This window comes from Cydia fagiglandana, chromosome 14, assembly GCF_963556715.1.
Source record: "Cydia fagiglandana chromosome 14, ilCydFagi1.1, whole genome shotgun sequence".
Classification (NCBI taxonomy): domain Eukaryota; kingdom Metazoa; phylum Arthropoda; class Insecta; order Lepidoptera; family Tortricidae; genus Cydia; species Cydia fagiglandana.
This window is the reverse complement of record NC_085945.1, coordinates 14,000,403-14,233,905: the sequence shown is the minus strand read 5'-3', so window position 1 is coordinate 14,233,905 and position 233,503 is coordinate 14,000,403. Positions and strand designations below refer to the sequence as shown.

Sequence of the window (233,503 nt, the reverse complement as noted above, 5' to 3'; positions counted from 1 at the left end):
AAAGACTGAAGAAAATAAAATAATATTTATATAATGTTCCTAATTGTTCCACATCTTCTTCACATATGTATCACGTTTCACGTTTAATCTTTTGCATTATAAATTTCATTTGGGCTTAATTTGCCTTTTCTCGGGCGAGTGCCTTTGGTATGCCAATTACAGGGTTGCCAACTCCAAATTTTTTTTACCCCTAGAGCTCAACTTAAAACCCCTTAAACTGTACTATTATTTTGGAAAACCCACTAAATAAAAAATAAAAGAAATTATACGTTTAATTAATTCTTTATTTATACATTTTCCACAATTTAGTAAATTATTATGATTTTCAACCGGTTCGACATTTTTGTGATCATACATACATATGAACGTTATATGGTCAAGCAAAACTTGTCAGTAGAAAAAGGCGCGAAATTCAAATTTTCTATGAGACGATTACTACATTTTTCAAATTTGCCGCCTTTTCTACCCAAAAAAAACCCTAAAAAAACCACTAAAAATATTTAGCCCCTAAAAAAACCCTAGCTGGTTTATTTCCCCCCAAATCTAGTGGTAAAACCACTAAGTTGGCATCCCTGGCCAATTATTTACCCGAAAGTCTGTGGTGTACACCAAATTAAAATTTGTCTTTAGTGCTCGGCAGCTTGCCAAGAATGGCAAGGATCTTTATATTTTTCAATTTCTCATTATAACCTTCCGTTGTTCAGTAAGCCCACTAATTCACAGCCAGTTTTGAAAGGCAGTATTAACCAGAGTTTCAATTCCGTTTAAGTGGTTTTATATATGCAGCCGTGCTTTTACAGGTTGAAGTCACGTTACAGGGACATGCCTCATTGTAATGGCGGCTCTTAGCAAATGAGAACTCGATTTTTACGACACAATCGGCAATTTTGCTTCGCCACGAAAGCCGAAAATATTAAAATCGCTCCGTTCGACGGTCCTCTGTTCGCAAGATTCGCCGTTCTTGTTATGAAAATGTCCGCCCGTTGAAATTATTATAAACAGCCTAATTGCCTGTTACGGACAAGTTTAAATTACCTCTAGTAATTAATGCTTTGAAACTCTCTACTTCGCAATATTCTGGAATTATATTTTAGTTCAAGTTTACAATTCTGAAATAAGATAAAAAGAGGATTATTATAAATGCTTATTTTTTTATTTATTTTTGTAGACATCTCTTTATGTCCCCCAACTGCCTCATCACAATTTTTGCAAAAAATATTGCACGTTTGACAAAAACAAGCATATGTTATCAGTTCATAAAACTGTAAAATCTGAGTTACAACGCAAAACGCAAATACAAAAATATGTAAAAAACATCAGACTCGACAAACACAACTGTCGCGTACGTGTCTGTTCACGGTCGGTCGATATATCTACATATAGGTATCTCAGAACAGAATATAAAAATACTACATGTACCTATATAAAGTTACGTATGGAAGTGTTTCTTCAAACTATGTATACCTGTAGGTTCTTTACATCCTATGTTATGCTAATTTTTGCTATTTTTTGTACCTTTATGAGTCGGAATATACCTAATATCGAAGCTCAGTACCTACTACCTACTTAAATTTCATTTGTGATATTCCGACATATAATAACAATAACTTCATATAATTCCAGGATTATCATCATTAAGATGGGTTTTGATTTTTATGATGTTATGCATTCACGCGATCAGTTAATGTAATATCGAATTTATCTTAAAATCTACAAGAGCAACCCCAAAGTAGCGACTTTTTATTGTTGTTTTTACGCTTCTGCTAAACCAGATGTCGATGCTAAATCGCTAAACGTTGAAAAACTCCATAATATTCATGAGATCCCAAATACATTTTTTGTATAAGTGTGAAAGGTATGACACTAATTCGCTTTTTTTTTCAGGGAATGCATGTCATGTACCCGGACCCGACGCACTATCGCAATCAGCCAGCCAGCCAGCCCTCGTACCAGCCGGCCGTGTCGCCGGCCCGCCACCAGCCTAAGAAGCGCCGCGCGCTGAGCCCCGTCTCGCGACACGCGGGTCCCGATAACACTGGCTACAAGGTGAGTCGGCTTCTGGAATTGGACTTATATTGTAAGACTTCGGGACCAGTCTATCGCAATCAGCCAGCCAGCCAGCCCTCGTACCAGCCGGCCGTGTCGCCGGCCCGCCACCAGCCTAAGAAGCGCCGCGCGCTGAGCCCCGTCTCGCGACACGCGGGTCCCGATAACACTGGCTACAAGGTGAGTCGGCGTCTGGAATTGGACTTATATTGTAAGATTTCGGGACCAGTCTATCGCAATCAGCCAGCCAGCCAGCCCTCGTACCAGCCGGCCGTGTCGCCGGCCCGCCACCAGCCTAAGAAGCGCCGGGCGCTGAGTCCCGTCTAACACTGGCTACAAGGTGAGTCGGCGTCTGGAATTGGACTTATATTATAAGACTTCGGGACCAGTCTATCGCAATCAGCCAGCCAGTCAGCCCTCGTACCAGCCGGCCGTGTCGCCGGCCCGCCACCAGCCTAAGAAGCGCCGCGCGCTGAGCCCCGTCTCGCGACACGCGGGTCCCGATAACACTGGCTACAAGGTGAGTTGGCGTCTGGAATTGGACTTATATTGTAAGACTTCGGGACCAGTCTATCGCAATCAGCCAGCCAGCCAGCCCTCGTACCAGCCGGCCGTGTCGCCGGCCCGCCACCAGCCTAAGAAGCGCCGCGCGCTGAGCCCCGTCTCGCGACACGCGGGTCCCGATAACACTGGCTACAAGGTGAGTCGGCGTCTGGAATTGGACTTATATTGTAAGATTTCGGGACCAGTCTATCGCAATCAGCCAGCCAGCCAGCCCTCGTACCAGCCGGCCGTGTCGCCGGCCCGCCACCAGCCTAAGAAGCGCCGGGCGCTGAGTCCCGTCTAACACTGGCTACAAGGTGAGTCGGCGTCTGGAATTGGACTTATATTATAAGACTTCGGGACCAGTCTATCGCAATCAGCCAGCCAGTCAGCCCTCGTACCAGCCGGCCGTGTCGCCGGCCCGCCACCAGCCTAAGAAGCGCCGCGCGCTGAGCCCCGTCTCGCGACACGCGGGTCCCGATAACACTGGCTACAAGGTGAGTTGGCGTCTGGAATTGGACTTATATTGTAAGACTTCGGGACCAGTCTATCGCAATCAGCCAGCCAGCCAGCCCTCGTAACGGCCGGCCGTGTCGCCGGCCCGCCACCAGCCTAAGAAGCGCCGCGCGCTGAGCCCCATCTTGCGACACGCGGGTCCCGATAACACTGGCTACAAGGTGAGTCGCCGTGTGGAATTGGACTAATATCGTAAGACTTCGGGACCAGTCTATCGCAATCAGCCAGCCAGCCAGCCCTCGTACCAGCCGGCCGTGTCGCCGGCCCGCCACCAGCCTAAGAAGCGCCGCGCGCTGAGCCCCGTCTCGCGACACGCGGGTCCCGATAACACTGGCTACAAGGTGAGTCGCCGTGTGGAATTGGACTAATATCGTAAGACTTCGGGACCAGTTGTAAGTGTGAAGACTACCTTAAGGTTCCGTCACACAGGCGCGTTTTCCGGGCGGGGCGTTTTATTATGAAAAATCGGCGCGCCTCGCTCGGAAAACCCGTTTGGAAAACGCACCTGTGTGACGAAGCCTATAGTATAGGAAACGCGCCTAATGCTGTATGACGTGTCTGGTGTGTTTCTTAGAGGGCCTAGCCAAGATACCAATCGTTTGCGCCGTAGCGAACAAAACACTAATGTCTCTCTCCGTCGCACTTATATCGAAGAGTGATAGAGAGACGTTTCGTCCGCTACGGCGCATCTTGGCTAGGCTCAAAGATACTGATTTGATAGACGAAGCGGACGAGGTGTTACAAAATGATTTCGTTCATAGAAATCCATCTCTGGCTTGCCTCAAATACTTTATTGTAGAAGAAAACTAAAATTTCGCTCCGCACAAGATTCTTTATGAGAGAACGCAATAAAGAAATATTTCTCGTGCCTATGATAGCGAAATTTATGGAACGAACACGGAGGTTACAATACATCACATTTGCGATTTCATATCAGCTAAAGCATAATAAGTATAATAATTAATAACATTATTTATCGTCGCTTTTATTGATAGTTTCAGACACAAGCATTAACTTACACCATCTTCGTGTCTTACGAAGTAAAGCTAGTACATTTTTAGAGTCCGAGGTCCGATATTCGACATTTTATCGTCCATGCAGTGAGCCCAGTGGCAATTGGTGATGTAAATTGCAAACCAATCAGTAAATAAATCACCTATTTACCATACAAAACTAATAATTTACGATATCGACTAGTAATTACACTGAATGACTTTAAAATGAACGCCTGTCCTAACGAAGCAAGCATATTTCAAATTAATTAAATTGGACGTCGCGCGAGCGTGTGGTAACTATGGTGTTACTCCAATTGCGACTAGCACAGTCGAGTCGATCCAGCCAACCAGTGCGCTAATTGATTACTTATTGTTGTTCCGAACCATTCATAAGTTACCTGGTTCACTTTGCTATTCGACTCCGTTCCGATTGCTCAGCTATGCAAATACACGAGCTGATGAATATTGAATTTACCACATTACCACTGGCCTGTCGCCTCCTATAACAGGGCGCGGTTCTGAACTTGACGGAGCGTAAAATTTCCATGGAAAGTGTGTAGTCCTTGTACTATTTTCTAAATGGCGAGTTGACTTGAGTTCAATCCGGAACAGCCCAGACGTGATATTTTTAGAGACAATCCACTAGAATATCTTGAAAATGTTTATCTAAGACAGACGTTTTATTTAACTGATAGAAAAAGTCTGCGCCGTCTATTTGTAGATTTACATTTCGTATTTTCTATTTTATTTGTTGAAATAACGAAGTAAATGAAGTAATCACAATTGGCCTTATTGTCTAGACTTTGAACTTTTTTATAGCGCACCAAAATAAACGCAATCAATTTGGAACACTCAAATGTTACGTGTTATAATGAAATGACACGTTTCTGTGGCGTAATCTAGTCGTGTGTCCATTTTTACTAGTGTCCGACCGAAGGTTCGGTTTCGGTTTCGGTTTCGGCCAGTTTCGGCCAAAAAATCATGTTTCGGCTGTAGTTTCGGTTTCGGCCAAAAAACGGCCGAACCTTTCGGCCGGGCCGAAACTTACGAAATGGTACTTCGGAATAAGACCAAAAGTTGGAGAATAAGTACGAGTAGGACAACAATATTAATACCTATGACATATTATACTGATTCATGTATAGGTACAGAAATTAATTGCTTTATTATAAAACACAATTCCACTAATGAGGGCGCCACTGGACGCTCGACGCAGTCTTAAGAGACTGTCAATACCTATAACGCGCACACTGTCTAATTGTTTCGGAGTGAATGAGTGATTTTACCTCAATTTACTATTGGTTTGTGTTCCACATGTCCTCTACTTCAGCTTAGCCTTTGGCCTCGCTGCGCCATGCTCGGCCTGCGGTCTCGCTTTTTAATACATACAATGGACATTGGTTGGAGTCTGTGCTCAACTACTAGTCCTGAAGCCTGAAGCACGGCTTTGACTTCGCATGAAAGTTCACCTCACTGGGGCACTTCGGACTTTTAGGCCCAGGTGAAGATTGGTACCCGGCCTTGCGATATTGTCAACAAAAAATTTCGCGCTTGCGTTTTTGGTTGGTTTTTTGGTTGACCCTGTATCAACATGTTGACTGGTGAATGAATAGAGTTAGACCAAGAAAATTCTGCAATGATTTTGATAGCATACGCAGTGCAACTAGTGCAAATGTTATTTATACGTCATAATTTCATAGAAGTTTTGACGTTTAAAATAACACATTCACAGCGTGTGTTATCAAAATCATTGCAGAATTATCTTGGTTTAACTCTAGTAATTTTCTTAAAAAACTGCTTAAGTAACATCAATTTCAAGGATATTGGGTGTTGACAGCCCCATAATATGTGTATAAAAGGGATTTTATGACATTTTTTCAACGATTTTAACAAGTCTACAAAAGTTTCGGTTTCGGTTTCGGCCGAAACTAGAGCCAAAACCGAACATTCGGTTTCGGTTTCGGCAAAAAAACATGTTTCGGTCAGACACTAATTTTTACCGAGCTGGAGACAATCGATCGTAACCAAAAACCAGTGTAGTTTTTAGGGTTCCGTACCCAAAGGGTAAAACGGGACCCTATTACTAAGACTTCGCTGTCCGTCCGTCCGTCCGTCCGTCCGTCTGTCTGTCACCAGGCTGTATCTCACGAACCGTGATAGCTAGACAGTTGAAATTTTCACAGATGATGTATTTCTGTTGCCTCTATAACAACAAATACTAAAAACAGAATAAAATAAAGATTTAAGTGGGGCTCCCATACAGCAAACGTGATTTTTGACCAAAGTTAAGCAACGTCGGGCGTGGCCAGTACTTGGATGGGTGACCGTTTTCTTTTTGCATTTTTTCCCGTTTTTTTGCTTTATGGTACGGAACCCTTCGTGCACGAGTCCGACTCGCACTTGCCCGGTTTTTTTATTTCAATCCGTGACAACAATGTATAACCAGAGAGAATACAGGTTCTTTCGAGCGTTCGGTTTTGGAACAACAACTGTGTTTGTTTATCGATCGAAACTCGATCTATTCGTCGGTTTGTTTTATCGGAGTTTGGTGCCACCTGCGGAAACAGCGAAAACATCTTACAAATAACATCTCAACACGATCTTCCTGTGTTGACGGGAAACGGGTTTATATTTGAAACCTCTACCTCACAATGCATGAAAACATACTTATAATGCATTGTAACAAATAAATTATTAGGTGCAGAAAACCAACGGCTGCAGTACTAAGCTTCTGAGTGGAGGCACAGAATAAATAATAGTACTAGGTACAGAAGACTCACTCTCTAACAAAACGCGTCTGTCACGATCAGCACAGATATGGCCGCTAGGTGGCGACAGCGCCACGCGCGGCTTATGGCAAACCCCAAAATTGGGGTCGAACGGATGTACTTTTAGCTACCTGTAGCAAAGCGACGAGATCGCGGAGTGAGCCACGCCTGGTGGAGGCCATTACTTTTTCTCTCACTCATGTTTGTTTTTTACTTTTCTATAAAGTGAAAAATGCTGAGATCGGATTCTCATGAAGTCGAGTGTAACAACGCTTGGGAAAGCTGAAGGAAAATAGCCGCTTCTATCCAACCATAGATCAATCATCATCGCCCTGTCTTACATGATTGATCTATGTTCTATGCTGCAGCGTTGCATACAGATAGCCGTTTTAATTTCAAATCTTCCTTCAATCTGCACCTTTAATCATGGTTTAAATTGGTATGTTCTATTTTATTTAATGTGGCTTTTCATAACGTAGTGTAAACTCACTCGGTCCGAATTGGACAAGTGTGTACTAAACAACTTTGCTCATCAGAAGCCATCAGCTGCGGAACAAATAGTCATCTTGAAGGTTTTTTCATAAAACTGGTCGTGCGCTGCTCTCATCTGTCAGTTCCCAACGATCATGGCCAAGATAATCGAAAAGATAGAGTGACTCTATCTTTTTGACAAAGTTACTACAATTGGACCTATCTGACCATAGTGGCGTGAGTATACAATACAGTCTTATACAGGGTGATTCATGAGACGTGAGCAGGACTAATCCTGCACACTCAGTAACTGATAATTGACCGATCACCGTCGTATTTAGGTGAAACAACCACAATTTTTCCTATTTTTTAACTTTTTGGTGAGGGCAAATTTAATTCTCTACAATCATGGTTACCCTACAAGACCCAATTAATAACCATAAAACCTCTTTAACCGTAATGACAGCATTTGATTACGAAGAAATAAACTGTCAAACTTGAGTGAGATACGAGTTTTCAAAAGTAACCATGACAATCAATTTGACACAGAATATTAGTAGTTTAGTATTCTAATTTTAGGGTGACCATGCATGTCGTAAATAAATTTTTTTTTTTTTCAACACGAGTAGAAAATTAACGTTAATCTCACTAATACTGATACGAAACAGTTGCTTATAATTTACAAAAGGCGCAGTCTTAGTCCTGCTCACGTCTCCTGAATCACCCTGTATAAAGTTAAGAACAGTTTTATCGATTAATCCCTTCGTAGACATGAATTTGAAAAACAATCGAATTAGTCAAAGTGGATGGAATTGAATTGCAATTTAAAACACGGCACAGCAAGTTGAAAACGCTGCGTTGCGCTGTTTGTACAATAAAAATTGCAGGTTTAAATTTTAAAGCGGGTCGCAGATTTAATTTTAAAATGGAACGCTTGCGTCGGATACATTATCACCTCTTTGCATGCGACTCATGTTGGAATGTATACTTGTGTAGGGATCACTTTTCACTATAATCTCGGATACAATAGAGAAGAATACGTAAAATATCGTTCCCTATACAAACTGCATTCCTAAAAATATGTTGCTGAAAATATTTTGGCACCTCTTCGATAGGATACGCCACTTGCACAACGGTGAACAGTAGGCACGCCATTCAAAGAGATCACTGTCATCATGCTGTCACAAAGAAAAATGCGTCCCTCATATTCGTACTGTAGTTATACCTATTGGGCCAGTTTTTCCTTGTTCCGAAAAAAAAAAACTTGAAGTGCTGCATATTTTTTTGACTCCGTTTGCTCCGGTGATTAAATTATCATACTGCCCCAGAATCGCCGAAACACGATACCCTTCGGCCATAAGTCAGCGCACGCGACGGTGTCCTGTCGCAATTTAACTCTTCGTTTCAAAATTCGTATGGAAATTAACGATCCTCATTACTCCCGTCCGCATGCATTCGCACATCTGTCGCGGATGGTATCTTTACCGTTAGCCAGCATCTGGGGCAGCGTCGAAAGTATCCGCCACGACGCCTTGCTTGCTTTACGACGCGCCGAAATCTTGTTACGGTCCTATATTGTGTTCGGAGCCTACTTTTACCGGAATATCGGTGCTCCTTTCCAAAATTGCGGTGCTGAGTCGTGGCGCTTCTGCGCGTGAGTTGTTTTTGTGACTTACTTTTATTAGTTTGGTGCATATTAAAATTAAATCTAAACCTTAATAAATCTTAAACTAAACTTATAAGTAAAAAATGCTCCCCAGGTCACCTTCGTGCCTTATGGTGCCCAGAAAACTGGCAGCGTTACCTCTTTGGAAGGCTTATACTCTAGCCGAGGTAGCTGCCAGCCCTCCGGTCACCTGAGTTGAAAAGTTAAAATTTTAGAAGACCGTCTAACAGGCAATTCACAGCTATTCGGGGATATTCGTTCTTTTTTGCACGCTCTGATGCTCAGTAAGCAGTTTTTCTGTTTAATCGTACGTAAAGGCCCCGGTACATATTGGGCCAGCGTGGGCCAGTCTGGGGGACGTAAGTTTTTTTTTTTTCGATGAGCGCGCGCACAGGTCTTGTGAGCAAGGACCCCGCTAAGGATACGGGCGAGCCTTGCTCATATGCATATCTGTCGCCAGTTTTCCCTTAGTCGCCTTATACGACACCCACGGGACGAGATGGGGTGGTGCTATTCTTTTCTGATGCCGGCACCACACGGCACAAGGGGGACGTAAGTTAGTTATGTAGTTATGCTAGTTAGGTAGTTGTGTAGTGTAGGTACACGTTTCCTACAGGTACACGTGCAGGATAGATAAAGTTAAATTATTCCATGATACCTACTCGATGTTTCATATCACGCACAAAACAACGCTCTAATTTTATATTCATGTTTTCCACTTTCCTTCACGTGAACGGCTGGCTGACACGTTACACGAAAAATAACGTGACAAAACGCCACGGCGAACTGTTTATAAACGAAATTTGCGCCACGACATTCTATTTTGTAAAGCTCGGGCCAGCAATAACCTCAGTCAAACCAATATAACTGTAGCCTTGCCTATAACGACTTGGAGAGTGGACTGGTATCGGTTTTGCTGAAAATTGAACTCTCGCAAGTTCGAACGATCGGAATAGCACCAAGCTCCGTCCACGTGCCCACAAGGCAAGCCCCGTGACCCAACAACGTGATGCTACCGAATACATAATACTGTTTAACCTAAGGGTCTTTACTGTTTGATCCTACCACAGCCTGTATTACCTTTTGGAATACAACCTATATTCAAACTGCTGTAGCGTTGTTTTGTTTCATGGGAAGATTTGAGACCGTATTCATGAATTAGATTGACTCTAAAGGATGGTATTATTTCATAATAATTTTGACAGTACATCTGGGGCGTCATTACGACACCAGGTGATAAGCTCATTATGTAACTAAGTCGAAAATTTAAAGGGCCATATATACTGTAAAACGTTGTATAGGTATTTCGCGACGAGTGGCGAATTTTTAAAGACGACCGTAACACTATCCTATCCTTTACTACATATTTCCTATTTTTCCCAATTTTATAGTAAATAACTATTTTGATAACAATTTTAATAACAAAACTTCCGTTTTCCGAGGCGCGAGCGTTTTTCGACTTAAAATACGTGAGTGGCCCGTTCCTAAGATATTTAATAACTATTTTATTGCAAATCAATGAGGTTACATGCAAGTACACGATTATTTATGCCTTGCCTTCGTTGCTAAATGCACTTGACCCCTTTTAATTGCATACAAATGAATATTTATATTTTGTTTTGTGCCAATGCGATAATAGTTTCGCATTCTAACAAACAGGATACAAAACGTAGCATGTTTAATGGTCTTGCGAATTAAACCCTTAAAGGCCGGTGTTTCGCTAAATTAAATGCCTACAAATTACTCGCAAAGCGAAAATTTCGTGAATAACAATGTAATCAACACGTCGTCCGTTGGATTTAGTGTTTTATCTCTCGATGATAAAGTGTGTTTTGGTCTGGCGCGCGCTGTGACGCAATAGTTTGTTTACACGAGTGGAGTGGCTGCATGTATGCGGGCCTCTCGACGTTGCCAAGTCGTGCGTTTATTCCTGATATGACCCCAAATTCGCGAATATTTCTCACTTTTTTCAGGATTTTTGAATAAAATGTCACTGTTTGAATACTTGATGCGATTTTATTAAAGTAATCCCGTCATTATGAATAAATGAGGACTATTTTCTGCAGGGTTCGGGTTAAAAAATGAATATAATAAAGTTAAAGTTGCCTAGTGTCAGTAAAGTTTCTCATTTTGACCACGAATATTCAAAACGAGATGAAAATAATTACACCGGAGCTCGTCAAATTTGGCTTATTAAAATGGCGCCCGCGACAAGGCGCCCGGACCGCTTTTTGTCAGTAATGAGCACGCCGAATTATCAGTATTACCACGAAAAACGTCGTATAAACTGGTATAACCAACGTTTATACGACGTTATGGAACTGTTAAGTTTCCTCATCAGATCTTGTTTGCGATGCGATAAGCGCCCGTCCGGCTAGTTCCCTGAATTACCTTAACTTGCTTTCCACCTGGATGTTCGGTATTCGGGCTCCAGATTACAATTTAACTTCGAAAGGCAAATTAGATCCCTGACCAACTATTCTAATTACTGGAACGTCACTATTTTACAAAACTTTCATCACAAAACAACATCAGGTTGATTCGCAGCAATGTACATATTTTCACACATTTATACATATACCTAAACTAGAAAGGGTTTCAAATTACCAATAACTCATGTACCTTCCCAAGAAGAAACCTTACTGTTGAAAATCCTGATTTCAGTGAGTTTTTCCAGATAGATTTGATTATTTTATAAAATGTTGTAGTATTTGATTATATCAAATAAAATGAAATTTCTTGAGCAAATATATAGTTTATACCTACACCTTTGATGTAACGTTATTTACTTATTTACTCGTTCTTTAGAGAACTGTTGGCCTAACTTAGCAGCTAATTTTTACCGGCGATTTCGCCCGAACATTTCGCAACGTGATCAATTTTCAAAGTCACGTTTGTTTCATTGTTGCGACGTTGCCACTCGTCCGAAATTTCTTACGCCGTGCTGATTTCGCGGACCGTTGCTCAATAGCGAAAAAAACTCGCTGCGAACCGCTTAAAAACGCTGGAAAAACGCTCCCGGATGTCGCGTCTGACGTTTGCAATTTGCTCGCGACATTTCGTAGTCTTCCTGCTCTGATTAAGTTGGAACCAAGGTGTTTCCTGCGGCCGCCATATTGCTGTTATATTAATAATTGTATCCCCATGTTGTTTGCGCGTTTTTTCTTTAACGGCCTGCGTCCAGGCTGCGGTTCCTTTTCATCGTCAAAGGATGTGGCCTTAGAAACATCTGCTAAATGCTTTTGAAAGGCAATGGGTACTTGCGTAATCATTTTCTGTAAACGTAGATTGCCGAACATAGCTTTGTTTTTAGGACTTGTGAAAAACCTTCATGTTTTCGCGGTTGCATCTCCAGTTTAGCGAGATATCACAAAACCACTTACCAAACTGAAACTATCTTGGCAACACGTTTAACAGTCCCATCTCTGTTAGCTTTGCATCGTTTGTGCAATGATTTCGTGATGTCGTGTGATGGGCGAATTGGCACCGGCGGACCATACAGGTCAGTAACCCGGCGTCCCGCGCCCCTCCGTTACGTAAGCGCTTGCCACATTGAATGCGACATTGCCAAAGCCCAAACGCTCGTGCCTGGTATCTCTCCTTATCACTTCACCTACGCCGAGGACTTTTATCATTGTTTAAAGTTACATCATCTCCATTTTGGCATCGAACGATACTGATTATACTCATCAAGTGTTCACCAAAAATTTTGTTACGGGAGGCCTCTAAAGTCGATAAAATATAGCACCTTGTCGACAAATTAGAACGCTGCCCTAACAAGCTTCTCTTCATTAAACGTCATAACGATTTGTACCTACTATATAAAGTTGTAAGAAATCTACTTTAAAAACCATTAAAACCTCAAGTAGGTAAAGTTTTATAATTTGGGTTTCGTGATTGCCTTAAAATTATACATTAAAAAAACTTTCCTATGGTCGTGCGTGTGTGTGTTGCATGTCTGTATTGTTTTTAAAGTAAATTCCAAGATATAATAACAATTTATCGTTCCTATCACCAATAAATTAATCATAACGCGATAATGGCGCTTTAATTATTATGCTATATACTGTGCATTTCATAAGTCTCGCCTGATACTAACCATCTGGCCCGCAATCTATGTCGTGCAACGCTCAAACTGACAGACATGACATTTTGGATGCGTTATGAAACCATTGTGATTTATCTGATATTGTTGGATTTTGAGCCTATTGCGATATTTTCGGCTAACCTCATCTCCACAGCAATTCAAGAAAATTGCTGTTGTAGACATAATATTTTCACAAACTTGACAGCCAGACACGGCGTATTGTGAGTGTAAGGAGTCAAATTGTCATCATGGACTCGGGGACATGGATCTACTTGAAGACAAAACAATCCATTGTGCCGCTGTCTTCATCCGCGGCCACCATCTTAAAGAAACGTTTTGCCCCAGCGCATTTGGTTCTACAGGTTAATGTGCTCTTCCAAAAAAAAGAGTGTCACGAATTAATGGTGCTATCTGTGTCACGTAAGGACCTCTAAGTAGTCAATCTTAAATACTTACGGCCTTTCCTTTAAATACTTATGAGGCTGAACTGACACTGAAGCTGGCGCGAGATTTTTACTGAGTTAACATTTTCATATGCTTTCTGCTCTATCTCTGGTGACGGTAACAAACAGCTGTCAACATTCACAAAATTATCGCTACCGTTTTGTAGTGTCTAGACCGTTAAATTACCTACCTCTTGAGGTGCTTATTTTATACATTTCTATACATAAGTCTAAACTAAATAAATAACCTGTCTTAATTTATTACACATGACTCTTAAACTGCCTGTCTGCCGAGTAGGACGTAGAATAACTCTTAAGTTTTATGGAGGTGTTTGTGTCACACAAATCGCTCAGGACTCTAATTCCAATAGGCTTCCGATTGTCGGAGAGCATTATGGCAATCCAGTATCATATGATGGTACGGAAGTTGCAACAGGGCCTGAGGTTTTTGCTGAAGTCTTGGCTAGGACAGGATTAATAACTGGCGATAAAACTGTTATTATCAATATTATCATATTTATTAGGTTAAGCTTTAATCAATCTCACTAGAGCACAATCGGATTTACAAATGTTCACGAGGCTACCATCAGTACCATCCTGTCAATCGCTTTATAGCCCCATATTAATGTCATGTTAAACCAACCCCACCGAGTTTGTTGCCGGTCCCATATTGGGATACCCTCCTCCAATTGAGGGGGGATTTAAATCTTCTCGGGGCAGAGGTGTACGGTTGGAGCCGGTTTAGGTTTATTTGACGTTCATAAGCGCATTGTAATATGCCTACTTGAATAAACTATTTTTTTAATTTTTTTTTATCAACCTTGGGCTCCTAACCAGCTGCTGTGGATGCCACCAGGATAACCGCTAACCCCCTTATTCATAAACGCGCTACAAGCCTCAATTAGCTAATAATGGTTTCTCTTTATCTGTAATTTTGACATCATTTAACTAAATTAGGCCCGTAAAGTTGTATGAATAAGGGGATAAGATGATAGAAACAGCCAAAAATACTGGTGCGCCTGAGCCAATCGCTCGCTTGCGCTCGGTGAGTGGCAATACAGGGCGAAACGTGAGTGTTCTCTCTTGGCAACGGCACCGTAAACTTTCCTTGTGTTTAGCCAAAACGCGAAAAAGCACCGCTCTGACACGGCCGATTACTCTATGTCACAAACTTTCACCTCTCTAGGCACATCCAAAGTGAACAGAACTGTTCAACTTGTCAAACGCTGCGCCACATTACGTTGCATTTGTTCTGGTTAGAATGGAGACAGCGTGACTAAAGAGTGTTGTGGCGTAATTACATTGATCGGGTCTCCTAATCCGGTTGACTTGTATTATACAATTGATTTTAATCCGTATCAGAGACTAGTAAACTCGATTTAGTAGTATCTACTAGACTGACAAGACTGCCGCTGCCCTTATCGAGGCAAAAGAGATTTAGCGACCACATCACCACATGTATTCTATATTAAACGAGTAAAACTTATTTACCTTCGATTATCACTATTGAATTAACAGCCGGGTTAAGGGTTAACTTATTAAATGCGTACTATACGAGTATAATGAAAGAAGGCGCATTTATTTGCCCATTTGTGAACCGTATGCCCAATGACTTGAATATTTTGCACCTGTCGATGAAGTGTCATATTTTGAACGACATCACAGCTTCGTTGATGTTATTTTTTTTACTTTGATAGTTTTTACAAATGGTTGCTAAGGTGTACGAGAAAAAAGTGCACGTTTCTAGTCCATCAGCATTGAGAGTGGTTTCTCAAGGTGCCGCGACTCCGTTTCCAACGATGTCGGCCGAGTCGCTGCAACCGTGTCGCCGGCCCCGTGCCCTAGCTGCAGGCATTATGTACACCTGGTTAACTCTATAACATATGTACTCGTACGATATCGTAACATATTAACTACTGGTAATTAGCAGTAGAATCCCGTGTAGTACGTTTTAAATAGTAGTTTATGTGACTGCTACATAATGAAAGGCATTAAAATACGAGTGTGGGTTTATGAAACGAATGAAATGAGTTTCATAATAGTATCACACGAGTGTTTTAATGCCTAATTATGTACAGTTACATACACTGCTTTATCTACACACATATTATAAACTTTCTATGATATATTCACTAACTTCATATTACAGCCGACTTTGCTCTCTGGCGGAACTCGCGGATATGAGATGGTGTTTCCGAAATATCTTTATCGCACATTTTACACGAAACTTTTGTTATAGTTCCTTTAAAAACAACAAAACAATTTTTTTTTACTTATAAACTAATTAAAAGATAAACTGTACGTCAAATGGCGGCAAATGAAAACTTTTTTCACGCACGTCACGCATCAGTAGTTTTTTTTTTATTCAGAGACAAACTAGAGTCGGGGTCGATTACCATATCGTCCGATACCAACTTACATGCGAGATTTGTCAATATTGTACGCAATTGTCATTTAATTTCGAATAAAACGTAATCTCAACTGATATTAGAATAGGGGTCAAATCAAATTGCTTTTTTTTCAGAGATGTTCGAAATTTGAAATGCATTACCAAATCGATTTTGATATAGTAATGAAGCTATTACCACATTTTCACAGATAAGAAATTTGCTGTAACAAAACAGTTTATCGTAATGTGGGCCATTATTTACGAATTTTGAAGGCATCATAGACAGTTTATGATATGTGTGTAGATAAACGCTATTTGCGTTAAAAATGCAAGCATCAGCGCTGAGTGAGGCATCCTTAGAAAACAGTTGGACAATTTATCCCGTAGCGCGAGTCACTGTTTTGGAGTCCTAAGACCTTGAAAGGAGGATTTCGAAATTGTATCATCAACTTTGCACAGTCTTCATCATCTTATTCTGTGATACAATCGGAAAAGATCAGATAGCATGTCAATCCTGCCAACGTGAAGTCATCATTTATACTAGGACCTGAAGAAGGCGACCTCAAGATTTATTTGCCATTCCCGCGTAATTTACACAAATACCAAAGGCATGCCAATCTAGGTCTTTCCCGCTAAGACCTTGGTTTTTACTTTATCAAAAAGCTAGCGTACGAAATTAGCCCTCATTATAATCTCGTTAGCTTTGTTCCTGATGCGAAAAATCTCAAGTAAAGTTTTTGTAATCACGCTCTTTTCTCATTATAATAAAGTTTTATTTTGAATGCAAATCCTGTGTATTACAAGCGACAATACTCCCACGAGCTAGAAAATGAAGTGAAACTTTGTCTCAACCGTTTGAAGGACTTATCATTACAATTTCCTGCTGTTGGTGTAAATATAATAGCCGGCTGTTTCTCACATACTTTTGGTTTTAGGAACACACCTCTTGTTCTCCACAGGATTTCCATTATTTTAAAGAAAACATCACTCTTTATTTTCACGAGTTATTTCGGTATTCATAAATCAAATGTTTATTAAGATATTGGTATAATACAGGCATAAAATCCCGGATTCGAGGTTTGTTTATGCAATCAGTTTCGTTTTGGCGCTGGCTCCAAACAATTCCACCATAGATCTTATCAACATACCACGAAAGTGGTGGTGAAGCTAAATCTAGCGCTAATCATAGTTAATTTAGGACCAACGGTGGAAGTGGTTGGCATAAATGTCGGGTTTGACATTCTTATTTGACTTTTATAGCGCTATTCCTACATGAAGTTGAATAGCCATAGGTTTTCAAGGCCTAGTTTTTCCGCTGGGTTCGAAAATGGCAGCTGTTTTTGCAAAAACTAGGTAACAATTCTTATTTCAGGCGGGGCCTATGTAAGCGTAACAAAATATTGGGACAACGCTAAAGAGATTCAAACGTCTTCTAATAATAAGTAATTAAATAACAGTTGTTAACAATTATTGGGAATACATTAATCATTGAAAAACAATTTTAATTAATTCAGTTTCACGCGCTTAAGTTTATTTTCTTTTAGTTATGTTATAAGCAAAGTTAGTAAGTTACGCTTCAGGACTTGTACTAACTTCACAGGGAGGGTTTCTAGTTTCACCACCGTCTCAGCCTTATTTTAATTAACTTTGTTATGACGCAAGGACAAGGGTAGCATACAAAAATCTATCGATGCTAAAAAACGTAAAATAAGTATTTATTAAGTAATTATATCTATTAGTCTATTACATAACTGATCAAATCAACACTTCTTCACTAATTGACGTAAATTGCAAGATAGTTGGGTAACTCACAGTTAATTAATTCACGATCGGAAAATCGGATAAAACAAATGATAAAAACTGCCAGTAATTAAAGGAATCGGGTCGAATCGGATTGAATTGAAATGTTTTCGATACTGGTACATTTCCATCGGCCCAAGGTGGCTAAAGTAGGCGATTCGTGAGGTCAATCACGTACTTTGTTATTTACTACTATACTTCAAGCAACCAGACCAGTGCTAATCGGATCCTCGATTGTAAGTAGCTGTATGGTATCTAGAGACCAGGTTATTTAGGTGATAGCTAGGGCGTGATCGTGATTTGTGAGCAAGGTGTGAGCGCAGACTTGCTAATGTACAGTCGCCATCAGATATATCGGAGCGGCCACGGTGTTCACAACATCTGAACGCGCACTCTAACGCCTTGACAATAGAGGCGTGTTCAGATATTTGTGAACACCTTGGCTGCTCCGATATATCTGATGGCGACTGTACCCGTGAATATTCGCTATCAAAGTTTTCGTACTGTTGGAAATTTAACTGAAGCGCCACAAATTTTAAATGCGTTTAAGATTAATTTAGGATGTAACCTGAAATAGACGCCATATATCTCCTGATATGAAGTAATATAGTGACTACCTAATTCATAAAACTTCACAAGACTCAATTAGTTAATCACTCAAAAGAAAAGCCATGTACAATCACCACATGGGATTGTTATGCCATTTAGGGTTCTTGCTAAATTAGAAAATTCTATAGCGTAAGTTCGGACCCGGGTATGTCCTTAAACTACGTCCAAGACCACCGATGGACGGGCAGCAGCGTCCCTCAAATTCGGTGTACTCGACTGCGATCGCCAACCCGCCTGCCAAGCGTGGCGATTATGGCATTCACCCCCCATAAGGGGGAGGCCTATGTTCATTGTTCAGCAGTGGACGTCTTATGGCTGAGATGATAGCGTAAGTTATTGAACAGCCAATTTAGCTAGGATCTTAAATGGCGTACCAATCGCGGAGCGTAATGCTACATCTCTTAATGGAAATTTTAATGTGACCTTCTTGAACGCTTTAATAAATTACCCTAGTCATAGTTTGATCACAAGTACATCAAGATTATAATATACCTATGTAGCTAATATCTAGCATTCATATATCTACCTGCCAGTGATAGCGTAGCACATATATATTTTTTATTATTAGTTTATAAAGTTCAAATATTCTCGTAAACTAAATAATAGGACCAAGGTTCGCCACATCTAGTTTTTGGTCGGCCTTGTTTTCGGCTGCGTGAATCACGTTGCGGTTTGTCGACACTTATCGCCTTAGATATAGCGCTTAATCCCATTACTAAAGGACCATAAACACGATCATAAAACACCTTATAAATTTATAATACATCTTAGAAGTTACAAACAATCGGTTGTTATCTACGCGACGAATAGGCAAGCATTCGCCTCCTAGGGAGCAACGCACTCGTTCAATGCAGTCGCGATGGCCTCGGCCGCACGCGTCATACGTTCTGTGTCATGTCTACGAGACCTTATTAGAAAACTAATAGGGTTTTGCTGAGAAATGGCTGCTTATGTGAACAGTGATCTTAAGACGAGTCTGTCTTTTCAGGTTTATAATTACGTTAGATCCACCACGGGCAATCACAATTCGTCCTTGTTCAGCGACGCTTTGACAGCGAGCGTAATATTGGGTGCTGAATTTACACTTACACTTTTAATTATTGGTAGTATAGTCAAAAAACACATATGGGGATTGTGCGTACTACACTCATGGTAGTCAGCGCGAAGTTATTGCCGTGAAATAATTGAAAATGCATAACTACATACCATATGTTACGTTTTCCGTATAGGCCTGAATATTTGTATGAGTTAATATGTTCGAGTATTTGTGAGAAACAATTGCTAAATAACGCAATCTTACTTATTTTTAACCGACTTCCAAATCCCAAAGGAGGAGGTTATCAATTCGGTTGTATGTTTTTTTTTATTTTTTTTTATTTTTTTTATTTTTTATGTTTGTTACTCCATATCTCCGTCATTACTGGCCCGATTTTGAAAATTATTTTTTTGATTGTATGTATATGCATACAGATTGGTCCCGTTTTTGTCAAAATCCAGTTCTGATGATGGGATCCATGAGGAATCGACGGAACTCCTCAAATCTTAAAGGCATACATATGGTGATTTTTGTGTTTTTATCAACAAATCAAGCATATACATTCAAAAACGTGACATTTGATGAAGTGGAACTGCTGATGATGATCAGAACGGAACTCTTCAACGACGCATAGTTCATCTTTGGCGATTTGTCCTCTTCGTTATGTTTGTTAAGCAAGTTAAGTTTTTAAGCCACAATTTTGTCAAGCTTGAGTTCTGATGATGGGATCCATGAGAAATCGAGGGAACTCCTCAAATTTTAAAGGCATGCGTATAGAGATTTTTGTATTTTCATCAGAAAATCAAGCATTTTCATTAAAAACTGTCGCATTTGATGAAGTGGAACTGCTGATGATGATCAGAACGGAATTCTTCAACGACGCATAGTTCACGTTTGGCGATTTGTCCTCTTCGTTATGTTTGTTAAGCAAGTTTAGTTTTTAAGCCACATTTCTGTCAAGCTCGAGTTCTGATGATGGGATCCATAAGGAATCGAGGGAACTCCTCAAATCTTAAAGGCATACGTATAGATTTTTTTGTATTTTCATCATAAAATCAAGCATTTACATTAAAAACTGTCGCATTTGATGAAGTGGAACTGCTGATGATGATCAGAACAGAACTCTTCAACGACGCATAGTACATGTTTGGTGACTTCGAATTTCGATTTTGACTTGGACTGGGACCCGGACTCATACCCGGATCCGGTTAGGACCCGGACTCGGACCCGGACTCGGACCCGGACCCGGACCCGGACTTGGACCGGGACTCGGACCCGGACTCTGACTCAGAGACCCGGACCTTGACCCGGAAAACCACTATGATTCCTAAACTAAATAAATCACTATGATTACCTACCATAAAATGTGGGTATGATGATGCCAAATCCCTCCCGCTCAAACTCCCGTACCCCGCACCGCATGCGCCGTTAAGTGGGTTAGGTTAGGTTTGAACTGCGATCCTCACAGAACCGAACAAAAGTGGGTTAGGTTTGGTTAGAACTGCGAGTCTTACAGAAACGAATGCTACTAGAAAAGTGGGTTTGATTAGGTTCGAACTGCGATCCTCACAGAACCGAACTGCTATCCGAGAAGTGGGTTAGGTTAGGCTAGATAACTACGACCCTTACGGAAACGAAATGCTACTAGAAAGTACTGGTTTTACCTCCTTTTCTACATACTGCACCATCTACCATAATCTTTCACCGGGCCCCATAGAAGTCGGTTTTTTTTTCTTAAAATTATTTGAGTATTATTTTCAAAACTTAATTTATAATTCAACGGGGCTTCGATAGCTTGAATTGACAAGTAATCAAACTCTTTGAAATGGTAATTTCTGGCGCCGCATCGTAAATTTGTCTACATCTAAACACCTACGCAACTAACGTCCAATTTACTAAAGCTTTCTCCAAACTAATAAACGTGACAACCATGCGTTTAACTACAGTTACATACGTGAGTACGTATTAACATTACAGGCCTCAATTCAACACAATAGATATGGCCCGCGTACCCGCACCATACATCAGCTTGTCTATTCACGAGGCATTTTGCTGTCAAGTTACCTAGTATAACATGACTTCTACATTAGTGTCAACTACGTGTAATTAAATATTAAACTTATACTGGCTGGTTGGCTTGCAGTGGTTGCCCTATCGTGAACAAGAGCCCAGGACAAACGGTTCTATATAATGCTATCTATATGCCAAGAGACGAGCGACACACTTCGATACAATGCTCTGATGGCTGTCAGTGGAAAATATCGCAGAACAAAAGATAACGAGTAGATATGCCAAGGCGGCAGTAAAAACATTCATGTGAAAACAATTTTCACGTCACGCGAGTTTACAGTTTTATGAATGTTATGGAATTCAGATTTATTATCAAGCCTGGGATATCGATCGTTAAACATTTAATATAGCTATCGACGCTTGATGTGTATACATTTAATATGTTTAATACATGAGAACACGGAAAATAAGTTTCATAAACCGAACAGCATTAAGAACGCGAAATAACAAAGTTTAGGGTTGCGAAATTTTTTGTTCAATAGGCGGATGTCATTCATTGGTAATATGTACATACTTGGGATTGTCAATTGTCATGTTCAAAGTTAAGGAATATAAGGAATTAACTAATATTGCAAAATATACGCAAGTGTAGCCCAATAAATTGTATAGCATCGCTCACAAAATTGCGACGAATAATTTTCCGGAAATCCTTTAAATAAATTCTAACAAACATTTGTTGCGGGCCACTAGAGATGGGTAGGGGTGAGTAAATACTGAGTATTTACTCGGTATTTACTCAAAGCACCCGATAAATACCCGTATTTACTCATTTAGGTGGGTAAAAACGATTCCTTATAAAATATTCAAAAAAAGAGATTTTAGAACAAAATTGTCTTTTATTGAAGAGTGCTAACATGTATTAACAATATCTATAAAATAAAAAGCATAGAGGACGCTTAATTTAGGAAAAAAAGGTAATTATTAGTGAGAGGCAAATTTTGTTGACAATTTTGTTTTAAATAAGAAGGTATTTACTTTAAAAATATGAGTACTTAAATTCTACCGATGTTCTAGATAAGTGCAAGTCGCGCAAAAGTGCGTGTTTACGCGGCACTTACGACCTTTTATTAAGGGTTTTTTAAAGAAAACTCAAAAATGGCTCAATCGATGATGTTCAAAATATTGTTTTTTGTACTCTATTACACGGCTAATCTCCCGATATGTTTTCATATTTTTTCTGAACTTTGGTTCGAAAGTTATAGGAAGATAAACATTATTTTGGCCTTTCGAAACGGTTTTATTTCAAAAATATCCATTTTATCCAAAAATGTTCTTAGAAACATTCCAGTTATTTTTAAAGACCCATTTAATGATGTGCAACACGTTGGTGGTTTCTGAGATTTATTTTTGTGATAATTAGTTACATGTATGGAGTGCTCCTCTTAAAAATACATGTCTTACAATTTTGAGTACTTAATCCAGTAGCGGCTTACAAAATACACCTATATTTCAAATTTATATGCCCCTTTCAGCACTCTAAATAGTTTATACCCACCAATTTGGGTATAAACGAGTAAATACGGGTATATTGAGTAAATACTGAGTATTTACTCGGTATTTACCCGTGAGTTTTTACTCACTACCCATCTCTACGGGCCACACCATCAGGTGACAGACGTTTCTTGTGGCAAATTAACTCTCAAGTCTTACAACTACACTCCTAACTGTACATCGGTGGACCTTATTACAAAAGGCATAAGGTCTACCGAGGTACAGTTAACAGTGTGGGCGATGGTTCTTATTTACCAAATATTACCGTAGTATACATTTATACATCAATCGAATTACCACTACAGGGTTAGCCCTACTATGAATTTACCAGTAACTTCATAATAGGACTAACCCTGTAGTGAAGGTTACTAGTAACTTCATAATATTGAAGTACAAAATCTAATCGTTGTTAAAGTAACGTCTAGTTGGCCAGATAACACAATAGCGGTCGGGCAAGTGTCGATGACACTGTCACCGTGTTGCTTGCTTAGAAACTATGTACCTCTCACCGGTGAGAATGGAGATTGATGGCTGCTGCGGAACAGTCAAGCTACGAATTGAATAACTTTCTAGGTAGGAAGAATGGCACCGGAAAATCTCCGTTAAATTTTTTTGCCACTTACCTATTGCTATTTGAGATAAAAAATAATGTTTATCGAGATTACTTTGATTGCAGATATTGGTTTGATTCTTCTGGAATTCTTTATCAATAACCCCCGCCCCGTCTTAAGGATGCAGTCAAAAAAACTCTAATATTAGGAGGTTAAACCATGTAGAAATTAATTGCAGATTTTCATTGTGACTGCAAAAGGGTCCGATGCAAAACTCAATATGTGAAACGCTGCACACTACGCCACATACGAGTCTATGCTGCCCACGTTCATCTTTCAAAATATGTATACATTTCCGCGCCTTATTCCAAAGAAATAAGGTTGCAAATGTCTTTGACGTCGACCCTACAATGGACTCGTTATAGATAGCATCGAGTCGATGGCACTGCGGGATACTACACACATGTCAGTACACAGCGGGAAACGTTCGATAGAACGTTCGTGGCTGATTCATAGCTTAAGACTGAGAACTTTGATTTAGAGAACATACTAGCGACCTGCACGATACACATAGATAGAGGGACCCTTAAAATGGGTTGTTTCATCACCTTCCCTCAATCCTTTCCACAATTTAACGGGATAAGAAAACTTTCACAAAGTAGAAAGGATTCATCTAGTTGTGCTCTCAATTTTCAGTACACGCTGTTAATTGTAGCACACATTCAATTAAGTAATTGCTCAGCAGGGAGTTGACCTGCAATTTTCCAGATTGTCCTAGATTATGCAAGGCTATTTAGGCGTACATTTGCAAATCCCATTTTCCCTTTAAAAGGAATGTCGCGTGCTGGCCGCATATAGCGCAAACCTATGGGAATTTTCCTCTATGGGAGTTGCCCATTATTATGCATTGGATGAACATTACTAAGGTAATTCGTTCGAACATCGCCTATGTTCGCCTGATATAGACCATTCAAACGGTAGCATCACGTCTATTATCTAAACTTTTACCGTAACGCCGATAGTATGCAACGAACACTTCGAAATTGCAAATAGAAAGTGCTTTGTTATCTTATTTTATATACGGAACAATTTAACAAAGCAACCATTTGCCAATAACAAAGTGTATCTGCTATATTGCTCGCAGATAAAACATATTGGCATTCGAGAGTAAGAAGTATGTACAGTCGACGTCAAAGATATGTTTACATTTTTCGCCTTATTACAAAGGGGTAAGGTGCAAAAGTGTAAACATATCCTTGACGTCGACTGTACGCAGAATAGTTGATGGAAAGCGCGATCCAGCCTCACAAAAAAAAAACAAATTAATTTAAATTTTTTAACTTCCCAGCCCGAAATGGTTCTGTTATATAAGTTATATTATAATAGCAACCTTCGTTAATTACGCTGTAAAGGATTTTCACTTATACAACCTATTTCAATGAACAGATGGGTATATAAGTGACACAGATAAGACCCAAGCAGGCGTGTCTCACTCCGCGATTTGGTCGCTTTGCTACAGGTAGCTAAAAGTACATCCGTTCGACCCCAATTTTGAGGTGTGCCATAAGCCGCGCGTGGCGCTGTCGCCACCTAGCAGCCATATCTGTGCTGCTCGTAACAGACGCGTTTTGTTAGAGAGTGAGTCTTCTGTACCTAGTACTATTATTTATTCTATGATTACGCTTTAAAGGATTTTCACTTATACAACCTATTTCAATGAACAGATGGGTATATAAGTGACACAGATAAGACCCAAGCTACAGCTATTTACGGTTTGAATTCATTTAGAAGGGACACGATACGTCGGACTGTAACTGGATCAGCCCTAACCCCGTTTCGCGTAATTCCCGTAATTTCCTCTCTAATAAAGGACTGCGAATCGTTGAATATTGCATTTACGCTCCTAAAAGTTAAATCTAATAAGCGAAGGTACATTTTCGCTTAACGTTGTATAGAATTCGCGACATCTAAGGCTAAATGGTTATCCCGAAAAGTTTAAATTGAATTAAAATAGCGTCCAACGCTAAGTGAAATGTCTAGAAGTTAGCCTAATTTATTATGAAGTAAGTAGTGTGCTAATTTAATTTATTCAAGTTGTTTACTTACCTTAATTTTTCCATGGTTTCAGGTAAACAAAAGCTGAATGAGGAGCGTAATAGAGACGGGCGTGGAGGTCAGTAAACACCGGTAAACAGAGGGCTTACCGCGAACCACGTTCGACGGGTTGCCTCCCTGTCACACTTACGTACGAATTTACAAGTGCGACAGAGAGGCAACACCGTCGAACGTAGTTCGCGGTAGGCTTTCAGGGATCTCAATTTGCCAAATATTTATAGGTTCGTGGAAATTTTGCGCGAACTTTTGCGTAGTCTCACAATATTCACACTGAAACTTGGGTCGGTATGGGTGCGCTTATACAGGGTGAAATTGGATAGGCGGAATTAACATTGATAATATAATATTATCCTATACCTTTAAACGCCCAATTCTTGTATATTTATTTATATAATATATTTCGGGGATCTTGGAAACCGATCTTACAATTTCGATGAAATTATATGGGGGTGTCGGGGGCGAAAGATCGATCTAGCTAGGTCTTATCTCTAGGAAAACGCGCATTATTGACTTGTTATATGTTTTCCGAGCAAAGCTCGGTCTCCCAGATATTATTGATTTAAGCGAACACAAAATTGTCACCATAATTTGAACTAAAACGGGACTTATTGCATACACGTACTTTTATTATTTGTCGTGACGTTTCGAACGTGACTTACGTTCTTGGTCGCAGGCAGACTGGCGAGGTGGCGAGGAATTGTACCAATATCTACTAAATAGATGTGGACAATCCGCTCTTGGTCGTTGGGTGTAAATTTTTTGTTGTATGTATTATCCGTTGGTGATCCTTAAATAAAAAAATAAAAAAATAAATAAATAATAAAATATAAACAAATTTATCATCGTCTCTAACTATTAAATATCTTAAGAACGGGTCACTCACGTATAAAACACACGTCACGTTTAATACGTCTGTGTCTCACGGAAGTTTTGTTATTAAAATCGTCTCTAACTTTTGATTCATACTGACTGACATACAGCATGTGAACATCATAACGTCGCGCTGTGTATGAAATAAATTCACAATAAATTTGATTCTCAAAGCTATTATAATTAATAATAGAAGCTTCTAAACCCTTTCAATTCTTAATCAGTAATCACATTCCATCCTGTATATTCGTGGGTACACGTGTCGCGTACATACCTTGTGTATGAGTGAATATATTACTGAGGTTTGTTCGTTAATGCGCCATTTTGCGCCTTCTACGCCCATCGTGATTCTGAAAATATCCATTTATATTAACCTTGAACGTGTTTTGAAACAAAATATGTTGACAAAGAAATTATACCTCCTTTGTGCACAGTATGTTTGATAACAAAAAGGTATTACATACATATTCTCAGGATCTTAGCAAGTGGAAATCCGTGGTCTCTGTCTACGGGAAATAGGCGTTATTATATGTATGTATGTATGTATGTACATATTTTCTTCGGTTTCCGCGATTATAATTGCCATCAAACTGTTTTGCAGTTTGGCAGTCCTATTTCAATGTAACACCTATGTACTGTGTCTTATGAAAAATAAATAAATAATAATAATAATTGACGAAAGTACATACTTTGTTTGACAGGTTATGTATGTGAAATTGGTAGTTTGTTGACGTAGTAGCACATGGCGTGAAAATTTCGCGTAGCTGCATTCTAAGTTTTATTGAAAAAACTAATTAGTCCTGTTAATGACTCATTTTCAATTTTAACAATTTACTCATTTGCACATACTAATGCAATTAAGTAATTATCTGGCAATCAAGCAAAAAAATGTCGTATTTGTATCTGTAATTTTAACGTCAATTCCTAAACATAAAAATGTCCAACTAAAAAAACCGGACAAGTGCGAGTCGGACTCGCCCACCGAGGGTTCCGTACATTTTTTGTTGTTGTTTATTTGTTGTTATAGCGGCAACAGAAATACATAATCTGTGAAAATTTCAACTGTCTAGCTATCCTATCACGGTTCGTGAGATACAGCCTGGTGACAGACTGACCCTTTGGGTACGGAACCCTAAAAATCATGAATTTGTGTGAACACGATAGCAATAAAAATTCACACTCAGAGAAACAAATATTTGGCTCCGAAAAGATAAAACGGTTTAGGTACTATTTTTATCTTCATAATTGTATTTTGTTTTCTTGTGTAGTCATCTAAAATGTTACATCTTTAAGGACTGTTCAGTTTACTAAGCGGACACTCTTACACCTCTTTTAATCGGCGAATTTAAAATCAATTGACGTACAGCTCATAACAATATAATTAACAATCCCTTATTTATCAATTGCTACATATTTGTTCCCATAATAGTCAAATATTTTTCCCGAAGGACCGAACAAATTTGGAACATAGCAAGTTAGTTCTGCAATTAGGATGCACAGGCTAGTATTCACTGCGAAAAATCGTAAATATGTACAAATTTTCCAAGTTAAACGTGAATAAAATAATTAAAACATTTGGAGAGCATCATATGCTTGAAGATTTTACAAAATCCCGGCACAGAAGCGGCCCGGCCAATCCAGAAACAAAAGTATTGTCATGCGGCTGTTAAAATCAATAAATTACTTATCGGTTCGCGAAATTCCTAAGACAGCAGGCGTTAGAGTAGGCACAGATTAAAATATAAGAAGTATGTACAATAAATGGACCCATAAAAAGAAAAAAATGGACAAAAGAATTACAGAGCAGCGAAAGCAATCGAAAAAAAGAAGCGTCAAACTGTACAACATTTTACATTAAGATAAATTTCGTAGCATTTTAATGGACCACGGAAAATGCGTAAAATGTTGCTGTAGTACGTTACCAATGGCCCTGATGCTACCATGCCGTTGTAGAAGATCATATATTTGACGAGGAGAGTAACATCAAAATTGACCAATTCATGAAGAAAGTCCTTGTCTGGCAGGCAATTGGTTCCTGTGGCCTTAAAAAGTTTGTTCTATTTTGCGACATGAACTTTGGTTGCGACATTTACAGAAAATAATGCATCTAATAACGAGTACTTTCCGTCTATCAGACGCATAATGTCACCTCTTCATTTCGGCCTGATTTGGCAAGTGCCCACTATGCTGGTCAGAAAGTGACGCTACTGAATTTGAAAAACATTGATTTCATTCAAAAACAAGTCAACTCATCTAATTGCCCGGAGCTCCACTCCATCGAGTGGCACTAGACCAATGTGAAGATGCACTTAAAAAAGGGTAGATGAGAAGCTAAAACATTGAAAGAATTCAAACGAATGTTGTTTACAACTTGTCAAAAAGTGTCAAAAATTTATGTGCAGGCACTTGAACGGCGCAACCGTGTAAAAGTACGAAAATCTTACCGATGTTATTATATTATACTATATTTACATGAAAATGTTTTGCGTTGGTTTCCGTTTTTATTATATTTATCTAAATAAAGCGATTCCAGAATTAGAAAAATGTAATTTATACTTTTTTGTGTGTCCGCTTAATAAAATGAACAGTCCTTATTGAGGAAATTTTAGTTTTAGTAATGTCTGAAATTGTCCAAGCTCCATGCTTAAGTTCGTTGACATTTGAATCAAAGCACCGGCTTTTTATTATTAGATGAATTTCAGGATTAAATCCATTGAAACATTGCTATCATCTTTGTTAATTAGCTTAGAATCTGAGATACACCTACCAATTATCTGCTTTATGAATGGGGACTTTCTGTCTATTCGGTAAGAGCCATCGCCATATTGCGATCCAAGAATAAAAAGGTCTTAACTATCCTAACTATGTCACTGCAATTCGACACCGTTGTCTGATTTCATAGAATCGAAATTCCTTCGAAATTTACTAGGATTAAAGCTGGTTCACTAAAGTCCACGGTATTCTTTATATCCGATATGTTGCCTGCGCCTATATTCCCATCGCTTGAACAACTATAGGATATCCAAACGAACCAGTGAAGTAAGGACCGTTAGATTCGCAACACCTATGTGTAACAAAGGATCACACTTGGACTTGGTACCCCTAAGGCTAGCTAGACAAGCCATGAGAATTACAGCTGGCCTGTACTATTGGCATGACGTCGTTTCGCAGCACTCATTGTGAGTCGTGGGACCGAGGCACATGTGCTAGAAATATGCTTGGCTTCCAATTATCCAAAGAAACCATTTTTTAACATCCGTATGAATGCAATTGCGTGCATGTCTAAATTGAAACGTGACTTGCTTTCGATGAAAATGCTACTAGATATCGGTTAATTACGAATTAGAACACACTTTGCGGTTTTTCTGTGTTCATCGGGAAGGTGTTATTCCCCGACATGACCTGGAATTATATAAATAACGCAACTAAGGGAAATATTTTGATGTGGTTTTTCTTGCAAACTCTTAACTTCGCACTGCAAGCATTTTTTTAAATAGTTACTCGTGACCTGAAACTTCCAATGGTCACCAAGTCACCACTTTTAAGAATACTATAGGATCTGATCAAGTGGTCAGTGTACCGTTCTTTTGTACGTTACATTTATGTAGGTACAAATCCTCGGAAGTGAACTAGTTTCGTTGGCCATTTTCTAGCCTAAATCACCAGTTTGTGGGTCGTTTACCATGATATTGTGAAGCAGATTCGTGTTTCGTTGCGATTAGCCCTGGTATCTTGATAATTTAAAAAAGTTGAACGTTAAACATTCTACTTTACGACTCCTCTTTGACACTTTAGGTATTGTCTGTATATAAACTGCTGAGAAAAGCGTCACCAGTATATTCAGTTTGATAACGAGTCTAGATTGCTCTGTTTTATTTAAGTTTATTTTGTCTTTATATCTCCGTTGTTCTAACAACTCTTACAAGTAACATTGTCGTGTCTGCTCTGAAAATTTTAATGTAGACTCACTTAGAAACTTCTCCACAAAAGCATTTGAGAAAAGCCGTATTCAATAATGCTTTGCGTTTGAAGCAATTTATTTAATTTAATATTGTCTTACGCCCACGTTACCGACGTCTTAATGAAACATTCTTCCGACTAGTTTTGTAAATTTATTTTTGTTTTGGTTGTTTTCTCTAAACCTGCCTTGAAATTTTATTCATTATTGACTTTGAGACGTTCTAATGCTTATCATTGTTGATTCTCTAATGGGGACACAATGATTTTCCCCGCCCGCTTCAATGCCGAATGTCTCAATGGTAATCACCTACGACTAGCTCAATATTTAGCTTCGGAATGTTTCCACCTCAAAGCGACCTCCACAGCCAATTAATTACAACAAATAAAATAACGAAGCCAATTAAGGTTCTAATTCAAATTTTCCGCAGAAACAGCCGTACACATGTTTCGTCTTCGTCGATTTCGCCTTCGTTCGCCAGTGCCCCCTTTGGGGTGGCGCGTGACGTCACGCCCACCCCCACGGGTCCCCCGGCCCCTAAAAATAGACGGCTGAGCCCGGGAGCGCTCAATGGAGGCTCCGAGTGCCCCCTGCCCCGGGCACCAGACGAATGAGGGCCATTATGATTCCGAGCATGCATTCACAGGCCGACGCATAGCATATCAACCCTGTTTGTATTTTTATAAACAAATGACGTTGCGCTTGTGCAACTAACGCGAAAATCCTCTTGTGCTGTTTCGCAATGTTGATATTTTACGCTTTGAACCTCATTTGAATATTCAACGCTGGCGAACTCGTATGACATTGACTCGACACGCCTCGTCCGGAATTCGATCCTTTCGACAATTGAACTTCAGAACGTATTAATAAGCAATAAGCCGCGGGATATTTGACGGGCCGGCGATAAAAGTATGATTGCCAAATACCAGACTGTAAGGGCTTGCAGCTTGCCGGGGTATCAAACGTTTTATGGCGTTATGCGGGCATAAAAATAGACCCGCCAGACTTAGTGACTCTGAATGGCGAGCCCCCTCGAAGAGGGTGGACTCGCCCGCATCGCTTAAACAATGTACACATTTCGATTAACGACGCCAACAATATCGGCGTAATACAGTTATCAAGGCTCTTGGTTCCCGAACACACCTGGATGTGTGAGTACGTCAATAAACACAAGCGTGTATAAGAGTAATAAACAGTATTTTCGTGGAGCGTTACACGTGGCGCGAGGTTACAGAGTTACGTCGCAACGCTGAATTATGAACGTTTTATTTACATATGAGTTACTATATAAGGTTTCCGTAGACTAAAAGTTTGCATTTTATATTTACTATTAGCAACGGTCTTTACGAAAGGCCGACTAGAAACACTCAAGTTTGCTGAAAAGTTTTCTAAAGAGCCGGTAAACGTTCAACAAATTTTACTTTCTTTAATGTCATTATGGGAAGTTCTGCTCAATTTAACAGTAGCCAACTTCATATTTAACTTGAAACGCTTTATTACATTACGTCGAGGAAAACTTAGTAATCGTCACGTATTAAACTGTGTTTACTTGGCAATACCCTGTGTTACATAATTGCTGAAAAACAACAAATCACAAAGGAATTGTCTCAAGCTAACAAAAACGAGAAATCGCACGTGAAACTGTAACCAAACGTCAATAAAGAGTTTAAAGCCTTTGAAATGGAAGGGGACAATGCGGCCTAAAAAGTGTTTAAATATGTAACCGGACCGGGCATTAGTGTCGCGCTGGCCTCATCTATTATAGCTCAATAGTGGGACCGGATTTTTGCACTATAAGTTTTGATAATTCTAAAGTTGAAAAAGTGATACTTATCTGATATGGGACATATTTTTAAGCATATTTGCAATATATGATGAAAAGTTAGAACGAGCGTTAGATATAAATTAGGTATTTATATATTTTTAGTAATGATTTTTTAATATTGAATTAAAGTGCAATGTTTAAGTTCCATTGTTTATAATATGTATGACGCTTTATAATGTAAAATTATTAGAAATTTTTTTAACGAGCTTCTTTGTCAAACTACAAATTAGCTTATTATTTTGTCGATATTGAATTAAAGTTTAATAAATCCACAACAACATATCTCATTTTTTAAGTTAATAGGCACGCTAAAAAGCTAGAAGAATAAGATATATGCTCTAGAATTAATATGCGTTTTTTGTCCTATAAGATCCAATATTGAATTAGAGTCTGTAAAAATAAGTCTATTACTATAAAATAATATACGCAGCCATATTATGGAAAGTAAGAAATTTCTGCGTGTAGCTTGCATTGTAATAGTAAAATCTAGTTAAAAAGGCGCGAAATTCATACATACGCCGCGATGGTCCGTCAGTCGCCGGCGCGGCGCTCGAGAGCCTATCATAGCCTACCTATACTTCGCCCCTCGCCCCACCTCCCGCTCAGTAACACTGTCTGTCTTTTCTTATCATTCATTTGTTTGTTTACCGTGCACATATATAAATTAGATGCGGACATTACGTGAAATTAAAATATCTTATTACGTAAAAATACCTACAGCTGGTCAATCAGATCTTGGCAGTAGAAAGAGGCGGCAAATTTGAAAAATGTAGGCGCGAAGGGATATCGTCCCATAGAAAATTTGTGTTTCGCGCCTTTTTTTTGTGACAAGATTTGCTTGACCAGCTATATTTCATTATCTTGACTAATATTGTAATAAAAATGTACAAGATATTCACAACTATTTTTTACTATACATAGTTTGTCAAAGGAATGTCTCATTTCAAACATAGACAGAGAGAATCATCATACTATCTTTGACTTACACTAGTACTAGCACCCAAAAGATAAGAATGAATATAGTTTTTTGTTTTTATTTACTGACAAATGGTTTGACCAACTATACCTATTTCTGGTTCCTATTGTCATGTCCTGTCCTATTCAAGGTCAATATCGTAATATGTATATTATAAACCAACTGCTCAATATTACACGTTATACATCCTGAATATACAATAAGGTAAGTGAGGCCACTTACCTTATTGTATATTCCGTGTGGGCCGTATATGCCTATATACAGCCCACCTTAAATTAAAATGGTTTTTTTTTAATAAACAGGATATGAAGTATGAAAAACTCACTCAAATAGGTTTCTCATTTATTTAAGTTTCTTCATTATACCAAAATAGTTATAAAAATATTACGATACTCTTGGAAAATATACCTTAAAAGTCCTATTATGGGCCTTATTGAACACTAGCAGTGTATTACTTAATCCCGCAAAAAATAATCATTTCGACAGTAGGTAATAACAGATTTTATTGTTTTTAACTTAAGAGTTATACATATACAAATAACAATATTTGATACTTCATAACATGAGGATTTATTTATAATAAGTGAAAATAATTATTTTGGGCCTTAATAACTAAAGATATAAAAATTGTCTGGTTTACGCGAAAATAGTAGGTAACTAAACATAAATCTTTATTAGTTACAGTAGTATCATCTTTTAACATCTGGGGGCACGGCAGTGCCCCTGCCAAGACGAGCAAAGCACAAGGGCACTATCTACCTTTTCTCGAAGCGCTTCGTCGTGTTTTGGAACCCTCATAACTTGGGGTTGGATTATACCAGATAAACAAAGTTCTCGGACTTATTAAGCATATCAATTGCATAGCTCTTATACTTTAGATTTTATTCATATCTAAAAACTTCGATTTCGTCACTGACTCACTCACTTGATGATCATCAATACCGGGTACTTCTTGAAGTCCTCTAAGAAGCTGAAATTTGGTATGTAAGATAGTTTTAGTACACAAACAACAAATAAATTCAAAAACTTGAAATTTTTTATCCCTAAGGGGATGAAGAGGGGGTTTAATTTTGTATGGGGAATCAATAATCGCTGAACCGATTTAGTTGAAATTTGGTATGTAGATAGGTATTGTTATGGGGAAGGATATAGAATAGATTTCAACCTCAAAGTTTACCCTTACGGGGTGAAGGCAGATTTCAACTCCAAAGTTTACCCTTACGGGGTGAAGGGTTTATATGGGGAATCAGTAAGAAGTACATTGTGTAACAGATGCCCCCAGATACTTATTTCAGGACTTTTAATAGTAAATCACCCCCAACCCTTTAAATTAGGGCATGGAAGATTGTCATAAGCAACTTACAAAAAGAAGTGAAATCCCACCAAAAACATTTTGATGTAAAATGTTGCCCAAACGAAACCATAAGGCTCGCACTGTCAAAAAGTTATCAGATCTCTTGCCAAGCTTCTAACTCTACAAGCCCTCTAACTTTACTAGCTCTACACCAAAAGTATGTGGCTTGGCCGTTTCGTTTCTACAAGAACTACTGTAAGTATAATACAAAAACCGCCCAAATGCGAGTCGGACTCGCGTTCCAAGGGTTCCGTACATTACACAATTTTAACAATATATATTTTTTTTAGAGAAAAGTGAGTAAAATGTCTTTAAAAAACCCGTAGGGATCGGAAAACTAGGTACTTAAGTCCGACTCACGCTTGACTGCACATTTCTAATAGGTTTTTCTGGCATCTATAGGAAAAGAGCTAATATGTGTATTTTTTTCATAATTTTAGACCCAGTAGTTTCGGAGATAAGGGGGGGGGGGGATGGTCATTTTTTGCGTATTTTCTTAAATAACTTCTAAACTATTTATTTTAAAATTATGAAAAAATATATCTGAGGTTCTCACAATGAGCCCCTTAATTTGATATATATCAAGATATAGTGTTTTTTTCTTCTATTTATCATTCATCTCAAAAGTGACCCCTTTATTTGAATTTCTATTATTTACTTTACATGTATGTTCTTGGGTTATAGACTTACATGTGTATACCAAATTTCAACTTATTGGTGCAGTAGTTACGGAGCAAATAGGCTGTGACAGACGGACAGCCAGACACACGAGTGATCCTATAAGGGTTCAGTATTTTTCCTTTTGAGGTACGGAACCCTAAAAATAATGAATTTAATAAATTTTTCACCTTATGCCCATGTGGCGGTAGCGAAACAGCCAAGCCACATATTTTGACTAAGGTGTAGAGTTAGTGAAGTTAGGGCTTGTAGAGTTTGAAGCTTGGCTCGACAAGAGATCTGACAACTTTTTGACAGTGCGAGTCTTATGGTTTCGTCTTAGCAACAATTTACATGAAAATGTGTTTGGTGGGATAATTTTTTACAGTATAAATATTTATTCGTAACAAATAAGTATTATCTTTTAACATAATTTTGACAGTACATCTGGTGCTACATTACGACACCGGTGCTATAATAAGCACATTAAAACACTCCCTTTGGCCGTGTGTTAAAATATGTCACTCGTTGCAAAATATCTATTTTTCGCACTTCTATCGTAAATACCTACCTATGTATTAACAAAAAAAGTCACTTGTAAATAGTTACTGCCTTTAAAAAGTATGAGTGCCTCAATGTTATTAGACTTTTTGATTCTATAAACGTCTTTAGGTCAATAAAGCAAGTGATAAATTATTAGAGTTAGACCAAGAAAAGTCTGCAGCAATTTTGACAGCCCACGCAGTGCAAGTGTTATTTATAAGTCATAATTTTATAGAAGTTTCTTCAAATCGACCTTATTAATAAGAGATTAAAAATATTCAAAATTATCTTAAAATATTGTAATCTAATATTTCATCTCATACGTTCAATAAGGCCCGGGACTGGACCTTTTTACCTGCACTGACAGTGGGCCTTCTTAGCAACAAGTACAAATTCAGAATAATTGGGAATAATAGGGAGCAACTGTTATTTTTGAATGCTGGGCCTTGTTACCCGCCGGGCCTCATATGTCTGCACTTCACCTACCTTATTTGTTTTACAAGGGGAAAAGTTGTTGATTAACCGCTCGTGCTCGTGTAATATTGATACCCAAACAAGCGAAACATTTTTTTTATTAAATAGGAGGCAAACGAGCAGACGGATCACCTGGTGGTTAGCGATTACCGCCGCCCATGGACACCCGCAACACCAGAAGGGTTGCAAGCGCGTTGCCGACGCGCGTTTAAGATGGGGGTCTTTTAAGGTTTGAAGGTCGTATCGGACAGTTCATTCCACAGTTTGGCTGTGCGAGGCAGGAAGTACATTCACAAATTCAAACATTCTAAAATTGAAGCACGAGCGTAGCGAGTGGGTCGTAAAATTGAACCTTGAGCGTAGTGAAGGTTTCGAGGGACGAAGGTTAAATAAAATTTTCATCACATCAGCTTGTAAAGGCCCTCTTGATTGTTCGAAACGGATAAGAAAAGTGGCATTTAATTTGATGCAAATTTTGAGTTGTTTCCGTAGGTAAATTGGATCAGTTGGTTGGTAATATTGACTTTAAAATGATAAATATCGTTAGTTTGAAATTGATTTTATGATAAAGTAAATATTATCGGAGATGATCGCTCTTAAAAATATATGTCGCTAGTCATTTATAACCTAAAAGCGCCAAATTACGCAAAATTATATTGAAATGACACCTGTGTATTGAATTTGAAGAATACTTTAACAAGGGTAGTTATCTGTATGACAATGCACCTAAAATAATTTTCAAATGTATCTATTATTTCTATACTTAACACGATAACGAATTCTACGTAAACGAAACCGCGGGCAATCCCTAGTACATATAGAAATAAATAAGGGAAGGTAAGTTTCCATTAGTGTACTGTGTAAAATAACTATTTACCATTGATAATAATTTTATAAACGCTTTGCGTATTTTTAAGGTCACCGCGCTAACCGCTAGCCCGCGACCGTCGATCGCTGCCTCCTGCCCCGGCGCACAGCGCGGCGCGCGAAAACGCCGCGCGTTTGAAATGTAACTTAATATAAGCTCGGAATGCATACTTACGTATCAGTATTTAGTGTCGCCGTGATTTTATATTTCTAATCTTTTGTGTGAGAAGTAAGATCTTTATTATGACCGTGTAATATTAACTCTACAAACTTTAATTCAATATTGGCTATACTGCTTAACCAGAAATCAATATCTAGACAAGCACATTGTCTACATTTCTAACTTTTTACATGTATACTAAGTTGATAGGTAATATCGTAATTTTGCAATATCAGCTACTCTAATTCTGTATTTACATAATAATTCGTGTTTTTACGTTCACCAGAAAGCAGCTGTTCCAGATTTCTAAAAACCGAATATTGTGAATAAATTAAAGTGTTATTGAATATGTTAAAGTTTTTTGTAACTTTAATTTTATATTTACATAGTTATTTAGCAAAAATTGAAATATTTAAATATGGCCGAACGCTCCACCTAAAATTTTCTAACTTTTTACATGAATGTTATTTAACATGCTTACAATAACATATCAAAAAAGAAAAAACTTTAATGTTATCAAAACCCATTTTTGTTCCACCGCTGGTCTATTAGGCAGGGGCACGCTATCGATTGGGCCCCATAGTCTACTTTACACCGATGCCCCCTACAGCAGTACAAAGGTTACGTAATGTAATAATATCTCGGAGACCGAGCTTTGTTTGAGAAACATATAAAAACTCAAAATTGCGCGTTTTCCCAGAGATAAGACCTAGCTAGCTTTTTCGCCGCCCAAAACTCCCATAGGTATAGCAAATTTCATCGAAATCGTTAGAACTGTTTCCGAGATTCCGAAATATATACATAAATAATTATACAAGAATTGCTCGTTTAAAGGTATACCTAAGATATGTATTGTTTGTGTGCTTCGCTAATATGACTATTTTCTGTTTCACAAATTATACATGGTGTGTCTGACCATAGGGCTTTAAATCCAGGGCTTGATTATACTCGCTAAACTGAGCTACTTTTATTATGGGACCAACCCTAAAATCGGGGATTTTTTTTTGGCTTTTTCATAGAAAACGTCGACATCTGATCAGCCAAAATGTATGAAAAAGTAAAAAAAAAATCGGGATTTCGGGGTTGGTGCCATAATAAAAGTAGCTCAGTTTAGCGAGTAGAATCGAACCCTGGATTTAAAGCTCCATGGTCTGATACACCCTGTATTGATGAAGATTACGGCCTACCGTGTTAAATAGTACATTACTACAGAGGCCGGGACGAAAGGGGTTGCCGGCCGAAGACATATAGACGGCCGAGCGAAGCGAGGCCGGATAGGTCTGAGCGCGGGCAACCCCATTTCCCGCCTAGGTATGTATAGTGCTTTTCTCAAACATGCAATGAAATAAATAAAATAAAAAATCCACGAAACCCAAGTTTTATATATAAAAAAAAACTAAAAGTAAACTACACCCAAAATATAACCAACACGTACCTAGGTATATCATTATCACGCGTATGTTTTACACGAGTCGTGTATTTTTACTATCCGTATATTTTCATGTATCTTTGATTTTTTCGCCTTGTATCCGTCTGGCTGTCGTTTTCGTCACATAAGTTTACATAGTCTTTCATGTTGATATCATGTTTTACATACATCGTTGCTTTATGCATGGAGTAAATAAGTATAATTTCCACAGTGTTGAAGAATTTGTAGTTACCTACATTCATTTAAAATATGCCACTAAACTGTTTTTAATAAACTGTAAGCCATTTTTCTTAGTTTCTCAAATAATAAAATTGCCATAAGCATAAGCAACCATATACATACTTCGTTTTTGACTTGGCGGCACAGGCAGCAAGTTATTTAAAATCAATTCTGCTTACGCTGCCAATTCCAATACCTATGATCACAATTTTATATTAATTTCATTATTTCGTCGGAACTCAATTAAAGTTAAAAAATCAACAACGCACCATAAATCCAATAAAACAGAATGAAAATTTTTCAACTTTACCTCCATAATGCCTCCATAACAATTTAAAAAACATAACTACGCGTGTTTGAGTAGACCTTTTTACCGCTAACGTTTAGATGAAAAATTTTAAATGTATTTATTTGTGTAGTATTATTTTAATTTATTCAATAACAAAACTTATACAAACTATTATTAAAATTAAGTATAGACTAAATAAATTAAAACTAAAACTAATAAAATAAATAAAACTTACCCACCTACCTTAGATCCCCCAGATCTGTCCCCTGCGGAAGTGTGCCCATAAGGCTGGCTACATTCCCACGCTGAATAGCTATGCCTATTCTTTGGCCTAGGAATGAGCCAGCCCTAGGGTCACCCGTCGTTTCCAACAGTCTTTTTTTAAGGTCTTTAAAAAGGTTGTGGGCGTCACGACACCACGGCCCCAGGGTCTCTACCGCGAACGCCGCAAATATGTGGTTGTGTAGTTAAATTTATAATTTAAAATTATAGAATTTGGTTAATAATGTATTATTTATTAAGTTCATGTTGATTTTATACAAATAAAACTGCAAATTATAGCAAACATTGTTTTTTTTTTATAGGCGTAGTGGCTGAGTGTCATTACGAACCATAAAGCAAATACCTACTGCCTCTGATTTTTTTTTAATGGATGAATGCCACGATGCTGTGTCACAAATATCTGTGAAATGAAAATTAAAAAAGAGGACTTTGCCGGCCTAGGCCTGCAAGATTTGTATGAAATTCCATTAACGACCTTTTGTCCTAGCCGCACCTGAAACGTCATACTTCGCAGCCTATTATAAGGAACATAACATGAATATTTCATTGCATGTTTGAGAAAAAATATTTAACGTAGCGAACGTTACGTACGTAACGTAACGTAACGTTATTGTCGCGCTAGCCTCAATCATTTTGCAGGGGTATGCTACCGATTGGCTGCTCATAATAAGGAGTAGGAATATCATGACCATCATAAAACATAATTTTATATTATTTAACTAATAAAATTGCGATGTCTACATCTAAAGAGCAAAGTACTGATACCGGCCAGACAGAGGTGAAACGCACGGCCTCTAGATGAGTTGGGTAACAATTCGTGCTTCCGTTTCCAATGCGCGGTTACCTTCGGCTTTGAGGACAATGCGCATTGAGACTGCTCGTTTCATTGGCCAGTGGCGCATGCGAAATAGCAAATTGGTAGGTGCGTTGATAAAAAATATCGATTTAATAGTTTAGAAAAGCAACAAACGGAATAAATAGACAATTTTAGTGGAATTTGCGCGCTTGCACGTACTTGTGTGTGTTTTATTTGATTCAGGAGATAATACGTGATTAAGATGCGGTCAAGGAATTAGATTTATGTGCCTCTTCATAGGTACTCTATCACATTGAAAATAATATGAGATCTCTAGCGGTATCAATCAAATTGCTTGACTGTACCTATAGTTGGGCCGTTCATTCTCCGTTTTGTATAAGGAACATTCTCGTGCGAGAACATTCACCATAGTAAACGGAGAACGTTCTCTGGAACGGCACAACTATATCTGTACCCTACCAACTTCGGCGCTGTAAGGTTTCATTTGTATGATATTTACACAACTTCTATGATATACTAAGCTAGATTATTGTTTCTCTTTTTAACCTTCATTTTCACCTAAGCATATCGCATATCCCCCTTACGAGTATATCAATATGTTATCGTAACGGTAAGTACTTATTTCTATTTTGCCTTTATCTCCGATCACCGTACATACACAAACAGTGTTATCTCCTTATCTGTGCCGATATGTATGTATGCATACATAACGATACGCACCTTGTTCACAAGGGCCTGTTACAAACGGTTTTCATATGAGATTATCAACATAATGTTTAAGTTGGTTCACGCCCTACATGATTACATAGAAGGCTTTATTAAACTTTTAATTAGATTATTTAGATTGTAGGCATCGAAAAAGGTCTCTATTTAATAATTTTTACCCCCGATGGTACAGAGACGCCTTTAAGGTGAACCAGGCGTGTCTCACTCCGCGATTTCGTCGCTTTACTACAGGTAGCTAAAAGTACATCCGTTCGGCCCCAATTTTGGGGTTTGCCATAAGCCGCGCGTGGCGCTGTCGCCACCTAGCGGCCATATCTGTGCTGATCGTAACAGACGCGTTTTGTTAGAGAGTGAGTCTTCTGTACTTAGCACTATTATTTATTCTGTGGTGAAAGGTTGTGTTTGTGTGTTGTGAACAAAGTAATATTTTTCCATTAATTTCCAAATGGATGACAGATTTGGTTGCAGTTTTCAGTAAATGGTGACGTACTACAACCGCAATGGTTTTTATTCTCGGCGGCTCTTCAATTAACACAGTTACGAGGGACGTCTGAAAACTTATAAGCCTAAGGTATTTCGAGGTTGTATATGTGTTTATGATACTGGCCGCTAGAAAGGCCATTTAAAAATAAATTATTAAGAAAACAATATGTCAGATTTTTATTATTCTGTTTCGAGATATTCAACTAGAAACTACATAATGTGTGAATTACCAGCGAATATTACGAAAATTGAGCATCGTGCTGTAATTAAGTTCCTTACAAAAAGTGAAAAATCACCGCAGTGTATTTTTGAGGAAATGGCTATTATTTACGGTGCTTCTGGGCCTTCTTATGCCACAGTCAAAAAGTGGAGTCGCTTATTTAAACTCGGGCGGGAATCCATCGAAGACGACCCCCGCTCAGGGCGGCCAATATCGGTAGTGACCGAAGAAAACGTAGCCAAAGTCAAAAAGTTGGTATTGGAAGATAGAAGAATTAAGGTTTGGCAAATAGCTGAGGTCCTAGGTATAAGTAAAGAACGAGTCGGAGAAATTTTACACGAACATTTGCACATGAGTAAAGTTAGTGCTCGTTGGGTGCCGAAAATGCTTACTGCCTTCGATAAAGAACGTCGTGTTGAAACTTCCCAGGCGTTTTTAGACTTGTGCGAAGATAATATAGACGAAGTTTGTTCCCGAATAGTAACTGTCGATGAAACATGGATCAGACAGTATGACCCGGAGTGTAAGTCCGAATCAATGCAGTGGATTGAGAAGGGGGAACGGCCGCCGAAGAAATTTAAAGTGCAAAAGTCGGCCTCTAAGTTAATGGCTACGGTGTTTTGGGACTGTGATGGTATTCTTTTAATCGATTATTTAGAAAAGGGTTCCACAATAAATGCACTTTATTATGCAGATCTTGTAAGACAGGTACGACAAGCAATAGTTGAAAAAAGGAGAGGTAAACTAAGGAAAGGAATTTTGTTTTTGCAAGACAACGCACCCGTCCACACCGCTCATGTTGCGAGGCGTGCTTTGAAGGAAGTTGGCTTTGACGAAATCGACCACCCACCGTACAGCCCCGACCTAGCCCCTAGCGACTATTTTCTATTCAATAATTTGAAGAAAGAGTTGAGGGGAAAGCGATTTACTAGTGACGAAGAGATGAAGGCGGCCGTAGAGGAGCATTTTGAAGGGCAAAATAAAGAATATTTTTTTAATGGGCTAAAAGCACTATATAAAAAATGTAAAAAGTGCATTGATTTGGGAGGAGATTATATCGAAAAATAAACAGTGATTTACCTTTGAAAATTGTGTTTTTGTATCTTAGGCTTAGAAGTTTTCAGACGTCCCTCGTATATATAACTACAAGAACGAACACAATCTCCATTATCAAGGTTAAGTTTTAAAACCAAACAGCATAAAAGTCATAACTGGACATTTTCATGAATATAACAACATTTTTTAAATTAAGTATATTACAATGAGATAAAACAGAAGCATACAAGTGAAAAACAAAATACTTGGGAATACAATGGTACTGGGTCTGGAATGGACGTTAACTTATAACTGAATTACACTTCATATTACCTACAATATTTCTAGTAAGTGTGTGGTAGAACACATAAGTTGTTATATGACGGAATTTACGACAGTAATTATATTCTGATAATAAAATTATCGATGAGAAATGAGTTGTAATCGGTTTTTAATCATGCCAAAAATTTCCAATATTGATAGGTATTGAAGAAAGTTTCTTTATTCGTTAACTATCACATTCACAGAACTGACGTCATGACACTCATTATTTATATCACAAATTTTAGGTTCGCTCTGGAAATATTTCGGTCATATTTCAATGCATATTTGCCAGTATCAGTTTATTGAGCACCTTACCTGAAAAGCAAGCCAAATAAGTCCCCGAAAACCAAACGCGAATGCGTTTTATATCCCCCCACTGATGCCTGTATACTGTATACGTATAGAACGCGATTCTGATCAGTATTCACGTATAGCCACAAACGTATATGCGACTGTGTGCGTGTCTCATTGAGCTGGTTGGTGTGGCACCCGGCCGAGGGGGGGCGACCTTGACCGTGACTCCCGGCCTAGGTCCTAACTCCCCGGGACAGGGCTGTCACTCACACAAATTCACAGCCCCATTGTTATTTTAGACGGAAGTTAGATTGCTTCCCTGATAAAACGATGTTTAGGTACCTACATTATTCATAAAACTTTACGGGCCTGATTTAGTTAAATTATGGTTTATTACAAACACAAAAGTCAAAATAACAGAAAGACAAACGATTATTAGCTAATTGAGCTTTGTAGCGCGTTTATGAATAGGGGGGTAAATCTTTCAAATAACCGATACGCTATTATTTAGCGATTTTGTTTACAGATATCTTAATTTTCTACAGCTCCTTGTTATAGAAAAAGGTCGAGGATCGTTGACAAGACCTCAATTTGTCCTCGACAACCTTATTCAATTTGCGTTGTACGTAAACAAATTTTCTTCCCATCAATACGCTTATTATGAGAGGAAATCGAAAATGTATGTACACATCCACGTCTTACCACTTATTTTATTATGCCGCACGTGTGAATAAAGTGATCATTTTTCATCCGTGAGCGCGTTCAATCTATCAACTGCCGAGCGCCTGTCGTGTCTGCTCACGTTAACCGGAATTTTCGTGCGTGCACACAAATAATTCTAATAAAACTGTATCGAAGGTCCCGGGGTACTGTGAATAACAAAACCGGGTTCCTCTAAACTTGGGAATGGATGTTATGTGTGGGAAAGGAACGTGCTCCCACTTCCCTGAGGAGTATGTATGATATTTACATGTAAAGCGTCGTAGGTCGTAGCTGTAGGAGTTGTAGGAGCGGGAGTCACATTATGTAGCGAGTAGTTGTGTTGTTCCATGTTCAAAAGTTGAACCCTCTTGTCAGCTTGCTTAAACGGGGTATGTTGGTCGCTCCGCCACTGGCAGTTATAAACTGTATTCTATATAATTATATGTAGGTACCGTAAATACGAGTAATGTATGATTTAATTACGTTAATAGTCGCTGCATTTGTCCGTGGTTTCCTTCTGTCGTTATGCTTTCAAGTGAATGCTATAGGCGTCATATTCGTAATAAATGTTTTCCGCGAAACAGATGTTGTTAAGTACATTACATACGTCATCGTCGTACCTACATTAACAATTGATATGAATAAATTTGGATAGATGCTACATTATCAAAATACGGACGTGTACACTATCAAAGTAGAACTTGTTAAACATAGTAGAAATATCCGTTAGTGGTGTTCGTACATTTTTCGCAACAAATAGATGAGCATTTTTTTAGAAAACACCAGTAGCATGAAAGTCGTGATTCGTATTTTTCTATGTTTTTAAACTTAAGCAAAGGCATGCAATCTCTTTTTGCATATAATCTCGCCCATTTCACTAGGACGATACAGTTGGGCTTTCTACTTCTCGACCAAGACAACATCAAGTGCCAAGTTACGACGATACAGCGTGCATAGAAATCTTGGAACTGATTTTATCATTTCTATTGTGTATTGTATATTCTTGCGTGTATTTATTTCGATACGCATCAACATTCTGACACCATTCTAGTATAGAGGACGTTTGCGCCATATTGATTCTAATTCTAATACAGATACACTCCTTTTCGTGTTAGACAGAAAGTCGGCCGCTTGAGATAGAAATAAGTCATAAACAGCTCGACACCTAGCCAGATCATAGATATACAGGGTGATTCATGAGACGTGAGCAGGACTAATCCTGCACACTCAGTAACTGATAATTGATCGATCATAGTCATATTTAGGTGAAACAACGACAATTTTTCCTATTTTTAACTTTTTGATGAGGGCAAATTTAACTGTCTACAATCATGGTTACTCTGCAAGACCTAATTCATAAACATAAAACCTCTTTAACCGTAATGACAGCATTTTGATTACGAAGAAAATAAACTGTCAAACTTGAGTGAGATACGAGTTTTCAAAAGTAACCAGACCGTGACGACAGTGATGACATTCAATTTGACACAGAATATCGGTAGTTTAGTATTCTAATTTTAGGGTGACCATGCATGTCGTAAATAAATTTATTAATTCTTTTTTCAACACGAGTAGAAAATTAACGTTAATCTCACTAATACTTATACGAAACAGTTGCTTATAATTTACAAAATGCGCAGTCTTAGTCCTGCTCACGTCTCCTGAATCACCCTGTATTGCTGAATTATTTTGTTACATTCTAAAAAATAAACTTGTAAGCTGTATAGAAGATAGGCAGACGCCAGAAAGGAGTTTCCAGTAGAGGGTGAACGTTGCAGTCAAATTTTTTTTAGTGCAATGCTCTATTTTTCCACATAAAAAATGGTTATTTAGTTAAAAGAACACACAAGATAAAAAATGGTTATTTATTTAAAATGTTGGCGTAAAATGTATACATTCCTGTTTTGCTCCATACAAATCTCATTTCGTCATATTATGCAGATTTATTTATATTTCCCAACGAAACCCGCCACGAGAGATGGTATTTTTTCCATGTGACAGCCGGGGGCAAAATATGAAAATTCCAGCCACTCCGTGTAACATTGCAATAAGAATATTTTCAGAAATCTAAAAGCGAGTGCTTGCAGGCAAATGTAGGTTTGCGTTTCTGAATTTCCAAATGGTAAGTAAATAAACATAAGAAGGAGTACATGTATTTCTACGAATTGTACGTATAATTGTCCACAATAAAGGCGAGGGTGGAATAAAAACTACCGAGTCCATAGACGTACGCCCTAGCAATATACGTCTGTTAGTTAACCCCATGGATTTGCCGCTGATCTGTTCCGTTCCCTCCAAGATAACGTTATTTTCAACTTAAGCAATTGTTTTATGGAATTCTTTGTTTCCTCGCTATTTTATAAACAATAGATTGTGTATTGTGTCATGTACGAATTGAGTATGATTGTAATCATACTAATCATCAATTGGACTTGAACGTATGGTCACAAACAAATACATACATCTGAAAAAATATTTGTGTGACTCTAATATTGAAATGTTGCTTGTATTAATAATCTGTAAAAATTTGTAACTCTTCGAAGGCCGCAAAAATATGTGACACGCTCTTATTAGCTCTACCAACAAGATCGTGTCAGATATTTTTGCGGCGTTCGTTGTGTAACCTATTATTGCAGGTGACTGTACCTAATTGTACCATCGCCCACACTGTTAACTGTACGTCAGTGGACCTTATGCCACTTGTATTAAGGTCCAACGATGTACAGTTAGGACTGTTGCTGTTTGTATCTTTGTTATACAACTAATAACAAACTAATATTCGTGTAGGATTTGATCAATTTTGTTCAGCATTATGTATATCTAATTAAACAACATATTTGAATTGTTAATGTCGTAATAAAATAACGCTAGGCGGATTTTGATTGCAATTATAATTGAAAATGTAATTTATTCCGCATTAATTTTTTTTTGCGTTGTTCTTTGCATTAGTTTGTTCAAAACTGCTTGTTAATTATAAGTTGTTTGTGTACATCCTTTACATTCTTTATAATGATATTTAACTCTTTAGCGCCACTTGCACCATCCCACTAACCCGGGGTTAACCGGTTAAACCCGGCGTTACCAATGGTTACCAGTACAATTTGACACTGGGTTAATGGTTCAACCGGTTAACCCCGGGTTAGTAGAATGGTGCAAGTGGCGCTTAAAAAAGTAGGTACATGAGTTAAGGTTAGGTACAGAAGTGAGCCTCATTATTAGAAATATTTTCTTTGCGTGACTGCCAATGAATAGTCAAAGGCAGCATTAATAAACCTTGTACTTTCGTGCCTTGCATTAGCTAAAATACATTATTATACATTTTGAATTTTAATTGTAATTACAACCGGGCCGCAATTATCCAGCGGTCGTCAACCTAATCCTCATTGAAAAACAAAGCCATTCTAATCTGTTCGTAACAAGTTATGACGTGACGCACGAGCACGCGAGGTGTCCAAGCCGAGCTGAAATAGAGCCGTGTCTTGGTTGGAGGCCGCGGGCCGCTGAAAATACTCGCGCCTCTAATTATAGTGTGCGCTCTACCTATGTGCTTTAAAGAATAGGTTATCTAGTAGGGGTATCTTTTGTGCTATTTATGATGGGTTATTATATTTAACTAAGAATACTTCGTAGGGTATAGTTTTACAGATTTGTAATCTTGACCGATGTTTCAAATCTTATCTAACACAATGTGAGTGATAATTTTTAAGACGTTATGAGTGTTGTAATGCATTTTGATTAATAAATTAAATATTTGCTATAATAAAATAATCCGTTATAAATTATAATTTCATTCCAACTTTGCTAAGTGCATTCCAATATGCGTCCGTCCAAGGTGTGAGAAATTAATTGATTATAAAACTGAGAATTTAACAACATTCGACATACTTAGTTAGGTACTTACGCACCGTCAGATCTCATTATATCGGTTATTCCAGAAAGGCCTTTAATCCGTGCAAATACAGTTTAGAATTCAACTTGCACGAATATGTAATGCGAAGTGAATGTAAAACAATCGATATTAATAATTGTCAGCATACCTGTACAATCATACACGTGCATGCCTTCACGTCAAACCTCTCGTTCTATATTAAAAAGGTGTTATGACAGCCTATTACATTTCGTGTGTAGGAGCTACTGAGGTATTAAAGAACGTGAGTCTGTTCGACAGCTGACAGGAAATCGACTATTATAAATAGCAGGCTTAAAGCATTTAATAACTGGAGTCGCCTGTAAGAGCTTACCCCCTCTGCCGAAAAACTTGCACAATGGTGCAAATTTTTGTATGGACTGACATGGCTATTTGTACGTTACGTACCAATCATGTAGAAATAGTAATACATTTAACGTACCCTCCCACGCAAAAATCAGCAGATTGTTTCGTGTGAAGAGAATGACAGCGATGACATCTCCAGTTGCTAAATGCAGGACCATGTACATGGTACAAGTTTCAAGATGTAACCGACGTTATAATTATTACGACTTGTACGAATATGCAATACCGCATGAACAGAACGTATTGGGATTTCCTAGAGCCCTGATGCCCCTGTTAACGTATTATCCATAAGAAGGTGTTATACGGTTTGGTTTAATCATGTTGAAACGACGGTTTTACCTAAGCATTTGCTAAAGATTAAATTAAGGTACTCAAAGTGTGTTGATATTTATGGAAGTGAGAGTAACAGCCCGTGGGTGTTGAGTGTGATTTCTATCTAAGCCTTTTGGGTGAGTTTGTGTGATCTATAGATTTGAAAAGGTAAACGTATTACGAACAACACGATGATAAATATTTATCTTTATGCTTCTGCTTCACTTGTAGGTTCATGTTTTCCTAAACGTTCACCAAACCTGCAAATTAACAACAACAAAAACATGTTAGAGGCGCTTTTTGTCGCCAAATACTAGGTATGAATGAATATTTGAGGAACAATATCTGGCGGTTGAAAGGTTCCCCAGCAGACTAGACTCGTGCGCGGACCTCGCTCGTTAACAACTTTGAAACACAACAGTAAAACAAAAGTCCAATCCACTTTAACGACTCACTAGCAATTTACTTAGCTTCGATACAACGTACGAACTTTGAAATTGCTTTCTCTGTGTTTTAAACTTTTTAATTCTTTCAATGTGTCTGTTAAATTTTATCTCAGCCTTGCTCAGCCGGACCGTGGAACCGGTTGGCCGAGGTTGGCCTTTACCGTTGTACTTAGACCCCCACGCCCCCCCTCGTGCTACACTTCTGTAGTGCTGGGGGGGAAATGCGTATGCGTTTGCAGGTCTTGTCTAACTGGTGGTGTTTTGACGTTTCGGGCCGGTCTGGCCACGCACTTGCGTGAGCGGCGTTCGGTGTTTGAAGATCGCGGTGTGTTTCATTTAACTGTGTTACTATTACGGTTACTCTTTAATCGATTTACTCCTAATGGACCGTTGCTTGTCTACGTGGTTTATTGTTTCGGGTACCATCACAGTTGAAACCCTCTCAAAATGTCCATACAATCTTATTTTGACGAACTTATTTAAGCACAGATTTCTCTGACGGATTTCTTAACCATAATAGGCGGACTGGTTCGTTAAATATTGTGACCCAGATTGGATGATTGATATAATCAATGTTTTAAATCTGTGGCGATCTTGACGAATGGTCGAATATAGATCGCTTATAAATAGCTTATCATAAACTGATGGGTACTATTCGCGTGCCTTTGAGCCAGAGCAGCTACGAGTGCCGTCGGCGTTACTCGGCCTTCGTTCTTGACGCCAGCCGGCGGCATGATGCCAAACTGACGATTGACACGTCTTTGACCAAACTGAGTTCGCGTTATCACGGTAAAAACGTGCGGGTTCCAAAGTGCTTACAGATTATTAATTTGTAAAGTACTAGCCATTATAATATCACCTTTATGTCCGAAAGATACAAAAGCGTAATAAAAAGCGAGCGGCTGTAGCTAGCTCCTAAACCCCTGCTCGTATCAGTAAGTTTCTCTCGGAAGTTATGCGCCATATCATCAATATTTGATCGGGCAAACTGTATGAAACAACCAAACAAATGATTAAATTTCGCAATTTTAGACTTGGTCCCATGGTCCCACTCCATATAAGTTTTTCAACGTTTTTCAATAAAAATCCATAGTTATTAAACCGTCCGAATGAACATATGAACTCTACATACCTATGTATTATGTACGAAATACCCAAAGTACGCAATGACGTATCAACTACTGAATCACGATTGAAACCGAATGGACCTTTGGCACAGTGAACCGAACAGTCGCCGTCCACATTTAACATACCTACAATCTACATAATGCAATGAAACCGTAAATGCTACATTGTTACTATTGTTAGTACTAGGTAACGGATGTAGGACTTGCAAATCGAAGAGTAAACACGTTTATAGCTAATCGCTAAGAAACGGTGTGATATTGTTGTCGATAATCGATATCATCTGCAATGTCAATTGCTAAGGAAAAATTCCATTATAATCTTGCCATTTTCTATTCAGTTAGCTACCTATATCCTTCTTATATAGGCACCTACTAAGTATAAAATACATACCAATCCTACTTATGTAAATAAATAAGTAATATCAACAAATTAAGAGGTAATTTAATTTAGGCAAGCATTTAGGTGAGGTCGACTTGTTTGGTATAGAATTGGAAGTATTTCCTGTAATCGGACGTAAATAAAGTGGAGTTTACTATTATTTCGAAACCTATACAAATCAATGTCATAAAGCGGGCAAACCAGTGGGAATAGAGTTCTAGGCCCCGCACTGTGCCTAGTCAAAATTCTTACTCTAAAATGTCACGCTTCTTTATGTCGGTGGTCATAAGGTCGCCGACTTGCCGTGCATAAAAATTAATAAAAATACTAGTTTTTAATAAATATTTATACACTTATTGACGTACCTGTCTTTAAAGAAGGCTGGACAAACACGAATACTTCAATGTTTCCACGGCATGTGGTGAACTTGTGGTATGCATGCATGGTGCAATATCATGCAAGCTGGCTTATGCAAAAGTTTTTGTCTAAACATATCGATCGTTTATAAATGGATTTCTCGTTATCTCATTACGGTTTCTGCTATGTACAATGTCGCAGTCGATTGCACCTGCTGCATTTTTAAAAATATCATGATAATAACTATCTTCAAAAATTCTTCTTTAAATATGATCAAAAAGAGGGTTTACCCTTGATTGATTAATCCTGTATTGTTATAATCGTTTACCTAGTGTTTTAGGCAATAACATTTCTTCAAAATAATACCAGGGCAAAGCAATATACATACAAACACTCGCATAACAACTTGCTATAGCTATAACATAACTCCGCAATACATTGTAGCATGTGAATGCCATACCCACAACGAAGATATCACAGCACGATAGTCTGCATTCTAGTGGCCGGTTTTAGTCGCTTATTTGGCTTCCCGGTCTATTTTCGATAGGTCGTCGTGTCACTCGGCGTTCGTAGCGCCGAGTATTCTAATTGGATGCGAGCGAAGGCAAGTAGGTGTTAACTGACCTTGGGATTTTCATCATCTTCCTCACGTTATCCTGGCTTTTCTTTTGCCATGGGACATGGCAGCCTGGGGTCCGCTTGGCAACTAATCCCGAGAATTGGCGTTGGTACTACTTTTTACGAAAGCGACTGCCGTCTGACCTTCCAACCCGGAAGGTAATCAAGGGCTTATTGGGATTAGTCCCATTTCCTCACGATTTTTCCCTTCACCGAAAAGCGACTGGTCAATATCAAATGATATTTCGTACATAAGTTTTCGAAAAGCTCATTGCATCGAGCAGGGGTCTGATTGAACCCGCGACATCTGGATTGAAATTCGCACATGCTTTACCGCTTGGGACCCGTAACATCTGTAATTACTAATTAGAGGGAACTTGGAATCATTGTCTGAGCCTCTTACTCGGTAAGCGATCGCAATGAAACGTTTTATGGTGCACGAGAAACATGATATTAGTGTTTATTATAAATAAGGCGGCTGTCTATTAAAAACTCTTGTCTATTACATTACCGGGGGGAGATTTTGAAGTCCATTTCTGGCGTTCGTTCCTGTCATGCTTTGAAAATTAACTGTAAATAGCTGTTTCCACCTTATTAGTTACACGTTCTAGTATTCATGATTTGATGGGGGCTGTTCTGAAGTCATTAGTAACAGAGCGTTTTATGTTTTACATTAGTATTTCTGTATTAATTTAACCTTTTTGCGTAGGTCCCTTATGTAAGAAAAATGGCTGTGTTTGAAAGAGCGAACCGTCGCGAAGGCTGTAAGTGAAGTTTCGGGTAGGGTTCAACTTTTTATAAGACTTCTTCAATTTTCCTGTCGATAACAGTAAAATAAACAACAGTTACCACAAATTGAGGGCTTTATCCTGTATTTGGAGACAGCCAGAGCGGGACAGTTATGTGGCTTCGCTTGATTGGCAAGTTTTAATATACATACTTGTTTCGTTGACACTAATGGTAACATTCCATTTCTGACCGCAGCTGCACTACTGGTACTAGACGCGTCGGTGTTATTGTCAATTTCCATAGTAAAATGAACAGTAGTGCAGCTGTCGTTGGAAATGGACTGTCACCTTTAAAGTTATAATTAATTTGAAACTTTCTTTAATAAGAAAAAGTTTTGAACGAACGTTTTAAATTTCAAATAGCTTTTATTTTTTGGAAAATCTTTTGCAATTTGTTTCGCAGCATCTACGATATGCCACATCAAATTAATGGCTTAGGAATTATATTGTATATTTATTTCTTGTAATATATATTTCCCATTTCGGACCTTGTCACAGTGACGATAATATAATATCCCTAGCATCTTTCATATTGATTGTCACTGTGACAAGGTACGAAATGAAACTGAAATTAAATTCCTTGCTGATCATTAGATTGATAGTCGGTACCTTTTAAAACAAGTATGGTAATGATAAACCTGCCACTTAATCAATTTTCATTGTTTTGCGTTAACAATGAAACAACATAATCATACTCGACCGTGATTGTATTTATAATTCCGCGTACTTAAGGTAAATACAATTAATAGTTCTTGCTAGATATCAAAAGTGCTTCTGCGCGGGATGATGATTGAAAAAAACTATCCTATACTTTCTATCTCCATACCAAATTTCATCTAAATTGATTCAGCAGTTTAAGGCCTGTGCACACCGGGTTGTGTGTGCGTAACGTGCACATGCACGTGCACGTGCGCGTGCGCTAAAATGTTACGCAAGCGGTGTGCCGTTTCTCATAAGGATCTGTATATTACAACGCCGAACGCGCACGTGCACGTCACGCACACGCAGTCGATGTGCACAGGAATTTAATCGTGAAGAGGTAGCAGACAGGACGGTTACCTACTTGCATTTATAATATTATAGTTCGTTTTTTTTAGCATTAGAAAGAACTCCACAGAAGCAAGCGTGCAGTTTTTATCAGGCTCTTTAATTGTTAATAATTATTGAATTATCTAATGAAGCATGGTCAATACATATAATTTACTTCAAATTATTACCGCTAATAGTGCCGGATTTGGAACCACAAGCTTACTTCTGCGAAGTTCTTTCTAATGCTAAAAAAAACGGACTGTAGTATGGGTATTAAACAGTAACTTCTGAACTCTTCGTCTTACGAGGGTCGCACTGAAATATTCGGGAATGGGACACTTAGAAATAACATAATAGAATGAGGCATATAATTTATAAAAATGTAACTCTTTATAAAACTTTTAAGGTATATTCCATTTGGTTGTCATTTATATTTAAAAATTACTGACAATTTGAAAATTGTATGTCGAACATTATTTGAATTTTTGGCCAAGTGATTTTTCGGATCACATTTTTAAACGGTTTTCAATATGCCCTCAGCGAACAAATAAAAGTTACAATGGGCTTCTGTTATTTTTTTATGAACTAGAGTTCATCGTACGCTCGTTTGCAGTTAAAATTATATATGAAAGTCGCTTTCATTTTATCCCATGGGTGATCTTAAAATAGCATGTCATTCCAAAGCGACGTCAAAATTTAAAATCGCATTTGTGCTGTTAATTAAAAAGACTGCCAAAAAAGTTGCATATCGGCAGATTTCGACATTCCTAAATATTCATATGACAACAGCAAAAAAATCTTTTATATATAGATATATGTAAAAAAAACTTCAATTCCGTTGGCTACTTTACGAATTTCATACAAAACCACTAAGGCCCCAAAATCGCCATACAAAAAGGACTTTGGGATTATGAGCCGTGTGCATTACAGAATGATTACTTTCAAAAGAAAATTTATATGCGTGGTCAGTTTGAGTTTAAGTATGCATTAAAATAAAGATTGACTGTCTAGATGCGACAGTTTTCTCTATTCCCGACATTTTCAGTGCAACCCTCGTACCACGCCTTGTAATTTTACGTATGTATGATGAAATGTATATTTCTCTTGTGACAAATAAGCCTCTTATTTTATTTATTTTTGCCAACGTTAAATTATTATTAATCAAGCCTGCTTACACATTTTCTTCTATCCTTTGATCGAATTAGATTTAACTTTTGTTTGATTCTACGCCACAATGCTAACGATGTTTATCATCAACCTTATATTTTCCATTTTCCCGGAACGTCTCATTATTCAATCGTCTCGGCTGGAGAGCCCGGGTATGATTTAGTATTATTTGTTGTTCCTTCTGGGATTCGTGTAATTTTAGCCTCCAACATTCGCCCGGACAATTTACGACGTAATTTGCAAGATCACTTTCCCAACCGCATTTCTGTATTCAACCGCACATCAAAAGCAACCTTGTTTTACAGAAAACAGGGTTCATATCTGTAGGATGCTAAGGAGAGATAAGAGGTTGCTAAAGTAGGAGCCGTTTGCGACGGCTCAAATTTGGTCAAGTCTGAACAACCTTCGAAGTCCGGGCTCTCAAAGTAATTGCGGTATTAGGGCGGAGAAATTATGATGAAATATTACATTACTGCCTTGGATTTGCAATTTCTAGGACGAAAGTGTTTTGATTAAGTATATACTTTACGATATAGTTCAATCGTCACAGGTGGTCATATTTGGTCTATAAATTGGTAAACAAATGTGGTCTGTTTACACTTAATTTTAATTTAGCTTAGCAAATATAAAAAACCGTTGAAATTTAATTACCTATGTACTGCCGACTCTTGATACTGCGAACTTTCTATAGACGTAACGGATTTGATCGATAGTGTCGACAAAGTAAAAAAAAACTATAAATTCCATACACATTATAATTCTTTGATTAAGGCCTAGTTTACTACGCCCTTGAGCACGGGCATTCTTATTCAAAAACAACTCAACACACCTCGTACTTCTAACTAACCAGTATAACTGTGATCTCCGCTTGGGTATGGTTGTTACGGATGTTTAGGCCAATTTACACTGGACATAGTTATGACTGAATATGACTGGTGTGATATGATAAGGTCAAAGTTATGACTGAATATGACTGGTGTGATATGATAAGGTCAAGGTCTAGCCTGACAGCCCTTGATACCTATGTCCAATACGCCCACGCGTTGTTTTTTTTTTACGGAAAACATACGTCATGGCTACGAAAAAAAAAAGGTACACACATGCGTGCTTTTCAAGTACAGCCTGTTGAGTTTTGCATGTAAAACTTCTATACTCGCCCTGTACAATTTTTAGCGACAAAAACTAGTTTCTGGCTTAGATATTGTGTTACCTACTATAGACGGTCAAGCAAATCTTGTCAGTAGAAAAAGGCGCGAAATTCAAATTTTCTATGAGACGATAACCCTACGCGCCTACATTTTTCAAATTTGCCGCCTTTTTCTACTGACAAGATCTGCTTGACCAAGTATAGATTGTTTATTTGTTGATTGTTTTTTTCGCGACTTCGGGGTTGGCCCCACAGTAAAAGTTGGCAACGGGAATCTAGTCGTTTTTTAGCCACCGTGTATATCTAAATTATGTTTTCACATATGCCAACTTAAAGTAAAGAAAACTCACTCGTGAGTATGCTCAGCTAGATTAAAAAATCTACAGTCAGTTATTGCAACATCATTTTAAATGTAACGTAATATTGCGTAAGCCCACGGAATCACCGCCTTGCCTCCTGCGTCACAGCGTTCCTGAAATAAACTAAGAAAATGAAGAAACTCCCTCTTGCAAACTCCATGTCAACTAAGAAAATACTTACGTAAATATCTAAAAGCCTGCTCCCCAGGCAGAAACAGCAACAGTAGCAACACTCCTAACTGTACATCAGTGGACCTTATTACAAAAGGCACAAGGTCCACCGATGTACATTTAATGGTGTGGGCGATGGAACGCAGGTTATACTATAGGTAAACTATAACCGACCGAGGTCATAATATGTAACCATTCTTGTTATTATGTAATCGGTGTACGGTTATAATGATTTATTATTAGTGCGGCAGAACCCCTGTTGGAATGGGATCTCTTTAGCCGTAACATCGATTGAATCATTAAAAGACGTATGGAATTTATAAATAAAATAAATCAGGCGCATTTGTGCCATACATAAATGTTAATATATATTTTCTTAAGAGGTCTTATTAGATGTAAGTCGGCAATATTCGTGTTTTCATGTGTTGAACATATATACAGATTGCAGATATAGGTTATTGAAATTGAAATTGAAATTATTTATTTCAGGCATAGAACCTATAGGCTAATTCCACATTGATTAAGGTATGTTTAGTGCTAGTTGGTACATTTGCTGTATGAACTTATACCTATACCATAAAAAGCCGCAATCTTGTTAAGCTCATTTCCATTTATGTAGTGAAACATTGACGCCAAAGTCGCCTAAGTACGATTCATTTCTCAATAACAATATAAATATAAAGCAGCCTGTTGCAGTCGATATAGTTTCCTCAGCGAGGTTACTCTGCTAGATGACCGCCGTGGTTATTATTTATGCAGTAACTCATTTGACTACAGTACAGGTCAGTTCCGCAGTAATAACATACTAAGAGTGGATTGTGCTGTAGAAAATCTAGAAATGTTTTGCTCTCTAGATAATTGTGTATAGTCTGCAACGGTGCATGAGCGCGAAGGAGGCGAGCAAGGTTAACAAGACTCGCTGAGTAATTTTGTGCATGCTTTCGTGTCTCCTATATTTTTTGTGTATCATGTTAATAGGAATATTATAAATGTAAACGATATTTCCTGTGTCTCGCTACCGATGATTAAATGAGTCGCTTAGTTCAAATTTGTAATCATTATACCAACACGAAACGGAATGTTTTGCATGGTTTCAACTTGTTTTTGTGTTGATCGTAATTCTAATTACATGTCAATCAGATGACCAAATATGATACGTGAGTTATGAGCTTACCTATTATTAAGTGTAAGGAGCTAAGGAGTCAACACGTTCCTCTTTCTTTTTCCTACCAAACAATGAAGGTTTTCCCAAATTGATTACGTCGAGTCTATCCGGATGTTCAAAATTGTTTTTACTTCTTCTATCTTGTTTTGATAACAAAACACAAAATATACGAGTTTTTATAGGACTGTTTCCCGTCCCCTGCCATCTCGGTCAGACTATGTTAGCCCCTTTTATTACAACTACGATAACGCAAGATATACATAGTGTATTCCTCATTTGGCACTCCCCCGCGTAGGCGGTGTGCCAACTATACCTATCGCGGTACTTACCTTTTTTGTAACTAAATGTACACATCACGAAAGGGGTCATTACCATTCGCGTATGTTTTTTCACTGAGTAATTTGACTTGCTAAAGTTATGGCGTTTTTTTTTGGTGTGCGCTTGTTTCGTGTTTTGTAAACGGTGAAGTTATTTCGGAGTTCGATGCGTGTGGTTAGTTTCGGGTTATTTTCTCATTTATCGTTCTAAAAGTATTCAATGACCAAATGAACTTTTAAAGAAACTTCCGTCGGCATTGGTGTTACAGATATTTACGAGCTTAACCTGCAATTATTGCGATTGTTGCACCATTTAGGGTTCTAGCTAAATTGGTTGTTTGAACCACCACTACTTACGCTATAGAATTTACAATTTAGCAAGAACCCTAAATGGAATAACAATCCCGTGTGGTTACTGAACATAAGTATACAAAGATATAACTAAAATTTGGAGAAATGCATGCAGAGGATCATTAACGTAATGCTACACCTGAAAATTCTAGTTGAATTTTGGACTTAAGTATTTAGATTTACATTTTTGACCGCATTAGTCCGAAAGGGCGTTTTACTCGACTATTTAAAACATAATTTTATGAGGTTATTAAATAATAAATAAATCGGCAACGTTACTATTTCCAAGCTTAAATGCTCGTGAAAGGCATCAGTATTCTGTATATTTCATTCATGATTGCCTAACTTTCCCAGAGAATCCTCTATGGTAAATGTTTACACGGTAATTATAATGTGCCCTTTGAGACCCCACTAATAAGCTCGCGCTGTTGACTTCTTGGCCTTAATGAAATTCTACTGCGCTATAGCGTTAAATTGAATAAACTGTGCATATTCTGCTGCCATAATTATACAGTGTCAACAATGTATAAACTTATTAAATATATTAAGAACCGGTCACTCACGTATTTTAAGTCTAAAAAACGCTCGACATGTTTCAATTCGTACCAAGGAGTCTAATATAATGAATATGTCTGTGTCTCACGGAAGTTTTGTTATTAAAATTTATAAACTTAGAGGACTTGTAATAGATTTTTACATTTATATTAAAGAATATATATTGTCCTATTTTTTTGCCTCAGCCGCACCACAAATTTGACATTACCTAAAAATTTCTTCACATACATTTTGAACCGACACCATTAGAACCAATGGCATCGTTCCACAAACATTTCAAACCCGCTCAAAGAACCTCTGCAACCTCTATACGACTAGGTACACAAGCCAAACCGTCGCGTCATATACCGTAAACCAGCCGAGCGAGCTGACAACATTGTAACATAACACGCTTTACAAAGTCGACGCAAGGAGACGCAATCACCTTAAGTAACCCAAGAGAGGATTTTTACTCCGTCATGGAGTACGTTTAGGAGTAGAGTTGGTCCGGAAAGTTGCACGGCTAAGAAGTAGATGTATGAAGTAAAGAGTTTTTCAGAAAACTTACAGGTTGTCGAAGTTAATTATTCCGTCAGTCAAAAAGATTAGGTTTTAGAATGTTCACCTCTTAAATTAATTGACTAGATACAAATACTAAATTGGTATTGAAAAAAATTCAAAGAAGTGTATATCCATGTGAAGTTGGCACGCAAGGCGCGTTGGGTCAGAAACGCAGAAGTTCTAATGTTTTATGGTAGATACAGAAGTACATGGATAACAATATAAAGGTTGAACACGCCAAAACTGGGGCACACAAAATGTAGTACAAAATTATAATAAAAGTGAAAAAGTATATTATGTTTTACACATTTAATAGCATATTTAACGCTGTTTAAAATAACATTCCATATTTTAGATTTGGTCTACACAGTAAGCCATTTTTCTAACTTTCCTACGTACACGGCTCATAAGACTTTGCACCATGTTAATAGAACACTGTCTTGACGCCCATGTCCACATCTTTTGTAGTTCAGGGACCGATTTTACTCCGCCGCCTTTCTTTTTTAAAATTCCCTTCATAATACTCCAGTACTCTTCAACGGGCCGCAGTTCCGGACTATTTGGGGGGTTGCACACTTTTGGTACCACCACGATCCCATTTGCAGCATACCATTCCATCACTGGTTTTGAGTAGTGGCAACTGGCTAAATCTGGCCAAAACAAAGGTGGTGAGTCATGCTTTCTTATGAAAGGTAGCAAACGTTTCTGCAAACACTCTTTTCTATAAATATCGCCGTTTATTGTCCCGGTAGTAATAAACGGCCGACTTCTTTTCCCACAGCTACATATTGCTTGCCAAAGCAGGTACTTTTTTGGAAATTTCGAACGTTTTTTTAATTTACACTCTTCAGGGGCGTCTACTCTACTTAGGCTGGTATAGAACTCTTGCCCAGGAATTTGTTTAAAGTCACCTTTTATGTATGTTTCGTCGTCCATGACGACGCATGCAAATTTGGTTATGAAATTCTCATAAAGTTTTCGAGACCGTTTCTTCGCGGATGAGTTCTGTTTCGAGTCTCGATCTGGTGCTGCCTGGGCCTTATAACTCCTTAGGCCAGCCCTACGTTTCACTTTTTGAACATAGGACTGAGACATTTTAACTTTTTTAGCAACATCGCGAGACGAAATCTTAGGATTTGAGGCAAACATGTTCACCACCTTCTCGTCCTTTTTTTTATTCTTGACACCCTGCAAGCCTCCACTTCCTGGCTTCCGATCTATTGTTAGGTGCTTACGGAACTTTTTTAATACGCGACAAACCGTAGATTGAGGACATTTCAGTCGTTTCGCGATATCTCTGTAGCTCAGTAATGAATTTTCTACGTATTCGTGCAAAATTCGCTCGCGTTGTTGATGTTGTTTGCTCGACATTTTGACAACGAATAAACATAATTTAAAAAAACTTGATAACAATGATAACATTATAGGCCAGTGTCTTGTGACCAAGTAGGTGCCATAAAAGTTTGTATATCTCTATTATTTGCATAGCAATAGTCGATTGTACATGCCCCAGTTTTGGCGTGTTCAACCTTTACATATCCAAACAGGATGACTAAGTAACAATTAACCCTATTGTATGCCTCTGTTCTGTAATAATCGCATCACTCCCACATTGTCTCACATTAGACTAATAGAAAAAGATGATTACGTATAATAACTATATATATGCGACAAACATAAGACATCATAATAGCTTAATTGCAACAGGGTTTCTTTTCAACAAGTAATCTTATATGGAATACATATATGTATAAATTGTTTATACGACAACGGTTTCACTCACTTGAATTTTTAGTCGCTATTGGCGACATGTTGACCGTTGTCGTATAAACAATTTAAAATATGTCTCACGAAAGTTTAATATGGACATATATGTATAATGGATTACTTTGCTACCATCTAATAGGCTCATTGTATTGTCACGATGACCTTTTCGAAGTATAAAATAAATAGCATATTGTTCTTCTTGACAATACTTGAGACTTAGACGATGAACAAAAGGACAGGTCGCCTATAGCTGACAAAGAAATGCGTCTAATTCATCCAATATGACTCTTCGATGTTTTAAAAATAGAGCTACATGTCAGGCGTGTGGGAGTCTTTTGTTAGATTAGAATAATTTAGTTAGAATGAAATTCTGAATCATTTTACTGACATTATAAGGTTAATAAATTAACATGAAAAGGTTAATAAATTACCACATTTACCTAAGTATGTGTTGGGTTATTTTTACAAAGTTATTTTTAATCCTACATAATAGAGGGGAAGAAGTTCTAGCAAACTACACAACTACTTATAAAAGTTCAGTGTCACAATGATTGTGTGATAGATATGATGGCTCATTAATCATGTACTAGTGAGGAGGTACAGATCTGAGTGTGACAAAGTTTTTATTGATTTGATTTTGTATTGAGAGAACTATATGTAACCATGAAGCTTTAAGTATTCTTACTAGTTGAATTTCCTAATTATCTTGTCATCAAATTAACTTTTAGAAAAGTTTCAATCATAACTAAACTAAAATTGCGGCTCTTGGGGATATTCAAAAAATTAACACTTAGAGGTCTTAGACCAGACCATACTATGGTTGGCTCTTCGCTTTAAAGTCTGCTGATCCCTGCAACTAGGCCAAGTTGGTTTAGGACACAGGTGAGATAGGCCATCGGTCCAGGTGTCAGGCTACTGCCATTAATCCGAACCAGATTAAACAGTTTCCGCGATAATTAATTATTGGCGTAATGTAACACGACCGGGGATATTAATCGAATACTCGGTAATTCGATCATGGCGGTAATTGCATAGTGTATTCAGCCGCATATGTACGGACTCACTACAAATTATATAACACCTTATATAAAACATGAGCTCGTCTGGTCTTACCTTACCGACGGATAGAAATGAAAAAGATCATTTTACGTAGACCTTTATTACCGTACCGTAGATTATGCTTAAAACCTGTACCTATCAATGTTCTGCGCTATTGTAACAAAATTCAATTGAGCTGTATTGTATCAAGAATGTTTGTATTAATTATAGCTCCCTACGGGATTAGATCCATATGTTTAAAGTTATCATTTTCCTATAATACCTACTAACGAAGGGGCCTATTAAATTCTTCTGAAATACCTATACGTAGCTTACATGTAATTTATAGTAACACCAGCCATCGGGTCAATACTAACTGATCAGCTAAGGACTGTATCGTTTATTATAAATACAACTTTACTTAGCCGTTTTTTCTGGTATTATATTTTTATTAAAAAATTACACATATAGTTTAATTAATGCTTTAATAATAAGTAACATTTCGTCCTGGGAGATCACGTAAAGCATATGGTTTGGACAATATTTACCCAATCCTCCCGAGTAACTACAATGATTTTGGACAAATACTACAAGAAAATTTACGGTTTGCGAACAAGACGAGATATTACACAAAAAAAATCGTACTATGTAAACAGCAATTACATATGATTCGTAAAGCGAAACATCTGGGCATAGTCTAATCATTTCTTTTAGTTGGAAAAAAAGTTTTGGATCTGTGCTTGGTGGCCTTTTAGAGAATATGGCATGTTACTTACGACAACCCCGACTTTGGTATACAATATAACCATCATGGAGCGTTTCTATCGACCTGTTCTAGCCATGGTTCAACGCCATGAATGTCCGTTAGGCTTTGGATTTCGGTAGATTCTTTTAGCTGTTTCCCTCATTTCGCTGGCGTCAGAAATTGACGGGAATCCAAAATGTTGCATAAAAAGTCGTTTTCATGTAAAGATAAAAATTCACCACATTTATTCTGTGGATGTTCAATTGAGCAATCATGAAAAGGACACTTAGATGGCATATTTTGGCAGCATATTAACCTTTTGTTTCTTTAAATCGTACCAAGGAATCGGTGAAATAGTCTCAAATTAAGCTCGATAGGCTTGTCCAAATTACAATTGCTAGACGGTATTAAAATCATCATAAAGTCCCTAAAATAAAATAAATGTAAAACCTTCTTATATCAGATATGGCTTAAAAATACCCCCAGAGTATACCTTAAGAACATAGTAATACAAAATAATACACACGTCAACAGTTAGACCAGGTTTTATTTGTATTTATAATAAACGATACAGTCCTTATGTTAATAGCCTCAAGCCTGCTGCTGGCTCAGACTCGGCTCTACGAATGCATTGTAAATACTGTCATTGAAAATACAATACATGTCTATTTCAGTTCATTAACAGACGTTTTGTTTTTATTGCACTACACATTGAATAGAATCATGCTCTTGTATATTTATTTGCGTTTTGTTTTTGATTCAATGTCCAATCATTTGCCCTTTTGACTACGCAGTGTAGTTTTTAACAAAAGTCCTGGTACCGATTGTTTCTACTTTTCGATTCCATAACTATTAGATGTAAAAAAAACTAGTTAGAATAAATAGAAAATTCGCAATCCAACAGTTCTATATTGTTACTGAGAATCTCTATAACAATCTAGCTGTCTAACTTTATCGTTTTTACATCTTTTTTAAATGTATTTTTATTTTCTTCCAGGTATGAAGACAGTTCAGCGCGTAGATTGAAACGATCTCGGATTTTTATGAAAGGTAATTTCGGTGGACGACTATATTCGCTTGCTAACATTCAAGGCATCATGAGCACCTGAACTAACAGCTCGCAGAAGTATAGTACAAACAGCAACACTCCTAACATCGGTGGACCTTATTACAAAAGGCATAAGGTGCACCCATGTACAGTTAACAGTGTGGGCGATGGTATTACAGTCGCCATCAGATATATCGGAGCTGCTAAGGTGCTTCCAACATCTGAACACGTCTCGATTGTCATAGAGTGCGTGTTCAGATATTTTTAAGCAGCTCGGCCGCTACGATATATCGGATGGCGACTGTACATATTGCATTTTAACATCATATGTTGTAAATTGCACCATTACACATGACTACCTATATCACTTATCTCTAGTATCCAATCTTAATACTAATACAATTTCAGTATTGAAATTTAAGTCTTTTTTTCTTTTGGATTATAGTTATACGTTACAGAAACTGTTACATTCAGTAATACCTACATATATCACTTATCTTATCTCTAGTATCCAATCTTAATGCTACAATATCAGTATTGAAATTTAAGTCTTTTTTTCTTTTGGATTATAGTTATACGTTACAGAAACTGTTACATTCAGTAATCAATTTACCCAAGTCAACTTTCCACTTAAATTCTCCCAAAGGGAATGCTAGCTCTCGCCAAAATAAACTTTAGAGCGCGCCGCTGATGGAATTGCCCAAGCAATACCGGCCGGCGGCTTAGCCCGGATCAGTCCAATGACGGCTTTTCCTTTCATTCCCATCTTTTCCTTTCCCAGAAGTAAGTAAGCATCTTCGCGTGGGCTGTCCTTTATAGTTTTTTTATTATTATTATTGCAATTTGTAGAGTTTATTGTTAGAATTAAATTTATTATATTTCCCGTTATCTAGACAGTTTTGTCAGTTGTTTGTTGTTGTGTTGTTTTGACAGTTTTGTTTGTGTCTAGGCAGTTTTGGGTGCAGCTAGCAAGTTTTTAGCACTGTATGGAAAATCGATGTTCCCAAAGAATGAAACTTCTTCAGATCCATTTTGCCTGATACTTAAATTCATTCACGTTTTGTACCTATTTGACGTTCATCATTTCAATCATTATGAATACACGTAGGTACAGTATTAGTAAAGTAACGCGAAAATATTGGCTCAAGTAGATAAGTTTATTATACATAGGTACAGAAAATTTATATGAGTCTTTCTAACCATGAATAGTAATTTTTTTCTTGTATATAATAACGCAATATAATGTTTTCCCGCTTGTTACACGATACTTTTTTGTCGCAAATCGCTTTGTCTACTAGACAATCGCAGGGCCCGGTAAGCCTTGCAAACTTCTCACGAGCATTACTGCTCTAAACGGTTTCCTAACCGACCATTGTGGTTCTTGTACACAAAATGTTTTGAGAAAATCCACGTCAGTCATTGTCTGGTATAAAAAGAATTGCAGACCACGAAAAAAAAATACGGTGGTATAATGAACATACAGCGTAGCAACATGTCTCTAATCTATCTCCTTACCACATGTTATGAAATCATCTCTCTGTCTCTCACCTTATTGAACAAGTGTTTCATAAACAATTGCACTGTTGCCTTTTTTACATCCTTACGCGCCATTGTTGGTGGATGATGAAAAGTATCTTTTTATCAAAGAAAAATATGCATTTTTCATAAAAACTTAAATTATCCTCCTATAAGGCCCAGCCATATATAAATGAAAAATCTAGAATTTGCCACTGAAATTTAAACCTTTATAGAGTTGATTTTGGTTTTGTTAGAAAACTGAACGAATCAAAACAAATGCGACTCTGTTCCAATTGAATATGATTTCAATTTAATCGAACTGAATAAGTACTATATGTAGGACCTTGGGCCTTACCAGGTTATTACACAGAGCGATGTTAATAGTGGGAGTTGTTGAGAAAGAAGAGAGCGAGAGAGTCGGTGAATGGATTATGGATGAACACGAATAAAACCATTCGGTCTAATATGGTTGCGTTCAGAAACAGCCATTATACGGCTTTTCGTACCGCTATTTTTAACGCACTTACTATAAAATATAAATATACATACTGTGTCTGCACTTATCTCCGAATGTATAAAAAGATCTTGATGAAAAGTTAAACAAATGCTCAAAAATGCCAGTTAATATTTACAAGAAATTCATCAACATACTGGCATTGGCGCGGTGGAAACGCTCGCGAACAATTAGGGCATAATTATGGTGAGTTTACTTACACTAATAGGTGATTTGTCGCCTTCAGCCATCAGTAGACGTGCTCTAAGTCCTCGTTAATTAATTGTGTCTTAAAATACTAATTTGCTGCCTTCGTGGCTTTCGAGACGTGATTAACACCAAGCGAGCGAAATTGCCATTTTTGACAGGAAAATAATTAATCAGCGACAATGTATGTATTTATTTATTTTATTTTATTTAGATATTTAATTCAGGCAACAAAGCCCATATTACAAATACCTTACAGACTAACATACATATGTATTATAAACTTAAAAGTAAACACTATTTAGACGACAAAACGGCGTATTGTAGGCTGTGTTGTATAGGTAACACTAATTATATTTTTTCTGCACGTTTGTAATTCTAACATTAATTGGTTTATTAAATACATTCGATTGTATTGAACATATAATTTGCTCTTCATCGCGAGAACACTTATCAACCAGAGTTCCTCAGCTTCAGAAAACGATTTCCGTTTGCTCATTTATTACAACGATACGTTATTGTTTCCTTTCATTAAAGATAAATTATTTCATTCTGCACAATCAACTCTATGTTTTAGAGAATAGGTTTTCGAATCGTCTGCAGGCCCGTACAAAGGTCGGTGAAACAATGAAAGCGCTTGATTATTTAAACGTAGATATTATTTATGTTTGTATGTGTTGTACTTGGTATTCTAGCGCGCTTTTGCATGCGACGTAAATACTGTATGAATACATGCCAGAACCATCTAAACACATAGGATTAATTCACTTTATCATCCTACTTTCTACGTTTAGGTTTAATAAAACATAAAATTCAACTCAGACCCGCTTTTATTGTACCTTACAAAGGCATAGAAAACACGATAAATATTATCAAAGTTTCATACTTGCAATATTTTCTTATTTATGAGTCTGAACTCTATACATCGCGCCACCTTTTCAAGGTAGTCTTAACCCTCGTAATATACAGTGTATCTTTTATACTTTGTTTAGGAAACTTTTCATACATTCTTTGTAGTAGGTATGTAGCAGTAGTAATCACTTTATTGTACACAACACAGGTTTACAAAAATAAATTACATTAATGGAAGTACAAAGGCGAACTTATTTTAATTTCCGGGTAGATTCTGATTAGCCTGGCAATAATTATAAAATTCAATTACATTAGCTCGATTCTTTTTGTGTAATAGTGTTTCAAATATTTTAATATATACCGAGGTACAATAATTATTGTCACCAAACTTCATACAGAGATGTCGTGTGATAAAATAACATATAAATTGACGCGGCGTTCAAGTTTATATGTTATTTTTTTTATTTGAAATCCCCTTGCCTGAATTTGAAGTTTCCTTTGAAGACATAGGTTTTAAACCAACTGTATCACAATATGATATTTGGCTTTACCGTGATTCATAAGTGAGAAGTATTAACTAATGAGCAGTGATCCTCTCCGATTAAGCATTGACCAGAGTATTTACGCCAATTACCTTCACAAGGGCTTGCACAGAAGGAACTTGACAAATTGGGATTCGCTGGCTGATGATCGAGATGAAATATGAGGGCCATTGAAACCGCGGCTCTATCTGTCACAATCATTATCTCGTGTAACCTAAATGTACCTTTAAAAGTGTACACGAGAACTGCCAATTTCATCCTTTCCACAATTAAACTTTGCACATCTTCATTGAAAACACGACATGATAGTTTTCTTCATTCTTTTTAGGGTTCCGTACCCAAAGGGTAAAACGGGACCCTATTACTAAGACTTCGCTGTCCGTCCGTCCGTCCGTCCGTCCGTCCGTCTGTCACCAGGCTGTATCTCACGAACCGTGATAGCTAGACAGTTGAAATTTTCACAGATTATGTATTTCTGTTGCCGCTATAACAACAAATACTAAAAACAGAATAAAATAAAGATTTAAATGGGGCTCCCATACAACAAACGTGATTTTTGACCAAAGTTTTTTTTTTTTAAATTAAAGTTACTAGACTATATGGTTGGATTTGGGGTTGAACAAAAGATATTAAAATTTTACAGAAACGGTTTTTTTTCATCTCTCTAGCTCTAAAAATAAAGATTTTAGACCCGGGTCAAATTTTTATTTTTCATTTTTTGATTTTTTTTGTCCAAATCGGTCCCAAAAACGGTCTATGTATACGGAAATGCATTAATCGTTTAATACTTTGTACTAACGACAGCTCAAAACTGAAGTCCATTTTGCTTTATCTCTTACCGTTTTCGAGATATATCGTTCTGAAGGTACGAATTTACGAAAAAACTTTGCTATTAACTCCATCAGGCGCTGATGACTTTTTGTATGGATATATTGAAATCCGACTCGCACTTGACCGTTTTAAATAGATTATTTTTTTTTTTGTAATTTCGGGTTAGTAAGTTCGGGTCATGATTTATATGGTAATCATCATCATCATCATCATCATCATCATCATCATCATCATCATTTTCGCTTTCAGTCGCCCACTGCTGAGTATAGGCCTCTCTTCGTGTACGCCACTTATATACATGCATTTATGTGTATGGTAATATTTAGTAAGTGACATGGCATAATGTATATTGACATAATCTGTCAAACTGTCAACTGTTGTTTTTTTTGTCAAATTTAGTGTAAAGTATTATATTTTGTCATAGTTTAGTACTAAATGTCAATGTCGGGTAATTTTTTGTAGACTGCATTTCTCATCTTAAGGGCCGGCAACGCACTTGCAGCCCCAGTGATCGCTGTGCTTATGTATTTTTGGGCGAGTTTTTGGGTTTCGTATGGGAATATTTGGTACAAAGGGACATGTTACAGTGTCCCAGTGTATATTGACATGATCTGTCAAACTGTCAAATTTGACAGTTTTTGTCAAATTTAGTGTAAGATCATATTTTGTCATGGTTAAGTACAAAATAAAATTACTTAAATATTATTATTGAATAGAATAGAATAGAATAGAATAGGTAATTATATGGTAATCATCATCATCATCATTTTCGCTTTCAGTCGCCCACTGCTGACCTATAGGCCTCTCTTCGTGTACGCCACTTATATACATGCATTTATGTGTATGGTAATATTTAGTACAAAGTGACATGGCATAATGTATATTGACATAATCTGTCAAACTGTCAAATTTGTTTTTTTTTGTCAAATTTAGTGTAGAGTATTATATTTTGTCATAGTTTAGTACTAAATGTCAATGTTGGGTAATTTTTTGTAGACTGCATTTCTCATCTTAAGGGCCGGCAACGCACTTGCAGCCCCAGTGATCGCTGTGCGTATGTATTTTTGGGCGAGTTTTTGGGTTTCGTATGGGAATATTTGGTACAAAGGGACATGTTACAGTGTCCCAGTGTATATTGACATGATCTGTCAAACTGTCAAATTTGACAGTTTTTGTCAAATTTAGTGTAAGATCATATTTTGTCATGGTTAAGTACAAAATAAAATTAATTAAATATTATTATTGAATAGAATAGAATAGAATAGGTAATTATATGGTAATCATCATCATCATCATTTTCGCTTTCAGTCGCCCACTGCTGACCTATAGGCCTCTCTTCGTGTACGCTACTTATATACATGCATTTATGTGTATGGTAATATTTAGTACAAAGTGACATGGCATAATGTATATTGACATAATCTGTCAAACTGTCAAATTTGTTCGTTTTTGTCAAATTTAGTGTAAAGTATTATATTTTGTCATAGTTTAGTACTAAATGTCAATGTTGGGTAATTTTTTGTAGACTGCATTTCTCATCTTAAGGGCCGGCAACGCACTTGCAGCCCCAGTGATCGCTGTGCTTATATATTTTTGGGCGACTTTTTGGGTTTCGTATGGGAATATTTGGTACAAAGTGACATGTTATAGTGTCCCAGTGTATATTGACATGATCTGTCAAACTGTCAAATTTGACAGTTTTTTTGTCAAATTTAGTGTAAGATCATATTTTGTCATGGTTAAGTACAAAATAAAATTACTTAAGTATTATTGTTGACAGATACTGTCAAATGGGATGTTGTTTGACAGAATCTGTAAGAATCTTGAAAGTTGAAAGTTTTTTAATAAATATGGATCTTGCTTACGCAGCGTCTTATGTAGGCGAACATCGCGCGATCCCGAAGCGAAACGGCGGGACGCGGCGCGAGGCGGCTCAATCAATCCTTTGATGCCCATAGAAGTGTCCTATGTAAGCGATCTCGTTGTGACCGCGGTGCGGCGCGATTTGATGAATGCTGATGGTCCTCGTTATTATGCTCAAGGCATTAGTCTTAAATAGTAGGTACTTAAGATAAGGTGTTGTATAGTAATCAAAGTGAATGAGGTTCAGTCGGCACGCGTTGATGTCTTTTTAAATTTTGTTTGTTTCATAGGAGTTTCTTTAGGAAATTTTGTTTTTAGGGTTCCGTACCCAAAGGGTAAAACGGGATCCTATTACTAAGACTCCGCTGTCCGTCCGTCCGTCCGTCCGTCGGTCACAAGGCTGTATCTCACGAACCGTGATAGCTAGACAGCTGATATTTTCACAGTTGACGTATTTCTGTTGCCGCTATAACAACAAATACTAAAAACATAATAAAATAAAGATTTAAGTGGGGCTCCCATACAACAAACGTCATTTTTGACCGAAGTTAAGCAACGTCGGGTGGGGTCAGTACTTGGATGGGTGACCGTTTTTTTAGATAATGGTACGGAACCCTTCGTGTGCGAGTCCGACTCGCACTTGGCCGGTTTTTTTTTGTGATGTTTTAGATCCTAGCATGTTTGCAGTCCATCAAATTTGAGTTGTCCGACTTTTCACCTTGCGTAGGTGCCTTGGCATGCTATTCACAACTGCCACAATGATGCTTCTAACCGTAACTTGTGTGGCAAACTATTGTGATCTCCGAAAATGTATAGCAATTTCGGAACTGTAGTTCTTGTTATGCTGGTGTCGAGTTTACAGTAGTAATGGTTTGGGAATTAGGCAGGTGTTGTTAGGTAGGTGTTATTATGGTAACTGAAGTATACTCGGTTCACTCACGCATGTTTAGATAGGTGCGATAAGCGCTTGCGTCAAGGCTACGTTTCGTGCAAATGTGATAAAAAATAGGTTCACTCACCGTACCGAGTACACCTTCGGATAAGTTTCTAAATACAGCACTTAAAAACTCTCTGAAGTTATTGCACATTAGAAAATTACGAGCAATCAATTCCTTATGTGTCCTCATCTACCTTAGTCATATAGCTAATTGTTATTTTGGTTGCTTTTTTGTTATTCGTATATAATATTGAGCATAACGTTGGTAATCAATGTAATCATAAATAAGTGAAATATGGTAAGGTAATATTGAATATATTTATTTAACTGCACAATGTCCGTTTCACCCGATCTCAGTTCTAAACAAGGTCTTATCAGAAAAACTAGCAACTAATTTTGAACATTATGAAACCAGTTTCCCAACAGTTTGCCCAACTAGTTGAGGTCACCAATTAATCAGAACTACTAATGACATGCACAGAATTGTCTATTCTAATGACACGTAGGCGTAAGTCACATGGAAAATGCCGGTTGACGTCCTCTATTGAAACTAAATGCACGGCTGTGATAAGTTGTGACGAAATTGATGTTCAATAGATAAATAGGTGTCAAAGCCGTGAATAAATACCTATCATCATCATCATTATTCATAAGAGCCTGGCTCTTGTCGGTGGAGTAATCGCCATTCCGTTCTTCTCTCTGCCACTGCCTTGAGCTCCTGATACGTCACTGTCGATTTTCTCTTTGGCATGGTCCCAATATGCAACTCTCAGTCTTCCTCTGCCTCTCTGTTTTTCTATTCTGCTTTCAATAATAATACTATATAAATACCTGTATAAATAAGATACTTGATAATTAAAGTCTTTAATGATACTATTTTTTCGATTAAATAAAATAATTTGTTTTTATGATTTCGTGCATAGCCAGAATATAGCTCTTAGGGGTAACATATTGAATATTTGTACGCCATATTATGGTAAAATAAGGAATGAGACTGAAAACTTTGTATACCACCTATTGTACCCTTATTTATGCAAATAAATATTTTTGATTTTGATTTGATTTGATTGCCCATTCAACCAGTTCAAACAGTTCCAAAGACACCTTTCAAACTATCCTATGTCCCGGGTTTCAAAACTATCATCATAATAACAAAATTCAACTAAGTAAATCGGTTTAGCAGTTTAAGCGTGAAGAGGTCACAGTAGAGTTGCTTTCGCATTTATAATATTAATATGTATTAGTAAGGTTAGTAGGGATGTTGTTCGAAAACTCAAAATTGGTTTTCCTAAGTCACATACGGTTGTTACACGTGGTGGGGCAGATTAGCAATCTAGATAATAAATGGTGTGGCTCTAATTAATTATATTTTTCGAAGGCAACCGTTTTAATCAGCAATTTGTTCTCTATAATCTGTGGCTTATCTCGGACCGCATATCATATTATTTGTTTACGTTATGCGTAATCAATTTGTAAGCATATTCGACCTCTGACTGAAACTTAAATAGCAATTGTGAAAGTTATGTAAATGTTTGTTTTCATTATCATGCCTTGACGTAAATGCTTTTCAGAATGAGACCAATCTAGATCGCTCACGATTATATTGTTTATGTACAACGCAGACGTTCCACTTTGCGTTGACTGTAATTTATTTATTTTATGATATGGGATTTGTGCCTGTAATAAATAATTTCAATATCAATTCAATTTCAATTATTTATTATATTGAAAAGAGTGAAATTTACAATATCGTGTCGTTTTTATGATAATCACGTGTACAATAACGCAATAACACAATATATCAACCTCAAACCGTAGTTTTATCGGAACATACTACAGCAAAATTGTTGAAAATTTTCGAACGATCAAAGTTATCCAATAGGTGTTATTCAATTATGCGATTAACTGGTACTTAGTAACATTCACACCTTAGAAGACGAGGCTTGTTTTTAAAACCGCTATTAATTATTATCATTGGTCTGTTTTTAGACCGGATTCAAATAAAAGTAGTTTATACACAAATTACACTTTATCGTTGTTCTTACAGTTTATAACATTGGTAACACCATCTAGTACGTTGCTAAGTCAGCCTGTCAAGTTAGTTTTACATATCTACCAGGGCCATCGTTACCTCTATCCATGAGGTTTGCCACAGAAATACTCCGCTTGAAAAGGAATTAAGCTCCATACCTTAACATATTGACAGTTTTCTGTACTATAATGTAAACATATTAGTTTCCCATAATAACGTCAAATGATACCTCGGCTTTGATCGAAAACAATGGCGGCCAAGTGGAAGAACAAACAAAGTGTATCGAGCCGTATTACTTATCGTGGCCCCGCACGCGGCGCGGGCAACTATGAACCCTTATCACGACCCCTATTCGATGTTTGTGGAGCCATGTGACAGCGATACCGCTTGTAGCTCCGTTATATGAAAGAAACAACTACGTGTCGAACACGGGGATAGATATAAAGTTGTGTGTCTTGCTAGCTTACCACCACATCGAGATCTGTGTCAAACTTTAAACGTAATGGAATAGCATTTCGAGGAGAGATTTCGTCAGATGACAATCGCACATCGACAAACGCGAAACGATGCTCCGAAAAGTCACATGACTATTTCCATACACAAGTTTCTATTGGCGTTTCCTATCAACGATTGTCATTTCCCCCTGCGCTCTTATTTAGTTCGTCTCATTCTGTTGGTAAGAAGTTATAGTCCTAAAATAACTTCTAGTCCTGGATAACTACACAATTACCTTTCCCGGTGAAATTGACTCACCTCATCTGATTGATTGACTAGTTACTTCAATTTTGACACAAATAATCGAGTTATTTTTATGGCTCCTCTACCTGATGGGCCAACGCCGGCCACTCCAAGGGACGCATTTATGCGTTAGAGGGAGCAAGTGGTATTGCTATCTCGTTCTACCGCATGGCTGCGTCCCTTGGAGTGGCCGGCGTTGGCCCATCGTGTAGAGGAGCCATTAGATGTTCCACCCCCACCAGTGTACGGTTTGCCGTCAAACAGTTTCTTCGGAACTTCCAAATACTGATCGATCGATTGTTATTTAGGGGTGATTGATGGGAATTGCGTATATGTTTCTGGTAAACTAGTTTATTGCTGATATTAATCGTTTGTTAATTCCTTAATCTCGTATAGCTTTATTGACCAATTAGTACGTTTAGGTATTTATAAACGGTCAATCAAAATTGTTTGACTGTTTTTGAGTTACATGTTTGCTAATAATATTTGTTGACTTCTGCAAGATTGCTTGATATTCAATATCCAATTTATAGCATTTCAATAATAAATTTTAACACGATATAATCATAATAATCATCATAATCATAATAATTTATTGATAATAAAAATTACATGTCAATACTAGATTACAGTGTGTAACTATATAAAATGAGATTTCATCCCAATAATAAAATTTTAAACCATAGGTTTAACTTACATTATTAATTAATTAAATAGCTCAAATTAATATATTAAACGCCCACATCTAAAAATATTATTTCGTTTCTAAATAAATACACAGTAACTGCCGTTAAAGTAATTAATGGCTAACAATTGTAGAGGGTGGATCAGCTGTCGAACATCTGCCTAAAGTATCCCTTTACGAGCGCTACCAATAACACTTGAGCACATTCGAGGGGTCGTTCAGCCTTCAGTTAATATTGAATGTGTTCTTGAAGACACGGGATCCGATACACTACTAAAGACAACAAGAGTTAGAATTAATAGAACAGTGAACGTTCAGTTTTCTCTGTGACCTACTACGATGACTTATCTGGCAATATCAGGCAACATATAACTGATATAACCATACAATTAAACGGTGCAGATGCTTGATCTGATCTATATCCCTAATGAATATCTGTTTCACCTCCAAGTTCGGAAACCTGGCCATTTATTTATTTATACTTTATTGCACAAAAGAAATAACTTAGTGTACAAAAGGCGAACTTAATGCCATGAGGAATTCTCTACCAGTCAACCTTGGGCAAAGCAGAGAAGATTGAAGGCGGTGCATTAGCGGTGCGGTGTATTTATGGCATTATTTAAATGTCATCAGGTTACATGTGATCTTAATATGTATTCTGATTATCCTATTATGCTACCACACTGGTGTTTCATTTCATATCGATTCAGGGTTCGTTTTTGTTTCATTTGTGCTTTGTGTATCGCTTTAGGCGGACCCCCAATTAAGTGGAGGTCAAAGCAAAATAGATGCACCCTTTTGCAATTTATTTTTAAATTGTTATTAGGTAGGCGGTACTAATGTTAAAAGGCGTAACAGAATTTCTGTTATTTTCTTTTACGATAGTACTTATATAACTGTTTTAATATACTGTTCCACCAGTTTCCCTTACATTGCTCTGTATGTTATTTACGAGTGTACTCAGAAGTTTTACGCTCCGTAAGTTTTAAGTGGTAGTTCAAGAGACAGGTGTATTGAAATATGGGCCTTTTGCTACTAACTGAAACCTTCCCTTTACGATAACGTATTAGCATACATCATTAAATAGGTTAATGTATTTTAAAACATTACAAGTTAAAGATATTTAAAAATATTTAAAAGGAAAGGTGTCTCATTCTGTTTCCGTGGGTTAAGGATACTAGAGCCAAATTTTATGTTGTGACTTAGATAGACCTGGCGGAATAATTGTATGGCCACATTATGAAATAAAATCATTCATAATATGGTCACATAATTTTTACCTGTACTAAATACGAGAAGGTTTCTTTCACCAACTTCTATGTCATTCGGGAATTTAGAATTGGAAACAAAAAAATTTATACACATGTTATGTACACATGTATTTTCTGTGGATCAACAACCTTTGATATTGATTAGCTCAAACATCTTCGCTTATACTCGTAATTGCTTAGTTGTTCGTGCGAGTACATATTGCTCCGACATTTGTTTCTGTAACGGTCCCCTGTTGGCGTAAACCAGAAAACAATAAACGAATAAACGGTATATCTGTCTGTCTGTACTTAAGCTAGCGGGTTTCGTCAAATCCTCTACGTAGACAAACAATGGGTGTTTCATAGCACGCATGTGCGAATTAAGACCAGCGCGAAATAATTATATGGCTGGTGGAGAGGCGAAGTCTTAATTAAGGCGTTTTCCACATTGGGTACGAATTCGCACGTCGCTACGGTGTGTGAATTCGCATCAGTGCTATAAAGGTAACCGCGTAATTGAGATGTAATTAAATGTTTTAAATTTATAGCAAAGATCGACATTTTGCCACTGCTAAGTATCACAAATTTTTGCAGATTTGAATTTAAGCAAGATGACATTAAAAAAACGGATTTGTTTCACGTAAAGATGAAATAGTATTAAAGAGAACACTCTGTAGTCTCTGCAACAAGTCATTGTCCTAAAAAGAAATTCAGTATTCAATTTAACCTGTATGCAATATTCTTACCTACATAGCAGCCATGCAATCAATTTGCTGTAATTAAGCAATTATGATTCATTTGCATGCATAGTTATTAGACGCATTTTATGTCAGCAGTGGAACAGTACTATCATCGACTTAGTTGACTGACCGTTCCTAAACTTTACTGCAACGAAATAAGGTCTATATTTACGTATTTTATTATTAGAACTTTTCAAAAGTTGTCAGGCGTAACGAGACGTTTCAACCCGTCAATTTTTTCTTCGAACAATAGATTTATTATTCATCGGAATTTTTGGACCGGCGGCCTCTGTCGTGAAATTTAAATATACTTTTCTCAAACATGCAATGAAATATTGATGTTATGTTCCTTATAATAGGCTGCGAAGTATGACGTTTCAGGTGCGGCTAGGACAAAAGGTCGTTAATGGAATTTCATACACATCTTGCAGGCCTAGGCCGGCAAAGTCCTCTTTTTTAATTTTCATTTCACAGATATTTGTGACACAGCATCGTGGCATTCATCCATTAAAAAAAACTAGAGGCAGTATTTGCTTTATGGTTCGTAATGACACTGCCACTACGCCTATAAAAAAAAAAACAAAAAACAATGTTTGCTATAATTTGCAGTTTTATTTGTATAAAATCAACATGAACTTAATAAATAATACATTCTATAATTTTATAATTTTAAATTATAAATTTAACTACACAAATAAAAACATTTAAAATATTTCATCTAAACGTTAGCGGTAAAAAGGTCTACTCAAACACGCGTAGTTATATTTTTTTAATTGTTATGGAGGTAAAGTTGAAAAATATTCATTCTGTTTTATTGAATTTATGGTGCGTTGTTGATTTTTTGACTTTAATATGAGTTCCGACGAAATAATGAAATTAATATTAATTGTAATCGTAGGTGTTGGAATTGGCAGCGGAAGCAGAATTGATTTTAAATAACTTGCTGCCTCTGCCGTCAAGTCAAAGACGAAGTATGTATATGGTAGCTTATGGCAATTTTATTATTTGAGAAACTAAGAAAAATGGCTTCTAGTTTATTAGAAACAGTTTTGTGGCATATTTTAAATGAATGTAACTACAAATTCGTCAACACTGTGGAAATTATACTTATTTACTCCATGCATAAAGCAACGATGTATGTGAAACATGATATCAACATGAAAGACTATGTAAACTTATGTGACGAAAACGACAGTCAGACGGATACAAGGCGAAAAAATCAAAGATACATGAAAATATACGGGTAGTAAAAATACACGACTCGTGTAAAACATACGCGTGATAATGATATAGGTACGTGTTGGTTATATTTTGGGTGTAAATAGTTTACTTTCAGTTTTTTCCATAAATAAAACTTGGGTTTCGTGGATTTTTTATTTTATTTATTTCATTGCATGTTTGAGAAAAGCACTATACTACTGGAGTCAGTTATGTAACGCTGCCATACATGACCCAAAAAATTTTTATTAAGCTATGAGCTTCATCACATCTGATATTTGAGTAATTCTAAGCATTTCTAGCCTGAAGTGGGGGGGAGGGTGGGGTACAAAGACGGCCGCCATCCGTCATCTTTAAAAAAAATCTACTCTGATCCTGGTGGGTACTAGGGCAAGTTTGGTATCATTTTCGTATAAACCAAAGACGTAGAATTCATTGCTGATATTTGTTTTTTCAATTTCATAGTAATTTTACAAGAAAAACGTAAAAAGGTGAAAAATTTGGTTGGAGATTTTTGCTACGCGGAGCCGAAACTACAAAAGATAGAAAGTTGAAATTTGCACACTAGATTACATTTATAAAGTGTACAAGAGATAAGAAGCGATTTTGAGAAATTCAACCCCTAAGGGGGTTAAAAAGGGGATGAAAGTTTGTATGGGGTTCAAGTTTTATTTTAAGCTAGGAATTTGAAACTTCGTAAAACGATATATTATTAAAATACAAGAAAACTAATTTCAGCGTTTTTGAAAATTCATCCCCTAAGGTGGTGAAAAAGGAGTTGAAAGTTTGTATGGATATCAAAAAAATTTTCGAACGCGGGACTTGAATCTTTGTATTTGGGGATATTATTAAAAGACAGGAAAAGTAATTTCAGCGTTTTGTAAAATTCATCCCCTAACAGGGTTAAAAAGGGGTTGAAAGTTTGAATCCATTACAAATCCGAGTAGACACACATTTCTTATTGCCTCCCAGGCTTGAAATGCTTAGAATTACTCAAGGAACATATGTGATGAAGCTCATAGCTTAATAAAAAATTTTTGGGTCAACTTTATAACTGCTTCCGCTATACATACCTCGGCGGGAAATGGGGTTGCCCGCGCTCAGATCTATCCGTCTATATGTCTTCGGCCGGCAACCCCTTTCGTCCCGGCCTCTGTAGTAATGTACTAGTATGCTAATTATGTATTTGTTAATTAATATACATGATGAAAGAAATAATTTTCAACATTAAATAATTTTAAAAAGAATTTTAATCGTTCACAGGCTATTAATTTTGTTATAATATTTTACTCAAGACTATGATTTAATGGTGTTTTCTATCCACTGTTAGCATAACATTTCTTTTAGATATATCTACTGTGTTATTCGGACATCACGTACAGTCAGCTGCAGAGAAAAGGTATGACTACTTTGATTTGATAATGAATTTGAATAGAAATTTGTATGCAAAGGTGCTGTCTGTACCTATCCATGATACATCCCTATCTGACACCGCGCGTTAGTAAAAGACGAAACCTGTGTAGTATAAATTTTTTGAACTGAGCTAGTTTACTCAAAGAGTCTCCAGAATACAATACCATTGAGTGGTAAACCACAAATTAGGATAACTATACCTAACTAACCTAACTATCTGTAGTAAAAGCAGATTATAACCGCCTTGAAATGTTAGTGTAAATTAACGACTCTATTTCTTTAAACTACAATAGACTACAAAATACACTAACTAAATAATGGCTAACATAACTTTTTTTGCATTTTACAACCGTCGACACTCAAAAAGAATGCACAACGAAAACCGGCTACGGGATACCATAAATCATCTTATGCCGATTAGCGGAAACGTAAAGACGTCTGCAATGCTCATATGATATAAAATACTTTTAGTGCCAGTTTTGGTTTCATCGTTCACGCGTGCCACGTTTGAGCGAATCGCAATCGCCGCGTAGAGTGCTTGCACGTTCTCCTATTCACAGACGGTTCAGACCCACGCGCAGGTTAATAGCCTAAGCAAATTAGAAAAATCTGCGGAAATAATTCGTGTAGTTTTGAAAATTGGTACAGGTATACCTTGTGGTGTCCAGATAAACATACTAAAAGTCCTCGAGGGTAGGGGGTGTGCTGGGGGTGTAGAGGGGGGTTGAAGGTACTTTTTTTCATATTTTTGCTCATATCTCGAATATCTGTACGAATAGAATTATAATTACTTAAGACAAAAGTTTTAACATAAAATTTACTACAAATTTGGTTATCTTTATTTTTACTCTGCGATCAATACTTTAGGGGCTACAGGCTGTTAAAGTTAAATAAGTAATAAAAAATAGACGGTTTAAGAAAACGTTTTTTTGTAATTGTTCATCACAAATAAAAAAATTAGCTTAGAGTAAGCAAGCTAAGCAACCTGCTGATAAAATATAAAAAAATAGGCCATATGCATGTCGGGCCATGCTCAGTGTAGGGTTCCGTAGTTACCCGTCTGTCAAAATAGACTATTTGCCAAAACTCAGAAACAGCTGTACCGATTAGGTTCGCTACATTTTTCCTTGAAAGTATTTACTAAGTTATGTTTTCACGATTTTTCTCATATTTTTTGGACCCATGGTTCAAAAGTTAGGGGAACTAAGGGGTAAATCACAACTTTTTTTCTTTCAGATCGATTATTTCCGAAAATATTAAGTTGATCAAAAAATGGTTCTTGAAGACCCTTATTCGTTTTAAAAGACCTATCCAACGACACCCCACACTATAGGGTGGAAGCGAAAAAAAATTTCATCCCCACTTTAATGTAGGGCAAACACCATAAAAAATTTTTTTTCTAGTTTTTCATGTTTAAATTTGACACGAATATATAAATCAGTTACTCTGACAAAGTTGTAAAATATAAATTAGAAAAAATATTTTTTTAGGGTGGCTGCCGTACATTAAAAAGGGGATGAAATTTTTTTTCGCTTCCATCCTGTAGTGTGGGGTGTCGTTGGATAGGTCTTTTAAAACGAATACGGGTCTTCGAGAACCATTTTTCGATCTGCTTAATATTTTCGGAAATAATCGATCTGAAAGAAAAAAAGTTGTGTTTTCCACTTTAGTTCCCCTAACATTTGAACCATCGGTCCAAAAAATATGAAAAAAATCGTGAAAGTAAAGCTTAGTAAAGACTTTCAGAGAAAAATATAGCGAATCTAATCGATTAAGTAGTTTTTGAGTTTTTGCAAATAGTCTATTTTGACGGACGGGTAACTACGGAACCCTACACTGAGCATGACCCGACATGCTCTTGGCCGGTTTTTTTATATTTTATCAGCAGGTCATTTAGCTTGCTTATTCTCAATAAAAATTTTTGTTTATGATGAACAATTATGAAAATACGACGTTTTTTTAAACCGTCTATTTTTTATCTCTTATTTAACTTTAACAGCCTGTAGCTCCTAAAGTATTGATCGCAGAGTAAAAATTAACATAACCAAATTTGTAGTAAATTTTATGTTAAAACTTTTGTCCGAAGTAATTATAATGAAATTCGTACACATTTTCGAGATATGAGCAAAAATATGAAAAAAGGTACCTTCAACCCCCCTCTACACCCCCAGCACACCCCCTACCCTCGAGGCCTTTTAGTATGTTTATCTAGACACCACAAGGTATGCCTGTAGCAGGGGATCTAAGGTCCCCCACCTTGCATTTTGGAGACAAAGCAAACCGCTTGGAACAGGTGTTCCTGGGGGTGATCTGAGCTGATTAAGCCCGGTTGCCAAGAGGTTCCCCCCAGCAGGTGGGCAGGGGAGGGGGGGGGAAAAGTGCCTCCGGCGCGCCTCACTCTAAGCTTTATATCTGCATACATCTCGCTACTATATCAAGTTTGGTGTCTTTTTCGTGTAATTAGAGGACGAAGAATTCATTTCTGTGACTAAATTATCACTCACTCATACAAAAAATTCGTAAAATTCAACATCAAAAAAAAAACATCTCATTTTTTTTTCTAAAATCCTCTACGAAATTTAAACTATGAGGTTTTGCCCTAGAAAAAACATACCTGTGAATAGCCCAGTTACCCTACTATACAAAATAGTAAACTTGTCAATCATTTTTTTTCATAACTTTGTGAAAAAAAAATGTTATGTGTCGCGGGGCGTACCTGCATTGTAAGAGCGGTATGCAGCGTTTAGGATTTTTAAGTATGTTTAGATGATTTCTGATAAGCTGTTATTCTTCTGGTTGTAGGTTACATCAATAAATTACTTCTGGACGTGATATATATACAAATATAAATTAAATATATAAATAGAGATGTTGGGAAAACTTTCGCCAATAGAGTTAAGTATTATAAATGTGATAAAATTAACATAGGAGATGTTTGGCAAAATATGCTGGTTAAAATAAGATATATATTGTTCGCAATTGCCACTACATGCCCATTGGTCCGTGCATTTTAATTTTTTTTTAACGCAGTTGCACCTCCCTTTCCTCCCCATTTTGTTTTGCAGCGGGAACGAATAAGCTCTAAACAAGCAGCAACCGCCGCAGGTAGGTTTGTACATATGGGCTCCCAATAACCATTTTGTTTGGACCAGCTCCAGTCAGCAGGGCATGGTAGGTGTTGCTGAGAGGCTATAATCTGTCCCCCAACATAGTCTCCTTAGTAAACTGCACGGAGAATATGTTTATGTGAAAGCGTATCTTCCATTGGAGGCAAATTCTCTAACCGGAGATTTTTTTTTTGTAAAAAGTACTTTTCGACACTCATTTATTTACACACCTGATCTGAACACAGTAACAAAATGCATAGTATTAAAATAATGTCTAGGGACCAATTCACACCTCGTAATTCAAATCTGTTCAGATTTAACATTGTAAGACTCTTACTTGTCATACAAGACAATAACAAATTTTACCAAAATTGGCTGCTCAATATTGCCTCCTTGTTTACCGTATTTAAATCCCTCCGGAACATTACAAGAACCACTAAAACCAGGCTTGTCAGAACCCTCATATTTCTCATTTTTCTCTATGCTGCTGAGACATGGACACTAAGGGCATCCGAAAAACAGAAAATGAATGCACTAGAGATGTGGTGCTGGAGACGAATGCTGGGCATATCATGGACTGAGTTCTGGACCAATGCATCAATTCTTGAGGAACTTGGCATTAAAGAGCGGTTGCTTTCTACGGGCAAAACTCAGTACTCAACTTCTTTAGATACGTGTCTCGGCGAGACGGAACATCCACAGAACGTCTAGTTGTGCAAGGAAGAGTGAGAGGTGACAGGGCTAGAGGAAGATCTCTAATGAGCTGGACCGTGCAGATGGCCACAGTAAACGAATGCTCACGGAAAGCAGCTCTACGGGAGGAATGGCAACGTGTCGTTAAATGAGTCGCTCAAAAGTTTACATAATGGCCACGACCACTCTATCAAGAGTGTAACAAAGAAAAAATCCCTCCGTTACAGCAGCATATGCGCTCCAAGCTTGAAATAAGCTTTTTTTCCCCTTTCCACGCAAAAAAGAAACAGTGTTGCAACCTGAAAAGGCGTGGAAGAATGGCAAGACTACTATCCTTTCTGGTCCTGTAAAATATACATCGCAGTACGAGGCAGCTCATCTGGGCAATAGGTAAAACTTTCTTTAGATATATTATTATGATTTTATTTGAAACGCATAGTAATATTATTTATTTTACAGGACCAGAAAGGTCAGAAGTCTTGCCAGTCTTCCACGCCTTTTCAGGTTGCGACACTGTTTCTTTTTGTGTGGAAAGGGAAAAAAGCGTATTTCAAGCTTGAAGCCCATATCCTGTCATTCCTGCCGTAACGGAGGGGTTTAAATACGGCAAACGAGGCAATATTGAGCAGGCATTGCCAATATTGTTATTGTCTTGTATGACAAGTAAGAGTCTTACAATAGTAAGTATGGACAGATTTGAATTACGAGGTGTGAATTGGCCCCTAGATGTTATTTAAAAAAATGCATAGTATTTTGTTACTGATTTTAGATCAGGTACAACTACGAGTGTAAAAGAGTGCCGAAAAGTACTTTTTACGAAAAGAAATCTCCGATAGAGAATCTCCAATGGAAGATGCGCTACCTACGTAGACATATTCTCCGTGCAGTTTACGAAGGAGGCTATCAAAATAAATCAAATATCATTTATTATCAGGCAACTTAGGCCTATAGATACATACCTTATAAACTAACATACATTCAATAGTAAAATCTTATAACTTAAAAATTATTTCGGCGAAACGGCGGTTTTCAGTTTTGTCGCAATGATTTGGTCTATGTTTGGAGACAGATTATAGCCCCTCAGCAACAGCTATCATGCCCTGCTGACTGGGGCTGGTCCAAATAAAATGGTTATTAGGAGCCCATATGTACAAACCTACCTGCAGCGGTTGCTGCTTATTAAGAGCTTATTCGTTGCCGCTACAAAATAAAATGCCCACTGCGTTAAAAAATCTAAAATGCACGGACCAATGGGCTTGTAGTGGTAATTGCGAACAATATATATCTTATTTTAACCAGCATTTTTTGTCAAGAAACATCTCCTATGTTAATTTTATCACATTTATAATTACTTAACTCTATTAGCGAAAGTTTTCCCAACATCTCTATTTATATATTTAATTTATATTTGTATATATATCACGTCCAGAAGTAATTTATTGATGTAATCTACAACCAGAAGAATAACAGCTTATCAGAAATCATCTAAACATACTTAAAGATCCTAAACGCTGCATACCGCTCTTACAATGCAGGTACGCCGCGCGACACAAAACATTTTTTTTTAAAGAAAGTTATGAAAATATGTTTGACATGTTTACTATTCTGTATAGTAGGATAACTGGGCTATTCACAGGTATTTTTTTCTAGGGCACATCCTCATAGTTTAAATTTTGTAGACGATTTTCGAAAAAAAAATGAGATGAAATTTTTTGAATGTTGAATTTCTCGATTTTTTTGTATGGGTGAGTGAAAATTTAGTCACAGAAATGAATTCTTCGTCCTCGAATTACACGAAAAAGACACCAAACTTGATATAGTAACGAGATGTATGCAGATATAAAGCTTAGAGTGAGGCGCGCTGGAGGCACTTTTCCCCCCCTCCCCTGCCCACCTGCTGGGGGGAATCTCTTGGCAACCGGGCTTAATCAGCTCAGATCACCCCCAGGAACACCTGTTCCAAGCGGTTTGCTTTGTCTCCAAAATGCAAGGTCCCCTTAGAAAACGGGACCTTAGATCCCCAGCTACTGTACCAATTTTCGAAACTACACGAATTATTTCCGCAGCTTGCCCAAATTCGGCTTAATTTGACGTGGCTATAAGCTGTACAAGTATACACTACAAACATACAATAGTTATTTTCACCACACCAGCTCGGAAAGGCTTACTTTGCACTTCAAAAACTGATAGCAAAGTTGCATTTAATTCACATGTGAGGAAAAGTAATCAAATGCAAATTTTGAGTTGTTTTCTTATGTTTGTTGGTAGAATTGACTTTTAAATGATGATTTTGGATGATAAATATTTAATAACATTCATTTGGATTTGATTTTGTTTGATATTTACATTACATTTAATATTTGCTTCGGGTTGGTGTGGTGAAAACTTTTGTGTTTCACTCGGGGGTAACTTTTGTTTAACTCGCTACGCTCGTGGTTCAATTTTACAAGGGCGCAGAGTTCTTGTTTAACCGCTCGTGCTAAAATTGATAACCGAGCAAGAGAAAGATTTCAAAATTGAACCACGAGCGTAGCGAGTGGTTCGAAAAATTGAATCTTGAGCGTTGCGGGGGTTTCAAAGCACGAGGGTTAAACAAAATTCGCAACGAAACTTCGGAATGTAGAAGATTGATGTAGCATTGCAGGATTGAGTCGAATAGAAATTATGTTCAAGTACTCTGACCCTGACAAGGGAGTCAAGGGATCATGGGAAATGTTCTGTCATCTCTCTTTCTCTCTTTATTATTCTCACTTCAAATGATATCAAGAATTTTTTGATTGCGTAGACAGTAGTGGTGCAGCCATTGATCTAGGGTTCACAACTATTTTAATAAGAATTTGCAAAGTTAATACATATAAAATATATTAAGAACGGGTCACTCACGTATTTTAAGTCGAAAAACGCTCGACATGTTTCACTCCGTACCCCGTGACCCGTTCTTAATATATTTAATATGTCTCTGTCTCACGGAAGTTTTGTTACCGTAAACCGGGGTTACTTTGATTTGCGGGTCGACTTTGATAGCAACTTCTCTCCGCTACTAAAGTCCTTGTTTTAACGAGTTGAACAAAAACTTCGCAGTATTTTTTTCTTTATTGGCAACACTGACAGTTGTTTCACCGCGCAGTAAACGGATGCGAGTGTAATATTATTACTTCGTCTAGAAAAAAAATATAATTACGGGTACGCTTTTCTTCCTGATTTTATTGGTTGAAAAACCTTGACTGTATTTGTGTCAATAATTGATACATGTAATTTTATAGTGTCTTACGTTAATCAGTGTTGATTCGCGAGTTTATAAAAAAATACCTGAATTCGACAACCTCCACATGCGCACGTAGCCGGGGAATCCATGGGTCGGGGTGTCTTTGATCACTTATACGTGGTGAAATTGATCAAAAGATTAAAGTAACACCATGAATAATTTTGGCAGCTTACGATTTTTTTATGTATTTTTTTCAATAGTAATGTAATAAATAGGCATCGTTTGAGTCAGTGGAAGAGTTAGAGGTTGTAGAATTATACATTTGTATCTAGGAGTTTATCTCTGGAACTGCTTATCTGATTATAAATATTCTTTTACCCGTTTCTTCCATACCGTTGTCGTATGGAATTCAGTTTCTGGGTGGAATTTGGCTATATTTTAATTATTTTATCCTGATATACTGATTTAGGTGTTTTAATTTGTATTAATTTTTCTAATTTGTATCATTTCGTATGATATCAAAGTAACCCCACAACTTAAAAATATAAATAACTTTAATAGTACTTAACTGATTTTTTTTATGTGATTTTTAGCGGGTCTACTTAAGATTGTCAACAAAAAAATAAGTGGTTTCAAAGTAACCTCATTCTCAATATAACTTTGATCTCGTTGTTTCTATTTTTTTCTGAAAAAATTATAAGTGCTATTTTTTTTATTTAGCAGGCGGAAAGAAGAGAAAAAACCGATTATTATATTTTAATTTCATATTTTTACGTATATCGCCAAAAATGGTGCCAAACTCTAAAATTGATCAAAGTAACCCCGGTTTACGGTTTTAAAATTAATACATATAGTGCTACTACCCATACTGCGACCTAAATAAACACTAACGTTATCTTCTATAGGGGCAGAGGTATAGTGGTTATTTTCTTTATGCCTTGATAGTCCTCGCCAGCTCCAAGTCCAAACGTTTATATTTTTCTCTCAAAGGTCGCGATACGTTATCGACCGGCGTCGTGTTTAACGTTCTTATTGTCTCTATAACAGACATTTATCATTCATTTTTAGTCGGAACTATGGAGACCTTGGCTTTCGTTATTTGGTACCTTCGGATCTTGGCATTTGATAACCTGATGCAATACCGGACTCATAGTTTATTCTGCGAAGTCATTAGATTTTTTTTTCTAGTTTAAGTACACTCCACTAAGCATTTATATACTATATATAATAAACACCTATCATTACAAATATATTATACTTCTCTTTGACTAGTAACTCTCATGTCGATGTGGGGTCAAGCTAATTCAGTCCGGTTCGATCCCACTAAAAAGAGTGTGCGACTGCGCGTTTAACGGTAAAAAAATGCAATGTGACAAACTGTCTGTAGTTGATCTTCACACAAATCAATCATAGCATTGTACACAATTTAGAAATGTATTTCCTAGACCACACATATTGTTGCTTATGATTGTAATGCGTTCTAATTCAAAGTCCAACACCGCCCGTGTATAATCTTCCAATCATGTGGCACTGGTCACGCGCACACACTTAATGTATCGCTCCAATATAACCGACCAGACTGACTGTGCGACAAATATTATAGTACAGTCATAGATAATTAAGGAGAGCGCAAGACTCCGCATACTTTAAGGGGCCCACAGACCAGTTCGTCGGACGATATCAGCCTGTCAGTTGTTCGAAACTGTCACCTTTTGTCCGGGGAACTGGTAATCTGTGGGCCCCTTTACAATACGGAGTAAGATATAGTCTATTGGGTAAAATGTAACAGGCAACTGAGACTCTTATACGTCATATGATTCATTCTATGTAACGAAGAAATCCTGTAAGTATTATAAGTTATCCTTAACTCGATTTTAACATACGAATACCTACCTGTAGATTCAAGTAATATTTTTAGCAATATGAACCCCAGAAATGTAATGGATTATGGTTATCTGTAACGATTTCCGTTCGGATTCGGAACGTTTATATTATATTTTGTAAGCGCCGGTGAATTTAATCGCGTTGTAATTCAATTTTGGATTCGTATTAGTAAATTTAGACGAAATAGATTTTGAGATGGGCTATTCCCAATTTACATCCGCATAATTTTAAATTCCTTTCACGACCAAATATGGCATTACTTTATTTCAAGATATATATATATATATACCTACTAAAGTTGGTTACACTATTGTAATTATCATATTTAGAACTCGTCTCGTATAGTTAGATTCAAATGTGAAGCATTCATAAACTTCAAATTTAAATTAGGTAAGCAACTAAAATTACGTACTATATGTAGGTACTAGCTGTTGCCCGCGACTTCGTCCGCGTGGAATCTTATCTTCAACATTTTACATCTTTAGTACTTACATATAATTTTCATATCCAAGCAATGTTGAAATTTAGTACTTTTCTTTTTTAGCAAGTTGTATGAAGTTTTAAGTCAATTGGATTTTGATGTTGGTTGCTGAAATTACTTTTCTTTTATTCTCATAATTAGGTACCCTAATACCTATGCCCTTATACAAAGATTCAAGTTCCGCACTCACAAAATATCTGATCTCCATACAAACTTTCAACCCCTTTCTCACCACCTTGGGGGATGATTTTCAAAAATGCTTGAATTAGTTTTCATGTTTTTTAATCTAATACCTTATTTTGGCAAAAAGTTCAAGTTCCTGGCTTAAAATAAAATTTGCACCCGAAGACGAACTTTCATCCCCTTTTTAACCCCCTTAGGGGTTGAATTTCCAAAAACGTTGCAATCACTTTTTTTGTACTGGGCTATTATGCCTTTCTAAGAAGTTTCAAAGCATTTATAATGGTTTAAAAATTTCAACCCCTTTTTAACCCTGATAGGGGATGAATTTTACAAAACGCTGAAATTACTTTTCTTGTCTTTTAATAATATCTCCAAATACAAAGATTCAAGTCCCGCTTTCGAATTTTTTTTTGATTTCCATACAAACTTTCAACCCCTTTTTCACCACCTTCGGGGATGAATTTTCAAAAACGCTGAAATTAGTTTTCTTATATTTTAATAATATATCTTTTTACGAAGTTTTAAATTCCTAGCTTAAAAGAAAACTTTTACCCCATACAAACTTTCATCCCCTTTTTAACCCCCTTAGGGGTTGAATTTCTCAAAATCGCTTCTTATCTCTTGTACACTTTATAAATGCAATCTGGTGTGCAAATTTCAACTTTCTGGCTTTTGTAGTTTCGGCTCTGCGTTGATGAATCAGTCAGTCAGGACACTTGCATTTATATATATAGATAATCAAAAACAAAAGGACGCCTTATTGTGTTAAACGTCCATTTTAGATTTAATCTTAATTCATAATATTTTTCTCAAACATGCAATGAAATATTGATGTTATGTTCCTTATAATAGGCTGCGAAGTATGACGTTTCAGGTTCGGCTAGGACAAGAGGTATTTAATGGAATTTCATACAAATCTTGCAGGCCTAGGCCGGCAAAGTCCTCTTTTTTAATTTCCATTTCACAGATATTTGTGACACAGCATCGTGGCATTCAGCCATTAAAAAAAACTAGAGGCATTATTTGCTTTATGGTTCGTAATGACACTCTGCCACTACGCCTAAAAAAAAAACCAAAAAACAATGTTTGCTACAATTAGCAGTTTTATTTGTATAAAATCAACATGAACTTAATAAATAATACATTATTAACCAAATTCTGTAATTTTAAATTATAAATTTAACTACACAAATAAATACATTTAAAATATTTCATCTAAACGTTAGCGGTAAAAAGGTCTACTCAAACACGCGTAGTTATTTTTTTAAATTGTTATGGAGGCAAAGTTGAAAAATTTTCATTCTGTATTTCTGTTTTATTGGATTTATGGTGCGTTGTTGATTTTTTTACTTTAATATGAGTCCCGACAAAATAATGAAATTAATTTTAATTGTAATCGTAGGAGTTGGAATTGGCAGCGTAACCAGAATTGATTTTAAATGACTTACTGCCTCTGCCGCCAAGTCAAAGTCGAAGTATCTATATGGTTGCTTATGGCAATTTTATTATTTTAGAATCTAAGAAAAATGGCTTACAGTTTATTAGAAACAGTTTTGTGGCATATTTTAAAGAAATGAAAGTAACTACAAAATCGTGAACACTGTGGAAATTATACTTATTTTCTCCATGCATAAAGCAACGATGTATGTGAAACATGATATCAACATGAAAGACTATGTAAACTTATGTGACGAAAACGACAGTCAGACGGATACAAGGCGAAAAAATCAAAGATACATGAAAATATACGGGTAGTAAAAATACACGACTCGTGTAAAACATACGCGTGATAAAGATATAGGTACGTGTTAGTTATATTTTGGGTGTAGTTTACTTTTAGTTTTTTCTATAAATAAAACTTGGGTTTCGTGGATTTTTTATTTTATTTATTTCATTGCATGTTTGAGAAAAGCACTATACATACCTCGGCGGGAAATGGGGTTGCCCGCGCTCAGACCTATCCGGCCTCGCTTCGCTCGGCCGTCTATATGTCTTCGGCCGGCAACCCCTTTTGTCCCGGCCTCTGTAGTAATGTACTATTCTTTCTTCAATTCAAACCGATATGTTCTTATCGTCTTGGATTGAAATCTTCTTCTTCTTTCGATGTTTATTATTTATTATGCTAAGAACATAAATAAACCGCACCGAATCAAATCCCCAAGAATAATTCTCGTCAAGTTTTCATTGCGCCGAAACGCGTAAAAGTCATTTTAAAATTTTAGTTTAAAGCAATTTCGTTGGCTCATTTTTGCCGGCGCCCCGAGGTTTGTTTTGATATTTAAATGCTCGGAAGCTGGTGCCTCCCATTTAAAAACAAGCTTTATTTTGGACAAACATACCTTTGAAAGCCTTTGAACCTCTTGTAAAGGGAAAATTAATGACATTCTCCAGTTATACGCGTGGTGGAATAAAAAGGCGAGCTACTTTGAAAAGGGAATGAAACATTAAAGAGATTGTTAATTCTGATTTACTGATGACGTTGTGTGAAATGTCATTTCAGCGAAAAGATTTTTGTGCGTATAGGTACCTAGGTGAAGTAATTTGATAAATTACTCCACTAATGGTGTTTCACACGTGTATTCTGTAGGTATTTCATATCGTCACTAACTTGAAAAAAAAAACTCGTATCTTGTTCTGTCAGTCAAAATACTGCATTTTCTTAATGCATCTAATATAGAAGCCATTTCATCACTCGCTCAGTTGCTCTAATGACTAGAGGCGTGTGCGATAGAGCGAGCTATATGCGTCTTCTCTCGTGCATAATAAGGAGGGGTATAGGAGCGTTAAACTTGGAATGAGGTCTAACAACCCCCTAGAATCACGGTTCAGGTCACCTAGCGTAGCCATTATCCTGGAGGAGGAGCGGGTTTACACTTGAATGAAACAGATAATTTACCCTGCACGGATAGGATGGTTGCACTTTATCGCATTTCGAGTCATGCGTTACTCTTTACTCATAGGTAGGTACTTGCAATGATAGTGATTTGATAACAGACGATAAAAGCGTGACTTGGAGTTATTGCCGTGACATTTAAATTAACTTCAAAGGCAAGGTAGGGTAAGGCGAGGCTAATTTGTAATATTTTCGATTTCCTATTTGATTTTCTATCGAGCGAAGTTTATGTAAGTAAACAAATGTTATTGTCACGATTTAGATTTTGAACGATTCACATAAAGTTTAGTTTGTGACTCAGTAAACTAGCAATTAGTGGGCTGCCAAGAAATATGTAGCTGCTACACACTACACGTATGTGCATATGTACCTATTTTACATTCTACTAATACAACTACAACCTGACTTATATTTACCATAATCGACTTTACTCGACCTTACTAACAAATATGTATGTCAACTGACAGTAGTGCAGACGTAAGTAGTTGTGCACACGTATACATAAAAACACGTTTGTGTGCTTCCATTACTCAATCAAACACATTTATCTATACACAAGTCCCTGTTAGTGGTTAATCATCGCAGATAGTGTACGCAAAACCTGTTGTACCATTAATTTCGGATATAGTAGAAGAGCCGGCCGCAAATTTTCTAACCGACTTGATACCACGATGAAATACACAATGGGAAACCATAAAAGTGATGCTAAGTCCGAATTCGATAGTCTGCCACGGCGGAACTTGCCGAAAGTACGAAAAAGAAGGCCACTTCCGGTGCGAAAAAAGGGGGCTGATTTAACCCATCTGATACCGAAATAATAGTTATGGCAGCAGTTAGAAATTTACATGTAGACACATAAAAGCGAAGTCTGCCAGTATTTTTTTTGCCGGAAGTGCTTGGCAGACGCTCTCAAAGGTGGCCAGCGGGACCCCTAATTTAACCCATCTGATACCACCATGAAACCAATTCCAGTCGGTAGGTATGAACCCTCATGTCAGGAATATATAAGTCTGCCAAGGCTTTTCCTGCCGAAACACCTTGGCAGACGAGATTATGTAAGCAAGGTCGGCATCGGTTACCCTACACTAACCCATCTGATACCACCATGAAACCAATTCCAGTCGGTAGGTACGAACCCCCATTTTAGGAATATATAAGTCTGCCAAGGTTTTTCCTGCCGAAACACCTTGGCAGACGAGATTATAAACAAGATGACCATCGGTTACCGTACACTAACCCATCTGATACCGCCATGAAACCAATTCCAGTCGGTAGGTATGAACCCTCATTTCAGGAATATATAAGTCTGCCAAGGCTTTTCCTGCCGTAACACCATGGCAGACGAGATTATGTAAGCAAGGTCGGCATCGGTTACCCTACACTAACCCATCTGATACCACCATGAAACCAATTCCAGTTGGTAGATATGAACCCCCATTTTAGAAATATATAAGTCTGCCAAGGTTTTTCCTGCCGAAACACCTTGGCAGACGAGATTATAAGCAAGATGACCATCGGTTACCGTACAGTAACCCATCTGATACCACCATGAAACCAATTCTAGTCGGTAGGTATGAACCCTCATTTCAGGAATTTATAAGTCTGCCAAGGCCTTTCCTGCCGAAACACCTTGACAGACGAGATTATGTAAGCAGCATCCACATACGAGGGATCCGTATTTTGGGATTATACAGATTACGGACATTATTAATAGCTGTAGGCTTATTTATTACTTTATGCTTATACATATTTGTATATTATTATGTTATTAATAAAATATATTTATAATTTATTAAACCTAAACTTAATACATTGGGAATTCATTACCTGCTTACGGCAGTAGTAGGGATAAGTGGGTCAGTTCTGGCTCACTGAGCCAGGCCAACAGTCCCTCCCCCTTTTTTCCCTTGTTGAGGCCCTGCAACCTTGCCTTGAACCCAAACTAATGTCATTGTAGCTCGAATCTAACCTAATCTATTTTTATTGCTTTTAGAATATTTCAATTATCTACTTTTGCAAAGTTAAAGGTTGAAATCTCTATTTCGCAAAATGGAAATTTAATGTGACTTTAATGTATGTGCAGTCTACTTAGTAATTGGGTTTAAAGATATAAAAACACACATTTATTTCCTATCCTAAGTATCCTATCCTAAGTTTATTCAAAAAATATTTAATTACTGAATTTTTATGTACAAATTGGACACAATACAAAATACATCTTAAATAATTACGAAAGTAACTATCCGTCAAAACCCGTTCCTTATCGCTTCCGGTGCAAAAGTGCCCATAACACTCACGGCATTACCCCGCTGAATGGCTATGGACAGCCTCTGCACCAGAAATGATTCGGAGCGGGGATCCTCTCCCTTTTGCCTGAGTCGACGGCCTATGTCACGCACAAATTGTTTCGCGTCAGCACCCCAGCAGCCCGCCGTTTCCACCGCAAAAGGGACGAAAATATAACCCGAGCCCAAGGGAACATACTTTTGGCGCTTCACCGCCGCCTGAGACTCGGCCGCCGCTCCGGCCGCGCGTGCCGTGCGACTGATATGAGAGGCGGCGAAGGTGCTGACGCACGTAGCGTCCCAGACCAGGCACCGCCCTCTCTCCCACGGCACTAAGGTTAGGCCATCAGGCCGCTTGCCGTCCGTGCGACTTAGACCCGGAGGCTCAAGCACGGATGGAACACCCGCTGATCTGAGCGCCCTCTGGACAATATCGTTCAAGGCATGGTGACGCGGATGCCTCCCGACGCATCGACGGCAACTCAATGCATGATGGCCGTCAGCCCCCACCGTGGAACCGCAGATGCATAAATGTGGTTGACATACATCGCAGCCCAGGCGGAGAGCGACGGACACCCGCAACGAGTCACCGTCGAGTAACGTACCCAGTTGAGGGGAGGGTAACGCCTGCAGCCAAGCCCCTGATTCTGGCCGCGCCACTGCCAGAAGCCTTGCGCGGTCCACACCCGAAGCGTTCCCAACCAGACCGTCCAAGGTGGCCTTACACCCTACCTCATCCCACGCGCGCTGGAGTCTTGGGTTCTCCGGGACGGACGCACCTGGGTTGATAGCCAACCACTGTCTCACAGCGTCGGCCACATACGGTATGCTCACCCCGTCGCCATTTGGTGATAACATTTTAGCAACTAGGTCAGCAACCCCATGGGCCGACGCCAAGAAGGCCGGCAGGCTAATGTCCCCCACACGCCGCACCCCAATGCCTCCGTGACGGATTGGCAAACCTGCTTGTGTCCACTGAATATCATCCAGGGACACATTGACCACCGACTCAATCGTCGACTTAATCGCCAAATCAAAGGTCTCAATGTCACCCGGGAATAACCAAACAGGGGCCGTGCGCAACAGGTACGTGATCTTGGGAACGGCGAAACACTTTTGCAATAGAACTAAGGCCACGTGCGGGGTCAAACCCTTGAGACGTTCGCCCGCAAGGAGAAGGAGATTCCTACGAATTTGTAGTGCCTCAGGAACTGCGGAAGGAAAAATCGGTGCACCAAGTAGGCAAAAAGAATCAGTATGCAATTCCTTGAGGCCGGGAAGTAAACCCGAGAAAAAAGAGAAGAGAGAAGATGACTGCGGTCCACAGGGGAAAAACTCACATTTGGAGGTGTTCACTTCCAGCCCCATATCCTTCAGGCGCGGCAGCAAGACGAGCAAGTCTTGCTCCACCTCTTCCGGTTTGCCCCCAATGGTACCATCATCGAGGTACCAGATGTTAAGAGGGGACTTTAGATCGGTAATGACCTTCTGGATTGCAAGGCTAAAAGTGAGTGGACCCAGTGGATCCCCCTGCTGAGCCCCCACTTGTGACAAAATCCGGTCAGTTCCGTAAAAAAGGTTGGAAGGTGAATGATAGACCTGGTGAAGAAAAGAATAGAGCGTAGGAATTTTCTCCTTAGCCTCACCCAGCAAAACGTCCCTCTCCACTGTGTTAAAAGCGTTTTTTAGGTCGAGTTTTATAATGACGCTGCCGGCATTCTCCGGTTTTAATGCAAAGGCACGTACCGCATGTATCGCCGCTTCGCACCCCAATTGCGTCCCAAAACCCACCTGATGCGGCTGAAGATAAGAGGCCATCTCCCCTCTCACTGCACGGCACCCAAGCTTGGCCACGAGTCGACGGAAAGTGCTCCCCACGGCTATCGGTCTCAGTCCCCCTTCTTTCTTATTTAATGCACATAGAGTAGCCCCATACAAATAAGGACTTACCTGAGGGTTCAGCTTCCCACTAAGCAAAAAATTGCACAGGTTAGTCAGTGCTTCCATCAAGCGCACTCCACTGTCACCAGCCGTGCCTGATGTCAGCTCCTTTAAGTGGGCCGGACGGATTCCATCCAACCCCGCTGCTGACCCACTGTGGAAAGAACTAACTGCCAGAGATACATCCTCCACTTTGACTGACACGGCAGGGGCGTCAAGGTCTGGCTCTGTAGGGAAACTGAGAGGACGGGACGGACTCGGATGCTTAGACTGCAACGCAGCGAAAGTGTCCGGTCCTGCCGGAGCGATTGTGTCCTCGCTCATTAGAAGCCGGACAGCTCCTCTCAAATCTCCTTCGTGGACCTTGGCCTCAATCGTCCTATTGAGAGAGACTGACCGGGATGCCACCGCACAATCCTCCGGCGACAGGTACGAACAGGCTTCTATGTTTGCCTTGACCTTCGCAGTCAAAGACCCCGTACCCCCAGCCTCAGGAGTCCTCAGGGCCCTGTAAGAAAAAGATAAGAGATCACACCACTCGTCTACCCCATTAACAGCAATGCAACTCTCGATAGTGCCGCACAATTTTCTAGCTGCAACACTTCTCGCACCCCTCGGAATGTGCCGAAGAACCCGAACTGACTTCTTTAATGAGGCGAGTTGATCCAGGTTGCAACTGTGTCTCTGAACTGGTTGCGCGGCATCAGAGTGCACAGCGACACCGCTGGCGGGCTGCGACGCAGAAGGAAGGGAAACATCTTTGTGCATCCATGTTATGTGCGATTTAAGGCCCCGCGATGTAAATACTCGCGTCGAGTTCGGACAATAAGGGCACGTCGACTCCGACAGGGAACTCATTGTGGAAAATAATTGCTAGTTATTAATCTATGATAAATATAAATATGACACAACAACAACTAAAATTCCTTTAGTAAAAGCAGGCACACTAGCCAAATTCTAATGTCGTTAAGTATTACAATTTTATTAACAGGTCAAGAACACTTTTGTAAATAAAATAATAACGACAATAATCATAAACATTGAATTAATAAATTAAATTGCGAATTCATTAAAATATACAATACAAATTCTCAATTAGATCAATTACAATAAAAAAAATTCTAAAATTGTAAAAAATGTAAAAAAAAGTCAAATAAAAAAAAAAGAAAGAAACATTCATATACGTATAAATAAAGTATTTGTTACAATTTATGTTAATGACAATCAATAATTAACAATAAATCTAAAATGTAGTCTGTAAAACACTGTAATACATATGCTTAACTGCAAACACTAAAATTAAATAAATAGGTACCCAATTGGTCAATCACAGTAACTTAAAATCAAACAAAAATAAAGTTTATGAGGTTAAAATAACACATGAAAATACAATTCCACAAAATAAAATAAAAAAATTAAAACCAGAATAAATCACAATTTAAAACATAAAATAATGTTCATTGACTAGATTACTTAATGACGACTAATGCCCTCTACCAAGGAATCGGGGTCACAATAATGCAAAACCACGAGGTGAAGTTTCGCCGTCGCTCCCAACCCAACCAAACCGTAGGTGCTCGACAGCTCCCTTACACAGCTACAGATGGCGCGTCGTTACGTGCTCCTGCGCAGGCAGGACGCGGGAAAAGATCCAGTGTGAGGTGACAGCTCGTTAGTTCGACCATAAGCTCCTAGATGGCGGTATATATGCAGGAATGGTACGTAGGGTAAACAAGTTTTTATATTAGGCGAATCAATCTTTGTAATGATTATTATATCGTACACACACATTAATCTGGCACTGCGCATTAACCTCCCGCAGGACTTGTCACTATTTCCGCGCCGCCATATCACAGATCTTGCACATTCACTGTTGATAACTTGTTGCAAATGTAAACAATGCTACGTCAAATCCAAAGATTCCATTTTACGGCACTCGATTGCCGACTATTGATAGAAAAACACTTGTGCACAGTCCGGCAATAAATCTGCAAGTGTTAAAATGTCTCTGGAGAAATTCTTTTCACTTTTTCACTATTAAAAAAGGCCAAATACGCGGACCCCGTAGTACCTGTTAGGGTAGTTCTACCCTCCTCAATACCCTCCTATTATTCAAATAATATTCTGAACATATATAGTAATTAGACTGGTCATATTTTTCATAAAATCTATTTCGACTGGCAAAGCATATAACTTTTTGGCAACCGGGTTTTTTAACCTAATTAGATCCCGCTGAATCAGAATTTGCCGGTTGCTCGATCGAAATCTTGACCGGAAGTGAGATATTTGACATTAAAGGTCCCTTTTTTTCGTTTTTCGTAAATAACTCTTAAACGGTGGCACATAGCAAAAAATGTTCTATAACATAAGTATTCTGCATAAAATTGCCTACAAGAAAGATTCAGTACAATTTTTCGCTAGGATCAATATTCAAAGAGATTTTAACGCGGGAAATTTAATTATAATCACTTCTAAGGTCCCGTTTTTTAGGTTTTCGTAAATAACTCATAAACGGTGGCCAATATCAAAAAATGTTGTTAGACGTTAATAATCTACACAAAATTTTGAACAAAAAAAGATTCAGTATACTTTTCGCAGGGATCAATATTTAAAAAGATAATAAAGAGGGAAAGTTAATTATAATAAATTCTAAGGTTCCTTGTTTTTATTTTTTCGTTAATAATTTGAAAAGTATGACTCATTGCAAAATAAAAACTTATACATAAATAATAAACGTAAAATTTCCTACAAGAAACATGCAGAACACTTTTCGCTAGGATCAATATTTAAAAAGACAAAGCAGCGGGTAAGTTAATTATAATCAATTTTAAAGTCCCTTTTTAGTTTTTTGTAAATAACTCGTAAACGGTGTCCCATAGCGAAATAGGTTTTTAAGAATAAATTATCTACATAAAATTTCCTCCAAAAAACATCTAGAACACTTTTCTCTAGGATCAATATTTCAAGCGATATTAAAGGAAGAAAGTTAATTACAATCAGTTCACAGGTCACTTTTTTTAGTTTTTCGTAAATAACTCGTAAACGGTGGCCCGTTGCAAAACAATATTCTACATAAAATTGTCCACAAAAAAGGTTCTGTACACTTTTTCGCTACGATCAATATTTAAAGAGATATTAAAGGGGGTAAGTTAATTATAATCAATTTCCAGGTCCCTATTTTTAGGATTTCGCAAATGACTCGTAAAATAAGCCTCATAGCAAAATAAGTTCTTAATGTTCTTGTAAATAAATAATCGATATAAAATTTTCTACGAAAGACATATGGAACGCTTTTCTCTTTTTAGGGTTCCGTACCTCAAAATGAATAAAAACCGGCCAAGCGCGAGTCGGACTCGCCTTGCAAGGGTTCCGTACATTACCCAATTTTTAACAGTGTATTTTATATGTTAAACGCGAGTGAATTGCCTTTAAAAAACCTGTAGGGATCGGTTCAAAAACTAAGTAATGTCCGACTCGCGCTTGACTACATAATTCTAATAGGTTTTTCTGTCATCTATAGATTCTATTCTGTATATCTTTTCAAAATTTTAGACCCAGTAGTATCGGAGATAAAGCCCCCTTCCCCAAAATAAAACATTAAAATACAAAAATTACCCCCCCCCCCCCCTTTATCTCCGAAACTACTGGGTCTAAATTTTGAAAATAAAATAAAATAGTTCTTTACCTATATAGACGTAAACCTAAAAATAGGGACCTGGAAATTGATTATAATTAACTTACCCCCTTTAATACCTCTTTAAATATTGATCGTAGCGAAAAAGTGTACAGAACCTTTTTTGTGGACAATTTTATGTTTAATATTTATGTAGAATATTGTTTTGCAACGGGCCACCGTTTACGAGTTATTTACGAAAAACTAAAAAAAAGTGACCTGTGAACTGATTGTAATTAACTTTCTTCCTTTAATATCGCTTGAAATATTGATCCTAGAGAAAAGTGTTCTAGATGTTTTTTGGAGGAAATTTTATGTAGATAATTTATTCTTAAAAACCTATTTCGCTATGGGACACCGTTTACGAGTTATTTACAAAAAACTAAAAAGGGACTTTAAAATTGATTATAATTAACTTACCCGCTGCTTTGTCTTTTTGAATATTGATCCTAGCGAAAAGTGTACTGCATGTTTCTTGTAGGAAATTTTACGTTTATTATTTATGTATAAGATTTTTTTTTCTATGAGTCATTCTTTTTAAATTATTTACGAAAAAATAAAAACAAGGAACCTTAGAATTTAGTATAATTAACTTTCCCTCTTTATTATCTTTTTAAATATTGATCCCTGCAAAAAGTGTACTGAATCTTTTTTGTTCAAAATTTTGTGTAGATTATTATCGTCTAACAACATTTTTTGATATTGGCCACCGTTTATGAGTTATTTACGAAAACCAAAAAACTGGACCTTAGAAGTGATTATAATTAAATTTCCCGCGTTAAAATCTCTTTTAATATTGACCCTAGCGAAAAATTGTACTGAATCTTTCTTGTAGGCAATTTTATGCATATTACTTATGTAATAGAACATTTTTTGCTATACACCACCGTTTAAGAGTTATTTACGAAAAACGAAAAAAACGGACCTTTAATGTCAAATATCTCACTTCCGGTCAAGATTTCGATCGAGCAACCGGATCGGATTCAGCGGGGTCTAATTAGGTTAAAAAATCCGTTTTCCAAAAAGTAATATGATTTGCCAGTCGCATCAAGAAGGAGAGCGATTTTGAATTTTTTTGTCTAGTCTAAATATCATTACTTATTCTGTGTACAGTGGAGAAAACGAATGAAATTATGCAATTTGATTTTGCTATTTTTAAATAAAGAGTAACTAAACAGTATTTTCCACAGTTGTTGGTAATGATACCATCTCTTACAATTTCTCTTCATGAACATTTTATGATACCTAACCTTCCAGTTTTCGCCCGAATTGATCAAAAAATTCACCAACTCCATTTACACCAACCAAATAGAAAACGGGTCCGTGTCCGAATTCGTGATCTCGAGTCCGGGTCCGCGTCCGGGTCCAGGTTCAGGTAGAAGTCGAATTCAAAATCTTGCTTGTTTTGCCAGTGGGGTAACTTCCTTAACAATCAATTAGAAAAAGACAAGTCGTCGAGGAGTTCCGTTCTGATCATCATCAGCAATACCACTTCATCAAATGCCACTGTTCTTAATGTAAATCCTTGTTTGCCTGATGAAAATACAAGAGTCACTATACAATGCCATTAAGATTTGTAGAGTTCCCTCGATTCCTTATGGATCCCATCATCAGAACTTGAGCTTCACGAACATATGACTTAAAAATCTAACGTGCTTAACAAACATAACGAAGACACATCCCCAAACATGAGCTATGCGTCGTTGAAGAGTTCCATTCTGATCATCATCAGCAGTTTCACTTCATCAAATGTCACAATTCTGAATGTAAATGCTTGGTTTGTTTAAAATACACCAGTATCACTATATGTTAGGGTGGTTCAAAAAACATTTTTTTTTCCTAAGGGGCACCCCCTTATTTTGTTAGACTTATTATGTTGATAAATTGAGATTATAGTTGAGATAAATTAAGAAACTTGGTGTAAAAGTTTCTTAATTTATCTCAACTTTACTTCGTTTTTTTTAGCATTAGAAATTAGGTAAACAATCTTGATGTGTCGTCTGCTTTCATAAGTAATAGTTTTTGAATTTTGAAAAGCGTTTTTCAATTAAAAGACATGCTAAGATCGCTTACCTTCTTGCAAGTTCTTTCTAATGCTAAAAAAACGGACTATACAATGGGTAGGACATCAATTTTAAATGAGTTTGTATGAGTACCTCATTTTCTAAAATGAGGTGTTACAATGTCTTACTTCAAATGAGGTGAGGTACTAGCATATTTTCAGCGTCGACTATTCTATTAATCCAACGGGCCAATGGTGACAAAAATATTTAATAAATATACATATTAATGTATTCATCACTTCCTTTGTAAATTAATAAATAATAATAATTAAGGAGTGCAATTCTGGAGGTAGAAGGTAAGAATAGAACTTATAGGAGAAAGATCCCACATAGTAACTTAATTTGCTGCTTTTATGAAACTTTTTCTAATTTAGCTCTTTAGATTGTTAGATTGTTTTGTCCTCCTCCTTGCTACTTGATATAGTTTTAAGTATAATAATCACTAGCGAGAGCGACCCGCTCCGGCTTCGCACGGGTTAACAAATTATACATACACCTAAACCTTCCTGAAGAATCACTCTATTGATAGGTGAAAACCGCATGAAAATCCGTCCAATCGTTTTTGAGTTTATCGCGAACATACAAACAAACACACATACAGACAGACGCGGCGGGGGACTTTGTTTCATAATATGTAGTGATATATTTCATAACCATAAAACTACCACATTTTTAACAAACTAAGGAGAACAAATTCAATATTTTCACAAGTCATTATTATATAGAAGTGACTAACTTACCACTTCAGATAATTTAACAGTAATATCATCAATATGATATTAAACAAAGCACCATTCGCTCCGGCCGCCGCCGGCTACATTTACATTTCATTTTTTCATGCAAAAGGCACCAAGGAAGATCCGCGGGTAAATTTAATGGCGAAAACGATGTGCATATTTTGTTATTTTGGTATAATTATAAGAATTATCACTAGGTATTAGGTATTAGAGAACTAAAATTAGCTACAGCGACGTACGAACGAACAAAATAAATAAAAATATGTCACAATCATAATTTGTCAGTCCGAAGTCGTTTACAAATAATGTTAATAAAAAGTATTGCAAATTCAAATCGTTATAATTTACATCTACATGTTTATTTTACCTATGCAAATTATACTTACTTTTTATTTAATAAACTTGAAACTTATTGAAATGATCATATATTGTGTACGCTACAGTATTATATTTCAATAATATTTTAGTCACTAAAGGATTACTGTTTATAAGCAAGCTTCGTAAATGCCTGTCTGGTATACAGAGTGCGTACCGCGATCCATGTTCGTCATGTTGCCTCCCTGTCACACTTACGTACAAATTTACAAGTGCAACAGAGAAGCAACACGACGAACTTCCTTTTGGTGACTGATTTCTCGCGCCATTTTGACAAGTAAGTTAGGATCAAAAAGGCTTAAGATGTATGAAAGCTTGCAGCGCTTACGCTTGTTGTCTTTCGTGTTTAATTTTTAACGTATTTTCGGTGGTGACGCGAGGCGATATTGAAGTACGGCGCGTGTCTGTCTTACTCCCTCTTTGGGTATTTCTAATTCATTGTTTCATTACTTTTTCTATTTTTGTGTTTAAATCTTAATGCGGTTCACAGAATACATCTACTTACCAAGTTTCAACAGTTCTTATAGTTTCGGAAAAAAGTGGCTGTGACATACGGACGGACAGACAGACAGACATGACAAATCTATAAGGGTTCCGTTTTTTGCCATTTGGCTACGGAACCCTAAAAAGGAGATATTAATTCGGTTTTTTAATGTTTGATATCTCCGTCATTTTGGGATCGATATTGAAAAATATTTTTTTAGTTGAGTTGTAACTTGTAAGTATATACATACAGATTGGTTCCGTCTTTGTCAAAACCCAGTTCTGATGGTGAGATTTATGAGGAATCGAGGGCACTCTTCAAATCTTGTAAGGGTGGTTCACGTTTGTATGGGAAAAATTCAAACTCTAGCTAGAAGAAGCGGCACCCCCTCATTTTGTTACACTTATTATGTTGACAAAATACGCCAAGCATCTTGCAATCTTAACTACAAGGGGGTGCTCAAACACTTTGAAATTTTTCAAATTGTATGAAATCAAAAAAATAAATAAGTTACTATTTTTTTGATTTTTATGTAAGTAGTAGTTTTCACATTATTTGAAAGTGTGATTTAAAAGATATTATTTTGAAAGAAAATGTTTTTCTACTTCAAAACTTATACATCACATGTGCAAATAGTGTGAAACCAGATATTTTAAATAAAATTCTGAATCATAATTAGTCTTTTTGTTGGGTTTCAAACAACATACAAAATTTCAACGTGCTTAACCACGTTGAAATTAGTGTTGAGTCGCTCACTCGCGAGGCACCTCATTTGTACCACTCATTTTGTTAATTTGTCGCAGTACTTCATACCGCAAAAATGTCTTACTTCACTCCTCTATTCATTTTACTCATTTACTCGCGCGCATCACAAACACCTCTTGCCACACAAATCATTCACACACTTCAAATTTCAAAAAAACTCTTATCCTTTCAAATTCACTCGCGAACCTCAAAAACTCAACGCTCCTCACAACTTGCAAAAGAGTCCCTGGATGGCACGAGGCGCTAGGTGCTCGCCTGCTCGCCGACATACAAAATTCAAAATGTCTCAAATGAAGAAACGAGTAATGGCCCACACTGTCAACTGCCGAACTACAAACCTTATTGCAACGACAAAAGGTCCACCGAGAAATGCGTTGAGTTTGTACCATTCACTGCCTCGCTGTGACGTCAACACCTCAAAAATCCTTTCAAAATGAAACAATGAATTAGAAATACCCAAAGAGGGAGTAAGACAGACACGCGCCGTACTTCAATATCGCCTCGCGTCACCACCGAAAATACGTTAAAAATTAAACACGAAAGACAACAAGCGTAAGCGCTGCAAGCTTTCATACATCTTAAGCCTTTTTGATCCTAACTTACTTGTCAAAATGGCGCGAGAAATCAGTCACCAAAAGGAAGTTCGTCGTGTTGCTTCTCTGTTGCACTTGTAAATTTGTACGTAAGTGTGACAGGGAGGCAACATGACGAACATGGATCGCGGTACGCACTCTGTATACCAGACAGGCATTTACGAAGCTTGCTTATAAACAGTAATCCTTTAGTGACTAAAATATTATTGAAATATAATACTGTAGCGTACACAATATATGATCATTTCAATAAGTTTCAAGTTTATTAAATAAAAAGTAAGTATAATTTGCATAGGTAAAATAAACATGTAGATGTAAATTATAACGATTTGAATTTGCAATACTTTTTATTAACATTATTTGTAAACGACTTCGGACTGACAAATTATGATTGTGACATATTTTTATTTATTTTGTTCGTTCGTACGTCGCTGTAGCTAATTTTAGTTCTCTAATACCTAATACCTAGTGATAATTCTTATAATTATACCAAAATAACAAAATATGCACATCGTTTTCGCCATTAAATTTACCCGCGGATCTTCCTTGGTGCCTTTTGCATGAAAAAATGAAATGTAAATGTAGCCGGCGGCGGCCGGAGCGAATGGTGCTTTGTTTAATATCATATTGATGATATTACTGTTAAATTATCTGAAGTGGTAAGTTAGTCACTTCTATATAATAATGACTTGTGAAAATATTGAATTTGTTCTCCTTAGTTTGTTAAAAATGTGGTAGTTTTATGGTTATGAAATATATCACTACATATTATGAAACAAAGTCCCCCGCCGCGTCTGTCTGTATGTGTGTTTGTTTGTATGTTCGCGATAAACTCAAAAACGATTGGACGGATTTTCATGCGGTTTTCACCTATCAATAGAGTGATTCTTCAGGAAGGTTTAGGTGTATGTATAATTTGTTAACCCGTGCGAAGCCGGAGCGGGTCGCTCTCGCTAGTGATTATTATACTTAAAACTATATCAAGTAGCAAGGAGGAGGACAAAACAATCTAACAATCTAAAGAGCTAAATTAGAAAAAGTTTCATAAAAGCAGCAAATTAAGTTACTATGTGGGATCTTTCTCCTATAAGTTCTATTCTTACCTTCTACCTCCAGAATTGCACTCCTTAATTATTATTATTTATTAATTTACAAAGGAAGTGATGAATACATTAATATGTATATTTATTAAATATTTTTGTCACCATTGGCCCGTTGGATTAATAGAATAGTCGACGCTGAAAATATGCTAGTACCTCACCTCATTTGAAGTAAGACATTGTAACACCTCATTTTAGAAAATGAGGTACTCATACAAACTCATTTAAAATTGATGTCCTACCCATTGTATAGTCCGTTTTTTTAGCATTAGAAAGAACTTGCAAGAAGGTAAGCGATCTTAGCATGTCTTTTAATTGAAAAACGCTTTTCAAAATTCAAAAACTATTACTTATGAAAGCAGACGACACATCAAGATTGTTTACCTAATTTCTAATGCTAAAAAAAACGAAGTAAAGTTGAGATAAATTAAGAAACTTTTACACCAAGTTTCTTAATTTATCTCAACTATAATCTCAATTTATCAACATAATAAGTCTAACAAAATAAGGGGGTGCCCCTTAGGAAAAAAAAATGTTTTTTGAACCACCCTAACATATAGTGATACTGGTGTATTTTAAACAAACCAAGCATTTACATTCAGAATTGTGACATTTGATGAAGTGAAACTGCTGATGATGATCAGAATGGAACTCTTCAACGACGCATAGCTCATGTTTGGGGATGTGTCTTCGTTATGTTTGTTAAGCACGTTAGATTTTTAAGTCATATGTTCGTGAAGCTCAAGTTCTGATGATGGGATCCATAAGGAATCGAGGGAACTCTACAAATCTTAATGGCATTGTATAGTGACTCTTGTATTTTCATCAGGCAAACAAGGATTTACATTAAGAACAGTGGCATTTGATGAAGTGGTATTGCTGATGGTGATCAGAACGGAACTCCTCGACGACTTGTCTTTTTCTAATTGATTGTTAAGCAAGTTACCCCACTGGCAAAACAAGCAAGATTTTGAATTCGACTTCTACCTGAACCTGGACCCGGACGCGGACCCGGACTCGAGATCACGAATTCGGACACGGACCCGTTTTCTATTTGGTTGGTGTAAATGGAGTTGGTGAATTTTTTGATCAATTCGGGCGAAAACTGGAAGGTTAGGTATCATAAAATGTTCATGAAGAGAAATTGTAAGAGATGGTATCATTACCAACAACTGTGGAAAATACTGTTTAGTTACTCTTTATTTAAAAATAGCAAAATCAAATTGCATAATTTCATTCGTTTTCTCCACTGTACACAGAATAAGTAATGATATTTAGACTAGACAAAAAAATTCAAAATCGCTCTCCTTCTTGATGCGACTGGCAAATCATATTACTTTTTGGAAAACGGATTTTTTAACCTAATTAGACCCCGCTGAATCCGATCCGGTTGCTCGATCGAAATCTTGACCGGAAGTGAGATATTTGACATTAAAGGTCCGTTTTTTTCGTTTTTCGTAAATAACTCTTAAACGGTGGTGTATAGCAAAAAATGTTCTATTACATAAGTAATATGCATAAAATTGCCTACAAGAAAGATTCAGTACAATTTTTCGCTAGGGTCAATATTAAAAGAGATTTTAACGCGGGAAATTTAATTATAATCACTTCTAAGGTCCAGTTTTTTGGTTTTCGTAAATAACTCATAAACGGTGGCCAATATCAAAAAATGTTGTTAGACGATAATAATCTACACAAAATTTTGAACAAAAAAGATTCAGTACACTTTTTGCAGGGATCAATATTTAAAAAGATAATAAAGAGGGAAAGTTAATTATACTAAATTCTAAGGTTCCTTGTTTTTATTTTTTCGTAAATAATTTAAAAAGAATGACTCATAGAAAAAAAAATCTTATACATAAATAATAAACGTAAAATTTCCTACAAGAAACATGCAGTACACTTTTCGCTAGGATCAATATTCAAAAAGACAAAGCAGCGGGTAAGTTAATTATAATCAATTTTAAAGTCCCTTTTTAGTTTTTTGTAAATAACTCGTAAACGGTGTCCCATAGCGAAATAGGTTTTTAAGAATAAATTATCTACATAAAATTTCCTCCAAAAAACATCTAGAACACTTTTCTCTAGGATCAATATTTCAAGCGATATTAAAGGAAGAAAGTTAATTACAATCAGTTCACAGGTCACTTTTTTTTAGTTTTTCGTAAATAACTCGTAAACGGTGGCCCGTTGCAAAACAATATTCTACATAAATATTAAACATAAAATTGTCCACAAAAAAGGTTCTGTACACTTTTTCGCTACGATCAATATTTAAAGAGGTATTAAAGGGGGTAAGTTAATTATAATCAATTTCCAGGTCCCTATTTTTAGGTTTACGTCTATATAGGTAAAGAACTATTTTATTTTATTTTCAAAATTTAGACCCAGTAGTTTCGGAGATAAAGGGGGGGGGGGGTATTTTTTGTATTTTAATGTTTTATTTTGGGGAAGGGGGCTTTATCTCCGATACTACTGGGTCTAAAATTTTGAAAAGATATACAGAATAGAATCTATAGATGACAGAAAAACCTATTAGAATTATGTAGTCAAGCGCGAGTCGGACATTACTTAGTTTTTGAACCGATCCCTACAGGTTTTTTAAAGGCCATTCACTCGCGTTTAACATATAAAATACACTGTTAAAAATTGGGTAATGTACGGAACCCTTGCAAGGCGAGTCCGACTCGCGCTTGGCCGGTTTTTATTCATTTTGAGGTACGGAACCCTAAAAAGAGAAAAGCGTTCCATATGTCTTTCGTAGAAAATTTTATATCGATTATTTATTTACAAGAACATTAAGAACTTATTTTGCTATGAGGCTTATTTTACGAGTCATTTGCGAAATCCTAAAAATAGGGACCTGGAAATTGATTATAATTAACTTACCCCCTTTAATATCTCTTTAAATATTGATCGTAGCGAAAAAGTGTACAGAACCTTTTTTGTGGACAATTTTATGTAGAATATTGTTTTGCAACGGGCCACCGTTTACGAGTTATTTACGAAAAACTAAAAAAAGTGACCTGTGAACTGATTGTAATTAACTTTCTTCCTTTAATATCGCTTGAAATATTGATCCTAGAGAAAAGTGTTCTAGATGTTTTTTGGAGGAAATTTTATGTAGATAATTTATTCTTAAAAACCTATTTCGCTATGGGACACCGTTTACGAGTTATTTACAAAAAACTAAAAAGGGACTTTAAAATTGATTATAATTAACTTACCCGCTGCTTTGTCTTTTTAAATATTGATCCTAGCGAAAAGTGTTCTGCATGTTTCTTGTAGGAAATTTTACGTTTATTATTTATGTATAAGTTTTTATTTTGCAATGAGTCATACTTTTCAAATTATTAACGAAAAAATAAAAACAAGGAACCTTAGAATTTATTATAATTAACTTTCCCTCTTTATTATCTTTTTAAATATTGATCCCTGCGAAAAGTATACTGAATCTTTTTTGTTCAAAATTTTGTGTAGATTATTAACGTCTAACAACATTTTTTGATATTGGCCACCGTTTATGAGTTATTTACGAAAACCTAAAAAACGGGACCTTAGAAGTGATTATAATTAAATTTCCCGCGTTAAAATCTCTTTGAATATTGATCCTAGCGAAAAATTGTACTGAATCTTTCTTGTAGGCAATTTTATGCAGAATACTTATGTTATAGAACATTTTTTGCTATGTGCCACCGTTTAAGAGTTATTTACGAAAAACGAAAAAAAGGGACCTTTAATGTCAAATATCTCACTTCCGGTCAAGATTTCGATCGAGCAACCGGCAAATTCTGATTCAGCGGGATCTAATTAGGTTAAAAAACCCGGTTGCCAAAAAGTTATATGCTTTGCCAGTCGAAATAGATTTTATGAAAAATATGACCAGTCTAATTACTATATATGTTCAGAATATTATTTGAATAAACTTAGGATAGGATACTTAGGATAGGAAATAAATGTGTGTTTTTATATCTTTAAACCCAATTACTAAGTAGACTGCACATACATTAAAGTCACATTAAATTTCCATTTTGCGAAATAGAGATTTCAACCTTTAACTTTGCAAAAGTAGATAATTGAAATATTCTAAAAGCAATAAAAATAGATTAGGTTAGATTCGAGCTACAATGACATTAGTTTGGGTTCAAGGCAAGGTTGCAGGGCCTCAACAAGGGAAAAAAGGGGGAGGGACTGTTGGCCTGGCTCAGTGAGCCAGAACTGACCCACTTATCCCTACTACTGCCGTAAGCAGGTAATGAATTCCCAATGTATTAAGTTTAGGTTTAATAAATTATAAATATATTTTATTAATAACATAATAATATACAAATATGTATAAGCATAAAGTAATAAATAAGCCTACAGCTATTAATAATGTCCGTAATCTGTATAATCCCAAAATACGGATCCCTCGTATGTGGATGCTGCTTACATAATCTCGTCTGTCAAGGTGTTTCGGCAGGAAAGGCCTTGGCAGACTTATAAATTCCTGAAATGAGGGTTCATACCTACCGACTAGAATTGGTTTCATGGTGGTATCAGATGGGTTACTGTACGGTAACCGATGGTCATCTTGCTTATAATCTCGTCTGCCAAGGTGTTTCGGCAGGAAAAACCTTGGCAGACTTATATATTTCTAAAATGGGGGTTCATATCTACCAACTGGAATTGGTTTCATGGTGGTATCAGATGGGTTAGTGTAGGGTAACCGATGCCGACCTTGCTTACATAATCTCGTCTGCCATGGTGTTACGGCAGGAAAAGCCTTGGCAGACTTATATATTCCTGAAATGAGGGTTCATACCTACCGACTGGAATTGGTTTCATGGCGGTATCAGATGGGTTAGTGTACGGTAACCGATGGTCATCTTGTTTATAATCTCGTCTGCCAAGGTGTTTCGGCAGGAAAAACCTTGGCAGACTTATATATTCCTAAAATGGGGGTTCGTACCTACCGACTGCAATTGGTTTCATGGTGGTATCAGATGGGTTAGTGTAGGGTAACCGATGCCGACCTTGCTTACATAATCTCGTCTGCCAAGGTGTTTCGGCAGGAAAAGCCTTGGCAGACTTATATATTCCTGACATGAGGGTTCATACCTACCGACTGGAATTGGTTTCATGGTGGTATCAGATGGGTTAAATTAGGGGTCCCGCTGGCCACCTTTGAGAGCGTCTGCCAAGCACTTCCGGCAAAAAAAATACTGGCAGACTTCGCTTTTATGTGTCTACATGTAAATTTCTAACTGCTGCCATAACTATTATTTCGGTATCAGATGGGTTAAATCAGCCCCCTTTTTTCGCACCGGAAGTGGCCTTCTTTTTCGTACTTTCGGCAAGTTCCGCCGTGGCAGACTATCGAATTCGGACTTAGCATCACTTTTATGGTTTCCCATTGTGTATTTCATCGTGGTATCAAGTCGGTTAGAAAATTTGCGGCCGGCTCTTCTACTAATATATTTGCCATTCTTTGCTATAAGGCGAGAAACAGATACTTGCTTTTATTGTAGAACTTGATACATTCCACTTGATTGAGAAATGTAATCTAAAATTGTTATTCAATTATACATTCAAGATTCCTTTGTAGTATAAGTTAATGTAAAGTTGATAGGAAATCACGAATAAACATCAACTTGTATAGCAATAGTAACTGGATTACGTTAGTAAATATTGTTTATTGTCTGACTAAATAGTGACCGCATTGTGTTATTTACTCGCGATTAGTCCATTCAAATTTTATCGTAATTCATATTTCGAGGAGTCATCGTGACTGTTTTGGTTCTCCGTACCGTCTATACTTAACGATTGCCAAGAGCGAGACGATAGTCAGAAGATAGTGCTCAACGCCGGAAAATTAGAGCTTTCCATGTCAAATAGTGGCCTCAAAGACTCATTCATTCATCCACCGTTCTTCATTCAACCAAACAAGATCTGCAGCTTACACGAGTACTTTGAACGCCATACTCCAAACTCACGGCAACGAAACCGGAACAGGGTAGTAACAGCCGTCAATACAGGGCTGCATATTACGTGTATGCAGCAGAAACCATCAGCATCGCTGGTTCCGGCGCGGCGGCGGCGGCGGCTAACTCGATTGGCAGGCAATCTCGCGGCGCCGTCCGGCGGATTACCGGCCGTGCGTACGGTAAAAATGACGGATGGAATAGGAAATAAGGGGCAAATACGGTAGGAACATCGTTGATTGTATCTAATCTGAGTAATTGGAATTGGTCATTAAAAATCGCGCTGAAGTTGTCAACCCCTAGTCCAGTCTTTCCGTTAGTCGAAGGAAGTTCGGATGTTGTTCGGATGGACTGTGTGACATATGTACTATGTTTGCAGGATTACTATCTGTAGAAATTAAATTATCAAAATAACCTAAGATGGAAATAATAGTAATATGATTACCACTTGTCGGCCCAGTTCTGCAACTTTTATGTGTGAATCGTACAAGTTTGAGGTCGAAGTAAAATCTAACTACTAAATTACTTTCCAAGTCGGCAATATTGCTCCGGCTATCGAATTGAAACAACGGTGTCAGGAGTTTTGCTCGGCACAGATAGAATCTCCCAAGATATTGCCGATTCGTCGTTTCGAAATGGTGCCGCATCGTTTTGCCCCTATCAGCATAGACTGTGAATCTCCATCTAAATGTAGCATTTCGCTTGCTCCGCTTACAACTTCCACGATCGAAATCGTACCGAATACCGTTCAAATTACACGCTTCGTGTGGCGTGTACCGAGTATCAATCTGGTTCGACGCCACGCAAACCACGTTAAGATTCAATTTCAACGCCTTAATGCGATGTTGGTATCTTTGCTCTGACGTCACTGCTCGTAAAAACTCCATCGTGATTCGGCATTTCATAAGCAACAGACGGATTTAAGCGAACAACGCAAGTGTCTCGGGTCATTTGAAAGTGTTATTTATTGTAAAACGACAAACAACAGTGAGCTCTGAATACATTTTGCATAAGCTAGAACTCTAGGCGTCTTTTTTTATACGAATATATATTGATTTATTTTTAAAGCGTTTGGAATTTCACAGCTCAACATTAGCATCGTTAACAGAATGCATAGTTACGTTGGGTTTAGTTTAGCCTGTGTTGCCAAATGCTGAATGTTTAGTAGGAAAAACCGACTCCACAAAACAGTTTGAAATGTCATTAAAATTATTTACGACCATAGTGCATCTCATAACAATTACAATTAGCCTCAAAAAGTAAAATACTTTTAGTGAAAGAATTCAATTCTGGTCTTCATCAGCAGTTCCATTTCACCGAATAGCACTGTTTATGCAAATGCTTAGTTTATAATGAAAATAAAAAAAATCGCTTATAGTGCCTCTGCTTATAAGATTTGAGAAGTTCTTTCAATCTCTCGGAGTGAGTAAAAACAATTTTACGAGTATAAAAATCTACTCAAGTCTGTAATCTCGTCAGTGGCCTAAAATCTGCATACAGATAAATTCATATATATGGCAACACAGATTTCAGTCCGCTCGTAGATATGTGGGCCATTTCGAAAGTGCGCACGCGCTGCCAAACTTTGATGCGCTCTGCCAACATTGTTTCGATCGCGACCGCGGGACTTTCACAACACTAAACACTATGCAAACACCCGTCTCCGAGAATCGCAGTTCACTTCAAGTCGTTCTTCGTTTAATGAGTGTGTTTATGCAATTTAAATGCAATTGACGCTGCGCTAAGAGGTTCGAGTGCGAGATTCACAGACTGTAAAATGTGTGTTGCTTGACAGTTATGGTAATTGGAATGATAGTAAGAATATAACTATAACGTGGCTTGTAAACGATCCACTTATACTGTTAATTCGATGATAGTTTATTCCAGTATTAGTCCATAAAACTTGTAGATTATCGATCTATATAAACTTAGGTAGTTCTTGAACATGGTCTTATTTCTTTAATGGATTTGTTGAACCGATTGCCTTGGTTTTATCATCATGGTTAGAGTTCAGGAACCTACAAAAAAAACCTTCTTTGCGATAATATTTTCACTATTCTAACAGATAACTGTAGCTGGGAAGATTTTATCCCGACAAAGACACCTTGACTGTGACATATTGAACATGTGACACTTTTTTGTGGAATATGGACTTCGACTTCCGACGTTCCAACACGATCGACGACCGTTTTATCCCCAGGACATCGTGATCCGCGCTTGACCCTGCTTCCTTGATCTAATGGCGGCGTCAGTCTGCGGTCCGACACCGCGGTCACGACTCGCGTCACGCCAATCAAGAACCCACGGAACCAAACTATGCCACACTCCGGTAGACACCGTTGCTGTTACCTACCATAAGCGAGTGATCACTGGTGAACCATTTGTAACAGGCCTAGATACACATTAGATTTACACCCAATCGAAGACGAACGTTCGCTGTTGATCTATAACCGATGGAATGATCCGAAGGAGTCACGGTCGCCAACGGCTTGGAATACGGAACGGAATGGAATATGGAACGGGTCATACTTGTCCGGGAACGATTTGAAAGTTGATTCAACCTGAGTACACCTTTATAATACGAGTTATCCTCAACATCAAAAATAAACGGACAGTTGCGTTTCTCGCAATGACGTTTACCTTGTTCCAGTTACCAAATCGGAGGCCTTCGGACATTAAAAGCAAAAAATAATTAACTATTTTTAGCTTCTGCTACTTTCACTGCAACAAGAGCTAAAAGTTTCCAAACTCGACAGAAAATCTTACCCTATGAAGGGTTTAATCAGTGTAACCCGTACAGAGGCGAGATCTGACGCGTCTATGGTCCAATGTAGAAACGCTATAAATCCAGAACTTCTTTATGTTGTTGAAACCTTTTTCTTTTAGACGATACTTACGAGTATAGGTAATGGTCGGTGTTCCCACGTAAAAAGTGGACGGTGTCAAAGCGTCGGTCGAATAAATATTGGAAACGAGCCTATAGCCTTCTTCACGGTAATGAATCCTGTTTTTTCTGCAGTTTATTGGGCACGGATCTTGGCGAGCAGCCTTCATTGATTATACTACATAGTAAGAAAAGTAAGACTTGTCTTGCGGCATTAATGTATCGGTAAAAAGTCGGCTCCGTTACTTTGATACATAACGTTTGATTGATATACGAGTTGTGCATTTCCACAAATGCACTATGCATATGTCGTGAAAGTTTTATTGTATGCTTTGTTTTCTCTGTGACCATACAAACGTGCTCGCTGTACTTTGTCATCACCAATTTGGTTAACATGTTGTCATAGAACGTGTACACATCGTTCTAAACAAATGCACAATGCTCGCAAAACTAAGGATTCTCCGCCGGCTTCTGCAGTCTGAGCAAACAGTCATGCAATTCCGCACCAGCATTTCCTTGTGCAATAGCTATTAAATTAGCGAATTTGTAAGCAACCGCACTGTTGGTTGTTTACCTTTGTCGCGTTGGCGTTCGCGACTATGTAACGATTGCAAATTGAAGACAAAGGAAGATGCTTTTGTTGTTGCGAAACGTTTATTAACGAACTGTAGGCAATTTGGAAAGGAATTGATGGTACGAGACACTCGAGAGTTAGGCGAAAGACTAAGGATGTTTCTGTGGGTGTATGTAATAAAGTGGGAAGAAAATTGGTGCTCGAGAATCTAAATTTATCTAAAGTGACTACGTAAAGTACAGGGCGCGTAGGTAGCGAACATTTCCAATTTTATTTGACTCTATACCTGTATTACGTACCTAGTGTTGATAGCCTGATAGGTCATAGTCATGCAATGGAAATGTTATTATTGCACAGTCTTTCTTTATTTTATTGACCCGATAAGCTACTTATCATATCCAGGGTTTTGCCGTATCTTGTAGTAAACAGCGATAAGTAGGTATGAGGTGAAAACAAGCTTTCCCTCGCGATATGAAATCGCTACTGAGTACTGATCGTTTGACATTAGATGATCTTGAGCATGGGAAAAGGCGGATTGCGACCTGTCACGAACTTAGCTCTTTTGCACAGAGAAAACAAATGATAACAGGTACATAATTATTCCTTACTAGAGGCAGTAAAAGCCATCTTGAATAAAAATAACTGCAAGCTAATTATGCCACTGAACAAAGCGAGATTAATTCAATAATATCACAATGTAAATAGCATTGTCAGACACAATCACAATCTCATGTCAATACAGTCTGAATGTAAGGCTTGGATAATGTATGATATCTTTGACCTTTAGCTTTTTAATATATCCTTCGTTTTCAGGAGATATAATATTATGTAGTACTTGAAGAGCTCAGGGAATCTAGTAAATCTTAAGAAACAGATGTTCGGACTTAGTTATCAAGGTGTGTCCACGTATTAAACTATAAGTATTCTATGTAAAGATAAATCTACCCGTAATTGGACAAAGGAGAACACGTAGATAGTTTTTTGGCTCTAATAAAAATCATAAATCAGTTTACACGGGTGAAAGGAACATATACAAAACTTTCTATCACTTTTTGTTCTCAAAAAACCCTACCTACGTATCCGAGTTCTGCTCGCACGTATCAAATTTATGGCACCCGCCCTCCAACTTTTAACTAACTGGCTGATCCAATAACGGAGTTAGCAACAAAACAAGCGGGTAAAGCTATAGCCGAAAAAACATGTCAGAACAACCTACTCAACTTGGTGTTGTGCACGTCTGGATTATACTGCCATAGCCAAAAACCCATGTCTTTATATGAGCTTCATAGTCACATACGACTTTTTTTTCATTTTTCTAATGTTAGGCCCGCTATTTAGACTATTTAGAGAGGTGACTTGAGAAAGTTTTTTGAGTGAGAGAATTTTTATTTGCTGGTTTGGACTAAAAGTGGAGTAGCGTTTTGAAGTATTCCAAGTTTTCACAGTAATAAGCAAAGCATTTTTGTGATACAGGTACCATTAGGAGTCGTACGATGCTTTAAAGATTTAGAAACTAAGGCAGTAATCACACTAATGCGGTTATGCATCCAATGGTGCATTCAGTCTAAAGTTATGGACAAATGACGATACGATATTCGTGCTGTTTTCCCCGTGAGATTATTTAAATAATTTTTATTTGTTGTAAATTGAACGATAATATCATGTAGGCCTAGCACAGAACGGGCGCGATAGTATCCCATCTTTTTCTCACAGTATTAATTACAGAGGATAGTTAAGTCTATCTCGCGGGCGAGATACAGTCGTGCCCGTCCCGTGCTAGGCCTGCAGGCTGGTTAACATCCAATTCATTCCAGTTACCAGCACGTTCAACTCACATGAACAGTTGAACACGGATAGGATACACAACGCATCAACCGAGAGCCATGCAATGTTAGCTCATATTTCAATGTAGTAAGGTCTTCCGCGTGCAGTTGTTTGTGGTTCTGGTGTAGCGGCTATATTTGAGTACGCGATATGACGTCGGAACGCAGGGAATGCTGCCGGGTATTGCCACGCCGGTGTGCTGGACATCTTTCATACTGACATTTTGAATATTTTGATGTGCTTCATGTCTTGTTCTCCTATAGAAGTCGATGATTAGCCATACAGTACCTAAGTATACAAATGTTAAGGGCGCTTCTAAAATTAAGTATTTGGTCAGTCATTCAGTCAATGTCAAGATATTTTTACGTGTTCATTTCGTCGGTTGATATTTTTTGCAGCTGACTACAATTTGTAAACTGTACAATTTAGTTCAATCTGTGATGTCAATTGTAAAAATATTTGGTCAATAAACGATTTGTATTTAGTAGATAAGCTTCTAGTGGCGTAGGTCTATAATAAGATATCTCAGATAATATTGACATAGAACTCTCAACGTGGGTGGAAATCCTTGTAGCAAGAGCGCATCTTGTTGCTTACCGTCTTCATTTGGCTTATACTCTTCAATTTCCTGTCTGGTATCCACTTTCATGTATCGTCTCTCATACCATACAAATGTGTTTTGCATATCGTATCGAGATTATCGACTCTAGATATACAATACAAAGAGTAGTAAGAGTACCGCATATTGATAATTATATAACAGTACCTAGTAGAAGAAAGAAGCGCCTTCCGTTGGCTCGTTGGGTGGACGACATCCGGATTGCGGTTCACATCTGGAGTTCTGGATGAGATTAGCTCAGGACCGGGACAAGTGGCGTACTAGAAGAGAGATGTGTGCTAAGCAGTAGGAGATAAAGGGCTGATATGATGATGCTGACCATTGCGTTCATTGCGATTAATTTACTTGTCATTTCCAAAATTGAGAGAACGTGGTTAAACGTAACTCCGAAAATAGGTAAACAAAATTAGGTACATAAGTCGAGATTGAGTCATACAAATGTGTGGTTTTACTCACAACGTGACAACTATTTACCACGTCTTTATTTCCATCACAAGCCCGCTACGATTAGATAACATGACAAGAACAATCCTCTTCAATCCGCGTACCAGTTATTTTTATCTAGCCTCGTACTAAAATCACGAAAAATAACGAACAATACTTTATGTAACTCGGTTCCATAAATCTCTCTGCATGTAAATCGTAGAGATAACGATTTTAATCGCATTGAACTATAAAATTGATACTATCAATCGACAATTTTAATCTTTGTTGCGTAAATTTAATTTGCTTACGTAAGTCGTTAGCTTATCGTGTATTCCCATTGGAAACTGAAAACTAGTCGAGACGCTAAGACAACCAATGTAACTATCACATTCGAATGTGTAACAATTGAACAGCGCATTTATACTGGTTTGCTTGAGCGTTCGACTTGGTAAGCCATTGGAACACCTCAGAAGTTGCCTAACGGTGACGTCATATAAGTCGGGCTTTCCTCGGGCTGATTCATCGAAGCTTATGCTTCAGGATGATTCATACCCCAGTCCTTAACTCGTTCCAATAAGAGGTAAATTCGTTTGAAACAATACATTTTTTGATTCGGTATAATGCTAGGGCTGTACCGGTCACCCGATATGATGTAGGGTGAAAATTTCAATACCAAAGCCATGTAGCAATTTGATGGATCGTGAGTTCATATCGATGAGTGATGCAGCGTTTAACTTCTTAAGATAAGACTGATGGTTATTTGATCGAGATTTACGTATATTTTCACTAATTTGTACGTACTTTTACAAAGAAAATTGTATTCCTTCTCTAAATAATACTATAGAATATTGTTTAGATTCAATATCAATAAGTTTTTCTTAACTACCCTTTTGTATTGGTAATTTTAGTCTTAAGTTGTTTATAGTATTTTATGCAACCGTTGTTTAAGAGAGGTCAAAAAAGGCGAGTGGCGTGAGTGTTAATAAAGACGCCACGAGTATTTTTTGACTCAGTTAAATAACGTTGCATACAATACTTTTTCTACGATCAGTGACTTACTTTGTTATAAAATTGAAAATTTAACAAATCTTTTTAATTCAAGAAGTAGCAGAAATGGAGGGTACGGGCGGGAAAAGAATGAATGAATGAATGAAATTAAAAAAAAAAACATGTCTATGGTTCACTTATTTGTCAGAGATGACATTTAAAATAAGGTTGGCAACACTGTATTTCATTCAATATTTTTTAAGTGCTCATTACACGAAGTATCGTAAAATCGCCAAAAAGATACTGCGTGTATGCACAAATACTTTTTTGGGGAATTATAGACTAAAGACTTGTCTTGACAACTATAAGGTAGGGTTTTAAAGGTGTGTGCACGACCCTTTAAATGACAAATAAAAGTACGGGAGCAGATAAAGTATTAATAAGCTATAAACATAAAAAAAATTACAACATGTAACTGATGTAACGAAAGGAAAGTAACGAAAAATTACCCTCTCGGTAATGATTACATAAATATTATGAGATTGATGAGATATATATTGCATTTAAAATAATTACGCGTATGCCCTATATTAATGTTTTTATTTTGTTTGTTACAGGTATATATTGGTTTCACTCGCTGCATATATGTAAAAAGTAAGTTAGTATTTGCTGTGTGAAGATTATTGCTATAACTGGTGTAGTGTTCAATAAAACTAACCTGATATTAGTGTATTTTATATCAGTTTATTAATATATTTTTAATTTATTATAAAGCTATCCCTAAACTAACCAAATTTATCAATATATCAATATACACATAAACCATAAAATGTGCCTATACTTTGCTCCCCACTGGGTAATTGTACTCCCAACAGTTTTTATACCTATATGAAAACTATTTCACAACCTCATTTAAGTGTAACAACATGGCAGTAGTTGTTGTCTACTTTAAATCGGTATGGAACGTCACATTGGAACAACACACCTACCAGAATACGACAATTTTAAAATTTCAATTTCAATTCGAATTTGGAGCAATTTATGAATATTTACGGTGTTATGACGTCACAAACGCCTTATTATAACACAACTGATTCACATTTAGATACTCAGCAGAGCACCGAACAGCCACTGTTTAAATATAACCGCCTGTTTGGACGGCTGCCCTTAAACGTCGACACTTATCGCGTCGTGACTCACACACATCAGCCGCTCTCAAGTCTGATTGTAGTTCTATTTGTGTGAAAAAACGTCTGCGCTGTCAGTAAATATTACCCCTTACGTACTTGATGTCACACAAATTTTCCAAGGATACTAGGCGTCGCTTTTGTTTGCATTAGGACGACTCTAGAACATTGAGACGTCGACAAATTTGGCTTGTCTTGTTATCTGTGTCAAATGTCAAACACGGGCGCTACAATAAAAAATATGTATAACGCTTAAACTCTCGCGTTTTGTACACATTTATACATTATTTTAGAAATATATACAATATTGTTATACTATTATTTGTGAAATTATGTCGTGTTAGACCCGTTTATATCGCTAAATACGATGAAAATACAAAACATACATTTACAAATAACCTGAGTATTGATTTGAAATTAGCTGATTAAATACTAGTTTTAGTGAGCAGTCGTTTATTACGTCATTCATCTAGCTAGGTCACTGATAACTAATCGATCAAGTCATCCAATGCAGGTTAAATGTAGATATGTATAATGAAATTAGAAATATCTAATCTTTCTGACTTAGCGTGCATGGAACCTCTAAAAACTTATGTATTGCATTATTGTAGTTAGGATCCCACCAAAAACATAAATGTAAAAAAGGAGAGCCAAGTTCAATACAAAAATTATGCTTGGCTGTGGGGCTCGCCGGAAAATGAATGGAGATCTAAATGAGTGCCATGCCAAGTTCTATGCAAAATCCAAATATGTATTTATAGGAACAAAATAACATTATAAACAAGTATTAAACTCTATTTCTTTGCTTTATTGGATACCTATAACAATTGCTGTTATTTAAAAAAATGTGAGATCTTAAAGTAGGTTAGATTTGACTTGGCCAGTTTTCATTATATCAATCATTTTATATATATTGTAATTCTGATAAAACCTGGCCAAGCCAAATCTAACCTACTTTAAGATCTCACATTTTTTTAAATAACAGCAATTGTTATAGGTATCCAATAAAGCAAAGAAATAGAGTTTAATACTTGTTTATAATGTTATTTTGTTCCTATAAATACATATTTGGATTTTGCATAGAACTTGGCATGGCACTCATTTAGATCTCCATTCTTTTTGCGGCGAGCCCCACAGCCAGGCATAATTTTTGTATTGAACTTGGCTCTCCTTTTTTACATTTATGTTTTTGGTGGGATATCAATACTTTTTGTAAAGAAAACTAGGCAGGTATTGAGATTTAATGTTTTTTCTTGTGTTTCCGCTGTATGGTTTTTACTTCTGTTCTTTGTATAATTATGTGGTGCCGCGCGCCGCCGACGACACACCGTTGGCCGGTTGTTTAGAGCGTATTACAAGTTTTTTGTATGGGGACACCACTTATTTTTTGACTAAACTTTATTTTAATATAGCAAATATAATAATACATATATTGGGGTAGTTTCAAATATCTGCTTGTAACGGTTCCAACGCTACAATAAAAAAATATTTTTTTGTATGGGGACCCCCCCTATTTTTTAACTTTTTTTTATTTTTAGATTTTTTCCTACGCTTACACACAATAACCGAGCTGGATTCCAAATTTCATCCTTCTAGGTCATCTGGAAGTAGGTTAGGTTTAGGTACTTATATGTCAGTCCCAATAAAAAATGGTTTTTTTGTATGGGGACCCCCCCTATTTTTAAACTTTATTTTATTTTTAGATTTTTTCCTACGGTTACACACAATAACCGAGCTGGATTCCAAATTTCATCCTTCTAGGTCATCTGGAAGTAGGTTAGGTTTAGGTACTTATATGTATGTTTTGAATAGGGCTACTATGTATGCAGTCTACTATGCCCTAGTGGATTCGCTATTGTCGTATGGGCTGTTAAGCTACGGTCGTACATTTAAAACGTATCTAGACAAAATAAAGGCACTACAGATTAGATTCATGAAATTAATGGTTGACAAAAAAACTAAAATAAAATGTAAAAGTACTTCATATGAACAGCTCTTTTCAGAATGTAAAATTTTAACAGTTCATGAAAAAGTCACGTTATTTTTAGCCTTAGATCAAATGTGTAATGATGAGTTTAAAATACCTATTGTCAATCAAAGGTTAATAAGAAACAGAGATAGTAATAAATTGCTGGTACCTAGTTTTACGAATTATTATGGCCAGAGATGTAGGAAATATTTAGTCCCTAAGATCTATAACGAACTACCGTCGGATTTAAAGACCACAAGGATGACAAAACAAACATTTAAAAAGAAATTAAGTAGTTTTCTATTAAATAAGATAAAAGATCAAGTGCAACCTATGTAAACCATACACTAAGTTTTTTTTTTTATATTGTACGCTCAGACCATAGAGTTGACCCCTTAACTTCATACCATAAATAAAAAGTATTTGTTTAAAAATGAACCTTAATAGCTATCAATAGTTTTCTAAATTGTAAATGCCATATTGGGTTACGCATGCGGTAAAGGGTTAAGTAGATAAGTTTAAGGTACATATAAATAAACTACCTAGTACTTGCATATTAAGCTAATTATAATAGGAGCCTCGTCTGCCAACAAACCGCTATGTGGTTTGGCAGAAGAATGTATTGTATCTAAATGTAAGTAAGCTTGTGAATAAACGCTTTATTTTTTTTTTTTTTTTTTATGTCAGTCCCAATAAAAAGTGGTTTTTTTGTATGGGGACCCCCCCTATTTTTTAACTTTATTTTATTTTTAGATTTTTTCCTACGGTTACACACAATAACCAAGCTGGATTCCAAATTTCATCCGTCTAGGTCATCTGGAAGTAGGTTAGGTTTAGGTACTATAAGTCATAAGTCAGTCTTAAAATTTACGACTTTTTGACCTTCATACCTTTATAACCGTTTGAGCTAGCTTCATGAAATTTGGGCTTCTAGATATCCTTATGGATATAATTAAACACACGTAGTTTTATGTGTTTACGTCAAAGATCTTTGAGTTATAGAAGGGTCAAAAGTGGCACCAAGTGGTTCGTGTAATATTACACTCGGCGCTGGCTAGCCAGTTCCTTTGCTTGAACTTGGCTTGACACGCTGCCGCGTGTCTAGATAACACAGTCTCATCGTGTAGTAGTTGTGTGTTCTTAATAATTTAAAACAAAATGTAATCGGGCGGCGTCACATGTAGACTGCTGTGACAAGTAACATCTGTTAAACTTATTTAACGACTGTGATAACGAAGAAAGTAATATTCCGAGAATGAAGGGAGAAATATTTTGGGCCATTATCGTGTTTCTAATATCTGTAGAAAGTTACTCAAGTTAAACTTGACACGGATCTCGATAACTATCATCTTTTATATCTATCCTTTTTTACTCGTCCGCGGTAAAGCCAAATAGGAGGTTTATTACGACTACCCTGATTAATGTATCTTGTTTTTTTGTAGCATACTTAGTGCTTACTTCGTACCCAATCTTTGAGCCCACGTACGTAATTATTGTGTTTGTCATTTGCTCATTTGAAAACAACACCATTCATACTGTAACATTAAGGCTGTCAAAAAGCACCATGATATTTGCGACATGCTAATGATCAGTAATTTGTGAGTTTCGTGTTCTGATGTAATACGCGTTCGTGAATATCACTGATTAAATAAATAATGGCTGAATCATCCAATCCGTTTGAAGGTTAATACCACGTGAAATTTGTATTTTTGTTAATGGATACATACTTGCGACTTTTTTATAAGGTTTTAAACGATCTCGTTGATTATTGCAGCTAGATGCGGCGACAAAACGGAATGATAGAGATCATAAGTGCCCTAACTGTCCCTCGCCGCTCACTTCGTTGGCTTAAGCCTAAGTTTGCGCGTGTACTTACTTTATTTGTTTTTGTAAAACTCCCCTTCGAATTTTTCATCTACGCGACGCGATAAAATAGAACCAAGGGTAAAATTTAAGAGAGCTCTGACTGCTCGGATAAAAGTTAATTACAACGAAAAAACGAGTGGCACTTTTGATAAAATTTTACTTGACCTCGGGAGTGTATTTTGTTCTTATAAAAAGTAGCGTATTCTTACAAGGAAGTCGTCGTTCCTCAGTATTTCAAATACCCTTATCCTCAACGATTAACTTCACCATGAAGACAAATTTCGCTCTTTACTATAATTCTAACAACTGTATTAGCTTTGCACCAACGAAGAGAAAGGGTTTCCACTATACATTAGTTAGCTCCTGTAACTGACCACATGCTGCATCGGTTGTAAAGATAACCTCGATCATACGGCGTGCCGCTGACAGATCCCCGGAGGCAGCGTTGTCGCTGACAGGATAATGAGGCTTTGTCTCTTACCTGCCATGACAATGTTGCTGTTTTTACACAAGGACTTGTATGATAGAGATAAATATTGTAGAAATTCTGCTCATTATCTGTGTCTAGTATCTGTAGATAAATACAAGGGTTTCTAGTTCTATCATATATTAGTCCGTCTGCCTTTGACCACACGATCCGGTTGTACAGATAACCCGAGCATGCGGCCGTGACTCGTGTAGGTCCCTGGACGCTGTCGCTGACAGGATAATCAGGTTTTGTCTCACTTACCTGCCATGACAATGTCGCTATTTTTGCACAAGGACTTACTTGACAGATATATGTTACGAATAGGTAATTTTGTTATTTATCCAATCTGAGATGGACATTGTCAGCTGTATTGATCATTAATCGTAGAAAAGTAAGGAGCGATATATATATATTTTTTGCATCAATGGATATTGAATATGAATAGATATTTAATACCGTGAGTAGTTTATTTTCCAAGCGTATACGTAGTTAGTCGGAACGGTTGCGCAACATGGCTCAGCAAAGGGACACATTGTCTACTCTACTCCAATTAGACCACCGCCAACAACTCCCGATAATTGGTTGTTTCCTGAACTACATCTGAGCCGGCTTTTATTGCTCTCAATTTGTACGGCGAAGAAAATAGCACAAGGCAAACAACCTGTTGTGACCTTTTGGTATATTTTATAACACAATAATGTATTGTGAATTACTTTCGTCGGCTTGGGCGACGAAATAGCATAGGCACTTTACAAAGTTCTAGAAATGTGTATGTACATATTATTAATTATAACAGTGTATCTGCGACTAAGGGGATTATTCAGACAATTCAGACAAAACAGACAGATATTTCAGACAAAACAAGGCCATTATATGATTCCGTGAAATAATCATTACTTTCTTAAACTTGGTCATTGGAAAATCACCCACATTGGGCTGCCGTACCCTGATATATTCTTGTCTTGAGCTTGTCATTTTCTTTGTAAATATGACTAGAAATTTGAGTCTAATTGAAGCCTCATAAGTCAACATCTGAAGGTATTGAAAATACTGTTGCTCAATCTATTATACGGATTATACCCATCTAACTGACATCTTCACCTTTATGTAGACGAAGATATTGCGTGTTATTGTTTTGTTGCCGAAAAGTTGCGGTGTGTAATAATTAATTCACATATTTAACTACACTGCCGGTACTATGAAATAAATTTCATCGTGTCAGCGCCATGATAGTTATTGTTAAATCGAGTTTTAATATACGCTAACGATGACTGGTGGCATTTATCTCAATGAAATTAATAGACAGAGTTCATAAGGTTCATCTGAATCATCTGCCATGGGAAATTGAATTGTGCAATTTTAATTTCGTAAGAGTTACTGTGGTTTTTGTTTTACAATGCAGCTTAGCCGTCTATTGCAAATAAATAAACATCGACATATTTGACATTTAATAGAATCGATTTTAAATCTCAAATCAATTCGAATAACCAAAATCAAAACTAATTGAACTCCATCATCATCAGTAGGTATTCGACGCCAAGCCATTGGAATCTCAGCGCTCTAGTGTTTATATTATATCTTTTGCAATTTTAATAAACATGCTGAAGTATGACTCGACTGTGTCAACTGCAGTTGTTGCAACACTTCCTCTAGCGAACATACCTGTATGATTATGAAGTATCTTGCATTTCATTCTAAATCTCTAGTTTGTTAACCAAATGGAAAGTTGGCAAGCACTAGTCTAAAACAGCATTCGCTATTCGTTAACTCAACGTATCTCCGGTACGCGTCAAAAGTTCGCCCGGTCAGGAGGACTCCTTTAAAGTCGAGTCGAGGTGGATGGCTCTAGCGATCCTTGACATGGTTACTACGCGGCTTGGCCGTGTATTCCAAGTGTGAACGCAACGCGACCGAGTCGATTTCTCGGATCAACCAATATATAGGGACCTACTACTGTAGCAACTTTACGGAAACGTGTAAGGTTTTTATACTGGTCTACGACTCGCCCGGACTCTGTAAGTAATTGGAATGACAGATCAGGGGTTGCCAACTTGTCTTGTTAACCCAGGGCAGCCAGAAGAGTAAACTCAAGTTTCGAGGCTTAAAGATAGCCCAAACTGCGCGGGCTAGTTTTGTAGTTTCATTTGGAATTCTTTCAGTAAAAGTCGCGTAGCTCACAGCCCCAATTTCAACCCTCGTTCGCTGCGTACGCTTCTTTGCTAAGCGTGTCTTTGAAAGGCAGCTTACTGTAAATTCGGTCAACGCCTCATACTGGCGTGTAACTCGTACATGACATGGCACTTTTGTACTATGTCTATGTCTAATGTATGTCGATGTTGAGATATTTTATAGGTAACGTAGAAAATGTGATAATTGTAATGTTGCATATTTGTAGGAGTACTTAAATAAATCTTTTTCATTTTGGTTGTTTGCAGTGTATTTCCTCCAATCTGAGTTTAAATTTATTTCACACTTGGACACTTCAATGTTTGGTTGCAGTCAAGCAATAAGCATAACTACTCTAATCTTCATGATAAATTTGCCTTGCGGTTTAAAAGCAGAATCGATGAAGATTTAGGAAGACTTGATTTTTAATGTTCGTTATACAAGATTGCTTAAGCTCTCCTTGCCCAGTGAACTTACCGATATAAACCGTAAACGTTGGTCAGTTTTATCGCCGAGCTTATCGTTGGCCTCGGTACTCCGTCGTTAAGACGCTTTACGGCGCAGCACAAAGCTTTTTCATGCCACGACTGTACAAGATAACTTAAACCAATTTCCTCTCGCACACTTCCATAGACCTCATTCGGAATTGTCTTATCAAAGTGATATCAAAAACACAGTGTCTGCGTGCGCTTGCTCGCTAGGAAATGTTACTACGATGTGTGCGAACGAGACACTGAAATCCACATTGAATTGGAATCGCAGACGTTTATATGAAAACTTCATTTCTGAATAAATCCGGGACAGGATATTAACTGTCGGAATACATTTTCTTCTTATTTTTCACGTTTCCCGGTACAATGAAGGCACTCTCGAGATGTCAGTGTGAGTCAATGTTTTCACAATTTGCTTTCTACTGAAGAACATTCAGTTTCAAAGATGTATTTTGAAATGAGAGCGATTTTAGTGTCTAGAAATTAGTGTGATAGGTTTAAATATTAGTTAGAATTAAGTACGTTTTCTTTATTCTGTGTCACATCATATTATATTATCTATAATCTCTGCATAGACTCTCAACGAGCTATGTACCTCTACCTCTACGGTAGCCTACATAATTATTCTAAATTATAATACCGTGAAACACATTTTTGCATAACGCAATTATACGATCAGACAAACTTAATTAAGCATTGGTACTTAGTGCCTATTTTACTTAATTTTTTTTTATGTTTACCTAAGTCCCTAAATGATGGTCCCAGTGTCATAAAAAAACGACTTAAATTTGTCTCAAACTCTCCACCGAGATAGTTAACAACAAGAACTTTCAAAGTTGACTGACCCAAACCAAACAGCTTATTCAAGCGGAGCACATAGCTGCGTTCTACCAAAACTATCCGGGTTTTATTGCCTTTCTTCGTTTGCCCGAGCGCTAACCATCCAGTATAACCTGACATTAAGGCCCATAACTCTGAATAACGCAACTAAACTGGTTCATCAGTCTCTAACTAGGCAAGAAGAATGACACTACGTGGGCCCGAGACGCCCGTCATGGCCGCTGACTGTCGTGGGTCGTGACTGCTCCGACTGCTGCGCAAGCGCCACACAGAACTAAAACAACTTATGTACGTTCTAATAAGGAAAGATGTAAGATATTTTGATAAGAGGTGTATCTTGAGATCAGGCGGATGCAGCCCACGTCAGGTTTTGGGTTAGATCACGCTCGGCTTTCGAATATATATGAATTTGGTAATTACGGTTTAAGGTCTAAGGCGTCAACATGAAATGGTTCTAGAATACTTAGACTTTAGTATTGGGTTGGTTTGACATTCATCTACACATTTTTATATAACTGGACGAAACTAATACAGAATTCTTTCTACATGTGAAACATTTTGCAATATCGCTTACGGTACTTTAGCCGAGAATCGTAACAGATAGGCAGTAAAAACATAATAATGGTTGATTTGCTTTTGGGTCATTCCATGTGATTTCAACAAATTTGAATTAAAAAGTGTGCCGCATGATTTTTGATTTGCATAAAAAAAATTGAGGATATATTTCATGGTGGCAGAAGTGCTGAACCACCACCAGTTTTTTTTTTTATCTTTTAATTTCGAAGTTTTGCCCATTCGAAGTTAGCAGTGGGGTCAAATTCTTGCTTGTACAAAATCAGACCTAACTTTTTTTCTATAAAAGGTAACGAAATAATTATTACTTTTTTTGATTAGGTATGAAATGTGGATATTATACTGTATGATAAAATTTATCTGAATTAACTACAAAAAAAATGGTGACCACCCGAAGTGTACACCTAATTGGTCAATTATTGCAATTTTAAAATGGTTCTTGTGCCAACCCTGGTGCATATCAAATATTACTTTTTTCTGAAATATAATGTACTTACCGTGTTCATCTTGTAAAATAAATATAATTGTGTTAGATCAATTACTTCTAATAGAAAAATGTAAGTGAAAATTGAGAAATTCGAAAAATGCTCGTGTTTGACTCTAAAAAAAACCATGTGGAAGAGAAAATAAAAATTTGATTGTAGTCAGAAAATATAGCTGATATCTTCGGTAATTAGATTTAGAAAAAAAAGTTTTGTTATTTTGCCTATTTTTTGAAATATGATTTTTTTAACATGCTACTGTTTACAACTATCGATACAAAATGTTTTATGTTATAAATTAATAAAAATGGGACGGTAATTGGTCATACGGATATTATTTACGTGTTTTATGTTCAAATATTATTTTTGACATGGCAATCATTTCATTTGTAAATTTAACGAGGATAGAAATTCGACAATGCACTGTTACCTGACAAGGATTGTGAATCACTTGCGAATGTTTCTTAATTTAGCCGTGTAGAAAATAACCGACGCCTCCTGACTTGTTAACAAGCTTTATTTGCATGTTACATGGCTAAATTACGAACATAAGTAAACGGACCAATAATCCTTATCGAAGTTCTATAGGAAATCGTATTTATCTAGGAGATAATGAAGTGGTGCAAACTCTTTGTAGTAAGTGCTTGTGTTATTAATAGTTGACTGTTCAAATTCATGGGATCAAGTTCTTTTTCGTCTCAAAATCAGATGTCGAAGAAGCTGAGGTATATCTATCAGAGCGATTTAAAAATATAAGGACCATAAAAAATACACGTTCTTATCATAGCTTCGTTCCCATTTCTCAAAATGAATTAAAAGTGCGACGTTATTCAACTTCAGAAAATTTTGAAGTAGCAAAGGTTTGCAAATGATTTTTTTTTATTGTATAAATATATAAAGTAAATTTCAATCGTCTGGATTTTATTTATATTTTTCCATCGAATTCATTCATATTTATAAGTTTAAGGTCATATGTATTTTAATCTGCATAAATACAACAAGAGCGAAAATGTATGAGACGAGCAGTTTAAAAAATCATATTTCAAAAAATAGGCAAAATAACAAAACTTTTTTTTCTAAATCTAATTAACGAAGATATCAGCTATATTTGCTGACTAAAATCAAATTTTTATTTTATCTTCCACATGGATTATTTTAGAGTCAAACACGAGCATTTTTCGAATTTCTCAATTTTCACTTATATTTTTCTATTAGAAGTAATTGATCTAACACAATTATATTAATTTTACAAGATGAACACGGCAAGTACTTTATATTTCAGAAAAAAGTAATATTTGATATGCACCAGGGTTGGCACAAGAACCAATTTAAAATTGCAATAATTGACCAATTAGGTATACACTTCGGGTGGTCACCATTTTTTTTGTAGTTAATTCAGATAAATTTTGTCATACAGTATAATATCCACATTTCTTACCTAATCAAAAAAAGTAATAATTATTTCGTTACCTTTTATAGAAAAAAAGTTAGGTCTGATTTTGTACAAGCAGGAATTTAACCCCACTGTTAAATTCGAATGGGCAAAACTTGGAAATTAAAAGATAAAAAAAAAACTGGTGGTGGTTCAGCACTTCTGCCACCATGAAGTATATCCTCAATTTTTTTTATTCAAATCAAAAATCATACGGCACACTCGATTTGTTGAAATCACCTGGAATGACCCTTTTATAATATGAATGAAGTAGGTATGCATATGCATATCATTATTAACCCTCCTTGGATATCACGGGCCTATAATCCCGGTTTTTTGATAGGCTTGCGTGGGGACACAGATCCAACACGTAGAGGCCCCTTGGAGAGCTTTAATGTCATGTAGAACGCCTGCTGGAACCCGTTTACAGGTGCAACAATAGACACCCATGAACCGGTCTCAGCAGGCATTGGGACTATTGTAGCGAAAGTGAATAGTATACCGGTCTATGGATTGAAGTTTGGGTGGACTATGAGACTGGGCTATTGTAAAGAGTTCGGAAACCTGCCATAACAATGCTAACACACGTTATCGAGGCAGGTGGTGACTTGCCGCTGACTAGATGGGCCCCTGAAACTGCCGTCGTGAAGACGACCAGGGGCAACATCGGTGTGAGCGGCTCAGGGGTGTCGAGAGGTGTGCGCCGCTTTCTACCCAGTGGCTGTTACCAGCCACTGTGCCAACTCGCGTCTTATGCATCTTTCACTTCCACCCCTGGAGCATATAGCTCTAGCGACTCCTCTCTGGACGGCCAATTAAGGCAAGCCAGAGCTGAGAGTCCTGCGGGTCCCCTTGGGGTCCACTCCGACCGACGAAGACACGCCGGAGACGAAGACCCTGACCGACTCTCGGGAGCACTCGGGTCCGTGGGGTCGTTACTCCCCAACAGCTCGCCACAAGCTGCCCTGCGGTATCATTATTAATATTAATATTATTATGTATAAAGTATTGATACTCGTTTTACCTACTATGCATAATGAAAAAAATGCCTACTATGTTATGAAATGACTAGAATAAGGAAGAATTACGTGCAAGTTGCACCAGGTTAAACTAGATATATTTAGTGTTAGGGGGTATCGTATGAATCGTATATTTGTCTAATGCTTTTATTGCAATCCTCAATGACATCGGATTTGTGTAGGCAACCTCACCTCATGAGCCATACATGCATATAGACACCATTATATTAGTGTGCATAGTTTTATTTATTATATGTAGGTACATACGAGTACTAATGTATTTAAATTGATCCTTTATCGAAATGATAGCATATAATTTGAAATGTAAAACTTAATCATGTACTACGGGATTTTATATTGCATTAATTATGAATATTATGATGCACTTGATCTTAACTTATCTTCAAATTAGTCAAAGTTCAAAACATTACACTAATTTCCTTTTTATCATCCTTCTATTCCGTACTAGTTCAAAAGATGTCTAATTTGTGCACTACAAGTAAAAGTGTGTGTTCGCGCCCTTTCATTCGGCCGTCCATGTTACCACATTCCTTCCCATTTTATTTGCCAAGCCATTTGTCGACAGGCGGTCTTGCGAAACGGCTTTTTTCCCTTTCGCCCAACATCCGACCGCCTTTACAACAGTTGCACAAATTTCTTTCTCAACTCGCTATTTTCGAATTTTACACTAGAAATTTTATCCTAGTTACTCGAGAAATAAGACGTCGTTGCAACAATATGACCGTATGCGGCTTTTTTGACGAGTAATTGCGGATTGGAGCTGTCTTGTGTCGGAGGCCAAGTCCCATTTTGGGTCGCTGAGCCAACGGAGTAGTAATTGCGGATTATTACAGTAGCAGCATAAATAAGTAAGCAGTTCTTTGACATTTCTGTGTCTGTATTTTTCTGTCATATCCCACTAGTAAAATACTAGCAATCACTTATGTCACAAATATTAGTTTGGCATGTGTGTGATACATTTTTTATAGCGTTTGCTTATGAGTGTTAGTAGACTGGTCAAGCAATCATTAATGTTTACTTTGTCACTTAACTACAATTTAACCTACGCAGAATATAATTTTGTCCATTGATAATTTAAAAGCGAAATAAGTATGTATATTGAAATCAAGGTGAAAAGCTGCAGAGTTAAAATAGTACTTAGCTAAACCCACCTCTGATACTATTTGGTCGATATTTTTCTACTTGGTTTTGCCGATATCAAAAATGTAGTTTTATTCAATATTTTGGTATCGTCTTGGGTCGTCCCATTCGTTTTTCGTCAAGTTCTTAAATTAGGCCCATTCTGCTTACGTCACCCATTCTACATTCGTCACAATCGTCGGTGGCTTTCAATGTAGAATGAGTGACGAAAGCAGCATAGGACTAATTTAAGAACTTGACGAAAAACGAATGGGACGACCCAAGACGATACCAATATTTTTAGGTGACAAACGATTAAACATTCTGGTTTCCGACCTTAGTCCAGTAGTCTAGTTCCGTGCGTCAAACTAGCTGTCCATAGCGCCATTCGCAATGGGCAGATTCCTCCGACGCTAAACTAAAACTGAGAAATAATAATCGTCGCATAGTTCTACTATGTGTTTATTGTTTTCAGGACATGCATGGTTTTATACTTAGTTGTGTGTGTAGCTTGTCTTTTAGTTAGTCAGTAGACAAATAGTATTTGTCGTAGACTACTTTAGAATTTTGTGTTTTGTGTGGTTTGATGCATGAAACTTAGTTTGTAGCACCTATACATGTTTTTGTTGCCTTGTACAATTATGCTCCGCGATTGTTGCGCCATTTAGGGTCCTAGCTAAATTGGTTGTAGAATAGTTACGCTATAGAATTTCCAGTTTAGCGAGAACCCTTAAATGACGTAACAATCCCGTGTAGTGACTGTACATTAAATTATTTAGTTGAGCATCCCTTTACGATTATAACATATAATACGAACGGTACTCGGTCAATGCAGGGTCTCCTTTGGGTTAAGAGCATTGGAGCCAATTTTTCTAACGATTCGTGTTTGAAACCATCCACGACGAAGTTTTGGCCAGTACCAAAATTGTTTTATTTCACCAATGTCGTTGACTTTCGAAAAATATTTGGAGTTTCCATCTTCGTCATCTTTAATGTACATTAAACATAATATATAATGTGACAGAATAATTAATGATGGTACATAGGAATTATACATCTTAAATAATTACGAAAGTAACTATTAGTCAAACCCGTTCTTTATCGCTTCCGGTGCAAAAGTGCCCATAATACTCACGGCCTTATCCCGCTGGATGGCTATGGACAGCCTCTGCACCAGAATCGATTCGGAGGGGATCCTCTCCCTTTTGCCTAAGTCGACGCTCTATAATTCCTATGTATTGTAATTAAAAAATAAATTCATAAATTATGCTTATATTTTCAGTGAAATTTTACGTCTTTCATATTGCCGCTTAATTTTAATATTAATTTTAAATGCACTGGTGAAATACCCAAATGAGCCGCGTTACTACGAATTTGTGAAACGCATATAACAACAGTAGTTTCCGATGGACATTGTTATTGTTTTCCCGGTACGAGGAAAATGTTTATCGACATTAATTACGGCTCACGGGCTAATTAACTGTTTCGTGTCTTGTTATTAATGTTTTATTTATATTGTATGCAATTAACTTCATCCTAAGACCGTCGAAGAGTAAGAGTTATTATACCGTAATAAAAGTACATATTTGTAGATTTTCTTTTCAAAAAAATGTACGATTGCAAAGTTCATTCGATACGATGAAATTAAAACTATTGTATTCCAAAACGATCTTTATCAGCTTGATCTAATTCTGAACTCGTGTCTCATTAATAAAAGTTAATGAGCCACGAATAGATTTTTTTTTAACTTCGTGGTGATTTTTTCCGTTTTTCTTTCAATTATAAGTTCGCTAACAGACGCCTTCTTAGTATGTACTTAATTTATTTAACTGGGTACATATATTATGTTGTGTAAAGGATAAGGGATCCGTTACCTAATATAAATGCTAGTAAATTTGAGGCATTTGAAGCTTTAGTTACATTTACGAGTATCTCATCGCATCGAGCAAAACAAATACAAAATACAAATACAAATAAAAACCAAATAAATATAAAAACAAACTTGTGAGATGTGACTTTTCGAATCACCGGCATATTATAATAGTAATTTGATGTATTCACTTCCACACTGTCGTTTGCCAAGTCTGTGTAGATGTACCCCCTTATTCATAAAACTTAGCCATCTCTTACGAACCTTTGTTAAATTTTGTCTCTTTCTAATAAACAGAAATATCAAAATGACGGATTATTAACGAGTTGTTAGATATCACAGACGATTATGAATAATGCCATTAGCTTAAACGAACTCTGTACGGCGGATGGCAGTTAATTGTATATGGTGGCTTCCGCCTCGTTTCCGATGCGTGTGCGCCGGTCACCGATGACCGCGGCAGCGACTTATCGACCGTAAATACCTTGATCGATTGCCGCTTCCCTATTAACCTGTGTTGGTCTCAGATTCGTCCATTTATTTAAGTTATTAAATTGTTTATGTCACCTTTTCTATAGATATCGCTTAATTAGAATGATATGGCGTTGTTCGTTATTCCTCTACTTATCTCGAGAATTTTAAGATCCAGTAGGTATCAGAATATATATCTAACATGTTACACTGAAAACGCTTTAATTGTATCGTCCACACTATAATTGTGGTTCTGTGGTGGTGTAGTGTGTTTACCTACTGATAATTCGTCCGTGATACTGATAATACATGAGTATTGAGTGTATGGGAATGCGTCCCCGCTGGACACAGTTGGGATACGTGCATTTCACATGAATCATTCCCAGCTGTCCCCGACTTATTTATGGCGGCAGTCACGTGGCCCGGGGACAAATGGGAAAACACCGAATATTGAATATCTTATAGGTACTTTTAATTCCTGCTAGACTAATACGAGTATATGTTTTTATTTTAAGTCATTTTGACGTCTTTTCCTTAGACACGGCAATGTCTCCATTAATCGATCTGCCATGCATTTTCCACGACCTTTCTTTTAAGCGGTAGGCTGGTACGAGGTATTACGGGTTCCTCGCTTTAAGACATTTTCTTTGTCTATTACGTGCCGATGTGACAAAACTGGGCCAATTTTACCTCTTACATAACGACGTGTTCTCTTTATAGAAATCAGTCTCGATTTCCCTATGGAGCCGTCCTAGATAATATGAGTAAGGTGCTGTTCATAAATTACGTCATCTGTTTTTGACGATTTTTGACAAAATCATACTTCGAATGACCCGGTTTCCTCCTACTACTAAAATTTTTACTTTTTCATACATTTTGGCTGATCAGATGTCGACGTTTTCTATGGAAAAGCCAAAAGTTTTTCCCCGATTTTAGGGTTGGTCCCATAGTAAAAGTAGCTCAGTTTAGCGAGTAAAATCAAGCCCTGGATTTAAAGCCCCATGGTCAGACACACCATGTATGTATGTATGAATAGATACCGTCGTCATTTATCCTAGAAATATTGGTAAACAAATTGCAAATAATTATGAGTTCAAGGTGTGGGTGGTAAATATATAAAACAACAGTCGCGTGTTATACAAATAAATTGCAATATTGTCTCCAGTTACCGCCATAGTTATTCATGAAATAAAACTATGTATTTATATAATCCGTCTAAATAGCGTTGTCATATAAATTGTACGTTTAGGTTTACTCTATTCAATATATATTCTCTTTAAAAACATCATTCCTTTTTCTAACTGAAGTATCTCAGAGCAGATGGCATTTTGCTCCTAATGTAACGTAAAAAACAAAAGTGATTCCTACATAGAGCACGTTTTTATCTAAATGTCGCTCGTGACTTTGATCCTCAGACTCAGACAGACAAGATAAGACTACCTAAACTTGAAATGGCTCAAACGTCCCGCCATTGCCTACTTTCTATGAAAGGATCGTTCGCCTCAGGCCTTAAGTTAGTCCGAGTTCCACGTCCTTGTTTTTTGTGTAAATATTCTTATAGTATCTGAATGTATGTACATAACGAAAAACGTTGTTTAGCAGAGCTATAACATAAAATATGTTAGGTATATTCACAAAAATGAAGGAAAGTTTTCTTTTGTTTCCTTCCATGTTTGTGCTAATAGAACTATACATATATACAACTTGATAATAGTTTGTACACGATGCTAGAAGTTTCCTGGGAGACTGGAACTGAGTTTTATAACTTGTTTACGATCAAACTTGTTACATTTCGTGACTGGCAAATGTTTGGAGTATTTTAGCTACGTCAATTAGCGTCAATACAAACATATAGTCACACAGTATTTTTTGCAAGACATTCTTTTCGCCGAGCTGACGGAATCAGTCAGCTGCAAATGTATACGAGATACTTAAAATGGTCTGCACCTGCACTACCTGCAGACTATACTATTGTGAAACAAATAAGGCGGGTTCTGATTCTTACGAGCGTGTCTGGCTACTAGAGTTACACCAAGATAAGTCTGCAACGATTTTGATAGCATACGTGGTACGTAGATCGAATCGATTCTACACAGCGCTTATTTGCGCGTTATACTTAGGAGTATAGATTAGTAACTCCTTGCGCAGTATGGAACCCTGTCAAATAGAGATTCCCCTGCCACTTAAAACGCTACCTTGACACTATGCCTCCATTTCTTGACCTGAATATGTGGTATTTTCTATGAACACAGCAGTTATTTCAGCTTTGTCATGCCATCGCTCGCCGGTCCGTACTCGTATAAGAAAAACAAACTAATAGAAGTGTTATTGACGTGACGTCCAAAAGCGCTCAAGGTTGTTGTAATAGAATGAGCAGTTAACATTTCTGTTAGACAGACAAAGTTTATCGAGTATTTTGTATGTGATCAATTTAATTTGAAATATTCGCCGTAAGGTAAGGTGGGATAAGAGAAACTCACGTGGGGAAAATAAACAGTTAGAGATGCTTAAAGATATTTAAAACTAAATTAAATGATAATACTAAAAATAAAACTATTGCTTAAATAAAATTTACTCACGTAGAAGGATTTTTCTCATACGCTTTCTCTTGCCCTGATGAAAATAATCTAATAATGAATAATTATATATTATACCTATGTTGTTCGGTGGGCCAAAGTGGCTACTGAATGGACACCGCAGATTAGCCGGGGCAGAGGTAGACCAAAAAAGAGATGGCGGGATGACCTTGACGCTTTTTGCAGCGACTGGCGGGAACATGCACAAAACCGTGACGAGTGGCGGAAGAAGGGGGAGGCCTTTGCCCAGCAGTGGGACACAAACTAGGCTATATAATAATAATAATAATATGTTGTTCGAGAGGTCGGTGAGATAGTTATTTGTACAACAAGAGATCAAAGTTTGATATTTCTTCGAGTGCTTATTTTGAGTCCCGTGCAAGCGAAAGATTCTATAATAGATTCACGAGCGTAGCGAGTGAATCTAATTTAGAATCTTGAGCGTAGTAAGGGATTCAAAAGCGCACGAGATGTAAATAAATTTGATCTCGTGTAGTACACAAATTTTTTCACCCTAAGCAGTGAGAACATACCTAGAGGGACAGAGATAATAGAACCCAAGTATATCGAACTTGTATTAGACCCCGCATGTTGAAATGACATTTGACTATAAAGGTCACTTGCATGACATTTTGTCTCACTCAGTGAGCAAAATGCGATTTTGCTCACTCCTTTTCTCTCACTACGTGAGCAAAATGCGATTTTGCTCACTGAGTGAGACAAAATGACTCAGTGAGCAAAATCGCATTTTGCTCACTGTTTTTAAGAAGCAAAGTACCCTTGTTCGAGCTGCTGAGGTGAGAAATATGTTTCGTCAAAAGAAAGGCAGTACCCTGTTTTAGTTTTACGATGTGAGATACAATATCTATCGTACCGTACTGTTGTTAGACGGGTTTAGAACCGGTCGTCTATCTCGCTACGTGTAAGGTTTACTAGATACCGATACAAACACACCAACATACATGGTACAATCTGTACTATCGAATCTATAGGTTTGTTCGATCCGGCATACAATCGCGTCCAACGACTCTCGAAGACTGTTAGTTGTCACGAAAGGCTAGATATTGTTAGTGTTTGTCTTAGGCCGACTTCACACAGCGAAAAACGTCTCAGTCACGATACAATAAAAAGGTATGTTCACACCTCCACACCACGCTCATCAATTTGCGTCTTCAACTTTCAATTCGTCTCTTGTCAAATGCGTGTCAGTTGATTGCGTTGTATGTAAATTTAGGACCGGCGCTATGGCATCCCCTTTGAAGTACTTACAAACACATTAGTTTGAATCGATTCAGACATCCATCAATCGCTAGCGTCGTCATGCAGTCGATCCTTAAATTAAACTAAGTTATAGGCACATTTGTTTCTTTGAATATTTTTGTGTTACCTTCTATTTGTGGTCTTCATCACCAGAAGACCACAGTAAATTTATAGCATGGGGTATGAAAATGTTGTAAAAAGTCGCCGTCTGTACTCCGCCTTATGCTTTTGCGTTTCTCATGTATTAACGCATATCTCTCATTAGTCTAACCATAGACGCATTGTTCATAGCCTCATAGGTCACACGTCTATTTAGTTATGATTCTTGTTAACGTTCACTGGAAGTACTGTTATGAGGTTATTAAAACCGCTTTTAACGTCACAATGGCCTTGTCAATTAACTGTTTTGAGATTAAGTATATCGCGTAATTATACTGGCTGATTAGTCATTTATTACAGTTATAATTATTGTCAGAATAGAATTTTGTATTGATTAATTCCTAGAATTTTCATCACCTCACTCGGAATAGTTATACCTCAATGTCGATTGTGGATCTTTTCTGACTATAACTTCCTAAAAGTTTCTTTTGTTTTGATGAAGCAATGAAACAAAAAACATGCTACTTATTTAGACATATTTGTTTATGAAAAGTGCTAATTAGTTTTAGTTGAAACGGTACCATCACCCACACTGTTAACTGTACATCGCTGGACCTTCTGCCTTTTGTAAAAAGGTCCATGGATGTACAGTTAGGAGTGTTGCTGTTTGTACATTGTGCCTTCGTTTTTAATGCTCTGGATTCAGTTGTATTGTAGCTATATTTTATTAATTTAAACCTTTCTCCAGTTGACACATCGGGAATTTCTCTATTTCTTACTTCCCGCAGTACGAGTATATGATTGCTTTTAAGCGTAGAACTGGTTCTCCTAAGATATAAGTTTACCTAACGGTTATTTTCAATCGTGTTTTTCTGTCTTTTCCAGAGCAAGTGTTGGTCAGGCGTAGGGCCGGTCTGCTGCGCCGCGCCCGCCGCGCCGAGTCGCGCGTGCGATGCTGAGCGGTCCCCCCCGCCCGCGCTGCCGCCCGCTCCGCCCGTGCTCTGCGCACGACCGTGCTGTCGCGACGCGCCGTGAGTACACTCATGTTGCTAGTAATGTTGCTATACACCAGCGGTCGGCAACCTTTTAGCAGCCAAGGGCCGCATAGTAGTTAACGGAGGTGACGCGGGCCGTACTTTGTTAATATTTATGATTTTATGATTTTATGAGACATTGTCGTTTGTCACTATTACATACAAAATAGCCAAGGCGGCACTCGGGCCGCAAGTGACAGTTTCACGAACCGCATGCGGCCCGCGGGCCGCAGGTTGCCGACCGCTGCTCTACACGACCAAGTGCACGTCGGACATAGATATTCTGCAAGATTTCCTCCTTCAGTCTGACAGCGGGAAAGCGGGTTAGCGATTGAGCTGCGCTGACATCATATGACGTCTCGGTTGCTTAGGAGATCCTTGGATCCGCTGATGTCTTGTGACATCACGTTATAAAATGAACAAGACATATTTAGATGCTCTATCCGAACATAGTCCGAGCACAGCCTGATTAGTTACAACACTTTCAACTATATATCAGACGTAGGTAGGGTTGCCATATGGAAGAATTAAATGTCCTGATAAAAATCCGAACATCACCTTAAAAATCCGGACATTTCTTGTAGCAGAGATTTGGCGTAGCTTGAACGACGCTCCGGTGGCGCGCTGCTCTCTGTGGTGTACTGTATCGTGGATTTACTTTTCCCTTTCCCTTCGCCCGATCCCGTAGCCCCCTCCCCGGGCGCGCATTTTTTTTTTATAAGGTCATTCCTAAAAATCCGGACACATGCCAAGTCCGGCCGCAATCCGGACAATGGGTCAAAAATCCGGACAAATCCGGACGAATGGCAACCCTAGACGTAGGTATAGACTGATTTTCCCATGGAGATCATTTGTCAATCCATCATTGCTTGATCGGCTCCTAGGGATTCATCAAGATACGGGCAATAGATTTCGTTCGAAAAACAATCTAAGTAACATCGTGCCATTCGTGCCGTCAGATGAGATTTTAATGGCTTCTATGAAAGGATTCTGCCGTAATGAATTACCTTCCGAATATAATTGTCACTAATGTCACTCTTACTATTCATTTCGGCAAAGATCCCGGTTAGATATTACTGACAAAACTCCAATTAGCAATATGAGAGGCCAATATTTAGGCGGAAATAATATGTATATTTTCGGGTTCGTCTCGTTATGAAAAAACCGGACAAGTGCGAGTCGGACTCGCGCACGAAGGGTTCCGTACCATAACGCAAAAAAAAACAAAAAAAAAAGCAAAAAATAAAACGGTCACCCATCCAAGTACTGACCACTCCCGACGTTGCTTAACTTTGTTCAAAAATCACGTTTGTTGTATGGGAGACCCATTTAAATCTTTATTTTATTCTGTTTTTAGTATTTGTTGTTATAGCGGCAACAGAAATACATCATCTGTGAAAATTTCAACTGTCTAGCTATCACGGTTCGTGAGATACAGCCTGGTGACAGACGGACGGACGGACGGACGGACAGCGAAGTCTTAGTAATAGGGTCCCGTTTTACCCTTTGGGTACGGAACCCTAAAAACTACATGTCACACAGTGGTGTTCTTGGGTTGATTACGTTTGTATTGTACTTACGTTGTATACCTTCTATTTGTACACATAGTAGGCTTATTGTTACTAGCTATACTAGTTCTAGCTCATGACACACGGCTATGAAACGTGTCTGTTGAAACTAGGTCTTTAGGCCGCGGTATTAGATTCCATATACCATTTTTGCAACATTGATCGTTGTCTATTAGTAAATAATCAACAGCGGTCAAATTCCAATTAACAAAAACAAGCAAACAACTCCACAACGACCTCTCTCATCAACTATAGTGGTTGTATTCCCAGAACGTACATTGGTTTATTAAAATAAAATAAAAATCTTGTTTTAAAAGTGGACACTTGCACTTGCACTTGCACTTGTGGAGTGTTACATTGCACTAGTAAATAAGTAAAAGTTGAATGGAGTGCACTAGAACTGCAATTGCGCGCATAACGGTACCCCAAAACATTCCCTCGCACACAATAAAAAATATTCGCCTTCATGGAATTCGGGGTACTGCGACCCCAGCTACCTGGTGCCCCCTCCACGCCAGTCTGTTCAACCCCAACCCTCCGGGCTGCGCGTACGCAAGTACGCAGCGCGTCCGCCGAATGTTTTAACACAGAAAACGCTCGTGACATTTTAAGTTTGTGATGTTTTATTTTAAATATAAGGAATATAGGTTGTGAATAGTGTATATGTGTGGTGAAAATGGATTTGTCTCTACATAAGATCAAATATGAAACTTACGAATTTGATGATGAATTCGACTTGTTTGAACCGTAAGTGCTCTATCTTCTCTATTCTCGAGTTCGTGGTAAGATTTATGAATGTAAAGTATGAATCTACGTGAGAAATGCATAACTATAAATGCTTAATTAAAGAATGATAAAACGTGATAATTAAAACACATTAGAATCTAAATGCCCATATTAACATTTACTGCTGATTATGATAAGTGTTGAATATTATGTAAAATATATGCTCTGCTTTAGCCAATAATGACTACGTTTGTATTATTATTTATTGGTAGTACTCGTGGCAGGTGTGCACACGCACACAAAACGTACACAAACCGACGCAAAAAATGCCGCAAGTGTGGAACATGATGAACATGAACAAGTGTATGATTTCTAGTTCAGATTGAAATCAGAATAAGTTCTATAGGGCTTCCTCGCAAATAAATACCATGCCTTAATGCTGGTGGTTGCTAATTACTTTCTTGATAAGGGATTTAAGAAATAAATTGTTGTACCTGTTATAATTAATTGTTTACAGAATGCCAGGTTTTGGTACATCTGCTGTTCTTGGTATTAGTGTAATGAGTCCGACATCGACAGTCATTCAAATTATCAAAACGAGGACCCATTTCAATTTTTTTCTTTATCTACCTCCGTGTAATCGACAATAAGCTAGTAAAACTAGTCTTGTACAAATTTCACAGGGGATCCTGTTTACGAGAAAGTCTAACTAATGTAACCTTAGTCGAATGTCGATCCAGCACCATACTTTCTTTAATGCTTAGGTAATCTTAATCATCCTCTTGATGGTTTCGTCGCACAGTTGTAAGAGTTTCTGTAGGATCTCCGAATTATTTGAACTTCGGCACTCTAAGCTCAAACCTGATATTCCACGAAACTTTAGGTTCTCAGTTCTCATGTATGTTTTTGTGGGTTCCAGTGTCGTCGACACCAGCGACCAGCGTCGCGCCCCGCCGGCCGCCGGCGCGGCCGCTCGCCACAAGACGGCGCCACAGGCAACGACGACGGCCCACAGCAAGACAGCGGCGGGCGGGGCCAACCACCCGCCCCAGCCGCAAGGTAACAAACGTAATGTCATTGTTACCTCCTTATTTACTTTATTGCACGACACGACGGTATCGTCTTGGGTCGTCCCATTCGTTTTTCGTCAAGTTCTTAAATTAGTCCTATTCTGAGTTCGTCACCCATTCTACATTCGTCACAATCGTCGGTGGCTTTCAATGTAGAATGACTAAAGCAGAGTAGGACTAATTTAAGAACTTGACGAAAAACGAATGGGACGACCCAAGACGATACCGACACGACGGCTTTTAGATGATACTTCTTTAAACTGAGGTCATCCGTGCAAAAATGTTCCTTGGATAGAGCTGACTTTTCGCGTGTTCTTGGTTTATGCAATGTTTGTCTGAATACTTAATGAGACTTCGTTTATTCGGTATTTATTAGAAGTAAAGCTCAGTTGAAGAAGTAACTCTAAAAGCCAAAGTGATCCTAATTTTTCAATAATACGGTATAAAATGCGCCAATTTTATGTAGTGACCAATTTCTGTACACTCTTTTGTTATAAATGTTGTGTACAAATCATTGTTTAATTCTAAGAAATTGTGGTCAAAATCTGTGTATTTTTTACTTCTTACTTTATTTTTACACACTTACGAGATGAGGAACATGCCGAATATTTATAGAACGAAGAAAAACAGATTGTCTTGCTTGGGTTTGTAAAGAAATCTCGCAATGAATCACATAGTGTAGTAAACGAAGCAAGTTGTTGTATGGAGACCCATGCATTAATTCCTCAGTCGATGAAATTTTGCTTGGTTGTTGTATAGTATGAACCGAAACTAACATTATAAATATCAAAAAAAAAACCGGCCAAGTGCGAGTCTGACTCGCGTTTCTAGGGTTCCGTACATAATTCCGACTAACGCTTGGTTGCACATTTCTAATAGGTTTTTCTGTCATCTATAGGTAAAGAACTATTTTGTGTATTTTTTTCAAAATTTTAGACCCAGTAGTTTCGGAGATACAGGGGGAATAATATTTTTTTGGCTATTTGTATTTTCTTAAATAACTTCGAACCTATGTATTTTAAAATTATAAAAAAAATATGTCCATCTTTGGGTTACTAATTTACATATGTGTACCAAATTTCAACTTAATTGGTTCAGTAGTTTCCGAGAAAATAGGCTGTGACAAACAGGCAGACACACGCACGAGTGATTCTATAAGGGTTCCGTATTTTCGTTTTGAGGTACGTAACCCTAAAAACACTTCTAAGTTAGGTATTTATACGTAAAAATACGAATCTGTTTATATATTTAACCGAGTAATTCCTCCGTCCAAATTTTTTTTACCAAATATGTTATTGGTATTTCTGCTGGGAATTTTTTTGTTTAATATTTCATATATTGTTGCAATACATTACATGAATATTTCCGGTGAAGACGAAAGTTTGAAAGGAGCATTATTTTGTAAAAAGATATTAACGATTTAAGACTTTAGGTATTTACTTTAATTCTATTATTATTATTCTTTGGATATTTATACAATACATATTATTTATTGATACTTTATCATACTGTAAAGTTTTTTTTGGCTGAGGAATTACTGCGGGGTCCACTACCTTTATTTACTACACTACACAGTATTCGATTGAATATTTACTGTGATCTTCTTTTAGCTACCTTACTTGTTGCCTTGCGATATCGGGAAAAGGCTGCGATTAGAAATCCTATGAGGTCAACTTAGTTGACTAACAGTTAATACTCGTAACAATTAATCTCCCGAGCATGTTGCTAGTACAACATTGGCAAAAAATCTGCCGTCAAATAATAAATTTCATATCTCAATAACAAATTCTAGTACCTACACAATAACAAAACCGCGAAACTGATTGTGATAACTGACATTCTAATAACACAGGCTTTGATAGACCACAGTTTCTTGGTTGTGCTCTATTCAGTGCAATATACGGACAATTTCCAAACACTATCCACACACACACGTTGTATTGAATTTCAACCAATCTAACAGGAGGTAACAATCCTGGGCTACAGTTCACCAACAACCATCCAAACACGTTTGATGAAGTGCCAACCTTTTCAAAACGTTTGGTCAAACCAGTTCATTGGTGCACTTTGGCCCAGCGTGGGTGTCGGAACCTGTAGTTTGTTTGATCTTTCATGCACTATCCCTTAAGCGCACTGGTTACAGTATTATCAACCTTATTTCCAACTGTACATTGCTTATTTTTAATCGTAGTATATATATGTGTAGTTTCCCTTAGTACGATAGAAGTCATTACGCCGGTATCGTCCGTCATCATAAGTTACAGTTTCACCCGCATTGCCTTGTTACATTGCAAGTAAGGGCACGTTAAATAGATCAGACGATGAGTATGGTACAGTCACCTGCAATAATATGTAACACAACGAAGGCCGCAAAAATATCTGACACTATTTTATTTATTAACTCACATTATAGACGGGTCTAACGCGAATTATATTCAATTACCTTTATTTACCGACGTTTCGACACAGGTTTCACTGGTCGTGGTCGCGGCTGACTGATTGTCCCAGCAAAATGTCAAAACAGAGATTTGTGCATCTACCCGACGAAAAGTGTATGGAAAAGTTTGGGGTAGACATCACATTTTCAAACCACCCACCACACATAATGTTAATTATTGTCAATAGTCCGACACGCAACACTCACAATATCCACAAATAAAGGTAATTGAATATAATTCGCGTTAGACCCGTCTATAATGTGAGTTAATATGTATTCAAAACGCGAAAGTTTAAAATATTATACTATTTTATTTGTAGAGATATATGAGTAAGAGGATGTCGCATATTTTTGCGGCCTTCGAAGAGTAACATTATTTGCAGAATGCCGGTGACGGTAGTCGGTACTGATCCATTTATAATTCCTCGTCGTTGTAGTCTTGCAACGCCCTTATTCCATTGTCATTATTCGTCTCACATGATTTTCCCACCGCTATCTTATCGCTCACATGTCTGCTGCAGCCACCCATAGATAGTGGTTATGGTGCCTTATCGTATTTCAACTATAATTGTGTCTGCATGTTGAACTTGTTTTAATTGAAATGAAGAACTTATTAGATAACTATATATAGCTATAGATGGAAGCAGGATTCTATCCTAATATACTTATGTCTTTGGGAATGTTGATATCTGGTAATTTTTGAACTTTGAAAGGCAATTTTATTCCTATATTAATCTCCCAAAACGCATGTTCAGCTATTCTAGCTTGCTAGATGAAAATATACCGTTTCTTAGTTCGACAATACTGGTCTGTCAGCCTCAACCCAGCAACGCTCCTAGGGTTATTCTGGGTAATCTGAATGCCGATATTATCCAGGCGTTTTAACAGCTTAATTTCTTTAGACTTATTTTAGTCGAAGTGTGTACCTCTACATTTCAATAATACTTTTGGTTTGAGTAATCTATCAGTCAACCAAATCTGTCATCAAAATGTCGAAACACTCCGTCATCAATATGATCTTCTTTTAAGAGGCAAACTTGTTCTTATATTGATGTCTGAACGGTCCCATATTCCTATAAATACACGGTGTAACATGAGGAAACCGAATAATTTTAACCACGCATTTCTGGGGTCAAAAGAAGTAAAAAATGTAATATGAGTTTAGGTCAATTTCGCCAAAAAAAATTTTTTTTTTGTTTTATTTTTTCTATTTTTTGAATGTATAAGTACATAAAAAATAAATGTTATTGGTAAACTTGTCACTTAAAATTGATTTTTCCATTTTTTTTTTCGTAGAACCTAGTTTTTGCTAAGTGCTATTACTTGTCACTTTTTAACATCTATCAATAAGGATATTTAGACTACGTCCCATAGCAGCAACATCACCATCAAAAAGGCCTTTAACACTATGTAACAATAATAACTAGTTTTTTTTTCAATTAATAATATCTCTGAAATTAGGCGAATTTCAAAAAAGTTTATAGGACATTTTTGTCTCTAAATATGATCAGGAATACGCTGTTAAAATTATTCGGTTTACTCATGTTACACCGTGTAGAGCGCCAGATGTTGATTAAAACATCAAACCTTTGATAAGACCATTAGGGTCAAATCGTAATTTTTTTTTGTGTTTGAATCATTTGTTTAAATCCAAATGCAACTGTTTATTGTTAAAAATTGTCATAATCATAAGTGCTTGCTTATTGCGTAACTTGTAATTATTTTAAGTTAGCTATTTATAAGTGAAATTTCTGTAATTTATTACCCCCTTATTCATAAACTTCTACTAAACATGACAAGCCGATACGTATTAGTATGATGGAAAGGGACAAACGATTATCATCGGCTTGTTAACTTTAGTAAACGTTTATGAATAAGTGAATTAGACAATAAATTTGTTTAAACCGAACCTTGTAACTAAGATGTAATTCGTATTTATCCACATGCCGACCGCTGCGCACGCCGCTGTTGCACCCGACGTTACGTTTGGATACGACAGGCTCTGGCTGTGGCGGCGATGGCGACTACCAGCTGGTGCAGCACGAGGTGCTCTACTCCTCGTCCAATAGGTGAGTCAAGTCTCCTCCAACACGTTTTCTCGAGGGACTACAGTGTCCAAAAACCGGCCAAGTAGGAGTCGGACCCGCGCACGAACGGTTCCGTACCATTTACGCAAAAAACGGCATAGAAATCACGTTTATTGTATGGGAGCCCCACGTAAATTTACATTAATAAATATTTATATTAATTATATTCTGTTTTTAGTATTTGTTGTTATAAATTTCATAGATCACTGCTGAGTGACGTTGATCAGTCCGTTAATTTTGTGGTTGGTGCAACTAGCCCTCTTACTTACTATTCCTTTTGGAAAACCAAAAAAAAAAACCACGGTTTTTTTTATTAAAAAATCATGTTTGCATTTTCGTGGCTTCAGGTACGAGGTGTTGGAGTTCCTCGGGCGTGGCACCTTCGGGCAGGTGGTGAAGTGCTGGAAGAAGGGCACCAACGAGATAGTCGCCATCAAGATCCTCAAGAACCACCCCAGCTATGCTCGCCAAGGACAGATTGAGGTTTGTAGCATTTTATCATTATCACAAATTCATTCGTTGATTGGCACAGGGCCGACCTTTGGTACCTGGCATCTAATGTCGCTGAAGCTTAGATTGAGCTTAAAATGTAGGTAGGTAAAATATATTTTTTATTTAACTATCCTTAACAATGCAATCTATTTTATTTTTATCGTGGTCTTAACGAAGTTTTCTAGAACCAGAAAGAACCTTTGCGAATATTTGAATAAGCTTAATTACATCAATAAACTCATTCAACTAGATAACGTTAGGTCATAATCCCTCGCAAACATCATTAGTATACATATTAGGAAACACAGGCTCGCTTTACGCTGCATACTTAGTAAACAATAAGCTTGGCACAAACAACTCCGTTCCCATTAAAAATAACCACGTTAATTACCTGATTAACTATCATCCTAACAATACTCATAGAATGTTCCGTAGCTCCATTATGGAGCTTGGCAGCGCTCCAAAGCGCTCTGTTTGAACACCAGAGTGTCTGACCATTCCTCGCGCCTCAAAATATTTACTCTTACACTGCCATCCCAAGGAAAAAGATCATATGTCACTAGATGCATATGTAGATACGGTCTTTTGCCTAACGTACCCTTCAGATCAGAAGCTACTTTTAATAACCTTATTTTTACACATGGGCCCTCGATAGAATTAAACCCATGCAAAGTGGGTTGCCTTTAATCAAAGCGGTTGCTTATTTTGATGCCCTATTTCATACGCGCGTCACGTATTTTATGAATCTCGTCTAAACATAAACACGACCTAAAATTGTTTGACGTCAATTTAACTAAGAAATATCGTCCTTTAAGAGTGTCCTTAATTTTAGAAGATTGACCCGACGCCCACTGGTATTTATTTACGAATGTAATGGGATTTAAAGGGGAACTTAGTTTGTCAGGACATGTCTTAGTCCATACGGGCGCGCGTTCTGAATTCGCGATGTGGCGAGGTAAATGACCGGTGCTATACTTTGACCTGGCTAAATAGCTTTTGATGCTATCGGAGGATACATATGCGGGTATGTACTAAATAGGCTATCGATTTGGAAAATACATGTGGAAGGTGGAAGGGTGACTGCTATGTTAATGTCTCGAACTGACACCATTTTATTGTCAATGTCACATCGTTTACCGTGCGATATAGCTACCGATAAAACTACCGTGATAAATGAAATGTGATGATATCAGGCCAGGGGTTATCATGTTTTCAAGGGATTTTCTTTGTGACTCAGCTTATAGAATGATCTTAGATTTCGCGATGCATACTTTCCATTGAACTTCGGGACGATGGAACGTATTGCGCTTTGTATCCCTATTTGAACTAACTGTTCGTTTTCGTTCGTTATCCTAGAGGGGCGGATAGGACGCAAGCGGGTAAGAGGAAAAGTAGACGCAGCTTTTTGGAGCAAGTGAAAGAAAAAGTAGGGGTCGTGTCGTATCAAAAAGTCAAAGAGCTGGCGCAAGATAGGGAAAGCTGGAAGATACTCCACCGACAAGAGAATAACTCTCAAGTTAATGATGATGATGTTCGTTTTCCCAGGTGTCGATCCTCTCCCGGCTCTCGCAAGAGTCCGCGGACGAGTTCAACTTCGTCCGCGCGTACGAGTGCTTCCAGCACCGCTCGCACACGTGCCTCGTGTTCGAGATGCTGGAGCAGAACCTGTACGACTTCCTCAAGCAGAACAAGTTCAGCCCGCTGCCGCTCAAGTACATCCGGCCCATCCTGCAGCAGGTGCTCACCGCGCTTCTCAAACTAAAGGTAAACTATCTAACATTTACTAAGCAACCATAGGCGCATGAAATCCCATGTTTTTCTAGTGGTCCATACGTTGTATATATCGTCATACGTTATGAAAAACTCGCAAAAAGAAGAATGTTCATGAAAGGAATTAAACTTTTTGAATGCAATAAGTATTTCTTTTCTGTGTAACTTTTGATAGGCACCACCCAAACAGCCTAAGAAAATCTACTGCCATGGAGGAGGCACCAATCTCATCCATTCTTCAGAATTTGATGCCTCCTTAGACATGGTGTCATTGGTGTCCGTAAGCAACTGCTTTCATTCCTTATTAGTTAATTCGGAACATTCTTTCGGGCGATAAATGTACCGAGTAGTGTTGTCAGGTCTAGAGTTCTTCTAATTTTTCTCCTTTTCCTTGCAGCAACTAGGGTTGATCCACGCGGACCTCAAGCCGGAGAACATCATGCTGGTGGAGCCGGCGCGGCAGCCCTACAGGGTCAAGGTCATCGACTTTGGCAGCGCCTCGCACGTCAGCAAGGCCGTCTGCAATACCTACCTGCAGAGTCGATACTACAGGTACATTAGTATTTTGATTGCTGACAAAACTTACATTGGTACTGATTGTAGTAGACAGTAATATGCAGCTGGCTATCAACAAAAGCTGCTTAGTCTTAGTATTGAATTGAGAAAAGGATATGCTTTCTCTATTATCTATTTGTATAAAATGGAAGCGGTGTTAAGGCAGACTAAGACGGAGCGGGATGATCATAAAACCTCGTGTTTAGATTGGACTCGCCAAATTGCTCTGCACTGAGATGATTTAAAAGAGAGACAAGTTTTTTTTTCACCAAATGAATTAATTTATGATGTGAAACCTGAGTGCGTTGCAATTTTGTCTTCATTGGTCATAAATGTCATAATCTACAAATTTTACTTACTCCGCTGGCTCAGCGATCAGAGCTGGACCTCCGACGCTAGTTGGCTGGCGAGCCATGCGCGATGTCCTCCCAGTTTCTTTCACAATTTCATTCACGCGCCTAATATCACCGCGGCGCGAAATTGAACCTTTTTGGAGTACACTTAGGTTGATATTGGGCTGTAGTCAAGCGCGTCAATTGACGTTTTTGGTGTACAATGGGTTAATTGTTTATTGAAATCATTTCAGAGCTCCCGAGATCATCCTGGGCCTAGCGTTTTGCGAGGCGATCGACATGTGGTCGCTCGGGTGCGTGGTGGCGGAGCTGTTCCTCGGCTGGCCGCTGTACCCTGGCTCCTCGGAGTACGACCAGATCCGCTACATCTCGCAGACGCAGGGCCTGCCAACCGAGCACATGCTCAACAGGTCAGCTTACGTCTCTGATGTATAAACTAAAGATACATTTATCCAATAAAAAAAAAAACATTGTCTGCGAGTCAGGCGTTACTTTGCGGGAATCCTTTCTAATTAAAACCAAAATATAACTATCCTAATCCGCGAAAAGAATATCGGTCCAAAAGTGCATTAAAATTTCAATTAATCTTCGCATTATAAATTAGGCAGACCTAAGGAAGACGCTATTTGATATTTGTGTAAAATAATTCCCCTCAGTCTAACCGAATCACAACTATTTATAAGGTATCAAACAAGGAAATGTATTTTGAGGAAAAATAACAAAAGTAACTCTTCAACCTGCAAATTATAATGACTTTAAAGTTTGTCTTGTGCAGTATGTGAATATTTGTGCACTTTGTACTCATTTCAAATTCAGTAAGTCATTCGTATCTAATTAAATTAAAACTCGTGACTATATTTTTAATGGTGATTTTGGTTTTTTTTGCAGTGCGTCAAAGACGGCCAAGTTCTTCTACCGCGACGTGGACAGCACGTACCCGTTTTGGCGGCTGAAGACGCCCGAGGAGCACGAGCTGGAGACCGGCATCAAGAGCAAGGAGGCCAGGAAGTATATCTTCAACTGCCTCGACGACATCGGACAGGTATATACCCCACCCTGCTGATATGTTAGCAGGGATTACTATCAAACACGGCCGAGTTCTATCGCGACGTGGACAGCACGTACCCGTTCTGGCGGCTGATGACGCCCGAGGAGGACGATCTCGAGACCGGCATCAAGAGCAAGGAGGCCAGGAAGTAGATCTTCAACTGCCTCGACGACATCGGACAGGTGCGTACCAAAAATGGTCACGTCGGTACGAAACGAATACCATAAGATCGGTTTTCCTAGGATAGCGGTGCCGTCATATAGAGGCCGTCTCCATACTAAATAATACGGATAAATATGGATGACTTAGTATTTGTATGGAGACGGCCGCTATATGACGGCACCGCTATCCTAGGAAACTACAGCATTACCAACCCACGGGCGCCTGCAGCTCCAGGTGCTAAATTGCCAATGCGTGTTGCCGGCTCTTTAGATTAGAGACAAGTACAATACTTTTTTGAGGAATCCAATACAGTCGAAAAAACTTCGGCATTCAAGCTTCCATTCTGCAGCAAAAGCGTTATGGGACTTATATCGCCAAAAAGGTAAACAATCTTATGTATCTTTTAATTGAAAAGCACGTTTTAAAAATAAGTCATGGCAAATATGTAACGATCATTTGCGAGTATATTCTTCTGCTTTCATAAGTAATAGTTATTGATTTTTAAAAAGCGTTTTTCAATTAAAAGACATCCTGGTAAGCTCGTTTACCTTCTTTCTATGCTAAAAAATGAACTACAGTCTCCTCTGCGTACTCGATTGACTTTTGCAATATAAACGAACAATAATTTAGCAAGATCGATAGTCTTCTGGTTTTAATGTAACGTAATTCTGTAAAGAAGAATTGCAATTGCTCCCGGACCTATTGATCTCGCGATGGTCCGCCGGTTGTAAGGTTAATAATTAGTGATGTACCGACTATTGATTTGGCCGACTAGCCGACTAGCCGACTAATCGGCGCTCGAATGGCCGATTAGTCGGCCGACTAGTCGGCTAGTCGGCCAGATCATTAGTTTCGTATAAGTTCAGGTGAAAAACAATAGTTTTGCTCTTTTGGTTGCGCTATTCATATATTAGCTTGGCTAAAAGGTGTTCTCTACAGGTTCAAAGATTTATCACAAGAATCCTCGTTCAATTTCTGTCTTTCTTTTATTTTGCGATCCTGAGCAGACCGTCAGTAGGTACAACTTGTAGGAGGTATTTCCAAGGTTCTATTTCTCGTACGTAGTCGCCAGTTAAGAACCTATCCCCTGTGGTCAGCGTCTTTACGAGCAACTTGCCCTGTTTATAAGTCTCTATATAAATTTTGCAATAACATTAATAGTTCCCCATGGCTCCACCAACAAAAAAATAAATTAATTATAATAAAATCCTTTAAGTATAGAACTTGGCCATGAAATTACACGAGAATCAGTTGAGATCGACCTGTAGAGGAAAACACCAGCCCACCACCATACGATAACGATCAAACGGTCAATTATATGAACAAAAGTTTACACGCCCTGAATAGGTATTTTGGTAAAATAGACATAAAACATATGGTAAATATTGACTGTTAGTTTCTTTTTTTCTGTTTTTCTTTCGCTAATAAAGTGCCGACTAATCGGCCATTTTTGCCGACTAGTCGCCGACTAATCGCCGACTACAAATGTGGCCGGATAGTCGGCTTTCCCGACTAGTCGGCGACTAGTCGGTACATCCCTATTAATAATGTATTGTTGTACATTTACAGGTTAATGTACCAACGGATCTAGAAGGCGGCCAACTCTTGGCTGAGAAGGCGGACAGAAGGGAATTCATAGATTTACTCAAGAGAATGCTCACTATGGATCAGGTTAGTAAACAGAAATAGAAAAGATGATTCTCAATTGGAAGTTGATGGCGAGAGTTACCTTTATAATTAACGATTCAACCGCGTTTGTTTTTTAAATTTGACTTCGCGCATTCTCTATAATCTTATTTAAACACTTGTACAGATGTTTATATGTTTTCCCTTTCCCACATGTACTATTATAATTATTTGTATTATGCTGATTAAATAAGTTTTATACTTCAAATTATCACTTATATCAAAGATAATAGAGTGTATTACTGTCAAGGTTATGGCGCCGTCGCTCGAAAATATTGCACCATACCTTTGGCCTTCTCTCGAGTAGATGGCGTTAATTTCAACATGTATAAGATTGAATATATAATTTGTTAAAATAAATTCACAGATATCAGTGAATGAATAAGGGTCAAAGTCAAATGGCGTTTTAACAGTTTTAATCTTCTGTCTAAAGATGGCAGTAAAACTGTGTCTACATAATTTACTTTGACAATTCGCCTCTATATCAAATTATTTTTGCTTATGCTGTAGACGATGCCGACTCAATTGGTTCAAATCCGTTGTATTTTAAATAATAATGGTATATAATATATTTCAGGAACGAAGGATAACCCCGGGCGAGGCGTTGAACCACGCCTTCGTGACACTCGCACACCTTGTGGACTACGCGCACTGCAACAACGTCAAGGCTTCCGTGCAAATGATGGAGGTATATAAACATAACTATGTACTAGGATAATTCGCCAGTAACTGGCCACTGTCAGTAATTGGCCACCCTAAACTAAAAATGAATTCTATTCACCTATAATCAGAATTCATTTTAGTATAAGGCGGCTAGTTATTGAAGGCTGGCCAGTTATTGAAACTTTATACTAAAATGAATTCTGTTTATAGGTGAATGTAATTCATTTTTAGTTTAGGGTGGTCAATTACTCTGGTGAATTATCGTATGTATTTATTTTCGTAAAATATATTGGCATTTTTGTGTCATACATTTCATGTTGGCATTGGAGGATTTCGTATTAAAGTACTAAGTATTTTATGTTTGGACATTTAAATATTGTCTGTTGTCCGGGGAGACTGCGTGATTTTATGGAAACATTCGGGAATTTGACATTAAGCATCCAGAATTACCAATAACACCCCAAAAATCTCTGGTATTGGTAAATTGTTTGAGGAATTGCCGAAAATTTCATTAAAATAGTAGACAAAGACTAGACTAGAGAGTAGTAGTGGACCAGCGGTCGGCAACCTTTTAGCGGTCAAGAGCCACATAGTAGTTAACGAAGTTGCCGCGGGCCGCACTTTGTTAATATTTATGACTTTATTAGACATTGTCGTTTGTCAATATTATATACAAAATAGCCAGGGAGGATCGCCTGTAGCCGATCGCTGTAGTAGACTGTAATTTTCTAAAATCCTACCAGCTTGATATTAGGAGTAGGTATCATGTACTTATTCGGTCTTCCATAATCTTGTGTGTGCAGGTGTGCCGGCGGTCCGGCAGCGGCGTGGGCGGCGTGGGGGTGGGCGGGGAGTACGTGGGCGGCGTGGTGGCGCCCGCCGCGCCGTCCGCGCACCACCTGGCGCTCACCATCAACCAGCAGCGCCTGCCGCCGCAGCCCTACGACAACCTGGTACGTGCCATACTTAACGCGTTACGGTCAGTTGCATCCACAGCATAGCAGCGCTACCCCCTCTGCCACAAATATACGGTAGTTTTACTCCATTTTCGGGTCGACTGTCTTTGAACGGACCAATCACGGCACGGAAGTCGCTCACCTCGTCCCCCGCACTCCAGTATTTTTGGCAGCACCGGTTTCATGAAATAATTGCTCTAAGCTCCGTTTAGAGGATTCGTAGTCTATGGTTGCGTCAAGCCGTCTATCGTTGTTAAAACGATTGCTATTGACTAAATGATATTGTATGGAATGTTTCTTATCACTCTGCTGCGTGACGTTGATGGTTTGTTGATTATGGTGGGTCCTTAGAGATAGAGATTTTCTTCAAATAAAGATGTTTCGAATCTCTAAAATTTGGTTTTACTGTTGGGCTTACTTTAGTCGTATTGTGTCAACTTTAAATTTATGGTCGACATCTTTTTTTAATAAGTTTTTTTACCTTGAAAAAATAATATTTGACGTCTAATTACAGAAAGTAAACATTGAACAATTTTCCTTGAAAAAAAGTTATAATAGGCACCTATTGAACGCTTTAAATTGCACCTAAAAAACTATGTACCTTAAAAAATGGAATATAATGTGTATTTGTTTTTCCAGTACCAACTATATCAAGGCGGCCGCGTGGCGGTGGGCGGTGCGCGACAATACGCGACGAGGGCCGCGGAACCCTTCCCGCACCAGTTTGTGTCCTCCATCCTGTGCCCACCCGCGTATCAGGTTAGTAGTCTACTTTAATACGTTTACTAGTGATATCCACGACTATTTCGCCAAATTTCAAGCTTACGGCAAGTATATACTTGACGACCGGTCTGGCCTAGTGGGTAGTGACCCTGCCTATGAAGCCGATGGTCCCGGGTTCGAATCCTGGTAAGGGCATTTATTTGTATGATGATACAGATATTAGTTCCTGAGTCATGGTTGTTTTCTATGTATTTAAGTATTTATATATTATATATATCGTTGTCTGAGTACCCACAACACAAGCTTTCTTGAGCTTACCGTAGGGCTCAGTCAATTTGTGTAAAAATGTAAAAAAAAATCTTTGATGAGAGAGTTCGATATAGTCGTACTCGTATCTGTCTTAATTCTATAGTTAGTTTTTTTATAGTTCCGCACTGATTAAAACGTACCCCCAGGTGCAACAGCTAGCAGCAGCGGCAGCAGCGGCGGCGGCGGCGCACCACCAGCACGGCGTGGGCGTGGGAGGAGTGGGCGTGGGCGGCGTGGGCGTGGGCGTGGGCGACGTGGGCGTGGGCGAGTGGCGCGCGCCGCTCATCGTGGAGCCCGCGCCGCTGCCCGAGCCCGACGTGTGGGACTTCCACCCCCACCACCTGCACCACCACCCGCACAAGAGGTTAGCCACACAATACTTAGGGCCAGTTGCACGACACATTTCACAGGCTGACCGACGTCAGCTGGCACGCCCCGGCGTGCCACTATGCAACTTTCCATGTATAATTAGCGTACTCTTTAACGATACGATCAGTGCAACCGACCCTTAGACTAAGATTAAATCGGCAAGGACATATTGACTCCGATGTTCAATTGTTCACCCGCCGTTCGTACGAATTCGCACGGAACGCACGGTATTTAAGTGACCTTCGAGTGAGACCAGCGTTTCTTAAGGTGGTATTCCACTTGTCCAATTTCTTTGTCCAATGTGCATTGTGTATTGCGTCTCACTCCTCATTAAGCAGTATGGAGACGCAAATACACATTGGACCAATATATTGGACATATGGAATACTATCCTTAACCGGCGCTGTGACGCGGGACAAAACTATAACCGTTTACATACATACATTTTTATTTTGACGCACTAAGCTAAAGGAGCGATGATGTGCGCAATGGGTTTCTTTCAGCCAGTGTCCCGACGTTTAACGATTATTTTAACGTAGGCGAAACTTACATCTAAGTTTGTCCTACACATTCTGTCTATGATCCCAAAGAGACTACCGGATAAAAGCATCCAATACAGATCCATGTGTCGATACTAGACTTTATTCATATCAAAAGTAGACTTACTTCAATTATATACCTGTAAAGGCAGAAATAGAAACTTCTAATTGTAAAAATGTCACCAGTTAGTCAATAATTGTGTTGGATTTCTATAACATACGTTACATCCCCAAACATACTAGTAATCTATAAAACTATTATACTCAAGTATGTATTAGGAATCCTACTTACATATAAACGTACCTACGATGTTCTACATCGTCAGGGTTGTCAACAGATCGACAAAGCAGCAGACGAGCGCGGTGGCCCACTACCAGCCGCATCACCAAACACACCAATACAGGTGCCTACCCTAATTTAGCAGTACACTCTCAGTTTTCACCCATCTTCATACCATATCCCTTGTGTGTGTTCTGTTTATGATGTTGCAACGGTGTACTTTCGTTTCGGCCAAATACATTTCGCCAAATTTCACTTCCCAACAAACTTATCGCAATAGTTTCATTTCCCAAAGGAACCTTTAGCAAAGTTACACTTCGCATATAATTTATTTGGTCAAATTATCATTTGGCATGATTTTACTTTGTCAAATGTTATTAGGACAAAAACTTATTTAGCAAACGTTTTTTATTGTCTAATATTATATTCCAAAAAGATGTTTGGTCAAAATTGTCATTTCGCAAATTCGACAAATAGGCATCTCTATTTAAATTTGTACTTTTTGTTATGTTGATATAGGTACGTTAAATTCTATGTAATTTGGGTGGGTTGGGTTAGGTTTGAACTGCGATCCTCACAAAACGGAACCGCTATCAGAAAAGTGGGTTAGGTTAGGTTAGAACTGTGACCCCTCACAGAATCGGAATGCTTTAGAAAAGTGGGTTAGGTTAGGTTAGAACTGCGATCCTTACAGAAACGAAATACTATGTACTAGAAAAAGGTCATCGAAGTGGAATAATTAATTTAATAGAATAACGAGATGTTAAAAAATTTGCTTGACATTTTAAACTAAAATGTGGTTTAAATATTGGGGGTTTTTTACTATTTTTGGGTTATAATGATTACTTTGATGTTATTTGCTTTAATAGAATAGCAAGATTTAACAAATTTGGTTGTCATTTTACATTAAAATGGAGTTTTAATTTTAGTGATCATTTACTACATATTTTTGGCAGTAAGAATGTTTTTTTTTGACGTTACATTTTACTATGTATATGTAATGATCAGTTAAATACTAGACAAATAAAATCCTGCAGCCTCCACTTTATTGGTATGTAAATTGTATGCCATGCAATATTTTGGGACATGTAAGTTATGCTTAATGATACATTTGACTAAATAATATTTGGTAAAATGAAACTTGTCCAAGTAATTATTTGCTAAACAATAACTTGCCAAAAAAGACTATTGCTAACTGAAAATTTGCGATAAGTTGTTTTGCCAAACATTTTTTTGGGAAATGATAATTTGGGAAACATAGTTTGGGATGTGATACTTTGGGAAACGATTTTGGCCCATTCGTTAGTAAACCTGTTGCAACATTATCAAACTTCAACATTATAAGAGCTTATTTGAGTTCTTAAGCGAAATCATTCGTCGCTGGAAAACAATAATGCTGTAACCAGCACTACAAATGGTTTTGCGGGTTACAGCATTATTGCTTTCCAGCAAAGAATAACATGGTGTTTTGCGTAAAAATCCAAACGAATAGACCTACAAACTGAAAGACAGTCAAGTCCGAATAAAATAACTCTGAATTCCTGTGGACAATATAATTACTATAATTAGCGGCTTGAATATAAGTAATGACTTTATCACACAGGTTAGTAAAAAAGGGGTACCCCTTTATGCGAATAAGGGTTCAATTAGAAAATTAGACTTTATGGCCCTTAATTTGAGTATGTCTACAGGAGAGACATGAACATAATTGACGTGTGACGTATGACCCAACTATACATTATATGATTTAGTTGATTTACGGTATTAAATCACAAAAAAATTACTGTACATACGCATTTATGGTACTCACTAGGTCACCATTCCAGCGCATCAAATTGTAATGCGCTAGGTCACCATTGAAAACCGTAGCTATTCTTGATAATAGTATTATGCTGAGTGGGGATACTGTCGATTGTATCGGTATTTTGTATATTGACGTAAAACGTATACATATCTATAAGAGTAAAATGTCAAACAGAGGCGTACAGAAAAACACAGACATATCGAACCTATATTATTATTTAACTTTCATTTGTCCCTCATAACAGCTTTATAAATATAATAGTATTTTCTTTATTAACATATGTTAAGTATATTTTCCATTACGCTAACTTAATTAATTTAGAAAGTAGCTTATAGACAGACTGTATGTAAAGGGGCCCACAGATTACCAGTTCGCCGGACGATATCAGCCTGTCAGTTGTTCGGAGCTGTCAAATTTTGCGTTTAACTGACAGGCCGATATCGTCCGGCGGACTGGTAATCAGCGGGCCCCTTTAGAGAAATTAGTTTGTATTTAGACATTATTTTGTAATACTAGTCATGATAAGAATAGGTAGTGAAATTATCGAAAAGCAGTAACTTTACTAAGTCCACTTTTTTAGTTTTTTACCATACGCGTACTCGCTATACAAAGGTATGCTTCGTATCTATGTTTTCGCAGTTTAAAACGGAAGAAAAAGCCCTATCGTTAATGCGACGTTTTTAAGTAAAACATATCGCATTGACGTGTCAGTAAACATTAATTCTAACTGCATTTAAACAAAAAAATATGGCAATAGAGAACGACACGATTATTATTATTTAGCATTCAAATTCATTTTCGTCATAAAACTGTCGTTTTCAATACGCGTTCTACGACTACTTTCAACAGTATTAGGGTCTGCACATACACTATTAAATTAACACAGTGATGTGCATTTCAATTGTATAATTTTTCACATGAGTTTGCATATCTTTCTTTTGTTTGGTGCTTATCCTCTTATCTTGCACTGTTTTTAAAACAATCCTAGTTTTGTCGCGTGCCAAAACGAACCACAATTTGTGGTCCTCGTTTACAAGCTTCATTGAATCTCTGTTTCTATTACTCTCTTACCGACTTTTAATTAAAGCTGAAATTTGAAACCTATTTCTAGATTTACTATTATTTTGGATTGATATTGTTTTTAATACTCTAGAAAAAAAGATTTTAGGTCTGATTTTATCTAACAAATAGCATAGAAAATCTCGGATTTTTTCGACCATTTTGAATATAGGTAGACATGGATTCTATACTAATGTGCTACTGTTATACAGTATGGCGAGCAGTGGGGGCAAGAAGGAGCCGACTCAGCTGTCGCCGGTGAAGAAGCGGGTGAAGGAAGGCACGCCGCCGTCGCGGCACAACAGGCATACGCACGAACAGAATGCGTAAGTAGGACGCATAAGTAACACGGATGAGTTTCGCATCAGCGATCAATTGTTTTGAGCAAAAAGTCAGATGGAAATAGGGTGTTTGACTGACATTAATTAGTTTCTTTTTTCTACTCCCGTTTTTGCTACTTCTTGATTTAAAAATATTTGTTAAAATTTCAATTTTATTTCAAAAAAAGTATTGTATGCAACGTTGTTTAGCTGAGTCAAAAAATACTCGTGGCGTCTTTAGTAAAAATTTTCGGCTTCGCCTTAAATCGTTACTCACGCCACTCGCCTTTTTTGACCTCTCTTAAACAACGGTTGCATAAAATATTATTTTTCGAACTGTCAAAACGTTTAGCTATTATGGCATTTATATGCAATACAGAACAGAGGAGGAAAAGGTAGAAGATTTTTTTTTGTCGCGAAATCTTTTTGCCCTTTGTACGGAGGGTTGGCAGACTACGGGTTGGACGATCTGCACCATAGGAAAAAAAGTTTTTTGCCCGTCTGAAAAAAAATCTTCTGCTTTTTCGTTATCATAATATGATATGCCCTTAGGATCCCTACTATTTTTGTTACATCCTGTATATTTGATTTATTTTGGGGTAATCAATGTTTGTGCTGTAGCATAGGTATTGTTTTACATAAACGGGATTTAATCTTGTCGATCGTTTTCTGACGTGTAATGATTTGTTCCAGAAGCAACATCGGCGGCGGGCGCGCGTCGTGGGGCTCGGGCGGCGCGGCGGCGGGCGGGGCGGGCGCGGCGCACACCATCACCATCCGCGACACGCCGTCGCCCGCCGTGTCCGTCATCACCATCTCCGACTCCGACGACGACGAGCCCGCCGCCGCCGCCGCCGCCACCGCCCGCCCCGCGCCCCACAACAGAGGTAACCTGACATACTTACTTTCTCCTCTGGCGCAGCGACCCGAACTGTGTCCTAGCCTCCGACACGACTGCTCGGCACTGATCCCGCTCCTGTGCCGTTTCTCGCCAGATCTGCGTCCGCCACGTCCGCCCATCGATACCTAGGTAAACCGTCCTGGCGGCGTGCTGACGGTTTTGCCTCGAACGCTCTTTTCACCGCTCGATCGCCTCCCATCCCTGTCCTGTAACCCTGTCGTGCTTTTCAAAATAGAGGGCATCAAAAAAAGTTAACATAGCGACCGCTTTGCATTTGATTTTAATTTGTATGGTGGGTTTTATTTCCAGAATCAGCTTCTAGCAATTTTGTTTGAAACGTTTTTTTATCGCTCACTTTCAGTCAGTCGGAAGTTTCGTAGTCAAAGTAACTTTTCAAATATTGACTCACGGTGCATCTCGGTCGCGCTTTTTGATTTTTGAAAGCACGTGTATTTCAGTTCGAATAAATCTTAGGCAATTGATTTCTATGCGCGCACGTAGATGCGCATGTGGACGTGCGCGTAGTAAAATGCGAATCCTCAAATGAGATATCACACGGCCACACCACATCGTTCGCCGTCTTATGGCTCCTCTACACGATGAGCCAGCGCCCGCCACTCCAAGCGACGTATTTATGCGTTAGAGGGAGCAAGTGATATTGCTATCTCATTCTACCGCATGGCTGCGTCCCTTGGAGTGGCCGGCGTTGGCCTATCGTGTAGAGGAGCCATTAGCGGGCACGTTTACACACACGCATCAGATGCTAAATGTCTAAACCTCAATTCAAATTTAATAGAAATATGGCAGCTAAATGTAGGGTGTAAAAATTGTATTTTTTTGTTATTTGTAGCGGGCGGCAGCGGGCAATGTCCCCCGGCGGCGGCCGCGGCGGCGCCCGGCGTGATCTGCAGCGCGCGCTCGCCGCGGGACGATCCTCACGTCAAACCCGAGCCGCAGCCCTGCCACCACCATCACACGGTACGTCTTATAACCTGAGTCATTAACGTGCACGAAAACATCACCGATATTTGTAGTCTGTATTTGAGGTATTTAAATAAAAGTAAACAAACAATTTGTACATTTTCGGGTAGTTGTAACATTTGCTCGTTAAACGACCAATTACAAAACCGCCTGGATCAGTCACTGAACGACCTGACTTTAACCTACATTATTTGATCGTTTAATGTTTTCATCTACCTACCCTCAACTGGGCTTAAAGAGCCATTTGAGGGTAGATTTTGTTTACTTTTATTTAAACATAAAAGAAAAAAATACGTTATGGTACATACCATAGTAGTATGATTTTACACCGAAAGACTTTAGTTATCTACATTATTTCATCGATCCGTGTGGTCTTTGTAATAATGCCAATAGTACAGACCGACCATAATATTTCAAAAATAAATCAATCGACTTCTTTAAAGTTGCGTTGGAAAGCCAATTTATTATTTTTTTGATAAATTTGTGCTATAAACTGTAACTATACCTTGGCAGGTAAGATAGATGCACCACTGCTCATGCACTGGAATGGACTGCATGTGGCAGCCACAGATGCTGAGAAGTGGTGCATTTAGGTTGCCTAGAATGCCTAGTTATATTTATTTTTTAGTATGTAGATAGGTTTATTATTATTATTTTGTAATTTTAATGTCACTAACCTTAATTAATTTTAAGATTTGTGTACTAACAATATTATGGATCTCTGGATTTAAAATAAATAAATAATTTAATTGAAATTGTAACTTCAATTAATTTGTTTCCATATGTTTTTGTTATGCAGCAACCGTCAGCCCCGGCGGCTGCGCCGGCGGCGCGCGCGCAGGCCACGCCGCAGAGCCAGAAGAAGCGGCTGCTGGCGCTCGCGCAGCAGGAGGCGCACAAGCACGACCCGCCGCCGCCCGACCACCACCATTACCAACAGGTTGGCAACCAATCATAATTTCACTAAATTTCGTAGTATTTTGTCAGGACTATAAAAAGTTATCGCCGAAAACAAATAGAGTCTGACCAAGAAAAATCACACAGTGCAAGTGTTATTTATACGTCATAATTTCATAGAAGTTTTCATAGAAAACATGAGTGCAGATGTTTTCTTGATATACGAACAATTAAGTTTAATTACCGCAATCGAACACAAAAACAAAACGTAATAATAAATTTCAGTAAAATAATACGAAAATAACGAACATCAACTGACACTTCAATCGACAAAAAAAAACTTTGTAAGATACGGTCCGAATTGCGGATACGTACTATTTGTCACTATGGTAGAAATTCTTAAAAGTAAAATAATAAATTTTGCGTGATAATCTGTGTATTTTTTGAGTTCATTATTTTAATTGTACAATAAAATACCTAAAATATAGTGTTTTAATAGTTTTTATCAAATTTAAACTTTATTTTTATTAATTAATTATTAAGAATTCATACTCGTACGTGGTTTGGAACCATGTGGTCTGAATTTTTCGTAAACCCTCAAATACCGTTGAATGACGTTTTAACTGTTTTTTGTCTGTTTCGTTTTCTTAACAGTGTGAAAAGGACGGAGATAATAGAACCCAAGTATTCCGAACTTGTATTAGACCCTGCATGTTGAAATGCCATTTGACTAAAAAGGTCTAAAGGTCACTTGAATGTCATTTTGTCTCACTCAGTGTGCAAAATCGCATTTTGCTCACTGTTTTTAAGAAGCAAAGTACCCTTGCGATCTGCTGAGGTGAAAATGATATATTTCTGCACTAAAGCATTTTACTTTCTAAGTACGATTTTTTTTTCATTTTTGTACGATAAGTCCCCCATTAAATATGTTGTACGTTGTAGAGTGGTGCCGCCGTCCGGCCCGCGAACGAGTACCAGTGCAACCAGTACGTGCCGGCGCAGCACAACAAGAGGGACAGTGTGAGTAATATATCACTCACACCACTTTGTACATCTACAATACAATCACCTACTTGAAATGTGTACACATAGACACAGAATAAGTAATAGTACTACCGTACAGAAAGAACACTTCCTACAAAACCGAAGCTTGACTGTGATTCAGGGTCGAATATTGATATCCCTTTCTAATTAATGGCACTAGCCCTTGCGGCTATTTAGGGTTGTCCAAATTTAAGTCACGCAAAGGGACGTCAAATTGTGTCAACCCTAATAATTACTCGGAGCAATGTTGAGCCGAACGGAGCCAAGTTTGCCCGAAGTCAGGAGAGTCTCCCCACTGACATAGACACAATGTATCACACATATCGTGTGATACTATTAAGACTGCGTCGAGCAAAATCAGCGAAAAAGGCGGTCACCGTTTAGTCGCTAGCGTTCACATCTCTTGATAAAAAAATAATAATAAATGTCATTATTATCCCAAAGAGTGTGTTTACAACGAATCACCCTTGAAAATTTGATATCTTTTACAATATAATGAATACACTTATGTAAAGTTGTACCTAAAATGAGATGAAAGAGTGTCAGCGTTTAGTAAAATTTGTATAAAAAAATCGATGCTCAAGCTATAATATCGACTGATTTTGAAATCCAGATAACTGGACTACAACGAATCAGCCTTTTCCTATTTTTCCTCTTAAAGGCAACAGAGAAATTCAATCGTAAATTTAAACTTTCGTAAAATTTCCATACATCCGCCATATCTGTCAAAATTCTCCTTTGATTCAGATGCCCGCTGGGGCTCGTCCGAAGTGGTCGCGTACTTGGATCTCCCATTTTGACATTTCGTTTTGGCATATATATTGACAGAAATTCATGTCCATTGACGAATGATGATACCAGTGAAAAACTGTGTTCAAAATAAATAGGGTAAATGAATAATGTCACACGGAGATCTAGTGTCATTAAAATTTTGATTTGTTTTTATTCACAAGTCATAATACTTTAAAAATATAACAATTTATTTAAAAAAATACACGAACACAACCAAATTAGTGTAATTAGTTTCTTCCTAATTCACTAAAAATGAAAACAGTTTGAAGATTTGTTTTTTCTTATTGGAATAAATTTTCATTGTGCTGGCATTCATATTACGTCATTTTAAAAACATATATGACATAATGTCAATCTACTAGATAGACAATTTATCAACAAAATTCTTCACATTTTAACGTAAACAATTTTAATTATTAAAACTTTATTTATGAAGACGAAGCAATGTTGTTCACATAATTTCAGCAATAAAATTCTTAGTTTCACCCAGTTTTGTTGCTATTCTAAAGAGCTATCACGTGCTTTGAGTTAATTCAATGATATATTATCAAGAAATTGAAATCAATCAATTGCAGTCTCAGCGAGTTTTAGTGGCTATATTATCAGTTGAAAGAACGATATTTAAAGCCAATACCATTGGAGTGGTCTGCTTTACGAGTATGTTGGTTTGATGTGACGATTCTTATATAAATGTATCTATCAAATAACAACGTGCTTTTATTTTATTGATATTCGGTGCAAACCCATAACTCAGAAACGAAATAGAATCATCAGAAATGCCTTTGGTTTTCATTCAGTGAACGTTTATATGACGAGATTTTTGTCTTATCAGCGTGGCTTTGGCCTTAGACATTTTTGCAATGCTCTGATTTTGTTTTACCAATAATGTAGGTAAGGTATCTATATCCCTATTGTAATAACCTTTATTTGAATTAATCCAAATTTATTTAATTACAAATTTCAATAACAACTTAGGTATTATCCATCTGACTTAATAAAAATAACTCCTAAGTTTGATTCGGTCTATCTCTACAATCCGCATACCATCGCCCACAACCACACTGTTAACTGACAGTTCGTAAACCTTATTACAAAAGGCATAAGGTCCACCGATGGACAGTTAAGAGTGTTGCTGTCTGTACCTCTATCTTAATACAAAAGTCAACAACGAAATTAATTACCTAGGATTATTTACATTTAAATACGTCACATACCTATGACATGACATGTACAAAAGCTATATAAAAAGTGTTTTTTCTCTGTCTTGTCACAAAGGAACGCTTTGACAGTTTGAATTCCTCAAAAGAGGCCAGTGGTTAACACCAAACTCGAAATAGCACCTTTAAAAAAACATTAGTGGTCACTGACCTGTCCCAGTAAATTGATGTAGTGTGCGTGAGCATTTGTGTGTGTAATGGTGGAATGGTGTGGTGAAAATGCATTTATGATTCCAGACGGGCGGCTGCCGCGAGTACCCGAGCGGCGCGGCGGCGGCGGGCGCGCCGCCCGCGCACAAGCAGCACGCGCATGCGCCGCACGCCGCGCACCACGCCGCGCACGCCTGGCACCACCACCCGCACAACCACTACAAGTCAGTACACACTACTGTACCTCTGCGAGTTATCATACTTACTGCAATACTAAATGGCGACTGAGGCTTCTCTGTGAGGCTGAAGAGACTTCACTCTCGGTCTTAAAAAGGGTAAAGGAGATAGCATTATGTCCTCAGTCGCCAGTTGGTATTGTGGTAAGTATAGCAGCGCGGGCGCGGCGTACCACGCTGCGCACGTTTAATACCGTTACAAAGTATGTACATACTATATGTATACAATTTAAAACTTTAATTGATAGAACTATTTTTATTCCCACATAAAAAAAGTTAAGTTATTTTTTTAATTTAAATAAACGACACATGTTAATTGTGTCGTTTATCATATACAGTGAAACCTGGATAAGTGAGATCTCAAGGGACGAGCAAATTTGTCTCACTTAAAGAGGTTTTCCACTTACACAGGCTCCCAGTTAGCCAGGTACAAATAAATTTCTGTCTCATTTACAGAGGGTTCCATTAATAGAGGTGAGAATGGAGTATATTTCAGTTATAGAGGTGGTTAATAAGGTATTTAGTAATTATCTTTAAAAATAAATAAGGTAAAATAATCCTTGTTCCTAAATATTTTTTAAGTCTGTTGGAATATTTATTTGAATTTATTTTGAATGATTCTCCAAAAGATAGATATTTCTAATTTAAATTTGATACGGACTTCATTGCGTATTAGAAATTTAATAAATGAAATTTTTTTTTCTTGTTACTTATCAAAATTTCTGCTTTCGATTCGATAGTTTTAACTACTTACATAAATTAACTAAATCAAACTTGAAGTTGTTTAGACACAATTAGGCAAATGCGGAATTTATGGATAGACTAAGAGTTAGTAAGAATACGGAAATTGTTCAATGATGTCCAAGTTAGAGAGGTCATAGATTGACGTTATCTCAGATACAGAAGTCAATTCCCTATAAAATTCTAAAAAAACAATTAGGAAAATGTAATCTTATAAATATAGTCTCAGTAAAAGAGGTAAAATACACTCCCTGTCTCAATTATAGAGGTAAATGTGACTATAAAATCACAACAACGAATCCCAGTTATAGAGGTTCGTTTTTTCTCAGTAACAGAGGTAATTTAATGCTAAAGTGTCGGGACCGCACCATGAGTCCCAGCTATAGAGGTTTCTCACTTATCCAGGTTTCACTGTATTATATCAATTTATTAATATTTTCAGAACTGGTAGCGGAGGCGTCCTGTCGCCAGCGGGAGGGGTGTCTCCCGGTTACTTACCACCGCCCCTCTACGTGCCCACGTATCACTATCACACGTGAGTATCCCCTTATTCGCGCTTCATAAGTTTATTTATATTTGATAAGATAGCTGAATATGAAACTTTATCGAAGATTTAGTTTTTTGTATGTTTACATGAATTTTTATTGGTGATTGTAGCGGTGGCGTCGGCGGCGTCGGCGCGGTGGGCGCCGTGGGCGGCGTGGCGGGCGGCCCCCCGCCCGCGCACCACGCCACGCGCCTGCCCGCCTACCTGCAGCCCTACTCGCCCACCTACCTAGTGCCGCAGCACCCCAACCAGCACCTCTGGTACACCGACTGAACACGCCGCCGCTGCGCGTGTGGCGCCGAGCCCGACCGACATACGCCGAGCCGCGGCCGAGCTCCGAGCGAGATCGCCGCGAAACTGTGGACCCGCGGCGAAGATGTAACCCCGCTCCGCGATCGACCTGACTTTGTCGCGTCGCGGCCCCGACGTTGACTCGTCGCGCCCTAAAATACGGCGCCGAGCGGAGAATATTTATATATTCCTAGAGCTTTACGTGTTGGCTGTCCTTTCTTAAAATTTAATATTGAAGTCGATTTTTAAGCTCGCTCCCGACGAATCGAGACGTTAAGTTTTTATTTTCAAAAACAAATTATGCCGAGTAATTTGATTTGTTTCCAAGTCATCATATAATTGAAATTATAAACGGAGTTCCGTCTGTGGGGGAAGTGGCGACCTTCCCGTTATCGCGACCTGTGACGATAATCCCTTCGACTTATTGACTTTGCCGATTTATAAAATTCGCGACTGTTGTTCGCTTGTAATATGTTCGATGTTTGTGACCGTGTATTCGATATGTTGTTTCGAGTAGAACTATATATTATTTAGCGGCTGAGACCTGTTTGACGTAGATGTATTGTTGTATTGATTTATTTTGTAACGATTATGTTTACTCGCGTACGCGCTAGGCGGTAGTGATATAGACTCGTTTGTTTATCGCTGTATAATATGGATTGTAAATTTTGCGTTATTTTTTTTTTACTAAGATTTTGCGGTAAAGCGGAGAGTAGGTTGCATTTACTAATATTTTTACTGTAGACGTTTAGTTGTTTGTACCAAATCTTTATAATGGAAGATGTATTCGTGATTTTGGGCCCTGTCCCTTGGACCCGCTTCGGAGGAAGCGGTTCTCGACTCGACTGTACTTTTAGTTTTACGTGACGGTGGTTTGTCAATTACGGTTTGATTTTAAATTGAAGCAGAGGGCCTACCGCGAACCACGTTCGACGTGTTGCCTCTCTGTCGCACTTGTAAATTCGTACTCAAGTGTGACAGGAAGGCAACACGTAACGTGGTTCGCGGTAGGCCCTCTGTAGCGATGGGTGTTTCGTTACGTTCCATATCACGTAGTCGCGAGACATGTACGCTGTTCACCTGTATTCATATTAATGGGATTTTATAATTATTGTGTAGATATTTACGTGTGGGCGCGGTGATGGACTACTTGTATAGCTTTAGAAACATAAATTAAACGAAATTAAAATTATCTAAGAATTTTATATTAAAAAAAAACTTTAGTACGCACTAATAGGTAAACTATAAGTGTTATATGCATGTATAAATCACCTTAGATAGAAGAAAAAATAACAATTCTTTAATATGAAAAAAATAATCTAATGCAATTATTTTACGACTGCAATCTTAGTTTATTTGGGTAGTTTAGTGATGCTTATTCGATTGCGCTATATCAAAAGACTGGGTATTTCAGTTTTGCACATATTACAATGTACACTGCGTCTGGTCGGGTCCCATTATGGTTTATCTCTAGTTTTAATTCCCGTGTTCCTTTTCCGTAGTGAGGTTCGCTCGTTTTAGACCTGAATGGAACTGAAACGAGCGTTCAGCTGGCAGCCGCTCGGGCGGCTCGCCGCGAGCGGCCGCTGCCGGCGTCGGCCGGGCAGCAATTATATTAGTCATATCGTACAAGTTTCGTAGTAGCGTTCGAATCGGCCCGGCCGCACGGCATTATATCGCTTATTAGTCGTATATTTTTTAGATTTTTAGCCTAAGTTTTATTTACATTAATAATCAATTCTAATCGCGGTTTCTTATTTTACTGTATTATAAGTTCGGTCACTGTGTTATCCAACAGATTTATTTCGTGACGAAACTACAATGTCTATATTGTATTTAGATGGTTTAAGTTGCTGCCCGACAATAATGATTATGTTTAGTTTTATATTCTTACGGTTGTAGTTGCTATGGTAAACGCGTTATTTTTTATTTTAATCATTAATGACATTTGCAAACGGCGGGCGTTGCATCTCGACGTCCACAAATTAATCTTTTGAATCTTTCAGAGTCTGAAATTGTTACCTCAACGTTTTCTAGACTCTGCTTCGAATTACACTTATTTTAGATTTGATACTCATTTTCATCCTTCTACGGATGTTATTGAGTGTCATATTGGCTCACACATTAGATTGTATAAATTATATGTCTTTTGATTACTTTATTTTAATATAGTACCTAATTTCTCTTCTATTCAGCATATGATTCTGTCTGTATCTAAAAAAAAAATTCTTTAAAAAAAATCACAAGCCCAAGTCATTTGTTGTAAAAAAATATTTTTTCAATTTTAATCTGATTTCTTTGATAGTTAATTTATTTTTTGTTTTGAAAGTGACACTTTAAATATCTTTGGACTAACACAACTGGTCACCATTTCGAGTTGTCATCACTTCTCTTGCGATCTGTTGTGCTAGACCCTCGACAGCCTATGATAGTTTCATTTTTCGCTTGTTAAAAACAAGATAGTAATCGTATATATATGATGCTCCTTTTGCCAAGTGATATACGTTATGTAGGTGAGTGGACGTCGACTGGCTCGCCCGCCGGGTGCCGCTGCTGTAGCAGGCGAGATTGTCCCGCGGAGGCGTAGTCAATGATCTCTGTCCGTGCACTCGCGTGCCACGTGCACTAATAATTATATTCAATACATATTATATGTTATATTATTTACCCGCGACCCGCGTTCTGCGCACGCTCATTTGCCTCACATTCTTTTGATTTCTACTACTAAGTCCTTATATCGGAGTTTTTGGGGTTTATTTTATAAGTATTTTAACTGATGGAATGTTAACATAAAGTTTGTAATTAGATCATACAAATTGGATGTAGTCGTATTAACTTGACTTACTTAGTTCGTATCTGGGGCGCATCTGACGCGGCATAGCAACAGCGTTTACTGTCCATTGTGGCTCTGTGATTTAACTCATTATTATATTAGTTCGTTGCAAACTGATTATTGTAAATTTTGGGTTGTTGCAATAAAAAAAATTGTGTATAAAATTCCATATTTGCTAAGCATCTGGATGAGGTCATGCCCCGTGTATATGTATATTTAGTCGTAGTATGGTTTCATCATAACGCCTTATCTTAGTGCATGGATCGTGCTCCGTTTGGTATAATTATTTTGACAATAATTTATTATCCTATTCGACTTATTACAATGTACAAACACACTAGTGTGGGTTGATTATGGTCTTATGTTTGATTATATTATTTTTGTATGTCGTAAGTTTTGGTTGCACTGCCGCGGCGGTTCGTGCGTGCCGCGCGTGCCGTGCGTGCCGCGCGTGCCGTGTGAGCCGCGCGTCCGCCGCGGCACTTCCTCTGTGATCGCCTCGTGTAGCGTTAGCGGTGAAACTGTATCCTAGGATTACGTTTGATTTTAATAATTTCATGTAACAATTAACTGTGAGTACCTCAGGGTACGAGCCGAGAGCTAACTCTGTACAATTATGGGTATTTTTACGTTTTAATTTAGCGTTAGGGGCTTGTTCAACACGAGTTGAAATATTTTAACATGTTTTGAATTCGATAATGGGAAATCAGGGATCAGTACTGATGTTGCTTAATTTTACCTTCAATAATCACATAGTTATTATAGAGCAAATGTAAATAAACATCCAGATATCCCTTTTTATTTTATTTTTATTTTGTCCCACTCCCGGTCCTTTCCGTTGCGTCCTTGTCCGGGACGGTCCGCCGGCCCGTGTGCGCATTCGCAACTAGTTTATTCGTATTAGCTCGTGCTGTGACGTCACACACCACTACACTTGTAACCTGCCGCCTGTTTCACAAATACGACTGTGACAATGTTCCACGACTTCCACGTGCTTAATAAAACAAAAGTACATCCCACATTTGTCGCTTGTTTGTGAAATGGCTGGCTGAATGAACAAGCACCACTACCTTGTATTGTATAGGTTCCGAAGAAACCTTCCAGCCTCTAGTAGCTAGTGGCGTGTCACAGCGTGGCTTACTATAGTCAATAGAATGGCGGGCGACGCCAGAGAGCTGCTGTCTCGACAATAACCCAGTGTCAGACAATAATCATTCTTATTATTTGCCGGTTAGAATACTTTTTAGTTCGCCCCTTATTAGTGTCCATATTATATCAATGTTTATAGGTCCTTTAATATCTAGGGTTCATAGTTGCCTAATGTTCTACTAAGATTTCCAAATTAATGGCTAGATTTAGTGCCTGTTTTGAAACCGTAGAATGGTTTAACTAAGTTTCCTTTTGTCAAATTATTTGGTTTAAGGATTGTGTAATTGTTTATTAGTTTTAAACCATAATACCTTACTCGTTGTGTATTAATGTATGTCGGCATTTCTTCAAATAATATTTGAGTGTGGCAAATGTCGGCAAAGTCCACATTTGTATGTTAAATATAATAATATTTATATTGATCTGAAATATAACTACATAGTTAGTATCGTATGATTCATATCATTTGAGGTTGAAGTATTAGGTACCTCAAATTAATGACATTTTATTAAAGCATTTCTTTTGCGATTTACAAGCTAGTACCACAACGAAAGGTTTAAATTAAAAGATAGATGTATAATTTATTGTGGTAGACAACCCCTAGCGTAGTGGAAGTATTATATTCTGTGGTAAACGTAATGAATGGGCGTGAGAGGTAGCGTACTCGTAGCTGCTACTTGGTGTAGTTCGTTAACTTAAACGTTCGTGTCCACCGACTGATGACCTCATTACTTGATGGCATGCCATTACATAATACCGCAACTTTCTATCCGAACGTTAATACGCACGTTTTAAATAAATTACTATTTATTACTTAAGTAAACGGAACGCTTAAAGATCTATAAAATGCGGTGTTCGAATAAGGTTTTTGCAATTTTAAATCGTCTTAATGTTTCAATGTGCGCACTTTGACGTACTTTCATATAATGGCTAGGATAATTGAATTTGTAGGTGACGTTGTTAGTCCACGGCGCCTGACCGCGCGAGCAGGCAACTCCTCTCAAAGGGTGGTGGGAACAACTCTATACTGGAACTTATTCTAAGGTCTCCCTGGTAATACTAAAGTCTGAGTCGCACGTTATACTCTAGCTAGTGCTCTAGTGCTGCTACTAGGCTCTATTTTATCATTTGTACATTGATTCGATATCTACCTAATGTGTGTGATAATAATAATAAGCTTTTCAACTAGTTGAAGTACAATGAATTCTATGATTAACTTATAGGCCAATGTTTATAAACATTATTTTTACACTATCTAAAGTAAATGTGATTTTGTCTGTAGGTTAGTTTGTAAAGTTTTAGATGGCTGCAGTCCAGTGCGTCGGTTTCGTTTCGCAGCATAAAAATAAACTGTTTCAGTTTTACAAACTTATCAAAGTGATTTAAAGGTGTCAGCGCGCATAGTGACGTCATTTGTATGTGAAGGATGTACCAATCTGTACCATGAATATCGCACAGCTTTAAACTGTCGTATAACTTAGACGATGTTAATATATTTGTACGTATTTAGTCTGTGAAACGCTCTTGCTAATGTTTTGCCGTCCATTCTTATACGCGGCGAACGCTGGACTGCTTTTAATGTTCGACGTAACGTAATATTCATTCTATAATCGCATACTTCGACACCAAACCGACTTATTAAAATATAGATGTCTAAAATAATTTTATAATTATCTAGAGCTTATAGAGTGGGTAGGGCCGTCTGTAGTGTTACAGTTCGGTCTCGTTTCTGCTGCGAACTGTCGCCTTACATTACAAAATAATTCCCGGTAGTTATCAGCAGTGAGGAGGCTTTTGAGAAGGGATAAACTTAGTGGTAGCCAGCTTCTTAGGGTCTTTATCCAAGATTTGTATAAGCTATGGGTGTAGTGTTCCGCGTAGGATATTTTCCCGCGAACGCGTGGGTCGCGTGGACGACTATAGCCGACAAGCACACGCTTTGTAATTTAATAGGCCAAAATTGGATAAGTGTAATTGAAACGACAAACATTTTTTAAGGTGAGACTAACTAGTAAATAAATCTTTTAGAATCAAGAAATGAATTGGACGTCTTCAAATTTTAAGAATGTGTCTGGCTAGTCGCTCGCGCGATCTTGCCTTCAAACAAATTTAGATGGCACCAATTACTAGATTTCTTAAATAGATAATAAATTTATTTTACATACAATGTGATTTCGATGTCCAAAGTTAATCGAGATTTGCTGTCTTTATTACTCTACTACTTTAACGGCCAGGGGTCCATTCTGAACTTCCAGAACTTTAGTACATATATTATTAACTTTAAGTATATTATTTGTATACCTAGGTACCCTTGATACAGGTATCTTCATATTGAGCTGAAGTGTGGGCATTCAGGATGGACCCCCGTGATACTTCTTTACTCAGTGTTCCAGTGTAGCCGATGTCGGCGGTACGACATACCTACCTATTTATGCTAGACTATAGTCCCAAATAACGTAGAATTATGACCAAGTTAGCAAGTGATTTAAATATATCTTCAAACACAAATATTATAATGTTATGATAGGTACGGTTTAGTATAGCACCGGTTACCGGGGGACATGAAAGTACAAATTTAACGCGCCCCCCGCGGTCACGCTTGTTGCCGACTTCTGGCACGATTTCAACACTGAAATGAAGCACTGGGTGCATAGCCAACGTGCCAATGGTTTACGCTCCGTGGCAAACCTGTCTCTGTCGCACTAATAGCTATGGAAGAGTGATAGAGAAATATGACTACGCTACGCCACGTAAACGATTGGCACGTTAGCTAGGCATTGGTGATTCAAGTCAGTGGTGAGCCGTTGTGCCAGAGGTTATCATCGGAAAAGGGACTTCCGAGCTTAATTCATGTGCTCTTCCGAATAATCACCTACCCTCCAATTTCAACAAGTGTTCCTTTAATTTCTTATCGTGCTTTTATATACGTTTTTCTAATGCAAATTTATATTTCAATTTGTAGCAGGTACAGCCTGGCAAAGCGTAGAAATTAAAAAGTGGCAACACTGTAGTGTCGTCCCGTTCTTTTATATAAATTAATTTGAAAGGGACGACACTAGTGTTGCCACTTTTTAATTACTACTCTTTTTTGCCAGGCTGTATATAAGCTTTATAATTAAATCACAGACAAAGAAAATTATATCCAGAACCACGTGTGGTTGAGCAATGTATACATCTCGGAGTCTCTTATTCGATTCAGTCACTTCTCGAACTCTCAGAGAATGATGTTTCAATACAAATCGTTTCTAAGTACATATTTCAAACGTTAATACTTAAATGTTGTAATATAAAGTAGCGGTTACAAGTTGTTTTACGATTTTCACATTTTTTTGAGCATTGAAAGACTACTTAATCTTAAAGTGCGTTCACATTACTTGTCTCATTTATTTAGCATGGCAACATTTACTAACTGGTGAGTTTTAAACTTAGTTGCGCAGTTGTAATTTATTATTTGGAAAATTTAATAAAAATTTGTTTTTTGTTCTTATAGAATAAGACAAGTAAGTGTGAGCGCAATGTGTATTGAGATAATCACTTATTATATTAGATTCGTGGTAGCATAGCTAAATATCGGTGACAGGATCACGTTTTCGAATTAAATCGTAATTTTATAACAATTGATGTGCCTAAGTGTAATATTCTATAAAATGTAAATAATTAAATACTTAGTTACTGTATGAGTGCATATTATTAATTATTAGAGGCAGAGGCGTTCCGATATCAATGTATTTGTGGCTCTGACCCTCTACCCAACTTGTAATGTTTTGAGACAATAACTCCTCTTTTCGATTAGAACTGTTGCTTTAACGTAAATCGTATAAAATAACGGCCACCGATGTAGCATTGCGGAAAAAATACTTAAATAGATAACTGTGCTTTCAAATTATCGGCGTTTTCATATAAAACTAAATAATGCTACGTCGAGGCCGTATAGTAAAGTTTTAATCAAAATTAATCATATTTTTAAAATTGGCTACGATATGATATCGACCCTCGTTTTAACCTTACTGCTACTCTTTGTCACTAATGTTGTACTGACTAGCATATATTTCGTTAAACAATTAAGTATATGTATAATATTATTTCCAAAAGTAATGGCTGGACTTATTAAAAAGATTAGAACTTTTTTTAATTTAAGCAGGTACTTACCTATTTTTTCCATCGTTAGAACAACAACAGTAGCTGGCAACAGTGAAATGTGATGTGCTGCCAGAATTATCTGTGTACCTACTGTAATTTCACTGTTAGTTGGTTTTTATAATAATTATAAACTGAAGAGCTTTTTAAAACGTTGAATTGAATCATGTAGAAAATTCCCTCCAGTACTTTTAGGAATAATAGTTAAAACTAACTGAATGTTTCTACCTGAATTTAACTTTTTCCACGTATTGGACACGTAGCTCCGTCTAACACTAGTTTAGATATTTTTAAACTGTTACAGCACACAGAAGGACCTTTCCATTTAATCGAGAAATTATAGTCACCGTTTCATTGGGGTATTTATGTACCAATAGATTTATAAGAATCGGTACCTTGTAGTGTATAGCGCCAGTGCCGCGCTTGGGTGTACTACCGCCGTGGTAAACAAGTACAAGTCATTACAATCCAAAATATGAAAAAGGTCTAATTTTAACTAACAAATGGCAACACCTGTCGCCAAAGTTTTAGGATTGTCAGTGTTGCCAATGTAAATTATTTCTCCTTAAATTGCCATGCAAGATCATCTTTACGAGGGTAATCTTTATCCATTTTGGTTGATTTATGACTTGTACCGTTTACCAACTGGGCTATATTTATAGATAACGTGTATCTCTGTATTGTATCACCCATAACCGCAGTGTACACGATCGATGGGTAATGGGTAGTTGTGTAGACTTGATTGTGATATCAGTAAACATTTTCATACGAGCATCCAACTAACTCTTTCATTTCTAGAGATCCTTGTCCTCTCCTCCTCCTCTCCTCTTGACTCCTCTCATTTTGACTTTACTAACCCCATCCTAGCTTTCACATATTTCCGTTCTATATTTTAACGTCACCTACGTTCATTAAAATTCCATTGTCCAAGGAATTTGTCAGTTTCCTTTGGCAGAGCCATATTAAATGCAACTCGCCCATATGATACCAATTCACTTCGTGGTTTTTTATTGGAATTTACTGAACCATTAGTGTTTTCTTTAGATATCGAAGTCGTGCAACCACACCACGCAAACTTTAACCACGAAATGAATTGTCGGTATTATTAGATTTAAGGCCAGTTGCACCAACCACATTTGACAGACTGATCAACGTCAGCCGGCGCGCCCGCGGTCTTACTATGAAACTTTCCATACATAAAAATTTAGCGAACTCTTTAACAATATGAACAGTTTGGTGCAACCGACCCTTATTAGAATAATTTTTAAGAAAAAAAAACCGACTTCTATGGGGCCCGGTGAAAGATTATGGTAGATGGTGCACTATGTAGAAAAGGAGGTAAAACCAGTACCTACTTTCTAGTAGCATTTCGTTTCCGTAAGGGTCGTAGTTATCTAGCCTAACCTAACCCACTTCTCTGATAGCAGTTCGGTTCTGTGAGGATCGCAGTTCGAACCTAATCAAACCCACTTTTCTAGTAGCATTTCGTTTCTGTAAGACTCGCAGTTCTAACCAAACCTAACCCACTTTTGTTCGGTTCTGTGAGGATCGCAGTTCAAACCTAACCTAACCCACTTAACGGCGCATGCGGTGCGGTGTACGGGAGTTTGAGCGGGAGGGGTTTGGCATCATCATACCCACATTTTATGGTAGGTAATCATAGTGGTTTATTTAGTTTAGGTATCATAGTGGTTTTCCGGGTCAAGGTCCGGATCTCTGAGTCAGAGTCCGGGTCCGAGTTCCTGTCCAAGTCCGGGTCCGGGTCCGAGTCCGGGTCCGAACCGGATCCGGGTATGAGTCCGGGTCCCAGTCCAAGTCAAAATCGAAATTCGAAATCACCAAACATGTACTATGCGTCGTTGAAGAGTTCTGTTCTGATCATCATCAGCAGTTCCACTTCATCAAATGCAACAGTTTTCAATGTAAATGCTTGATTTTATGATGAAAATACAAAAAATTCTATACGTATGCCTTTAAGATTTGAGGAGTTCCCTCGATTCCTTATGGATCCCATCATCAGAACTCGAGCTTGACAGAAATGTGGCTTAAAAACTAAACTTGCTTAACAAACATAACGAAGAGGACAAATCGCCAAACGTGAACTATGCGTCGTTGAAGAGTTCCGTTCTGATCATCATCAGCAGTTCCACTTCATCAAATGCGACAGTTTTTAATGAAAATGCTTGATTTTATGATGAAGATACAAAAATCTCTATACGCATGCCTTTAAAATTTGAGGAGTTCCCTCGATTTCTCATGGATCCCATCATCAGAACTCAAGCTTGATAAAATTGTGGCTTAAAAACTTAACTTGCTTAACAAACATAACGAAGAGGACAAATCGCCAAAGGTGAACTATGCGTCGTTGAAGAGTTCCGTTCTGATCATCATCAGCAGTTCCACTTCATCAAATGTCACGTTTTTGAATGTATATGCTTGATTTGTTGATAAAAACACAAAAATCACCATATGTATGCCTTTAAGATTTGAGGAGTTCCGTCGATTCCTCATGGATCCCATCATCAGAACTGGATTTTGACAAAAACGGGACCAATCTGTATGCATATACATACAATCAAAAAAATAATTTTCAAAATCGGTCCAGTAATGACGGAGATATGGAGTAACAAACATAAAAAATAAAAAAAATAAAAAACATACAACCGAATTGATAACCTCCTCCTTTGGGATTTGGAAGTCGGTTAATAAAAGTGTCTGATAAAACTATAGGATGTTAAGAGAATAAAACAACAAATATACTGAATCAAATAAGCTTTCTTTTATCTAAATTTAAGTATTATACATTAGACAATAATAAAATGGAGCTCATACATAAACTATTACACATTATTTATATAGTGTTGACCGAATGTTTACAACATAATATTGCTCGGCTCGTGATAGTGAAGACCACTCTCGTAATTTTGCATTGTTCCCGGAGTATTAAACTCTGGTTTACACAATGAGCTATATTTGGCACGGACTAACACTTATTGCCTCTGCAGCTTCATGATACAGTATTATATTATACATAGAATTATTTTTTTGTGTATCCCTTACAAAACACACAGCCCGCCTCAATAAATACAAGTGAGTGCACATATGTACAGTGCGCGGGTCGGTCTCTGCCCTCCTTACACTTACGTTAACATCAGTCGATATTTACATTATCGTACAGACTGACGGGCGGGCTACTGACTCCTACCTACAGATATAAGATAGAGGCGTCGCCATGGTATTAGCAGAACCGAGGTTCTTTAAAAAGATTTCACTACATTGAGGGTATTTCTGTTATTGCTTGTTTTTTTAACTGGTTGAACAATGGCGACGCCGCTAGCGATATCCGCCTTTCTCAGTAGCCCCCCCAGTTCCAACATTCTAATAAAAACATTTTGATGTATTAAATTGTTTCTCAAGTTCTTACAAGGCTCGCCAGGGATACGTTTTATGCAGTTACCATCGGATTTACACCCACTGCAGTAACTTACACTATTTTAAACAAAAAATATTAAATATGACAATTGCATAAAGTAAAATTATGTTCTGAGATCATATTTAATACATCACAGGTGTTAAAGAGAAAATTAAATTAAAATTATGACATCGAGGGGTAGGACTCGATTAATTCGATAGCGAATAGATCGGCACCTCGAGGGCGAGGGATCGTTCGGAGGCCGCTATGTCCGGCGCTTCTTGGCACATAACAACATCCAAATAGACATCCAACAACAAAACTATAATTAGCAAACATTTCTGCGTAATCCTGTGTACGGAGGCTCTCCAACTCCAACCCATGAGTGCGAGCAGCTCTAGTCATGAGATGAATCTCCGGACATCGACCGATCACACGCATGGCTGTTGGCAGAAACGTCTATGCGCAGGACCACGCGTAGACAATTCATAAATTTTGGAACAAAATCGAAATAGTCTATAAACAAAGTCATAAAGTTAACGAACACCTAATTTTCGAAGTCTTCTTAAAAACATGCTTGCAAGCAGCATTCTAAAAATAATTTAAGGAGTGTTCTCAACTTTGTCAATAATTCAAAAAGTTCATTATAAATTTCATTTCAATGTTAGTCAGACTGTGTCGAACACAAGCTTTGGCTAAAATGCAGTGAAGATGGCACGGCTGCTGCCGTCATGCCGCCAAAACTATTCCCTAATACATTATGTATTTAACATTTAGAGATGTTTTCGAATCTTAAGTATTTATTTAAAATTTCGGATGAGACACGAAATAAAATGGCAATCGTATGTCTGTCTTTTGTATAGTTTAGAGACAGCCGCGGCTCCTCGACCTAAAATTAACGAGAAATAATTTGTACTTTGATAAAGAGCCGCGGCCTAATGCGGTTAGCGGACTATGGACGCGCCGGCCGCGCGGCGTGGAACGGAACTAAACCTTTATATCCAATATCATAAAAAAACAATCATCAATATCTATAATTATAAAAGATATAATCCATTAAAATACAACAACAAAACAAATATACCGACTAAGGATGCAAAATAGGAATACAATGCGTTTCAACAAACACAAATACTCAAACAGTGCTGAACGCAGTAAATAATTAAAATTGGCAATATAAGTCTTATTCTGTTACAGTAAGGTAACAAAATCGTTTCACATTGAGTATTTGTATTTCGACTATATCAACTATTGCTTAATTACTGTGCTGGCTGCTATGAGACACTTTAATGCAAAAGAGGACATGTTCTACGTCTCTTCCACGATTTCAGAGGCGGAGGGAAAGACGCAGTCAACGTTCTCTTTTAGAAATGTAAATGCATCGAATATGCTCGGAGGCTAATGGATGGAAATTTTATTTCTGTCGAAGCTTCTTAGCATTTTCAAGGCATTATATATATACGTTGTTGTGACCTACAGGGATCGATAAGACACGTGACACGACAAAACGACAAGACCTTAACGTTATCCGGAAAACCTTATCGTAGCCTACCTCTAATTCTAATATAACTTAATTTACTTGTCAAAGAGATCATAATAAACTTACAATTAAATTGTCACATAATAAACATTGCCCATGACATGTAACATTATAGTTAACGAGCTCATCGCTGATCGTCGCTCCGTGATAGGCATGCATTGAGCAAAATATTATTTGTGATGCTAAATGACAGTGTCTAGGGACAGCATAGTATATATTAATGTGTTGCCTACGTTAAATCATATACATAATGTCTGAAACTATCTTACAAATTACTTAACATTATTATATTGTTCTCCACAATGCGAATCGACATCAATAAATTAAAATAAAAATTAGACTTGGACTGCCGCGCAGAATTGAATTTCAAAGACATGATTGGAATAGGAAAGCTGCCTGGTTTGAGGTGCAGCCTGGGTTGTAGATGTGTCGAAGCCTAGCTGGGGCGCTTGTGGGTCTGGCTGAGGCGGGCCACCTTGGGCGGGCGGATGTGCGCGCCGTGCCCGCACTCCTTGTGCGCATGCGGCGACTTCTTGCTCGCCGCCGATAATCGCTTGCGCGGCTTCAGGAAGTCTGGAAATAAGAGAAAATTTACGTTAAATATTGCATTTAGACAACCGAGGCCGTTTGGGATTTGGATATTGGAAAAATATTTACATTAACATACAAAAAATGTAATCCGCCTTGCAATTGGTTGCGCATGATCGCTTGTCGAATAATTCCGCAAGCAAACTGGTCCAGCAAATGTCGATCGCATAAAGCACAAGTTTTATGACGCTTGTTAACATTCGTCGCGGACTTACTTCTTGCATGAAATTAGTCGTTAAACTGCTGACGGGACTTTATGGGGCCGAAAAAGAAAGACTCGTAAAACCTGCGGACCTTACAACTTACAAACATTTGACATTTTTACGACTCTATCCATAAGGGGCAGTAAAAACTAGCATTATGCACCGGAATCTATTCTCCGATAATCCTTTAGCGGCAACACCCTTTGTGACTATTTCTAATTTTGGAAAAATATGGCCTATAGCCATAAAAGTTTATGGCCTTTTTACTACTGTTTAATCTGTATTATAATGGAGGTCTGTGAGTTACTGGTGTGAGAAGGAAATGCGTCTTAGTTCCTAAAGGGTTATTTCGAATTAGGAATTCCCTTTTAAACGATCGCAGTGATTTAGGAAACAAAACCAATCGTAAAATGTTAATAGAAACGGTTAATAACGATACTAAAGTTGAATTTCGAAATGGTTGTTATTTTTTACGATATCAACCCGTAACATAAACGACTCTCGAATATCCCGAAGCGTTGCCGATGAGACAGACGCGAGGCATGATGGAGTTTTAACTAAGTGGCCAAACAAAAAACACGTTAGCAACAAAACGCGTCCAATGAGAAGCAAGGTCGTGTGTATTGCCAATACGCTGCAGGACGCTCAGACAAACGTATCTTATGACAATCTAACACGGAGAAGATAAGAATCTCCGTGCTTGCATAGGCTCAAGTGTGTAAGGGAGCCAAGATACCAGTAAAATTAATCATTTATATGCAACTTTGAAGTTTTGGTCTTTCGGTCGGGATAAACTCGACGAAAATTGAAAACTGAAGCGATACCAGCGCGATACTAACAGCGAGAAGCAGGCACGTGTAAGCGTTACTTATGTAGGTACATATATGTAAGTACATGCGTTTATTTAGAAAAAAACCTTGAACAGTAAAAACAATGTGACACACCAAATAACCTAGCTGATAACGCCATGTGAACTATGTGACCGAGCCTTGTATTTTCTCACACGACACGTCAACTCGTTGAAGGCTTTTTGGCGGGAAACGAACTGCTAAATAATCGGCACACGTTTTATCACAGCGTTAGTAATAAGAATACTATATAAAAAGTGGACGCGTCGGTTGGTGCAGTCGGGAGCCACTGACGTCACGCCAAGGTCGACAGGTCCTCCGAGGACTTCCCGCCAAATCAACATAACAACACACCACGTGGCTCTACCAGGCCATCGTCGAAATACTAACCTACATTTGACATTAACTATACCTTACTTAACTGAAATACCGCCTCGCTTATCGTGGAAATGGAAAGGTAACCCTTTCCCTAAGCAACTAGCATGCAAACATGCCTTTTTGGAAAATATAAGAACAAGTAATTTACTTTATTTCTAATTTTAATAAGATGTTTTCTCTATGATATTGAACCTCGTGCTACAAATAGAATACTATGCTCAGGAGTTGCGCTCGGAGAAAATACTTTCACGACGTTGCGCAATGAGTTTCCCGCCAAATGCTCAATGGACCGTTTCGCGCCATTTTCTCGCAAATAAATTGACCGGTTTCCGAAGCATTTTGGCACAGTGTTACGTATTTGGTCCAGCGGTGAACGCTATTCGGTCGGTTAGCCGACGCGAGGGTGTAGGACGTTAGCGTAAACAAATTGGCCTTGAAGACGCGCGTGGTCTTCGAGCAAACAACTCACACATTGATAACCCTATGACGAGTGACACAAGTGCTTTGGCTGCTTGTATTATTAGATAGGATTTGATATTTGGTCGAGGAATGTATAACTCCGGCACGGCAACCAATATAGAACGCGTGTTCGAACGTTTAACGTTTGAATTAGGAAATCAGTAATCGTGTCGTCCACAACGTGTAGCAATAACGGCGAAATAATGTGTTTGAAGGTTGCGAGCGCATTAGTTACGCTATTTGATTCGTGTATCATCATTGCCGGTTTATCACGCGTTATCAGGCGAGCGGATAATGCTCACAAGTTTCCATTTCGATAACGTTTTCAAACGTAAAGTTGTAAACAACGTAGATTTGTTTTTGATACAGAAATTCAAAATTAAGCGTTATCTTATCACCAAGTTTAATGGGTTAGTAGTTAGTAGTCTAATTTTTGTGCGGTAACTCTAACCAAATGGCTCTACAGTCGATTGTTTTCACAGACAGAACATGTTATTTGAATACGGCGAACCGAGTTAGTTGCGTAGAGGCGCGGCTATTTCTGTCGACCTAAATATCTGCGCGAGCGCGCCCCGGACACCTAAGAGCTTCACACTCACAGTATTGGTTCTTGTTTATAACTCAGAAATACTTTACGGCTGGCCGGCGTTGACGCCAGGGTGTAGAATTTAAACATCGTAAGAATATGAAGTACAATAGGACTATGAATTTTAAACGATGCACTGAATGCAGACCACGTCCGAAGGCCGCCTGATGCTCGCTGCATCCGTCATCTGACACAAGCTGAATGCTTGATGCTTTGAGAAGATTATACAATGTACAATTGTACATTATTTATCAGTCATGACTATCCTTCGACAAAATAACTCAAGTATTTTAATAGACGCTGCCTGTAGTAGGATCTGCGTGCACAACGCTTAGCCTTTCTCTTTAACCGCTCGCCACTTTCATTTTGCATTCATGCGCTTCAACGTTCTTGCGATTCCCTATTGTCTGTTATAACAAGTTAGATTTCTCATCTGAGATTTCATCTTGCAATTGAAAAAAGTAAAAACTTGTTGCAGGATGTCAACACTGTTAAAAATGTATGCAAGAACGTGATTGTGAAAAGTTTTCGACGGAACGTCAAAAGTGTTGAAGGCTTTGATCCGCCGCTGCGTGTAGTGCAGGAAACAACGCTACGTGAATAGATAATCTCGTGTTGGGCGACAATAACCGCATTGTTTACGCTTTCCAAGTGTCGTCAAATGTAAATCGTTGACACTGGAAAGTAACCCATTGTAACTTTGGGCGCATGCCGCCGTTTTTATTATTTAATAAATTAAAGTGAAATTACGAATACACAGAAGAAGCTAAGGTGAAATGCCTGGAATGCTTACAAAAGGTAAACTGTTGCGTTTACGGAAATTGGAGAGCGTGCCACAAAAGATATCGTGCGGTGTATTACCAAAGTTGCCCCGGGTCCGTGGGAACGGCCTCAGGGCACGTTACTCCCGGGAAAGCGGTTGCCGGCTCCATATCAACCGGCCCGGGGCTAAGGTACGCACCTGACTTGTGATCTTCAGACCTAGCTATTAAGAACTACGCATCAAATCGGAACCGCTGGTTCCAAGCTGTTATTAAGCTACTAGGCGTGGATAGACGTCGATGCATAACGAACGCAAGGTTCTCTTAGTTATGCATAGTTGAGCCGAAGGTGTTTCAGCATGCGCCGGGTGCAAAAAGAAAGCATATATATACACGTGTGAGTACATTCGCGGGCGTTTATAATGATAACTGATGATGTTTTTTAGCGTGATTACTACTCGCTTCGGCCTCGGCTGTATACGTTTGATAAAGCGGATTGAATGAGTGCGTAAATGCTCGGTTTGATATCATAGCACGTGATTCAGCCGGAACGATAGACGTGCCCACTGCCTACGCTAGACGCATTAGTATTTTGGGATTCTGCAGCATAAGTGTTCTGTAAAATCTGCAATTAAAGTAAAAAACTAGTGAATTCTTGCCTGATCGCATCATGATCTGTTTTAAAGTTCTTAATCATTATATGAGCGTTTTCCTATCTCGAACTCGACATGCAAATCAATAGTAGTTGCAGGTTTGGACTGTTGTTGAGATAAATAGCGATTTCGCCCGTTAAAATATCCTGAAACGTTCTAAATAAACAAGTCTAAACAAGATAGGACGCGTCGCTGCATCATCTAACTGGTATAGTTAGTGAATACGATCGTCGAGGACGGGACGGGCGCGGATTTGTCAGGCGCCCACGCCGGCCAAACAGGTTGCCTCGGCCCTAGCGCTCAGCTTTTTTATTTTATCCACGATAGGGCTGCCACAGGCCGATGCAGCTGCATTTCTTTAAACGGGAAATGGGCAGTAATAACGCAACGGCGAGGCGCATTGTAAATCGCGAACCAGTTCCCAAATATCTAGGTCGAGTGAAAGGCGAGTCCGTGACCACGGCGCGTTAGCGGATATACATTATGAATATTGTGATCCATGCCTGTTACTCTAGGAGAGGTGCAACCCTAGGGTCCTAGCTCAGCTCGAAGATAAAAAGAGCAACAAAAACTGATCCCGCGCATGGCGTATAGCCCGTACAGCGCATGTGTATAGTTGTTTGGGCTCTCGGCTACTGGTTTTGAGACTTGACAGCCTAAACAAATAAGTGACACGCACCCAGGTAGCGGCCATTGTATCCCGCCCTTAACATTTGTTAAATATTATCTGATATCGTTTAAATTGCGGTCGATGTCGGATTATTTATGGCTCGAGGACTCTTCAGGTTCCTTCGGTGACAGTTTTGTAAATAATATTGGATTGTTTTCACTGATGGCGTCCCGGTCAAAGCAGGAAATAGCGTCAGTTACTCACTGGTGAGTCAGTCGGCGCTTCCAGGGTTTAATTGTTTAATACCATAATGATTAATAGCTGCTTTTCCACGGTCCCTTGAATTTATTCCTTTGTTAACCAAAATTCGGGCAGCTATTAGCTGAAATCTGTTACTGGACTTACGAAATAACAGGTTCCAAACTTAAATTACAGCTTAGCTCTAAACCTGCCAATTGAGAGTCTAGACTAAATTGTTCGCGTGTACACCGCTATTACAGTGATCTAATCTTCTAAACAGGATGTCCAAATTGAACGTTATGCAGCGTTGAGAGTATTGAATTTATCTTTTGAATTAAGACCTTTTTTGTCATGATGATTTCAGTGTGATTTTGGGTTAAAGTTATGTACTGTAATGATTAGTGCTTTAAGAATTTTGGGATCTATTTTACCTAGGTATTTAAGTTTGTAATTATAGTGTTGGTGAGCAAAAAGTGGCAGTTTGAGGTGGGAGCTGTATGAAAACGGCCCGAGTCAACAGTAGAGCGTGGATGTCAATAGTGTGGATGTGTAAATATATTTATATTTACACATCACACGACATGACAAACGTTTCGTGCTGGTAATAGGAATTATGTGCAGTTTGTAGGATAACTGTAATATATTTTCCAATATGATTTATTCAAAATTATAAATTCCATATAAAAATAGGTACTATGGTTTTTGATTTGGGCTGGTACACACCAGTCAATACCAAGGTTTAGTCTTAATGGAATTGGTATACCATCATCATTTGATTGATCAAAAGATTCTACCGCAACAAAAAATCTATCGTAATTAAACTCTGTTACTGTTATCAAGATCAAAAAACCGTTACGTAAAATGCCGGGTCGTGTATAATGGTGTGGAGACTAAGTACTGTGAAAGTAACCATTGTTGCATGTCGATCGACACACTCACGCAACTCATGGTATCCATAGCTTGACAATGTATCAGAAATATATACATACACCGAGAAAGTCGTAAAAGGAATCTTTGTGTACTGTTTTTACAGCGTACTCTTAAGCATTCACATATTTTTTTCCTCGGTTTTTTAATGAGAAATCGTGCTTCTTTGGATTACTTAACTATAAGCCAACGAAAGAATGTTTTTTTTTGTGTTCCACGTACCGATGAAATTCATATTTTTTTCAAAACTCATGAAAGTCATTTACGATCATTAAGACAAAGTAAAGAGAGATAAAAATAAGATTTAGAATCTCGATGCGCCGGAGTGCACGGAGGGCAACGAACCGCGTCCATCTTGAAATTATTCACGTGACCTCAATGCATTAAACTTTATAGCTCTTTCAGTTTTTATGGAAGTAGAAATGCCAAATTTATCGTGAATTTCACGGGATATTTAAAACTAGATAAAGAAATGATGCCTGAAACTGTAGGTTACAAAATGTGGGTCATGCTATATGATGACTGCAAATTAAATACAGCTGCTAAAATTGAGCTCGATTTAAGCCGGTTGTTACCCTTTTTAATACAAAAAAAACTGGTAGTTTAAACAAAATTGTTAACAAAGAAAACTAGGCTATCAGCTTTCGATGAACTAACAAAAACGCCTTGCTTCACTTGTTCTACACGCCTTTAATACCAATTTGTATCGTGATGCACTCAATTTTTTACACGTAGTCTCTTACCTACACGATACCTACAATGGTTGATTGCAAATCATTGTCCACGATGTGTTAGCTGCGTTTTTTCTGATGTTGAATTTGGATAACAGAAATAATGTATTTTTAGTAGAGATGTCCCGAATAGTGAATTAGGCCGAATACCGAATATTCGGCCTCACCTCTCGGCCGAATACCGAGTATTCGGCGACCGAATATTCAGCATGAAATGCGAACATTTTGAGTCACAATTATTATGAAAACTGTTCGCCAACAAATCACAACGTTTGCTAAGATATATTTTTATGTTGAACAGAATCAATTAATGTAGTTAGAGTAAATCAAATAAGACCCATGATAAAAATAAAATATTCTGTAATCCACAAATGCTCAAAAACGTACCATGGTATTTAACTTATTTTCCAAGAATACATTGTATAAAATAAATACCTACCTAGTTTTTGGTTATTTTTTTGTGTAAATTTTTTTTTTAGGTAGGCACAGGTATTCGGTATTCGGCCGAATAGTAGGCAACATTCGGCCGAATACCGGATATTCGGCAAAGTGGCCGAATACCGAATATTTGCCGAATATTCGTGGCATCCCTAATTTTTAGTTTCCTAGAGAAGTAATGGAATTTAAACTTAAAATATAATGCTTTATCGATTGTACGTTTTCAATGGGCCCTAGTCCAACCGTTTCTTTACTATCCTGCAAATATTTATAAAAACGTCTTACGTTCTTAGTTGCAGCTTATTCCTTATAGAATAAATGCAATAAGTGCGCTTCAACGCATAGAAACTTCCTACGTTAGTGCATGGACGCTAGACGTGTGTCCTCCGGGGCGGTTCGTTCACCCTGCGTCCGCGCAGGTGCTTAGGTAACGTTACGACACAAACCAGAATCGAGCCAATTGCATGGGAGCGGCCAATTATCATAGACCAGCGGATTAGCTTTGCAACTTTGTTCTACTGGACCCGATAGCGTAGCAAGGGTGGTTTTGTACTAGAACATTTTTTTATACCACATCGGTGGCAAACAAGCATACGCCTCGCCTGATGGTAAGCAGTCACCGTAGCCTATGGACAACATTACGTACGGATGTAAAATCGGAATCTTATAGTTCCCGCAAAAAACCCTGCTGTTTGTAATACTTTGCGGTTGATTAACATGAAATTGCTGAAAATAAAAAAACTGCAAAGAATACGACACGTATCAGTTGTGGAAGAAATATAGGTATTAGTTTTATTAGTGATTTTGCGTTTGCAACGGCATTGATATGGAACTGATGTCGTTTTAGAAAACGACACAACACAACAAACAAACAACAACTTACTTAACTTAACTTTTGTTGTTAGAACAAAGAGCACCATTTTTTTGCTACCAGTATAAAGATGTACATAATTATAATTAGATGTACTTAATTGACAGTGCAGATGTAATAAGTTTATCATGAGAACTTCGTATTTATTAAGTAGGTAGCTACCTAGCTACTCAGTATTCTAGTCAATACTGTCAATCATGTGTGCCCTTTACGCAAGGCTGCTACTGCGCGATCTTCACGCGTTCTGATCCAGTTTGCTATTGTTTTATAAACATGGGAACGACGTATCAATGGAAAGGTATAATTATCGATCTGTAGAAAACACATTGTTGCATAGTGCGTAAATGTGTGTTAAAAAAACTAGCTTACTCGCACGACGACTGATGCATGATGTTATCATTAAAGACCCACTGCTGAGATCTTAAAGATTGGATGACTATAAAATAAATGGAATGGTAATAAAAGTCATGTTTTTTTACCAAGGCCCATGATTTGTCCAGCCCATTTTTTATGATTCGGCCATACCAAACAAATCACGTTCGAAAAACGTCCAATAATGTATTATTGATCTCGACTACTGTGCTTGTTGCATTACAATATATTAAAGGGTCTTAATGAACGCTTAATAAGTCGGCGGATCAAAGCGCGTACGCATCAAACGTGCCGGTATAGGACAACAAAATACTTAATGCCACTGGATCAGCCGATAACAGCCCATATTCCTTACCCATAAGATCTACAACAAGCAACTTATGTTTGTGGTTTAGTAACCACTTGTTACTATCGCTACTAACATACGCCATCTTGGAATAAAAAACAAGTGCCATCTTGGTTAAACTCTGTAAAAAAACAAGTGAAGTGGTAGTGCAATTGATAGCCTCAAGGAAGATGGTGGAAACATGTGCGTGCTAAGATTGAAAATTTCTGAAGCGTCTTAAGATAATAGTTTTTATGGATGGGTGTATGTAATTTACTTTACTTTTATTTCAGGTACCTTTTACTATGTTAATATGCATGGCTGTATTTACAACACAACTTAAAAACTCGGTAAGAAGACAGAACTAAAAATAAATTATTTTCTCAATGCGGTTGTGCATATTGCATATTGTATGCACATGCAACCAGTTGTCATGGCGTAAATCAGAGTGGCGGCTACCGGGCCACGCAATTAAACGCGCTGCCGCGGGCAGGGGCGGGTTTATTATTTTTAGCCCACGTCTCGACACGACTGCGAAAATGTATGTATGTATGTATGTCACTTTATTGCACATAAACAGGTTTACATAAAATGGACAAAAACAAAACAAAAATAAAAATGTTATGTACAAAGGCGAACTTATCCCTAAAAGGGATCTCTTCCAGCTAACAAAAAGCAAAATATTTATGGAATAGCCCCTTCCTTACACCTCTATCATATTTAATCATAGTTTAAAAAGGCAACAAACTCACAGTAGCCAAGTAAACAGTAGCAGCTTTTATCCAAATCAGATCAAATAAAATTCGGCCGGAGCTATCACGAGCGCTCGGACACGCAAGGTGCGTTCCCATGATCGTTAATATTCAAATTTAAGATGAAACGGCTTTATAAAATCCAGAACAAAATCGATACCCGCAATAAAATAATATAATAAAGACACGTAACGGCTTAAACGGTAGCTAAACAACGTCAAAGAACAATGATGCCATTGTGAGAGATGAATAAAGGAGACAAAGGAGGAAACTTGTCGAGATGATATTGGACAGCTTCTGAAGCTTAAACATCGGTTTTTCTGTAGTAAACACAATCGGGCGCTTTGTGCGTTCGACCTCAGGTCACTCCCAAGACCTCAGGACCAAATTTACCGCTCTCTCAGCAAAAGGAACAATGGGTAAGAAAGGACGGGATTACCGCGAGGGGTGATGCTGCTAAGTATTACACCAACAATGGACACAAAGCCTGGTGTGTGTTTACCCATGAATATGTGGAATAATGCACAATGGCCGGTGCTATGCTAATAGGAGCAACAGGTTCACGCTCTCAAGATAAGTCTTCGTGTGCAACGAATTCGCGTTTCAAGTTAAATGGTGCATCTGAAAAATTGCCCTACGTTGTAATCCCGTTTATAAATGGTGTATTTAGACGTTTCTGCTAACTGTGCTAGTGGCAAGTGGGTGTGCTAGTGGTGGCTAGTGGTGTTTGTATTGTTAGGCAAATTAATGAATTAATTATGCTCGCACGGCGTGCGAGCGTATGAGTAAGACGACAAAGGCATAGTTTGAAGACAATAAACAATAGCCTATTGATTGATTGCAATCATAGACGTTGGTTTTCGCAATGATTCTAGGTAGTGTCTGCAGTCAGAAATGTTTATGGGGTTAAAGACGAACTGAAAGTATAGCTAAATAAACAGTTGTTAGCACACTTGAAAATAGCGTCAGTAGGGATGCCAAACCCCCTGAACAGATGCTAAAGAGTCATGGCGACATTTGGCAGGGCATTCGAGCAATTATCCGCGTAGTGGCTTAGAAATCCTGCGTCATGTGTCCACTCCGGCGCAGCCCATCTGCGCTGGATTAGCGCACGTATTGGGTTGCGAGAGGGAAGCGCTCGCGTTTCACACGATAGCTTCCTTATAAGACTAGTTTCTAACTAGCAGTGGCGAGGCGTTCGTAGATCACAATTTTTATTGAATTGAATTTTTATAGGTAACAGGGCAATAGAACGCAGAGCTGTATGTGGAAAAGTAAATCGAAGTGTCTTTGGTTTGTCTACTGTTGACTATTTGTGTTTAAGATGCATCTATATCCAGAGTTCCCGTCCCTTTTGATCTAGCGAAGGGAGGAGGAAGTTTACGACCACTTGACATTACTATTAAAAGGCATAAAGTGCTAAAGATTGCGTTATCGTAAGTGCTAAGCGAGCTAAGTGGCAATTATGCGGTTTCAGAGCTAGCGTTACGTAAAGCGTTACCGCAACTCCAGACGAAAGCTGCCATTATGAAGTTACCTCAACTGTGTTAAAACGGTATCGGGCAGGTATATATTTCAATAGCAATTTATTTTAATATTAGTACATTATTTATGTAATTTAATCGTCTAGTAAACTGCAAATCTTTTCAGAGCGTGAAGCGGCTCTTTCACTTGTTTTATTTTAATTTTTTTTATCCCGATAAATCACAAAAAAATTGACTGATTCAGTTCTTCAATCAACAACTGAAGGCATACGATCTGTTATGATCACCGACCACATTATGGTCACGGACCACACACCGACAAATCACGACCCAAAAAACCTAAGATTCCAGTCACGCTTCAATAATTAACCTTACGTGCTGTAAATTTTATTATTCCTGTAAAATCATAATAAATCAACTATTTTTAACAGCACGTAAAAACGACAATGGGGAATTTTACTTCAGTTTTTTAGTATTATAATTTTTACGACCTTAAGTTGGTCTTGTACAATCCTAACAAGATTTTACGACAAGGCGTTTCGATTTAAATGTGTAAAAGTGGGAATAAATACAATTGGTCAAGCATCGGATCAATGATACAATTAACGTAAGCTTATGACTGTTTTACGATATTATTATGCAGGTAATGTCCAATATTTTACGACCGAGGTGACCGGTAGATATCTGCATGTACCGGACACTAGTGTGTGAAAGTCAGACAGGTCATAAAAGCAATTGGTCAAGCGTTGACCGTTCAATGATTTTACGACTGCGTCTCGATTTCAGTTTGTCATTTTGAAACGTGTGAAAAGGTAGGATGGGATCTTGTGTGTGAGGAAATGAAGTTCTATATGTTGGTGTGAATGATTTTGTAGGTGTGTTAAAGGTACCTAGACTCAATAATTAAATAAATACTTAATAGTAAAGCAGTGAAGGCTCCTGTAGCACCGTAATTTCTCCGTCCATAAGGAAATGTGTCGATAGTTACGAGTGTCGGTATTTCATTTGTTAGTTAAGTAGTTAGTTAGCGTACGCCGAACGTGTGACGAATAGGAATGGTCCTAGCGGTCCTTGCAACTAGGACATGCATGATTTATATAAATAAACATTAAGTACTTGAATGCTAATAGATACTAAGTAGTTTACAGATAAGCAAAATTTCAAAACAAACTTAATGTATGTAATGACATTATACTGAAAGTACGTAAGCATTTTCAATATAATGCGCGTGTATAATCTATTAAATTTAAATAATGTTCATAGTCGAAAAGTTGTAAAATACGGCAAATAGGTACCTACACATGTTGCAATGGTAAAAAACAGCTTATCGATACGCGAAGAAAACCGATAAAAATGCAGCTATAAATAAATTCACACCGTACCATTTACGTGTGTATGGATTGTATTGCCTAGTTTTAATGAATTCAGTTTAATATGCAGTGGTCATGCAGATATTAATCAAACGATAGTGCCGTGGGAATGGAGCGGCGCGGACCGAACGGACCAGTTTCGCGCGAATGCAAATCTGCAGGCGCCGGTGCAGCTTGGGGGTTCAAATATAGAAAATATAAGTCTATGGTAATCGTTTAATAATTCTTAAACCGCATTCAAGTTCAAATATCTTTGAATATCGCGGGTAATTATAATAAGCGTACAATATACATGTACTTATACCTACGTATGAGACACACGGAAGTCGGAATGTCGGAAATAATTAATAAATAGAAAACCAGGATATTCTATTACACAGGAAAATGCATTACATTATCTACTTAAGTACTTACAATACAACAATATTAATGTAGAACTGTCATTACGTCAGCAAACAATAAACTACTGTTAAAACAGTTTAAAAGACTATAAACAATGAATATTCACACAATATTCCCGATCTGTAAGCTGTGTTTTAAATAGTTTAGCATAATATTAACAAAGTAATAATTACACTCCTAAGCTCCTCGCATCGATGAAACTTAACTTTAGAACTATTGTCTTTATTCAAGATTTGCATAAGAAAAGTTACACTGTATGCAACCCTTTGTCACTCAAAAGTAACTGAAAAGAATAATCGAATGGGCACCGCAGTTGAAGTTTATCAAGAACAATTTCTGTGTCGCTCATAATAACCGCAACCGTTTTTAGTCGCACTAATAAGACTTATTGGAATTTTGAACAGTTATATTTTATTGACAGAGAATTTTTGGAATATAAGGTAAAACAATGAAATTATATCGCGGTAGACCCGTTTGTGTAATTTAATATTTGTACAAAACGCGAGAGTTTAAAGTGTTTTATTGACAGGTTAGTAAAAGTAGGAAATTAAGTGTCTTGTTGTTTTAATAATACAGGGCAAATGGGAAAAGCAACGTAGCGTATCCTGCACAGTGGTTCCCACATATTAAATCTCCAAAAAATCCTTTACACTAGGGGAGGGCAACCCTCTATTAATTAGAGAACCAAATAACGCACAAATTATATGGGAACTGATTTCACTTGCACCATAAAAACGTTTGTTTATTCATTTAAATATTAAGTGAAGCGATTAAATTAAGTTCCGTGAAATATTTTGACAATGGCAGCTAAAATAGGAGTTCGGTTATTGATTATTGAGCAACTGACATTTGACGATGGCATTATGATTCAGAATCTCAAATAGCGCTCGAGAGTTTAGGTTAAGCATGTCATGAATGCTAGATCCGCCTGTATAAGTCTCATATGCATTATAATGGCTGTCAATATGTTTATGGCTGCATGTCTGCTGCACTTACGCCCTGTCGCTCTTGGCGCATGGCAACCGATGCACGGTGCATGAACAATGCACTCTGTTCGCAACCTACGCTTGATAGCTGATAACGTACGTGAAATCACTTTTTGCAACAGCCTAAAATGCAACTCTATTTTAAAGGCGATATAGTCAGATTTAGAATGATGCCCTAAAATTTAAGAACATCTGTGTCAATAGCGTCAGATTATTCTATGATAAGACTATCGTGGAATAATAAAGCGTCTAGTTAAATATTGTTATCTTTACAAGCTTAGCTGAGATGTGAGTGTAAGAATTGCGAAACGTGTTTACTATGTTTTTTACTAGGACCGTCATAACATTTGATAAAGTCAACAGTGTTAGTGAGGTTATTTTTATATTCTACAGGCCAATTTCGGATACACATCCTACTCTGTAGGGTAATCTATCAAGACTTCTTAATAATCTAACCTATAACCTGTCTTGTCGAACAGACCCCTCTGAATTGGGACCAAAACGCAACATTCAATACGATCTCCCCGCCGTCAATACGCCGTGGGTAACTTGGCATTGTAAGACATTGTGACATTGTTCAATTAAAAGGGCGACAATGCTGGTCTTTGACCCTTGCCCTGATTCTAACGGCGTTCGCGAAATGTACAATATCTGACGATAAAGACGATGAATGCAGTACCTAACCTACGTCCAGACGGCATGTCTGTTAGGTACGTCATGATATCACGCGACAATGTTTGTGTGAATCATTGTGATTTTTGTAAAGAACAATATAATACCTATTTACTATGTTGATAAAGGTCTAGAAGCTAAGTATTCCAGTTCATTATTAAGCGGATGTGGAGGTGGATAATAAAATAATCAAATTACGAGTAAATTCATTCCTTCACCGACTATTTGCAGTCGCTTTGTTTGAGAGCAAAACGGTACCAATGGAAAAAGATTGTAACAATTAATTCCTCACACGGAGAAAACTACAAAGACATAACAGTAGGTAAACATTTAGCAGATGTAGCAGAGCTCTTTATTAATGCCTGGGTGTAAAAACAGTGGCTTTGTCGGCGCGGGCGCACGCGCTTGCGTCTTGTTCTCTGTGCGACCTACCGCACTGCTATGACGTACTGCTACAGAAAAAGTACACTGTTAATCGCGTTTTCGATAGCAAGAGCTTTGAGATGAATCTAGAGGTTAGCTATTTCTGAATGGAATGCCTATTCTATTTTGGAATAGCAATCCTAGCGCACAATAGACGCTAAATGATAAAATCCAGCTGAAGATTTATCTGCCTTGTGTTGAGTTGAGATATGTTTTCTATACATAAATAAATACCACGTAGTCGTATAAGTTTATAGAACGTTCATCGGAATTTTACCGCAAGTACAAGATCGACAATCAAGATCAAGAGTGATCTGTAAGTCGTGTAAGAAATCAAAGCTAAAGACGTGATCTAATAGCCTATTAATGGACTTAGAGCTGAGTCACTGCAATTGTCGAGCCCATGCGACCCTCGAATCCATCATCCTGACCATTATAACCTCAATTAAATCCAATTTGCATAAAAGCAGCCACTAGCCCTATTCTTTCTTAGAGATGTCACCACCTTTGTCCCTACGTAACCTACTCCTATTGAAACCGGACAACTTAGGGCAACAATAGGGACAGTTTGACCCACAATGACCATGGGACAGTCGTTATTTGTGTATTTTGAGCAATAAACACTGCTTTTTATGCGATTGTGAGCGCAGTTTTTGTATAAAATTTGAATCTGAATGGGTGAATGCACATTGTCCGTTGGCGAGCTCGTGGATGCAATCTGCAGGTCAGTTTATGCATAATCATTAGAAATTACCGAGGCGAGAGTAACGCGGTGGGAAACGCACTGCGTTTGGCGGGAAAGTGATGCTGACTGACAGGTGACAGCTTGACTTTTTAATTGCCAATAGACCAGCAATGTTACGCGTTCTGATTGCGTTACAAGTGGAGTAGATTTAAGTTTTTATTGTGTTACGGGTATACACATTTCAAATGGAATGTAATCTCGGTGTAAAAGATTCGGTTAGTTTCAGATCGTGCCGACTGGCTGGGAAAGAGTATAAGCGTCCAAGTCCAAGGCTAATCCTATAACAATGCTTTAATCGCTTGCGTTCTAAAGCCTCTTTGTCAAAGCGCTTAGCGGCCAAGCATTTAGTCCTTTAAAATCCGTATCCATAAAAACATGAACGCTAAAGAATTAAAATCTGTTCTTCGATTTGATATTCTTCATGCATCGTCGCTCGTCGAAGGCGTGTTAGAAATTGGAGGCGTCTAAACAATAACAAACGCAGGATTAGACGCACACAAGCTCGCCTAAGGACATCACGCACACATCGGGGGTAAACAATAATACAATAATTTTCATTCCTTCGTGCGTACGCGCATCGGACGTCCCGCTCGCGTGCGTTGCGCCCTCTCGCTCGCACGGTCGTTGACCGCGCATCTCCGCCCAGATTGCATCTAGTGACCAAGCAGCTTCCCCTCAGATAGATGCACCACCATCTCACCAATTAAAATTTCATTTTTGAATCACTGCCCTTTCAAACTGAACGCGTTGAGAAGGGACCTACTATTGTTGGGCATAAAAAATGTATTCTCCCTTTATCTAGCTTTATATGTACACAAGACCTGACGCGTGTTAGTGTTTAAACCCATAAAACGTGTTCTGAAGTGCCCTTGCACAATATATTGGATTAGCGTGTCCCAGTTAAGTGTTAGCGCAGATAAGAAAAAAAAACAACGCAATGAGCAAAACCACATCGCTGTAACGCGATCCGAGACGAGCGTAAACCAAACACAAATGACCGTTGGACCAACAGATTTGAATTTCACCCCCACAAAAAACGTCGTAGTAGTTTATTTATGACATAGTACGATCTCAAATAAGAAATGCATTTTTTTCTACCTCGCCTCGGTCACGACTTGAAAAAACCAAAACAACTTTTTGTGCTCGAAAATCATTTTACGACCCCTTCAAATAGTAAAGGCCGGTTGGAAACGCTGGTTGGATGGAGGTTGTTTTCTTTTTTTACATTTGCACTTGAAACGATCGTTCGAAATTTAAATTTATAGCTTGTTTTTGAATAATCGAGTCTCGAAGACTGGCGCACTAGACGTAGAAGAAAAAAAAATCAGCTAAAACTTCAGTTATGTTTTAGCAATTGATGCAAAGTTGAAACAACCTACTGCAAAATGAGTATCTGACTCAGTGACATTAAAGACACACGATACGTTTAGGTGTTAAAAGTAATAAAAACTGTTAAAACAAGAGCAGTTAGTAAGCACGTGTGCGACTGTGTCGCAAGCGGAGCCGTCATACTACACGCTAATGGCGCTTTGTGCAGGTTCTGAGAAGGTGCGTCGCCTGCCTAATAAGACACTGGATAATTCAAAGAAGCTATTATACCTTGGCTGGAAAAATGGAAAGTAAAATCAAACACAGAGGGAGAACACGTAATAAAAGTCACTGAATAAAAAGAAAAGCTTGCTTTAAAGAAACTTGAGAGATTCAAGTAAATCTGTGCACGTTAGTTACAGGAGTTCAGGTATAACATAAACCCCTATTTTTTATCCCCCTCAAACACGTGCGTGTATAATTTGAAACCCGCGTTAGTACCAAAAAAGTAAATCAAGAAAACCCGAATTTCACGTCACGCCTCCTTTTTTATCGAAGTCGAATTAGGAGATGTCAATTTAGGATTGGAGTTACTGAATATAAACATTGCGTTATCAGTGAACCATACGTTTCTAAATGCGGTTATTGGGACAAAAAATATCACTACCAATAGTGACCCACTTGTCTGGGAATGTAGATAGCCCTTGAACAGTTTATCTTTATGTCTTGAACCCTTCTGGAATACTTTAATGCGCGTCTCAAATTACGACGACAACCGAGATAAACTTTGGCAGTTTTAAAAGACTCATTTGTAGTCTGGACGCTAAAATATTAGGTTAGGATATGTGATTTCTGCATTTTGTGCACTTAAAAACTTTTTTGTTTAACTACTTGTTAGCCGCTCTCAAAAACATGTTTAAAATAGTTTCTGCCTTCTTTAAACGCGGTTAGAAGGTCTTCTGGTTTGTGGACCTAATGTTTTAAATTTTCCCATGCACTTGACCCAAAAATCTCACGTCGTAATAGGATGCTCACGACTTGCTTTCACACACTGTTTAAACAGCCGAAAGAACAAGGACCCTCTAACTAGGTCCGAGACAAAAGCCATAATGCGTATATTAAACATGTTACACCATGAATAGCTTGTGCAAACCGGGATGCTTAGTAGCTATTCAGTAAATGAAAGGATTGTATGCACAGGACGCCCAAAAGCTTAGGCCCGAGAGTGAAAACCCTATTGAGGTCGCCGCTAAAGATTCCAAGATTTAACTCTAAAATTTGGTGCCATTACCTTAATAGCCGAGTTTACAATATCTGTAATGCTGATTATACACAGAGGAAAAAAGATTATAGTAATAAAAATCCTTTGTTGAAGATTTATTCAAATTGCTCCAATTAGTTTTCTACGCGGTTCAAAGCTGTATCAGTTGGGACGATTACCCTTCGGAATGTTTGAAAAGCATTGAAACATCCTTAGATTACTTACGGACCGAAGATTTAAGCAAATTGCCTTGTCGATAAACGATGCTTACCTGCAAGAGAAAAAAGTATTAGTACATTAAATGTAATTATGCAACTAAGAACAAGAATTTTTAATTGAGCAAGTTTTAGCGCACTGTTTACGTAGCATCATCTAGTATTTCTAGACGTTCTAGGTAATCTAGTTAAATGTCAGCTCACACACAACTTAGACATGTACTTTATAATTACGAGACAAAATGACCGGTATTATAATAATCGGTTGGCTGGCTAGATTTCTAACGAAACCGGTCCGCGTGGGCGCGCCGCAAAAGGACCTAACTCGAGTAACTGGTAAGATACAGCCTTCTAAGACACCTTGGTACGGTTACTGGGCGCATGAACATGGTTCACTGCACCTTGTATTAGGACTACACAAGACTCAGTACAAACTCGTTAAGACTCAACATCGCAAAGATTAAGTTTAAAAAAAAATTCGTCTGACTTTTTATTATAAAAGGCTAAAAAAAAAGGCTTTCAAACTCGGTTGTTTTGAAGAATTCTGCTGCAAAATATGTTTAACTCACATTTATAGACGGGTCTATCGCGAATTCATTTTATTGCCTTTATTTACCGACGTTTCGACACAGGTTTTAAATGTGAATGTGTGTGTGTGTTCAGAAAATGTGAGTTAATGTGTTCAAAACGCGAAAGTTTTATATATTATCCAATTTTTAACTTTCGTAAGTTTTATTTTAAGTTAAGTGCAGCAAAACGCATTAGGCATCATAAATTAAAATAACCAACACTATTCGCAATACTTGCAGCTCTAGCATAATTTACTTTGACGTTTACCTCCCTCTATATTTACGGCAAAATCGTAAAGATACATGAGAATACAGCCGTGGACGTTAACAGTTCGTTAAGTATGCGTTCTTCATTACAGTGAACATGATGGAGTATCGGCTAAGATCGAAACGACACTTTCACTACGTCGAGCTATTGTTGCCACTTTTGTTTGGAAACTGATCTACGATTCTATTGTGTTGATAACGTGCTAGTCTGTTTATTTTGTGTTACTTCTGTCTAGGATGACTACGGGAGCAACTGTCAAGCAATAAAACTAATAAATAGGTAAGGTACAGATTAAAAATATCATACATCTCCGAAACATTGAACAGTTAACTCTTTTGCAGTTTTAATTATCCAAAGCTATATTCCGAGTGAGCAAATAAAGGTTTTATTTACCTTCTTCTAAAATCTGTTCTGTCAGTAATTGTGCAGTGTAATTAGGACCACATTCCCGATAGGCCTCATAATTGCACTAGTCCTGTTCCACTGTGTCGCCACTAGGGTTGTCATACGTCAGGATTTACCACAGGGTAAAAATCCTGACAAGTCAGGACTTGTCAGGATTTCTGATCCTTTGTCAGTTTGTCGGAGGACTTAGCGAGTGTCAGGGTTTTTTAGAAACCTCAACTAACTAGAAGCCGGTTAAAGATTTGGAGTTTGACAAAGGAAAGGGAAGGTATGCTAGCTACCGCTTATTGTAACGAGTTAAGGGGCTAATAGCACACGAAAGGTTTTGGGAATACAGTACCTATTTAATGGGCGGACTTTTATTGGAAAATTGCCCGTCCAGGAAATATCAGCATTTTTAGGGTGACGTCGAGACTTCTGTCAGAAAATATTTTTCACATGACAACCCTAGTCGCGACAGTGTCGTACACAACTTTATGCTAAAGTATACTTGGCTAGATCACTATCTGTACCTGTAGATAATTTACTAGGCCTACCTTTATGCTAATGTGAAATTATTGCACGTTTACGGAATTGTTTATTTATACTTGGAACTTTATCAAGCCATAATTTCCTACATGACAGTACCGGTGGAATAGTTCTTGTTAAAAACACGATTAAAATTCAACGACCTGGACTGGATTCCCTATGCGGCTAATAATTCAGTAAGTTTATTATAAGTAAGACCAGTGGCAACTGAATAATCGCCTATGTACATGGTATTTTATGATTTGTTCTCAAATAAAGAACTATATATGTGACGTTATCTATGAAAAGGGACCTTATTGTCAATGGCACTTACGCCATTATTAACGATTCTCCGATATAAAAGGTCCCTTTTCATAGATAATGCCCCATATATGTAATGGTATAGCAAGTATAGAAGATTAGTTCTTCACTGCTTGACTAAGCCAATGAAATTCTAAGTCTTATAGAAAAAGCTATCCAAATTATTGATAAATTGCTTCATACTATCTAAGTATCTACCCTTCCCTAATATGTCGCTCAATATAATAGTACATAAGAAAACTTAGATAATTAAATGCAAAGTACTTGTTTTCCGAGCATTGCGAAAAGGTTCAGTAACCTTTAAAAGCTGCGCGCGAGCATTGAACCTCGCTATTGTGGACGGCTAGATCGAAAATTCACAAAACACTGCAATTGAGCTCGTTTTTTGACCTGTCTATTTATATGTTTATTTATAGAATCTGAGTAGTACAACAGCGGAATAATATTAGATAAATTACGAGTAATATTAGAGAAATTGTGTCAGTTATAGTATAGTAATGTGGTTCTAAATTACGCATTAATAAGCAGAAATCCTATTGGGTGACTGGTAATTCGACAAAATCCTTAATAGAGGACAAGAGTCGAATAGTTTTATAATACCATGGGAAAAGCATCTATCTTTCAGAAAATATAGTCCTTATGCGTATAAAAATATCACTTCTATAGAACTACATACCGTGCGCGACATTGGAATTTATTTCGAAGTATTGTACCTTAAAGAATAACTGTCAAAGTTGGCATGTCAAGTGTCAACTTTGCTCCACCCCGCCATCTTTTATCGCAAGTGTCGACGACGCAGATTTCTGTTGTTATACTTGTTAAAGTGACATTCCATTTCCCACTGCAGCTGCAATACTGTTCATTTTACTATGGAAACGCGTCGCTGTCATTGTCAATTTCCATAGTAAAATTAACAGTATTGCAGCTGCAGTTGGAAATGGAATGTCACTCTTATTGTGCAAATACACGTGTACAATGTTTATTTAGCTGCGTTTGCGGAAGACAGCGGAACTGCGTAGAACTAACATAATAATTATAACATGTTAATTAATACATGATTGTATGATATACATATGTATTTTATTTTATTTTATTTATTAGGAGAACAACAGAGTAAAATGTACATAAGATACTATTAAAAACTAACTTACATACTAAAACATGCATTTTCCTCCCCAGCAGTTCTCACCGAAAACTAAAACTCAGTTAAATACAGTTTACAATTATTAATAGATATTTTCTATTGGCACGAACCATTAGTATAAAACGCAATGGCTAGAAAATATCTTTTATTTCTTTCCAAGTAGTCATCTGTAAAAATATGGGTGCACAAATCATCTCAAAAATATATCCCATAGCTCTTATCTCAGCGAATTAACAACTATGGGACATATTTTTGAATAAGTTGGCTACACCCATATTTTTACAGTTGACTGTACATAAACAACAATATTATGCAACAACACGTAAATAATGTATGCGAGAAGCACAGTAAAAGACACCTTCGAAGTCCAAAAGTCACCTAGTTAAAGGTGCACGCGTGGAATAAACAACAACAGTTCGAGACGGTTTGATGTACATTTTGTAGCCATGTTTATGGAGCCACGGAGGTGTTTGTGTTGAACTCGAGTTAAGTTCAAGCACCTCGTTGTTTTGGAGATACGCCGGCATAGGTTTCCGGTGGATTAAGGCGTGCTAGATAGCTTGTTTTGCGAACTAATAGGGTATTTCATCAGTTTCCTTATTACGTCCCAATATTAGTTGTGATTTTTGTCTAACCAGTGAAGTTTGAATCCAAATATTTTTATTGTATCAAATTTTAGGTATTAAAGTTAAATACCGTTTTCTAAACTACGCAACATTTATGACAACATTAATGTGTATGTGGCAAGTAGGTTATTTAGCGGTTACCGACTGACTCACACAGTTTACTAACAAATTCGTATGTACCTAAAACATTGTTCATAACATACAGTTCTACAGATAATACTTATTCTAGGTTGTTTTATTACGTTACTAATTTACATCGATACAATAAAACAATGAGATCGGAACTATGCGAACCTTATCTTATCTTTCTAGCTAGGGCTCCGATAATATAGCATCGTACGAGACAGTACATTTCCTTATCTAAGTCTATTGTTATTCAATTGTACAACGCTATAACAAAGAACAACAGATAATGCAGTGAACAAACGTATAATGATCTATTTAACAAAAATTACAACCGTAACGAAACTATTTTGTAAAAAAAGTCCCTCTCTAACGCATGTTAACTTAACAAAACGTAAGAAAGATAGTAAACCCGAAATCAGCTATTTTTTTCTGGAACGTTGCACAAAAATAATGTTTATCTATTCGCGTTTGTTGGTGTGAATGAGATTTGGTGAAAGGCGTTGGCGGCCGCCGTACCGTTAATTCGGCTACTGCGGTCGTACACTTTAGGCTACCGAAACACTATTAAAAAAATACGGTGCTGCCTTTTTTTTACAGTTTTGGCACGTTTCAATGATTCATTAAGTCATAATAAGAAAGTAATGGCATACTTTCGAAACTTACAACTCGATGTGGCCACATTATTAGAGTTATAGTTCGTTTTTTTTAGCATTAGAAATAAGGTATACAATCTTGATGTGTCTTTTAATTGAAAAAGACATTTTAAAAATAAGTTACGGTAAATATGTAACAATTATGAATGTAATACGATCATTTATATTCTTTTGCTTTCATAAGTAATAGTTTTTGATTTTTAAAAAGCGTTTTTCAATTAAAAGACCTGTCAAGATCGCTTACCTTCTTGCAAGTTCTTTCTAATGCTAAAAAAAACGAACTATAGACCATGACACGTTTTCATCGATTTTGATGAAATTGTGACGTATAAATAACACAGATCCAAATTCTAATCGTAAATTCCAATTCAGGGAGCGCCGATGTCAACCGAATTGGCAATAAAAACACAATTGCTCCGATCGTCACAATGTTGTTCGATAGTCAAATCGTAAAACCAATTCGGGGAGCGCCAAACGAAATGGCAATAAAAAAACAATTGAGTGCAATGTTGTCGATAGTACGCGGTGTCTGTACCGTGCTGCGACAAGCGTTGTTGTTGTGCGTTCACCGCAGTTCGACGACCCGACGCTAGAGCTGATGCGGAAATAGTGACGATTTGCGAAACATTTGCGACCAAATTGGCGTAATTCGCGATTGTTTTGTAGAAAATTTGATGCAATAATGGAAAATTTATAATGATCACTTTGAACTTTTGGCTTGCTTGCCCCCTACCTTTCGTTGAGACTTCATTGATTAAGAGAATAAATCCCGCAGACGTCAGCTTTTCATACATACATTTTGACAGTTGTAAATTACAATAAATGTTGGTCGTTCGAAGAGAGAAAGAAATCAAGTTTAAAAAACATTTGTTGCTGGAATACAAACTAGTTTTTAATGATCTGTAGCATAACTAGTTATACAGACTAAGCCAGCATAAAAACAAAGTCGTGCAACGTCAAATGGCATTAGTTAAAAATGAATGGTTGTCGTGGTCTCGGCGATACCGTTACGAGGTCGCAACAGCCACCCTGTAGGGCCTCAAGTAACGGAATCGCAAGTGCGTAGGACACGCACTCTTGCGCAGCTTTTTGTGCCCATTTGGCTGAACGCCGCAATCGTGGTCGTAATTTCGGTACTTGAGTCTTTATGAGGAGATTCACGGGTTGTTTTTGGTTTTCAGATCGAAACTATATGATCTGTCTTCGGTTTACTTTTATTTATAATGAACCGACGTCTTTTAAATGAAAGCTTTTCAAATTTTACAAAATTCTGAAGGTGTATAACGTAAATCCGTTGGTCTCTCTGTCAATCAAACTCTTGACCCTCGCTTCAGTTCAATGGTAACCGTATAAATAAGATAAATATTCATATTTCTGTTCCGTATAAATAGTTCGTTCACACACAATTAGCTCCATTATATAACTCCTTGCACCAGACGCATCCAAATACAAACAAATTTAAAATTCAGATGGTAACTCAATATCATAATTCTAATCTTTATAAGAATAGCATGAAATATTAATTTTATCTCGACAATGCGTATTTTCATTGTCGTGGCTTCTATTCTCTCGAAGATCTTTTGTGAGTTTGTGAGTGGGAGACGCATCTCTTCAGTCACGTTTGAGTTCTTTGTACCTTTGCCTTTGGAACTTTTGATCAATCACTGACTGAGAAATGGTGTCACAGCGCGACAGGTCATAGGGTTTGTTAGCCGAGGCATTTTGAATGCTCATTATATTGTATGTTTGTCAAGAATTTCTTAAAACGCGCCCGAATATGGACTGCTTAGTTATTCATTATGTGTGTAAACTATGTATTTACATTTCAAGGAAGCATTACCATAGTACACACGGCCCGTGTGTAGATAACTGCGTTTACGTTTGTGGTTTTGTTTAAAGCAATTAAGATAAATCGAACGTTGCAATTATGTAATAAAGATTTAATAGGTTTAATTGCTGATGACAATAAGCGTTGTATTAATACACGCAGATGCAACATTGTATTAAAATCCGTAGAAAAATACTGAGAATGAGCAATGACTGTTTATTCAGTTGGGATCAACAGTCGTCATAATTATGGGGAATTAACATTTCAATCTGATATTAACATAAATTTACCATTCATCGAAAGGTATCCATCACCTCGGGTGATGTACGGGACATTTGTGTCAGTTGAGTCGTCAAGAAGAATGGAGTGTCGCCGAGAGGTCCATTATCGACCGTATCGGAGCTAAAGTTCACACGTCACACAAGGGCTTCTGACCCCTTTTTTACCACGGTGACAGAACCGTACGGGCCGCCTGTAGATACAACTTGCATCAGATATATAGTATCCTGTTAAACGCTTTTAAAAACTTAAAGAGACATGCAACTCGCTGTCAGAGCATCGTCAGCATACCCCGGGGTTTTGGGTACAAGAATGGTTTACACTAGCCAAAAAAATAAGTTAAAAACAAAATTATAAACACACCAAATAATTCCCGCACCCAAAACTGCAGATCAGGTCTCCACTCCACAGTAAAGTTAAGTGTAATAAATGGGAGTGGCTTTCTATAAGATGGAGGTAGTTGTTGGGGTACTTGTTACCAATACTTGAGTTGGGGAAGGAATTGAGTTGCTAAAAAAATTATGTAACCAACAAGAACCATTACGCCTTCACTGAGACTTCTGAAACCTCTAGAACGTGTTTCTGGCCCACGCACTCGTCGCCTACTTGACTTTCTCTCTGGATCTTGGACAAACAGGCTTGGGCAAACATTTTGAAATTCAAGAGCCTGTCGATGGAGGGCTGTTTGCTGTGTACTTAGAATTAGGTTTACTTGACAACGACATGATAGTTCAATGGCGTTTGCTTTACTTTTGAATTTCCTGAGTTTGGTTTGGCTTTCTTTTTTTCACTTAGAGCACGTTTACATTACATTGTGGGCACTGTGGCCTAACTTGCAGTCTAACACTATAACTATAAATATTAGGTCTTAGCCTGACTTTCTATTTAACTCTTCGTGAACACTCATTGTAACAGTAATATTTAACGCCTCTAATAATACGCCTTTGATTCTCAGTTGCGTAACGCCTCGGTCATCCACAATAGAATATTAAGTGTGTCAGCCATATGTCAGCACAACAATAAAGGATTCATTGAAATGTAAGTCGAATCGAACCGTCTAATCCGACCACCTCTCGAGTGGCCTTTTCTCATTGAAATACGAGATCACTAATGTTCTCAAGTTTATAAATCGACTGAATAATCTAGTAATACATCACGCATTTCCACGCCCTTCTTTTGTTGGACAACAAATTGTATGGAGCCAAGGAATTTACATAATTATGTTCTGTTTTCACTTTCTGTCCTATTTAAAAATGAACGCTTGAAGGTAAAGTGCAGTTAATTAAATCGTTCTCACGTAAGGCCGACTGGCTCAAGCCAAGGTCTTAGGCTCGGTAGGTTTAAAAGATACGATCTTTCAGTGTTTCGAAATTTAAGGGAGTCATTAAGGTTGGTGGGAAAGCTCGAAATCTGTCGCCGAATCAAACGCAAAGGGAAGCTCACGCAAGCCAAGAGGCACTTAGAAGGGACATTGCGACACGTATAATTATGTGAGGCGTCGTTCCCACGCACACGTCGTTATAGACTTCCGTAAATATTGGGACAGTTGACAAAATGTCGTCAATACAAACAAAGGACAATGACATTTCCTAATGAAAAGGGTCTAACATTAATTGACAGATTTTGCTTTAAAACACTGCATCGCGACCTCTTCAGTTAACATACATCCGCGCCGAGAACGAACGATTTTAATATGACTAATATCTATAAATAGAAATGCGGTGTGGTGTCTAACGAATATAAAAACAATAGAGCATTTTGACCGTTGGTTTTAAAAAACTGCAGTAACCCCACAGCTGTTCGGCGCGGGCGCAGCGGGCGGAACATTACCGTTTTTATTTAAATTTCAGCTTCTGAAATCGGCCATATTGCTCAAGTTGACTGACCTTCAAAATTTTCAGTTGCAAATGTGTTGCCTGCCGCCTGTCGTAAATCTGGCACGCGTTTAAATTGAAATTGACGAGTTCCATTTAAAACAATCAGCAGGCGTTTATTGAATCTGATTGAGGGGCTTTGTCAAAATATGGGGATTTTTGTTTTGTGTTGTAGACGTTAATTTAATAGAATTGGATTGATTTGAAGTTTGTTTTTAATTTGATAAAAACTGGCAGCGATCACGCGATCCCGCGTATCAGGCATTTTTATTAAGGTCAAATTCGCACGGGGTTGAAAGTTGTAATTATTTATTGATCCACAGCATAAAATGAAAAAATCCCCCTTCGCATTGCTAAGTATGGACACGCAGAAAATGTCAAGGGTCAGCGTTTAAAGTAATATCACCCGGAGCTTCAAGATATTTTCATTTGATTCCATTAATTTTTTTTTTATCGTGAGCGAACTAGTCAGACTGATCGTGGTTGCCATATTATTATTATGACGTTGGTTTACTGTAGTAAATGCCAATCATATCATATCATAACAATCTCCTTGAAAACTGCTGGGGTTTCCATATTTTGAAGTAATTTGCAGTGCGGATCTCTGCGTTGCTGGCATTCGTTATTAATGCTGTTAAATTAACATTTTCCAGAGCGGTCAACCGTTGACGTACTTTAGTTCCCATTTACCACGTGCATCTATCGTGGGAAACCGTTTAACAAGGGTGATATATTGCTGATAGCAATTAAAGGGTCCACTGATCGGTACAAACCTTATTGGGAAATTACAGTTATCGATACACCCTAAACAAACTAGCATGGGAATTTGGGGCTACTATCAGTCGGCGATGCTACCGAAAGCATTTACTTTTACAAAACTAAATAGCGTATTCTCTGAAACGAAGAAAAACCCAATGACCAGCGGGTTGTTCTTCCAACATTTTTGTTCAAAGAGACCTAGTTGGTATTTGTCAGTGAACACAGATTATGCAGAAGGAACTGAGTTATTTTCTTAAGCAGTCCACGTAAGGAACGATCAAAGATGAAAGAAATTGTTCAGTGGAAACAAAGGCTGAGTATAGCATGTAACTTAAAGGTGACAGTCCATTTCCAACGACAGCTGCATTACTGTTCATTTTACTATGGAAATTGATATTAACATCGACGCGTTCAGTACCAGTAGTGCAGCTGCGGTCAGAAATGGAATGTTACCATAATTCTACTAATCATTAAAAGTAAACTTAACGTAGTAGGTAGAAATCAAAAGTTCCAACCGTCACTTTCCCTGTTTGAAATCCGAGTGATTAGATTTTACGGTCTGCGGTGACCGCCGTTCCCATCAAACCTTCGGGACGCCTCAACCGTGACATTCTTATCAGTTTTTACGACAGACGCGTACGTTAAATACCCAATTAATTCTCAAGGGGACGAAGAAAGTTATAAAAAGATGTTATCACAGACGTGATTAAAACTTGCACTCTTGTGACTCTTGTAATTGAGCGAATATCATTTGCATTTTCGTATTACTTTCGAGCTGTTTGAAGACAGAAATCGGAAAGTCTCGTAATAATATTTCTGGCCGGTTCTGCTAGACTAAGATCAGATAATGCTGGAATTTGAAAGCAACGATGTGTGGAAATATCGCGCTCAAAAACGATCTCTTAATAGCATAAGCATGCCCTGTTTCTTCTACATTTGAAATTAACTTGTTGCATCTGATTGTTCTTTAATGTAGGGCAGAATAAAACTGGATGCTGATACGCAATAATGTGTCAACCCACATTAATTTTTCAATAAGATTTCAACTCAAAATATTGACGCTTAAAGATGACATTTTATTGCAAAATGGATGTGGGATGACTCATTTTTGCTAAACACCATCCAACTAGCCTTTTATAACACATTTTTTTAGAAAATAAATAATAATAAATATAGTTAGGGACAGATGCAGAAGGCGGTGATCTTGGACACGGCGCGGATAGTCCGCCGGTTCCTCTCTCTGCAGCCCTGACCACCGGTAGCATGGGCCTTGCCCCGCTGCTGGCGGCACCCTAGGTTAGGTTTTTTATAATGTGTTTATGTGTATTTTTTATTGTTTTGTAAGTGTTTTTATATTTTACTTTTATATTCATATTATAAAAACCTAGCCTAAGAAGAATGGTGAATATAGTTAAAAACTAACTTTAAACTCCACCCAGTAGAATCCTCATTTAAAATACGAGTTGCATCATCTTTCAGCACAATCGAAGACGAGTTACTCTGGTCTAGTACAATAGATAAAGTACATAAGTGCCTCTTACGCCATCAGTGTATTTCGCCCTTGATCCAATTCTAGTACCGTCTTAAACGATACCGTTTGTCTCAATTCCGTAAATGAATTTATGCGTCTTTATTTGGGTCATTTGAATGTCTTCTTCATTCACATATGTTAACGATTTGACTACGTCTAGACGGGTAATTATTTTCCTTGATAACTTTTGAATTAAATTGATATTGAACACCCATGAATTCAATTAAAAATATGTACTTACATGTATTTTAATGGGTATGCATTAACATAATTAATGCATAACTAGTTGGTTAGGCATGTTCTAGCCCTAGCTACACTGGATTCTGTTTTTTGCTGCCAGGATGCATATCCCACAGCCATTAACTTGAACAAGAAACGAAGATTTTTTATCGCCAGGAGTCGTTAGAGGCATTGAACCATATCTTCCTTCCTGAGGGTAGGCAACGTGAGAACTGTAACGTACTTCCATTAGTTTCGTGTCGGTGCCTGCTACAATTTAGCATTTAACAAGTGCAAGTAATGGGAATTGTTCAATTGTCTGGCTTGTAGAGATAAGCCAATGGTTTGTTTGCTTTCCAGACCTAGAGAAGCAAGGCAGGTGTTTTAGATCTTAACGATTCCTTGGGGATGACTTATTAGAAGACTCACAGATTAAATATATTATATTTATTGTGCGATATAATGTTTTTTTTTTTATATACAGGATGGGTAAAAAATAACTGCGTTCCCATTGCGATTTCGGGGTTGGTCCCATAGTAAAAGTTGCTCAGTATAGGAAAACCTCCCTGGCAACGGGAATGCAGTTTTTTTTAGCCACCGTGTATATCATGCAGTTATATTTAGTGGAGATTATTCAATGTGATGCAAACACATGGAGTTTGCATTTATTCACCCTGTGACTCATAAATTGCCCAACAGCGCGCAAACATGAAAAATTTACCGTATCATGCTATATGCAGTGAGATTTATTCATTGGACAATTGGCCACTAAAAAGTGAACGACCGTTTCGTCAGAGGTCATCAGCGTTGCAGTTGCGTGTTGAAATCGATCTCGTAGTCAACAGATGACGATTTAGGATAGTTGGGGGATAGGGAATTTCTCCCCCGGACAGTTTTGCTTTAGTTTCGAAAGAGCTTTAGCGTCATTACAGCCCCTGTACTGTTACTCCCTTTTAAGTTATTTTTGTAGTGTTGGGGTGGCGTAAACGCAGATGCGTGGCGATCGATACGGCCGTTACGAGATCTGTTAATATGTTCAAATTCGGAACACGTGTGAACACCTTTTTTGTTTCGCCCGCATCGCGCTGTGTCGAAATTTTTTGACGGTTTATCAGAGTGTGACGCGACTTTCTTTTTGCGGAGCTGCTCGGTGTGGAATGTTGGGATTTACAAATGATTGTAGAATAAAGTATTATAAACTAAATAACGGTCACGGAGTATAATATAAATTTTACAACCTAAATGAGATGATTCAAGGATATATCTCTTGAATGTTGGCAGTATTCGCTAATTCATCAATTTCATCAAACATTCGGAGGAAAAACAATGTGGGGTTTTCATCACTGTCCTCTTAAATATCATTTTAGAACTTTTATATAATTAATAATTAAATTAGTACATCTGACACTATCGATGATCGAAACTGGATGCTGTTTAGCAAAGATGTGTTAACTCACATTCATTTTGCAATAAAATGTCAACTTCATTCGTAATTTTTTTTAGTGTTTCGTACAAAACTTTGTTCACGGAACACTTATGGGATCACTTCGGTCTTGCAAATCAGTTATTTTGAGTTGACATGTTATCGTTTAATTAGTGCGGGTTACCACATTTTGCTTATCAGCATCCATTTACTATCCAAGTCTTGTCAAGTTCAACTTAAGGGTAGACGTCAAAAGGAATAAGAAAGGAGTCCTATTTGAATGCCAATTGGGAATAGGATCACGAAAGTACCTATACCTAAAATGGCACAATGTCAACCAAAACGCAGGAGGGTCAACTTCAGAGGGATAGCAAACCAAAACAACAATAGGTATTGTCGGTGAAAGTGACAGTTAGAAAATCAATACGACCGTTAGTGTCCGCGAGGGCGCGCACGCGCCGGTGTATTATTTGTCAAAAGGGCGTATGAGTGTATAACGTTTGAGGTTGCATACGACGTTTGTGGGGGAAGTGCACGTATTGTTGCGCGCTGTTGATTTATGCACGTCAGCCGATTTATTAGGGCGAGCTCCCTTAGTGACATTATGAATGTGGGGAAATGTTATTTAGGTATTTCATTTTATTAACAGTATTTGACCTAACTGTCTTATGAAAATAGGAGGACGATATGTGGTTTATGACAAAGCATCGATCCTTTGTTATGTATTTATACAACGAAATACCTATGTCTGCGATGCCTACTGATTTAAAAAAAAAATGTTTCGCCCAAGGTAAGATTTCTGCTAACAAATGTCTAAAATAATCTGGCATATTATACGAGTATTCATAACTGCTAGGTATAATTGTAATTCTGAAGATGAAATTCAATCCTCACGGATTCAAACCCTTTAGGGTATTATAAAGTTCCAAGTAAAGCAATTACTTGACCACCAACTGACGCAAAGCCCTTCGCGAATTGCAACAATTTCTAATTCTACCCATTAGAATAACCCCCGCTGTTTCGTCCACTTACGTTCACAGAAACTCAAAACATTTGGGTTCAACGACTTCTAGAGGGCCAAATGTGTAATTATGTCATAGAAAAGGGATAGAAATAGGTGACCCGGTTATTTAAGGAACCCCTGCGTTGTTCTTACAGTTGGTCAGTTTCAGACAATAGAATTTGTGACCCTTAAGAGCTCTATAAAAATCTTAGGAAGTCATTGCATCTGCTAGACCCAATGCAACATGCAACCGATTTTAATAACAACAAAATATGCAATGGCTTTGGCGTATGACGTGTTTTAAATGTCACTTACCACGCTCGAGTCGAGATACGATTGAAAAAAAAAATACAATGAGACGTAAACGTAACTAACGGCCCACTAGTAAAGCGACAAAAACTGCTAAAGTTTACAATATAGTCTTTGTCACAACTGGTCCGATTCTCGCTTTTAACAATACTCATGACCATCTTAAAGATTTAAATTTAGACAAAAAGTGTTGAACTCAATTTAGGTACTAAATGTTGTGCGTTTTTTACAAGTTGTGTAATGTTGTAGCATCCTGAGTCGTTACGACCTACCTCAAGCGGTTTGGCGACCGTTCCGTACGGAACATATACGTGCATTCTTGTGTATGTAATACCTATAGTCAATTTGCCAGACAAGTGGGCATGATGAATGATTTCAATTTGATTGGGTAGCTACCTGTGTAATATGTATGTATGTGACGTGCAACCCTCACAATTATATTGCAATATCACGTAGGTATTACTTAGGTTCTATTGTATTTTTAATGTATATTTGTTGTTGTCACTATTTCTTTATACATTTCGCTTCAATGATGACTATTTCTTATACATGTCAACTTATGCAGTGTCCTATTAAACTTTATTTACTACAATTAAGTATCAATTTAATAACTAGAAAACAACGTGCATTATACCGATAGGGCCGCGTTTTTTGGAAACATAACAATGGAGGGCATAACAGGGTGGAGGGTTTTAGTCCGTAGGCGACTGGAGCAATCCCAGCTGAGTCGGGCATGCTGCCAAAACTGGGCTGGCAGTCTAATAAGGATTACCTCCACGTCTGACAAAAAAAGCAAGACGTTCGTAACGTATGTTCAACGTCCTACAATGACGTAAAAAAACCGTCGCCATATTACGAAGAGCGCATCACTAGCACGCATGCGCGCTGACGCGGCGTCGGCGTCGATGCGATCCGAATGATCCGATCCATTAAAAATGCCGTAAGCGTCATGAGTTTCTATGTCTTTACGATCTTTTGAAATAGCTAGACTGATATATCGTAAGTACGCGTTCGATTTAAAAGGGCGTAACCGGCATACGAGTTCCTACGCTTTTATGGCCTTTCCATTTTTTTTTCATCTATCTTACGCACCCAAATCGCGTGAATTGGCGAGCGAGCACATTATTGATAATTTACTAAACAAATAAACGTGCGTGGATGGTTATAGTAAATTATAGTTATATAAGTGCACGTATAGATTAGCTTACTACTTTTATATCTCGATAATTAATTTGATAAAACGTTATAGGTTAGCTACCAAGTGGGGGTAAGATAAAAATAATTGGCTTATTTATTTTTATAACTTTATAAGAATGACGATGTCAAGTAGGCAAATGAAACTTGTAGAAGTCTACCTATTTATCCATTTAATGTAAGATATTTAAGTCAAATTTTGTTTTGTTAGTTATTATTTATTTACTTTATATTCTATTTGAATAACAGTTCTTAAGCCTAGTTATAATTTAGAGACGTTGTACTTTTGTGTAATTAAAATGTATATAGGTAACTAACTACCATAAGTATTGTTGCTTCATAATACCTAATTAGAAAAAGATATTATCTTTACAAAACTCATTAAAAAGTTAAGTGTTAAAACCTACCTAACAAAATTTCATCGATTAAGTTTTTTTTTCAATTAGTGTCAAACAATCTATACATAGTACTCCCGGTAGTTCATTTAATAGTAAACACGTAGTTAGCGACATATGCGTTCGCGCACCGCGTTGTTTTCAACTTTTCACGCACACATGTGCAGTCTAAAATGGGACAAATGTGGGAGGCGAACGTATCTGGATGTCAAAACAATATAACTAGGTCAAATATATTATGAACCCAGGCATATGGTCACACTCTAATTAATTTGTTTTGCTTAACAATGAACAAATATGCAAACGTCTTTGAAATTTTAGAACAGTCATTTTATATAATAAGCAGTTAAATATATTTTTTACCTCAAAATTTCCCCTTTAGTTAAAAAGTTAAGAAAAAACTCCATTAAAAATTAACTGAGAAAAGATTTGCGCTTAATCTTAATTTTTAATTGCAAGGTTAGTAATGAAAGAATAATGGACTTCCTTGCTCCCTAAATGAATTCATTGACACCTTGATGGTCAAAAAAAATGCCATTTGACTCATTAAAGGGGCGACTGGGATCAAGTTTCGAGGGTTGAATGAACCAAATCAAAGATTAGCTAAAAAAGTCCCCTCTCATACGCCTAACTTGCATTAACAACATATTTTGCGGACCACTTAAAGCGAAAGATTTTTATGTCTAATCAGAATTCTGCATCAAGTAGGTAGCCTCGCTAAAACAAGGATATCTTAAACTGGCCTAATTCAACAGATACTAACGAGGTACTGAACAATGAACAGTCATAAAAGTGTCCTATTCAAGTAGTCATCATTAACTAGCTAGACTAACGACGCCAACGCAGGCGCATAGTCGCCGCTACGGCATCGGCATTCGACTTGACATTAAATAAATATTAATAATACGAGTATTAACAACCTTGGATATCGTAGTTCTGATTTAATATCGCAGTAAACCAACATTTAAGCACCTTTAAACAAGTTTTTCTCCCAAGCTTGTAATAAACTGCATAGTGATAAGAGATAAAGAAATAAAAACAAGATGCAATTTAAAGATAAACTGACCTGTTATTCTCTTCTGCGTCTTGCCGCTCTCGGGGCTCGATAATTTTGTAGGCGATTCTTGCGATGGTGCACTGGGCTTCGGCGGCGCCATGGCCATGGGTGCTCTTCTGAGGGCCGCCGGGACCGCCGACGCCGGCACCAGCGACCACGCGAACCTCTGAGGGCCCGGCAGAGGTTGCTCGTTCGCGAAATCGAAACCCCATCTCTGGCTGTCCAGCTCCAACTGTCTCGCCAACTCCCGCTCGACAAACTTTCTATTTTCTTCCCTATCGGTGCAGCCGAATAGGTTTCTTCTCACTCCCTCGAGCGTGGTGACACCTCGGACCCGTAACGACCTCGTGTCCAGCACGGAGGTCGTCTGCAGGCCGGGCGCTCTCACGCTTAACGCTGACATCTCTTCTAGCCGACTGAGTCCACCACCAAACACAGCGCGAACACACTTCTCTGATAGCATCCGCGACGCTCTCTTCACCTAGCGTAAACAAGGTCAAAATCAGTTTTTGAACGCAACACGACGTAATAATCTAGGCACGCAGCTAAATGTTTGGTCCATCACGCACTAATAAGAACACGAGTTGAGTTTCTAATTCAGGTTGGTGCAAGTGAGCGTAAACAATTCGTAAAAACACGCGACGTCACAAAACAGCAACGTGCGTCCGCACGACCGAGGTACGTCCGGAGACTGACGAAAAAATGACCAAAGCTAGGCGTCACCAGCGCTGCGCGTGCGTGGCGTGGCGCTAGCGGCGTCGGTGGAAATAGTTCCACTTCTCGACACCGTGTGGCGCCACCGATCCTAAAAGTCGCGTGCGCTCATACTTCGTGATAACGGAGAGGCCATCGAGTGTTGCCTTATCGCATAGGTTTGAGCCATGATATTCGTTTATTATTTTAACTCAACAAATCATTTTCTATTTTAGCTTACCTATTTGTTGTATTGTTTAGTTAACATTAAGACCCTTAATAAATATTGTTATGATTAATCAACTAGATGAGTACCTACTTAAATGTACTTGCTTGATGTAAATAGGGGAGGGTAAAATATTTTCTGAAAATAATTTAATTTGTTCAAATACTTCATGGTATATTAATTTGATAGAAATGCCTAACGAATCTCACCATATCAATATTGTTTATATTTTAACAATATATTATAAAAATAATTGAAGAGCAATTCAAAATTTCCTTATATTTTGTAGCATATGTAATCTCTGAAATTGTTCTAGAAAATAAATCTGAAGTACAGCAAAATTAGAAAAAAAAAATTCCGAGAACTCAGATAATTTGTTATAATGGCAACACTAAATCAGACTTGTTTACGAAATAAAGAAGACGTGTCTAGTTACGTGTGCAAGCAGTCAGGCGCTTGCGGTGGATGTGTTTCTGAGTAAAACATAGTCGTCTCGCTCTTTCATACGGTCAAAACGAACTGTGCGAAGTAGATAGAAGATATATTAATAGCTTGTAGGACCGCCGCCATCTTGCCGAAACAAGGCTGACTAGATTCGAGTTAGTAGATGTACTGCGATGAATTTTATTATTTTACGTGTTATTCTTAACTTTATATTCAAAACAATGGTACCAATTATTTTTTATTATTTTTGCGTAATGAATGTAACTTTTTCGATCGAAAACTAAATAGATATCGTATCTTTACATATTAAATAGCGTGATATTGCCGTCTTCGCGAAAAATAAAAATTATGTGACGTATTCCAAAGTTAATATATTATTAAAAATAGATAAAATGTTGTTGGAAACTCACCATTCGAATATTTTGAAAACTCGAACGCGGAAAATCGTCAATTTGCCGTCGGGGTTCGCCGCTGTACTAATTTTCAAGATATGACAATGACGCGTAGCGCGAGCGCGGGCTCGCTCCTGATTGGTCGAAAAAGGCGGCTACCGGTTTCATTGGCCGGCGTATTTTAGGCGGCAATTTTCGGTTGGCTGAGGGACCGGATGGCGGGAAATGAAGGACACTTTCCGGCGCGCGAGACTGGGCTCGGAAAATTGTTTGGCGCGCTTTGAATACTTTTCGTTTGTAGCGTAAATAGATGCTGATGAGTTTTCTTTGTTGAAAAAGATGTGCGAAGACTAATTAGGTAGGTGCGTACATTTGGAACGATGAATTGGTTGTTTGTTTTGTTTCGTCCGCGAAATTTGAATCGATTGACCTAATTAATTTCTGTTTTAACTTTAATATCTACCTAATAGGTATACGATTGTATTTGAGCAAGTTGTATTATTTTTGTAGTACCAATTCTTTTAAATATATTTTCGTTTTGTGACTGTTGTGTCATGTTTATTGTTTATTAAAGGAATTGTAAAATATTTGGAATTAAGCTTACTATGCACATTTCTGTCATTTACTTATGTTATAAATTTGTATTAATTACCTATAATAATGAGGTTTTCTTTTATTGCTATCTATCTAAGTGAAAACATACTTTTGTAAAATCCGATTCTGTTTCAGGTTTTTTTACCAAGCGGAGGTTTCTCACGCAAACCTAAAAACATTGACATAAAAATAAACATTGAAAAAAAAATTGTTTTCAATGTTCTGGTAGATGCATCGGTGACATATTGACCTATTTCGGTAGGTATAACGGAAATCGGCGCGCGCGCAAAAACTATATCCGCTCCGAACAGATGTTGCTGCGCATTTGCTTAAATAAATTAAGAAAACATGACTTAATTGTGGCGGTGGGAATATAAATTAAAGATTTATGCAATAAGTACGTATGTAGGTATATACTTACAATGTTGGAGCTTGAGTACTTTTCAGCGATTTGAGAATTAGGATTAAATAAAAGAAGCGTAGGAAAAGTTTTTTTTTTTTTAAAACGGGCACTTTTATAGGTAACAGTTAGGTATTATTCTCGCCCGCAATGTGGTATTTTTTATAGTTATCCTTTATTTAAAAATATATTATTTCTATTTATGTAGGTACTAATAGAAGTTGTAGACATTTTCAACGATCAGGAGTGCCGTCAAACTGTGACTAGAAAATTATTATTTTCCTTGTATTTATATATCCGACTACTTTTTTAATTTCGTCATTCTACTTCTACCCTAGGCTCGGACCTGGGGAACGAAAAATAGAAAAATAAAAAAGGGTTTATTTATAAATACGGAGGTTATATACTTACTGAAAAGGCGGACATCCATCAGAGACCAAACTAGGCTGAGCCTGTATTTTCATATCTTGGCCATTTTCGAGTGCAATATTAAGTAAGTACATACTTAATAGCAGCTATAAAGCAGGAAGGTAATATTTCGATCTTCGTCATAAAAGTACCTATTTTGAGTTGATTGTTACATTACTGTTCGTTCCATTCCATATAAATAAACTCGTGGTTGATCAAGCAAAAACGCACTTGACGCGTTTTATCTTTGCATACCCACAAATTAGTGCACTCATAACTTACGCAACCGAAAACATAATGTTTAGCGGTTAAACCGGCAACTGGAGTATGGTTTATGATTGATTGAAACCACATTTGGCTTCACAAAAACCGCTTGCCACCTGGCAACCACGGCAAAATAATTTACAAAACATTTTGTATAGTAAGTTCATTCCTTGTTAATATGATCCTAGTTCCACAACAAAATATATTTTTGCAAACCGATTTCGTCAGTAACATAATAAAAACTATTAAGATTAATACTAGCAACATTTCTACAAATTACATAACAAAAAAAAAACAAGTCAAAAACAAAGCAGTCAGCAGTCAGTCAGATATCCCACCCCGCATCATCCCAGGCGCAAAGGTGCCTAAAACGCTCGCCGCATTACCGCGCTGAATCGCGATGGACAACCTCTGCACCAGGAATGACCCGGAGCGGGGATAAAGGCCTCTATCTCGCAAACGGCTCCCAACCTCCTTAAAAAACTCTCTAGCATCTGAGCACCAACAGCCAGCCACCGCCAGAGGCCTACCTTGCTCCACTGATACCTATTAAGTTCAGTAGTGTCCGACCGAAACCGATCCTTCGGTCAGTCACTAATAATTAGAGGGCCAAGACTTACGATTTTTATTTTCGCTGCAGGGCCAGAGGGATCACTTTAACTGGTTGGTGTACTGATACGCGCAGCAGGGCTTTCAGAATGCACGTTTAACATACATTTCCGATTTCGGCCGGGTTTTTCTTTACGTTCTAATTATAGTTCGGTTCCAAAAGTATTGGGTTCGATTGGTAACTGCACTGGATGCGGTTTGGGTAATTTATTGGGATGGATCTGTTCGTTGTAACAGTTTCCGTGAAAATAAGACTGGATTTCTTTGAATATGGAAGGGGCACTTTTGTAAAACTGCGTAAGTTTTGGTACAAAACACTCAATTTAAGATTGTTTTAAAACAAGACCGAAGTGATCCGATGATAAGTGTTCCGTGAACAAAGTTTTGTACGGAACACTAAAAATGGAAAGGAATCCGCATAAGTACCTATGAGTGAAGTTCTAAATCAGCCATGTTAAAGTAAAAGTAAGCATCCAATATCAGATAATATCAGATAAGTTGATGTAATAAAAACGGTATTATACTACGTCTGTGGAGTCTTTTCTGAAAAAAAAAACTAAATGTAGTCCTTAAAATTGTGATTATAATGTTACTAAGAATTATGGGCCATTGTTGTCTTTTTAAGTAAATAAATCGAAATTTATATTTTAATAGTATTATAGTTCTTTTTCATTCACTTGTTCCGTGGAGTGACCATTTTGTAGCTAATCTGCGGCTAAGCAAGTAAGCAAGCTGAGGGCTTCTATTCTAAATTCTAAGTATCACGCTTTCGTGTCGATTCCTTCGGGAACCTCTATTAGGCGCGGTCACGCCAAATGGCCATGTAATTATCTCGCATCTTAGAACGTAAGTACAGGCGAGACCAAAAGTGGATACGAGAATAAGATATTTTGAGGTCTTAGTTGTACAATTTAACTGCAGTGTTCTGTTTTTCAATAGATAACGTTAAACTAACGCGGAAATAAGGGTCACTTTGTCCGGTCTGGCCATTCGTTCGTTAAAGTCAAGGACAAATATTAATATACTAAAGATATCAAGGACATTTATAACGATATTGGCTATTTGTGACCGGCTTACATCGTAGTAAGTAAAGTTATCTCTCGCGTCCTCACGGCCCGGAGCCCGGAAGTGTAGTATCGCAAATAAAGTAGGTTAATTTATCAGTTCCGCGTTAATTAATTCTACAACAGTCGTTTTCAATAAACAAGTAAAGGGTTTTTAAATAAAAACAGTTGGTAACTTGATAAAGCTTTAAGCTTGTTGCAGACAATACTCGCTGCTTTAAAGAAATCGAGAAAATTATTGGCGTGAATCTTCAAATTATACTTTGGTTCTTGAAAACGACTCTGAAAGTGTCGAATTGTAGATGTAATCTAAGTACTTAGGGGATAACGAAGAAGAAAAATCTAGGAAAAATGGTTATTGAGTTTTTTCACGAACTAGCGGAAAGCGAAAATCCCAATATTTTTCATTACTTCGAGGATAACGTAACGATATAGTCAGTCACACAGAAACCAAGAATAAAGTCTGCCTAGTCTATACCGGGCCGGCAGTATCCAATGAGGATTACCTCCACCTCTGACAAAAAAAAAGTCTATTTATGTGACAAATTTCCTAACTAAAAAAGTTACAATGAATAGTGAAAGTATTCTATAGCACTTGTTCTCGCAACTGTACAAGGACTAGCACAGATTGATCAATTTGCCGGCCCGGGCAGAAAGGCGGCATTACAGCCCCTCGGGCCCGGCAACCGAAATTACCGAAAAACCCTATTAGCTAAAAAAACTGGTAAAGGGTTTAGCCACGCATGCTGGGGAACAAATTCATCGTGGACTTTGTAATGGGTATTGCTTGAGATTTTGTTTTATAATTCTCATAATCACGTTTTGAAATCGGAGCGCCGTTTTACATGGTTTCAATTTTCAATAGTAGGTACACTTACAGGTACAATTCGTAGGTCACTTCGTGGTATGTACAAAGAAATAGTCTGCTAATGTGAGGTATTAATTTATTTTATGCCGAATTGATTGTTCGTTTAATGTCGACGTTAAGATCATCACCAAAATAATACTTATTTAGCACAAAGTAAAGTCTCTAGTCACGCTGTCTGTCAACTAAACTACTTTTGTTATATGTCAAAAAAACAAACAGTGACACTGAGGCATTTTACCAAGGATGCTGGGGGCATTTCCTCGGTGTACCTATCGCAATGCTGATACGTTGTGCGAGGTAGCCGCCAGCTCTTCGGTCACGAAGGTCACGATTGTAAAATCAATTTGTTCGATGGTGGCCACTATATGCCAAGTAATAAATTATGATACATATTCTGACGCCCCATCATCACTTTCTTTAAGTTTGAAATGTTTGAATAGATGCAGGTCAGGCTAAGCACGATTCCTGGCAGATCTATCGCCCGATGACCTTTCTGTCGTTTTTTGTTCACTGTATTTACTATCAATATGTTATGAGTGTTGGCGCAAAATTTAATTCGCAATTTTTAGGGTTTTCTCTAGTAACTTTATCGATTCGATACCTGATCTTTTGACTTTCGCTCGAGAAAAAAAAACGATTACGAGAGTACAGGTCTAAAACGCACGTCCCGAGTACGCAAATCCATCTCGCTCACGCTTACGCTCAATGAGAGTGAAAGAAGAACACGAACCTACGGGCCTTTAAGTAGCAACATTAACATCAAGAACATTATAGGAGGGAAATAAAGGTGAAGGTCAAGGACAGCATATACATAAATCAAGTAAAGTGCTTCTAAATAGAAAACTTCTTGCGATCAAAACCGAAGCCTTTAAACATAACTGTAACACAAGCTGAGAGTGCTAACAAGACACAAGTATCTTCTTAAAGACGAGAGCCTATGCGGGTTGGTAATCTTCAAAACAATTTGAATAGGTACGATTTGGACACCTACTGAGATTTCGTTCGTGGTTCGCTTTTGTTATTCAAGTAACCAAACGTGTAAGACGCTACGAAGGTACTTAATCCTGTGATGATGTCCAATAAATTCGTACTAAATTTTCGTAATTGGCATCGTCTTGGCAATGTCTTTAAATTTTATACCACATTTCCTCCAACACCTATAAACCTAGAAGCAATTCCCGTCCAAAGCTAATAGAGGCCAATGATCCTCATTACCTCCGAAGTGCTACACATGGTAACAAAGGTAGCCAGGTTTCGCGTTCCGAAAGGGCATAAACGTATGTTGAGCTAAGCGTCGCGTTCCAAAAGGGAGTAGGTGCTTGGAGTAGAGGCTGCGCCTGCGGCGTTTTGGGCCGGGCTGTAGAATATGGATCGTGGTCACGCAGCGTGGCGGAGGTTGACAGGTGCCAATCTTGTACGTGCGCCTGCGTTTGGCGGGGGCTGGGGATACACCAGGGCTTCGAAATATTGTAGATACCAGAAAGAGTGTCCCAACTCAGCAGCAGCACTCCCAGCGGAGTGCTGGGCAAAGGCCTCTCCTCTTTCTTGGCATTTGGTCCTGTCCAATGCACACTCCCACCACTTAATTATAACAACGTGTCTAGGTCGACCCGTCATCTCCGTTTTGGCCTTTCTCTGTCCAGAGATCCATACTGTAGGATCCAGTCCGTGGCTAGTTTGGTTTAGTGCTTCAGATGCATTCGGCAGACGTGCCCTGACATATTAGCTTGATGGCCTTCATGCCCACATCCACAATGCCGGTTTTGGTGGTCAAAATTAGTTACCTATAGGAGAAAAATCCTGTCATCAATCCTAGAGGGTAAATGCGGTGGACACTGTAAGAAACATACGGTGGACTCGAATGAAGGCAAAACCCCAATTTGAACCATGTGTCTATCATTTCGTTACTCTTGTGATCCAGGTAGTGTATAAGACAGGCCATATATTTTTAAGTTTTTGCTTCGAACGAAGTTCTTTTATTTTATGCTTAACTCAATCTACTTCATCATCATCATCATCATCATCATCTCAGCTATCCCAGCAAACATTTTTGGTCAATATTCCGAAAAAGGCACCTATTTTAGGTCGCACAATTTAGGGGACCAAAATGAGGCACGTCGAATCGACGTCGTCGGCACGTCGAGTCGACATAAATGGGGAAAAAACGCACGTGCCGGCGACGTATTTATTGACGGTAAATTGGTAATTACAACCATTAGGTCAACACTAGGTCATGTTTCCGACGTGGATTCTACGTCGCCACGACGTGCCGCGTAGTTGAAATGTACTCATTTGGTAATCTTTACCACCTTTAGACGTGATGGTGACATATTTTTATCCATATAATTACTCTGCGAGGCAATATTTAGATGAGACGCGATGAAGAGAAAAAGAGACACAAACATTACGCTTATATATTCTTTTCACTCAGAAACAAAATGTCTAACAAGAAAACAACTCAAAGTTGTGCAATGATAATGGCGGCCACTAAGTCATGTAAAATAATTTAGGCCGATTACGCAGATGAAGAACGGTGAAATCTAGTGCGCAGAAAATTTTTTCGTACAGTATATTAGGTTTACATACAAAACTATCGATGGGCTTTTGAAATATATAATTTTTCAACATTTTATAAAATCAAAATGCATATATTTGCTTGTAATTGAGTGTTGTAATTGAATAATTGTGTGTGTGAGTGTATTGACTCGATCAAAAATATTGTTTTATTTTGAATATTAGCACAATGAAGTACCGTGTGATGGCACCATTCAAGATATAAAACAACTTAAATTATGCAATTTATATTTAGCATCTCGTTATAATGAAAGAAAATGGCGGCACAACTTTATGGTATTGAATGGTCGTTTCTCAAAAAGTTGGCACCGCCAGGTTAAAATTTATGTTTTTCAAAAATTTTGCATTTTCGCATTTTTTTTTATTGGGATCGTTAAAAGGCAACTTAAACTATTAGAAAATGTGGAAGGGAAGCAATTCCTTCAATTAGTTTAGAAGATATAGGCGTTTGAAATTCAGGTGAATGATATCAAGGGCAGGTGAAAGATATTTTGTCTCCAGGTTATCGATAGTAGAAGCAGGTTATCGCGAAATAAGTACAAATTCCAATGAAAATATTGACAGGTTATCGAGAGGCGTCATTAACCTGTGTCCGTTGCCGTTAACCTGGTTTCTTGTCATCATTCACCTGTAATGAGTGTCATCCACCTGTCCACCACATCATTTCAATGCCTTCTAAAAATAATCGAAAAATGTGTCATCTTCGATAAAAAGGGAACTTATTGTCCACCACGATGATTAAAATTTTGGATTCTGACCCACCTCACCTTCGATTCGATTCCCAATTTAACAACAAGTTTCTGTGAATAAGTCAACATTCAATCTTGCTGTCTATTCACCCTGGCAGTACCTAGTGGAACTCAGGTTTGGTGCAACATAGACACACGCTGTTTTGGTCATCCAACACGTCTTGATGAGCACTTGGAAGTGCAGTAGTGCAGTACCCAAGATAGAGCTGATGCTGAGCCCTCGCAGTACCTACTGGAACTCAGGTTTGATGCAACATAGACACACGCTGTTTTGGTCAGTCGACACGTCTTGATAAGGACTTGGGAGGGCAGTACCCAAGATAGAGCTGATGCTGAACCCTCGCAGTACCTAGTGGAACTCAGGTTTGGTGCAACATAGACACACGCTGTTTTGGTCATTCGACACGTCTTGATGAGGACTTGGGAGAGCAGTACCCAAGATAGAGCTGATGCTGAACCCTCGCAGTACCTAGTGGAACTCAGGTTTGGTGCAACATAGACACACGCTGTTTTGGTCATTCGATACGTCTTTATGAGGACTTGGGAGAGCAGTACCCAAGATAGAGCTGATGCTGAACCCTCGCAGCACCTAGTGGAACTCAGGTTTGGTGCAACATAGACACACGGTGTTTTGGCCATCCAACACGTCTTGATGAACACTTGGAAAAGTGGTTACTAAGATAGAGCTGATGCTGAACCCTCGCAGTACCTAGTGGAACTCAGGTTTGGTGCAACATAGACACACGCTGTTTTGGTCATTCGACACGTCTTGATGAGCACTTGGGAAAGCAGTACCCAAGATAGAGCTGATGCTGAACCCTCGCAGTACCTACTGGAACTCAGGTTTGATGCAACATAGACACATGCTGTTTTGGTCATTCGACACGTCTTGATGAGCACTTGGGAGCGCAGTACCCAAGATAGAGCTGATGTTGAACCCTCGCAGCCACCTATTGGAACTCAGGTTTGGTGCAAGGTCAGGTCAGGTCAGGTCCGGGTTCAGGTTCAGATAAGACCCGGGATCCAGGTCCAGGTCCGACTCCGGGTTTGAGTCTAGGTCCGGGTCCGATTCACAGTCCGGGTCCGAGTCCGGGCCCGAGTCTGGGTCCGGGTCCCAGCCCCAGTCCCAATCCAAGTCAAAATCTAAATGTGTACTATGCATCGTTGAAGAGTTCTGTTCTGATCATCATCAGCAGTTCCACTTCATCAAATGAGACAGTTTTTAATGAAAATGCTTGATTTTCTGATGAAAATCCAAAAGTCACTATACGCATGCCTTTAAGATTTGAGGAGTTCCCTCGATTCTTCATAGATCCCATCATCAGAACTGGGTTTTGACAAGAACGGGACCAATCTGCATATACTTATACTTTTTACAAAACATTTTAATATATGTCTAAAACTAAAAACCCTCATAGGTACCTTTTCCCGTGGGACGTCACAAATCTAGTTTGAGTATATGTAACGTGGATTTTAAATAGTTATCGATCACCTGTCATATGGCAAGTGAATGACGCTTCATTCACCTGCCATTGCATCATTCACCTGACTTTTTTGGACAGGTTAACGTGACTTAAGACAAAAGTACAAAAATTTCAATAATATGCAGCTTTAACAGACAGGATAGTTTTTATTCCTAAATTAACACACAAAAGCGATATAACCGCTATATAATTATATAGTTACGAGTATTAGTTGTGGTATCAGTGACATTAACCTGCCGCAAAATCTCATCCACCTGGCAGTTTTAGCCAGGTGGACGATATGCAGGTGATGGGGAAAATGGCAGTTATATCGCGAATACACAAAATGTATTGGCTTGATGAACTCCATACTTAGGCATATAAAACTAAACTATTGTTTACGTTACATATCTTGATAGTAATGCGATAGGTTACATAATTAGCAAGATATCGACTCCAGGATAAAGAGTACTTACCGATCACAAACTCCAATTTCCGATACTTTGTCGTTTGTGTTTTATTTGCGAAGCACAATAACCACGTCTTCGTCCTACCAGGTGATAGCTGATGAGTGACGGCTTCAGCTCGTGCGGAGTGAGACGGGAAAGGTGCGGTGGGGGTTAAACAATCGTCGTGAACGTGACGCGCCAGGTGACTGTTAAGAATTGCCTTGGACAAACTTTGAAGCCGAATAACTTAAAATATAAGTATAATATTGTTATGCGATAGTAATACTTTAAAAGTTAAGGATATATGTTAATAAAATACGGTAATGCCGTTAAATTAAGTTAATAATTTGTGTGGTTTTCATAGCTCGGAACATCAGTACCTCGCGTTGGGACACGGCAGGTTAACGGATAAACGTAGTTACAATATTTTTTTTTGTAATCAATATTTATTAAATCTTTTTCAAAGTATTAGGCCTCTGTGTAAAAAGTCTCTCTAAATATGTATTAATTTTTTATATACAAAAATAGTACATAACGAAAAAAAAGTTCTAACATAAACCTATTTACAGGTGGCGGTGCCAACTTTTTGAGAAACGACCTGATAGTACTTTACAAGTGTTTTTAACTATATGGTCGCAATTAGGTATCTATTTTAAGTAACATTTACCTCAAATTAGTAGCTAAATCGACACAAAATCGACGACCTAAAGGTCTCCGTATAAGAAATAATTACGTCGCAAATACACCTAACATGTTTTATTAGTATATTTGACCTAATGGTCAAACTTTGAAGTTAATTTTACCTAATATTTTGACATATTTTCAACCATTAAGTCCCTGACTTCATGGTACCCGTATAAGAAATAATTACGTCGCATATACACCTAAAATGCCTTATTAGTACATTTGACCTACTGGTCAGGGTTCGAAGTTAATTTTACCTAATATTTGGACCGATTTTCAACCAATAAGTCCCTGACTTCATGGTCTCCGTATAAGAAATAATTACGTCGCATATAATTTTACCTAATAATTCGATTTATTTTCAACCATTAAGTCCGTGACTTTATAGTCCCCGTATAAGAAATAATTACGTCGCAAATACACCTAAAATGCCTTATTAGTAGATTTGACCTATTGGTCAGGGTTCAAGGTTAATTTTACCTAATATTTAGCCTTATTTTCAACCCGTAAGTCCCTGACTTCATGGTGTATTTATGAAGTGCAATTTACGTTTTATTGTCCCTATATTTTGACTTGAAAGTAAAAGTGTACAATACGTAAAATTATTGGTGACTTAATTAGAACGTAATTTTTACTTAAATTGGTAAAATCTTCTTCGAGCCTAGGATTCCTAGGAAAAAATACTTATAATGTTTGCTGGGATAGGACGTCTACTTCTGAATATTAGGCCTCCCCCTTCCCCCTTGGACCTCCATACGTACTGGTTGGAAGCGACCCGCATCCAGCGTCTTCCGGCGACCTTAATAAGGTCGTCATGTCCATCTTGTGGGTGGACGTCCTACGCTGCGCTTGCTAGTCTGTGGTCTCCACTCGAGCACTTTTCGACCCCATCAGCCATCTTCTCTTAATCTACTTGGTTGCAAATAAAGATCTTTTTCTCTCCATCTCTAAAAATCTTGTTCTGAGTGTACCGCCAGCCCACCAAATGAGTTCACGCGTCGCGAACCTGCAGTGATTGCGGGATGCGGCCTATTACGGCCCCCACGCATCCTTCCCTCCATACCTACCACGCTTTCCATCACCCCTTCGACCAGCAACATACTATGGCTACCCAAGATGAGCCAGCAATGAATGTGAAGTGCGGCGTTTTAAGGGCCCCCTCATATATAGTACCATTTTCATCACCATACCACTGCCACTGCTTAAATCGTTTCTTGGACAAGCAAAGTGACGTATAATTGGACAATTTAATGTCAAAATATGAAGTTTTTCTACGAGGTACCGACTAAACTGATGGGTCATTATCAACCACTGTTACACACTTTAATAAAACGTGTAGAGAAATTGCGCTTAGATTGACTTTCGAAGACGTTAGGTATTCTATAGTTCGTTTTTTTTAGCATTAGAAAGAACTTGCAAGAAGGTAAGCGATCTTGACATGTCTTTTAATTGAAAAACGCTTTATAAAAATATAAAACTATTACTTATGAAAGCAGAAGAATATAAATGATCGTATTAGATTCATAATTGTTACATATTTGCCGTAACTTATTTTTAAAATGTGTTTTTCAATTAAAAGACACATCAAGATTGTTTACCTAATTTCTAATGCTAAAAAAAACGAAGTATAAACCAGAAAAAAGTTTATGACAAATTACGACGTTAAACATTAAAACTATACTTCTAGCTACTATACTGTAGCTCTATACCGTAAAACGGGGTGAGTAGGTTTCGCGGGGAGAGTTGGGTTATGAATGGGGAGAGGAGGTTTGAGAGGGGGGTGAGAAGGGATTTTAAGGGTTCTGCTACAAAAATAATGTATTCCAATTTAAAATGGGGCTATAGTAATACGCATAATAAAAAAAAACGATCCAACTATCTTCCAAAATCACCTTTGTATGAAAAACCCTCTCACCCCAAATACGAGGCATTACGGGGTGAGGTGGGTTTTCCTCTTTATCGTCAAAGTTATGAAATGGAACTACCCAAAATAAAACACAAACGTCCGAACCACTTATTATATACACCATTCAGTTTTCACATGTAAAAATAAAATTTTATCGAGGTTTGAAAGTCAAATTTCACCCAACTCACCCCATTTTACGGTACTTCACTTAGGAATAGAGGTAGACTTCACGTTAGAAATAAGACAGATAGAATGCCAGCCTGAGATGCGCGTCCAAGACGATCGTCAGGATATCAAAACTAGTTCATAACAATGACAAATTGTCTAATTAGAATCAACCTCAAGAATTCATCATTCGTTATTTTAAAAACGATTTCAGTATTGCTTATACAATTAATAATCACCCAATTATAAATTATAATATAATCATTATTGTATTTTGGCTATTGTTCAATTGCATCCTGATCACAATTGGTCCAATCAATACCAAACCAAACTTTTTTATACCTTATTTTCTATCTCGCTAGGTCCATAATTGCATGGCAAGTGTCCAGCACGCATCAATAAACCATCAAACGCGTTTACCGACATTGTAATTGGGAGGTACTGTTTGTGTGCACCCGGTTTTGAATAGTCAAATTAGCTGAAGCATTATTTAATTTATTTCCCGTTTGATTTGTGCGAGTAGTTAAAAAGGTACTTTTCCGTGCTTCTATATAGGTAAATATAATTGTTTAACAAAAATGGCAACTAAAGGTCTAAAACTGTAAGTAACAATATTTTTTGTATGACCGTGTGTTTCATATTTAAATTTAAAAAAAGTAATAATGGGAGGTTTTTGTGTAATGGGCATCGGGCTGTCGTGATTTTTGAGTTACAAATAGAAGGAACATTTTCATTAATTGAGTAGATATTATTTATATTTTTTATATCGTGCGATAAAATCAAGATAATATAGAAGTTGAGTCATCATATCAAAATGCGATTAAGTTGTAAAACTACGCAGGTACTACCAAAGTACCTATGATTTCTTTTGTATAAGATAAGACACCTCAATAATTGTATTGTATTGTATTGTATTCATTTATTTGCGTTAAGTACATGTACATGCAAATACAGTTTTATAGGTACAAGGTAGGTATATACAATTATTTACAATATTTACATTAATTATTATCCATTACAATTTCAATTATGTTTATAATTTAATTGGCACAAAATTAGAAAAACATTGAAAATACATTAAAATTAAAATCGATATAAAATAAATTTAAAACTACACATACACACATAAAGCTTACAAATTACAGTCCAAACTATATAATAATTACAACTACAATTACTTAATAATTAATTTAACAAAACCCCCACTCATAAGAAGAACCCCCATTACAGTCATAATATCTTAAGAATAAATTAAGAAGCTTGACTAGAACTGAGCCATTCCCAAGGTGAAAAAAAAAACGGTATGTTACAGTCAGTACAGTTTATTATAGATAGTCGTATTTCATACAAAATGGACCAGTTTTCATTGCTCTTTACCGTACTTACTTGTTAACAGTTTAATTTCAATATTTTTGTAAGTTTGTAAACATATCTTTTTGTCCAAAACGTCCACAATTAAGTTGTTTTAAAGAAGGACTCACGTTAGACCGGGCCGGGGCTAGGCCGGAGCTTCGTTTTCTATGGAAAGCATCACGTGATCACCGATCAGCCGTCATCTATGACATGTCATTTTCTATTGAAATGACATGTCGGACGCCCCGGCCCGGCTTTCATGTTTTTGTCCACAATTAAGTTGTTTCACGAATTTTCGAGGCATAATAAATTAACTTGTCAACGGTTCGTGTACATCCGCAGATAATTCGGCCATTTTGACTACAATGGTAAATGGAAAACTCAATTACACAGGAAATATTAAAATTTATAATAGCCTGAGCCGTGAAATAAAAGAGGCGGCTTCTTATGAGCTATTTGTTACTAAGTTAAAAGCGTTTTTAATTGACCAAGCTTTCTATACAGTAAAAGAATTTTATAGTAAATTTAATGTAAGATGATTCCGTAATATTTTAGACACTTGTATTTTTTGTTTTCTAATGGTCTTATTGACATTTGTATATATTACTATTTTGACATTTGTAAATATTCTTCTGACATTTGTATATATATATTGTTTTTAAGTTAGTGTAAGTTATGTTACTATTTTTAATTTTAATTTTATTTTGTATTGTGTATTTTGACATGTGTTTTTGACATTAAAGATATTGAATTGAATTGAATTGAATTGAATAGCGGCAAAATTTGACTCCATGACAGTGCTGTGATATTCATGTGATATGATAATCAGAAGCCGATTCGACTTGTTCAAACGACAGTCAGTGATATATTTCATAGTCACTTTTCTTTGACGACCGCTCTGGCCTAGTGGGCAGTGACCCTGCCTATGAAGCCGATGGTCCCGGGTTCAAATCCTGGGTTCAAGTCATAATTGTTTTCTATGTATTTAAGTACTTATGTATTACCTATTCATATATTATATATATCGTTGTCTGAGTACCCACAAAGAAAGCCTTCTTGAGCTTACCGTGGGGCTTAATCAATTTGTGTAGATAAATGTCCTATAATACCTACTTATTTATTATTCTTATTTTGTAATGAGACAGCGTCAGCTGCTACCAGACTCGAAAAACATTAAAAGAACGTTGCAATAAGACCTATAATGCTAGATCCTATTAATTAATGATGTCACGAGATGTCAAGCGCAATGTGGAAATGTGCTTTAATGTGTCATCGTCATCGGGACATCGCATTGTTATATGATAATGTCACGAATAACAATAGTTAATGATAAATGTGCCCAAATTTGATCTAATGTGTAATATATATGCATGCTTTATTATTTGTTAGCTAGACAATAGGTTATTTTTTAGGGTTCCGTACCTCAAAAGGAAAAAACGGAACCCTTATAGGATC

General features: G+C 37.7%; 2 protein-coding genes across 2 annotated transcripts; one reads left to right on the top strand and one right to left on the bottom strand.

The window, feature by feature from the left end:
- Positions 1–3,317: 3,317 nt before the first annotated feature.
- On the top strand, positions 3,318–168,556 carry LOC134670445 (homeodomain-interacting protein kinase 2; the record flags this gene model as incomplete). Its single annotated transcript, XM_063528271.1, has 23 exons — positions 3,318–3,446; positions 139,653–139,798; positions 143,015–143,163; positions 147,602–147,671; positions 148,037–148,172; positions 149,727–149,945; positions 150,349–150,503; positions 151,093–151,269; positions 151,748–151,901; positions 153,639–153,740; positions 154,333–154,443; positions 155,222–155,371; positions 156,014–156,133; positions 156,553–156,770; positions 157,653–157,718; positions 160,670–160,783; positions 161,471–161,664; positions 162,529–162,656; positions 163,459–163,599; positions 164,499–164,576; positions 166,847–166,983; positions 168,179–168,271; positions 168,394–168,556. Coding segments are annotated over 23 exons (3,150 nt in total), but the record flags the coding sequence as incomplete, so codon positions are not given.
- Positions 168,557–182,075: 13,519 nt separating this feature from the next.
- Positions 182,076–218,612, bottom strand: LOC134670932 (uncharacterized). Its single transcript, XM_063528766.1, has 3 exons — positions 218,517–218,612; positions 216,753–217,224; positions 182,076–182,218 (listed from the first exon to the last, which is right to left on the bottom strand). Exons 1-3 carry the CDS (start codon positions 218,517–218,519, stop codon positions 182,082–182,084), a joined length of 612 nt encoding a protein of 203 aa, XP_063384836.1. The 5' UTR covers positions 218,520–218,612; the 3' UTR covers positions 182,076–182,081.
- Positions 218,613–233,503: the final 14,891 nt, after the last annotated feature.

Bases quoted from the DNA above. Each gene is read 5' to 3' on its own strand.
- LOC134670932 (XM_063528766.1), bottom strand. The intron at 182,219-216,752 runs GTCAGTTTATCT...TCTTATTTCCAG, and splicing joins GACGCAGAAGAGAATAACAG to ACTTCCTGAAGCCGCGCAAG.